The 216,564-nt window shown below is 50.7% G+C and overlaps 10 protein-coding genes across 19 annotated transcripts; 4 read left to right on the plus strand and 6 right to left on the minus strand.

The window, feature by feature from the left end:
- Positions 1 to 5,246: 5,246 nt before the first annotated feature.
- Positions 5,247 to 23,068, minus strand: SEMA4A (semaphorin 4A). 5 transcript variants are annotated; one of them, XM_004436199.3, is made up of 15 exons: positions 22,606 to 23,068; positions 21,632 to 21,799; positions 19,721 to 19,881; positions 18,738 to 18,800; positions 18,397 to 18,495; positions 18,062 to 18,167; positions 17,105 to 17,221; positions 16,620 to 16,744; positions 16,279 to 16,451; positions 14,644 to 14,794; positions 9,241 to 9,421; positions 7,664 to 7,782; positions 7,413 to 7,570; positions 6,985 to 7,085; positions 5,247 to 6,588 (listed from the first exon to the last, which is right to left on the minus strand). In XM_004436199.3, the coding sequence occupies exons 1-15, from the start codon at positions 22,661 to 22,663 to the stop codon at positions 5,996 to 5,998; spliced, it is 2,373 nt and encodes a 790-aa protein (XP_004436256.1). In that variant the 5' UTR covers positions 22,664 to 23,068; the 3' UTR covers positions 5,247 to 5,995. The 5 variants fall into 5 exon arrangements, with proteins under 5 accessions (XP_004436256.1, XP_087298028.1, XP_087298017.1 ...); XM_087441902.1 differs by lacking the exon at positions 22,606 to 23,068 and adding an exon at positions 20,514 to 20,688 and having other exon boundaries at positions 21,632 to 21,717; XM_087441891.1 differs by lacking the exon at positions 22,606 to 23,068 and having other exon boundaries at positions 21,632 to 21,855.
- An 11,906-nt stretch (positions 23,069 to 34,974) lies between these two features.
- Positions 34,975 to 77,652, minus strand: LMNA (lamin A/C). The gene is made up of 13 exons (XM_004436196.3): positions 77,443 to 77,652; positions 53,699 to 54,299; positions 41,863 to 42,019; positions 40,368 to 40,493; positions 39,935 to 40,105; positions 39,615 to 39,740; positions 38,841 to 39,061; positions 38,526 to 38,748; positions 37,975 to 38,082; positions 37,748 to 37,867; positions 37,232 to 37,321; positions 36,188 to 36,457; positions 34,975 to 35,905 (listed from the first exon to the last, which is right to left on the minus strand). Exons 2-13 carry the CDS (start codon positions 54,052 to 54,054, stop codon positions 35,882 to 35,884), a joined length of 1,992 nt encoding a protein of 663 aa, XP_004436253.1. The 5' UTR covers positions 54,055 to 54,299; positions 77,443 to 77,652; the 3' UTR covers positions 34,975 to 35,881.
- Positions 77,653 to 78,155: 503 nt separating this feature from the next.
- Positions 78,156 to 88,081, plus strand: MEX3A (mex-3 RNA binding family member A). Its single transcript, XM_087441906.1, has 2 exons — positions 78,156 to 79,065; positions 82,702 to 88,081. Exons 1-2 carry the CDS (start codon positions 78,612 to 78,614, stop codon positions 83,808 to 83,810), a joined length of 1,563 nt encoding a protein of 520 aa, XP_087298032.1. The 5' UTR covers positions 78,156 to 78,611; the 3' UTR covers positions 83,811 to 88,081.
- Positions 88,082 to 89,243: 1,162 nt separating this feature from the next.
- On the minus strand, positions 89,244 to 95,830 carry RAB25 (RAB25, member RAS oncogene family). Its single transcript, XM_004436194.3, has 5 exons — positions 95,552 to 95,830; positions 92,346 to 92,541; positions 90,930 to 91,123; positions 90,000 to 90,080; positions 89,244 to 89,598 (listed from the first exon to the last, which is right to left on the minus strand). Exons 1-5 carry the CDS (start codon positions 95,592 to 95,594, stop codon positions 89,471 to 89,473), a joined length of 642 nt encoding a protein of 213 aa, XP_004436251.1. The 5' UTR covers positions 95,595 to 95,830; the 3' UTR covers positions 89,244 to 89,470.
- A 1,209-nt stretch (positions 95,831 to 97,039) lies between these two features.
- Positions 97,040 to 100,364, minus strand: LAMTOR2 (late endosomal/lysosomal adaptor, MAPK and MTOR activator 2). Its single transcript, XM_004436192.3, has 4 exons — positions 100,171 to 100,364; positions 99,708 to 99,870; positions 97,470 to 97,559; positions 97,040 to 97,229 (listed from the first exon to the last, which is right to left on the minus strand). Exons 1-4 carry the CDS (start codon positions 100,236 to 100,238, stop codon positions 97,173 to 97,175), a joined length of 378 nt encoding a protein of 125 aa, XP_004436249.1. The 5' UTR covers positions 100,239 to 100,364; the 3' UTR covers positions 97,040 to 97,172.
- Positions 100,365 to 101,361: 997 nt separating this feature from the next.
- On the plus strand, positions 101,362 to 127,895 carry UBQLN4 (ubiquilin 4). 4 transcript variants are annotated; one of them, XM_087441907.1, is made up of 11 exons: positions 101,362 to 101,492; positions 103,246 to 103,397; positions 103,794 to 104,011; positions 104,576 to 104,838; positions 106,672 to 106,830; positions 110,802 to 111,027; positions 112,139 to 112,278; positions 112,800 to 112,883; positions 113,041 to 113,156; positions 113,354 to 113,540; positions 127,666 to 127,895. In XM_087441907.1, exons 1-11 carry the CDS (start codon positions 101,385 to 101,387, stop codon positions 127,849 to 127,851), a joined length of 1,839 nt encoding a protein of 612 aa, XP_087298033.1. In that variant the 5' UTR covers positions 101,362 to 101,384; the 3' UTR covers positions 127,852 to 127,895. The 4 variants fall into 4 exon arrangements, with proteins under 4 accessions (XP_087298033.1, XP_087298038.1, XP_004436248.1 ...); XM_087441912.1 differs by lacking the exon at positions 127,666 to 127,895 and adding an exon at positions 117,568 to 118,868; XM_004436191.3 differs by lacking the exon at positions 127,666 to 127,895 and adding an exon at positions 115,289 to 117,162.
- LOC147917921 (uncharacterized) lies at positions 126,029 to 128,405 on the minus strand. Its single transcript, XM_087441915.1, has 3 exons — positions 128,328 to 128,405; positions 128,117 to 128,242; positions 126,029 to 126,535 (listed from the first exon to the last, which is right to left on the minus strand). Exons 1-3 carry the CDS (start codon positions 128,403 to 128,405, stop codon positions 126,029 to 126,031), a joined length of 711 nt encoding a protein of 236 aa, XP_087298041.1.
- Positions 128,406 to 137,408: 9,003 nt separating this feature from the next.
- SSR2 (signal sequence receptor subunit 2) lies at positions 137,409 to 144,152 on the plus strand. The gene is made up of 6 exons (XM_004436190.3): positions 137,409 to 137,469; positions 138,176 to 138,330; positions 138,980 to 139,078; positions 139,932 to 140,040; positions 141,920 to 141,997; positions 143,569 to 144,152. The coding sequence occupies exons 1-6, from the start codon at positions 137,461 to 137,463 to the stop codon at positions 143,677 to 143,679; spliced, it is 561 nt and encodes a 186-aa protein (XP_004436247.2). The 5' UTR covers positions 137,409 to 137,460; the 3' UTR covers positions 143,680 to 144,152.
- A 10,066-nt stretch (positions 144,153 to 154,218) lies between these two features.
- On the plus strand, positions 154,219 to 193,298 carry ARHGEF2 (Rho/Rac guanine nucleotide exchange factor 2). Of its 3 annotated transcripts, XM_004436187.3 has the most exons (27): positions 154,219 to 154,493; positions 155,917 to 156,034; positions 161,535 to 161,573; positions 163,400 to 163,517; positions 164,117 to 164,156; positions 165,364 to 165,457; positions 177,787 to 177,931; positions 180,176 to 180,243; positions 180,579 to 180,642; positions 181,300 to 181,429; positions 181,652 to 181,761; positions 181,911 to 182,057; positions 182,562 to 182,812; positions 183,021 to 183,146; positions 183,537 to 183,654; positions 183,848 to 184,096; positions 185,738 to 185,814; positions 186,251 to 186,420; positions 187,697 to 187,764; positions 188,779 to 188,979; positions 189,372 to 189,491; positions 189,627 to 189,694; positions 189,834 to 189,869; positions 190,077 to 190,127; positions 190,568 to 191,011; positions 191,288 to 191,471; positions 192,130 to 193,298. In XM_004436187.3, exons 1-27 carry the CDS (start codon positions 154,234 to 154,236, stop codon positions 192,201 to 192,203), a joined length of 3,570 nt encoding a protein of 1,189 aa, XP_004436244.3. In that variant the 5' UTR covers positions 154,219 to 154,233; the 3' UTR covers positions 192,204 to 193,298. The 3 variants fall into 3 exon arrangements, with proteins under 3 accessions (XP_004436244.3, XP_004436243.1, XP_014647466.1); XM_004436186.3 differs by lacking the exons at positions 154,219 to 154,493; positions 155,917 to 156,034; positions 161,535 to 161,573; ... (1 more) ...; positions 164,117 to 164,156; positions 165,364 to 165,457 and adding an exon at positions 169,645 to 169,986; XM_014791980.2 differs by lacking the exons at positions 154,219 to 154,493; positions 155,917 to 156,034; positions 161,535 to 161,573; ... (1 more) ...; positions 164,117 to 164,156; positions 165,364 to 165,457 and adding an exon at positions 170,284 to 170,306.
- Positions 193,299 to 196,665: 3,367 nt separating this feature from the next.
- RXFP4 (relaxin family peptide/INSL5 receptor 4) lies at positions 196,666 to 197,791 on the minus strand. The gene is given in 2 exon segments (XM_004444076.3): positions 196,666 to 196,716; positions 196,718 to 197,791. Coding segments are annotated over 2 exon segments (1,113 nt in total). The 5' UTR covers positions 197,780 to 197,791.
- Positions 197,792 to 216,564: the final 18,773 nt, after the last annotated feature.

Consider the following 216,564-nt stretch of genomic DNA (forward strand, 5'->3'; position numbering starts at 1 on the left):
CGAGTTTCAGGCAGGTTCTTGAAGATCCAAATCTAAATGGGTCACCTTGTGTTTCAGATCTATTAGAATCTTTAAATGCAAATCTAATCTGTAATTTTTGCATAACTTTTCTCATTTATAGAGCCAAAACAGTAGAGGCCAATCTGCCTCAGGAAGGACTAAGGTTAGACAACTAATTTTGCGGTTTGGCAACTCAAAAAATTGCAGGAATAGGGGACATCCTGGAGGTGGAATAAATGACATTAAGGGTCTCTTCCAGCTCTGAAACTATTTGCCTGTAGTACATGGATTTAAAAGAAGAGGAAAAGCTTTTTAAATGAGGGACTGGGAGGTCTGAGGTGGAGAGCCAATTCATTTCAAAATAGATATTTCTACAACTCAACTATAGAAAGATAACCCAATTAAAAAAATGGGCAGGGCCGGCCCTGTGGCTTGGTGGTTAAGTGCGCGCGCTGCGATGCTGGTGGCCCGGGTTCGGATCCCGGGTGCGCATCGAGGCACCACTTCTCCGTTCATCCTGAGGCCGAGTCCCGCATACAGCAACTAGAAGGATGTGCAGCTACGACATACAACTATCCACTGGGGCTTTGGGGGGAAAAAATAAAATAAATAAAATCTTTAAAAAAAAAAATGGGCAAAGGATATTGGCCAATAAGCACATGAAAAGATGCTCAACTATCATCAGTCGTTAGGGAAATGCAAGTCAAAACCATAATGAGATCCTACTTCACACCCACTAGGATGGCTTTAAGGAAAACGAACAAACAAAAACCCAGAAAGTAACAAATGTTAGGAAGGATGTAGAGGAATTGGAACCCTCAGATGTTGCTGATGGGAATGTAAAATGGTGTAGATGCTGCGGAAAACAAGTTGGTGATTCCTCAGTAAATTAAACAAAATTACCATATGACCAAGCAATTTCACTCTGACTATATATCCAGAGTTGAGAACAGGTGTTCAAACAGAAACCTGTCCACAAATGTTCAGAGCAGCACCATTCACAATAGACAAAAAGTAGAAACAAACTGTAGTATATCCATGTGTTGGAATATTATTCAGTGATGAAAAGGAATGAAGTATTGCTACATACTACAACATGGATGACTGGAAACCATTATGCTCAATGAAATAGGCCAGACACAAAGGTCACATATTATGTAATTCCATTTATATGAAATATGCAGAATAGACAAATCTATAGAGAGGGAAAGTACATTAGTGGATTAGTAGTTGCCTAGGACTTGGGGGAGGAAGAGCGAGGAGTGACTGCTTAATTCATACAGAGTTTCCTTTTGGGGAGACCTACTCTGAATCCCCTACTGAAAATTGTAGACACCCCACCCACTCTCAACCTTCTTTCTCCAACTTAATGTTTTTTCTCCATTGCACGTTACCATCTAGTGTTCCCTACCTATTTTACTGATTTATATATCTATTATCCATCTCCCACACTAGAATGTATGCTCCATGACAGCAGGAATTGTGTCTGTTATGTTCATTGATGTGCCCTCAGCACCTAACAGTGCCTGTCACATAGCAAGTGCTCAGTAAATATTTGTTGAATAAATGAACAGATGTCAGCATTGAGAGAGTGCCTACCATATGCCAGGCCCACAGAAGCACAATGAAGCAGCAACATTGCATACAAAGGGTTGTACTGAGGTGTGCATAGGGCACTAACTCTGCATGGGAGGTTAGAGAAGAATCCACAGAGGGGATGATGTTCTAGGTGGAAGAAATAGCATACCCAAAGGAAGCTCATGGTTAGTTCCTTTAGGCAGGATGTCTATTCATCCCTGTGTCACCAAGGACTGGAGTAACGCTAGGCCCTCAATAAAGGTTTCCACGAAGCTGTATAAAGGGGCTCAGGAACTGCAAGTAGCATCAAGGTGTGCATGGAGGAGCTGGAGGCAAGGCATGCCATTCCAAGGGGTTGTCATTTTTTAATTCTGGATTTAATAAAAGCCATTTGGCAGTTTTAGGCAGAATTTTTTTAGTAAGCTCCTCTTGACCCTGACCGTAGAGCAGAATATGGATGGGAGGGGAGAAGGTGGCAGAGACTGGTTAGGGGTTGGCTCTGGTTGTCTTGGTGAGGTTGTCTGGGCCTGATGGGACTGGAGAGGTGCTGAGGAATTCCAGGGAGAGGGAAGAGGAGAGGAGAGGAGACCAGTGGCCCCCTGAATGTGGAGGGGATGAGAGAGGAAGTGTAGGATGAGTCCCAAGCTTCTACATTGCAGTGCGATTAACTAGCATGGGAACATGGGAGGGGCAGCAGGTTTGGAGAGGATGATCAACGTGGGACATGTGTTAGAGATGTCTGTGGTGTATCTGGGTGGAGGCAGGAAGCCTGAGCTGGCAATACACTGTCCCCTACCATACCTCTTCCCCATCCCACCCCGGCTCTGATTGTTGCCAGCCCGTCCCAACTGCTGGATTGTAAGGCCCGTGAAGGCAGGAAGCAGGTCTGATTCATGTGTCTCCCCAGCTGTCAAAGCCAGATTCTGAACCGTAGCAGGTACTGAGTGCATGTGTGCTGAATGAATGAATGGGCATCCTTGGTTAAGAGGTGGGAGCGGAAGCAATAGACAGGGAAGACATTGCCCAAGGGGACTTTTAAAGGGAGAGAAGAGGAGTGCTTGAAGGAAACTGAGAAGCAGTGGCCAGAGAGGTAGGAAGATAAGCAAGAGCACTGCAACCAGAGACCAAAGGACAAGGGTTACAAGAAGGAATGTGACCAATGTCAAGGGCTGCAGAGAGGTTATGCAAGATGAGACTGACCAAGGCTTTGCTCCCACAAATGGTAAGCATTTCCCAAGCACCTCCTTTCACTATAGCATAGTGCCTCATGCTGTAGGCTATGGAGATGAGGCTGAGATGCCTCCTGTCCCCAGGGTGTTGGCAGTCCAGCAGAGGTAACCACATGTGTCATCCCTTCTATATCTTACATCCTTATGGTTGGTCTAAGTACCTCATGAGTGATCCAGTGAGTGCTGGGGAAATCGTAGGGAAGAATAATCAGCCAGGACTGGGCAGGCTGGGAAGATGGTATGGAGGAGACAGCCTCTACATTGTACCTTAGAGAAAGATGAGGAAAGAGTACATTCCAGAGTGACAGTGGGGGGAGGCAGAGAAAGGGTGTGGTTCCAGGAGCCTCTGGGTCACTTGGATAAAGATGTCCAGCAGGCTTGTCCTTGTACTGCCTGGAGCACAGGAGAAAGGTTCAGCTCTGGAGCTGTATGTTTGACAGTGAGGGGTCCATAATGCTTAAAGCAGGAAGAACTTCCTGTGCATTCCTTCATTCTGAGACATGAAGAAATTGAGGTGCAGACAGGGAAGGCTGTCTGAGTCTGTTAACAGCAGATGAAGGTCCCAGGAGCCCAGTCTGGCCCAGTGCCCTTTTCACCACCCCACACAACCCCCACAACCCTTGGCCTAGAGGTCATCAGGGGAGCCACAAGAGAGGAAGTCTGGCAAGGGTGCTTTGAACACTGAAAGTCATGCTTGGGGTAAAAGTGCATTGGGAAATGGGAGGAAGAAAAGGAGCCAGCAGGGGAGAAAGAAAGAACTAGAGAAGCCAAATAACTCCAATATAGAAGCCATAGCAGACAGGATCTTGAAGAGATATTTTCACACCCATGTTCATTGCAGCATTATTCACAACAGCCAAGAAGTGAAAACAACCCAGTGTCCATCAACAGATGAAATACATACAATGGAATATTATTCAGCCTCAAAAAAGGAAGGAAACCTGTCACATGCTACAACATGGATAAACTTTGAGGACACTATGGTGAGACAAATAAGGCAGTTGAAAAAGGCCAAATACTGTATGATTCCACTTATGTGAAGTACCTAGCGTAGTCAGATTCATAGACAGAAAGTAGAATAGTGGTTGCCACGGGCTGGGAGGAGGGGGAATGGGGAGTTGTCCAATGGGTATAGACTTTCGATTTTGCAAGATGAAAAAATTCTAGAGATCTGTTACACAGCAATGTGAATATAATTAACACTACTGAACTGTATGCTTAAAATGGTTAAGAGGGTAAATTTCAGGGCCTGCCCCGTGGCTTAGCGGTTAAGTGCGTGTGCTCCACTACTGGCGGCCCGAGTTCGGATCCTGGGCGCACACCGACACATGGCTTCTCCGGCCATGCTGAGGCCGCATCCCACATACAGCAACTAGAAGGATGTGCAACTATGACATACAACCATCTACTGGGGCTTTGGGGGAAAATAAAGGAGGAGGATTGGCAACAGATGTTGGCTCAGAGCCGGTCTTCCTCAGCAAGAAGAGGAGGATTGGCATGGATGTTAGCTCAGGGCTGACCTTCCTCAAAAAAAAAAAAAGAGGGTAAATTTCATATTATGTGCTTTTTGCCACAATTAAAAAAACATTTTTAAAGAAGAAGTCTTCATAGAAGAGTGGTGAGAAGAACAGGATGGCCAAGCTGTGAAGGCTGCATGGAGGTCAAGGTCAGTTAGGAGCTTATGGGAAATCTTGGAGAGTCATTTGAGCCGAGAGGTGGGGAAAAAAGCCAGACCATGGGGGATTAAAGGATGTGAAGGCGACACTGGGGGTGGACTGGGCAAGGCCGCCAGAACGGACACTCTCTGGTGTTTGGTGGTAAGAGGAAAGAGAGAGCAAGTCGGGGTGGAGGGGGTAGACTGAAAGGGTGCAGTTGCAGGAAGGGTTATTGTTTTGTTTTCTTCATACAGAGAACACCTAGCACACCTGTGGGTAGGAGAGGGGGCATTAAAGATGAGAGAGTAATAAAGCGAGGGGGCAATGCTGGGGGCCTTGGCAGAGAGGAGGGGGCAAATACACTGGTTAGCCTTGATTGGAGGAGGGACATGTGCCCTCAGGACAGGAGAGAGAGGGGGAAGGTGGTATGGGGTGTAGACAGAGTGCTGTTTGTCAGATATTGGGAAGGATGTGGCCAGGATGGGGGTGGCTGTACAGCTGTTCTATAAATTCAACCCACCAAAACCTGAAACCAACTGCTGCCTTGGGGAAGGGGGGCTGAGCTGGAGTCACGAGAAGTGTGGGAGAGCTGGGTACAGCACCTGCGGGGAGCTGGTTCTGTGGGGCGAGCTGGCAGGGCAGAGGAAGTGGTCTGGAGTTCGAGAGAACAATCACCCCACAAACCTAGTCCTCCTCCCTACTGATGTCCTTGGACTGCCTGCTCCCCTCACATCCCGCAGTCCTCTGCTGGAGCACCCTGCTCCAACAAAAACAGCACCAGTCGTAAGCTTTGTCTTTTTAATAAAAAATAAACTGTCTGTGACAGGCAGTTTTTGAATCCCAAAACAAAGGAAAGGGGAGAGGATAGAGGTCAAGGGGTCAGCCAGGGTGAAGGAGTGAACAAGGCTCAGATTACCCCTGCCATTCTAGCCAGGCCGGAAGGGATCACAATCTGCCCCAACTGAAGCAAGAAGGAAAGAGGTCAGACTTCAGGAAAGACCTCCTAGGAGCCAGTGGTGCACGGCCAATAAGGGGAGCAGGAGGGGGCAGCTCCCTGCAGAACCCTAGAGACCCCTGGGAGAGGGGAGTGTTGGTGTCCAAGGTGGCAGCTGCTTTCAGAGTGGAGTCTCCAGGAGCGGTGCGCTATCTTACGGCTGTTTAGATGTTTGGCGTTTATCACCATGGGGTCCTAGAACAGTCAGGTGTTTCAGAGTCTCCTGGAGCAGTATGTTTCTGGACGGTCTTGGAATGGCCAGAACTGAAGGATCCTCTTTAGGTCCTCATATCATAGCCTAGGTCCAGGTCTGGGGCAACCCCATTAGAGAGCCCATGTGCTTGGTAGAAGGGAGTCCCATAGGGCAGTCAGGCCACTGCGCCCACCCCGCTGAGTGCTGTTGGTGGCACAGAGTGGCAGGAGAAGCTCCTCGTGTGGGAGGAAGGTGGTCTTTTGTGCTCCTCCCACCCTAGTCAGGGCTGCACTGCTCCAGGTGCCCCAGCCAGCATGGCCAGGCGCCCCTAGCCTGTGCCAAGAGTTTAAGCCACCTCAGTGCCCAGGTGGTTGTTGTCAGTGTCCATGTCACTGGCAGAGGTCCTATGTTCCTTGGGGGGTTGGAGGTGCTGCTCCCTGCTCAATGGGGCCTTCTCTCCAGGGGGCAGGGTCCCACAGCCCTGGACCTTGCCCCGGGCTCGAAGTGCTCCCAGTGAGGAGATGAGGAGGATGATGAGGGCTCCTGAAAGCACTAAGGCAAGGAGCACAGTGACGGTGAGGAAATGGGGCCAGTAGGACCGCTGGGCAGCCAGAGTGACCCCGCCACCAACCCTGGTCAGTGGGGCCTCCACACGTTCTCGGGGAATGCCCGCCAGTTCAGGATCAAGCACCAGGGGCTGGTCCTGGCTGTCTACCCAGTAGGAGACCACGGGGTATGAGAAGCCACTCTCAGTGGCCCAGCACTGATAGAGGCCCCCCACCCCATCCCGCAGTAGCAGCAAGAGGGAGCCATTGTAAACCGTGGAAGAGGCTTCCGGGACTGCTGCTGTGCCACGGCTCCAGCGGTAAGAGGCCAGGGCGGAGAGGTGGGGGCAGGGGAGCTCCAGGATAGAGTTGGGGACAGCCAGGACTTCTTTAACTGTAGGTGAGGGAAAAGGGCAAAAGGTTAAGGGAAGGGGGAGAAGGAAGGCAGGAGGGAACATTCTGCCCTACATTTGGACCCCAACTCCCATCTCCAAATTCCATTTCAACTCTCAAACTCAACTCTGACCCCTTGCCTATCTCCAGTCTGGACCCCAAACTAACCTCCAATCCATCTGACTCCAACTCTGACACCAAAACCAACTTCACCCTAAATCCTGAATCCCAGCTTAGAATTCCTATTCCTCCCCGCTATAGCCAGAACCCAAATCCATCCCAACTCTGGGTGTTCAGGTCTCAAGCTGGGCAGGTGCTGCAGCAATTGAGGCAGTAATGCCCACCCCTGCCCAGAAGTTCTCCCGAGCCTTTGCGCCTCCCCTGGTCCCACACTCACTGATTTGGGGGCGGCTCTGAGGCCGGTGGCTCCTTCCCATGGGGCCATTGGCACAAGCCCACTCTGGGTTCCCTCGCTCCATGTCCTGCTTCCAGGACTTCCTGAGAAGGCAGGGAAAGCAAAAATCATCCCTTGAAACAGCCAAAAGTGGGAAGAGGAGGAAGGAAGAGAGGGAAGTGCAGTGGGGAAGAAGGTGGGCCAGGGGAGATAAGGTAGAACAGAGAGGAGAGGAAGAGAAAGCCAGGACAGCTGGAGCAGCTTCAAAACTGCCTGGCGCAATTCCATCCCGGGAGCAACCCATCACAGGAGGGGGGAATCATGGAGGGAATGTGTCAGTAAACCCTGGAGAGAGGAAGAACAGAAGCATAAGCTGGGTAAGAAGGGTCCTGGTGGGCCACCTGTGGCCACCATCCAAGACTGGCACTCACGGGATGGGGGTGGGCAGTAGGCGGCAGATTCGGGACTCAGGGTCCCAGGCACAGTGGGGGTCCCGGGCAAGGACACAGTCCACACAGCTCTCATAGACACTACAGTTGGCTCGGGGAACCCTCCAGATGCCCCCTGAGAAGCCTGCAAACACTGCGCCCTGGAAGAGAGATGGAGAGTGTCAGGGTGCCCCCACTACACCTAATAAGGACCCAGCATCCAAGGCCCAACCTATCAGAAAGTCCCTTCCCACCTGGGTGGGGGCCAGCTGCAGGTTGCGAACAGGTTCAGGATCAGGGAACAGCTGGATCTCCTCCACCAGATGAGCACTGCTGTCCCCGCTCACGACCGCCTTGTGGAGGGACCCCGTGGCTGTGGAGAGACAGAGAGCTGAGATTGTCTCACCTCATCCACAAACCCCTCTCGTGCTCCTCTCTGACTCCAGGTGGCCTCCCCAGCTGTCGGAAAGTTCCTTCTGAAGTGTAACATGCACTGGACACAGATGGATCAGACCATTTCCCTCTATGCCATGGGGTTGGAGCGCTCTTGTAAACAGCTTGAAATCCCTTGCCTGTCTGTCCTTCCTTTGCAACTGCCTGATAAAACTCCATTCCTGAAGGAACCCAGCTGTCCCGTTTCTCCATGGACATGGGATAGCGGACAGCTGAACGCTTCTGTAGACAATCACATCACCAGCCCCCCTCACCTCCATCAAGTGTCTCTACTCAAAGGCACTTCAGTGAGGTCTACTCTGACCACCCCTGCAGCCTCCCCAACTGGCATTCCTGACCTGCCCTTATACTTCATTAGTTTCCTAATCTCATAACATCCTAAGTAATTCACTCAGCATGTTTATTGTCTGTCTCCATGCACTCCACAAGGATTGACCTTTTTGTCTGTTTTGTTCTCTACTGTACACCCAATATAGGCACAGCTGATACAGTGCTTAGTAACACGTCCTAAAAGAATGAATGAATCTGGTAGATTTCTTCCACTGAAGTTCAAGGTCATCCACCTCAGCCAAGCCCTCGATATATATGCTTGGCAATCCTCCACTTTCCCCTACTTCTTTCCCCAATGACTATTTGAATCTACCCCTCTCTCCTCAAACCTCCTACCTTTTCCACCCCTCACTCCCAGCTCAAGACCTTGTGTCCTCCTACTTCATAGAGAACACAAAAGCCTTCACTTAAGATAAGAGTTCCCTCTGCTTCCTGCCTGGCCCCGTAGTCTATACACTCACCCAGGCTTACCTCTGCTACTCCTTCACTCCCATTCCAGCAGAGATGCTGTCCCTCCTCCACCTGTGTCCTGGACTCTGGCTTCCTGCTGCCTCTGCAACTTCACTGCCAATTATCCCCTGGCCTGCTCATCTCTTCACCATCTCTCCCTCTCTACTGGATCCTGACAATCTTTCCCATCTTTAAAAAAAGAATGCTGGCTGGGTCCCACACCCTCTTCCAGTCACCCCGCTTCCCCTCTTCCCCTTCACAGCCAAGCTTTCTGAAGGAGTGATCTCTACACTTGCTGTTTCCAGCTCCCCTCTACCCACTCACTCTTCCCCTCTCTAACATGGCTTCTGCCATAAGATAAACAGCTCTTGCTAAGGCCCCCACCAGACTGAAAGCTCAGAAAGGGTAGAGATTGGGCTGTTGTGCTCCCCCAATGTATTTTCAGAGCCTAGCAGGGTGCCAGGCACAAGCAGGTGCTCAGAAGACACTTGCTGAATGAATGCATGAGTGAATGATCTCGAAGCTTCTCTCCTCAACCTGCTCTAGTTGCAGGTCCTGCTCTAGTTCCCTGAGGGATGTCCTGGAGCCCTTTACTCACTGGTGCCCAGGTACATGACCAGATGGCTGTACCCATCGACGTCCTGGGCTGTCTCCACTGCAAGTTGTGTGTACTCCACACCAGACTTCACCAACAGGGGCGTCCCCACCACCTGCTCATCCATCAGGAAATGATCCTTCATGAAAGTCAAGGCTTTATCCGAGGAGGGGCCCACCGAGCACTGAAGGGGGAAGGAGGCAGATCAGCTTTCTCCTTCCCTTAACCTCACCCATTGCCTCTTCCCTCCCTCCCTCCCCCTCTGCTCATCTCCTTTGCCTCCCTCCCTCATGGCAGTCCTCATCTCAGGATGGTGGCTAAAGCTCAGACTCTGGAGCTGCCTGGCTTTGAATTCCAGCCTCTGCATCCTGAGGTTCCTTAACAGTGCAATGGCATATTACCAATACATCAGAGGCTTGCTGTGAGGATGAAATGCACTAATACATTACAAGTAATTAGAACAGTGCTTGGCATAAAGTAAGTACTCAATAAATGTTAGCTGTTATTACTTTCCTCCTCCTCATCACCTTCATCAAGGATGCCTGGCAGCCAGCAGGAAGCAGGGTGACAGCCCCTCGCAGGCAGGGACCATGTTTTACTCTTGTCTGTAGCCCCAGCCACAGCACAGGACCTGGCACACGGCTGGTGCCCAATAAATGTTTGCTGAGTCGGTGACTGAATGAAGGATATCACAGAAAGGGGTGGTGTAGCAGGGAGTGTTTCTCATCTCGGTTTTGCATGAACTTGCTGCATGACTCTGGGAGAGTCCCTTCTCCATTCTGGACCTCCTGTTTCTCACCCATAAAATGAGGGGGTTGGACCGGCTGTTCTCAAAAGGCCCTGCCAACACCAGCAGGCTGTGGCTCTGGGACACCTGTGTCCTGATTATTGGTCAGGATCTTTGTCCTCCATACCCAAGAGCACTGTCTTAGGGCCAGCCCCAACTCTGTCACCTACAAGTGGTGTCCTCAGACAAGTTACCCCAGCTCCATGAGCTTCAATTTCCTCATCTGTAAAGTGAAGTAGTAACATCTACATCTCATTTGGGTGCCAGAATGAGCACATGCACCTACTCTCGCTTCCTCCCAAAGGGTTTTTTTTTTTTAAAGGCATAAACCTACAAGGATGGGGAGAACAGGAGAGGAGGCAAAAGCAGCCACAGTTTGGATGCTGGAAAGCAAATGAACAAATAATAAAAGACTTGACGGGAAAAAAAATGAGAATCTTCTAAAGTCAATCCTGGGGTACCCCAAAACTATCTGATTTACAAGACAAAATTCCTCAAGTTCATCAATTAGTGGCCCAAGTCACCTCTGGAAGTGAGGTAAAAGAGAGGCTGAGTAAAGAAGATTGGTTGAAAGTCTGTTTAAGAAGCAGACAGATCTCCTCCCAGCTCCATGCAGCTGGATGACTGTCCCTTCCACGCCCTGGCCCAAGACTGGAGGTTTATTCTCTGAAGAGGGTGAAACAGAGGTCTCTGGATGGAGGACAGCAGGCACAGTTGAGGAGGGACACCATCATGAAAGCAGCAGGTAAGGGGATTAGGTGCAGGTAGGCACAGGACATGCTGAGACTCCTCCCCCACATCCAACGCTCTTCCCCCACCGTCTCCAGGCACCAGGAGCCAGACCACCTCCCTCCAAGCAGAAGACTAGAAGAGTCTGCTCTGGAAAAACTGACTAAAGTTCCGGGAGGAAAGACTTCAAGATACTGACATTGAAGGTCCCCAACAAAGCAGCCCAGCCAGACCATCCTCAGTGGAGCTACAATGGAGCTCAAGTTGCCAGGTCATACGCACAAGGGCAGACTTTCCAAACAGCTTCACGGTCCCACACTCTTAAATATGATCTGATTACCAAGGATTACCAGACATGTGAGTAAAACCATGAACATGAAAGAGACCAAAACAAACAGAGAAAAATGAACAAAGAAAAACCTAAGAGGAAACAGAAATGATTTAGAGAAAAGAAAACTTCATAGCAAAGTATTATTACTATCTTAAGAGAGATAAGTGAAGATAGTGTACCCATGAAACAAGAACAGAATGCTATGAAAGAGGAGTTCTTACTTCAAAGAGGGCAGCCAGACATTACGTAGGTCCTGAAAGAAGACCACACTGCCATACAAATCAAACTTTAATTTGATCAAGGCTCTAGATCCAACCACCAACCAATTTACAGAAAATACTTAAACTCCACCACAGAGATGCAAAATCATCAAGATCCAGATTGCAGAAAACTCTACATGACAAATAAATTGTAAGAGAAAAAAATGAAGATGGAAAGGGAACATAAAGATTAAAAGAGACTCAAAACAACAACCAGTCCAAATTTATAAATCTTATCTGGATTTTGACTCAAATAAACAAACTATACTAAAAAGCTCTTATGACAGCTATGAGACTATTAGAAATCTGAACACTAAATGCATATTAGATTAGGTATTAATGTTAATTTTTTAGGTGTGATAATGGTATGACGGCTATTTTCCTAAAGCCCTTATCTTTTGGAGATACATACTAAAATATTTATGGATAATGTAATGAGTTGAATGGTGGCCCCCCAAAAGATGTGTCCATCTAGAACTTATGAATGTGACTTTATTTGCAAAAAGGGTCTTTGCAGATATAACTAAAAATCTCAAGATGAGATCATTCTGGATTATGGAAGGCTCTAAATCCAATGACAAATGCCTTTAGAATTGGAGGAGACATACAGAGGAGAGGGTGAAGTGATGACAGAGTCAGAGATTGGAGTGATGTGTCTACAAGCCAGGGAACACCAAGGATTGCCAGCAGCCAAGCAGAAGCTGTAAGAAATGCATAGAACAGATTCTCCCTCAGAGCCTCCAGAAGGAACCAACCCTGCTGGCCTCCAGAACTGTGAGAGAATACATTTTGAACTCTTGGCCTCCAGAACTGTGAGAGAATAAATTTCTATTGTTTAAAAACACCAAATTTGTGGTAATTTGTTATGGCAGCCCTATGAAACTAGTACAGATGAAATGTTACGATATCCAGAATTTGCTTCAAAATAATAAGGGAGGAGTGGGTGGGGTGTAGATGAGCCAAGTTTGATTGGCTATGAGTTGAAGCTGGCTGCTGGGTATATGGAGGTCCATTATACCATTCTGTCTACTTTTTCTATGTTTGAAATTCTCTCTAATAGGACATTTTTATAAAAGAGATATTCAAAGCTCAAAAAAATCAAGGAAATTAAATATTTTAGCAGAAATTAAAAATCTGATAGAAGGATCACAAGATAAAACTGAGACACTCTCCAAGAAAGTAGAACAAAACCAATGACTTGGAAAATAGGAAAGGATTTAAAAAGTTGGAGGACCAGTCTAGGAGGTCCAGAAAGAAGTGAGAAAACATACATCAGAATGTCAGCTCCATGAGGGAGGGGACTTTTGTCCAGTGCCTAGAACAGTGGCATGTGGCCTCAAAAAATATTTGTTGAATGAAAAGGAAATAGTTCAAGAAAATTTCTTAGAACGGAAAGAACTAAATTTCCAGGCTGAAGGGGTATATTGAATGTCCAGCACAATAAAAGAATAGAGTCCCATAAAAGCACAATATCATGAAATTTCAGAACAACTAGGGACAAAGAAAAGGTACTACAAGTTTCCAAGGAGAAAAAAACAGGTGACATTCCAAGAGTTAGGGGTCAGAACAGCTTTGGACTTCTGAACAGCAGCACCGGAAGTCAGAAGATAATAGAGCAAGCCTTCAAAGTTTCAAGGAAGATTAGTTCAGTCCAGAATTACATACACCTAGCCAAACTATGACATGTGAAAGTAGAATAAAGACATTTTTAGACATTCAAGGTCTCAAAAAATTTTACCTGCCATGTATCCCTTTCCAGGAAGCTACAGAGGCTATCCTCCACTAAAATAAGATAGAAAAAAAAAAAAGAGGAAGCCATGAGATGCAAGAAACACGAGATCATCACAAGAAAGAGTCAAAGGAAATGCCCAGAATGATGAGGAAGGGAAATTCCAGGATGGCAGCTCTGCCCCGGATGTAGAGGGCCACCAGTCCACACCGCAGCAGATAGAAGGATTTCCAAGAATATGAAACTATAAGAGTACCTAATGGGTCTGTCTTCAGAAGAGATTCAGATAATTGAGGAAGAGTCTGGGGTTGAATTAAAGAGCTTAGAAAAGCAAGCAAAAAAGGAAAAAAGATAATTACTAACCCCAGGGAAAAAAATTATGCAAAAAGGCAAAGTAATCATGGCTTACCACCTGGCTCAGCTGTGAATAATAAGAGTCATAATATAAATATTGACCTAATCAAATTACTATAAAACTATGTTGGGAGATGAGGGGTGGGTGCCGTGGTGTGTTGGTAAGGCAGCTCTTGTAGGGGGGTGGGGAAGCCCTGATTTGTAGTGTTTGCTAATTTCCGTGGTGTATACTCCCACCATGGCTGATTTCAAACTACCACTGTAATAACACTGGACATGAATTTGGAAAGAGATCTGCAAAAAGAGTTCTTGCTACTTGCTGCCAGCCAGCTCCAGCACATCACTGGGGGTGGGGGGTGGGGGCGGGGGGGACACACAGTTAAATCCTCACCTTGCAGAATGGGAATTCAATAGATACTGCCTGAAACTAAATATCAAGAAGCAGCAATAAAAGTATGTTATTTAGAGATTTGGAGATAAATGCCAAAAGAATCAGCTAAAAGAGATGAAGGTGGTTGTCTCTAGAAAGGGAAAAGTGGAGCATAGGGAATAGGGCTATATTTTTGTAACCAACCATGTAGATCTATATGATTCTTTTTTTTTTTTTTTTAAAGATTTTATTTATTCAGTTTTTTCCCCCCAAAGCCCCAGTAGATAGTTGTATGTCATAGGTTCACATCCTTCTAGTTGCTGTACGTGGGACTCGGCCTCACGTTGGACGGAGAAGTGGTGCCTCGGGGCGCTCCCGGGATCCGAACCCGGGCCGCCAGCATCAGAGCGCGCACACTTAACCGCTAAGCCACGGAGCCGGCCCGATATATGATTCTTTAAATGGTGCACATATACAACTCTGATCAAAAAACAAAACAGAAGTTAAATAAAAAATGCAGGTGCAGATGCCCAAGATAGTGCTTGGCCCAGCCGATGCTCTTTTGTTTCCTCAGGGATATACCCAGGTATTTGGTGTGCACTTAGCTGGGGTGAAGGAGGGCTGCCCTGTGTGTACACACCTGTGTGTGTGTGTATGTGTTGCACACCTGTGGAATGTGGGCAGCTGGCCCAGGCATATATCTGAGCAGACAGGACTGGCCAGGGGGGGCGGGGGGAGCACTATCATTTATTGGGCTTTTATTATGCCATGACAGGTGCTTTGACATGAGCATTATGTGTGTGTCTCTGTGTGTAGACTTTGCTCAGTGTGGGGGATGGTACTCACACTGCCTGGCAGGGGACTGATATCGGGGACTCCGTAAGTAGTCCAGCGTGAAGTCTCTTTGTCCAACTCCTTGTACTTCCCCTCGAAGACACGCGTGATGTCCTTGAGAGAGAAGGCACAGACAGCAGAGCTCCTGGTCCCGCCGCTCTGCCTGGAGACAGCCAGAGGGGATATTGTCTGTGATCTCCTCTGCTATACCAGGAAAGGCCCCCCTCCAGCCTTGGCCCACCCTTGATGAGAAACCCCAGGAGGACAGGACTGTGGGGGTCTAGGCCAGCCTCCAGCTGCCTCTCCTTCCCCCAGTTGTGGTGATAAGGGCTAGGAGAGCCCCTGACTCTGGCCCATCTTAGGATCTGAAGTGTGACTATCCTTAATGAGAATTAATTGGGGCTCAGGCCCTGGGGCAGCTCCTGTCTGTCCTGCCCAGGCTGGGCTGTACCCATGGGAGGGGCAATGTACCCAAGCTCCCAACAGGCTCCAGATGTAGACTTCCTCCTTGGGTCCCATGAATTTCTGATCTTCAGAGAACCAACTAGAGCCTGACTACAAGACTAGTTTTATTCCTTCAGCCCTGGTCTGTAGAGACAGAAGGTCTGTCTCTCTTATTCTCTTTAACCTGACTGTGGCACACACCATGCTCTCAGTTCTGGGTGTCCTATATAGCAGACCCTGCTTACACCAGATATCTTTGGTACCTGACACATTGTCAGCAGGTACCCAAACACTGTGGGGCAGTGACCTTTCTCAGCCTCCAAACAATGACTTTATTTTTATCTTATGATGCTAATGGTGTTTCCCTCTTTGCTCTGGCCATTAGGAAGCTCACAGCTAAATTTGTGACCAGTATCCAGGAACTATATAATTTTATTTATTTATTTATTTTTTCCCCAAAGCCCCAGTAGATAGTTGTATGTCATAGCTGCACGTCCTTCTAGTTGCTGCGGCTTCAGCATGGCGGGAGAAGCAGTGCGTTGGTGCGCTCCCGATCCCCTGGCGACAGCAGCAGAGCGCGCGCACTTAACCGCTAAGCCATGGGGCCGGCCCCATCCAGGGACTATATAAATGACAAACATTTGTAATATGCTGACCCTATCCCTGGCTTCTCTTATTGTCCTCTTATTCCATTTTCTTATCAATCTTATTTTATTTTATTTATTTATTTTTTTTAAAGATTTTTTATTTATTTATTTTTCCCCCAAAGCCCCAGCAGATAGTTGTCTGTCATAGCTGCACATCCTTCTAGTTGCTGTATGTGGGACGCGGCCCCAGCATGGCCAGAGGAGCGGTGCGTCAGTGCGCACCCGGGATCCGAACCCGGGCCGCCGGCAGCACAGTGCGCGCACTTAACCGCCAAGCCACGGGGCCGGCCCATTTTATTTTATTTTAATGTTTGCCTTTTGTAAGCTGCCTCCTATCCTTTTTGGAATCAGGCAGGATATAAACTAATAAGAACCTCTCTGAGCTTTATTTTTTCCCATCTACATTAAGAGCATGAGTCAAATTCCTGGGAAGTGGTGATGATCAAATGCTGTCCTATGTGAAGTGCGGAGTATGTGCTCGGCTGACGTCAGTTCCTCCGCCTCCCTGCGAGCCAGATCCCACGTCCAGCCCCCACGTTCCCGCCCCGCTGCTCACCACTGAGAAGTGAAGACTGCGTAGACGCGGGCATCGGTGGAGGAATTGGCGGGCAGCAGGACGGCGTGGCGGATGACGTTGAAGGGCAGCTGCCCCGGCTGAGCGCAAAGCAGCTGGGCCTTCAGGAAGGTGGTCCACTTCCTCTGCAGCAGCTTTTCGCCTCCCACGTCATTCTAGGGGCGCGGGCGGAGTCAGGGGGCGCCCCCCACCACGCCCCGCATGTCTCCACCCCCTGCCCGCCTGTCTCCGCTCCCATTGGGCCCTAGGCACTCAGCCCTGCCTCTGCCGTCTCCCCATTGGCTCCTCCATGGCCAGCCGCGCCTCCCACCCAGGCTGCAGACCTTGCAGACTCTGGCCACCCGGGATGTGTGGAGCTTCTCGAAGAACTCAAACTCGCTGGCTGTCTCCTCGAAGAAGAAGTAGACAACCTGGGTCGAAGGGATGGCTGCCACGAAGGAGGCGTCCGCTGCAGGGGCGGGGCAGATAGGCTTAGGGACTGAGTGCCTGGATGTCCTGGGTTCCCGTTGGTGAAAACCCTCGGGTTGGCTCTGGAGGCCAGGAGACGTGATGCCTCGGATCCCACAGCCAGTTGAGGGATAGCCATGAGGGGCAGGTGGGGGAGGGGACCGACTGGTATTTATTTACGTAAGGTGATGGGAGTTTTGTTTCTTCCCTGCTGTACTCCCAGCGCCTAACAGTACTGCCTTGCATGTAGTATGCCCTCAACAAGTGAGAGTTGAGTCAATTAACAGCAGTTCACAGTGCCAGGTCTCTGGGATTCGGGGAAGGGGGCCACACCTGTGCTGGGTGGGCCTCAGGTCCTTACGTTCCAGCCAGCGGAGGAAATTGTCAGTCTTGAGGACAGGCTGGGATCCCAGTGTGCGGATCAGGATGGGCTCACTGCCCAGGAAGTTGTTCATGGTGCCAGAATAGAGCATCCCATCTAGGACAGGGCAGAGGTGGGGAGACCTTATCAGCTGGAGGATGCGCCTGCCCTCCTCAGACCTGCCTCTGACTGGGGCCAGGATTTGCATCAGTCTCTGGCCCCCTTTATTTGTGCTATGCCTTCCTGTGGAGCCCCAAAGCCCAGCTCACAGTCCCCTGCTGAGCACCCTTCTTAGGACCTTCTGCCCACAGGGAACAGCTAACCTTGTGGCCTTCTGTGTTTTGGCACTTTTCCAGCCTTTCTCTGGCTACTCCCTCACACACCCAGCTGAACCACTTGCCGAATAGAATCACTCATTGTTCCCGGAATGTGGCTCTGTTTTCTGCTTGCACACCTTGGGTCCTACCCTTCTCTTCCTGGAACACCTTCCCTGCCTGTCTACCTATCTTTTAAGGTCCCACTCAAAAGCCAAAGGCCACCTCCTCCAGGAAGCCAGAGTGGGAAGTCTGTAATGGTTTGTGTCCAGGAGGACACAGGGCCATGATTTCTTCTTTGTAACCCCTACGGTTCCTAGCATGATGTCTGTCGCACCAGAGGAGGTGTTCACACAGTGCATATTTGTTGAACAAATAGCTGAATCTCAGGCCTCTTCTCTGCCTGAGACCCTTCCTGGACCCTCCTGCCTCTGAGCATCCATCTCTCTCCACCTCCTTTGTGGAAGCTTCAGCAGGAGCTGGTGGTTGGGGTGCCTGATTCTCCCTCTGATCTCGTGCTCTGAGGCTCCTGGCTTCCCCTCCCTCTGTCCCCTGCCTTGCAGGAAACTGTGTTAGATTCCATATGTCACAGAGTGACCTGGGAAAGCAGATGTTGGGATGGACCAGGGAACCTGATACTCACCTGCCAAGACAGCTGTGTGCTTATGGGCGGGGTCGAAGGGGCTCTGGCCTTTCCCCTCCACAACCTTGTCCTCCGAGACGGGCAGCAGGTAGGAATCTTGGAGTTCCTAGAGGGGGGGAGAAGCTGGGGGACCAGAACGCCAGAGTCTCATGTCCGGGAAATGGGGGGCATGAGGGAGGAAGGGAAAGGGACATAGAGTGAAACTGGCCTGGGGCTGGGAAGCTCACAAGGGTCCTGCATCTGGAAGACCAGAGTTTTCCAGAGCTACAGAGGTTGGGCTGGGAGATGTGAGGAGGGATGTGTGGGGCTTGAGAGCTGGGTGCCAGATAACTCACAATGAAGGTACAAGCAGGGCTGAAGGCGAAGGTGCCACAGGCGTAGAGATGAGTGGCATTGAAAGAGACCAGGACACGAATAAAGTTGAAACACTGTGTCTGGGGGAGATAGGGAATTCAGGCCTCTTGCCCCAAACTCCTGGGCCCCCAGAGGCTGCCCCCTCAGTTCCTAGTGGGGAGAAGGGCTGGGCAGTCCCTGTACATCTTTATAGAACAGGATGCAGGCGATAATTATGCAAACAAGCATCCTCCGCTGCCTGCCCCACCTGAGGTCATCCAGTGAAGGGCTGGGGATGCCAGGGTTCCCTACCTAGAGCCCCTGTACCCCCACCTCCACTTACCTCACTGCTCTTCTTCTTAAAGGCACACTCACTCTTTTTTCTGTCACTGGCTGGCCAGGGTATCTGAAGTGGGGAATGGGAGGGGAGAGATGAAGGGAAATGAGGTCTTTAGCTCTAGCTGTGACCTGCCATCCCCTCCTTGGCTCTGGTGTGAAATCACCAGCAGGCACGGTGGTTAGTGACATGCTCATGGGCTATAATAACATCAATTTATGACCATAGCTATTACTCTGATGACACTGATATTCATTAGGACACAACTCCAAGGTAGAACATGGCCTATGGAATCAGACAGACCTGAGTTTGAATCTAGGCTCACCCACTTACTGGTTGAGTGATCTTGGTCAATGGCACAGGCTTCTGGAGGGCACAACTAGGTACATATGTAAAGCACCTAATGCAATGCATAGTATATAGAGCAACAGTTGTCAAACCACAAATTTCCTGGGGAAATTGTTAAAAATTTCAGTTCCCAGGTCAATGCCTCAGAGAATCTGCATTTTTAACTGGCATCCCATACGTGCAGGTGGTCCACAAACCACACTGAGAAACAGAAACCGTGGGGATGCTCAGTAATTGCTAGCTCCTTCCCTCCCTCTGTTTTTTCCTTCCTTCTCCCTTTCTCCCTCACGTTGTTCCCATTAGTAGGGTGACTATAGTTTAACACAGGAGCTTCAGTGATTTCTACCAATGGCTGGATATCACATTATTGATATAATGTGAGTCAGTGTTTCTCTCATATGTCAATGATTTCCATATCAGACATTTTAGCAATTAATATTATTCAACCAGTATTCATGATATCAACGAACAGTGAGGCCACTATAGTATTTCTTGTCTGTTATATGGATCAGATATATATAACAAGAATTGCTGATTATTGCTGATTATAGATAACAGTAATTGGGCAGTTATTCATGCATTGGCAGCTGCTGGCGCCCTCCTCACTCCCAGCCCACACCCTTTATCCCTGGCCTCCTCACCATGTTCTTCAGCCTTGGCACCCCTGGATCCTGGATATTCAAGGCCAGAATGGCCTCTCGAGCCCCCACATAGAGAGTGCCTCCATCACCACTCAAGAGCAGAGTGTCAAAATCCTGGAGGCCCTTCTGGTGGAAAAGGCTAAGAGCCCTGCGTCCGTCCCCTGTTGGGAGGTGGTGAGAAGGGGTGAGTGATGAGGAGTTGGTGGGCAGGCAGCTGATTTCTGAGATAAAAGTGGGGAAAGGAAAGGGTTGGTGGAGTGTGCTCCCTAGGCCTTGGCAGCTGGTCCCTCTGTTCATCAACAGCTCCCCCCTTCGCCCCACCCTGCTGGCAGCCATAGGACCTCTGTATGTTGAGGCCACAATAGAGAGGAGAGGCAGCCAGAGAAAGGGTAATGACAGCCTGGGGCTGGAGGAGGGTGGCCTGCACCCAAGAGACAGACAGAGGGACAGGAAATAAAGTGAGGCACAATGGATGCTCTTGCAGGGCTGGAGGGGCTGTAGAGGGGAGGACACGTTGGCCCTTACTGGCAGGAGGGGCAGAAGGCAGACAGATAGACAGGAAGGTGTTGGCAGCCACAGGCAGGAAAGCTAGACACAGCACTGTGTGTCAGAAGAGCTCTGGGTGTAGGGGTTCCACTTGCCAACCCCACTTCCTTCCCCTTCTCTACTGAGGAAATTTCCGCCCCTAAATCACTGCCATAGGGTGAACAGAAAGTAAACATTTTTCTTCAGAGGTCCCTGTGGGCATGCCTGGATGTCACCTGGGCAGGGGAGGTCAGCCTAGGAGGCTCACCTAGGTCTTCTCCATCACTTTGCTTCAGGGGTGGTGGTGGGGTGTGTGTTCGGTGCCACTGGCACATCAGCAACGGGGAAGGAGCTCCTCAAATCCTCTCTGCTGAGCACATGTGCACTTGTGCATTAGTTGGAGGACTGACTTGCTAATTGTTACCTTTGGAGGCTCAGAGAATCTTAGACAGGACCAAGAGGAGAAGTTGGGGAATCATGTGTGACAAGGTGCTGGAAGGGCCAGCCTCCCCCAGAACGTATAAACCCCTCAGTTACTGAACTGATCACCCTGTAGCATGATTGTCTGCTTGTTCATCTGCTTTCCCCTCAGAACTCTGAGCACCTTGAGGGCAGGGGCTGAGTCTTGTTTACGTTGGTAATCCCACCACCCAACACAGAGGAGGCCTCTCCATCATTAGGCACCATGTATTTCCTTCACCAGGTTGCCCCAGAAAGATGCTACAGGCACAGCCGTGTCCAGGAGACCCCACCCCTACAACTCCTATGGGGCCCATGTCCTTCCCTGAATCTTCTCCCTGGAGGTGAGAGGGCCAGCAGCTCCCACAGCCTCAGAAAGAAACCAGCCAAGCTGTGCCTATAGGGTCCCAGGGCCCACAGCCCAGCCAGGCCACCCTAACTTCTTGTATTCCTGGCGTCCACAGTACTGGATATGGCACAGTCCAGCATGATCTGTGTGGTTGGCATGGGCCTGGTGTGTTCTGGGTCACCAGGTCCACAGATGATCTTCTAGCATGGGCCTTAGCTTTGGAGGCATCTGGGAGTATCAAAGCAGTTAGGGGTTTGAGGTGCCCAGCTTGATGACAGTGACATTTAAGGAGGAAAAGAAAAATCACCAACTTTGGAGAACCAGAGGGAGCAGTGCCTCTGGCCCCGTCCTCAATCTTCGCCCCAGGTAGGTTTCATCGTTCACTCCTTTCTCGGTCTAAATTTCTATTTCTGGCTGACTTTCTCTCTGAGGCCCTCTATCTCTCCCTGGCATACCTCTCTCTCCTCCATGTCCGTTTTCCTCCCCCTCTCCCTTAGTTCCCCCTCTCTCCTTCCTCCACCCACCCCCCACCAGCTCAGTGTTGTCATCCCCGCACTTCCTGGCCATCAGACACTTACCTGCGTAGTATTTGACCCTGGGCATGGGCCCCTGTCCACCGCCCCCTGCGGTTGTCGGTGGCAGCAGCAGCAGGAGCAGTTGGAAGAGGAAAAGGCCCACGAGGCTCCAGGGGTCCAGGCCCAGGGCTGGAAGGGCCATGCTCAGCCAGAGGCTGTCGCCAGATAGCTCTGGGGAAACAGACACTGGGCACTCTCTGGGTGAGCAGTCCTTACCACATCCCCACCCCGGGGACCAATCGGAGAGTCCCGGCAGCAGAAGTGTATATGGGGGGAGGGTGCTGGGGGAGGAGGAGAGGGTGCTAGGGGAGGGAACGGTTCCCTCTCAAAGGGCCCTCAGAGAGTCTCACTTCCATCATCCTCACAGGCCTCAGCCTCCTGCCTCACTCTCCTCTCTGGGTAGGAGTCTAGATGTTCCATCCTGCCCTTCTGATCTCTTTTCACCAATAGCCCTGCTCTGCCTTTTCTCACCTGACTTTCAGGGAAGTCCTTCTTGCTATCTGCTCTTTGCCTTCCTTCTTCCCATATCCCAGAACCCAAACCATTGCCTGGCCCTGGGCAGGGGACTTCTGGGGAGCAGATTCCTGCACTCAAAATATGGACTTCTCAGACCTGACTCTCCTGGCACTTTGAGATCTGTTGCTACCCTGTGCCTCATCTCACCCCTGCCCTCTGATGACCTAAGCAGGCAGACCAGGTCTGAATCAACCTGCTCTGACCTTGCCCCCAGCCCCAGCTGGGCTCCCATCTTTGATATGCTCGGTCCTCCTTGGCCCTCTTCTTGGAGGCTATCTGCACCAGGCCATCAGCATTGCCCGGGAAGTGGCCCAGGGCAGGGGGTGGCTGGCAGTCTCCCAGACTCTGCAGCTGCCCCCTCTCTCTCTGGTCTCCGCGGTGCTGCTGTCTGTCTCCCTGGGTCTCTGCATAATCTTCTCCCGGGGCCGCCAACCCCCAGCCACTCATCTTATCTCACATACCCTTGAGCCAGCCACAGTGCAGAACCCAGGTGTCCGGACTCTGGGGCGCAGGTGCCATCCAAGAGAAAGAAGGAGGGGGGTTCCCAGGCCCCAGAGGCAGGGGACGGAAGGCTCAGCCCGGCTGGGCCGGGAGTGCGGCCCTCCAGGTACCCATAGTGCCAAAGCCAGCACTGGGAGCTCTGGGCAAGGGAAACCAGAATTTCCACCTCTCGAGTTGTGACAGATCCCTGGCTTGGGCGGAAGTTGGTGGATTGGGAGGGGAATAAAAAGAGACACACCTCTGTCTTTCCCTCTTTCCTTGCCTCCCTCTATCCACAAAGTTTAAAAGGCCAGAAAGTTTCTAGGTTATTTCAGCCATTCCGCTGTCCCTCTGTCATGTCACATCCAGTCTAACCAGCCTAGCAGTGGTTTCTCCTCTTGCTCAAGATTTCCCTAATGGGAGACTTGACACTCTCTTTCATATTCCTCTTTTCACTTACCCACAAGGTGGGTTCTCTGCACTCCTACCTGCTGGGAAATCCTTGCAGTTGTCTAACCTTCAAACCTCCCACTTCCAGCTGGGCCATAATCTTTAAAAAATAAAACAATTGCCTTAGGTTCTTTTCCATGGCTTTGCTGAGGAAGTCCCTCCTGTAGTCTAATCTCCATCATTCTTAGGGCAGCATCAGGCCAGTGGGAGGCCTAGAAAATTTCCCATCTGAGCTCATACTTCTGGAACATACTTCTGAGGCACCTAACCTCCCAATGGTGGCTGCTCGCCCCTCCCTGAAGGCCCCAGGGGGAACCTCATAATGTAGGGTTAATGAGGTATCTAGCACCAAGGGCTTCATGACCTATAAAGTGGGTAGTTTCCTGCCCACTCAGCCCGAGACCAGCTGACTGCTGGTTAAAGAGCACAGCCATCCTGGGGCTAATCCGACTCTAATAAATAACCCACCTCCTTCTTAAACACACATTCCTCATGGTCAGGAAGTCCTTCCTGTAGTGTAACTTCCATCCCTCTTGCCACAGCACCAGCCTACAGGGTGATGGTACAGCCCAGGCTACTCCTTAGAAGAATTTCTTGTCAGAACCTGCTCAGCCTTCTTTTCTTCTCCTTCTGCTCCCATTTTCCCTCACTTTCCCAGCGAGACCCTCCTGACAACTGTGTCTGTGAGGACTTGCCTAAGATTCCCCCAGACTCTCACAGAGGCTCCTTGCCAGGTGCTTGGGAGAAGTCATGGGCCAAGCCACCCAGAAAAAGTCATCTGGACTCTCAGAATCAGGGGAAACTCCTACCAGGACTCCACCTTCTCTGTCTCCCCAACCCCCAGCTCAGATTTGGGCACCACCCTGCCCAGACCTCTCTGCTTGAACAGATTGGCTTATCTGGTTCGCTGGGAGGAGTTCTGCTGGGGGGAGAGATGGGGGAGGAAGTTCCAGCCCCACCCTCCCTGCCTGTTGCCCTGTGCCCGCCTCTCTGGAAATGTTAGATTCAATGCCCAGCCCTCTCCAGAGACACAAGAATTCTCCTTCTGGCCCCAGGTCTCCTCTTCCCCAGCCCCTCCAGCCAAGATGAATAGTTTGCATTATTAGGCTTTGGTCTACCCAACAATTTTAGCAGATAGGTATCAGCATATTCCCATTTTACAGATAAGGAAGGTGAGGCTCAGGGAGGTTACACTGCTAGAAGCCAAGTTAAACTCAGATCTGTCTCATTCAAAAGCTAATCCCGGGGCGAGCCCTGTGGCTTAGCGGTTAAGTGTGCGTGCTCCGCTGCTGGCGCCCCGGGTTCGGATCCTGGGTGCGCACCGACGCACCGCTTCTCGGGCCATGCTGAGGCCGAGTCCCACATACAGCAACTAGAAGGATGTGCAACTACGACATACAACTATCTACTGGGGCTTTGGGGAAAAATAAATAAATAAATAAAATTATACAAAAGCTAATCCCTTAGCTACGCTGCCTCCCTAGAGTTCTGCTCCTGCAGTCTTCCCTCCTACCCCAGTCCAGGAAACTCAGCTCTGAGCTACTTGAATGGAGAAGGCACGTGTGGAGGGTGGGGGGTGGCACGCTCTAGCTCCTCTGGGCAAAGAAACAGTATCTCTGGGGTGATTCCTGTCTCAAGAGGGAACAGAAACCTCTTGGAAGAAAGGCCATCAGGTACAGGTGCCACCCTTATGTCCACAAGGGCCTCCTGATTAAAGTCCATGGAGCCTGATGGGGAAGAAGGTCACCCTGCCGCCTTCTGCTGCCCCTCTTGCACCAGAGCCTCTGGAGTCACATCCAAAGTCACACTGCCATCTCCCTTCCTGCAGCTGGCAGAGCCCACAGCCAGGGCTGGCTTCGTGGGCGCATGACCTGAGCAGTCACACAGGGCCCCACGCTCAGCAGGGCCCATGCTTGGTCTAATGCTCTGCTGCTGCCGTCTTGAAAGTCTTGGTCCTTTTTGATCAAGGGGCCCCACGTTTTCATTTTGCACTGGGCCCCACAAATGATGTAGCAGGTGCAAATGATGAAGCAGGTCCTGCCCACAGCATCCAGGAAGCTCAGAGCTGGCAGGGCTCCACTCCCTCCCTCACTGTACAAATGAGGAGACCAAGGCCAGGGAGGGAAAGCGTCTGGGCTGGGGTTGGAGTCGGGCAGCAGGTCAGGTGGGGTGGCTGTGTGAAGGAGTCAGATGTTTAGGGACCAGGCCCTAGGGGCTGTGCCATTTCATAGCCCCAGTGTAGGGGTTCTCCAACTCCTTTCTCCTCAAGCCCCGGAGCCCAGCCTGGGGACTCCCCATGAAAACTATGCTGAGTTCAAACTTGCCCCCCTGCCCCAGGGTCCAGCTCCTTCGGAGACTCTGCCCCCGTGGCCCCTAGACCGCACCAAACAGTAGCCCCTTCCTGCCAGGCTCACTGGCACAGGGTAAAGATCCAGATGTGGGGGTGGAGCTGGGAGGGAAGATGGAGATGTCGCTCCCCATCCCTACCCCATGCTCACCCCGGGGGTTCTGTCTCTTCTGCACCCCTAGGGAGCATGGATACCTCACTGGCTTCGCCAGTGCCCAGCAGGTCCAGTTTCCCCTACCCCCTTTCCCTTCCAGCCTCAGGGGCAGCCCCAGAAGAGCACAGTCCCGGGGAACACCCGCTTCCTGGCTCCCCTTCCTTAGCCCCACCTCCCTGCCCCTCACTCCCGTCTGTTTATGATCACAAGCAAATCAAATCAACTTAGATTTATTAAGTGCCTACTGTGTATAAGGCACTAGCGATGTCCCCAAGCCTCTACTCCTCCAGCATCCTCTCACCTCTTCCCACCCTCACTGCCTCCCAGCCTTCTTGCCACCCGCCCAGCCCAAATCCCCCTACTCCTTACCCAGTGCCTCCTAGGTTTCCTCCTCCAGTCTGACTAGTGCTGGAAGGCTGAGCTGAGTATTGCACACAATGGCCCGACCCCCTCTGTCTGCCCCCTCCTCAGGGCCGAGCCAGCGCCAGACAATGGCCCGCCCTCTCTTTTCAGAACTGTCAGCTCTCCCGCTCCCTCACCTGGAGCTTGGGGATGCCGCAGCGTTTCCCGCCCCCTGGAATGCCAGGCGTTCTGTCTCCCAGCGCCTTGGTCCCTGCCACACCCCCGCCCCCCATCCCCAACCCCATCCCGCCTCACTGGTCCTCAGTCACCATGGCGACCGCCTCTCTAAGTGGGAGGGACTAGAATCTCCCCATATTCTTACTCCTCCTACCCGTGTCCCCCTGTGCCCCACCTTCTGTGGCTCCTGGATCCACATGTGTGGAGGAGGCGCGGCTCCAGATGTGGAGGGAGGTGGGGAGGGCGCACACTAGCCCCCAGGGTCCTCGCTCAGCTCCCTTGCCCACCGTCAGGCAGGCACCACAGCGTGGATGTCCCCCAGCTAGGTTCAAGGGCAGCTGGGGCCAATTCCCCTTTATGGTCAATTTCTCTGGGTCTCCCTCTCCCCTGGGAACTGTGTATATGTAGGGGGATCACATCTAGACACCAGCCAGCCTGACCCCATGCAAACTGAGTTTTTCAATAAGGATGTAAATGAACATACAAATATCTATGCAAATAAGCCTACAGGCAAGGTCTCTTCTCTGTCAAGAAGCCTGAGAAGCTCTCTTCTGTTAATATTACCCTGACTTCCATGGGAAGAGGTCCACTGTCACGTTCAGGTTCTTCCATTTCTTCCTAAACCAGCTTACCAAGAAGATGTCTGCTCCAGAAGCCTTCTTTTGCTAACCCCCTGAGACCCGTTAGAAGAGAAAGGTTTGTGCTGTAAGAGGAGGATGGAGAGAAGACTTCAGGAAGGACTTGCCAAAAATCTAGACTAGATAGGGATGAAAAAAGAGACAAGCCTGAGCTGGATTCTTTCCCATCTGTGGGGGAGCAGAGGCAAGCAGGGGTCTGGGTGTTAGCTTTGGGAGCTGGCCCTTGTGTCCTCTCCCAGCCCTGATCCTGAGCAACCCTATTTACCAGAGCTCCCTCCAGCCCCTGCTGGGCTTCAGTTTCTTCATTGGTAAAATGGAAGAGTTGAAAAAGCCTCTTCCAGGTTGGCTTCTCTCAGCTTGTGGGAAGACTGTGAAAAAGTCAGCATGGGGCCAGGGAGCAAGAGCCCTGGGTCCTAGGCCTGGCTGCCTGAAACTTGCTGTGTGACCCTGGGCCGGGCACTTGCCCTCTCTGATTCACATAGGTAAAATAATGGCTTTCCAGCCTACCTGGGAGCAGCTTGGCTCATCTCTTGATTTAATAGTATTTTTAAGAAGAAAGAAGTGAGTGTGCTGGTGCCGGCCCTGGGCAGAGGGTTTCATAGGACAAGTCTGGTTCCCTTTTAGATCTGGGTTGGGGTGGTGAGTGAGCATTCCTGTCTGAGTGGTGCAAGGAGATCTGGCATGTGCTGAAAGCAGAAGTGGACTCTGAGCAGGGCTGCTATCACATCCCCCACCACTTCCTGACACTCCATCCTCGCTGCCGTCGGCACCTAGGCCTTGGGGACTCAGAGATGCCTACTTGCTCAGGCGCTTCCCCCCAGCACTGGGACACCTGGTAGGAGGGGAAGAAATGATTTGGGATCAAGGTGGCAGGGACTAGAGGAAACTGAACTAGTGCTGTGACAGGAAAGAAGCAGGCCGGGCTGCAGGGAGACTTCACCCCCAGGGGTTGTCCCCAGGGTCCTGCCCCCATCTCCTTCCCTTTTAGGGGAATTGGGCCCAGTCTCTGTGGCAGAATTGGAAGGGGATCCATTTCTGAAATAATCCAACAGAGTAAAACACGGGGAGCCTACAAGCTTCCCCGGGCTCCACGTCATCCCGGATTACCCAGCTGGGCTTCAGGGAGCCCCCTGGCCTCGACATGTGGAAGTAAAAACTTCCAGGAAGGAACTAAGTTGTTCTGATGAGGGAACTAGGGACCTAGTCTCTGGCGGTGGCCGTGACTGTAGTTAGAAACTTGCTGGGGCCCCGGGGTGGAGAAGGAGGGAGAACCTTTCTACGGTCTCATCTCCATTTCTCCGCTGCAGTGCACACAGCTCCGTTCCTCTGGTTTGCCTAGCCTCAGTTTCCCCACCTTGGGCAGATGGGGTGTCAGGGCCCTATGTCTTTAATTGCAGGAGGGACAGGGAATGGCTGATGGAGTTTAGCAAACGAGGGTCCCGGGAAAATGAGATGGGGGAGTGGAGGGTGAGGAGACCCAGGCATCCTGTCCCCTAGGCTCTGCTCCTCAAGATCCCTGGAGCTACTCTTCCCCTAGTATGAAGCTGAAGGACCACCCAGCCAGGGCCCCCTATGGTATCCACTGAAGTTGGCACGCAGACCACCATGTCCATAGTGCTAGGAAACTGACATCCCACCCCCGCTCCCATCCCAGGGACCACGGTCCCTCTTCCCCACCACTTTCAAGCCTTACCCCCAGCCCAGCAGTGGAGACCCTAACCCAGGCGTCCAGGACTTCCAGCAGAGTGTGTACCAGGCAAGGGGCGGAGCAGATATGGCAGGGGGAGGCCGTGGGGGCCCTGCCAGCCCCCTCCGGTGCCCCAGTTCCCAGGCAGCTCTTAAAGGGACCAAAACAAATTAGCTAGGGGCAGCTTAAGGGGGTGGGTGTAGAGGAAAGTGGGTGGTGGGGAGAGGATTAGGTTTGCCAGGGGCAGAAGAGCCAGAGTGGGGGGATTGACACCTCCTCTACTCCCCTGGAAGCCCCCAGACTCCTCAGTCTAGCCTTTCCCTCATCCCATGTGACCCCCATGTTGGCCACCCAGCTTGTGACTACCACCTCCTCAGATCCTGGCCCCTTGTCCCCTTGGGCCCCTGCCCACTTCCTCCCCCCTCCCCCATATTCGTGCCACCTCAGTCTCCGGTGAGAGCTGCCAGCTGGCACTGGCTGGTACTGAGCTCTGAGAAGCAGCCCAAGAATTGGAAGGGCCTGAGGCCTGGCTGCAGAGAGGGAGGGGAGGCCAGCACCTCAGAGTCACTCTAGTGGGTGGGGGGCAGGAGGCACCTTCCCCTCCCAACTGCCTCTCCAAGTCTTGTTTCCTCCACCCCTCTGGGGGCAGGATAAGGCTGCTGGTTCATCCTCCCCCTCGTCTACCCCCTGTTAGGCTGTCAGAGTGGTGACATGGAAAAGGAAAATGACTTAGCCAGTTACCTCTGGCCATGGAGGGGCCGGGGCAGCCCAGAGAAAGACATAGATAAGGAGAGGGACAAAGAAATGGAAACTGAAAGACAGCAGCCAGACAGCGAGCCAGCAGAAAACGTCAGTTCTCATATCACTACTTCGCTCAAAAATCCCCCCTGGCTCCCCAGTGCCCAAGGCATTAATTTCAAACTCCATGGCTGGTGTTCGGGGCCCCCTCCCATCTCCTCAGTGTGGGAGGGCTCTACCCCAGTCCACCTGGACCCTGCCTTTCCTCAAGTTTCAGTTTATCCTATATCTCCTACCTGGAGTGCTATTGCTTCTCATTTCTACCTGATAGAATTCTTCCCATCCTTCCAGGCCCACCCCTAAAGAACCCCTTCCTCCTCAGAACCCTCTTCAGTCCTCCCACAGTATTCTGAGCTGGCGCAGTATTTTCTGGGAGTCAGGAGTCCTGTGCTCCAGCACCAGCCAGCTGGGTGTCTTCAGGTAAACCTCTCTCTTAGCTGGGTCTCAGTTGCCGCACTTAAAATGGGAAGACTGATAACCTGCCCACTGGTGGTCAAAATGCAGTGGTTACATCTTTTTGGAAGCAATTTGGTAACAGGTCTCAGGTTCTGCAAAAGTGCTCACACTGAACGGTTCCATTTCTGAGTCTATGCATTTGCAAATACTTACAAAGTACCTACTATGTTGTCAGGTACTGCACTAGGTACTGGGGACTCAGCATGAATAAAACAGACAAAAATACCTGCCCTCGGGTGTATGCGTTCTGGCATGGAAGACAGAAAATGAATAAATACACAAATGAAATCTGTCCAGTGGTGTGAAGTGCCCTGGAGAAAAATTAAGCAAGAAGGGTAGCTCAGAAGCGATAGGCTCAGGATGGCGAGGAGGACACTATTTTTAAAAATTTGGTTGGGGAAGGCTTTACTGGATGGTGACATTTGAATAGAGACCTGAAGAAAGCGAGGGAACAAGCATGCAGATATTTGATGGGAAAAGTGGTCCAGGCAGAGGGAACCATCAGTGCAAATGTCCTGAGGCAGGCATGTGCTTGGTGTAGTCTAGGAATACTCGGGCAGTCACTGTGGCTTGAGTGGAGTGAGCACGAGGGAGAGTGGTGAGAGATGCGGTGGAGGGGTTGTCATGCCTGGCTTTGCATGCCATTGTGAGGACGTTAGCTTTTACATTGAGTGCTTTGGGAAGGCTCTGGAGGGTTTTAAGCAGAGGAGTGACCAAACGATTAAAGGTCACTCTGCTGCTGTGTGACGAATAAACAGTGTGGAGCAAGGGCAGGAGGCCAGTCAGGAAACTAACGCCATCATCCAGATAAGACATCGCGGTGGTGGTAAGGATGTACTGGATTCCAGATATATTTTAAAGATGGAGCTGAGGGCCGGCCCCGTGGCTTGGTGGTTAAGTGCACGCGCTCCGATGCTGGTGGCCTGGGTTCGGATCCCGGGCGCGCACCGAGGCACCACTTCTCCGTCCATCCTGAGGCCGAGTCCCACATGCAGCAACTAGAGGGATGTGCAGCTATGACATACAACTATCTACTGGGGCTTTGGGGGGAAAAAATAAATAAATAAAATCTTAAAAAAAAAAAAAAGATGGAGCTGACAGGATTTGCTAATGGAGTGAAGGTAAAAGAGGATGAGAGGGTATGAGAGGATAAGAGGAGTTAAGGATGAACTCCAGGATTTTTGGTCTGAGCAACTGGAAAGAAGGAGGGTCATCAGCTAAAATGGGGACGATTATAGGCAGAGCACCTGGCGGCTGGGGGTGTGGGGTGGGTGGTAGAAGCCAGGATATCAGTTTTGGACACGTTAACTTCGAGATGCCATTAGTCCATCAAGTAGGTATTCAGGTCTGGAGTTCAGGGTGAAGGAATAAGCTGAAGGTGTAAACTTGAGAGTCACCAATGTGTGGAGGGTATTTAAAGCCAAGGGCCTGGAGGAAGTCTCTCAGGGCCCAAGTGTAGACAGAAAAGAGAAGAGTTGAGCCCTGGGGCACTCCATCTGTCGGAGGTCAGGCAGAAGAGGAAGAATCAGCAATGTAGGCTGAGAAGGACCAGAGAGGGATCATCTGCGACAGACAAGGTCGAGGAGGACGAGGACTGAGAAGTGACCACTGGGTTAGCAATGTGCAGGGCACGGGGACCTTGACAAGAGCAGTCTTTTTGGAATGAAGGAAGCAGGTCAGCAGCTGACAGTGAGGAGGGGAAGTTTGAAGAGAGAGGAGAAGGTGTGAAAGAGTCACCTGGAGAAAGGAGGTGGCTGGGCTAGGGACGGGAGCTGTAAGGGAGGCAGCACCAGGGGTGTGTGGTCATGAAGTTAAAGAAAGGCCAGTTAGTGGGGGAATCATCAGGATTCCATCCTAAAAAATTACCTGAAATATTTACAGAAAAGGCATTTTACTGCAGCATTATTTACAATATAAAACTGAGACTTAGGGCCGGCCCCGTGGCTTAGCGGTTAAGTGCGCACGCTCTGCTGCTGGCGGCCCGGGTTTGGATCCCGGGTGCGCACCGACACACCGCTTCTCCGGCCATGCTGAGGCCGCGTCCCACATACAGCAACTAGAAGGATGTGCAGCTGTGACATACAACTATCTACTGGGGCCTTGGGGGGAAAATAAATAAAATCTTAAAAAAAAAAAAAAGAGACAATCTAAATATCCAGAGGGGATTGATTAAATGAAATGTTGTATATACATTCAGCCATTAAAAAGTGTGTCCTGGGGCCGGCCCCGTGGCTTAGCAGTTAAGTGCGCGAGCTCCGTTACTGGCAGCCCGGGGTTCGGATCCCGGGCGCGCACCGACGCACCGCTTCTCCAGCCATGCTGAGGCGGCATCCCACATACAGCAACTAGAAGGATGTGCAGCTATGACATACAACTATCTACTGGGGCCTTGGGGAGAAAAAGGGAAAAAAAAAAAAAAGGAGGAGGATTGGCAATAGATATTAGCTCAGGGCTGGTCTTCCTCAGCAAAAAGAGGAGGATTGGCATGGATGTTAGCTCAGCGCTGATCTTCCTCACAAAAATAAATGAATAAATGAATAAATAAATAAAATAAAATAAATAAATAAAAGTATGTTCATATAATAAACATCCTTTATAAAATATTTGCAAAACATATGGCTTAATAGCTATAGATAGATAAAATCAAGAGGGAAAGCTTTCTCCCTGAATCTTAAGAACCAATGTGAAAAAGATAATTTTGCCAATAAAAAAATGAGCAAAAGGAATAAAAACATGTTATTCACACCAGAAGAAACGCAAATAACCAATACACATGAATGAAAAAAAATTTCAACTTCTCTTCAAAGAAATGTACTTTGAAACAATAATGAACTATAATTGTCTTCCTATCAAGTTGGCAAAGATCAAAACCAAAAAACTTCTGGCACTGACAGGAGTTTGGGGAGAAGTGAGATCCGCTGCCGATGAGAACAGTAAGGGTCCAGCTTCTCTGGATGACGCTTGGCAATATTATCAGTGGCCTTTATGATGTGTTTACCTTTGACTTAGCTAGTCCTCTTCTTGGAATTTATTTCATAGAAATGCCCACAGATGTGTGCAAAGCTGTATATTCCAGGAAGTGTTATTCATAACAGCCAGCAGAAAATTGTAAATATATGTATATATTTGAAAATTGAAAAAATATATATAAAATGCTTGAAGGCCTCCCCCCATAATGTTCATAGCGGTTATTGCTGAGTAGCGGAAGCACAGATGATGATTATTTTTTTCTTTCTCCTTTTCTATCCTCTCTGTAATGGCCAAGTATTACTTACATGAACAGATAGAAAAAGAATCAATGTTATTTTAAAAGAATGTTTATAGACTTTGAAATAGCATTAGAAAGTGCTTATGCACGTTAACTGCAGAATCAAAATTTAAGCCACAGTGGGATCTTAACTATGTAAAGTATATGCTCAGGAAAAAATCTGGAAAGAAGTGGTTGCTTCTGGGTAATTGAAAAGGGGTGACTTGTTTTTCTTCTTTGTATTTACCTGTGTTTTCAGTTTTACTGCAGAGTATGTGTTACAGTCTAACAAAAAATTTTTTTTTTGCTTTTTAATAATTATACGTGGCTTGCTGAGCGCCGAGCTGTGTTATGAGCATCATGTGAGGCAACCACGTGTGCGGACGCTCTAGCTGCGCGAGTCCGCAGCTACCAATTCTACCGCAACGCTAGCTTGCCGCAGTTTTTGCGGACTTTGCCTCATCCGCCTCAGCCCTCCTCAAGACCAGGGACCTCGCCTGCTCGCGCTGGTGTTCCCCAGCCACAGAGGCCGCACGGCCTCCTGTGTTCAGAGCCCGCGCCATCCACCAGGGTTTAGCTGAGCTGCGGCGAACCCACGCCTAGGGTGCGCGTACGCAGCGGCGGCAGTGGGTGGGTCTCTGGCGTCCCCAGGTGCCCGGCCCGGGAAGTGCACCTGGAGATAATGGGACTCCGCTGCGGCCCAAGACCCTATTCCCACGGGGGCCCCCAGTACTTTCGCCCAGGGCGGGGAGAGGAAGGGTTTCCTTCTTCGAAGCTGCCCGCCTGAGGCAAGGACCTCTTCCTCCAGCCCACACCCCTTCTTCTCAGCATCCCTTTCCCAGAGGCCCCCGGTCTCAGTCCAGGGGGAGTTACGGGTTTCCGGCATGACTTCAGAGGCTTCTCTCCTGTCATTCATTCTGTTTTTTCCAATCTGTTTTCCCATAATCCCAGACATGCTCTTTTTCTCACTGACTTTTGACTCAGGCTCAACTTCTCTGTCCCTGGGAACATAAGCGTACTTTATCATCACTATTTTTTGTTCAGAGGGGGGAGCATGTCCTCACAGGCGCAGGGGTGTGCAGCCAGAACCCTTGGGATCTCTGCCACCAACTAGCTGTGTGGCCTTGGGCAAGTTACCTCTGAGCCCCATTTCCAAGCGCAAGGGGACAATGACCACCTCTCAAGACAGTGTGAGGGTCAAATGAAATAGTGCAGAGATGTTTTGGAATCTATAAAGGGCCAGGGCCAGGTTGGTTACTATAGCTCACCTTCCTCGTTTGGGGCCCTTTCCCTCAGTCCTGGCTCCTCATTGCCCCCAGTTGTAAACCGTTTCCCTCTCCGAGGCTCCTACTCTGCCTGACACATCCCTGTGGCCACAGCAGTCCACGTTTTCGGACTCCCACAGGAGTGTACGTTCCCTGAGGACACTGACCGTGTTGTCTTGTTCGTTTCCCCATCCCCAAGCTGAGCAGAGTGTGGCACAAAGGGACATGAACTGCTTGTTTGCAGTCAGTCCTACTCCTATCGTGGTGCCTTCACTAGCTTCTACTCCCTCCTCCCATGTCCTTGCCCCAGGTCCCGAGATGTCACCATCCTCGGGCTGGGTCCATATCGTATGTCTTAGTATTCTTGCCGAGCTTGGGGTCCAGCATGCAGCATGTAGAAGGTGTTCTCTAAGTGCTGGTTGGATGAAGGAAGTGAGGGAGGAAACGCCCTCCTCCGGCTCTACCTCTCTGAGGGACTTCCACGGAGAAAGAGCCCCACAGTGGGCGGGCGTGGCTTATGTCAAAGCCTCTCCCCGTCAGCCACCACCGAGTGCCCTGATGGGCCCCTGGAGAGCTCTGAGGGCTTCATCTCATCTCCCCCACAGCAGGGGCGAGGCTGGGCAGCAGTGAGCATGAGGATGCGGGGACCGTGACATCTGTGTGTGTGTCTGCCCCTCAGAACACACAGTGACGCCCACCAACAAAGACAGACACCACAGCAGCCAGGGATAGAAACAACTAGTGTATTGATTCAGGGAGGAGAGAAGGGGTGCAGACGGGAAATGGGGAGGCACGGGGCTCTTTAGTGTTTGCCAAAAACCGCTGCCACACACCCTCCACCCCTTTTCACCTTCCTCCTCTGGGGCACGGCCCCAGCAGGCTCTCACCCTTTCCAGTAGGCCTCCCTCTCCCTCCTCCCCTGCACCCACTTGACCTGAACCTCCAGTGACTGGGCAGAGCCCACCCCCGGCTCTAAAGCTGGGTGAAGCCAGGCTCAAACTAATCTTTCTTCCCCCTCTTCCACCTCCCACCTCATTCCCATCTCTTGTCTAAATACAGAAAAAGCAAGCGCAGCTGGTACCTGGGAGAATCACATCACCCCGGGGCTGGGGCAGGGGCGGGGCGGGGGGCGGGGCAGGCTGAGGAGCCTCGACCAGGTGTAGTGGGAGGACAGGGCACAGGCCCAGGGGCCTGGCTCAGCCCTCCTCCCTTGGAGGCTGGCGGAGAAGACTCCACACCTGCCTCTCAGGCACCATGTCACGGGGTCCCCGGGGCGCGGGCAGCAGGCAGGGCAGAAAAGCAGAAACTAGGCTCTGTAAAAGCGTCCCTTTCCCTTGGCTCCCTGAGGAAGCCCTCTTTGGTTTTAAGGCAGATATGGAGTTTCCTGGAAGCAGGGAAAAGGAAAGGAGGGGATTGAGATAGATGCTTTTTTTTTTTTGCTTGTGTTTTTCCTTCAGTATAAAACCACTGTAGAAAATAACTTCTCTTAGAAAAAAACAAAACATGGAAGAAAAAACCAAAGGGGTATTTTTCTTTGGCTTCAAGCCCCCTCCCATGAGGTGCAGGGCGGGGGTGGGCACGAGGTGAGCAGGAAGCCAGAGGCCTCGGCCCCCACCCCTGCCTGGCAGGTCCCAGATTACATGATGCTGCAGTTCTGGTTCTAAGAGAGAAGAGAGAAGGGGAGAGGTGTGAGTGGCAGTGTCTGGCTCTGTACCCTCCCTCCCCTGACCCTCAGCCCTGCCCCCGCCCTCCAGTCTGGGGCTCAGACGGGAGGGGCAGGATGCAGGAGTGGACTGTCTAGGATCTTGGGCTGCAGGGAGGAGGCTCCCACTCCCCCGGGCTGCGGAAGAGAAGGCTCTCCCCCCTACAAGGCCACCTTGTCCTAACCCTCAAGGACCAGGGTCCTCGGCGTGCAGGGTATGGAGGCAAAGGGACAACTCACCTGCGTTCGGGGGCTGGAGTTGCCCAGGAGGTAGGAGCGGGTGACCAGGTTGTCCCCGAAGCTGCCACCCCCACTGCCCCCCACACTGCGGTAGCTGCGAGTGACTGTGACACTGGAGGCAGAAGAGCCAGAGGAGATGGATCCGCCCACCTGGGCTCCCGAGCTGCTGGCAGACGCCTTGTCGGCAGGCTGCCCGCACGTCCCACACAGCACGGTGCGTGAGCGCAGGTTGTACTCAGCGGGGTCCCCCGAGCTGCTGCAGTGGGAGCCCTGAGGAGGGAGACAAGGCTCAGGCGGGACGGCGGGTCTGGGACTGACCGCTCAGGCCCAACACCCAGGCTCCGCTCCTGCAGGCTCCCAGCCACCAGGCAGGAAGGTGGGGCTCTGTACGCAAGAACCAGAGGGCCAGAGGGCGTTGGGTGATAGGGCTTGGGAGGCTAGGGCTGGGAAGAGGGGGAGGGAAGACACAAAAAGGGAGAAGGGTCAGGAAGACTTGGGGACAGGGGACCGGAGCTGTGGCTTTGACTCTGTCCTAGCTGCTCTGTGCTTGAGAGAGAGCAAGCAAGCTTGTAGGACAGCAGGCATGCAAAATAAATTGGGGAGGGCGGGAATGAGAGAGAAGGTTCTTACAGGAAAAATGGGGGAAATGAGAGGACATGCATGCAACAGGAATGGAGAAGGGGCAAGAGAGGAAGTGCATGCAACAGAAATGGGGGGAGAGAGGTAGGGCTGGGTGCCCCACATCTGTCCTCCCGTCCCCTTCCCAGGAGACAAATCCAGACCTTTGTCCACTGCTCCCATAGGAATACTCCATGGCATCAGAAAGTTCCCACTCCCTTCCTTACCAGAGTAGGGCACCCAGACACCTGGGTTCCCTGTTCAAGGTATAGGGAGGAGAGAGAAGAAAAGCCAGGGCAGCGAGTGAAGTTCCAAAACATTCTTTAATGAAAAGATTTTTGGCGTGGGGAGGCCAGGGAGAGGCTGCCCCCAGGCCTGGCTGGGTGCCCCAGTGTGGGCTTGGCCTCAGCGACGGCTGCCACTCACGTGGTGGTGATGGAGCAGGTCATCTCCATCCTCATCCTCGTCGTCCTCGACCACAGTCACTGAACGCACAAGCTTGCGCATGGCCACCTCCTGCCAGGGACACGGGACCAGGCCCATGCGTTAGGGGTCAGGGCCAGGGGAGGGGTGTGCAGTGTATCCAGCCACAGTGGATACCTTTCTGGTGGTCTGCCCTTTGTCCAGCCTGCTGCTTACTCTGTCCTCTGTGGTATTGGAGCTAAGGAACTTGTTTCTACCCCAGAGGGACACTGTCAAGCTTTCTGAGTAGTAATATGGTTCTGCCTTTAACAATCCTCGCCATCTGACTTCCACCCCTCATGCTGCTGGAGGAGGCATCTTTTGAGTTGCCCACTGGGTAGAGTTTAGGGCCTGGGACTGTCCCTGAGAGCTAGGAGAAAGTGGCCCTGAATTGGCTCTCTTGGGTGAGGGGCAGCCAGCTCCTATTTGGGCCACCAGGGGAGCCTTGTCCAGAAAGAGGCCAGCCTGCAGCATACTCACTTCCCCAGTGGAGTTGATGAGAGCCGTGCGCAGGCTGTTTCCACAGCCCCAGGTGTTCTGCGCCTTCCACACCAAATCGGTAGGGGGGCTGTGGGTGGCCCCAGCTCCTGCAGCCCAGATCTGGGGAGGGAGGAATAGAGAAGGGCATTCACTCCAGCGCTCCCATCCTCAGGCTAACCTGTCCCCACTCAAGGCCACCCCAGAGTCCCAAACACCCTGCCACTCACCGTCACCACCTGCCCAGCCTTCAGGGTGAACTTTGGTGGGAAGCGGTAGGTCAGCAAAGGATCATCTCCATTCTGGCGCTTGATCTGCCAGTTGCCCATGGACTGGTCCTGCCAGGAAGGGAGGGAAGGGGAAGGCGGGGGAGGCTCGTTCAGGCTCTTGAGTTTATCTTGCTCAAGGGCCCAGGCAGGCCACAGCAAGAGGCCTCTCCCTCCAGTCCCCTCTCCATGCCCTCCCTCTCAAGGATAACAGCTCCGATCTGTGGGCACTTATGCTGTGCCAGACACACTTGATGCTTTCATCTTCCCAACAACTCAAAGAGTTAGGGACCATTATTCATCCCCATTGTACAGAGGAGGAAACTGATGGTGAAAGGTTACATAACTTGCCCAGGGTCTCCCAGCCTGTGATGAGTCCTGGAGCCAGGACGGGAACTAGAGCATGGAGGAGTCACACACTCATGCCAGTCTGCCTCTGAGGAGAGGAATACTCCTCTCTCCAAACCGCATCCCTAACCTGGCTATATTCTCTTAGACCCAACTGGGGGGCCTACCTCATTGGACTTGTTGCGCAGCCGCACGAACTTGCCCTCCTCGTCCACCTCCTCCACGGCCACACGCCCACTGGTGCGCGCGTGCTGCGAGAAGCTGCTGCGGCTCTCGCTGGACTCCAGCTTGCGCTTTTTGGTGATGCTGCTGCTGCCCTGAGTCTGGGATGAGTGGGAGGAGGCACGGCCACGGCTGCGCTGCGAGGTGGGGCTGGGGGACAGGCGCAGCCTGGGGAGGGGAGACAAAGTGGGGGGCCTGGTTAAGGCTGGTCGTGGACCAGAGGTAGCCGCCAGCCCCTCCCAGACTCCTCCCCAACCCACCTTTCCTCTTCGCCCTCCAGGAGCTTGCGGTAGGCGTGGATCTCCATGTCCAGAGCCAGCTTGATGTCCAGCAGCTCCTGGTACTCGTCCAGCTGTTGCTGCATCCTTGCCCGCATCTCTGCCATCTCCCTCTCCTTCTCTGCCAGCAGCCGCCGGCTGGTGTCCCGCTCACGGGCCAGCGAGTCCTCCAGGTCCCGCAGCTTCGCCTCCTTGGCTGCCAGCTGAGTGAGGGAGGCGGGGGTCTGGTAAGCTCCCAAGGGCCCCAAGTGTGGAGAGGGAGGGGTAGGGGACACTTAGCCACCCTCCCCAGGATCTCCAGGCTCCCATCAGAGCCCATCAACATGGGCTCAACATCGCCTTGGCTATCAACCAGGAAGTCCTTCCCAATATCTAACTGAAATCTCTTATTCTGAGGCTAGAACCTATTTCCTCCTGTCACAAATGGCACAGCCAGCTAGAATAATATTAATGCTTTTAACACCTCACATTGAGTCTCGTGGCAGATCTGTTAGGGAGGATAAGAATGATCTCCATTTTCAAATGGGAAACCAAGGCTCTGAGGAGTGAAGGTAATAGGAGGCCAGATAAGAGGTAGTCCTGGAACAGCAAACAGGTCACCTGACTCCAAATGCTAGGCCCCTTACTCGGTCTGTGGTCCTGGGGGCATCTTCCACTCCTCACCCCCTCCCCTCCTCAGGAAGCGCCCCTGGGCTTCCACCCTACATCCTGCCCAGACTATTGGCGATGGGAGAAGGCGTGAGGTGGGAGCCTCACCTGCTTCTGGAGCTGGCTGAGCTGGGCCGAGAGGCTGTCGATGCGGATGCGGGACTGCTGCAGCTCCTCGTGGGCGGCCCCCACCAGGTTGCTGTTCCTCTCAGCTGCCTGCCTCGCATTATCCAGCTAGCAGGGAGGACACAGGGTTAGGGCTGCGGGGACCGTGAGGGAGGGAGGGACCTGAGAAGACTACCATTGCTGCAGCCTCAGGTCCTGGGCACCCAGAGCTCCCACCACCATCTCCCTGACCCCCCGGAACATCCCAGGGTGGGCGGGGGTAGGGCTGCTGGGGGCAGAGGGAGCAAGGGAAGAGCAAGCACCTTGGCAGAATAGGTCTTCTCCAGCTCCTTCTTGTACTGTTCCACCTGGTCCTCATGCTGGGCCCGCAGCTCCTGCAGGGCGTCTGCCAGCCGGCTCTCAAACTCACGCTGTTTGCCATTGTCAATCTCCACCAGCCGGGTCTCATGGCGGCGCTTGGTCTCACGTAGCTCCTGGAAGGGTGGGACACAGAAACCAAAATCAGAACTAGTCCTCAGAGGCCAAGACCCAGGGGGCCGAGCTCCCTGCCTAGTCCTAACCCAGTGAGCCACTGTCAGCCCCACTTTCACCTGGGAGCTGGGTGCTCCACTCCCCATCCACCAGTACAGGGGAGTCAGGCAGATGAGCTCCGCACACAGCTGATCCCCCAGCCCCAACTCCGGTGTCAGTCACCACCCAGCCCCATTCCTCTGGCCTGCAGGGCACAATCCCCACCTCGCTGTAGATGTTCTTCTGGAAGTCCAGTTCCTCCTTCAGGGTCTGCAGCCTGTTCTCAGCATCCACCCGCCGCAGCATCTCATCCTGAAGTTGCTTCTTGGCCTCGCCCAGGGCTGCCTCGAGCTGAGAGGAAGGGGGCAGAGGTCAGGGAGAGGGGTTACAGACCATCAGAGCTGGAAGGACGCTGAGCAGTGAGCTGTTCCCAGTGCATCCCTTTACACGTGCAGAACCAGGTCCAGGGGAGTGAGAGCCTTGGATGCCCACAGAGATGATGATCTCTACTCACTCACAGGAGCTGCTCTGGGTCGGTAGTGTGCTAAGAAAAAAAAGACAGCACCTCTCCTCTCTGGCACAACATAGCAATTGCTATAAAGGAGGTACATCCCGAGTATAGAGGGAACGTGAGGGAGGGAACCAAAGTGTGCCCGAGGTGGCCCAGGGGGCTCTGGGAAGGCCTCCAATAGGCTGAGACCTGAAGGACAGGTTAGTGGGGCCCAGGGAGGGACACTGCCATGACTGCAGGGCAGAGAAGAGCAAGTGCAAAGGCCCAGAGGTATGAAGGCACACACATGTTCTTCAGGATGATCAGTACTGCTGAAGCATGAAGGATGGGGTCGGGGGGTGGAGTGATGGGAGAGGGGGCGGGACTGGAAGGCAGGGGCTGGATCATGAAGAGATGCCCTTATATGCCACAAAAAGAACCTCTGAAGAAGTTTCAGCAAGGGAGCACCTTTCTTATATTCTCGTCCTAGAAAGCACAGGCTGGCCAGTGCAGCTGGGAAGGGCTGGTGGGGAGCCGGGAGCTGGAGGCAGGGGACCTGGGAGGGGAAGGGCCCAGCCTCAGTTTTGGAGGCAACCTGCTGGCATCTCCCGGTCTCTCCACGGTGTAGAGGGCAGTGCCACAGTGGCAGGGCCCAGGAGGGGAGAGGGCCCAGGACAGAAGCTTGCCAACTGACTCTAGTCCTGGCCCTGCTCTGAGCAGATGAGGCTGTGAAATGGGGAACAAGCCAGCTTCTTTGATTCTGTTCTCTAGCTTGTAACATGAGAGATTAGGGGATAGAATAGATAGCAAAGTGTTTTGAAAGTAAAGACCACCATATGCATGTAAAGCATTAAGAACATGCTTCCCATATGCGATTAACCATCAACTCCCAACTGTGGGCTCTGTGGCTGGTCGATGGTCCTGTCCATAGGAGGGCCAAACCGGGAAGGATCCAGGGCTATGCACGGTTCATCGCAAATTTAAGCGGAAATAACTTGTGGATTATTTTAAGTTCACTCTGCAAGATACCGTGAGCAGCAAAGGAAGATGAAAAATGGTCTCGATGGGTGGAATGATGCCAGGACAGGTGAACGGCTCTGAGGCCATGTGATGACAGGTCAGACCAGGCACCTCCGGAGGGCGACTGGGGTGGAAGAGTGTGCATTTGTCTGGGGACAGGGGTGTGCGTGTCAGGTGGGGTCATGGGCAGGCCCTGGAGGGTGGCCTCACCTTGGCCACTTGCCCCCGCAGATCATGCAGCTCGCCCTCCAGTGTGCGCTTCTCGCTGAGAGCGGTGCTCAGGGCCGCCTCCTTGGAGTTGAGCAGAGCCTCCAGGTCCTTGAGCCGGGCCTGGGCGGCCATCAGGTCTCCCTCCTTCTTGGTATTGCTAAAGAAGAGAGGGAAGAGTGGGTTTAAGAGGAGGAGTCTGTGTCCCTAGAGAGAACCAGGTACCCCAGGGAGATAGGGAAGTCGCTTCCCAGGAGGTCAGGCTGGGACCTGGCCCTGCTGTCCCTCAATCTGCCAGGAGAGGGCATCCTTGGCTTTAGGTTTGTCTGCGTTGGTTGCCTCTGGGGCTGGACTCCCACTTCCCCCCAGGTCCCCCAAACCCCCTTCCTGCTTCTCCACCCTTCCCATGACTCAGTGTTCAGGAACGTGCCTGGGGCTAAGGGCAAAGCTGGATCTCATGAGATGAATGCTTTTCCCTCTCTCCCCTCCTATTCCTTCCCAAAGAGACAGGGCCACCTTTGTCTCCTGTCCCTTCCCACACAGGGCCTTAACCTTCTCCTCCTTGACTCCACCCACCTGCCATTCAGTCAAGCCTCTCTCCCTATGGGGACCAGACAGCCAGGCTCCAGCCCTGGGGTCCATGCGTCCCTAACGCTTCTCAGTTTGAGCCCCAAAGATGTTGGCCACCTCTCCTAGTCCCTTTTACATACTGGGGACTGTGGGAGGGAGTCTGGTTAAAGCTCAGGGAGGGGCCGGCCCCGTGGCTTAGCGGTTAAGTGCGCACGCTCCGCTGCTGGTGGCCCGGGTTCGGATCCCGGGCGTGCACCGACGTACCGCTTCTCTGGCCATGCTGAGGCCGTGTCCCACACACAGCAACTAGAAGGATGTGCAGCTATGACTTACAACTATCTACTGGGGCTTTGGGGGAAAAAAATAAATTAATTAAAAAAAAAAGCTCAGAGAGACCTGGGATGAGGACAACCAGGCACAGTATTGACCCTTCCCTTTCCCAGACCCAGTCTGGGCCCCTGCTATGGGGAGAGGACGGGGCTTCCAGCCTTCCTCCCTCCAGGTCTCATCAGAGCCTGAGAGAATGCTGAGCCCACCCATCAACCACAGCCTCAGCATCAGGCTCCAGATGTGGCCTCCAGGTCTATGTGGGCTCTAGCCTTGAACCTCCCCACTCCTCAAACTGAGTAAAGCTTTAGCTAGAACCAACCAAACAGGGGTTGCCTCTGCCACCTCCCACCCTTTTCTGGGCCCCTGATTCTTTTTTGCTGGATAGTGAACTAGAGAAATGGAGGGGTCCTGTTTTCTTAAAAATCTCCAGGTTACCCAAGAACTTTCCAGATGTTATGATCCCTTCACCAATATACGGTGAGAAAAAGCAGCAGACCCAGGGAATGGAGGGAAAGATCCAAGATGCCTGGTCCTGGCTGCCATCTGTAACTCATCAGTCTTTAAGCACAAGCCCACCACAGCATATGGAAAAAAGGAAATCCAAACGTGGGCAGGGGGGGAAAAATCTATCCTGGAAAGGAGAAAAGTGGCCTTGCCACTTTTTTCTCCTGCCACCGAAGCCCTAAGCTCCAAGAGACCCAACAATTCACTGAGAAGCAGGATGGAGAGGGCTAGACTTGAGGAAGTTCTGGAGGGAGGGGCCGCCCAAGGCCAGGTTCTCCTTCCATCAGCTTAGGAGATTCCAAACAGGAGTCACCTCCCCTCCAACTGGGCTCCACTGAGGGCTGTCCAGAGGGGCAGGGGCAGGACGGGACGACCTGGAGGGAGCGCCCCAGCCTGCACGCTTGCTCTGTCCAGGCCTCTGGCCACACCTCAGAACAAGCTGTTTAATGCAACAGTGTCTGTCTCCTGTGAAAAGAGGCCCTTCCAGAACTGGAGGATGTCTCCCCTCCTCCGTCTCAGCCAGAAAAGCTAAAAATAAAGTCAAAACCCAGCTCAGGTTTTGGCTGCCATCCGGCCCAGGCCCTGGCTGGGAGCACAGCCCCAACTTTCCATGACTTCAGAACTTTTCCGAAGCTGAGGCAGCTGCAGGGGGAGGAGGGAAGAAGAAGAAAAACCGCTGGTAAAGTGAAGCGACGCGGCCGACTTAGATTCCGAGCTCCTTGGGCCGACTCCAAGGCTGGCAGGGGCTTCCCAGAAGAGGCCTCTCTACCCTGCAGGCTAACGGCTGCAGCTGGCCGCCGCGCTGGGAGGCTCTCGGAATTGAGAGAACTAGGAGCTTAGAGTGGGTTCAGGTCAACTCCCTCCTTTTACAGATGAGGGAACTGAGGCACAGAGGAGGAAGGTGAATGGCCCCGTGTCAAACACTGCAAGCAGCAGCAGAGACGGGGTCAGAGTCAGTTCTGGCTGCTGATCAGGACTCCTCCTCCTCTACCTCCCTGCCTGCCTCAGCCACAGGTCTGGAGAACAGACAAGCCGGCAGGAGGAAGAGGGCTCCCCGACCCAGCCAGCCTGAGCTGGGAGAAGCAGGAAGGCACGATGCCACACATTCAGAAGACATCTCAAGGGCATCTCTTCCCTGGTCCTGCTTCCCTGGCCTCCTCCGACACCAGGAGAGGAACTCCAGGAGTCCTCCTTGGAAATACCCTTCCCATGGCAGTGCCAGGCAGACACGGACTGAGGAACACAGGGTGCATGGCCCTGCCCTCTGGGAGCTTACAGTCTGACAACTGCAGGAGTTTGTTCTTCAGCCTGACCTCTTCACTTCCTACTGCTCCCAAGGGGTGGTAACATAATAATAATAATAATAATAATAATAATAATAATAATAATAACGACAGCAAACACTTACAGGGAGCTGATTATGTACGAGGCACTGCTCTAAATATTAGCATGTTAACTCAATCTTCACAGCTTCCCTGTGAGACGGGTGCCTACTATGTGACTGAGGAGACTGAGGCGTCCAGAGCTACGTCCACCACCTGCCCCGCTATAATGGCCTCCAGAGAAATTAAAGGGGGCTATCTCCCTTTCCCTCCTGGAGGCTTTGATTAGCGCTTGAAAGAGGTGTGACTAAAGGACAAAGACACACCCTGCAGATGAGAGAAACCACGAGCAAAGAGAGGGAAGCGAGGAAGAGCCTTTGCGGTTTTCTGTCAGGCGGGGAGCCCCCATCTGTGGGGAAGAGACCATATCACCCATGGGCTCATGACTCAGACCTCAGGAGCTCTGTGGCCAGGGAGCCACACGCACACCCCAAGACATGGGGGTGGGGAGGGTACATAGCCCAGTGCCTCTCCTTCCTCCTCCCCAGTCTTGCCTACCCACCAGCTCCAAAAGCCATTTCCTCCCTAGTTGGGGTCTTCAGACCTAGCAGGGACCCCAAGCAGACACTGGCCATGTGCTCAGCCCAAGGGTGGAGGTGCTACCCGTGCCCAAGTCCACTGGGGGCTGGCAGTGGGAAAGCTGGGCACGTGCCGACTGCACTCCCACACTGGGTTGGCAGGGAGGACAGGGTGGGGCAGGCAAGGGGAGCTGGGAAGGGTGGGAACCAGGGTCTCCGCAGGTGACTCATCCTCAGCCAGACAATTCCCGGGCAGGGGTCGGGAAATCCTCTAGTGCTCACAGGGGAGACCCTGGCTTTGACCATGTCCCGCCCAAGGCCCCGTGCAATTCCAGTGGGGACCAACGCTTTCCCTCACATCTGCCAGGTTCCTCAAGCACAGGAGTGGCTCCATCCCAGTGGGCTCGTAAGGCAAGCAAGGCTGGGCATCCTGTTTCTAACTCTTCCCACAGCTGGCAAATCTGATCTCAGAAGGAGGGAAGAGAGTGGGTGGGGGAGGGCAGGGTAGCACAGAGGAAAAGAGTAAGTAGAAACCAGAGCTGGGAGCTGGCTGGCCTGGCCAGAGACTGGAGCTCCGTCAGGCTGAGGCCTGCGGGTCAGGGCAGCCCGGATCCAGGGCCACTGCAGGCCAGGACTCGGGGCGCTGCTTTAGGGGGAAGAGAGGAGCCCAGCACGGCAAAGGGGCTGGGTGGGCACTGGGCCAGGCGCTGACCCACCCGCTGAGTCACCCTCCTCAGCCCCGCTCGGATGCCAGATATGGGAACCAGGGCCGGCCGCAGGCCTGTTTGGGCCCCGTTGTTGGGAGCAACTTGCTAGGCCCAGAGGGGGAGGCCCCCATTTCCTCCCCTGGGCTGAGGAAGAGACAAGGGGAGCAGAGACATCAGGATGGGGCTAAAAATAAGAAGTGGGAGGGGAAGATGGTCAAGGGGGCGGTTGAGGAGCTAGCCCAGCCTTGCAGGGTCTCCCTCAGCCCACCCCAGTCCCCTCGCTGGCCACCCCTCAGCACCTCAGCCCCTCAGCCTCACCAGCCCACGGAGTTCCCCATCGCTGAGCCGAGACCCTGGGGGGTGGGGGAGGGGAGGCAGGCTAGCAAAGGTCTCTGAGCCCCTGGGCATTTCCTGCCTCACAGGAAAGAGCGCCCCCTGTGGCTGGGCAGGGCAGGGCGGGGTGGGTAGCAGGGAGTCCCTGCCCTCCTGGTTTGGCGACAGTCCCTGGCGGCTAGACCTCTGCCCAGGCTGACTTCCGGCCGGGTGGTGGGGCGTCTCCTGTGGCTACTGTAAGCCTGCCTACACGTTCCTACCACCCCTCCTTTTGTTCCAGCAACTCCTCCCACTGTAATATATCCTCCTTCCCTCCCTGCTTCCATCTATCCAAATCCACCCCCCACCTCACTAGAGCCCCGCCTCAGCCCTGCTCTGCTGCCTTCAGCTGTTGTTCTACCTGCTGGCTTATTCTCTTTCCACTTATATTGTACCTGTCTTGGGGCTTTTTCTGTATGTTCCCTGAATGCCCTGAGCCTAGGAGGTTCATATGCTCAAGGCTTCCAGAGGGACCTTCTCCTGGACCAAGTCCTGTACTTTTTTTGGTGAGGAAGATTAGCCCTGAGTTAAAGTCCGTTGCCAATCCTCCTCTTTTTGCTGAGGAAGATTGGCCCTGGGCTAACATCTGTGCCCATCTTCTTCTACGTTATTTGTGGGACGCCTGCCACAGCATGGCTTGATAAGCAGTGCATAGGTCCACACCCGGGATCTGAACCTGCGAACCCCAGGCCACCAAACTAGAGCACATGAATTTAACCACTATGCCACCGGGCCGACCCCCCAACTCCTGTACTTTTACAGAAGGGGATACCAAGGCCTGGAGAAGAGCAGGCTCAGACACTAAAAACCTGCCCATCCGGTCACCTGAGGACACTCTCAGCAGACAGGAACAGAACACAGAAAATGGCATGATGCATGCAGGGGGCACAGAAAGTAGGACAGAGACACCCAGGAAGAAAGCCTGGGAGATGCCTCAACCTCTATCTCGCTTGCTGGGAGACACCCCAGTCAGAGACAGATACAGAGACCTAGTGAAACAGCCCTCAGACATCACCTACTCCCGCAACTGTGTTTGACTTCCCCACCCCCAAAAGTAACCACTGCTTGGTTTCTTGGCCAGTCTGTGGGTCTGCCATCACTTTCAGATAAGGGCAGGATGTGGGAAGGCTGGGACATCTGGCTTCCCTATTCTGGCATTCAAGGCACTATCCCTCTCTGGAAAGGAGACCTTGAAGAGAGGAACTGGGGGGCAGGTATTCCAGGGACTTAGAAGCCCCTTGAGCCTTCCCCAAACCCCACCCTGTGAAGTTCCAAATGTCTTACACCTGGAAAGCACATGGTAGGTCCCCCAGTGTGGACCCGCCACCCCTGACCTCCCCACATGTGCACATGCACCCATAGCACGCCTGGCTCTGCTTCTGCATGCTTCTCTTGGGCATGACACCCACCACACGTGCCCGAAGTCTGAGGTCCCTTAGATCCCCTTCCAGAGCCACCAGGCTCCCAGCTGTCTTCCCCCCAGACAAAGGCAGGTCTTAATTCCAGGCAGAGGGAGGGCTGCAGTGGGAGAACTGGTGCTGAGAAGGGGGACAGGAGGCCTGTTGACATGTTCAGACGCAACTCCAGCAGAGGCGCTGGGCCTGGCAGGGGGCCAGGCTTGAGTCACAGCTGCTGGGCTTATCAACGTGGCATTGTACAGAGGCAGGAGAAGCCTGCCGCCACAGGCCAGGGCACTGGGGTCCTGGATAACAGGCAGCTGGCTTCCTGACCAACCACTCCCTCAAGGTCCCCTGCCAAACTCCACTTTCCTTCTTCTTGGCCTGTCTCTCCAGAAGTCATTCCTGTGTTGTCACAAAAATGCAGGAGGCCTGGGGACGGACCAAAAGAAGCGGAGGCACAGAGGGGGAGGGACAGCCTAGGAAGGGGTAGAATGTCCTGGCGGGAGAGGGAGGGAGGCCATTGGCCAAAGGGAGGGACATTTAGGGGATCTCCATAAGAAGCCATCTCAAAGTCCCTTCTTAGGACATATTAACCCTCCATCTGGTGGCTCATGGCTGTTAACCCTGACGACAGCAGGAGGGGGTTGGAGCCGTACCCCACGAACAGGAAAGGTAGTAGGGGAGGACCTAGGAGTTCTGGTCCCACTGCATTCCAGCTCCGGCCTAGGAAGATGCAATGCTCACTCCCAGCCGGCAGAGGGTGGCAGCGCTGGAGCTTCGAGAGGAAGGGGGGCAGTCTTGGCAATCCCAAACGGCCTCCTCTCAACTGCCCAGAAACCAGACCCCTTGATGTGAAGGGTCTCTAGCTCCCCTGAGCCAGCCCTAAAGGGACTCATGTGTCCTGTCCCCCTCCATTTGTCCCTCATGTGATTCATACCCTCATCCTTCTTGCTGCTACTCAGCAAGAACCCCCATGGCAGTTCTAAATAAAAGGCCACCCCTCAGCCTTTTCTTCTCTGCCTGGACAAGCTCAGGGTCTCCTGTCCACTCTCCACTCTGCCCTCTAGCGTGACTCAGCTCCTCTGCTGGGCCTGGGATCCCAGCCAGAATTATTCCTGGTTTCAACAGGCAGGATTCGGTCTTCCTCTCCCACAAAGGGACAGGGAGCACCCCCTCCCCCTCCCCTTCCCCCCCAACCCCTCCTCCCTCCCAAACTCTGTCCCCTTCCTTAAGGGATTGTTAAGGGCCAAGACCTCCTCACAGCCCAGCCTCAGGTTGAGGGAGCCAGAATGGGTGCAGTTCAAGGTCACCCCGCACCTCCCTCTGGCTCCAGGCACATGCTGTCTAATCCCGGCCAGCTCTAAGGTAATAGTCCTGCCTTTCCCAGGGCCCCCCTTCTACCCTCAACACAGGTCAATGGCACTCTCCCTCTCCTTCTACACAATCCTGCCCTTTCTACTGTCCGAAGACAGACGCACTGAAAACGAAGTGTCCTTTCCCACGAGCAATAAAAACAAAGCGTAAGCCAAGAGTGTAACGTCATAATAATTAACCTTTTCTAACGAACTTTCTTTGGGAAATAGAGAAGGGTGTTAATACTTTCAATTCCACAGCTTGTGGGAAATATTTATATTGGGAATAGCATTTGCTATTAATTATATTTGATAATTATATTTTAATATTTATAGCTTGTTATTTTAGAGGACTGTTTTTTCACTTTGTGGGTCATTGTACTACTTTGGAACCTGAGGGGTCTCTGGAGACCTTCTGCTCTAACTCCTTTCTTTTTTTTTTCTTTTTGGTGAGGAAGATTGGCCCTGAGCTAACATCCATGCCCATCCTCCTCCATTTTGTACATGGGATGCCACCACAGCGCAGCCTGATGAGCAGTGCATAGGTCCGCACCCGAGATCTGAACCTGCAAACCCCGGGCTGCCAAAGTGGAGTGCGCAAACCCAACCACTATGCCACCGGGCCAGCCCCCTCTAACTCCTTTCTTTTATAGCTAGGGAAAACCAGAGAGGGGAGGTGATTTGCTCAAGGTCACACAGCAATTTAGTGGCAGGACCAAGCCAAGAACTAAGGACACCAAGGGCCAGGGCTATTACCAGTACCTCACACTACCTGTCATTTTGTTGGTGGACCACCTTCCCTCTTTGTTAAGGGATAGGAGACCCTGCAACCTCCCCAAAGACCCTCTCTCCAGATATCTCCAAGAATATTAGAGCTTGGCCTATGTCACCTTTAGTACACGGGGGGACCAAGGAGGTGGCAATGGGATGAACTGCACTAGTGTCTGGTCAGGGGCTGGTGAGGAGGAAGGTAAGGGGGAGGAGAGCAGAGGGCACAGCTGGTAGGTGAAGGCATCTCCTATCAGCTGTCCCCTCAGCTGTCCCTGGCTCCCGCCCTGACACTGAGCTACTGAATCACTGGGAGTGGGGACAATGGGCACATCCCATGCAAGTGTAAGTCTCAGACTCTAACAGGCCAGGAGAAGTGCCAACCAGGGACATCGATCGTGGGAGGCAATCGGGGGCCCTGGTAGGAATTATTGTCTCTTTTGTTTCTCTTGGGCCCCTTAAGGAGCGCTCAGCCCCCAGGCTTAGCTGCACGTTCTTCTTTCCCTTTGAATCAGAATGTGGACTTCAGCACATGGGGAGGAGACATAACACCAGGAGGCTCTCTCAGGTGAGGACTGGGGCCCAGGTATCCTCAAAGGCCTCCATCCCTGTTATCCTTATGTATCTGCCAAAGAGCACAGCCTCCTTCGGATCCAGGTAGACAATTCTCATGAGAAGTCCCAAGACAGTCGTCAGCAGTCTCCCAGAACCCTGTCCCATGATCTGTGGCCTGGCAGGGTCCTGGGTCTTTCCAGGTACAGGCTGGTGCAAAGGCTCTTGATCAAGTGTTAATAGGCCCTGGCAGGACAGCAGAGCACTAAGGTGTCACTGGTCCTAGAGCAGAATCTCCAGACTTCAGGAGTGAGCCTCAGCCACCCCGCCCTGCCATCTGTACCCTCCTATCTGTCCGCTAAGCTGGAGAAGTAAGGTTTAATGGTACAAGCATTCAACTGGAAGACAGAAGGCTTGTGCTCAAGTCCTGGTCTGTCACTCCCTTGCTGTGTGACATAGGACAAGCCTCTGTACCTCTCTGGCCTTTGCTGTTCTTATCCTGATGAGACCTTGGATGAACCTGGGCCTGCACCTCCCTGCCTGTCCCGACTGCGGCTGCGTAAGGCGGGCAATCCAGGAAGTTGTCGAGCTCCCAGCCTCGTCCGGGGGGAAGAGGCGCTTCTGCTTTGTGGGCCTGGGATCGCCCCACTTCTGACTCAGCCTTCCTCCACCAGTTCCGCATGGGAAGGCACAGACCCTGACATCGTCCTGCAGCACAAGCCCATAACTCTGGACTCAACTTGAGAACCACTTGTACATACTGCCGCCCAGAGCCCTGGTTCCAGACCACCACCGGAGGTCGTAAGGAAGGAGGCAGGAAAGGATCCCAGGATGCAGTGGGGAGTAGGGGGCAGAAGATGCAGACATTTAGGCCCCCATCCCTCCCTTTAAGACATCTGCTGCTGTCTCCACCCTGTCTCCTGCTGTCTCTTGTAAAGCTACCAGGGTGGGAAGGAGGGGGCAGCTCTGAGTCATCCACCCAGCTGTCCTGCCTGGGGTGGGGCCAAGCTCCAAGCCTGGACCCCAGGCAGGCGTCCCCTGGTGATTTCAACCTCCTCAATCTCCCTGCACTTAGGTGTCCGAATCCTTCAGGCTCCAGAATAGACAGAATGTGTGTGTGTGTCTTTGGGGGTTGGGGGGCATTCTGCTTGGAGCCCATAACCCAGCCTGACAAGAGGGAGTCCCAAACCCCTGGGTGTGGTCAGGATACCTGGCTGGGCTAGGGATGGCCGCAGGATCACACAGACGGCTCTGCATCCCAACCCAAAGCCTGGCCCTGGACTCTGAGCTCTAATTAAACATTAAACCAGAAAACACCTTCTCTCAAGGCTTTAGTGGGAGGAGTTAGGCCAGTGCCTTTCTTCCTCTCCCAAACTCTTCATTCCACTCACTTCTCCACCTCACCTTGAGAACAGCACACACAAAAGGGAGCAACAAATCCTAGCTCATCCCACTGGGGCATAGAAGGGGACAGACACCCCAGTCTGAGCTCACTTTTTCTCCACCCGGCCTCCCGTCAGCCTGAGATCCAGGTGTGCAAACCCACCCCCCTTTTCCGGAAGCCCAGCCTCCCCAGCCAGGATCAGAGAGGGAGTAGAGAGGCAGGTGGCTAAATATAACAAGTACACACACCACCCCCGCCCCTGCCCCACGTGTGCACATGTCCGCCTGGTGTCCCAGGCCTGGACAGCTGCGCTGGGAGGCAGAGGAGACAGACTGGGGTGGCTGGGTTAGCAAGAGACCACAGACTCCACTCGTCCTGGTCCATGATCAATGTCTTCCCCAGAAAAAAATCTGCTAAGAATGCCCTTCACAGGGACCTGCAACGGGGGCTCTGGTAGTTGAATGGACTAGTTTAGGACACTAACTAATTCTCTGGAGCTCCTCTAGCTTGCCTCCTCTCTGTCCTGCTAAAGTTGTTCATGTCGCTAGTGGAAAAGGACAAGAGTGATCCCTTTCAACAGAAATAAAAGTCAATTTGTCTCCCCATACAATTTCTGTCTGTTCTTCACAAGGGGATGGATCTGCCACACCCACAGGGCCTGGGGCTGAGGGCTAGTGAAGGGGTAGAAAGAGCATGGAAGACAGAGTGGTTCTGAGAAGAGCATGAGTTTGGAGAAGATGGTGTAAAGGGAGGAAAAGAGCGGACGTCAAACCATAGGGTTCTCCCCACCCCATGGATCTCCAGGCACCTTTAGTGCTCTTTGGCTGGGGTCTTCATAGAGAAAAGGGGACAGAGAGAAGGAAACCAAATTCTTGGGGGGCTGGAAGAAGATGGCCTAAAGGTCCAGGCTCCAAAGGCCTTTTTAAAAAAGAGGGTGGAGTCAGGTAGGGTGGGGTTGGGTAGGGCTGGGATGGGTGAGGTAGGAGTGGCCTGAAGCTTCCAACGGCTGGATTTCAAAAATGTCACTGTATTCCAGCAGTTTAATAAGGCAAAGATCAAAAAACACCAGCGGCTGAGAGGATGCGCCAGAGCAAAGACTGCTCGACTTGGCTGGGAAAGTGAAAGTGGCTCACCCCAAGGAGGGAGGCAGGGAGGAACAGAGCCCCCAACCCTCGAAGACATCCGGCAGAGGGCCAAGGGGGACGGCCACCAGACCTGGGCATAGCACAACTTCCTGAGCCGGGTGCCTCTGCCCTCCGTCTCCCTCCCTCCCTTGCATTCCTGGGCCAAGCAGGCCAAAGGCTGTGGGAGCTGTGGGGGAGCCGCTCTCCTGGAGCTGTTTGGTGAGCCCGTCAGAGCCCAGGGAAGGGCCCAGACGTGCAGGGAGTGGGGGAGAGCTTCCCAACTCTTAGAAAGAGCCCCGGAAAGGGTCGTGCCAAGAGGGCCACTACCATGCCCCGGCAGGGGAAAAAGGGTGTCACCCTGCCTTGATGACCTCTCTCCAGCACCACTGGACATCTTCCAGCGTGGGAGCTCTGTCTTAGTGGGTGTCATGTGTTCCGAGCCAGTCTGGCAAAGGTGGCACAGTGCCAAGCCTGCCAAGAAAGTTCTAACAGGACCCTTTCACCCACTCCAATGCGTCCTAGGTGCCCAGATTTCTTAGACCTGGCAGGGCCAGTTCTGCTTTGCCCAAGCCCCTCTCCCAGGCTCCAAATAGCTGGCAAACCCCACCCAGACAGAATGTGGGTCTGCCACCAGCCCCTACTTAGCCCTGATGTCCCCACCATTCCTTATACACCCCGCCCTCTCCCAAAGACCCCTCCCTTCTCTGTCCTGTCTTGACAATTTCCCTTGGCACTGCCAGTCACCTGCTGGGGGCAGTTCCGGGGAGAGAGAAGGCTATATGGCAAGGTTATCAGCCGCCTAGAGGCGAGGAGGGGCGCGGGGTCCGTTGGCCCTCTCCGCTCCCAGCCCCGCAGGCACCACCTGGGCGCACTCACCGCGCTTTGAGCTCCTTAAACTCCTCGCGCACTTTGCTCAGCTCCAGCTGCAGGCGGGCGCGCTCCTTGGCCACCGAGTCGAGGGTCTTGCGGGCATCCGCGAGCTCGGCCTCGTAGGCGGCCTTAATGCCGGACACCTCGCGGCTGACCACCTCCTCTGACTCGGTGATGCGAAGGCGCAGACCTGCATTCTCCGTCTCCAGCGAGCGCACACGGTCGATGTAGACCGCCAAGCGGTCATTGAGCTCCTGCAGGTCCTCCTTCTCCTGCAGCCGGGTGATACGGGTGGGCGACAGCGGGGTGGAGCTGGCCTGCGCCCCGCTGCGGGTGGCGCGCCGCTGGGACGGAGTCTCCATGGCCGGCAGGGTGGCAGCGCTGCCCGCAGGGCAGGGGTCCCGGGAAGGGCGCGGGGCTCTGGCCGAAGGACAGAGAGTGCTCGGGGTCGGAGCGCGCCGGCCGGCTGGCTCGCGGCTTGCTCCTGGCAGGCGTGGGGATCTGGGCCGGGCGCTGTCGGACCTCGGGATCTCGGTTGGCTGGTGTGGATGCGGCGCTCCCGCGAACACTATGAGTCACCGGCGTCCGGGCAAAGGCTCTAATAGGTCTAGGGAATGGGAGGAGGGGCCACTGCTCTTAAAGGGGCCGTCGCATACCCACAGGGGTGGGGGCAGGAGCGGCGAGGAGGGGAGAGAACTGCCTATCTGTGGCAGAGTCGGGCCCCACCCTCTCCCGCGCACCCTTACGTGCCTGGAACTTCGCTGAAGCTCCTGGCTCGGTTCCTGCCTGCGCAGCGCTCCCAGCTGCAAGCTTGCCCCCACTGCCTCAGGCCTTTTTGGGTAGAGGGCAGAGCCGAGGAGTGGGTGAGAGTGGGTGGGCAAAGGGCAGGGAGGAAGAGGAAAAGTGGGTGTAAAGGAAGGGAGAGCCAGGCAGGCAGATCCAGGAAAGTAGGGGGAGGGCTGAGGCTGGTGCCCATCAGGGTGACTCACTCTTCTTCTACCACTGGCTCCCCCTTTCCTCCCCATAGTAATAGTGAGTCACCCCTACCCCCCTTCCACATGTGGGCAGCCCATTCAAAGCTACATCTCAGAATGCCAGGGTGGGGTGGGGAAGGCATGCCTCGGTTCCTTGGGGGGTTGAGGTGGGCTGCAGCAAAGTTCTAGATCCTGAGTTCCTTTATATCCTCAATTTGCGGTGGGGACCAGGAATTTGGGGTCCCTCTTTTCCTATCTTCTGCCCCAATTTATCTCCCTTCAAAACCAACCATTGGGTCTTAGACCCAAGCAACAAGCCACAGGCCCCCAGAGAAGGCCAAGAATAGGACCCAGGCACTGCCCCACCCGCCATCTTCTGCCTCCTTCCTTTGGACCCAAGCAATTGCAAAAAGAGGCAGCCTAGGTTCCTCCCCACTCAGTCCCTTCTACTCCTTACCCCACCCCACCAACTCCGGACTGTACTTATTTTTTTTCCAGGACTGTACTTATTTTAATGGATAATTTAAAACAGATACCAGAGCTGTGCGTGCATTCATCATGTTGCCAGGACACAAGGTCCCAGATTTTTGTGGTTCCCAGAGGGGGCCCGAAAGGGGGAGCAGGGCAAAGGGCTGGACAGCGAATGTTGGGTCTCCCTTCTGATTTCAGCAAGAAAGGAAGTAGTAGGGGAAGGGACAGCAAACACCCCACACTTATCTCTGCATTCCTCTCTGGCCAGCTCTGCTTTGCCACTGGCTCCAGGGAGGGGCCAGGTCCTCTCACAAAACAAGATCACCCAGGTCCCCAGGCTTCCCCACCCCAAGCTCTGGAGCCTCCATCCCCAGGCCTCACCAAGGACTCCTTTGATCAGCCTTCCACTCCCCTCGTTAATCTTGGCCCTGGCCCCTCCCAACACCTCATCCTCTCTAAGAGGTGGCCGTGCTGAGGCTCCAGAACCCATGTGCTTTCATTGCCTTCCCCTGTGCCTCCCACAGCTTATTCTCTGGTGAGGAACCTGAGAAATTAAATTATGTTGCTAACTCCTACAGCTCCAGGATGTCAGGGTTTCTGTAATACACAAGAGAAGCAGAGCTGGATACGTCCCCTGTTCCGGGTTCTGGAGCAAGGCCTCCAAGTGGACAAGGGGCTGGAATGGGATTAAGGCAGGGGCTCTGAGTGACAGGGGAGAGGGACCGGGGAGGGGATGCTTAGGTTCCCATCTCTATGAGGGTGACTGGGTAGTGTGAGGAATATCCAGGATGCACCCAGGAGAGGGACCCAGGATATGGCTTCCTCTCCCGGCAGCCCTCTCCTCCAGGGCGTGGCACCCACCCTCAGCTTCCCAGACAAAACAAAAAGTCTTGATCTGCTTCTCCCTCTTGGGTTCCCAACCAGGAGCACAGGCAGGGTGGGGGAGCCAGTGAAACGTGAGGGACAGGGCTGGTGCTGTTCCCTCTCTGCCTCAGCACCCCCTGGCATTGAGCCCCCCCACCCCGCCCCACCCATTCTTCCCACACACACACTGAGCACTCCCTCCACCCCACCCATTCTCTTTTCTTCTCTCCTCCCCCCACTCCTGGCCTGGCTTCCCCTCCTGGCTGGGGCAACAAAACCACACTTAACCCTTCCTATCCCGGACCTCCCCATCTTTGGGGAAAAGAGGCAAGAGAAAGGAGGGGGAGCTCATGCTAAATGTCACTCTAGGCTCTTTCCGAAGGGTCCCCACCACCACCACCACCAGCACCACAGTGGCCGCAATCCTAGATCTGAACTTCAAAGTGGGCCTTTATCCTGATTATTCAGTCCTAACTCTGAACCCCAAATGCCATTGGTCTACTCTCCCCCTGCCAGGGCATAGATGGCCAGTCCTACAAGAAGCAGGAGAGAGCAGGGGAGGCCAGGTCCAGAGGAGCGGAGCCTGCTGGGGGTGAGGCGAGGCAGAGTTGTGACTGGGCAGAGACCAGGTTCCAGTTCTGCCTCTCACTTGCTGTGTGATGACAGATCTGCTACTGAATCTTCTGGACCTTCCTTTCCTCATCTGTAACATGGGCAGAGTGGCTATCAAAGGCATGGGGATTAAGCTACTGTGCTTGCTCTCAAGGGAGCTGCCCACTGGTAGGGAAGACAGAGCAAGCACAAGCGGTTAAAGAGCAGTATAGGACAGCGAACTGGACAATGAATTCCAAATGGATTCCAGAAGACCAGAAGCTTGAGCATTAATGAGTGATATCAGAATATAGTGGTTGAGTCCAAGGGGTGGTTTGGGCAGTGGAAGGGGCATTTGTCTTGAAGACCAATGACCTTAGAGGGGGCCCTCCTCTGTTCCCATTGCATCCTGGGCCTCCTTCAATGACCCTTCCTCCAAAAGTGCTGTGAGGGACAGGAGGGACCAAGTCTTGGTCATCTGTGTCCCTAACACCATGCCCAGTGCCTGGCACACAGGAGGTGCTCAGTGTTTCTTAGATGAACAAGTGCATCTGGCACTGCCACTTTTCAGGTGAATGACTCTGGGCAAGTTATGTCATTTCTTTCAGCCTCAGTTTCCTTATCTATAAAATGGAGATGCTGCAATCATTGAGGAACACGCATTTGAAGGAAGGCTTCTTGAATGAGGTCAATTTAGGCCCTTAACAGAAGCACCTTATACATGGAGAGTGAATTCAGTCATCCAACAAATATTTCTTGAACACCTACTGTGTGCCAGGCACTGCTCTAGACACTAGGGATAGACACTAGGGATACAGCAGTGAATAAAACAGACAAAATCTCTACCCTCATGGAGCTGACATTCTAGTGGAGGGACATAGTCAATAAATAAAAGACAAAATTACAGTTTGTTAGAAGGAGGTAAGCACTATGAAAATCCAGGACGAGCTTCACTGCCTTATGCCACTTTGGTGGAAGCATGAGAGGTGCTGGGGTGGACTGGTGCCAGGGAGGAAGTCTGTGCAGAGGTACTCAAGTTGGAAAGAGCTGAGGAGGGCGTGCAGCCCAGCCTGCTGAGGGGAGCAGGGAGCCACTAGAAGTGAGGCAGGAAAGTGTGGGAAGAAGGGCAGGACAGGAGAAGTGGGAGATGGAGGCAGGGACCCAGAGCTGGGATGGGGTCTGAGGGAGAGGATTCCGGCTGCTTGGTAAGGCTGGGGTCAAGAAGGAGAGAAGGAAGGCATTGAGACCATCAAGGAAGGAGTCAGAGGTCCTGGCCTTGGCAAGAGGCAAGCTAAATGGAGTGGGCCCAGCAGAAGCATGAAACCAGGAGAGATTCCAGAGGCATGCTAATAACCCTGCCTGTAGGGAGTATTTATGGAGTACCTACTATTATTAGGCACTAGGTATTCGCATGACCTTGTTGAACCTACACAATAGCTCTACAAGGTACATATATTATTAGCCCTATTTTACAGATGAGGAAACTGAAGCCCGGGGAGGTTAAGGCATTCATTTAAGGCAGGGTTTCTCAACTTTGGCACTATTGACATTTAGGGTCAGATAATTCTTTGTTGTAGGGGGAGGTTCTATGCGCTGTGGGATGTTTTGCAGCATCCTTGGCCTCTACCTACTAAGGTACATATGGTTAGTAGCAGAACTGGAATTTTAATACAGGTTGGCCTGACTCTGAAAGGCAAGATCTTACCATCAGGCTATAATCCTGGACAGGTGGGAGCAGGAGAGACGAGGATTCAAATGGGTCCTAGGCCATTGGGGAAGCAGTTATGCTCCCCCATAGGGGTGGGAAGGGGTCACTCTTTTGAGGTCTAGGGAGTGAGGGGTGATTTGGAGATTTAAGGCCATGGTTTGGGAATCCTTTTATAGTGCATTCTTGAGGGAGGGTCCCTGTCTTATTCATCCTTTGATCACAGGGTCTGGAACTAAACAACTGTTGAACTGCTGAGTCACTCATGCACAGGTGACTCTATAACCTTGACAATAGAAGGACTTGCCTGTTCTTTAAGTGGCTGCCATGTACCAGGCACCGGGCTAGGGGCTATTGTGGAGGTGATCCCATTTAATCTTCATCTCAGCCTTATGAGGTAGGTATTATTATCTGCATTTTACATGCCAAGAACCCAAGACTCTGAGAGGTTAAGTAATTGCCCTGAGGTAGTACAGCTGAGTAGACTGCCTTCTTCCTACCCAGACTCAGCAAGGAGGAATGAGGCAGGCTCAGAGCCATCAGCAGGGGAAGGCTAGGAGTGAGTGATTGACAGCCATTTGTAAAGCCAGAGACTCCTTATTTGAATGAAATCTCACCAAAAAAGCCCAATATACTAAACCACAGAGGTAGAATCTCTCAGGTAGGGAGATTTGGGGACCCCTTCCCCCAGGAGGCCCCCAGGGCTCTGGGGAATACGCTCCTCTCTTTACAAGTGGGCTTCTGAGGCCAGAGGAGGAAAGAATTGCCCAAGGTCACACAGCCAGGCCTGCCTAGAACCCCCAAGATAGCGCTCTGACCCCATCTCAAGATACTGCAGGAGACAGGACATCATTTAAGGGGCTAATCCACCTCAAGGGACTGGCATTGATGTTACTATGACATGGGGAGGCTGGCTGCTGAGCCGGAGCCCACTTATCTTCCATCACTGCTCCAGCCAGGCCAGAAGGGGTGGCCGGATAATGGGTAAAGAACCAACCCCTCACACCTCACACCCAGGCAGCTGTCCCTGGTGACAACCCTTTCACAATCAAGATTACTACCTTAACCCTCTCCAATCTCTTTGAGGTGCACAGAGCGAGCACCATTATCTTCATCATACAGATGAGGAGATTGGGGTGTGGGCAGTTTAACTGATGTCCTCAAGGCTACATAGCTGACAAGTGACAGAAGCAGGCCCCAAACCCCAGGTGTCTGCCTCCAGGTTAACTACACCCCACCTCTCTTCAGCCCAGACCCCAAGGAGGCCAATCCAACAGCAAAATCCTAGAGTTTGCCCACGAGCTCCTTCCCAACATCCCAAACCACCTCCCCCAGCCAACTAGGCCAAGGTAGTCGCCCCACATGTGTCTCAGGCTCGCAGAAGTGTCACAATACACAATACTGTCACAATACATGCCAGACTAGAGCCAGTCAAACAGAAATGCAGCAGCAACATCTCCTCCCCTGTCCATTCCCCAGCTTTGGCTCCTCCCCATTTGGTGGGAGAGGGAGAGGGGGAGGAAGGGATGGGAAGGGGCGGGGCACCAGACACGTGGGTGGGGCCCTGTGAACGGGCGGGTCCAAAGGCAGATCAGTTGGGGCTGGTAGGCTGACTCGGCCCTGGCCCGGCTGTCCCGCCCCGCCCCCTCCGGAGGCGGACAGTGCTGACGGCTTGTGCTGACGCAGGCGCCTGCGTGTGGGCGGCTGTCTGTGAGTTTTGTGTGTCTGTGTGTGTGTGGTTGCTGGGGCCTCCCCGGCCTACTAAATGGGGGTTTCCTCTCCCTGTTACCAAGGAAACAAACAGAAGCGCCACAACTCCAGGACTGGGGCTGGAGACAAGGGTCCCCAAGCCCCGCACCCCTACACATTTCCAGGAAGTGAGGCAGAAGAGGATTCCCTTTCACCCTCCCTTCATCAGGGTGCTGACGGAACGTTTGTGGGGCCTGAATCTAGAGTGGCCAACTGTCCCAGTTTGCAGAGCACTGAGGCGTTTCCTAGGACAAGGGACTTTCAGTGCTAAAATCAGGACAGTTCCTGGCAAACCGGGACAGTTGGTCTCCCTACACGTTCATCCAATTTTTGTGGGGAGGCCCTGTTTAAAAAATATGAGAATGTCTTTTACAAATTTTACATGGCTATATGACCATGTGGAAACACGGGCAGGCACCTCTCAGGGTCTTGGAAGGGCCTGTGCAACTAAGGGGCGCTGAAGCTTCCCCTTCATTAGCTTCATGATAAATCTGCCCCTGTCCCCAGCCCTTGCAGCCCTCCAGCTCTTCAGGGTCCCCTTTAAAGGCTACCCCCTGGCACTCAGACCAGGGGGCTCAACTGGGAAAGTGAACTCTCTCCAGGAGGATGGTGGTTAATCTGCAGGGAATTTCCTGATGGGTGGGGCAGAGCAAGGGGCACTTTCTGGAGAAGTGGCCAGGGCTGCCAGGTGGGGCAAGTGGATGGGCAGGCTCTGCCAGATCAGGAGCTCCTGGAGGGAGGCCCTGTGGGATGGGGAAGGGACTGCCTTGGGCTGGTGCTTCATCATTCATTGCCTAGAAGCCAGAACTTCAGAGCTGGGAGGAGTCTCAGGGCATCATGCAGGCCAATGCACTCATTTTTAAACCTGCCTTGGTCCAACTCCCCATATTCCCCTTCCCACCATCCCTAAGCCAGTCCACAGGCCTGCCCCAGAGCAGCACCCCATTGGCTCTCTTTGCCCAGTAAGTCTAAAGCTTAGACGGTGAGAACCCACCTCACTTTGGTCCTCAACCCCCGAGGGGCTCTTCATCACAATGACAGGTAATGGGGAAACCAATGCAGGAGGGATGGGGCAGGAGGAGCCTGGCTCCAAGGGACAGGATGCACAGGCTGAAGCTGGTATGCTCACAGGCTGCCCAGGGAGGGGCCAAGAGGGCATCTGTTTCCTCTTGGCCATGGTCCCCTCAATCCTACCCCCAGAGGAGGTGAAAATGGTGCTGGTTTCCTGAGGCAGAGCTTCCTGGCCTGGGGATGGAGTATGGACAGGGTGTCCTGAAAACATCCATGTCCCCTCCCCTCTCTCCCCCTGGAGCTTCAGGGAGCTGAGCTAAGGCTTAGGGACTGGGGCATACTTCCTGTTGGAGTAGAGAGGTGAGGTCCTGGGCTTCAGTGAGCACCAGTGATGTACCAGGAGCCATAGCCAGGCTGTGCTCCCAGTGGGATGTGGTGAGGGAGAGGCAGGGGACCTGTCTGGCTCAGGGGTGGGGCCTCACTCAGGTACCTTAGTGGATCAGGGGTGGAGGATGAATCAGAGAGGTGAGCACAGAGAGTAAGTGGGGAGGGGATGACAGGAGAGAGAAGAGTGGGTAAAGGGAGGAAGTTGGGGAGGAGGTCTACCGTGAGGGAGGAAGAACTGAGCTTTGAGGTGAGGGGGACAGGGATCACATCTGGAGTCCAGGCCAGGGGGTCCGGGAGTAGGGAGCTGGGCAGAGGAGAGGCCCAGGAATTGAGGCGAGGGGCAGCTGCCAGGCTGACGCCAGCACTCCAGTCCTGATCCTGGTGGGGCAAATATTTACCCAGCGACTGTTGCTAAGCAGGGAGGAAGGAGGCGGGAGGCCAGTAGCTAGAGGGCCTTCCAGGCTCCTCCCCATTCCTCACAACAGCCAGAGAGGGTAAGCCATACTGCTCCCCTCAGCTCTCCATCCCCACCCCACAGGCTCAGCTATATCCCTCCAGGCACACATATCTTGGGGTCACCTCTACCTACCCCACCCACCCCCAAACTGGCAATAGGCCAGAGTGCTGGGCAAGGGGGAATTTAATCCCTGGGCTGCCAGGCCTTCCCCCAACCCTGGGGCAGCTCTGGGGGCTCAAACCTTGCAAAATGCCCCCTTCCCAATCCACTGTTCAGTGGGGGCTGGAAAAGGAAGTAGTCCAAGGAGTCAGGATATGGTGAGGGAGGGGATGCTGAGAGATGGAGTCAAGATGTCCAGGGGACCGAGGCTGGAAGAGAGGATGAGGAAGCTGAAAGGAGAGAAAAGAGTGACTCTGTTAGAGTCACTGTAAAGGGGTAGGTGAAGGGGGATGATGGACCCCGAGAAGAGGGGTCCTCAGGGGTTCTCCCTGCTCTGGCCTCTGGGCAGAGGAGGATGAGGGGCAGAGGAGGGGAGGGGAGGGTGTGCTCAAATGGAGCCAGATGTGGCCCATGTGATGTGGGCTGTCCCTGGCATGGGCACAGTGGGGGCTGGACATGCAACTCCACCAGGAAGGATTAGTCAGAAGCTGGGAAGGGGCAAGGGAGATGGACAGCTAGTCCAGGACCCCCAAGGAAGCAGATGGGAGCTTTTGGGGAGGGTGGAAAGGCTCAGGGCCTGCAAGGAGGAGTTGGCTAGGGCCATGGGCTGCCCTCCCCATCCGTTACCCTGGCTGAGCCTCAGTTTCCATATCCAGAATAGGGATCCTGACACCCCTTCCCGGGGCACAAGATGTGTCCAGCACACACAAGGGACACACGGGTTCTCTTCCTTACCCACCTCCTCAGGGTGAGGTCTCTGCTCTGCAGGGCTTCTCCCTGGGGGTGGATAGATTCTCACCCTCGGCCACAGGCACTCTGGAAATTGGGGTGCAGAAATGGGAGGGAAGGGCACAACGAGGAAGCTGCTGGCGCAGAGAGGAGGGTCCCGGAGCCCAGGCTCCCTGGTGCTGACAGAGGTTCTCAAGGGTCGGAGGGTTGGCCAGAGCGGCTGCAGTCCCCATAGTCCACCCTGAAAAGAGGGTAGATGGAGGGCTATCACTGTGAGATGACACCAGGGGAGAGACTGAAGCTCCACCCCACGAGGGACTTCTCAAGGCCCCTATGACAGCATGAGCCAGCCCAGAGGGAGAAGGGGTGGGGGACTCAGGAAACAAAGCAGACCTGAAGGGTGGGCCGGGGCACAGCAGTTAAGAGAAACAGAACGATGTACCCCTGGAGAGCCAGGTCCAAGTTGGCAATGAAAAGGGTGTTGTTTTCCAAACTCCCATTGGAAAGTTTGAAAAATACACATGGAAACATGACTCACTGCCCCCTCCCCATGGCCCCCCTTTCCTGGTTTCTGTGATTTTTCTCCCAAGAGTTAATTCAAATCACATTCTCACAGAAACCAAGTTTAATGAGGGAGGGCAAAGAGCGGGCTGCAGGAGGCAGAGAGGCGCCGTGGGGTGGGGGGGTCTGGAAATGGAGAAGTGGGCTGGGGCTGGGCAGACGGGCGGGCGCGGTGATTGCCCACTGCGGAACACCTCGGAGGGGGAGAGAAAGCAACTTCCACACACTTACACGCTCAAGTGAAGGTGGAAGCAGGATTCATTCACACCACCACCACTGAAACTGCGCAGTGGCCACCACGCCCTGTTCCCTGTGTACCCCAGGCCCAGAGAGCTGGCCTCTGGCCGCCTCCTTGGAACCCATTCCCCAGGGCCACAACTGAGGCCAGAGGCTGGGAAGTGGGAGTGGGGGTGGGGCTCCCTGCCTCCACTGCTCCCTCCCCGAAACGTGTCCTGGAGCAGGCTCGTGGGCACATCCCTCCCTTGGAGCTGGGAAGGATCCAGGCAAGCCTGCCCTGACACGGTGTCTCTGGGCCAGGAATTCCCAGCCTGTCCCAGAGAGGCCAGGGAAAAGGAGAGCCTGGCACTGGGCCAAGGGTGAGCGCCCGTCCCACTCTTGCGAGTTCTTGGAAGAAGACTCCTAGCATTCCCAGGCCGGGGGTGATTCCTGAGCTTCCATACTTGCTGTCCCTCCTTGGATGTCCCAGATAGAGTTCTTTATGTCTCCCAGCACCACCTCAGCCCCACTCTGCTCCTCCGTCTCCCTTGGCCAGTGAGCCCCCAAGTCTTGTGGATCCTACCTCCATCCAGAATCTCTCCATTCTGCGCACTGCCTCCAGCTCCCTGGCTCTGATCTCCATCAGCCCTTGCCTAGTAACTGCAGGAGTCTCCCAGCCTCCCTGCCTCCACCCTTGCCTCTGCTCCAATCCTTTCTCCTCCCTAAACCACAGCCATCTTTCCAAAATGTAAACCTCGGCATGTTTACATAAAACTTCAAACTAATAGTGCATCCCAATGGTATTCAGGATAAAGTCCAAATTCCTTGACCTGGCTTGTAAAGCCTTCCGTTACCCAGGCTCTGCTTGTATCTCCAGCCTCATCACTTGCCCTCTAGATTCCAGCAATCCCAATGTCTCTCGTTTCTTCTAAGCTAACCTTCCTGGACTTGGCACAGGCTTTGCCCTCTGACCAACTCCTACTCATCCTCCGGGCTCAGCTAATAGTGCCACTAAGTCTGAGTTAGGTGTCCCGCTAAGCCCCCAACATCTCTTGTCACACTATAGTGACACTGTGTACACCTCTGTCTTCCCCCATTAAGGGAACTCTTTGAGGGTAGAGGTTGGGTGGGTCTGGCCTCTCGGAGATGCTCAGCTCAGGCGGGAAGAGAGCACCTTCCGTGTCCCCAGCACCCACATGGGTGCTCCACTTCTCCCTCTACTTTTTCCACACACCCTACTCTTCAACACCTAATTCTCGCCTCACCTTCCCCCCATGTGCCCCCACTGCCTTCCTTCACTGGAGCTCCATGTGTGCTCTGCAACTAGGCCTCTCTCCACACCCAGCCCAGGGCACAGTCATAATGCCAGTAGTAACAACAGCTACTGTTTATAGAGCACTCACTATGTGTCAGGGCCTGTTCACGGTTCTTTCCATTCATTGGCTCATTTGATACCCAGCAGGAGCTAAATAAAGATATTGGCCCAAGGACCTGACTTGTCTGATGGTTGGGGACAGATCTCTCCAGGAGCTTATAACTCCATAGTCACAGAGTGTAAAGGAGCTGGGGTATATGCTAGGCCCTCCATAAATGTTTATTGAGGGAAGGAACAATATAATTGCCTACCTATAATAGCAGGTCCTATCACTAGTGAAACATTATCTCGGGGCAGCCCTGGGACGGTGAGCGGCAAGGTCATTATTCTCATTTTATAGAGGAGGACTCAGCCCAAGTGAGTGGGGAGGGACCTGCTTCCGGCCACACAGGGGGTAATGCGCCCTCTTACAAACTGCAGCACCTCCAGGGCTGAGCAGAGCATCCTGTGTGGCACAGGACAGGGAGCCGCTGTGCCCGGGGGGTAGGGGAGGGTTTTACTGGAGAGTTTTCAGGGATCAGGGCTAAGGGGAGCCCTTCAAGACCACACACCCGGTGGTCTCAACCCTCACTGGGCATCAAAATCGCTTGGGGAGGGGACTTGCAAAACTGCCAATGCCCAAAGTCTCAGATATTTTGATTGAATAATTGGTTTGGAGTGGAACCCGGGCATTTTGCAGTCAATACCACTTCAATCTGTCATTTTATAGATGAAGAAGCTGAGGTTTGGAGTGGGAATTCTAGTAACAGCTAACACTCACCAAGTGCTTTTGATGCCAGGTGTCCCTCTAAACAGTGCAGGTACCCTATCCACCTGATCCTCACCATATCCCTGCATGGGAGGGACTGTTATTATCAGCTCAATTTTACGGGTGAGAAAACAAAGCACCATTGGTCCAAGGTCACATGACCCGTCAGTGGTGGGGCTGAGATTCAAACCCCAGAGACCTGGTCTCGAAGCTGACACTCTCAAGCTTGATCCCGTAGGTGTCAACCCCAACATTGCAAAGGAACCAGTGGTGGAGCCAGGCCTAGATCCCATGTCTCCTCTGAGCAGAAAAGTCAGAAATCGGTGAGAGTGGGTAAACTGAGGTCAGAGAAGCCACAGTCCAGGTGGCAGGCCTGGAGGCCCCTGTCCCCTCCCTCACAGGGGCCAAAGGAGTGGTGAGGAGCTGGGCAGTGGGGCAACTTCCCCACAGGGCCATCCTTCACCTTCCTGCCTCCCTCCCCTCCCGAAAGGGATCCCTGACCAGCCCCATCTGAGCTGTCACCCTCCCTGTGCTAATTGATGCAGCCTCCTAATTGCTGATCACAAGGAGGCAATTAAGTCCCATTAGGGAGAGAGAGCTAATTAGTACTCAGCTTCCCACAGCCTCTGGGCACCCCCAGGGTCAGCTCGAACCTGCTGCCCACCTTCCCTCTCCCAGGGAAGAGAAATGCTGCTTGTATTGAGCATGGCAAAAGTTCCTGTTCCTTCCTTGATCTCCCAAGGATCAAGGGTCAAGCACCTTGGCTCCTCCTATACCTCCACACTGTGGGGCAGCCCTGTCTCCCAGTTCCGCTAGACATGACTCGCCTTCCCTGACAACCAAGAACATTTATGTCACCCCACCATTCACAAGTACTTGCCCATGTAATCCCATCCATCCTCCACGCAACCCTGGAGGTAGTGTACCCCACGTGATCTCTGGGGCTCAGAGAGAGTAAGTGATCTGCCCGAGATCACGCAGTCCACATTGACCCCAGATCTTGTACCCCTGACATACGTATGTGATAAGTCTGTCCAATGGTCTCATCTCTGTTATTCCTGATGTAACATGGTAGGTAGGTGGGGCACGAACTGTACACCTTCTTTCCATGTGCTACATTGTGCTAGGTTATCCCATTTAATCTGCTTCTCTCCCTCTGTTCATCTGCCTGACTCTGTCCCAAGAACCCAGTGCCAAATTCAAGAAGGTTCTCTCTGGGATCACAGAACTGAGATTCAAGAGACAGAGTATCTAGTGCTCTCCTCCCCTAACTCACTCTGTGACCTTGGAGAAATTGCTTCCCATCTATGGGTGTCAGTTTCTTCACCTGCAAAACAAGTGGATGGGACTGGACAATTCCCAAGGCCCTTCCAGCCTCCATCCCTTCTGCTGCAGAGGAAGGGATGGTGAAGAGCTGTGCTTCCCTCTTGCATGCCATCAGGGCCCGGGGGTGGGACGGGGATGCCCCTTTCATACTAAAATTGTGGGGGCCCCACAGCTTAACAAGAATGAAACTATCCTGACAGCGACTGGGGGAGGCTGGGAACTCCCAGGCTCTAGCAGGGGCTGCAAGCGGGGAGTGAGGGGCAGACAGGATGATATCTCTCTCACACACACACCCCTGCTCCAGGACCAGGGCACAGGGAAAGTGATGGGGGATGCTGGATGGATCAGAATTGGAGCCTGCTTTCTTGGGCCTAGAGGAGAGTGAGAGGCAGGCTGGATGCACAGTTCCTGGCCCACATCAGGCCATGGATTTTGCCAGCCTCCCTCCTTATCAGTGTTGGGCTCACACAGGGCAGGGCAGGCAGGGAGACTGGGGGAGATGGAGGGGCTCCTTCCCATCTCCTCCTGGGTCTTAGCCACACTCTAACTTCCATGCCCCTGTTCTTCTTTTTCTGCTTTCTAGGTCTTCACAAGCATGGTTAGAATCAGATTAGCCTGGGTTCTAATCCTGGCTCTGCCACTCATGTCCTACCTGTGTCACCCTGGGCCAGGGCAACAGTTTCATCTTCTATAAAATGGGATAACAGCAATTCCGGAGGGCCACTGTGAGCGATAAGTGAGATGTGTGTGTACAGTGAGGAGGAGACGGCCTGTGCCTTGTCAGGGCTCAGTCCCCCTCCTAGTATCTGGCAGAGCACAGGCCCAGGGGCCGGGGTTGGGGAGTGTGTGCTGAGCACTGAGAAGGAGCCACATGGCATCCGGTCCCTAGCACGCAGTCCCTCTGCAGTGTCCTTTTTCCTGTGGTGAATCACTGCTCACAGGCCCTGGGGACCCAGGAGTCCCCAGCTTGCCACAAACACTACCATTGTCATAGAAACTGGGCATCCTTTTCCTCTTTTGCTGATTGATTTCACCACATTGTGCCCCACACTGTGTCTGGTTCTTAGATCTCAGCTTTTGACTCATTGATTGAACCACTTCTAGTTTCATGTCCCCAAGTTACCATCAGCCTTGTCCCCATTCCATGTCTGTGCCCCTAGCCCCTCAGCTAGGCCCCTTTCCCCAGCGGCCCCCACTCCCTTCCCTGCCAAGGAAGGCTGGGCACCCCCTCTCATTTGTCCGTGAGAGGTAAGCGAGCATCAGCCCCTGCTGCCTGGGGCCGGGAGCCCGGTTGGGACTCAGGACCCCACCTCTCCTGCCCTCAGACACCTCAGCGCTACGGTGTGAGACAAGCAAGGGCAAGGGAGGTGGCCACGGGTGGAGACCGACGGGCGCTGGCGCCACCTGCTGGGCCGGGGGGACCAGCCCCACCTTCTTACGCGTGGGCGTATCCAGGCTAGTCCTGAGTGGCAGAAGGCCCCAGTGATGTGTCCTCTCAGGGGAGACAGTCACCCACATCATTCATTCATTCATCACAGATATTTACCATCTGTGTCCCCAAAATGGCTCTTGTCCTCATGGAACAAGCAATTAAACTGCTAGGAGTGCCTTGAAAGGGGCAGCTCTGGATGCTAGGGGGCAGAACCCCCGGGCACCTACCCCAGGCTGCGGTTTTGGAGTAGGCCTGCCTGAGGAATGGATGACTGAGTCCTAAATAATAACAACCCACATTTATTAAGCACTATCTGTGTAGTAGACGCTATGTCAGAACTTTACATGCCTCTTGCCACTAATCGCACAACAATCCCATGAGGTAATTGCTGCTCTTATCTTCACTTTATAGATGGGGAAAACAGGTTTGGAGACGTTAAGTGATTTGCATAGGGCTCACAGCTAAGAGGCCGCAGCACCTGCCCACCCGTAGCCCAGGTTTGGAGGATGTCCACACTATGGGCTTCTGCTTGAATAGCCAGGCAGAAAGGGAGAAAAAAGTGTGTTCCGGGTGAAGAAAACTGCAGACATGGAAACCTTTGGCCTATGGACAGAGGAGGAGAGGTGGACAATTGAGACTGAAAAGGAGCACCCAGGGAGTAGGAGAAAAGCCAGGGAGGGAATAAAGAGTTTGGAGAAGGAGGCAGGGACCAGCAGGGTCAGAGGTCAGAGGTCAAGCAAGAAAAAACTGAGACTGGACACAGCCCCTGCTCTCAGGAAACCCTGGTTGGTGTGGGAAGGTGGGGCACAGAAACTCAGGGAGAGCAGAGTAGAAAGTCCCTCTGCACAGGCCTGAGGTCAGGGCTCCAGCCAACCAACAGGCCTTGAGTAGTCTGCAGAGGCTGCCTGGAGAGACATGTACAGTCACCCACCCGGAAGGGCATGGAAGTGCCTCTAGAATACTGGCAATAAGGGGCACCAGAGAGCCTGGGTATAACTATCCAGGTCCTGGAACTGGATACAAGAGATAATCAGAGGTGCTGGGGAGGTAATAAGAGTGGGGAGCAGCCTGACCTCCCCCAGACTCCTGAGAGAGGGGCCTTGTGAAGGATGTTGGAGCTAGAAAGTGCCGTGGAGGTCCTCTGGCCCAAGCCAACTTACCCGCAGTGGTGAGATGGAGGTGGCTTGCACCTGCTGGTGAGAGCCCATCGTTCACACTGAAATCAGCCATGGTGAGAGAATTTACACCAGGGAAACTGGCAATTGCCACAAACCAGGGCTTTTTTCCCCTGGTTATTAAACATGTACAAGCACATTGCTGTTCCACACTCTCCTGCCCCCACTTTACAGAAGAGGAAACTGAGGCCCACAGATGGGGAGTGACTTGTTCAGTATCACATGGTAATTTTCTTCCTTTTATTCATTCAATTAATCATTCACTCCACAAATTTTTATTGAGTGCCTGGTCTATGCTAGGCTTTGGAGAGACACGTCCCGTCTGGGGGAGCTTTCAGTCTGGTGTAGCATGCGGACGTGTAAACTGGCCTTGACAGCACTGTAGGCCAAGTACTAACAAAGGGGTAAGTACCAGGTGCCGCAGCAGACTCAGGAGGAACACCAAAGTCTTTCAGCGTGGTGAGGAGGGCCTCTCAGAAGACATGACTCCTAAGCTCAGCTCTGGAAGGTGAGTGGGAGATAGCCAAGACGAATGAGGGAGAGAGGGTTTGAGGCAGGGAGAATAGCACTTGCAAAGATCTAGGGGCTGGAGAGGGCCTGGCAGGAGCAGGCGACCCATGTATACTCGGCACTCTCGAGGAACTACTACCTGCAAGACTCGTTTACCAGCAGTGACTGAGGAGAGGGACTTACATGATTAGAGATCCCTTCCGAGCCATCAGGCAGAAGTCATATCAGGGAATTAGCACTATTGTTGATTTCCTACTGGGTATGAGTTCAGACTAGGTTCAAGAGAGAAGAGGAACCCAGTGACAGTGTATGCCATCTGTGCAGACAGCACCCCCTCAGAGATCAGATGAGGGAGGGCTGTGAGGGTCCAGGTGTGGGGTGAGGAGGGGAGGGGAGAGAGGGAGCTGGGTGTGGAGGGTAGCAGGGACGATAGAAAAGCAGAGGGAGAAGTTGAATATTTGGTGGGGTCGCGGGGGGCGTGGGCGTGGGGGAAGGCTGTTCAGGAGGGAAGTATGGATGAGCATGCCCAGCTTCCAAACAGCAAACATTGATTGAGCACCTACTGTGTACCAGGCACTGTGCCAGGTGCTGGGAATACTAGGAGTAGACTAGATCCAGTCCCTGTCCTCACAGAGCTCCCAGTGTACTGGGGAGCAGAAACGTAAACAGACAGTTATAGTGTGATGAATGGTAAGGGACACCCAAAAATGACCAGGGGAGATTTCCCAGGGAAAGTGATATCTAAGTTGAGTCCTGCAAGATGAACCAGCAGTACCCAGATGAAGGGTGAGCGAATAGCAGATGGGACAGCACAGGCCAAAGCTGGGTGATGAGCAGGACACTGTGTGCTCAAAGCCCCGGAGGGAGGCCCATGTGGCTGGAGTAGAGAATGGAAGGGAGGGCAGGACCAGCTGGACCGGTGGGCAGGGGCCAGAACGTGGAGACACTCTGAACCACACGAAGCAGTTTGGTCTTGACTCCACTGGCCATGGGGAGCTAACACAGGGTTTTAAGGAGAGTTTTACGACCAGATTTGCTTTTTTTTTTTTTTTTTTTAATTTTTTAAATTTTTAAATTTATTTTTCCCCCAAAGCCCCAGTAGATAGTTGTATGTCATAGCTGCACTTCCTTCTAGTTGCTGTATGTGGGACGCGGCCTCAACATGGCCAGAGAAGCAGTGTGTCGGTGCGCGCCCAGGATCCGAACCCGGGGCCGCCAGCAGTGGAGCGCGTGCACTTAACCGCTAAGCCACAGGGCCAGCCCCTGAGATTTGCTTTTTTAAAGTGATCTCTCTGGCCAGTATGTGGAGAATGGGTTGGAGGGGCAGGGGAGACAAGACCAGAGGAGGGAGACCAGTTAGAGGCTACTGCAGGCAGGAGATGATGGTGGCTCAGAACAGGAGGGTAGCATCGGAGGCGGGAAGTTGGTGCATTTGGGGAAGGTTTTGAGGTGTAGTTGAGAGGACTGGTTGAGGACCTAGATGGGAGGAAGTTAGGGAAAAGGCAGAAATCAGAGATGGCTCCAGATTTCTGGCTTGAGCAACCAAGTGGATGGTGATGTCATTTACCGGAAGCGGGGGAAGCTGAGGGAGGAGCAGCTTTGGACTACTGCGGGCAGAGCCAGGGCTAAAAACTCAGGACTCCTGGTTCCAAGGCAGCACCTGTTTTCCCCATGGGGGCTGCTGGGAGAAGGCACAGAGAACGTGGGACAGAGGAAGGGGGAACATGGGGATGGATAGTGGCGGAAGCAAAGGGAACAAAATAACAGTAACAACAGCTAACAAAAGGCCAGGCACCATGCTTTATATACGTGGTTTACATACGTCTGGTTAAATTCTCACAACGTGACCTTTCTCACTTCGCCACCTCACATCTTTTTACCCCCATATCCTGCTTTATTTTCCATCATAGCCATTACCACTACCAGAAATTACGTGATCTACTTGTTTACTGTCTGCCTCACCTCCGCCACAGAATATCGGCTTCGTGAGAGTAGGGACTTTGTCTGTCTTGTTCAGTGCTGTATCCTCAGTGCCTAGGATAGTGCCTGACACAGCGATTGTTCAATATATATTTATTGGATGAAAAATTTTAACTCCTTTTTAGGTAGGTATTCTTATTATTCCCCTTCAGACCCAGGTCAGTTGGATTCAAATGTTTCCTTAGCCTGTCTCCTGAACAGTGCCTCCCAGGGACTCAGGAGGGCAGCTGGACATGAAGCCAGTCTTAAGCAGCTGGAGGGGGCTCAGGATGACCTGGGGAGCTGGTCAGACCATGGGGATGCCCAGGTGTGAGCCACCTGTGTTCTTGTCCTGAGTCAGAAATAGACTGGTAGCCTCGTTGTCTCCCATGCATTGGATGCCCCGCCAGAAAAGGGCAAGGTGGAAGCTCGAGATGACACCTGAGGAGGCAGGGCTGGGCATGGAGCCCTAGCTGAGCAGGGAAGAAACATCTGGGCCCTAGTGTCCCAGCCTGGTCTGGAGCCATCCCAGTAGCTGGCCTGGAGTGCCACCTTGTGGTCAAGGTTCAAAGACACTTTTCCTCCATCTGTCCCCTGCTCCTCAGGATCCAGGCTGGTGGCTGCCCAAGCAGCAAGCCTCCCTGGGCTCCTCTGGCACCAACTTCCAGTCATCCCTCCAATCCTCTCCCTTCAAATGAACCTCACTCATCCTTCAGGGACTCCTTCAGATGCACTTCATCCAGAAAGCCTCTCCAAACTGCTCCAGCTTCAGTGATCACTCCCTCCTTGTCCTCCAGGCATTCACTGGGTGTCACTGTTTATCTCTGGGGTCACAGGCTCTGGAGTCAGACAGATCTGGCTTTGAACACTGGACTGTCCACTTAAAAGCTGTGTGACTTGAGCAAGGTACTTAACCTTTCTGAGCTTTAGGTCCCTCATGTTAAGCAGAGATGAGAATTCCAGCCTCACAGAGTTGTGAAGAGAATTAAATGAGATCAAGTCTGTAAAGGCCAAGAAGAGAACCTGGCAATGAACAGTCACTCCGGAAATGGCAAGTCCCTTCCCACCCCTCTCTCTGACTTCCTCTTCCCTTTCCTAAAAAAGGAAGCACGATGGAACAGAAGGCACAAGAGAGTCACGGGACCTGGGTCCTCTGGGCCTCACAAGGCCATTAGATAATTGATGAAGCCATTCATTCTTGCATTCATTCATTCATTCATTCACTCAACTTCTATTCCAGCTATGACCTTCTGTACTGTGAGTATATCTTTTATATTCATCTGTGCCAGACTGTGTCTTGTGCTTCAGTATTCCCTGTTAGCGTCTAGCACAGAACCTGGCTCAGAGAGGGCAATGGAAAAATCCCTCCTCAACAATCTACCAAGGGCATGTTTACTGCCTCCCCTCCCTGCCCCAAGAGAGCACCCAGCCCTGGCTGGCACCAGGCGCCTGTCCCCTCCCTCACCCCAGCCCGAAACTAGAGCTGGCGCCACTGGGTGAGGAATCTGGGGACCAACTGTCACAGCTCAGGTATCACCCGCCTCCCGGACGCCTGGGTCTGGCCCTGAGTCCCAGAAGGGCCCTGTCAGCCAGCTGTCTTGGGGGGCCTTGGCTCCGCCCCAGCCTCTCTGAGCTGCGCTCCCTGGGGAAATCAGACGGTGCAGGGGACCTGGTAGGGGGAATGCTGGCGTGGTCCCAGGGGAGGAGCAGAGGTGTTTGTCTGTCCAGGTCCAAACCTCAGGCTAGGCCTTTAAAGCCCTTGGAGATCGAGTCCACAAGGACCCATAGTGACCTCCTCTCTCCTCCAATCTCTGCAGCTCTCCCAGTCCAGAAGACTGTTTTGCCCTCACATTGAATCCTGTTTGGCCATGTTCTCTGGGCCATGTAGGCCGGTTTCTGTGTCTCTGTGTTTCTGCTGAAGGCAGAGATCAAGTCTGCTATTTCCTTCATATGTCCTACAGAATTTTACCCAATACATTCTCATTGATTGAAATTAATGAGTTGAGTGTATTCCAGCAACAGAAAGAAAACTGGCTGCCCTCTCAGCAGGAAGGATGATGTTTAGGTGGCAAGGTGGACTTCCCATAAGGGAGAGGTATTAAGAAAAGAAAATGGAAATCTCACAGAGCATGGGAGAGAGGAGGCTCGGCTGACTAGGACAGATGGAGAAGGCATTGGAGAGGAGTAGGAGATGGAGGAGATAACCTCATGAGGGCCAGCCAGCTTGGGAGAGCAGGCTTGGTGCAGCCTCCTGTCTCTCCCTCCCTCCCTAGGGGCTCTGAGAACAGAGCAGAGGAGGGGCAGGTGTTAAGTGTGTGCCCCATCCCTTGGTTCTGGGTGAATAGGCAGTGATAACAGGTGCCCAGGTTTGCTCGGAGGAGAGAGGGGACAGAGCTCCACACACAGACAAGCACAGTCTGGGTCACCCCCCAACTCCTGTCCTCCAGCTTCCACACGAACCCTGGGCCACCCCACTCTCGACTGGGTCACCCTTCCTGCCTGGCAACCAGGCCTGTGTATACACACATGAACACACACGCAGATACTCTTGCACATAGACACACATTGCACATACAACCAACTCAAAAACTCCACAGCGTCCTCTGTTCCTCAGGCCTGAGGCCAGGAGCCTGGCCGGTGTGTGTGTGCGCGCGTGTCTGAGAGAGAGTGAGAGAGAGAAAGAGAGAGAGTGAAAGAGAGAAAGAGAGAGAGAGAGAGAGAGTTCACCTGCATTCCAGTGCTCAACAGGAATTATTTTTGGAATTATCTGCTGTTTGTTTTGGATGATCTTATTTCTGCAAGTGTAGATCTAGAACTGACTTCAAGTGACTCACAGTGGGTCAGGATCTCCTCCAGCGCCTAGCACATCCTAAGCACTCAATAGGAGGTGGTTAGCTGAATGAATTAATGAAAATTAATTAATGAAGACCACAGTCTAGCTAAAGTCAACTGCAAAGGGAGAACAACCGGAGCTGGAAAACTAACACTGACTGAACACCTAAGCGGAGCCAGGCACCGCGCTAGGGACTTGGCTTATTATTTCCATTTTAGAGATGAGGGAACCGAGACTCATTGGGAAATGCTTGCCCAAGGAGCAGAACTAAGAAGCAGCATGTTTGGCTCTGAGGCCTCCTCCTTCCTCTTACACCTTGAAGCTTCGAACATGCAATTACACTCCACACACCTTTACTGAGCATCTGCTCTGGGCAGGGGCATGTGCTGGGCACTGGGAGGCCAGGGTGGGGGACAATGACAAAGATGAGAGACACAGTCTTCTCCTCCAAGGGTCTTGAAGAGGAGAGATATGCCACTACACACCTTTGTGGTCATAAGGCAGAGAGTGAGGGGTGGGGTGCAGTGGGCACAGCTGTCTGTTTCCAAGCAAAATTGTTTAGGTAAGGCGTTTGGCCCTCATGCCTTAATTCTAGACTGAGCAGGCAGGGGGAGGGAGGAAGAGGAGGGCCCATGGACAGAAACCTAGCTTGGCCAACACAAGTCACCTCCACAAAGGAGGCCACTGGCCTCTGGGAGCGAGGCAAGGACACATCAAAACCCTCCCTGAGAACCCGGCTCCTCAAGGTGCCCACCCTCGGGCTCCTCCACCACCTTCGCACTCTGGTAGTCCCGGCGGTGGTGGATATACCCCCACAATCTGCAGGCACACACTCCCATGTGTCTGCCCACGCCACAGACCTAAGTGCTCACACACAGCCTGCCCTCTACGTGCCAGGTCCCGCTCGCCTCTCCTGCCTTGGATATCTGTCTGGAGTCGCAGCGGGACACCGAGGGTGGACACGTGGCAAAAGAACGCACCCAGGGGGCTGATTTGTCCTTGCTGGATCAGTGAGGGGGGTCCAGCAGGGACCGCAGCCTCCCCCACCCCACCCCTCAGTCTACCCCTTCCCACTCAGCAGCTGTCCCCCTCCCCGCTCGCACACACTTGTTTCTGTCCTTTGTTTTCCTCCCCAGCCAAATCCCCAAGGCTTCTTTGGTCATTAACCTCCCGCTTTAATTAGCTTAGTGGGGAGGAAAGTGGAAGCAGGGCAAATTCAGGGGTGGGTGTCTAGGGGGACAGGAAGGCTCAGACCAACTGGAGACAAAAATGCCTGGCACACAATCAGTCCTGTGCAACTGTTGGCTATTTCTATTAATGTGAAAACCAGTTCCCTGGTCCACAGAGCAGGAACCTTACCCCAACGAGAGCCCCACGGTCCCGAGTACCACAGTTCCCCCAATCCAGGTTCCTGGGGCAGAAGGAAAGGGAACGAGAGTAGGGAACAGCCCACTCCCACAGGGCCTTGTCTCTCCAATTCTTCCTCTCCTGCTCTTGCTTGGTGGCGGTAGCGCCCAATCCCACAATAAGGTTTGTTGTTAATCTTATGTTAAATCCATGATCCAGGGGGGACCCTTCCCCAACTCTGGGGCCTTCTGGGGTTCCTCAGTCATGGCTCCCCTTCCCTGATCTTCTGCCTAGCAAAGGAGCAAGAGCCAACCCCCAACCCCTCCTGAGATCCTCCACCTTGGCTCCCACCCTCCCATTGGTGTGCACATTTCTTCTTTCCAAGAATCAATTTAGGGAACTGGGCTTCGCAGTTCAGCCCTCAAGGCCTCATAGTGCCAGGTCTATGAGGTCATCTCATCTGTTCCCCTGCCTCCAAGCAGGACGTTACCTCACAAACTAGCTCAGATTTTTGGTTTCCAAGGCACTCCAGAAAAGGACAGCTTACCACTGTAGCTCACCCACCCATTCGTATAAAACTCTTTTTGGGAAGTTCTTCTTAAAGTCTGATCTCAAGCCCTCAAGCTGCAGTGCTATCCTTTCTCCTCTTGGGAAAGACCCAGGCATAAAAAGGGTGACAAAAAATAAATGCTGAAGATATGGGCTAAGGGGAGAAGAAAAGATTGCATTACACTCCAACTTCCCCAAACTCCCCCTACAAGTACCCAACTGTCCATTTCATGCCTTAAAAACTTATTTTTACTTTCACCCAATTTCCAGAGTCAAAGAAGCTGAATTAATGGGTTTCCAATGGGGGAGACATGGGCAAGGCAAAGTGGAATGATGATGGAGGTTAAGGAACAGTTCACCTCCAAGCTGTATGCATGGCCCAGGCCTGAAGGAAGTCTGGGTCCTCAGTCGATCCCGTGTCTCCTCCCTCCTGTCGCACTCAAAGCTCATGGCTCTCACCCGAAACTGTTAAGTCACATCATGCCTTTAAGACTTCCCCTGCCTCCTCGCTCTCTGCCCCCCACTTCTCTCCTCTCCCTCCACTCCCTCATCCTCCTCACCTCATCACTCCACAGCCCTCCCAGCTCCCCTCCGCTGATCAGAAGGACGTGAACTAACTCACCTCCCAGTCGGTGCCTCTCAGATCTCCGAGACTGGGGGGCGGGAGGGGATGAGGGGGGATGGCTTGCCGCTTGAGGATGAGAGGACCCCGTCTTTTGCCAGGGGGTCCCACCCTCCAGCCCGGCACCGCATTCTGGTCCCCACAGCGCGCAGAGCCGGGTTCTCCCCGCATCGCGGTTGCGGGCTTTGTCTGCTTTGCGGAGAACCTCTCCCCGCGGCCCCGAGCCGGGATCGACTCTGGAAGAGCGGGAGGGGGAGAGCGGAGAGGGAGCGCAGCAGGGAGGGGGAAGAGGGTAAAGACAGAGAAAGCCGCAGTGACCCAGCCGGGACTGCTCCCCGCCCTCTCGCCCCCCCTCATTATCATAAGAAAGAGGGACCCAAGACTGGCCGGGATCCGGAGAGAGCCCGTCTTGGGAGGGGGGCGCGCTCCATTAGCCTTTTTTCAATCCCTTCCTTTTCTGTACACTGATTCCTCTCCCGTGCCCGCGCCTTGGAAAAATTAGGGACCTCGACTTCCATCCCACCCCCAGCTTTGCCTCCGAGCCGTTGTTAAAGACCGAAGGCACATCACTATCCTCCTCGGGTCAAGGAATTCGTCCCCGCGCCCCCGAGGGCGGGAAACTACAACTCCCGGCATGCCCCGGGCGCCCCCGGCGCGCCCCCCTCCCGTCAGTTCCATGCTGCTCCATCCAGTTCATTTAAAACAAAAGAGTTTGAGCGCTGGAAGGGGCTGGGCTCTATTGGGGGCCACTGAGCGCCGCTCCTGGACTGGGGCTCGGTACGGGAGCCTAACGGGGGCGTCTGGACGGCGGGGTCTAGAGACTCCCGGGTCCGAGGCGGGAGGGGTGGGGGCAGAGATCCCGCAGCCCCCCGCCCCCCGTCAGCCCCGGAGAGGAGAGGAGATCTGCCTTCTGGGTTTTGCTTCTCTTTCCCCCCACCCCCACCCTGGGGGCTGGGGCGAGGGGAGTCGGGTTACAGGGTGTTTGGGGAGGGGGGCTTAGGGGGAGGGTCTATCTTTCTATCTCGCTTTCTTCCCCCCTCCCCAGTTCTTTGTTCCCCCTCCCCACACACCCCCCTCCTCTCCTCTCCCCTCCCCTCCTCTCTCCTCTTTTCCCTTCCACCACCTCTCTCTCTCTCCCTCTCTCTCTCTCCCCCAGCTTTTGTTTCGCCATGCCTAGTCTAGTGGTATCTGGAATAATGGAAAGAAATGGGGGCTTTGGAGAACTAGGATGTTTCGGGGGAAGCGCTAAGGACCGAGGGCTGCTGGAAGACGAGCGCGCCCTTCAGCTGGCTCTCGATCAACTCTGCCTCCTGGGTTTGGGGGAGCCCCCCGCCCCCACGGCGGGCGAGGACGGGGGAGGTGGGGGGGGCGGCGCCCCCGCGCCGCCGGCCGCCCCCCCGCAGCCGGCCCCGCCGCCGCCGCCCGCGGCGCCCCCGGCCGCCCCGACGGCGGCCCCCGCGGCGCAGACGCCCCAGCCCCCCACCGCCCCCAAAGGGACCAGCGATGCCAAGCTCTGCGCTCTCTACAAAGAGGCCGAGCTGCGCCTAAAGGGCAGCAGCAACACCACCGAGTGTGTACCCGTGCCCACCTCCGAGCACGTGGCCGAGATCGTGGGCAGGCAAGGTAAGCGGGCGCCCGGACCGCGGAGAGGGACTGGAGTAGGGGGCACCCCATCCTAGCGCGGAAAGTTCATTTCCTCTCTCCTTGCCTGCCTCTGGCTCGGTCCCTTCCCCACAAAGGGGGACCCGCCCCCTACCCTGATTTCCAAGTGCCACAAAGTTCCCTGCTACCCCCAGTCGGGACTGTCCTCCAGATCTTTCCTCCCCCAGGGCTCTGCCCTTAGACAAAGAAATATCCTCTCATAGAGAGAGGGAAAAGGGAGGGGGAATCGGTCTCCCAATCCAGGGAGGCTGTCCGGAGGGGGTGTCCACTCCCAGACGGAAAAACTGGTGGAATGTGCAAAGAGTTACTCAGAAGCCCCTACTCTGATATCTGAGAGTGGGTTGGGGAGGGGGCACCCCTGGGACCTTCAGCCACCTGGAGTTACAGACTTGGAGGGAGACCTGGCCCGGGAAGCCAGATTATCTGTCTCTTTGTTGGGCTAAGTGTAGGAATGGAAGGGGGTGTGGCTCATGGGAGGGTCCCAGCCAGGGGGAGAGGTGGGGAGGGGGCTGCTGGGAGGAGGGAGTCCTGTGGTCACCCACACACCAAAGTTGAACGGTCTGTGAGGTTTTGGAAGCGGTGCCTCCAACGAAGTGCCACGTCCTGGTGTGGACCTCTCCTCCTCCCTCTCAAGCTTTTGTTCTGGGCTGGCCATGGCCAGGGGCCAGAGGCCTGGAGAGGGGGTCTCTGGTCCTGAGAGAGTAGGACAGAGTGGGGGGGGGGTCATGCTGGGGGGTAAGAAACCTTTACCTGGAGGTTTGGTGGAGGGTGTGTGTCTGTCTGGATGTGTTGTTGGGTGAGGGGGTGTAGAATTAATCCAGTGTAGTATGTCTGATACCACACCCTCCTCCGTTCCAGCATCTCTGGGCGAGTGAGGGTGGGAGTGTTGGTGAGGGTCCAGACTGAGCAGAGGGGGTCTTGGGGACCCTTCCCTCTCCTGGTTTCCCAAAGGGGAGTGTGTGGGGGGTGGGATTTGGCAATTGCAAGGGGGCTGGGCTGGGGAGGTGTTGGGTGGGGGAGGAGCAGGGGAGGAGCTGTCCCACCGTGGGGAACAATAGAGGAGCTGCATTCCGGCTGGGAGTGAGGGAGGAGGCCGGCTGCTGGCAGGGGAAGAGGGGAGGCAAGCCAGGGGGCCCCTTACTCCACATCCCACCTCATCTACCCGGAGTGCTGGGGGTTGGGGGGATTTTGCAGGGAGATCCAGAATGGAGGAGGGGAAGATGCCACTCCCCTGCACAGCCCTCATCCCCCTGGGGCACTCCATCTCTTGAGATTTCTGGTTTAAAAAGTTGGATTTCCTCTTGTTGCCAGAAACTAGGGACCCAGAGCCCTGGAATTGGGTGGGGACACTGATATCTTTTCTTGGATGTGGTGGTGATCTTGGGAGGCCCCAGAATTTCATGGAGTCATTCTTTCCTCTTCTGCCTCCGCATCAGATGGGCCTGTCTCTCATAAAAGTAGGGGGATTTCTCCTATTCAGAGAAGATAAACCGCCCCCTCATTCCTTAAGTCTATGGAAGTACTCCCTCTTGTCTAACCTCCCTCCTCCTGCTGCAGTGTCAGTGCTCCTCTATTTGACCTCCAGGAAGGTGAAGCCCAGTGGGTCTTCCCTTCAAAAGATGCTTCTTCAGAGTTTTGAAACCCAGGCTGAGGTCCACCATCAGTTCTGCACCTCCGGGCCTCTAGCTTTTCTCCTTCCTCTTATGCCTGAGCTGTCCTCCTCACCCCAGCCCCAACCCCCAAAGACACCTAGCTCTCACTTAAATTTATGGACCCAAAACTTAGTGCCAGAACCCAGGTGCCTATCAGATGCCATGTGAGCAGAAGTTGTAGGCAAGAGGACTTCACTGTTCCTCAACCCTCCATGCCTCACAAATGGAACAATCATTTACTGACAGTAAAGCAGCAGGGATGTGGGTTTGACAACAGGTAGGACTTCTCAACTGCCAAGAGGTCTGAAGACAAAAAGGGAGGAGCAAATTCTCCTTCCTGAGGTATCTTGAAGGTGAGGAGAGCTGCCCTCAACCCACTCTATCCTCCCACCTGCAAATCTGGTAGAGTTGGAGAAGAAGCCATCTGGAGTGGAGGAAGGAGAGGGAAAAAATGAGCTCACCTCAGGCCTGTGGTTGGACGGTTGGGGCAGAGTCAGAAAACTAGGACTACTGGCGTTGGTTTTGGGGGGGGATAGGTAGTGTGGTGGGGGAGTGAGAAGGGGAATGGTGAGTATGTACCTGGAGAGGGGTGTGAACGTGTCTGGTTGTGAATGGGGGCAAAAGTAGTGGGCGTGTATAGGAATGTGCTGTTTGTGTGCTGGGGATGATGGGGATGGAAGAGTGGGAAGTGTGAAAGGTTGAAACGCAGGGAATCCGTGTGTGTTTTTGTATGTGTGTGTGAAAGTGTATATTAGGCTTGCACCACAAGTATTGTTTAGGTAAAGGCACACAGTGCCTCACAGCTCTTAGGTCCGTGTGTGCGCGTGCGCACACACACACATGTGGCATGTGTGCTTTGAGAAAGCGTGTGAGTCTCTGAGGCTCTGTGAAGCTCGGGGCAGGGAGAGGGAATGTGGGAAAAGAGGAGAGAGGCTTGTCCAGTCAGCCATTGAGGTCTGCAACCTTTAGTGATGGTATGGCCATCCCAGCCTCCCTCACTCTTCTCTTTCCCCTTCTCTCTCTTTGTTTCTCTTTGTCTCGGCTTTCTTCTTTCTCTTCCTGCCTCTCTCCCCAACCTCCCAGCTTTAACCCACTCCTACTTCAAAGCAGGAGTATAGGTCCAGAATACCTTCCCCCTCAGCCCTGCTCAGCCCCAGCCCACGTCAGCTCTCCTGCCCCCAGGGGGACAGGGTGGCAGGAGTGTCCATAAGGTCTGGTGCTGTCCCTCACAGGTCATTATCTTTAACTTCATACTCCTCCTTTCTCCCTTGAAACTCTGATTCTCAGACCCTTCCCAGTCTCCCACCTCCACTAGTTGCTGCAAACTTGCTATGAATTTGGGACCCACTGAGAGACACTAATGGGCGGAAGGCACGGGGGCGTGGATCATAGAGCAGATGGGGGTCAGGGGTCCCTGAGTAGATTGGAGGACACTTGTAGTGAATGGAGGTCAAGTGAGGAGTGGATTGTGGAGTCACTGAGTGCCTTGGGGTTCTGTGGGAAGATCATGGTCAGTGACAGATTGGCAGGGGTGATTAAGTGATTTGGAAGTTTGTGAGTAGCCAAGAATCAGTAGAGAAATTGAAGGAACAGCACATGGTTGGGGAGGAGTTCATGAGTAGATTTGAGGTTAGCAGCTTGTCTGGGAGGGTCAGTGATTATTTCTGGGCTTCAAGGAGTAAATGAATTTGGAGGGCTCTGAATGGAATTCGAGGGAACGTTGGTACATTTTGACATCTGTGGTTGATAGAGATGTTGGGTATATCTGAGATACATGAGTGGATTGTTCAAGTCAGGGTATATTGGGGGGCGGGGTTCAAAGGGTAGACTGAGGGGTTCTTGGGGGGCTGGGTATCTGAGTAAGGATCAGGAGCTTATTGGTCTCAGCACAAACCTTCTTGCCCTGTGAGTTTCTTTTTCTCTCTTCCTCCCCACCCTATCCCAGGCTGCAAGATTAAGGCTCTGAGGGCCAAGACCAACACTTACATCAAGACGCCTGTGCGAGGCGAAGAGCCAGTGTTCATGGTGACCGGGCGGCGGGAGGACGTAGCCACAGCCCGACGGGAAATCATCTCAGCAGCCGAGCACTTCTCCATGATCCGCGCCTCCCGCAACAAGTCGGGCGCCGCCTTTGGCGTGGCGCCTGCTCTTCCCGGCCAGGTGACCATTCGTGTGCGAGTGCCCTACCGCGTAGTGGGGCTGGTGGTGGGCCCCAAGGGGGCAACCATCAAGCGCATCCAGCAGCAGACCAACACGTACATTATCACGCCAAGCCGCGACCGCGACCCGGTGTTCGAGATCACGGGTGCCCCGGGCAACGTGGAGCGTGCGCGCGAGGAGATCGAGACGCACATCGCGGTGCGCACAGGCAAGATCCTCGAATACAACAATGAAAACGACTTCCTGGCGGGGAGCCCCGACGCCGCGCTCGATAGCCGCTACTCGGAGGCCTGGCGGGTGCATCCGCCGGGCTGCAAGCCCCTCTCCACCTTCCGGCAGAACAGCCTGGGCTGCATCGGCGAGTGCGGAGTGGACTCTGGGTTTGAGGCCCCGCGCCTGGGCGAGCAGGGTGGGGACTTTGGCTACGGCGGCTACCTGTTTCCGGGCTATGGCGTGGGCAAGCAGGACGTGTACTACGGTGTGGCTGAGACTAGCCCCCCGCTCTGGGCGGGCCAGGAGAACGCCACGCCCACCTCGGTGCTCTTCTCCTCCGCCTCCTCCTCCTCCTCCTCTTCCGCCAAGGCCCGCGCCGGTCCGCCGGGAGCGCACCGCTCTCCTGCCGCCTCCGCAGGCCCCGAGCTGGCAGGACTCCCGAGACGCCCGCCGGGAGAGCCCCTCCAGGGTTTCTCTAAACTTGGCGGGGGTGGCCTGCGGAGCCCCGGCGGCGGGCGGGATTGCATGGTGTGCTTCGAGAGTGAGGTGACTGCCGCCCTCGTGCCCTGCGGACACAACCTGTTCTGCATGGAGTGTGCAGTACGCATCTGCGAGAGGACGGACCCGGAGTGTCCCGTCTGCCACATCACAGCCACGCAAGCCATCCGAATATTCTCCTAAGTCCCCTGCCCCATGCCTCCTGGGGCCACTCCCCAGGGGCCCGCCCTGGAGCTGTTTTCCACTGGGGCCTTTTGGAAATCAGTGATTTGAGGGGCAAGGTGCTTAGAGATACTCGCTCGTTGGGGAGGGGGAGGGGAGGCGGTGGTGGCTGGAGGGTAGGCTACTGTCAGAGCCTCTGGTCACCCTGTCCTGGAAAGGTTGGGAGGGGACCAGACCAGAAATTTTACTAGAGTTACAACTCTGATACCTCAACACACCCTTCAATCTGGAAGCAGCTAAGAGAAACTTTTGTTTTGCCAGAGGAGGCCGCTAAGGCATCCTGACCCCTCTGTCCACTACCCCTTCCTCTGTGAAGGAGATGAGGAAAAGGAGAGGGGGAATTACCATCTGTATCTAGAGGCACTCTTTCCAATGTGCAAGCCCTCTGGTCCTGACCTCCAACCTCCTAATATGTCCCTTTCGACCCTCCACCTCCGTATCCTGTTTGGGAATCTGTTCCTGGGTTTCTAACGGTATAAGGGGGTTGGGGCCCTTTGGGAAGTCTGCATAGATTTTCTTGGGGGAAGGGGAGAAGCGTGTCAATCAGTAAAGGGCTCAGAACTCATCTGTCCCCGCAAAGCTGGGCTAGGGGAACCTGGACAGGGTGCTCCTCTCTGCCCCTCCAGCTTTCCCTGTGCTTCCTCCCCCCCCTTTCCTCCTTTGGGTTCTCCTTTCTCCTTTGCTCTTTCCCCAGCTCTTTTCTTTGCTTCCCCTTGGTAGTGTCACCCCCAGCCCTGTCTTGCTCTTTCTCTTTCTTCCCTTCTTCCCGCTCCTTCCTGCCCCTTCCAGCCCAGCTTTGGGGACACCATCCCCCTGGGGAGAAGTAGGGGGAAGAACATTTTGATGGTTCCCCCTGATTCCTCTTCTGGCATCTGGAGGCCCTCTCTCCCACTCCCCCAAAGAAACACCTCAAATTCTTGATGGAATGTATCCCCATTCTCAGAGAAAATTTGAGGAGGGGACTAATACTGGGGTACATAAAGGGTCAAACCTCCACCTTTATCATCTTTGGGCATTACATTTAGGGAGCAGTTCTTGGGCTGAGTTTTCTGGCACTGGGAAGGGAGAGCCAAGGCAGTGTGTTTGCTGTTTCAAGGAGCAGGAAGGGGCCTGAGGCAGAGGAGAGGCTGCTGGAGGGAAGGGATGCTCCTCCTCCCCTGCAGTGCCCCACCCTCTGCACCCCTCTCTAGACCTGACCCGAACCCTTATTAGCACCCTTATTAGCGAGCAAATCATGAAGTCTCTGTCCCATTCAATGTGGTTGGGGAGAGAAGCCAAGTCTTCAGAGAGGGGTCAGTCCAGGCCCAAGCAGGACTGGGGTGTAGCAGGGCCTGTTCCGAGAATCATGTATTGTACAGGCCTTGTATCCCCTTTGCTGCTTCCCTGCTGCTCCCTTGGGGCTGCCACCAGCCTCCCACCCTCCTGGTTCCGCTGGCCGGGCCAGGAGAGGATGGGAAATGGGAGTCCCTGGGGGTCCCAGGAGATTCTTGTATATAGTGGGGTGGGACTGTTGTAAGTGATCTCTGAGCACTTAAGCTCAGGAGTCCCATTCTTCCTGGATGGAGAGGGGGTGCAGGGATGGGGGTACAGAGGGGATTTCCTCCTCTCCTTCCTCCTGTTGTGAATTAACTCACCTCTCCTCAGCCTTCCCCTCCAGACCACCAGCCAGGGATGGGGGAGGAAGGAGGTCACAGCCAGGAAAGCTGGCTGGTGACAACTTCCCTCCTTCCCGCCAATGTGAGCCATCCTGAAATGTCTGTACAATAGAAACCAAACCAAATGGGCACCCTCGGTTGCCGAGGGAGGGTGGGGGGGGGGTGGGAAGATGGGATGTCTGTCTGTCGATCCCCCTCCCCCTCTCCACTCCTTACCCACAAAGGCAGAAGACTGTTATGCTAGGGGGCTCGGAATATTCAATCCCACCCTTACTGATTGAGCCAAACCTAGAAACAAACGCAAAACACACGTGAGAGACAAAATAGAGGAGAGAAAGAGCGCGAGAGGGAGCGAGATAGGCGACCAACACAGAGGAGAGAAAACAAAAATAGCAAAAAAAAGAAAAAAAAAAAGCAGTTCTTTATAATTTAATATTCTATTTTAATAAAGGCGTTTATTACCATATAAATGTAGCAAAGAACCTGGGCTAATATGAAAAAAAAAAGACTTTTTATTAGGTAATTTATTATATGAAAAGGATATTTTATTTTATGATAAAGTGATCCTTAAAAAAAATAAAAAAACTTTAGAAGGTTTAGAATATATGTAGGGAGAGAAGAAGAAAAAAATACATTTGTATTCAGAGTTAAATCTTAAAAAAAGTGTTTTTAATATATGTTCGGGTTTACGTTCCTTTTTTCCCCCACTTTTTTTCGGGAAGGAATGTCATTTGCTTTTCGGAGGGGAGCATCCTGGGATGGATGGTGGAGACAGGGGCTAGGGGAACCTGGTCCCTCTGGGGCCCTGCAAGTAGATCGGATTTCACTCCATGGGCACCCCCTCCCCTCTCCCCCTCCCCCTCGGGGGAGCCGGCAGAGCCAAACAAAGAAAGGGATTAACAAGAAAGGAAGAAGCAGTAGGATTGAGGACTGAGGATCCTGGGGTGCCCCCGCTTCCCCTGCCCTGTCCCAGGGGCCAGTGAGGAGGGGAAGTCCAGAACTGAGGCCTAGCAGGCCTACGGGAACCCTCAGAGAGGTGTGAGATTTAAGAGAAATAGTTTTGTTTTTTTTTTTTTAACCAAAAATGAGAGAGAGAGAAGACAAAGTAAGAAACCGAGGGGTTTAAAAGAAAAGAATACTACAAAATAATAATTATTAATAATAATAATAATAATTCAAATTTATTTCATATAATCCTAGAGAAAAAGAGAAAGAATTACTAGTTACTTAGTAGACGATATTCAGATAGCTTAAAGTTTAGTAGCATTGAGGGCCTTTGGGTCCAGTAGAATGTATAAAAGTCGTACCGAAAAGGAAAATAAAGGAGGGAGTGGCTGAGTCCACCCTGAGGCGCCCCATCTTCAGATAGCGGGGTGGGAGCAGGCTGCTAGTTAAGGTTGGGAGCTTCCAGTCTGCTGGGGTTGATTCGGAGAATCCTTGGATTTTTAAATTGTAGGACAAATAGATGAAGGGCTGAGTTCCTAGGGTCTTGGAAAGGATGGGCATTGATCATTTCAACCAGATGGAGGCTGGGCTGGGGACAGCAGAGGAGGGTGAGCACATTTGCCTGCATCCCAGTACCTGGGGGCCTGGCCATCCTGTCCATCCCTCTGTCTCTGTTGGGCAGCCCTTACTCCCTCCAAAGTGATATGTCCTCTCTTGGGGCTCTCTGGGAGGATGGAGACCGCCCTGCTCCAACCCTCCTGAGCCAACTTCTTCCAGGCCTAACTGAGGAAGTCCTTCTTGAAGCGTAACCTCAGTCCACTTCACTACAGGATGATTCAAGAGCCTGGTAGGTCATTCCACAAATCGACGCACACGCACACACTTTGTACCTTCTCAGAGCTTCAAGGGGACTGAGGAGGTATGTCCCCCATCCCTGTTCCCACCCAATATTCCACTTAGCTTTTGGCCTCTGTGGCAGCAGTAGGAGTAACAATAATCTTTGTCCTTGAAAGCTGCGCAGTGCTTTACAGATTTGTAGAGTGCTTTATTGTCTCGTAGAAGTTATATTCCAAGAAGGACTTCCCACCCACTGGGGTGGAGTGAAGATACTCCTTGAAGGCCTGGGAGAATGGGGTCCCCAAGGGTACAAAGGCAGGGGAGGGCGGCAGGGACTTTGGGTGACCCCGACCCTAACCCTCTGCCCCAGTCCACCTCCATCTGTAAGTATTCAGGTAGGGGTCATCCCGTGTGTCCTGGCCTGGGGCACATCACCTTCCCCACAGGAAATGGGGGAGCTTGGCTTTTGCATGTGAGAAATCAATGAATTTTTTAAGCACTTGCCTTCTATCAACCCCAGCTTGCAATCAGGTCAGGTCCCTCCCCCTATCCAAGGGGGCGCATATGCCCCTTGGCTCTCCTTTAGACAAGAGGAGCCTGCTCATGACACCAATGACTCTGTCATGCCCCTCCCTGGCCCTAGACCCCAAACACATCTCCCTCTCCCCGATTTACTCTTCTCGCCCCACCTAGGGACAGATTTCCCCCTGCTCTTTTTGTCCTAGAAACCCCGCTAGTTTGGGAAGGTAGCGTCTGGGGTGGGGAGGGCGTCCCCTTCCCCACTCGAGGGTGCGGGTGGGGTAGGGTGGGTTGGGGGAGACAGCCCTGGGGCAGGGGAGATGGTCTCTCCACTGTAGAAAGTAGAGTAGGATTGTGGTCAGACTTAATTTGAGGCATCTAGTGAAGACACGTACAAATCCACCACGGAAAAATATTTCAAAAGCAGAATAAAGGCGGGAAACAAAACAGACCCATGAATAATCAAGTCAAAGTGATGTTGCACAAAATTCAGAGAAACCAAGAAGGGGGAGGGTTAATGTATTAAATGTGCTATTAAGAACTTAATTTTATTAAAAGTATTATTACTTAAGGCTCTGGCTTCTTTGCATATGGGTCTGAACCACCTTGGGGTGAGTGGGAGAGACCGCTGTGGGTTTTCTCTAGTGTCATTCTGAGTGCTCCTGCTCAACTTGCAGGAAGTGGATGGCTCCTGTCCACCTTCACAGCTCCCTCCTGGAGTCTCCAGGCGCTCAATGCCCCCTCTTATCTCCCCACTTACTGCCTTCTGTTCCTTGGGGTGTAGTCAGACCTCCTTCCACCCTGCCCTGCAGAACAGGAGAAGGCGAGGCAGGGTGACCGAGCCCCTGCCTGGACAGCCAGCTCCTGGGCTTGATGGAGAAGGGGCAGAGGGCTGGGAGACAGACCCTTCCCATTCATCCCCACCAGATTCAATCTGTCCCTACTCCACACCCACTCTTCTTTGGGGTCAGGCAGAAAACTGGATGGAAGACTTGGGCCTTCCACCTCCCAGGCTTAACCCCCTTCCCCAGAACACACAGACAGGGCTGGCCCTGACTCCCCCTTCTCTCTAGCATCCCCCCCTGCCTCCTCCCCTCACCCTTGGCATTGGAGTGACCTCAGTTCTTGGCACCAGGGCCTTGGGCACCAGATGGTGCCCGCCGATGGTTTCCTTTGTCTCGCCTTCCAGATACCCCCTCTCCACCATGCTGCCCTCCCTCCCCCACCTGCCCTGGGGGTTGGCAGAGGGAAGGGCGGGCACCCCCCGCGCCCTTGGCACTGTCCCCAGACCACAAGACTCCAGAGGCAGCTGGCCCTGGGGGGCAGTAAGTATGGTGGGGAAGATGGAGAGAGGGGGAGGAGAAGGGGAACAGGGACTCAGAGGAGGGGCAGGAGTTAAAGAAGAGGCACAGACGGGAGGCAGCAGGATGGCCAGACATTGATACAAAACACAGCTTTATTTGAGGGCCTTAGTCTCTAAGGGGGTGGACAGATAATAGAGGTATAGGGGGTGGGTGAGGCATGAAGACGTTAGAGCTCTGCGGAGCTGTGAACAGGGAACTGGCCACTCTGACATCTGGAACCACAGGGCAGGGAAAGGTCCTGGTGCTGGCGTGGGGTTGGGGGCACCAGAAAGCCAGTGGGCAGGGTTGGTGCTAGACAAGGTTAGAGGCTGATGCAACAGGCCCTCTTCTCACCGGGGCCTGGCTCCTGCCCAGCCTGGGCACTGCCCAGCGTGATGGCATTGGTCCGGGTGCTGTTCTGCCTCTGCTTGGACACCTTTGCAAAGATCTCTGAGAGGGCAGAGGGCAATGATCAGGTCAGAAGAAGATTTAGAGCCCATGCTCCCCATATGCATACCATATGCCCCTTTCTGAGTACTGGGGGTGGCCGCACTTAAAGGAGGTTTTGCTGGAAGGAAGTGGAATTTGGGCACCTGGTTCCTTCTACTTACCTGGGTGGAGAAGGACTAAGGCTCAGCTCCCTGGGAAGTGTGGCCTTCTGGTTCCTTCCCTAAGCTCTGGGCTGAGTTGGGGGCACTAGGAAGGGTCTGAGGGGCATGCTGGGAGGCTCTGAGGTTGTTGGGGGCCCATAAAGGGGCTGAGGAATCAGCTGGGGTGAGAGCTGGGTGTCTGCATTCCTACCACCACCCAGGGATGGAATGGGGGTGCCAAATGGAGGCAGGGACTCTAACCTTTGAGGACAGTCTCAAAGGCCAGCTCAACATTGGTGGAGTCCAGGGCTGAGGTCTCCAGGAATAGCAGCCCATTGTTTTCTAGCAGAAAAGGAAACACATCATTAATTGTGGGTGTTAAAGGCAATAATAATAATAATATTTACTTAATATTTACTATGTGCTAAACCCTGGGCATGTGTAGCTCATTTATTCCTTAAAACAACCTTGAGGTAGGTTTGAATACTATCCCTTTTTTGTTGTTGTTGAGGAAGATTCACCCTGAGCTAACATCCGCTGCCAATCTTCCTCTTTTTGTATGTGAGCCACTGCCACAGCATGGCCACTGATAGATGAGTGTATAGGTACACACCTGGGAACTGAACCCAGGCCACTGTAGCGGAATGCTTCTGAACTTAACCACTGGCCACCAGGGCTGGCCCTACTATCCGTTTTTTGTAGAAGAGGAAACTGAAGCCCAGAAACACAGAGAGAGTGACTAAAGAGCTTGCTCAGCATCCCACATCTAGTAGCAGGCCAAGGGATGTGAGGCTGGGCCGTGGGACCCCAGAGCCTGCACCCTTAACCACTATATCTTGCTGCCTCTAAACCCCAGAAAACTCCCAGGGAAAATGTGACTGGAGATGGTCAAGGGGAGCCCACCAGCTACACTTAGGATCTCTGAGCGTTGCAGGGTGGGGCTGTCTTAAAACCAACTATAAATAATTGCCCCTAAAGACAATCTCAGGGCAAGTGGTGGGACATAACGAGGGACACAAGGTCACAGAGGGGAAGGGCTGGACATCCTGAGGAAGAAGGGATGGGGGTAGGGGATCCTATGGAGGAAGTCCAGGTTGGGGCCCTAGGGTGGGAGCAGGGGCTGGGGAGGCAGAAGCTGCGATTGCGTGGGTAGTGTTGGAGGGGTCACACTGGGTCGCGATGGGCTCTCACCGGCAAACATGCGGGCCTCTTCAGTGGGCACCTCCCGGGCCTGGCTGAGGTCACTCTTGTTACCCACCAGCATGACGACGATAGTGGCCTCGGCATGGTCGTAGAGCTCCTTTAGCCAGCGCTCCACCACGGCATAGGTCTGGTGCTTGGTTAGGTCAAACACCAGTAGGGCCCCCACTGCACCACGATAGTACCTGTGTGGGGGGTAGAGGGGTGGACAGAGGCAAAGTCAGGGAGGACAGGCCCAGCCTCAGAGCAGAGCCTCAAGCCAAAAAGCCAGAGATGAGTACCAGAGATTGGGAAATATGAAAACTGGGTCCAGGGATCCAAACCCAGATAGGGCAGCCCAAGGATCCCGTGCTCCATGCTGAGAACCCTCCAGGGATTCTGATCTTGGCTCCCGTCTTCCTTCATAGCCCATCTACTTCCTTCCTTTGTTCTGATTTTGCCCCTGCCATCCACCAATGCATACCTGAGCTCTGGTCAAATCTGCTTCCTGGGAGCTCCACCTTCAAGATCTTCCTCACGTGGCTCCTTGACCCACAGTGCCCTCTTCTCTCTTGTGGCCATCTTTCTAGAACTAGCTAAATGGCTACCCCATGCAGCGATCCCTGATTTGACCATCTGAGGCATCCTTGCAAGAACCCAGCCTCACTCCTAGAGTTAGATGGAGCTTCTTTGGTGATATCTAATTACTCCCATTTTACTGATGAGTCCACTGAGGCTCATAAGAGGTCAGGTGACCCATCCAAGAGTGATGAGTATGTTGTGCTGCTGGGTAATGAAGCCCCTGACTCTTGCTCCCTGCCCGCTGGAAGGTACTGTCCCGCACCACACACACACAGACCATCTTTCTCACATTTGGCCTGATGCTGCTTCCGAGGCGCTCTGCACATGGTGTCACATGTGGCGTAATTTTCTCTGTGTCCTCTGAGTCTTTGTAAAGTGCAGCTGAGGGGTCCAGCCCTTTGCTTTTGTGGTTAGATGGCAAAGCACTGTGCAGAAGTGAGGGGCACTCTCAATTGGGGAGCCTGCCCTTATCCCAGCTCCACCCAGCTTCTTGTTTTTAAACAGGGATTGATGGGAGCATCTTACTCCCATGGTACTTTGAGGATGACATAAAATGCCCCATGTAAAGTGCCTTGTACCTCCCTGGGCACAGAGCAAAGACTTTCAAGTGGTGGCAATGACTCTTGTTTTTAGTCCCAGCAGTCAGCATCGCTACATCCTGTCTCAGACTCTTTGTGGCTCACAGTACTGTGTCTCCTCAACCAGCCATGGCGCCCAGTGATGCCACCCACGGAGCACACTGCTGAGTGCCCTTGCCTCCTCCTCCTCCTCCACCTCTCCTCCAGAGGTGCTCCCTGACTTCCCCAGCACCCCCACACCCCAGCAGTCCCCCGGCCCCGGGCTCACGCCGAGGTGATGGCTCGATATCGCTCCAGGCCAGCCGTGTCCCAGATCTGAGCCTTGACAGCGGCGGTGCCCAGCATGACAGTGCGGGTGGAGAACTCAACCCCGATGGTGGTGCGGCTGTCGTGGCTGAACTCATTGCGCGTGAATCGGGATAGCAGATTGGTCTTCCCCACTCCTGACTCGCCGATCAGCACCACTGAAGGAGTGGAGAGATAAGGGCTGAGCTTGGAGCAGAGCGGCCCTAAGCTCGCCTGAGCTTGGAGAGTCTGCCCGCCAGTAAGGGGGAGCTGAGCTCAGAAAACTGAGGAGGGAGCAGAGACTGGGGTCTGCAAATCTGCGTGATGCGTCTGTGAGTTTGAAATGGGCTGAGGGGCTTTAAGGGTTCTGGGCTGGTCTGTTGAGACGGGCTGCAGAGTTAGCCTGGGTTTCTGCTGATGGAGTGATGTCTGTGGGCTGTTTGTGGGTCTTGGTGTTCAGGGGTTGTGTGGAGAGGTTAGCAGAGTGTGTGAATGCGGAGAGAGATGGCAGGAGGTCTGGGGGGGAGGGTGCACATTTCTGGACTAGGGAGTATGAGAACATTGAGCACGTTTCTATGTATATGAGCTGGGAGGACAAGTGGGGGGTTTGGTGTGTGTGTTTGCATGGGAGCAGAGGCGCGAATAGAAGTGTGAGTGAGGAGAAAGTTGGCAGGTGACATGTGTGTGGGTGGGGGGAAGGTATGCAGGCGGTGTGTAAGAAGTTAGGATCCAGTTGTCCCCAAGGAGGGGCAGTCTTGCATATTAAGACCATAGGGCTGGGTGTTGGACCAGCTGTGTGTCCTTTAGCAAGTTATTTAACTTCTCTGACTTTCTTCTTCGTATGAGAAATGGGAATAACAATAGTGACTATCTTATGAGTTGTTGCAAAAAGTAAATGAGATATTGCCCAGGATATAGTGAGTGTGCAAAACTGTTACTGCTGGGATTGTTGTTGGTAGGCCAGAGCTTTTACTTTCAGGTTTTCAGGGACAAGGATCCATCAGAGGGGCCGTGAAGAGCCTTTGGGCTGGTGGGCAGCATCCAGGGCCCAGCCTTACCATGGGTGAGCTGGGGGCTGGGGGAGAGTGTAGGGGGCTGATTAAGTATGACCCGTAAATTGCACCGACACTGAGCTGAGCATCCAGGGTTAGAGGAGGCCGCCCAGAGTGGTTCTGGAAAAGCAGGCTGATGCCCTGGGAGCCACGTATTCTGGGGGCTCTGATCCCCACTCAGCCTCTGACTAGCCATGTGACCTTGAACAAGTGGCTCACCTTTTCTGGGTCTCAGTTTCCTTGTGTATAAAATCTATAAAGGCCCCCTCCAACTTTAAAAATTCCTTATTTGTGTAGGACAGGAAAGAGCTGGGAGGCTTATGGGTGTGTGTGTGTGCTCCTGCCTCTCCCCTACTGGGAACTTCATCCCCATCTCATCCCTCTGGTGGGTGGGCTCCTAGCCCTACCCTCAGGCCCAACAGCTTCTGAGGGCAAGGATTTTGGAGTCAGACAGACTTGGGTTTGAATACTGACTTTGTGACCTTTTGTAAGCTACTTACTCTGTCTCATCCTCGTCTGTAAAATGCAGATACTAATTGTTAACACTGATTGAGTGCCAACTATGTGCCAGGCACCATCCTAAAGGCATTACCCATATTAATTCATTTAATCCTCACAATGCCATGAAGCAAGTACTGTTATCATTCTCATCCCATTTTTACAGACAAGGGAACGGAGGGGGTTAAATGACTTGCACAAGGTAACACAGCTAGCCAGCTAGCGTGGTAAACGCAGAGGTGTGCTGCCTGGATCCGGCTTCAAGGAAGGACTGGCCCCCAGCTGCAGACAGTGCAGTTGGCAGACAGCCTCCAGCTGTCAGCTCCTTCAGCATGTGCTCCTGGTGCAGAGAGCAGCTGTACCTGAGGTCATGCCTTTCCCGGGCAGCCCACCTCCAGTGCCGGAGCAAGGTAAGGGGATCACAGAGCTCGCTGCCCTTGGCCGAGGCTTTGTGATCCTGCGCTACAGTTTGCTTCCTGCCCAGTCCTGTTTCCTCCCCCTTCCTTTCACTGGTGTTGATCCATAATAAACATCTTATACCCCAAACTTCTTCTCAGTGTCTGCTTTGGAGACCCCAACCTGCAGTACTGAGTAAGCGGCAGAGCTGAGATCTGAACTCAGTCTGGCTCCTGACCATGATGCTATAATGACCATTATGCTTTCAAAATGGAAGATAACTTTTGGGGGTTGTTATGGTGATTAATGAGCTAGCGGCTGGCACATGCTAAGGGCTCAATAAACAGTAGTTACTAGTGGTCGTACTGCCCCAGACTATTGCTAGCCCTTCCCTGGGCTCCCCTTCCTGGGAAGGATGCCGGGACTACAGGTTCCCCAACCCCAGATGCCTGAGAGTCCCAGCCGGAGAGAGGGCGGGGCTGAGGCTGGGAGAGGCGTGGGTTGGGGTGGCAGGACAGGGAATCATAGCTCCGCCAATCCACCCTGCCCAGAAGGAGGCGTGGAGGTGGGGTGGCATGGGGAGTGGGGAACAATAGAGAGGCCAAGCACAGGGGCTGAGATAAAGGAGCAGGAAAGAAACACGCACACTTCCAGGGACAGCCAAGTGGAACCCAGGGCCTGGTATTTGGGCCCAAGGGGTCTGCCAAGGGACAGCAGACAAGACCATGGCCCTAGGAGTCCTCTGGATCCTATTAGACCCTGCTCCCAAATCGTTACAGCTTCCCTATGTCTTCACTCAGCCCTATGATGAAATAGATCTCTCCTTTCCTATACATCTTCCCAGGAAGATGACTTTCTTTCTTTTAAGTCTGCTTGTTTCCCCTTTTCTCAGGAGGGAAGTCCTCTCTGAAGTCTGATCTCCATCTCTTGTGCTGCAGTGGCTGACTATTCCTAGGGATTTGGGCTTCCTTTAGGCATGGGGCAGAGGAGCCTAACTCGACACTATTAAGGAGTGATCACCATCATTATTTACAACAGTAGAGCATTCTAGCAGCTCCAGGACTTTCGCCCCTGTAATCAGACCCTCCCTCACCTCCTGCAGCTTTCTTTCTTATCCAAAGGAATGATGAGCCCTGGGGGGTCCTGCTAAGAGATAAAAAAACAGGAAGGGGCCGTCTCTGGTTTGTTGGTCTCTTTCTGGGTCTCTCTCAGGCTTCCTCTCTCTTTATGGACCCCAACTCACCCTTGAAGACAAAGTTATAATCTTCCTCGTTTCCGTTCCCCATCTTGGCTCCGCATGGAGGGTACAAGTGTCTTCAAGGGCAGAGGTGACGGGTCTATGCGTTAGTTCAACGCCCTCAACCCTCAGTTCTCAAGAGACCTGGATCCGCCCCTCCTCTCATTGGAGGTAAAGAAACTTCTGCAAGCCAGAGGGATTGGGGGCCGACTCGAGGCTAGGCAGAGCCTAGGGAGGCTCAGCTCTGGCAGGTGGGGGTGCTGCAAGGAAGCTGAGAGGACGGAAGCTGAGAACAGGAAGAGCAGGGCGGCTGGAGACCTGGGGCCCAGGTGGGTGGAGAGACGATGACGTCAGACAGGTTAGACAGGTTGGGTGTGTGCTCTCAGCCTGGGCTCCTGCAAGCAGGTGAGCAGGCTCCAGAGGGTGATAGTGGGGGAAGCTGGGACAAGGACAGGGCCTTCAGAGAGCCAGCTGAGGACTGAGTACGCATGGCTAGGCTCCTGAGACCTGTGGCCAGGGGGGGCCCAGCCACCAGCGAGTGAGAAATAGCCTCTCAGGGAGCAAAAATCTACTTGACCGCCTGCTTTTCCTTCAGAGCCCTTGCAGGGGTTATCTGGGGGCACCATGGCAAGGGCTGTTGGGGCAAGGGGCTGGGGCTGACGGGATGCCAGTCACCCTGCCGTGCAGAGCTCTGGGAGCTGCATCTCCCATACAGCAACTTCTGCCCCTCCCTGACAGCCCAGGGCCTGGGACGGGTAGTATGTCTCACCCTGGGTGGAGCTGGAATTTGCAACCTACCTCTTCTCTGGGATGGGTCCCTTCCTACAGCACTGGGTAGCTCCCCATCCAGACCTGCTCTTAAGGACACTGGGTACCGGGAGACCTGGGGCGAAACAGCCAGATGGGGTGAAGAGTCTGAGTGGAGGGGCAGAATCTGGAGGGGAAGCCCTCTGAGAGGTCTTCTGGGTTTCTTTTACTCCCTCTCCAGGACCTGAAGCCTCACAACAAAGCCATCCTGTCTGCAAAGGGCTGCAAGATCTGGAGAAGGTCTATGTGAGCACGTGAATGCCTGGCAGAAGAGGAAAGGGGTGGCCCCTTGTAGGCAGCTAGGGGACACTCTCCCAACCCCAAGAGTAGAAAAGCTCCCCCACACCTCAAAATCAGGATGAAGGACACTGAATTCCCAGGGCCCTATATTCTCTTTGTTCAACATGACCTTCCACCAGCCCCTTGCACCTCTGAGCTCACACCCAAGGTTTTGCCATCAGGTGGGTGAGATTCTGCTCTGAGTGGCAGGGACCAGGGGAGGTCACACCACGGGAGAGGCCAAGGGAGTGAGGCATCACTGCCCAAAACCATTTGGTTGTTGGAGGTCCTGGTGAAGGAATGGGTGGAAATCCATCCTTGCAGCACATGAAGAATCCTATAAGAAATCCCTGCTCCTTTCTATCTCCTCTGATTGCTCCCACTCAAGAAAGCAGCCAGGACACAAGACAGGAGCTGAAGTTTATTCTTGGAAAAAACAAAGTCCCACCCTCCCTCCACAGTCCAGGAAGGTTTCCCCAGGGGGCCCTGCCCCTCCCAGTGGTCATCTCTCTTTTCTGACTCCAGCTTCCACCAACGCCCACTATGATGCCGCTACTTGGGTGAGGGGATCCTCTAGGTACTGCACCAAGGCCTGCGCCTGCAGAAGGGAGAGCAGAATCAGTCCCACACATGGCCTGCCCCTAGAGGGATCCCAAATCCAGGTCTACACCCAATGCTGAGCACCCCCTCCCAACCCCCGCTTGCTCCTGGGAGTTAGCCCACACCAGACATGGATTGGGTGACAGGTGGCCTGCAGGAAGGTGGTGGGGATGGGAACAGACAGTGATGGAGCACAAAGGCTGGGCCCAGGATTGCGGAGGGATGGGCATGTACACACCTTGGCCTTGAGCATTCCGAAGCCAACAGTCTCCTTGGCATACATACACAGCAGAAGGTTGGCCACTCGGGTGATGGCTACACGGCCCTCCTGGTGGGGACGATATCATGGGATGTGATGTTCGGCTTGGCACCTTAGCCCCCTCTTTCCCCAAGGGCTCCTCTTGAGAGAGACTCTATCTTCCTCCCATGCCCTGGGCACACGCAGGAGCTTCAGCAGTGGGGCTTTGGCCACAGCCCTGGACATGGGGTCCTGAACCCCAATTCCAGCCTCAGCACAGGCACCTACTAACCAAGTTACCCTGGGAAACTCAATCTCCCAGGGACTCCGTTTCTCTTTCTGTAACCCCAACCTCACCCCAGCTGGTGAGGGTGCCAGTACACATGAAGGAGTCTTGTATCTGCAAAGGGCTGTCCAAATGGGTGAGATTATTATTATGGGTTGACCCCAAAACAATGTAAGGGGCTTGAGAGCAGTAACCCAACTTATGCTTCTCCTCTTTTCCCATGGTAATGCTTTTCAAACTGCAGGTCTGACCCCAGGGTTAGGAGATCAATTAAGAAGGTGATCAGCATTAAAAGAAAAAAGAAGAGAAATGAAGTGCATTGCATGTTGTAAGCCGAGACCTTTTTCGCGAAACTTTTGTTTTAGTGGGTATATGTGTGCACTGGGCTCTGACTTAAAATGTACTTCTTATGGCCCAGTTGTGATCAAAGCCTTTGAAAGCTATTGCTCTAAAGCACCAGCTCTAAGCTAGGCACCCAGGAGGAGTCATCAGTTGAACTGAAATGACATCCTTGGTTGCACAGGGGGTAAGGATGAGGTAGGCAGCTGAGTTACAGTGGAATTCCTTTCTGGAGAGTTCATTCTTGGGGCCTTTTTATTTTTATTTATTTATTTATTTATTTATTTTGTAAGGAAGATCAGCCCTGAGCTAACATCTGCCAATCCTCCTCTTTTTGCTGAGGAAGACTGGCCCTGGGCTAACATCTGTGCCTGTCTTCCTCCACTTTATATGGGACACCGCCACAGCATGGCTTAACAAGCAGTGCCTCGGTGCGCGCTCGGATCCGAACCCCAGCCGCCAGCAGCGGAGCACGTGCACTTAACCGCTAAGCCACGGGGCCGGCCCCTGTTGAGGCCTTTTTAATTTGGTTCAGCAAATTTTCACTAGGTATCCAGCGAGTGCTGGGAACCAGGTGCTACACTCTCTGCCTGTCTGGACTCTGCTCCTACTAACCTCCCCATGCCACTCTGATGCCACTCCAGCCACATCAACCTTGTTGATCCTTGACCAGGCAGCATTCTGCCTCAAGGCCTTTGCATCTGCTGTTCTCTCTGTCAGAAACGTTCTTCCTCCAGACAGCCACATGGCTTGCCAACTTCCTTCAGATCTGTGATGAAATGTCACCTTTGCAATGAGATTGTCCCTGACACACATCCCCCTCTATCTCACTTCCTTGCTTTATTTTTCTCCACAGCATTTTCAATACCTAACATACTACTTTTTTATCTTATATACATATTTTACTTATTTTGTAAAACATATTTACACACTTATTTTACAAAACATACATATTTTACTTATTTTAAAGCATGTCTAAGACTAAGTTTCATTATAAATAGTTTTTGTCTGTCCTGTTTGCTACTTTTCTCCAAGTCCCGAGAACATTGCAGGGACCTAAAAATTTGTTGACTGAACAGATACAAAGGTGAGTGAGACAGTTTCTGTTTCCAAGAAGTTCACAGCCTAATGGCCACTTCCCCTTTCTGGACTTCATCTGCTTTCTCTGTAAACTGAAGGGACTGGACTAGTGTCTGGAGACTGTGCCATTCTTCCCTGAGTCTGTGAATCTGGGATGACAACACTTTGTGTCTGTACATCATCCTACGGTTTATATCCACTCTTTCATTTGATCTTCACAACAACCCTGTGTGTATTGTTTCCCCCTTAGAGGTGTGCTAAGGAAGCTCAGAGAGGTTAAGTGACTTACCCAAGGTTCCACAAATGTTAGTGGCTGGCTGAGACCAGAACCCCAGTCAGACCTCGGGTCCAGGGCTCCTCCCTCACCACCACTTGATGCATAGGGTCCTGCCTATTATAAATGCTGCTGCAGACCAACTCTTAGTAATCTTCCAGAGATCCTGTCCCTGCCCCTCCAACCATCCAGGATGGGGTCCGGGTCGCCCCCTGAGAATCCCCTTCGAGGACAGAGGAAGTAGCTCTCCTCTCCATACCATGCAGTCCATGAGAATGAATTTGAGATTGTCTTCATTAAACGCTTGGTTCCCGTTCCGGTCATAGGCGGCCCAGATGTTACTGGCGATGGCTGCGGTAACCCGGGCGTCCGTATCCCCGTAACCGGAGTAGGCCAGCAGAGATCCCTCGTTATTCAGCAGCCTGGCAAGGGACGGAGAGGGATAGTGACATGCTCAAGATCGGAGTAAAATGCCTGAGATTCCGTCCCAACTCCCGCCACCGGCGCTTCCAGAAAGCAAGGGTCTGTGCTGAGGGTGTCCTGGGATATGCCCCGAGCACCCACCACGTCGGTTTCTCTTTTCGAGAGGAGCCATCCCTGCCTGTTGCCCTGCTCCTTCTGCCACCTCCTCCCTTCCCGGACATCCTACCCTACCCCTCCCTTGGAGAGCCGCGCGCCGCCCCACTCCAGTGCTCGCGCTGGGGTCCTCAGTCCGCACTCACAGGGTGCTCTGGACACCTCCAGTGTTGGCTTGGCTTAGCACCTGGGTTAAAGCCTTGGGACGCAGCATGCCTGCGGCTCCTAACCTTGGGCTTTTGCACCCAAGATCCCGGAGTTGCCTCTTGCTGGCCTCTGCCTGCCGCTTCCCGTAGTCCAGCGGCCCTGCTCCGGAGCGTCCCGGGAGTTGTAGTTTCCTGGCCTGGCTTGTGTGGGTCTGACTCAACACCGCCCCACCGCGGGGGTCACCGGGAATTGTAGTTGCTTGTGGCCTCGCGAGGCACTCTGGGAACTATGGCTCGCCTTTCCAGTGAGACCACGCGGTTATGGGGGAAAAGAGCGGGAGTAAAAGGACAGGGGCAGTACTGGAAGGACATTTAACGCCCTCGGGGAGAGAAGAGTCATCATGTCTGCTTGACAATCCACGATTCAGTAATTAAAAAAAAAAATCCCGCTTTTTCTCAGGCCCACCTTTGGTTACTTTTCAAAGCTGTTTTCTACGTTTTGCGCAGTTCTGTGGGATGAGGAGAAAGATGCTATTGAGGAAATCAAGGTTCAGAAAGGCCATGTATGCAAAACCCAGGTCTCTGAAACCGTACTTAATAGGCTTCATTCAGGCCACGACCTTTGGGAGAATAGAGTCAATCCTAGAAATGAGATCTTAGGTGGACGTCCAGAAGTGGGAAAATCCAACCTCCAAGTCGGGAGAGGCCTCAGATCTGGAAAGGACTTGGGCTTCCCGAGAAAGACCAGTTATCACAGTGAACGGAGATAAAGCGACGATACAGAAAGTCCTTTGTCCCGGAGCAGGAGTTACCCGCGGAGGGGGCGGGGGCCGCTTTGGACCGGAGGGGACCTCAGCGCGGCTCGGGCCGGCTAGGATGGGCGGTGGTCTCTCGCGGGGAGCTCGCGCCCGACCCCACAATGAAGGACTCGCCCGCCCCCGCCCCGAGCCCCTCCAGGGGCCACCCCCCAGCGAGGCCCTGTCCAGGCTGCCGGACCCCGGGCTCGGCCTAGGGCGGACCCCGCTGCAGTGCCCCCCCCGGTCCGCCCGGGGCGCTGTGGTTGCGGCGGGTCCGGAGGGGGCGACGAAGCCTTGGGGAAGGGAGGGGAGGGGAGAGGGGAGGGTTGGAGGCGCCGGAGCCGGGCCGGCCGGGCGGGCGGGGAGGAGGAGGAGGAGCCGGGGAGGGCTGGCGGGCGGCCGGGTGGCGGCGGCGGCATGGCGGAGCCGAGCGGGGCCGAGACGAGGCCCCCCATTCGGGTCACCGTCAAGACCCCCAAAGACAAGGAGGAAATTGTGATCTGCGATCGAGCCTCGGTCAAGGAGGTAATAAGGGTGGCGGGGGGTGAGGGGAGCGCGAAGGAGGGGTCTGCGAAGAGAGGGGGTGGCTTAGAGACGGTCGGGTGTACCGGAGGGCCAGGGAGAGGAGGGCGGGGGCCCAGCAGGCGCTCGGAGGAGCGGGAGGGAAGCAGAGGAGGGTTGAGGGCGTCCTGCGAGGGTAATCTGGGGGAGCGTGGCGCGTGTTGGGGAAGGGAGGCCGGGGTTTGCCTTGTGGCCTGGGCTGGGGGCGTGGTGGAGTGTGGGAAGGAGACACCTTGCACGGGGAAGGGGGAAGGACCCTGGGTTTGAGGGTAGTGTGCGTCCCGGTTACTGGTCGGGGTTCGAGGCACCGAGGCAGAGTTGGGGCCGGGCAAGGTGCTGAGCCAGGAGAGCGGGCGAGGGGCGCCGGCGGAGAGCTCCGGGCGCCTACTGTGCCCCAGAGAACGCCCCTGCCTTCTCTGACGCCTGGGCGGCGGGGGGAGGATTCCCTCTGCCCAGATCCTTCCTACTCTTTCCAATCAAGGTGGTTACATTTGGTTCTAAGCCCCTCTGGGATTTACAGTGTGCAGTAGGTGCTCAATAAAAATATGTTGAATGAGTGAATGAGGGAATATTGCCTGTGTTCCACCCCCCTGTGGCTTCTCCAGAATTTCACATAGGCGGGGCTTGAGATAGGCCATCTGGTTGGAAGGGAGGGATCTGGAAGCTCCCTTTGCTCAGCAAGTGCACTGTTTTTACTTAGAGTGTATGTTTTGTTTTGTTTTGTTTTGTTTTAGGAGGGGCTGATAGATTTGGGGAGTCTAACTCTCCCCAAGCCAGTCTTTTGTGCCATCGCTGCCCCCACCTTTAGAAAATGACTACATTCCGGAATTTAAATACTTTTCCCTGCAAAACTGAATTTGTAATCAGCTCTAATTGAGAGGCAGTGTGTTTCGTTAAGAGCCTAGGATTTGGCATCAAGACCTGAGTTTCATTCTCCCCGGGGCAAGTTACCTAACTGCTCTGATCCTCAGTTTTCTCATCTTTAAAATGGAGATAATAATTAATATGTATTTCATGGGACTTAGACTCTTAACTCGTGAATAGTTAGTGATCTGTTTGTTGTAGTTGTTACAAGAACGCTGCAAATAAAAGGAGGAGAGAAATTTGGAGTCTGAGAAGAGAATGCTGAAGGGAGACAAGGTGTGGGTCCAAGGCTGTTGAAGGAACTGGGATGCAGAGAGCTGCCCAAGGCAGCACCCTCACAGGGGACTGGTGGAGGGACTGAGGAGGGAGTGGCAGATAGCAGCAAGAGCTTTCTAGGGTGAGAGGCCCTGGGGTAGAGCTGAGAGGGGAGCCTCTCACTGGTCCATCTCCATGGTTAACAAAGGAGCTGCTTATTGCAGCTGGAGGGATGGAGTTGAGACTGCAGAAAGGACTTCCCAGGACTAGCGTTGGGAGCAAGGGCATGCAGAGGCTTTTGTTTTGTTTTGTTTTATAATTTTATTTATTTATTTTTCCCCCAAAGCCCCAGTAGATAGTTGTATGTCATAGCTGCACATCCTTCTAGTTGCTGTATGTGGGACGTGGCCTCAGCATGGCCAGATAAGCGGTGCGCCGGTGCGCGCCCGGGATCCGAACCCCAGCCGCCAGCAGCGGAGCGCACGCACTTAACCGCTAAGCCACCGGGCTGGCCCCAGAGGCTTTTGAAGAAGAGGCAGGGTGTCTGGTGGGTGGAGCCCAGGCAGCCTCCATAGTGACCTCTGCCTCTTGATCACAGTTCAAAGAGGAAATCTCCAGGAGGTTTAAGGCTCAGCAGGATCAGCTGGTCCTGATCTTCGCAGGCAAGATCCTCAAGGATGGGGACACACTGAACCAGCATGGGATCAAAGATGGGCTCACTGTCCATCTGGTCATCAAAACCCCTCAGAAGTAAGTTCAGGAGAGGAGCAGGTCCAACTTCTGATTGGGCTTCTTTTCCCCATCTGATACTTTCTCACCTGTCACTCAACTGTACCTAGAGGGCCTATGCCACTGGCCTATGAAGGTGGCTTTTGGATGGATTGCTGGACAGCCCTGTGGTCTCCCTCCAGGGGAAGGAACCTGACGTACCTCTCCCAGAATGCCCTGAAGACAGAAGATACTAACTTCTCCCTCCCTCCCTCTGTCTGATTCACTGACTGTGTCCCTGGCATCATCCCACCCCCGCCTCAGGGTTGCAGAGGAGGTGGCTTAGGTCAGGGCAGTAGCTGCCCAGCAAACTCTAGATTGTTGTCTTCGCTCTTCTTGTGATCACTTCACCTAGGACTTGTCTTTCTCTGTCCTCAGGGCTCAAGATCCAGCTGCTGCCACTGCTTCTTCCCCCTCCACTCCAGACCCTGCCTCAGCACCCTCCACCACGCCTGCTTCACCCGCCACCCCTGCCCAGCCCTCTACCTCTGGCAGTGCCACTTCAGATGCTGGCAGTGGAAGCCGGAGGAGCAGTGGGGGGGGTCCCTCCCCAGGGGCTGGGGAGGGACCTCCCAGTGCTACTGCATCCATACTCTGTAAGCCCTTAGGGAGGAGGGCACAGTCCTGTTTTGGGCTGGGGAGTGGGAGAGAGCCAAGAGGAGCCAAAAACATGGTCCTTGTTCCTGGTCTGGTGGGGATAGGAGACCCCTGGACATAGAATTCCAGATATTGGTATTTGAGCCAAGTAGGGGAGGAAACCAGTCTGTGAGTGCTTCACTGAGGAGAGGAGCATGGCTAAATGTTGAGAGTGAAGGGAGAAATGGGGCTGGGGATGTGGGGAACCTTGGGTGAGGATATTGGAGTTTGGGGAAAAAGTGGGTCTAACCGTAGCCAGTTGGGGAATATTTATTTACTCATTCAACAGGCCATCACTGGTTGCCCTCTCTGTGCTCAATACTCTGCCCGGCTCTCAGTCTCTGCCATCAAAGAGCTCTCAGTCTAGTAGGCTTACATCTCTTTCCAGCAGTGGATCAGGCCTGGGGCTGTGGGAATGATGTGAGAAGCAAAGGGGGCCTGTCCCAGAGACCTGAATTCAGTGGCTCTGGCCAGGTGGGGGAAGGGCTCTTGCAGCAGACTGTGACGCTGCCCCCTCCCCACAGCTGGCTTTGGGGGCATCCTGGGCCTGGGCAGCCTGGGCCTGGGCTCTGCCAACTTCATGGAACTGCAGCAGCAGATGCAGAGGCAGCTCATGTCCAATCCCGAGATGCTGTCACAGATCATGGAGAACCCCCTGGTCCAGGACATGATGTCTAACCCCGACCTGATGCGTCACATGATCATGGCCAACCCCCAGATGCAGCAGCTGATGGAGCGGAACCCCGAGATCAGCCACATGCTCAACAACCCCGAGCTCATGAGGCAGGTGGGTCTGAGAGAAGGTTGGAGGGGTGGGTGGTGGAGGACACCTGGCACCCAGCCTTGCCCTGCCTAGCATTTTCCCACCTTGTCCTAACTTGAACTGTTGATTCAGTCATTCAGCAGCCGTGTTTTGCACACTGGGGGTACAGTGATGGAAAGACACAGGCCTAGCTTTCCAAGAACTTATGGTCTCAAAGGGAAGTGGGACAAGTAAGCAGGCAATTATAATACAGCAGGATTGGTGCTATCATAGAGATAGTCACAGCATCCCCTAGGAGCACAGAAAAGGGCCCCTGACTCTACCCTGGGGCTCAGAGGAGGCCTCCTAGAGGAAGTGTCACCCAAGCTGAGACCCAAAGAAGGAAGAATGAACCAGAGGAAGAAAAAGAGAAGAGTGTTCAGGGCCGAGGGACAACAAGTACAAAGGCTTGGGAGTAAAAGACAGTAGGATGTTCGGGGAGCATTGTGGCTGGGCAGGGCTGGGTGGGTGAGGGAGACCCAGGGGACGCAGTTCTGTGTTGGTCTTTGGGAGCTCCGTCTCGGCCCAATCCACGGGGAGACAAGGATAGACAATCTCAGTAGAGCTAGTGCTGGATTTACTAGAAGATAAGTTCCGTAAGAACAAGGATTTGCAAGTGTTTTGTTTACTGTCTAGAACAGTGCCTGGTACATAGTTGTCACTCAGTAAATACTTATCAAGGGGCCGGCCCCATGGCATAGTGGCTAAGTGCGCCCGCTCCGCTGCCAGCAGCCCAGGTTCGGATCCTGGGCGCGCACTGACGCACCGCTTGTCAGGCCATGCTGTGGTGGCGTCCCACATAAAGGAAGGAAGATGGGCATGGATGTTAGCTCAGGGCTGATCTTCCTCACAAAAGAAAAAAAAAACTTATTGAGTGAATGAATCAGGGGATAAGAGATCAGAGTCTTGTCTTAGACGTAAAGGTGTCTTAGAAGAGGGAAGTGTGGAGCAAATTTGGGAAGAAGGACAGGGGAAGCATTCCAGGTTGCCTGAGGACAAGAAGTAGCTGTGCCCATTTTTTCTATCATGCACTGCTGTCTGTCCCCTGGAGTTGACACAGGCCACCCCTAATTGAGAGTGAGCCATTAGCTCCAAAAAGAAAGCCCCCATCCTCACTGTTTCTCAAGATTCAGTCAGGCCAAGACCTGGGGGGCGGTGTTGAGAGTGTCAGTAGCATTGTCCCAGCTTGAATCCTTTCCCTCCCCGACTGTGGTCATTTACCAGGCTCCACAGTATGGCCTTGATCAGACAGACCAACCTGGCCTTGAAACCTGGCTCCTGCACTAACTGGCTGTGTGTCCCCCAGGCTGTGAGTCTCTGAGCTTATTTTCTCATCTGCAGAGTAGTGACAGAAATACCTCCTGGGGATGGTTATTATGGGGATTAAATGACTTGAATTCTGTAAATTGCTTAGTCCAGTGCCTGTGTGTAGTATATGTAGTTTGTAGATGTTAATTTTCTCTTCTGCCTCCTCCCCTTTTTTGTGTCTTTTCTTACTCAATTTCCTTGTGCTCCCTGACACTTCTGAGGACCCCCTGAACCTGAGGGAGCGAAGCTTCTGCCCTCACCCCATCTGGGATCATTGTTCTCCACTAGAAAAAGCCAACCAGAATACCCACAAGGATGCAGGGTTGGAGCCAAGATGACGGACAGTAGAGAAAGGAAGCCCAGTTCAACCTACTCCCTGCCACTGTGGGGCAGTTCCTGGGCCCTGGGCCCTGGTCCTGATGCAGACCCCTTCCTCAGGGCCCACGCATTTCCAAGCTTGGTGCTCCCCTGGTTCCAGGGCCCATTCTGTCTCTCTCCCTTCTCCACTAGACGATGGAGCTTGCTCGGAATCCAGCCATGATGCAGGAGATGATGCGGAACCAGGACCGGGCCCTGAGCAACCTGGAGAGCATCCCCGGAGGGTATAATGCCCTCCGCCGCATGTACACAGACATCCAGGAGCCCATGTTCAGTGCTGCCCGGGAACAGGTGGGGCCAGGGATGGGGGCAGTGGGAGGGCTGTCTGGGCTCGGGATTCCCTTCCCCCAGACCCAGGCAAGCCTGGGGTGCTGTCCGCTCCTCTTTCCTTCCCCAGCCCCCTAAGGGAAGACCTTGGCTTGAGAGCAATTCTCACAGTGCATAGCCAGGGATGGTCCAACTTGGCATGGGACTGAGGCACTAGGGCAGAAGACGGCAGAGTTCCTCAGGGAAGTGGGCGAGGTGTAGTGTCCAAGGAATTTGACTGTTGTTCTGACAGATTTCTTGCACCAGGGGCTCAAAGGTTGTGAGGCAGATCTGGGGTCAAACAGCCGAGCCTAGCACAGTGTGTCTCAAGTGTGGCCCATGGATCACCTGCATCAGAATCACCTGGGGAGGTTGTTAATAATGAGATTCCTCGTCCTCACCTTTGAGCTACTTATTGAATCAATCCCTGGAATCAGGCTCTGGGAATATGCACTTTTAAAAATGCTTTATGAATTCTTTCCAAATAGACAAAAAGTATAGATAAAAATAGAGCATTCTCTTGTACCCATGTTGCTCTAACGTGTTGCCATTCAGTGCCTTTTTGGTTCTTTTTTAAAGTTTAATTTACATTAAATATGTTATATATTTACATATTTCAAAATTCAAAAGGTACACAAATAAACAAAAGGGTACTGGGGCCGGCCGGGTGGCGCAGTGGTTAAGCGCACGTGCTCCGCTTTGGCTGCCCAGGGTTTGCAGGCTCGGATCCCTGGTGCGCACCAGTGCACCGCTTGTCAAGCCATGCTGTGGCGACCTCCCATATAAAGTAGAGGAAGATGGGCACAGATGTTAGCCCTGGGCCAATCTTCCTCAGCAAAAAGAGGAGGATTGGCACTGGATGTTAGCTCAGGGCTGCTCTTCCTCACAAAAAACAACAAAAAAACAAACAAAAAAAAAGGGTATTAAAAAGAATGGAAAGGTATACAAAATGGATCCTTCTATTTTTGTCTCCCAGCCACCTCTTTTCTATCCCAGAAGTAACGAATATTGTTAGTATTTTGGTTTTTTTCCTAAACATATTTAATATTTGCAAATGAGACACTACAGATAGAATCGCAGCCTTCACGTACCCCTCCTCCACCTTATACCCCTCTCCCTCTCCAGAGCTAACTACCACCCTGAGCTACCTAGGTTCTCTACTTCTCCTAGCTAACTACCATTTTGATCCTTTTATTACCTATGTATGTACCCATAAATAATTTATAATATTGTTCTGCATATTTTTCAACATTTAGAAGTGGTATGCTGTTCATATGATTTTTAAATTGCTTTTTAAAAACATTTTTTAAATGTTTTATTGAAGAATAATATAGCGACAGAAAGGTGTACATATCAGAAATGTACAGCTTGATGGATTATCACAAACTGAGCGCACAGCCCCCTAACCAGCGCCCAGGTGGGAGGGTGGGCTCTTGCATGGCTTTTTCCTGTGGAAAGGAAAAAGCGCCATATTCTGAGTGACCTGTGTTATCCCAATGGATTCCTTGTTTGTGCCGTCTCTGTCCTACACCAGGTCTCCACAAATGAGTGTGTGTCTTGCTGACTCTACTCAGTCCCACTGGTGTGTGTGTCTGTCCCTGCGATGATACCACCTTGTCCTAATTAAGTCTGGGCATCTGGTAGAGTGAATCCCCCGCCTTATTCTTCAGCATCATCTTGGTTATTCTTGGCATTGCTCTTTCAGATTTTAGACAGTGCTCGTAGGGATCAACTATGAATTTTTAAAGGAATTTATTTGTTTATTTTAAATTTTATTTTATTCAGGTATTTAATTAAAAATGTATATCAAACTAATGCATGCACTTGGTTAAAAAAAAATCAAGTAGTTGAGAAAGGCTTATAAAAAGCGCTCCAGGTAATTCTGATGCACACGTAGGTGTGAGAACCACTGGTTTAGCTAAAAGAACATAGCATTTGGCATCAGCAAACCTGGGTTCAAATACCTGTTCCACTATATTTTAGTGGTGTGATTTTAAGCGCGTTGCTTAACCTCTCTAAGTCTTAGCTTCCTCATTTTCAAAATGGAGACAATATATTATAGCAGTGGTTCTTGATCATCTTGGTCTCAAGATCCCTTTATACCCTTAAAAATTACTGAGGATCCTAAAGAGGAAGTTTTTGTGGTTAGATCTATCGATATTCACTGCATCTGAAATTAAAACAGAAATTTAAAAAAGTATTTATTAATTCATTTAAAAATAACAATAAATCCATTACACGTGAACATAAATAGCGTATTCTTTTGAAAAATAACTTTATTTTCCAGAACAAAACTTTAGAGGAAAAAATGGCCTTGTTTTATATTTTTGCAGATCTCTTTAATGTCTGGCTTACTACAAGACAGCAGGATTCTCAGATCTGCTTCTGCATTAAGTTCATTGCAGTGTCACACGTTATGTAGCCTTTGGAAAACTCCACTGAATACTCATGCGAGAATGAGAGAAAAAGGCAAACAACATCTTAGAATTATAAAAACAGTTTTAAACCTTGCAGGAGTCCTAGGACCACACTTTGAGAACTGGTGTATTAGAGGGATATTGTAAACATGAGAATAAATGTGTCAGGCACACAGTAGGTGCTCAGTAAATGGCAGCTGGTATACCTATGGGGAGTTGAGGAAAAGCGATTCAGTCCTTAGGGTACACCAGGGAGAACGAAGTAAGACCCAGAACTAGATGGGGTTGGGTGCAAGGCAAGATATGAGAACAGGAAATCTGAAGCAGGGTGAAAGACTGAAACTGTGGTGCATGAATCCTGGCCTGCAAGCCCTGTTATCTGAACAGGCATCTGGTAAGGCAAAGGAACCACAGCTCAGAGCAGGAGAGTCCTTGGTCAGCCCAGGTCCCCATGACCTGCTTTGAATAAACAGGAAAAGTGACTGGATATGAAACCCCATGGTGGGGAGGGGCTGAGGCTACTCAGCTACCTCCTGCTTAGGTCAAGACTGCCTGGGAACTCAGGGGAAGGAGGCTAAGTTAGGGAAATAGGGTCTGGGACTCCATCAGCAAGCGCCCCTTGGACAGAGCTCTTTCCTGGATGCTGGCGGGTCCAGAGGAAGGAGGTTCAGGTCCACCTTGGGCAGCGCACCACATGATGGGGTGCGGACCCTGAGACAATGCTCGGTGACACAGTGGGGGGCCTGGTGCTGAGGGGGACTGCTTAGCTGAAGCAGCCAGTTCGAGGAGATAGGCTAGGGGGAGAGAGGAGAAGGAGGAGAAGATCCAGGGAGGGCGTGCTCAGCCAGAGATGTGCTCCACTAAGGGGCTCCATTGGTGTGCCTGGATGGACAGAATGCCACTTAGGGGACCTGGGGAGTGAGGGAGAGGGTTCTGGGGAGTTAGTATTGGACCCAGGTGGCTGGAAAGCGGGAAGCTAGAGGCAGATGAGGGTTGAAGTACAGAGCCAGCTCCCATCAAGCCAGCCATTACTTATTGAGCACCTACTAGTGTCAGGGGCAGGAGGGAAGGGGAGGGATACAAAGGTGAACCAGACATTGTCTCTGCCCCTTAAGAGCTGAGGAAAACGAATACCTCGCTACACACTGGGAAAGTTGGTGTAAAGTACTATGGGGCACAGGAAACTAGAGACCAAATACTTAGAAGCACTAGGGGAGATGGGAAGTTTCCAATTATCTGAGGGGTTCAGTTATCTAGTCATTAGCATCAGCCAGTTGCCACCCTGAAGGATGAGAGTGGAGCTGCCCATTGTGGGGCCACAAATTGAGCTGAGGACCTCCAAGGTCTTAGCTCCCTCTCCCCTCCGGGGTCTTAGCTCCCTCTCCCCTCCAAGGTCCTAGCTCCTTCTCCCCTCCAGGGTCTTAGGTCTCTCTCCCTTTCCTGGGGAAGGGGAGGCTATTAGGTGAGAGGAAAGAAAGGGCCTAGCCCTTGTCCCTGATTTGTTTCAGTCCTTAACCCAAAACCTTTCCCTCCTCCCAGTTTGGCAACAATCCCTTCTCTTCCCTGGCCGGGAACTCCGACAGCTCGTCCTCCCAGCCTCTGCGGACTGAGAATCGAGAGCCCCTCCCTAACCCCTGGAGCCCCTCGCCCCCCACCTCCCAGGCCCCCGGGTCCGGTGGGGAGGGCACCGGAGGATCGGGGACCAGCCAGGTGCACCCGACAGTCTCGAACCCCTTTGGGATCAATGCGGCTAGCCTGGGGTCAGGTATGTCCTAGGGTGGAAGGAGCTTAGTGGGGTCACCAGGGCAGTCCCTCTGCCCCAGGACTGAATGGGGTTCACATAGCTCCAGAATATTGAAGACAGAGGTGAGAATGTAATTGAAGCCACAGAGGGGGCTCTGCAGCCTGGGGTAGTGGCTCCACCTCTAGGGGGTGAGAGTTGGTCTGGCCATGTCCTGATGTCCCTGACAGTGACCTAAGTAATGGCTCATGAATAAACCAGGCCCCACCTCCTAAGCTCTTTCAGCACTGCTGGTACTATCCAGTATAAATGGGTCAGACTGGGGAGGGTGGTGTGGGAAAGGAATCAGGGCAGACCTGGGGACAGGCAGATGTGAGGCTGGGGGAGAAGGATGTGCAGAGCTGCCGTGTACAGAAGTGCAGACTATGCACTGCATAACCCTGGGGGATGCCCCATTTATCTGGACTATGACTATATAGGTGACCCTGGGGATGTCATTGGTAGATGCCCTGATTTCTCTGAACTCTGGGGGACACCTTGATTGGGACAGTCCCTTCCCCTCTATGTGCTTCAGTTCCCTTATTTATAAAATAAGGGACTTGAAGCTGATCCATGGTTTTAAAATTGTGCTCCTGCGTCCTGGGGGGTCTGGACCATCTCCAGGATGAGGGAGGACCAAATAGGAGAGGTTCCAGTCTTCCTACCCCAGCTCCAACCAGACCATTGACATACTTGCTTTCTGAGTAATATTTGGTTTGAGGAAACGGTCTCTGCAGCTAAGACAAGTTTGAAAACCATTGATCTAGGTGATCTTTAGTCAAATCCTTTCCAACTCTGACATTATCTGAGCTTGTGGCTGAAACAGTCCAGAGGGGCATGAATCAGACCCAGTTTCCAACTGGCTTGTCCTTAGCAGAGTAGATGGGAAAGGGGCCAGGCCAAGGCAGAGCGAGATGGCCTTGGAGTCAGGAGAGACATGGACCCACACCCCAGTACTTGAGGGCCCATTTTACTGTTGTCTTTCTGAGTTTTGTCACCTCTCAGGGTCTGAAGTAAGGTAGATTGAAGTGAGGCAGCTGGTTACCATCTGGACCCCTTTTCTCCTGTTGTGTTTGTTCTTTCCTCCTTGTCCTAGGGATGTTCAACAGCCCGGAAATGCAGGCCCTCCTCCAGCAGATCTCTGAGAACCCCCAGCTGATGCAGAACGTAATCTCAGCCCCCTACATGCGGAGCATGATGCAGACGCTCGCACAGAACCCCGACTTTGCTGCTCAGGTATGGAACTGGCACAAGGGGAAATGTTGGGGGCAGTTACTTGTGGTCAAAGCACTCTGGAGCCAGACTGCCTGGGTTTGTGTCTCCAACTTTGCCGCTCCCTAGCTCTCACGCTCTGCCACTTCCTAGCTGTGAAAGCTAAGCAAGTTCTTTAACCTCCCAGTTCCTCATCTGTAAAGTGGTGATAACAGTAGTTCCTGCCTCATAGAGTTGTGAGGGTTAAATGAGTTAATACATACAAAGTGCAAGAACGTGGCATGGCACATAGTAAGCACTGTGTACTCGGAAATGTTAGCTATCATCTTCTTCAGACCAGGGCTGAGCAGCCTGGCTCCTGAAACTCATCACTGCCCAGAGTGTAGTTCTGTTTCCTCTCGCTGTCCCACCTAGGCCTTCAGGATACTTTGGAAAAGCTGGCCAGATTTCCTACAGTGGTAGGGGTGCTGAGGGAGACTGAGGCTGTAGGGGAATTCTTAGGGTGGGTAGGCCCAGGCCTCCCCCTACTCCCTTCACCCTGGCAGATGATGGTGAACGTGCCGCTCTTCGCGGGGAACCCCCAGCTGCAGGAGCAGCTCCGCCTGCAGCTCCCGGTCTTCCTGCAGCAGGTGAGTGCGGGGTGGAGGTTGAGGGCAGCAGGTGGACCCTGAAGCCCAATGGGTGGAACTTAAGGGAGGGGGCAGAGCTCGGCTCTGGACTCAGGATTTAGGCTGCCTCTCGTGTCCTGCCACCTCCGGGTGCCTTTCTCTGCTCGTTTCCCACCAGATGCAGAACCCGGAGTCGCTCTCCATCCTTACCAATCCCCGCGCCATGCAGGCGCTGCTGCAGATCCAGCAGGGACTGCAGACCTTGCAGACCGAGGCCCCCGGGCTGGTACCCAGGTGAGGGTTGGGGACAGGTGGGCAGCAAGGTTCTGGCTCTTCCTCCCCTTTGACCTCCCTCTGCCACTTTCTGAGCAGCCATTGTGTCTCTGAGGGTCTGTTTTCCTGTGTCCTCCAACCGCTTTTCCTTCCGGATCTCACGTTCCCATCCCTTTCTCAGAGGCCATCTCCCACTTCTTGGTCTCTCCTGCCTGCAGCCTTGGCTCCTTTGGGATGTCCCGGACCCCAGCACCCTCGGCAGGCAGCAACGCCGGCTCTGCACCCGAGGCCCCCACCTCCTCGCCAGCCCCACCAACCACGTCTTCTCCAACAGGGGCTTCCAGTGCTCAGCAGCAGCTCATGCAACAGATGATCCAGCTTTTGGCTGGAAGTGGAAACTCACAGGTACATGGGGCAGCAGGGCTGGCAGTGGGACCCCCACTTGCATCCTGGTGGTGTTAAGGGTGGCAGTAGAATGGAGACAGCAGAGCAGGCTTTGGCGTCAGCCCGACCTGGCATTAGATCTGGTCTGCCACTCTCTAGCCTTGGGCAAGTTACCAACCTTCCCAAAGTTCAGTTTCCGCAGCTGTAAAATGGAGATGAGAATAGAAATAGCATTTACCAGGTGCTGGGTACTCTTCTATATGCCTTCTGTGTAAGAGCTCATTATGCTTTATTCCTCACAACAGCTTTGTGAGGAAGCTATTGTTATTATTTCTTTGTTACAAAAGGGAAAAACTGAGGTCCAGAGAGGTTAAGTGGCTTGCTCAGAGACACATAGCTAGTAAGTTGTGGAGCCAAGATTCTTTTTTTTTTTTGGTGAGGAAGATCAGCTCTGAGCTAACATCCATGCAAATCCTCCTCTTTTTGCTGAGGAAGACTTGCCCTGGGCTAACATCCATGCCCATCTTCCTCTACTTTATGTGGGACGCTGCCACAGCATGGCCTGACAAGCGGTGCATTGGTCCCCGCCCGGGATCCAAACTCGGGCCGGCAGCAGCAGAGCGTGCACACTTAACCGCTACGCCACAGGGCTGGCCCCTGGAGCCAAGATTCGAATCAAGGCATGCTGGCTTCAGAATTTACTCTTTTTGCCACTATGTTATAACACTTCTGCTTATATCAAAGGATTCTTTTGATAATTAAAGCAGCCTCCATCTCTGAGACTGGAGAGGAGGACTCTGGGAGGTGAGGTGACTAGAGCCCTGGGCCACAAGTCAAGGCCAGGGGTTTGGGGGAGGAGCAGAGGTGGCCTTGGGTGAACCCCTTAACTTTTCTCTGGCCTCTGTGACTCATCTGGGTAAAGCCTTTCAACAGAAATGTAAGTGCCCCACTCTGTGCACGGCCCTGAGAGAGCTGGACCAAGTGATCGCCAAGGCCCAGTCCAGCTTCAATGCTGTGGACTAATGAGGAGCAGCACGGAGCCCAGGAGAGGGTTGTTGTACTGCATGTCAGGGACCTCTGTGACTGACTTGCTCTGTGACCCTTGGCAGGTCCTTTCCTTCTCTGGAGCTCACTTTCCCCCTGTCAGCGGCCAGGTGGCCTGTGATTGCTGGGCTCCTTCCAGCTCTGAGCCTTCCGTTCCTGAACTAGGCTAGTGCTTCTAAACATCCCTTGGGAAAACATTCTAGGAGATGTTTATAGGAGTGTCAAAAATTAAAAGCCTTCTCATTTGTGAAACTGTGTTTGTTGATTGGTTAAACAAAATTAAACAGGTTCTTTCTTTCCTGGGGCCCTTCTCTGGCCTTTACTATCGCTACCTGTGTGATGACTGCCAGGAGGGGTTTGGAGGCAGTCAGGACATCTTATCCAAATCAAAGCATCTTATCAACCACAGAGCATTTGGCTTTTGGAGTGCGTGTTAACATCTCCAGAGTGTTGATGGAAAGCAGTTAGGAATATAGGCTAATCTAGGCCTGTTACTTTGAAATTTTAAGAAAGATACCCCCGCCTTATTATTACACAGTGGTTTAGTGACTTGGGACACAGGCTCCTTGGCCCTTGTTTGCAGCTCACCCCTCCCTGCCCCACTGGCTGACTTTGAGGATGTTTGAGAAGACCTACTGGTCTTCTCTCCATTATAAACTCTCAGATCCAGATAGGCCCCCCCGAGGTTGGTCCTGTGCCCACTTCACAAGACCTGTCCCCTCCAGGTGCAGACGCCAGAAGTGAGATTTCAGCAGCAGCTGGAGCAGCTCAACTCCATGGGCTTCATCAATCGTGAGGCCAACCTGCAGGCCCTGATTGCCACAGGAGGGGACATCAACGCAGCTATCGAGAGACTCCTGGGCTCTCAGCTCTCCTAACCCCTGGGCCCATGCCTCCTGCCTCTCCCTTCCCTGGACGCCAGCATTTGGTTCCTCTGTCAGTCCCTACTCTCTACAGCTTGTCAGCCCTTCTGTCTTCTCCCTGGTCCTCTCCAGACAGCAGGGTGACTGTAGAGGCATGGGCCCCAACCCCGTAGCTCTGTCTGAGAATTTTGGCTTTACTTCTACATCTCTTACAGAATCTTCTCTCCTGGTCCTGCTTGAGCAGAGCTGTTTAAACAATTCAGTTTTGTCGATTGGCCCCACCTCCATGCCCCAAACCACCTTTTGCAATCTTCAAACTTCTCACTGGCAGTGCAGAGTTGAAGGAGGAGCCAGCTATCTGGTTTACTGAAACAGAGTCTTCCATCTGTCCCACTAGGGTTTTGCTTGTCTTATGTTTGCTTTGGGTAATTCTCTTCCTTCTTTCTCTCCTCTCATCCCCTCCCACCTCCACCTAACCAATGCTAGAATTTCATGCTCTGAAGGAGAGGCAGGGGAAACAGGCTATGATTTTCCTTCTCACCCCCTATTCTGGTCACTTCATTTAGCACTTTTTCGTGGGGTCTGTTGCAACTTCCAGTGGGAAGAAGATGCCTGTTCTCCCTGTCTGAAGGGGGAGATGAGACACAGCCCTCTGGACAGGGAATTAACAAGCCCTGGACCAGCCCAGTGGAGGTTGGTGAGAGGAGGAGGGAATGAGATTTTTCTGGAAGAAGGGAATGGAGAAAACAGCCTGAGTAAAAGGCTTAGAAGTTGGAGTTGACAATTGGGGAGCGGAAGCACTAAGAGCTCTTTTAGGCAGGAGAGTCCAGGCTCAGGCCTGGCAGAGGAGACTTAGAGATGCTAATGGAACTTGAGTTGAAGAAAGGGGCTCAATGAAGCTAAGTGATATGGCTCCAAGGGGTCGTATTGGCTCTGTTTCCTCAAACACATGCTTATATACACACTCACACACACATTTCCATGAACCCAGGACCTGCCTGTGTCCCCAGATGCTAGTGATTTGAGCCCCCCTCAAAAGACATGAAGGGGATTGGGGTCTTTCTCAGCAGTGGGTGTGTGTGGTTGGGTGGGTGGCTGCATGCATGCACGCAAGCATACACGTGCATGTGAATTGAGTAGGAGGGTGGATTCTTTGTTGATCTCTGGTTCAGAGCTCTCTCCCACCAGAGAGAAGTAAGCAAAAGGGCCAGTCTAGGGCAGGAATACATACAGCCCAGAGAGCTAGGTCCTGTGGGCCTCTGGATGCTGGGTAACCCAAGGGTAGTGTGGGTACCCCTTCTGAAGCTGCCAGGGTGGTGACCCTTGTCACCCCTCCCCTCTTGCTTTCAGGGAATAGTAGAGGGGTCTTACCCCCTAGAGCCCCTGGCCTTTGGCATCCTAGTCCCTGCCCTTTGAGTTCTTCATTATTTCCCTCCAGGCCAGAAAGTTCTATTTGAGGAAGCAAAGGAGAGGGTGGCAATGATGACTTTAATCTGGAACTGGACATTGCTCTCTTGGAGCACAGAGGAGGCTCATATCACGATATCACGTCCTCTCTCTGCTACTTAGCTGAGCTGCTTGGAGGACCCATGGCTGAGAATATGGAGGCAAGAGGAACAGAATTTTCTCCAAGTGGGAAAGGGTCCCAAGCAATCCAGAGAGAATGTCTGTGTGGCTTTCCCTCCCCCAACTCCCACACCGGCCTTTGTAAATAAATGGCGTGGTCTTCGTTGTGAGGGTGTCTTGGTGTTTGTTTTCTGGGGGGAGAGGAGGCTGGCTGAAGACAACTTCTTTGTTTTAGAGGGTTTTTATAAAGTGGGATCTAGAGGAATATGAAACTGGGTTCAGTTACCACAGGTGTTATAAAACATTGAAGGTTGAGGGGTAACTGATCATGGGAATATTTATAATTTGTGGTTTAGGAATGGGAAGGAGTGCATTCTTCCATTCCCAATCCCCAGACCATAAGATATCAGACACACACACACCCTCCAATAGGACAGGGCAGGGCTGGGAGAGGAATGTATGAAACGTGTTGGAAAGAGTAATGACACCTAGTGGCAACAAGCACACCCAGTGCCTAGATAGTGGTTTCTAATACCATTCTTCAGTAAAAGGAACCTGGTCTTCTTGGGTTCTAGGACTGGGGCAGGAAATAGACAAGATGTGCATGGAGCATCCTGTAGTGCCAGAAGGTAAGGAAGTGGAGACCGGCCCGGTGGAGTAGCAGTTAAGTGTTCACGTTCTGCTTCTGTGGCCCAGGGTTCACCGTTTCGGATCCCAGGCACGGACCTATTCACTGTTCATCAAGCCATGCTGAGGCTACAACTCTACAACTATGATATACAACTATGTACTGGGGCTTTGGGGAGAAAAAAGAAAAAGAGGAAGATTGGCAACAGATGTTAGTGCAGGGCCAATCTTCCTCAAAAAACAAACAAACAAAAAGTAAGGAAGTGATTTAAAAAAACCCACAATGATGGGGCATGTGAAAGGGACAGAAGAGCCAACTGAAAGAGCTCCCAATGACCAAAGCTGGAAAAATTTGAGCAAAAAAAATAAAGTAGTATAGGATTATAACCCAAAGTATAAATAAATGTGAATCTGTACTGATACAAATAAGTAATTGAACAAATAAATAAATGGGTGAGAAGAGACAAATCGGTGCAGAAAAATTCCAAACAATTTATGTAAATGGTCTGCCCTCGAGGTGGAGGATAACTCCCCACTCCTCAAGTCTGGGCTACACGTGTCTTTCTTCCAAAGAGTACAGTGTGGAAGGGGGGCAGGGCAGGGAGTGACTTGAGAGTGGAGGAACGCTAACTCAGCCAGGTGATCAAGGTCAATGATAAATCACGTTGACAGTATGTACTCTTGAGATGACGTGATTTTACGTAAATGGCATTTTACCTCTGTTTTCTTCCTCCTCCAAACTCATAACCCCGGTCTAATCATGAGAAAAACACCAGACAAATCCCAGTTGAGGGACATTCTACAAAATACCTAACCAGTACTCAAAACTATCAAGGTCATCAAAAACATGGAAAGTCTGAAAAACTGTCACAGTCAAGAGAACCCTAAGGAAACATGACAACTAAATGTAATGTACCATCCTGGATGGGATCCTGGAACAGAACAAGGATATTAGGTAAAAACCAAAGAAATCTGAATACAGTATGGACTTTAGTTAATAAGAATGTATCAGTAGTGGTTTATTAATTGTAACGAATGTACTATACTAATGTAAGATGTTAATGATGGGAAACTGGGTGTGGGGCTTAGGAACTCTCTTTACTATCTTCACAATTTTTCTATAAATCTAAAGTTGATCAAAGTAAAAAGTTTAAGACAAGGCAAGAGAGAAAATAGAATATACAGAACAAATAGAAATTACATAGAATATGTGCACATAATATGGCAGATTTAAATCCTAATATATAAGTAATTTTATTAAATGTAAATGGATTAAATGCTTCAATTAAAAGTCAAAGATTGTCTGGGGCCGGCCCCGTGGCTTAGCGGTTAAGTGCGCGCTCTCCGCTACTGGCAGCCCAGGGTTCGGATCCCGGGCACACACCGACGCACCGCTTCTCCGGCCATGCTGAGGCCGCGTCCCACATACGGCAACTAGAAGGATGTGCAACTATGACATACAACTATCTACTGGGGCTTTGGGGGAAAAAAAATGAGGAGGATTGGCAATAGATGTTAGCTCAGAGCCGGTCTTCCTCAGCAAAAAGAGGAGGATTAGCGTGAATGTTAGCTCAGGGCTGATCTTCCTCACAAAAAAAAAAGTCAAAGATTGTCAAGCTGGGTGAATAAAATAAAAATCTAACTACGAGGCCCTGAAGGTCCTGTACATGGAGGCTGTGATGTAAGCCTGCAGGACAGCCCAATCCACACCCCAGCCTGGGGTCCCTCAGCACATAGACTGGGGACCCCGAAGCCAAGGCCAGGAGGCCCTGGTCCACTGGTCTCCTCTGAAGGGAGGTGAGGGCACTGAGCCCACCATGAGGCTGAGCAGGGACACCCTAGGGGCTGGGAGCAGCACTCACAGGGCCCATGGTGGGCCGTTCCCAGGCCAGCTGCCACGTGCGGAGGAGCAGCCTTCCGTCCAGAGACCTTGCCACCTCCCAGGTCATCCCTGCCTGCAGAGCGATGGGGGAGGAGGAATATGGCCCAGCCTCAGAAGAGAAGCTGGTGTTCCAGAGGGGCATCGCAAGGGGCTGGCTTTAATCACTCCCTCTTAAATGAAACATTCTGAATTCCCCGTGGCTGAGGCTGGGGGTGAAGGCAGCAACCTAACTATATGCTGACCACAAGACATTTAAAGAACATAAGAAAACAGAAAGATTGAAAGTAAAAGTCTGGAAAAAGATAAACTGTACAAACACAACCAGAAGAAAACTAGGATAGCTATGTTAATAACAGACCAGATAGAATTTAAGGCAGAAAGTAACACTAAGACATAAAGAGGGTTAATGCATAATGATAAAAGGTAACATTCACCAGGAAAATATAATAATCCTGAATATGCATCTAATAACATGGCTTCAATATATAAAAAGAGAAAAATTGAGAGCACTACAAAGAGAATTAGAAAAACTCTCAATCGTAGATTTGAATACATCTCTCTCCGTAACTGATAGAATATCAATAGGGATTAACACATATCATTAATTCTAAAATACAGATTTTTTCACATTTAACATCTCTGAAAGGAGGATTTTATATATATATATATATATAAATACATATATATATATAAATGTACATATATGAAACTATTGGTGTCCTGGAATTGAGTCATAATTTAATTGGCAGCATTTTAAAACTTTTTGGTGATAAAGTAACAGTATGTTATGGGTTGGATTGTGTCCCTCAAAAATTCGTATGTTGAAGTCCTAACCGTCAGTACCTCAGAATGTGACCTTATTTAGAAAAAGTGTATGGGCCGGCCCCGTGGCTTAGCAGTTAAGTGCGTGCGCTCCGCTGCTGGCAGCCTGGGTTCGGATCCTGGGCGTGCACCGACGCACTGCTTCTCCGGCCATGCTGAGGCCGCGTCCCACATACAGCAACTAGAAGGATGTGCAGCTATGACATACAACTATCTACTGGGGCTTTGGGGGAAATAAATAAATAAATAAATAAATAAATAAATAAATGAAAGAAAGAAAGAAAAAGTGTAGTTGCAGACGTAATTAATTAAGGTGAGGTCATACTGGGGTAGGGTGGGCCCTATAAAAAGGGAAAATTTGGACACAGGCACACAGGGAGAATGTCATGTGAAGATGAAAGCAGAGATTGGGGTGATGCTTGTACAAACCAAGAAATACCAAAGATTACTGGCAAACCACCAGATGCTAGGGGATGGGCATGGCGCAGATTCTTCTTCCAGCCCTCAGAAGGAACCAACCCTGCCAACACCTTGGTCTTAGACTTCTAACCTCCAGAACTGTGAGACAACAAATTTCTGTTGTTTAAGCCACCTCGTTTGTGGTACTCTGTTAAGGCAGCCCTAGCAAACAAACACAAAGTGCATCTTAGGTTTAATGAAATACAATATATGTAATGCTGCATCCAATAAGTATAGAATATATATATTTTTCAAGCACACATGGAATACTTACAAAAATTAAATATACACTGAGATATACAAAAATTTGCAATGAATATTTTTTTAATTTTTATTTATTTATTTTTCCCCCAAAGCCCCAGTAGATAGTTGTATGTCGTAGCTGCACATCCTTCTAGTCACTGTATGTGGGACACGGCCTCAGCATGGCGGGAGAAGCGGTGCATCGGTGCACGCCTGGGATGCAAACCCGGGCTGCCAGCAGAGGAGCTCGTGCACTCAACTGCTAAGCCACGGGGCCAGCCCTCAATGAATTTTAAAGGACAGAAATAATACAAAGTATGATCTCTAATCATAATGCAGTTTTCTACAACTCAAAAAGATTTTTGGAAATGAGGAAATATACTACTAGGTAAACCATGGATCAAAAAATAAATAATAATGTAAATTATAAAATATTTTTAAACTAAACAATATCAAAAAATTACCTATCAAAACTGGTGGAATGCAGTTAAAGCAGTATGTAGAGGAAAATTTGTAGCCTTAAATGTGTATATTAGAAAAGAAGAAAGCTTGAAAAGTAATAAGTTAAGCAATCATCTCAAGAAGTTAAAAAATAGGATAGCAAAATAAACCCAAAGAATGTAGAAGGATGGAAGAATAAATAGAAAAACAAAACTTAATGAAATAAAAAATAAACACAACAAATCATCTATCTGATAAGGGATTAATATCCAGAATATACAGAGAACTTCTTTTTGTGTGTGTGTGTGTGTGTGAGGAAGATCAGCCCTGAGCTAACATCTGTTGCCAATCCTCCTCCTTTTTTTTTTCCCCTTTTTCTCCCCAAAGCCCAAGTAGATAGTTGTATGTCACAGTTGCACATCCTTCCAGTTGTGAGATGCCACCTCAGCATGGCTGGTCAAGTGGTGTGTCGGTGCGTGCCCAGGACCCAAACCTGGGCCGCCAGTAGCGGAGTGTGTGCACTTAACCATTAAGCCACGGAGCCGGCCCCCTACAGAGACTACAGAGAACTTCTAAAACTCAGCAACAGTAAAGGATACAACCCTATTCAAAATGGGCAAAGGACTTGAATAGATATTTCTCTAAAGAAGATATACAAATGGCTAATAAGCACAAGAAAAGATGACTAATCATTAGGGAAATGCAAATCTAAACTACAATGAGTTACCACCTCACACCCATTACATGGCTACTATCAAAAAAGCAGAAAACAGGGGCTGGCCTGGTGGCATAGTGGTTAAAGTAGTGTGCTCCACTTTGGCTGCCCAGGGTCCGAGGGTTCGGATCCTGGATGCAGACCTACGCACAGCTTATCAAGCCATGCTGCAGCAGGCATCCCACATATGAAGTGGAGGAGGATGAGCATGGATGTTGGCCCGGGACCAATCTTCCTCCCTCAGCAAAAAGAGGAGGATTGGCAACAGACGTTAGCTCAGGGCTAATCTTCCTCACCAAAAAAAAAAAAAAAAAAGCAGAAAACAAGTGTTGGTGAAGATGTGGAGAAATTGGAATCCTATGCACAATTGGTGGGAATATGAATTGATTCAGCTGCTGTGGAAAAGAGTATGGCGGAAGTTCCTCAAAAAATTAAAAATAGGGGCTGGCCCTGTGGCTTAGTTAAGTGCACGAGCTCTGCTGCTGGCGGCCTGGGTCCGGATCCCGGACGCGCACCGACGCACCGCTTCTCCGGCCTTGCTGAGGCCGCGTCCCACATACAGCAACTAGAAGGATGTGCAACTATGACATACAACTATCTACTGGGGCTTTGGGGGGAAAATTAATTAATTAATTTAAAAAAATAATGAAATAAAAAACACAAAAAAGCAAACAGAGAAACACAAAAGAATATATACTGTATGATTTCACATATATAAAATTCTAAAACAGGCAAAATTAAACTTTACTTTTTCGTGTGTGTGTGTGAGCAAATCAGCCCTGAGCTAACATCTGCCAATCCTCCTGTTTTTTTTTTTTGCTGAGGAAGACTGGCCCTGGGCTAACATCCGTGCCCATCTTCCTCCACATTATATGGGACGCTGTCACAGCATGGCTTGCCAAGCAGTGCGTCGGTGCGCACCTGGGATCCAAACCGGCGAACCCTGGGCCGCTGCAGCGGAGCACGCACACTTAACCACTTGCGCCACGGGGCTGGCCCTAAACTTTACTTTTTAAGAATGGTTGTCTAGAAGGAAAATCCGTAATGCCAAGCAAGGAGCTGATTACCATAAAAGTCCCCATAGTGGTTATCTCTATGGGAAGTGAGAAGTTGTATTAGGTCCAGGAGGCCACGTGGGATAATTCAGGAGTGTTGATCATGTTCTATTTCTTGACCTGAGCAGTGGTTACTATAATTTCTTAAACTGAGCATTTATTTAATTAATGTTTTATTTTGACATACAGAAAAGTTGCAAAAATAGTACAGACAGTTCCCATACATTCTGCACGTAGCTTCTCCTACTGTTAATATCTTGCATAACCATAGTACAATTATCAAAACTAATTAACATTGGTATAACGATAGCAGCTAAACTACAGACTTTATTTGAATTGTACCACTTTGTCCATTAATGGCTTTTTCCTTTTTTTTTTTCTTTTTTTTTTTTTGTGAGGAAGATTGGCCCTGAGCTAACATCCGTGCCCATCTTCCTCTACTTTATATGGGACGCTGCCACAGCATGGCTTGACAAGTGGTGCGTCGGTGAGTGCCGGGGATCGAACCTGCGAACCCCGGGCCGCCGAAGCGGAGCACGCACACTTAACTGCTGCGCCAGCGGGCCGGCCCCATTTAATGGCTTTTTTCTATTCCAGGATCCAATCCACCACATTGCATTTAATTATCCTGTCTCCTCAGCCTCCTTTCATATGGTCATGGTTCCTCAGTCTTTCCCAAGTCTTCAGAGCCTTGGCACTTTTGAGGAGTACTGGTCAATTATTTTGTACAATGTCCCTCAATCTGGGTTTGTCTGATGTTTTCTCATGCTTGGACAGAGGTTGTACATTGCCACAGAAGTGATGTGCCTTCTCAGCTCATCACATCAGGGTTCACAATGGCTTATTATTGGTAATGTCAACTTTGATAACTTAGTTAAAAGGGTGTGGTGTCTGCTGGGTTTTCCTCTGTAAAATTATTATTTTTACCTGTATAATTAATATATATCTTGACGGAGATACTTTGAGACTATGCAAATATCCTGTTTCTCCTCAAATTTTCACTCACTAATTTCACTGTCCATTGTTGGGTCTGGCTGCAACAAATATGACTCCTGTGTTTTAATGGAGGTTTTCTACTTCCCTCATTCCTTCTATAAATGTTAGTTGCAGTTCCTCTGTAAGGAACAGCTGTACTTTATCCCCCATTTGTATGTTTATTTTGATGCACTTTTCTGTAATACACTTTTCAAGCACACGTGGGACATTTACAAAAATTAAATATATTCCGGGAAATAAAACAAATCTTAATGAATTATAGCAGTTGCTGTCGTGGTGCCCTGCCCAGATTCCCTTTACTGGACATACACCCAATCTCAGCTGCTGCAGGGGTGATTGCTAACAGCTCCCAGATAGTCCCTTCCCCAGAGAATTGCCCTCAGTCAACAGGGGGCTGTCTTGCTGTCATCCCCTAACCTTGGGCAGCCCACAATGATTGAGTGATATGGGCTTACAAAAGGCCGACCCCTTGCCTCAAAAGTGCGACCAATTTTGTGGTGTAACTCATACTCCAGAGCTCCCGGAATCAGGCTGAGGCTGACTTTCACCAAGACCTCATCCTTGTTTAGCTTTCTTCCCCTGCCCTCTCCTGCTTCCCTCTCACCTTCCTTCTCCTGAGAGCACTCTCTCTATAAATTGCTTGCACAAGAACCTCCATCTCAAGCTTAGCTTCTAAGGAAGCTGACCCAAGACAGTTATCTTTCCTGATCTCTGAATTCCTTCTGAATTACTACTGTGTATATGGGGAAGGGAGAGGGGGTGGGGAGGCTCTGGAGGGTAAGGGCCCCTTTCTCCTTTACTCAGGCTAAGGAATGAAAAGTGAGATGGCAATATAAATTTGGGAGCTGGCCTTAAACTTTGTTGCTAGAGGCGATCACAATCTTAAAAATGGCTTCTAAGGTCACTCTGGACAGTTTTTTTTTTTTTTAATAAATTTATTTATTTATTTATTTTTCCCCCCAAAGCCCCAGTAGATAGTTGTATGTCATAGCTGCACATCCTTCCAGTTGCTGTATGTGGGACACGGCCTCAGCATGACCAGAGAAGCGGTGCGTCGGTGCGCGTCCGGGATCCGAACCTGGGCCGCCAGCAGTGGAGCGCGTGCACCCAACCACTAAGCCACGGGGCCAGCCCTGGACAAACAGTTTTTGTTCCCATCTTATTGTTTGCTCCAATTAGAAGCTCAAAAGCTTTGCTTTAAGTTGAGAGTTACTAGGAAGAAGACGAGACAACTCTGGAGTTGAAAACCTAAAAAAAATTAGGCCTTGAAGCCTCCTCTGTTATTCAGGAGTCTTACTCTTCAGGTTGTTTTTCACCTTCTTGGAGTTCCAGGCTTCAAGGGTGAAAAAAGTCTATTCAGGCGCTGGCCCAGTGGCGTAGCGGTTAAGTTCGCACACTCTGCTTCGGCGGCTCAGGTTCACAGGTTTGGTTCCTAGGCGCAGACCTACATCACTCATCAGCCATGCTGTGGCTGCGATCCACATACAAAATAGAGGAAGGTTGGCACAGATGTTAGCTCAGGGCTAATCTTCCTCAGCAAACAAAAAAAGAAGAGGAAGAAGAAGAAAAAGAAAAAGTCTTTTTACATCTCTCAAGGTCTCACCCATCTATCCACTAGCCCCTTGTCTTAGAGACAGAAATTCATATACAGTTAGAAAGGATGAGATGTTCAGAGAGATAAGAGGAGAGAGAGAGGAAGAAAATGGATACATCTACTGAAAAAAAAATTGAGAAAATAAGATAAAAACCTGGAATCATCAGCCTCATACATACCACCCACAAAAATAAAATTTGCTTTATTTACAAGCTGAAGGATTACACTCTCCATTCTCCTGGCTTCTGCCCAGACCTTCCCTTGGCATCCCCCCAGGAGCCCCCTGCATCCATTGCTCACTAACGGAGCCTGGGACTGAGCCATTCTCATTTGGGTCCCTCCTTCCTTTGGAGTCTGAAGGCTTGTGTTCCTCCACCGACTTCTGCCTCCTGTGGCAGCAGCTACACAAGTATTGACGCAACTCAGCCAGACTCCAGTGGGAGGACTTGGTCTTGCAAGCGGGCATGTTACAGCTACTTTCCCAGATGCTCAAGTGCTCCCTTTGCCTCATTTGGCAGGTCCTTGAGCATGGGTATTGCTTCTGTCTCATCCTAGGAGATGGCGAAGAAGCAGGGGACCCCTCTGCCTCATCCTTCTCATCCTCCTTGTCATCCTCATCTTCCTCCTTTACCTTATTTCTCCTCATCTGGACAACAGTAGCCTTGCCCCGCTTCGGCCTCTTGGACTCAGCAAGGCTGAGATCTTCTTCCTTGGGGAATCCGAGAGCAAGGAATGAAGCGTGCTCCCCACTGGCCCATCCCATTACATATGGGACTTTGCATCTGAGCGGGAGAAGTAAGGCAGAGAAGGACTGAGATCAGAGGGAAGGCTGAAGCCAAGCACCCACCTGTGTGTGAGTACAGAGTGGACGGCACAGATAATGAAAGACTGCCCCATCTGGAATAGACATTCACTTAAAATTACTAAAGAGATGTTACGAAGCAGTATCTACAAAGGATACACAGAATATTCGGGAATGCATTAGAAGAGAGCTCATCATCTTGAAAGGATCCTGATGCAAATGCTTTGGTTAAATAGACGCATTTTAGAAGGCAAATAATAACTCTCTAATTTATCTGTTCTAGAAATCTTGGTTGTTCATATTTGGGAGTGATGGATATGTTTATTATCTTGATTGTGGTGATGGTTTCATGAGTATATATACATATATATATATATACATATGTCAAAACATCAAATTGCTCACTTTAAATATGTGCAGTTTATTGTGTGTCAATTGTAGCTCAATAACAAAAAACATGGCTGGCATTTAAACCCTCTCCCAAATAAACAAAAAGTTCATATATCAAGTGTGTTTAACAGCATGTAAATGTTGAAAGGATACCGTGGAGGACTAAGAAAAATGTGGTAGCGGGGCCGGCCCTGTGGCGTAGTGGTTAAGTGTGCATGCTCCGCTGCTGGTGGCCTGGGTTTGGATCCCGGTCGCACACTGACGCACCGCTTGTTAGGCCATGCTGTGGCGGCGTCCCACATAAAGTGGAGGAAGATCGGCACAGATGTTAGCTCAGGGCCAGTCTTCCTCAGCAAAAAGAGGAGGCTTGGCACGGATGTTAGCTCAGGGCTGATCTTCCTTGCAAAAAAAAAAGAAAATGTGGTAGCTAACTGGGAGGCAGTGTGTGTGTGAGATCTCGAGTCAGACACACGGAGCTCAAACTCTAACATCTCTGCTTCCTAATTCTGTGATCTTGGGAGAGTTATTTAACTGGCCTGGGCCTCACTTTCTTCATCTGAAAAATAGGGATAATAATAGTATCTACCTTAGAGGGTTGTCATGAGGTTTATAATTATTTTTATTTATTTATTTATTTATTCCCCCAGAGCCCCAGTAGACAGTTGTACGTCATAGCTGCACATCCTTCTAGTTGCTGCATGTGGGACACGGCCTCAGCATGGCCGGAGAAGCGGTGCGTCGGTGCGCGCCCGGGATCCGAACCCGGGCTGCCGGCAGTGGAGCGCGCCCACTTAACCGCTAAACCACGGGGGCAGCCCTGTCATGAGGTTTAAATGAGATATAAATTCTTATAAAATGGCGTGTACTACGTACTCAATAAATGTAAGCTGTGATTACTATTATTGTTGGCATTTTTTTCTGGAAGGAGTAAATTTGAGCCACGTTTAGTAAGAATGTGAATTGGAAGGATATGGAGAAGATATGGAAGGTTGCCACAGGACATCTTAGGGGAGGTCAGTGAGCTAAAATGCCCATATGGTGGTAGAGCAAGGCATGCAAGACCCCAGAGGAGGGAGGGATGCGGAGTAGGGTACTCACACTGGTCAGGTCCTGGCTCCCTTGGTAGCCTAGGTCATCAGTGAAGCTGTAGATGGACGTCAAGGATACATCAAAGTTGCTAAAGGAGGGATTTTCTGCCCCTGAGGCTCCCCAAGCTTCTTTGGTCTCCTAAGGGGGAGAAGAAGGAGAGGTCAGTTAGGAGCACAGCAGGTCCCACCAAGCGGAACTTCAGAAGTCACCCTGCCCTTGCTCCTGCCTGTGTCCCAACCTGCCCTCTTACGTTGAGAATGGAAGATGAAGACACATTCTCTGTCTTCTTCATTATCATGAAGTTCTATGATCACTAATGTGATGAGACTCCAGGGTGTCCCCTCCCTCCCTCACCACACACTCACAATTCTTAGTCCCCATGTTCTCACAGAAGTGGTTGTCATAGCAATAGGAGGGTGGGGTCCCATGCCCACGGGCTCAAGTAGGGCTCCTCTGAGGGACGTGAGAGGACTCACATGTGCACACACACACACATACCCCCATCTTCACTTTTCAGCAAGAGGAGGCAGGGTATACTCCACTCCCTCCCCCTCTAAGCTCCATCAGGGCTAATAGAAGACTGAGCTTAAGAAGAGAGGCTGTGGTCAAATTCTGAAAATGGGACAAAACTCTGAAGGGCACCAAGATACGGCAGATGTAGATTCCAGGCTCCATCTTGGAATCTGCATGTGCTGGAGAGAAATTTGGCAAGAAGCAGAAAAATCCACCATCAACTTCAGGTGGCCAGGTCTGTCTGAATTTTCAAGGGATCCAAGAACTTAGAAGGGACACTTCAGTGTCTGTTTCAAGAGCCTGAGCTCTGTCTGAGCCTTCTCTCCCCTTTCTCCTCCCATCCTCACAGTCTGGGGCGGCAGTAGCTGAGGTTCTATCTTTCATGCATTTCTCTCTTCTCTCCACACTCTCCCTGGGAGAAGCTCATTTGGTTTAGTCTGCACGCATTTATTGATCAAATGTAATGCTGCAATACATCGTCCTTGATAGGATCCTAGACTTTTTTTGAAAGTCATAAATGGCATTTTGGGGGAAATTGAATATGGAGTCTGTATCAGAAAATAGTATTATATCCATGTCAAACTTCCTGGGTATGGTGATGTTATTGTGGTTTTGGAAGAGAATCTTCTTGTTCTTGGGAGATACAAGTACACAGGGTTGGAATGTCACGATAGGCAATTTACTCTCAAATGGTTAAAAAAACGTATATATGAATGTGTAGTACATATGTGCATAATATATATACATATACTAATTTATATATAGAGAATAAAGCTAATGGGCAAAATGTTAGCAGCTGGTAAATCCAAGTGAAAGGGATATAGGTATTAATGGAACCATTCTTTTAAGTTTCCATAGGTTTGAAGTTTTTCAAAATAAAAAATCATGTGTGGGGACACTTACTGAGCACCTACTATATGCTAGGCAGTATTCTCGGCGCCTGTAATCTGGCCTTTTTTTCCAGCTTCTCCTCTATTTCCAGCCAAACCTGATTACTTCAGGTCAGCAGCAGTGCTACTCTTCTCCCACCACGGCTCATTTCTGCTCAGAGACTATTTTTAGGGTAGCCACTCAACAGACTCGAGGTTATCTTTGCCCTCTAGATGCTTACAATCCAGTGAGGAGACAGACTTGGCAACAACTCATCTTACTACAGTGTGGTGGATGCAGTAGCTGAGTAGGAGCACAGAGCTGGAGCTCGCCAACACTGCCAGTTATCTACCCCCTAGTGTCCGGAAGAATGAATGGTGGGCACGGTTCATAATCTGAAAGAAAACAGACCCATTAGTAGCTGGTCATTAACACACACAGACTCCTGGCCTGGGAGGTGGAACTTATATGTACTCACTTTCTCCCAAAGGTTGCCTTCTAGAGTCAGCCTGGAGCAGATACTTGGAAGGCCCTTTTCCTTATTTACTTTCAGTCCTTCCACTGGGGCCCTACTTCTTCCTGCTGCTGCCCCTTATGGTGAGGTGGAGGAGATTGCTGTTTCTAACTCCTTCCTGGGGACCTCACAGTGAATCAAGCCCCATCTTCTTCAGTGTGGCATCTACAAACCAACCAGCCAACAAGCTGCTCTCTTGCTCATAGAGACTGCCTCTCAGAGCACAAGGATTCTATGCTCTTTGCTAAAATAGCTCCTCTTTACTAGAGATGAGGGTTGGGGAGGAACAAAAGGGTGAAGGGGCTATGGGGGACACAGAAGTCCTTCATATCACATTCTCCTGCTTTTGGATATCTTTGAGCCCTCAAAAAGGGAATTCAGCTACCTTCCACCTTAATGAGTTGGGAGACTGTGGGGAGGAAGGGGAGCACCCTGTGCTTTGTACACCCAGAAGCATCTACCACAAGGAAGGTGTCTTCCCTGGGTTTAGGAACTAAATGGAATCAGTCAAGATCTGGGCATTTTCTGGGAACTCACTGGGAGCTGTCCTATATCCTGTGCCTCAGACCCTCAGTTCCTCCCTGATGAACTGAGAAGAAGCATTGTTTCAGAAGAAACGCAGAGAAAATGATTTCTGAATATCAAAACCTTGGGCTTGTCTGAGTACGAAAGCCAAAGGCCAGAGATGTGTCAGAATATACAAGAACCTGCTGTCCGATATGCCAGCCAAGGGTGGCTATTCCAACTTAAGTTGAAATTAGCTAAAATGAAATAAAACTAAAAAATTCAGTTGCCCGATCTCACCAGTCACATTTCAAGTGCTCAATAGCCACATGTGGCTGGTGGCTACCATATTAGACTGTGGAGATATCGTAGAACATTTCCATTATCACTGAAAGTTCTATTCAACAGTGCTTCTTTAGAAAAAAAGCCATAGAGTTTTGTCTGTTTTGTCCACTACCATTTCCCTAGGGCCTAGATCTGTGTCCGGCACGAAGGAGAGTGATCAGTAAATTTTTGTTGAATGAGTACTAGAGAAGGTAGAGCCAGTTTTCCATCACATCTATCCCTTCACCCAACTTATCTCAGCTAGACAGAGTTTGTCCAAATTGAGGAGGAAGAAAAGAAAGAAGAGAGAACTGGAGAGAGGGGATCTTAGTCATCCATGGATAGAGCTCTGAGGCTCTGCTGGCCACCCTGCCCTGTGCTCTGACTTAATATAGTTTTGGATTTAGGGGAGAGGCATAAAGAAAAAACCCAAACAGTGTGGTGAATCCAAGAGCAAGAGGAGTCTCGCTCCTGTTCCCAAAGAATGCAATGGACAGGGCCGGCCCCATGGCTTAGCGGTTAAGTGCACACGCTCCGCTGCTGGCGGCCCAGGTTCGGATCCCGGGCACACACTGATACACCGCTTCTCCAGCCATGCTGAGGCCGCGTCCCACATACAGCAACTAGAAGGCTGTGCAACTATGACATACAACTATCTACTGGGGCTTTGGGGGAAAAAAATAAATAAATAAAAATTAAAAAAAAAAATAGAATGCAATGGACTGCACCAGAATTTCTTCACATCCCAGCATGGGTGCTGGAGCCAAAGAGCGGTCAACACTGGGATGTGCCCAGGTAGGGGGTCTGAGACACCCTTCAAGATTTCTGCTCACCCCTGGTCCCAGCCTGGTTTTCAGAATTGAGGAGTGACTTTGATTAGCAAGGAAGAGGTGAAGGGCATTAGAGAGCCCAAGTGAGTTCCCTGTGGCTCCAGAGAGGCATGAAAAAGTAGGGGGAAGTAAAGGGAGAGGGGCACCATGCCTGGGGAGGCCTTGGGATAGGCTGAGGGGGATGCAGCTGTGCTCTGAGCGAAGTCAAAGCCTGAGAGCAGACAGGATCTGGATGTCTTAGTGGATGCCAGAGAGGAAAAATATTGATGATCAAGCACCAGAAGTCCCCTCCCCCTGACCCCATGCCTCTTGCACATCAGGACCCCCTCTAGAAAATTAGACGCACCTCTGGAGAAAATGGCTGAGGAGTCCCTGCCTTAACATTAAGTTCTTGCTACCTGATGGAAAAAGGGCTGGAAACAGAAATTAGGTTTGATTTTAGAAAAATAAGGAAGTTAACATTTCTTGGACATCTAAATTTGCATCCTGACATTTATACCCAGTATATCAGTATTGTTTGATTTTGTTCATGAGAATATAAGCATGTATTATTTATATACATTAAAAATGAACTTATTATATGATTCTATTTGTATGAGGTAACTAGAGTAGTCAAATTCACAGAGACAGAAAGTAGAATGGTGATTGCCAGAGGCTGGGGGAGGGGAGAATGGGGAGTTAGTGTTTAATTGATAGGGAGTTTCAGTTTGGGAAGATGAAAAGTTTCTGGTCATTTGCAAGAACATAGATGGACCATGAGGGTATTATGTTGAGCGAAATAAACCGCACAGAGAAAGGCAAATACAGTATGATTTCACTCATATGTGGAAGATCAACAAACACAGCGATAAACAGAAGAGATTAGTGATTACCAGAGGGGAGGGGTTGGGAGGTGGGCGAAAGGGGTAAGGGGGAACATAAGTATGGTGACGGATAAAAACGAGACTATTGGTGGTGAGCATGATGTAGTCTATACAGAAAATGACATATAATAATGTACACTTGAAATTACACAACGTTATAAACCATTATGACCTCAATAAAATAATTTTTAAAAATAAATAATAATAATTCTTTTTTAAAGATTTTATTTATTTATTTATTTTCCCCTCAAAGCCCCAGTAGATAGTTTTATGTCATAGCTGCACATCCTTCTAGTTGCTGCATGTGGGACGCGGCCTCAGCATGGCCGGAGAAACGGTGCATCGGTGCAGGCCCAGGATCCGAACCGGGGCTGCCAGCAGCGGAGCACACGCACTTAACCGCTAAGCCACAGGGCCAGCCCAATAATAATAATTTTTAAAAAATGAGATATGTAGGCCGGCCCTGTGGCTTGGTGGTTAAGTGCGCGCGCTGCGATGCTGGCGGCCCGGGTTCGGATCCCGGGTGCGCATCGAGGCACCACTTCTCTATCCATCCTGAGGCCGAGTCCCACATACAGCAACTAGAAGGGTGTGCAGCTATGACATACAACTATCTACTGGGGCTTTGGGGGCAAAAAATAAAATAAATAAAATCTTTAAAAAAAAAAAAATGAGATATGTAGCATGATCCCATTTAGAAAAAGTCCTGGAGATGGATGGTGGTGATGGTTGCACAACAGTGTGTGCTTAATGCCACTAAACTGTACACTCAGAATAGTTAAAATGGTAACTGTCATGTTATGTATCTTTACCACCTTTTTAAAAAATGAATGTAGGGCCGGCTCCATGGCTTAGCGGTTAAGTGCGCGCGCTCTGATGCTGGCGGCCTGGGTTCGGATCCCGGGCACGCCCCAAGGCACCACTTCTCCGTCCAACGCTAGGCCGAGTCCCACGTACAGCAACTAGAAGGATGTGAACCTATGACATACAACTATCTACTGGGGCTTTGGGGGGAAAAAATGAATAAATAAAATCTGTAAAAAAAAAATGAACGTAAAAGAAAAAAGAAAAATGATTGTTGCTGTCCCTGTAACAGCTCTGATTCTGGATGTTTCTTGAAAACCGGCATGGTTCATATTCACTCCATTACAGAGTGCCCTTCCAGCTAGCTTATGCCCATCTGAGGCCCCTAGATTTGGCAGCAGGCTCTACTTCTGGGTGCCTGCCTAGCCACCAGCCAAAAAGCAGCTTGCCACTTCCTTCGCAGCTCAGCCACACACTTAGTTGCCCTCTTGTTGCAGACCCCCAAAGAGAGATTAGTGAGCAGCTTGGGCTTTGTCGTAAACATCAAGAAACAGGGCATGAAACCAGTGACACCATCCTGGGGGCACAATAGGTACCTTAGGTAAGCTTGTACTGGCTGTGCATGCCTCTATTCCTGGCACACAGTTCCCTGCACTTTTTTTTTTTTTTTTTTGCGAGAAAGATCAGTCCTGAGCTAACATCCATGCTAATCTTCCTCTTTTTGCTGAGGAAGACCGGCTCTGAGCTAACATCTATTGCCAATCCTCCTCCTTTTTTTTCCCCCCCAAAGCCCCAGTAGATAGTTGTATGTCATAGTTGCACATCCTTCTAGTTGCCGTATGTGGGATGCGGCCTCAGCATGGACGGAGAAGCGGTGCGTTGGTGCGCGCCCTGGATCCGAACCCGGGCTGCCAGTAGCGGAGCATGTGCACTTAACCGCTAAGCCATGGGGCCGGCCCCCCTGCACTTCTAACAAAGTTCTACTCAATCTTTTGGTTTGGGGTCCCCTTGAGGATGGAAGGAAGCCGTTTTATTCTTTGGGAAGTCTTTCAACAGAAACATTTCCCTTAGCAATTGACTCTCAAAATCTCTCTTCTAGTCAGAATAGATTCTAATAGGGAGACTGTAAACAGAGAAGATGTGTCTTTACCAACCCACGCCTTGTCTGAGACTTTCTTATCCACAGTGAGATATGTCAGGGTCCCAGGGGTGAGATGGTCTGTTATCACAACATTTTCTCAGATTCTCTCTGGTTCTAGAGAAAGAAAAAAACAATCTATACTAATTCCAAGGGGTTTGCTAGGCAGATTCACTTGGATGTAGGGAACTTTGGTGAACAATGTTTTTCATTGACTATATTGGCTGTGTCACATTTTGTCTTACCTTGGGTGTCTATTTCCTTCCCAAATGTCCAAAGTCCTCATGTGCTACCCAAAGCACCAAGAGGCAGAATTTCTAAGGCAGTACTAACTGCTATTTTAGAGGGCATTATAATTAAAACAAAGAACTCTTATTTATCAAAGAGATACAATTAAGAGAATGAAAAGACAAACCACCGACTGGGAAACCACATGCTAACCTCTTTCAGAGCACTTAGGACAATGTCAAAATAATCTGCTTATCTGTCCCTCCCCCTACCCCCAAACTTGGCTGGTTGTAAACTCTTCCAAGTCAAGTGTGGTGTCTTATACACATTTGTTTACCCAGAAACTAGCATAGGGCTGGTGATAGTATGTAGTCAATAAAGATTTTTTTGAACTTCAATAACTTGCACTGATCAAAAGTCTGAAAGTGAGAAAGTGGGCAAGGGGGAGTGTCTGTTTGGCTAAAGCAGGTGGGAGAAGTGACTACAGTGAAGGGTCTTGACTATCAGACAAAGGAATTGGATTTAATTCCATTGACAATGGGAAGCCACTGAATTTTTTTTTTTTTTTTGAGGAGTGCCTGACATCCCACTTGCCTTTTTATTATAGTCGTGAGTATATTTCATTCCCATCACTAGGTTCTAAACTCCTTGAGGGCAGACACCATATTTTATCTTTGTATCTCCCACAGTGACTATCACAGTGCTTGACAGATAATAGGTGCTCAAAAAATGAATGCTAAACGTATCAATGAATGAACAAGTGACCCAACTGGATGGAGGAGAGGCGGGAGAAGGGTCGATGCATAAATGGGCAAAGTAAGGATGAAGATTTTTCTCTTCTGAATCCAGAGCAGCTATTTTGTAGGTGTCTAGATGGTGTGTGCTGAAGATATATTCCTTTTGGGTTCAGCTGAGTCTGAAAAACGAGAACACCCACACTTCACATCTTTCCAGTCCTGGAGAAATTGCTATAGAAAACAATGCCTCGGGAAGGAATGAAAATTCCTGCAATGGGCAGGTGTTTCTTGAGCATCTCCTGTGTGCTCAGCATCGCTGTAGGGCCTTTGGATAAGCGTACGCTAGAGAAATAGCACCTAATCATTAAGGTAGTTTTTCAGGCCAGAAACAATTAGAAAAAGACACACTAAACTGCGGTGCTGCAAAAGAGCAATGTAGTCTGGCAAAGCCAAGGGAAGCTTCCCAGAGGGGATGAGACTAAAACAGGGCCCGAAGGATGGGTTGGATTTGGATAAGGAAAGAGAGGCAGTAGGGCATTTCAGGGAAGCCACACACAAAGGCCTGAAGGAAGGGCAGATTGGAGGTTGCGTGTAGATAAGTTGTGACTATTCATTCCTTGAGTACCCCCTGTGTGCTCAGGCACGACACTAAGCAATGGAAAACAGACAACCTGTCCTTAAGGAGCTCTAGTCTGGGAGGTGGGGAACGGAGGGACAGATACTAAAACAAATACAGGTGATGTATGTGTATTATTTCACAAGAATGTAACCCAGAAAGTAGAAACCTTGTCTGTCCTGTGCATCACTGTATTCTCAGTACCTAGAACAGTGACAGGCACAAATTAGGTGATCAACAAATGCATATTGAATGAATAAATGCTACAGTGGAGATAGAGAATAGTAATATTGATGGATACCATTTATTGAGCACATACATGGGCCAGACAGTAGGCTAAGAATTTTACATATATTATCTTAATTGATCCCCCAATATTTTGAGAGTACTATAATTATCTCATTTTACAGATCTGGGAACCAAGGCTTTATAGAAGTAACACTTGCCTCAGGGTTACCTAACTAGTAAGTGATGGAACTGACACTTGAATTCATGACTGCCTAAGTTCACAGTCCATCCTCTGAACCTAGAGTCTACTGTTCATGATTTTATTTATTTATTTATTTTTACCCCAAAGCCCCAGTAGATAGTTGTATGTCATAGTTGCACATCCTTCTAGTTGCTGTATGTGGGACACGGCCTCAGCATGGCTGGAGAAGCAGTGCGTCTGTGCGCGCCCGGGGTCCGGCCCGGGGTCCGGCCTGGGCTGCCAGCAGCAGAGCCCGCGCACTTAACCGGTAAGCCACGGGGCCGGCCCTAGAGTCTACTGTTCAAAGTGCTGTTTGGGGAAGCTGTCTGGTAGCTGACTGAAAAGTGCAGGGAAAGACCTAAGATAGGGAGACTACTGCAGTAAAAATAGCATATAGTAACGAGTATGAAATACAGTGGTTATATTGGGAATACAGAAAAAAGGATCTATTTTTTCAGCACCTCAACGGGCTTCTAAATAAAGCTCAGGGTTTGGTGACTTACTGGATCTAGGGGATGACTAAATTCCTCGCCTGGGAATAGAAAGAATGCTGGTAGCCCTGAGAGAAATAGCTTTTCCCTAATTCCTAATTCGACAGTACGCTCGACATTTTAGATAGATGTTCCAAATCTCTAGGTTTGCCAGTTCTGCAAAGCACCCAATCAGGTGCTAGTCACATACAGAAACGGCAAGCCAGCTTGAAAACCGATTGAAGAGGGCAGAAGAAGAAAACCGTGGAGGACCCACAGACAACCCTGTTTTAGCAGCGCTCGCAGACCGGAGGCAGGCGAGCACTACAAAGGGAAAGGTGGGGCTTGTTCAAGAACTACAAATCCCAGAAGGCATCGCGCGGAATACTAAGGTTTCCGACCAGAGCTTATTTCCGGTTTTTAGGGTGCTGACGCTCTCTTCCGGTCTTGCTGGCCGCCGAAGGGCCTTTGGGATGCGCATGGTGAGTCCCAAGGCCCTGGGGGTGCGAGCGGGAGGCGAGGGAGTCTTGTCTCCGCACATCACCCAACGGCTGAGGATTAGCTCAGGGAGCGCGGGTAGGGGAGAGGGCGCGCCGGCAGGAGAACGGGTAATCTTGACCAGACGGGGGAGGGGGCAGAGCGGACTGAGCCCCCAGAGGGACCCAGAAAGGGATGTAGGGGACGAGGACGAATAGGATTCCGGGTGAAGAATGGAGAGTGGGATACCGGGGCGTTGGAGAGGACCCCGCGAGCGCGCGGTGGGATCCCAGTGGAGCTGGGCGGAGGAGGAGAGGAGCAGCGGGAAAGCAGCAGCCGAGGGAAAGCTAGAGGCTGCTGCAGGTCCGAGATCGGCTGAAATCGGGCCCCCTAAGGAAAGACCTATTCTGGCCACGTGTTGTCCTCTCGGAGGACCCCACCAGTTGGGGAGCACCCTGGGCCCCTGACAGGAAGAGGGCAACTGATATGCTGGTGCTTAGACCGATTTTCCGAGGGCCGCAGCGCAGAGGAGATGGTAGGAGAGTCTGGCGACTGGGTCAGCTCTGGTGGCTTACGGACTTCCGTGTGGAAGGGGCTGCTGCTGTGATGAGATCAAAAGAGCTTTGATAGACTGTAAGGGAAGACTGTCAGGAAGATTTTGATGATGTTTACATGCTTGGTTGACTGCTCACTTTGCTTTTTTCTCCAAAGATGAGGCTGCTGGCATTTGTGGTGCTGGCTCTATTGGCTGTCACTCAAGCAGAGGAAGGAGCCAGGCTTTTGGCCTCCAAATCGCTGCTAAACAGATATGCTGTGGAGGGGCGAGACCTGACCTTACAGTACAACATCTACAATGTTGGCTCAAGGTAAGGAGGCCCTGGAGCTACAGGTTGGGCCCTTTTCAGGGTTCTTAGATTTCCCAGCTGGGAACAGGCACCAGTAGTGGGAGACCTCCAGCAACAGATATCATGAGTGAGTGAATATACTGATGGACCTACTTTTGGAAGAGACATTCTTACCTAAGCTACAAGAAACCATCTTCAACTTTTTTGAGTTGAAAGAGTTTCAGAGTGGGGAAGAAGCAAGAATTGTGGTGAAATGGGGAGAAATATATGATTCTTTGTAACCTCAGGGGTTTAAAGTTTCAGCTTTCTTTCTTTCATTAGCCTATAAGCATTTTGGGTACCTTTTTTTCATTTTATTCCCTTAATTTTCTCTTCCGTGTGCATCTTGCTTCTCTTCCCCTCCTAACACACACACACACATGGAGAAATTGGGGCAAGAATGGATTTGGACCCATTCCTTCTTAGATACTTGAGTGTTTTGGTGCTCCTGAGCCGTAGAATCCAGTCCTTGACCTGGATTCTTCAGTGCAACAAACCCAAGTTACTTATGTGACTTGTATCTGTCCTTTGTAGTTCTGATTTTTTAGGATAAGCTGGCACATCTGATTGCTGATTGCTTTAATTTTATATCCGTTACTTACTAACCTTTTTTGTTTCTTCCATTTTCTAGTGCTGCATTAGATGTGGAATTATCTGATGATTCCTTCCCTCCGGAAGACTTTGGCATTGTCTCTGGAATGCTCAATGTCAAATGGGACCGGATTGCCCCGTATCCTCTTGACACTGGGTGATGAAGGCTGGTGGTGTGGGGAGGGAATGCCACCAGCAAAAAAGCAGGGTCACTTCAAACCACCTGGGTGTGCATGGCCATTCTTCTGTCACCTCTCTGAATAAGAATGGGCAAGAGAGACTGGTGAAAATTATGATTTAACGTAGACCTGAGGAAGGAGCTTCCTGAAACTCAGGTTATAAGGCCCTAAAACATACTATATTAGGAAGATGTAGACACTTAGAAAGATGTTTGTGACCAGGCAAGGATTTTTAAGGTTCTTTTGAAAGAAATTCAGTTGGATGCTAGCGTGGAGGACCTGGCTGACCTTTTAAAGACTTTCCTCATTTGGATCTACCAGTTATTTCCTGAATGTTTTGAATTAGATTATTTTTTTCCCTTGTGAATTAAAGTATATTTAGATTTTCTGGTGAGGGTAAGTGTTCTCTTTGTCTTTTTTGTTTTTGTTTTTATTTTATATTTTCAAGAACCTCCGTCAGTTATAGTCAATGAAAGATTTTCTTTGAGCTTAAGGGACTAATTTTTCATCCGTAATGTATATTGCTTTGAAAGTTTACTTCAAAATCCTTGATGTTGAGTACATCAAGGATTGATTGTTGAGTACATCAATGTTGAGTACGTAGACCCCTTAAAACTTGGCTAGAAAGATATCATATTATACCACACACTTTAGACTTGGAAAAAAGTCTATATTTATACTTGCAGAGTATTGCAGGTGTGAAATCACCACATGGGTTGGCACCTGTTTTGTGAATGGTGCATTTAGTCCACAAATTGAAAGGTTGTTACAGCTTTAGCTTCATCTTTTTCCTGTCCTTAACTCTTGGGTCAGTGCTAGCAACGTCTCCCACACCGTGGTCCTGCGCCCTCTCAAGGCTGGTTATTTCAACTTCACCTCAGCAACTATTACTTACCTGGCCCAGGAGGATGGGCCTGTTGTGGTGAGTTCCCCAAACCCTTAGCTGGGTGGAGCTCAAATATGCTTTCCTTTGAAAACTTCAGAAAATTTCCAAAGCAGCCACTAAATTCTGAGGAAGATAAGAAGGACCAGAAACTTGGGATATTGTCCTTAGGCAGGAAGGATGTTTCAAATTATAAAGTCCCAGAATAAAGTAATTGAAATGGATGGGAGGGGAGTACTGTAACATTCCTTTCCTCTTCGTTCCTTCTGCTTTGGTTGTAATCTGGGATGTGTCATTTGCTGCCCAGTTTATTGCTGGCCTTGCCCTTCCAATCCATCTTCTGTGCTGCTGTCAGATTATTCCCAGTCTCCACTGTTTCTGTGACTTTATCTTGCTTAGAATGCTCCTGCTTATTGCATCGAGGACACACTTTTCTGCCTCTCATTGCATCCTCTCCAATAGTCCAGCTGTTCTCTGCCTCTCTAGCTTTCTCTCCCTCTCTCCCCACAAAGACCCTCCATCCTAATTAGGCCAAGCTCCTTCCTGCACTCCCTCCCCCTCTCTCAGTGCTACTTCTTTCCACTTTGCCTTTGTTCTCTGAAGTACGCTCTCTCCTCTACTTCATTACCTGAAGCCTTCTTAAGACCCAGCTTTGAGCTGCATCTCCCTTGTTTCTATCTTCTGCTTTTACAATTCAGATTGCTCTTTCCTACTCATTCTTTCAATAAACGTTCATTGACTGCATCTAAACTTCTATAGCTCTTATAGTCTATGCCACTTGAACATTTAATTATTTTCTGTCTTCAGTAGTTCCCTTTCTTATGCATAGGTCTTTTCCCTACCGCCACCTCCCAATTTAATTATAAACTCCTTGAGGTCAAGACTTTGTCTTAGATTTCTCTCTTTCCCCTGTATAACAGAAACTTGGTGGTAAACAATCTTTTGATTGATTGATGTAAATGTCAGCAGACATTTCTTGAGCCCCTGCAATGTGCTGAACTCTAGGGAATACCAAGAAGATTAAGATACTGTCATAGCCCTCAAAAAGCTTAGGTCATGAGTTGTATGGTCCCTGACAGGACCATACAAATGGGCTGTAGGCTACTAGGTGAATGCACAGTCGGGAAGTGACTTCATGGAGTCAACCACAGAACTGAAAGAAGTCTAAAGTTCTTTAACGGTCAGCGTACTTGCTGAATTTTCTTTTTTTTAATAAACCACATGGACCCGTATTCTTGTAATCCTAGTTACATTTTCACATCTTGTGTCATTTCTGCTTTTAGAATCAACTTTAGGACTCTTTGGTTCTACCTGGTACTTGATGGGTTAAAAGATACAAAATCAAAGGCTCAGCTGCCACTTTAGAACAAAGTTGTTTGCAGTGTGCTCCAAACTCTCGGCCACCTCTCCAAGACCAAGGAATGTGGGCCAGACGCCGCCCCGCCTCTAGTAATGTACATTGGGTAGGGCTTTATACCTTCCAGAATCCTTCTCATTATTTCATTTGAGCGTCATGGCAACCTGTGAGGTATAGAAGAGTATTTCCACTTGAGGAATAAGCAAATGATTGCCAAGGGCAAGTCATTCCATTACACACGGGCCCTGCAGAGAGGCCAGTGATGGTGAACAGCTCTCTCTCCAGAGTCTGAGGCTAAGATAGAAGGATTTGGCTTTAATTTCAGCTGCATACCTGGGCTACTTTTGTCTAGTAAATGTTCCTCATGGGTTTCTCAGGTCTCCTGGCTCCTAATTTACTCCTCTTTACAACACACTAAGAATCGTCCAACTCTCTCTGGTTCAAAAGCTTTTCTTTATCTATTTGAAGCGCTAAGAATCTAATGCTTGGACTTGGGTTGGTTGGAACTGCCCTTTGTCAGATGAGGAGTGTGGACTTGCCTTAATGCCCTTTTCTTTTCAGATTGGCTTCACCAGTGCACCTGGACAGGGAGGAATCCTGGCTCAGCGGGAGTTTGACAGGAGATTCTCCCCCCATTTTGTAAGCTTTGCAGTGTTCTCACTTATCATTCCCCTAGGATGAGAACACCCTTTTGGTTTGGGACCTCTTGGCCCTCTTAGAAGATTCGTTAGTTGGTTGGTTCTTGCCATGTCTGTTTTGTGGTGTCTGATACAGACAGCCATCAAATCCTGATTTAACCATGATTAGAGATTTTTGGCAATGAGATCACAATTGTCAGAACCAAGAAACTGCCCTTTTTCTCTGCTCAGCCTTGACTAGAGTCCCATCTTAGAGTTCTGGGTCTATTTTGAGGTTTAAAAGAATATCTGCTTAGATTCAAAGAGTTGTAGAGCATTGGGAAGGTTAAATGGGAGCTTTGTTGTGGTCTAGTCTAGGAGAGAATTTTAAGATTTGCCTGAAGTGGGCCGGCCCCATGGCTTAGCGGTTAAGTGCGCGTGCTCCGCTGCTGGCGGCCCGGGTTCGGATCCCGGGTGCGCACCGACGCACCGCTTCTCGGGCCATGCTGAGGCCGCGTCCCACATACAGCAACTAGAAGGATGTGCAGCTATGACATACAGCTATCTACTGGGGCTTTGGGAGAAAAAAATAAATAAATAAAATTATTAAAAAAAAATGATGTTTAGGGCCGGCCCTGTGGCTTGGTGGTTAAGTGCGCGCGCTGCGATGCTGGCGGCCCAGGTTCAGATCCCGGGTGCGCATCGAGGCACCACTTCTCTGTCCATCCTGAGGCCGAGTCCCACATACAGCAGCTAGAAGGGTGTGCAGCTATGACATACAACTATCTACTGGGGCTTTGGGGGCAAAAAATAAAATAAATAAAATCTTTAAAAAAAAAAAAAAAAAAAAGATGTTTATAAGATTTGCCTGAAATACTGAATGAGGAAATTCGTTGATAAGGTTCCTAATTATGTGCTCAGTTCTGTGCTTTGCTTTGGGAAAACAGTGGTGAACAAGACACAGTTTAGTCTATTAAAGATCTTATGGGGACTTGGAACAAGTCAATGGGGGAAAAAAGTTCTAGAGATCATATGCAAGGTGCTGGAGGAGCAGGCAGCAGGAACGTCTAATGGTCTTTGAGAGTCAGGGAGGGTTTTCTGGAGGAGGAGAAGTTTAACCTGTCAAAGAGGAGGTAAGGAAGGGCAGGCATCCTAGGAAGAAGGAGTAGCTCCAAAGTGAGAAAAAGCATGGTGCAGTCCACGAATGGCAAGTAGTGTAAGACTAGCAAGGGTAGAGGGCAGAATGTGAGGCGGAGGAATGGAAGAGACAGGGCTGGAGGCGTAAGCACGGGTTAGATCACAAGAGGCTTGGCTGCCAGGGCAAGACCTGGGCATCTCCTTCCTCAAAGATTGTCTCTTTGTCTCTTCCAGTCTGCGTTGGGTCAGCGGAGGCTTTGGCTCCACAGCTTGCTAGATGGATGGGTCTTGAGAGAGTCATTCTATATCAGGAGTGGTCAGAGAGGAACCTTCCCGCCTAGGTTCTGCTTAAAATTTGGGCTGGGCTGCTCCCTATCTCATTGAACCCCTTCCCTCTTGGTCCTCTCCTGTGCCCTAATCCAGACTTCTAAGCAAGGCCTTTGTTGTCTTCCACAGCTGGACTGGGCGGCCTTCGGGGTCATGACCCTCCCCTCCATTGGCATCCCCCTGCTGTTGTGGTACTCCAGCAAGAGGAAATATGACACTCCCAAAACCAAGAAGAACTGAGTGGGGCTTCCACAGCCCTCCCTTCCCAAGAAATCCAGGTGCTTTCCAGATTCCAAAGGGTATCTCAAAAGCAATCTCTTCTCCCTTAGCCCTTGGCCACCTTCTCCTGGATCCTGCCCTGCTCTCAACCAGAGTGAAGGACCAGGCCTAGGAGTCTATGAGAGCCTCCTTGGTTCCGTTCTGAAGCCACACAATCAGGAATGCCTTCAGCAACAGCTTTGAGCCTAGAGGGCCCTCTGGTGCACCACTGAGGTGCCGTGGGGTATACTGCTGGCAACGTGAACTCTCAGGGGTTCGGGGGGTGCACTTCGGATGCTGCCTGACACCACACCCATCCCCTGCCCTCCCCTTTCAGAAGAGGGTGGAAGATAAAATGAAAGCTGTGGGACTCTTAGAGGCTACCCAGTCTCTGTTCTGGGTTAGGGAAGTGCTTACCAAATGGGGTTTTCTAATAAAAACAAATGCCACACTGACTTGTCTGTTTTCCTGTCACCTGGGTGAGCTCAGCTTGGTGGAACTCAGGCCCTGAGCATTCTGGCTCCTGGGCAAGTGAGCCAAATTCCTGCCTCATTGCTGTAGAGCTTGTGGGTCCTGTTCCCATAGAGATACCTGCCCCCTGTGAACCCCTTTGCTTCCATCCTTTATTTCTCTTCTCAGTCACCGCCCACTGTCCTAAGCCTTGTTTGCCTGTCAGCTCCTCTCTACAGCTAGGGGAAATGGTGGGGGGTGTCTGGGGGGTGATGTCTGCAGATGAGCAGCAATTCTCATGCCCTGGAAGACTTTTGATCTGATTTATTTACTGATTGTTCCTGAAAAGATATCTCTTAGGCCTGATTCTAGCCCTTCCTCTAAGAACTAGCTTTTCTTGAGCTTGAATTTATTTTTAATGCCTCTGGTTTGAGCTCGGGTCAGGCAGAAGTGCCTGGATCCCCTGAGTTGTTACCTAAGCATGGCCTATGGAAAGGCAGTGGTTTTTGCTGCAGCAGCAGTGGGGAGAAGCCGCTCTGAGCTGACTCTGTCCAACCCAGGAATGCCGTGGTCCGAGAGCAGCCTCCCAGGCGGGAGGGAAACCCAACAAACGCCCGCTTTGTTCCTGCCACCGAGTTTCCCAGTTTAGATTCTGTTGGGGTGGGGGGGTGCCCAATCAGTTTAACCTTTCCTTCGCCCAGCAGTCGGAGCCTCTGGGCCCCGGGAAGGATGAAAAGGACATGGAGACAACGGGAAAATTCAAATGGAGTAGCCCTCCACCAGCTCACGTCCGTCTTTCAGGGGCTGCAGCTCGGACACTCCAGGACTGGCCAGGTCAGAGGGCGAGGAGGAAACATTTGCTTTTGTTTGTTGTGTTCTTGGTGGGACCTGGGACTTGCTCAGGAGAATAGGGAAAAAAGCACTGGGTCAGAAGCTTGGGGTTGAGAACAAGTGTAGGGAAGGAAAAGGGAGAGAGTTTGATGCGTATTGTCTTGCTCTCTAGGACTATGAAATGGTAGTCTTTGGAGAAGGCAACACACTGGTTTTCACCTGTGTGGTCTCCACTGACAGCAGAATGAGGAGTTAACCTGTTGGAGGAGGAGTTCTGGTTTAGAGGACAGGATAAACTTCATAACTCTGGAAGGTAATATAAGCGATTTCTTCCTTAGTCTGCATTCTGGGAGGTACTCCTGTCCTGAAAGTTGGGGTAATCTTTACCTTTCCTTGCAGGGCTCAGCACTTTGTGTCCTGGCCCTTGTTATGGAGGAGACTGGGGGAGAAGGTTGGGGGGGGGGGACCCAGGCCTGACAGGTGACAAGAGAAGCATTATGAAGGCAGTTAGTGTCACAGGCACCTTGAAAGAAGGCCAAAACCAATACTTCATCTCTCAAGAGATCAACTTCCGTGGAGTCAGGGTGGAATTTGAGCCTCCCTTAAGTAGTGGAGTTGGAATATAAGTCTCTAAAATCTATAGACGGGGAGACTTATCTGGAATAGTTGGCCTTAGGATTGAGCCCTCTGAACTTCTTGAGGTAATTTAATGGGAGGATGAGTAGCAGACAGCAGCTCTCCACTCTAATAGAAACCACCTTAGGGAGGTGCGAACCCTGATCTCAGGTTGCCTGCAGGTCTGCAAGGGAGAAGGAAAGTAAGCACTGGTCCCACGGCCTTCCTGGAGGTTGGGTACCACAACTGAGGGGCTCCTCCCCAAAAGGCAATACAGATAGTAACCCAGCTGCCAACATGTTCCGGGTCCCCTCCACCCCATGGAAACCATCCATTCATCCCTCCCACATTGTCCAGACTTCCAGCTGGCACCTATACACCCACACACCCAGTCCTGGTACCAGGAGGAGCCAGGTGCCCAATTTCCACCCCCTTCACGTACTGAGCTTTGGGACTCTACGTGAAGAAAGTCAATGGGAAAGGAGTATACGAATTTCAGAGAAACTGGGAGAAATCCAGTGGTTCAGCAAGTTATAAAGCTTAATCCCTTGAGAGAGCAGCTCAGGGCGGTGGAAGCAGCACTGACCTCAGGCAGGCAGCAGTGCTGGGTCCCAGCCCAAATTCCGCCACCCAGTGGCTGAATGACCTCAGGTAAATCACACTCCCTCTCAGAGCCTGTGTCCTCATCTGGACAATCATGAGACTGTTTAATTAAAGGATTTCTGAGAACCCCACACCAGAAAAATGAAGCAAGTGTTTCTCTTGTGTTCTTGTGAAGTGAGAAGCAATCACAGTCGCTCATCATGTGGATTGGGGCCCAGCCGGGTAGGAAAGGGCACACGGTTTCCACATCTGGCAGCAACTGCACTCTTCCTTTCACCCAGAATTTTACAGCAAGGATAGACCATGGGTCACCTAATTTAATCCTCTCGTTTAAAGATCAGGAAAGGCACAGAGTGAAGTGGCTGATCCAAGGTCACACAGCAAGTGGCAGCTAGCCTCTTTATTGAGTAACTATTATGGGCTCAGCATTTATGTTCTACTATTTGCACATAGCTCATGTAACACCCCCATTTTACAGATGAGAAATGAGGCTAATAGGAACTTCTCCAAGGCCCCATAACTAGTGAGTTGGCAGAGTTAGCCAAGGTCTCCCAACTCCAACGTACCCTTTCCACTAGACCACAGGGCGGTCAGGAGGAGGGCCCCCATTACCTCAGGAAGTCCAACGTCTGCCCACGCTGTCGTCTGCCCCAAGGAAGCAGTGAGGGTGAGTCAGCCCCCCACCCCAGAAGCTGTTAACAGGGCAGGGCTGGGGAAGCTGCTCAGATATCCTGTGCCTGGTATCCACAGGCAGTCCTGTGTGTGAGGAGCTGCCTGGTCACTCTGTTCCTGTTGGCTGAAGTGAGGGCCCTCCTCAGACGTAGCTGCCCTTGTAGCTGCTCCTCCCTGCACTTTCATCACAGAAAATTCAGTCTTTTCTCCTCCCCCTGCTGTAACCTGCCTCTTAAAGGGACCAACAAGTAGCTTTGATGCCACATTTGAGAGAGGGCAAAGGACCTCCCTGACCCCAATAGGACCTTGCTGTTAAGTAGGTTTCCAGCTGTAGGCCTTCCCTGAGGTGTCCTCTTTCTCCCCTCCTGTCTCCAACCTTTTCCCGCCGGATGGAGAGTGAAAGTGCCCTGGGATGTCAGATTTCCACACACTCTTCCCTCAGGGTGAGCTCAGCTTAGCTTCCTGTACCTGTTTCCACACGAGCCTGAATCCGGTGGCTGCTCTTTCTTCAGGGAATGCTGAGGACAGGGGGACCCAGGAATCCTCAGGACCAGCAATGGCACCCAAGGGGTTAAAGGCCTGGGCCCAGCACTGTCTAGAGTGTTTGAAGTAGGGCGGGGAAGGGAAGGGCTAGAGTGGTTGAAGAGGCAGCTGGTCTGGACTGGAATGAGTCCCCCCTGTCTCCTGGACAAACTTCTGGACCATGAGCAGTTCCCTTAAAAGCACCAAGAGAGAGGTACCCCCACTAAGGTGCTGGACTGGATTCTTAGAGGGGCTACCTGAAGCGGGACTTTTTCCTACGTTGAAGTCACCAACTGAGGACACGAACAGGTCTCCCATCTTTGGGATATCTCCTGGGTCTGGTGAGTTTCCATCTTCCCTTTCCCTGGTCCTTCCCCCGTGAATGGGCATCCTCAGAAGCTGAGATCTTCAGGAACCCCTCAGCACCCTGGGAAGTGGCAGAACAATTTGTAGCTTCTCCACCAGCCTCCCGCATTCAGCTCCCATTTTTAATTAGGGGGCATTGTGTGTGTGTGTGTGTGTGTGTGTGTGTGTGTATGTGTGTAAGTGTGCAAATGGGGAATCACAATAATGGCCAACAGTTAACACTTACTATTTGTGCAACAAGTGATGCTAAATCCTTTGTATACATTCTTAATCCTCACAATCCTATGGGGTTGATGTACCATAATCCCTATATTAAAGATAAGGTTTAGAGAAGTTAAATAACTAACTGTTGTCAATTAAGAGGTGAATTGTGGGACTGGGGTTCAGACTCAAGTTCATCTGACACCAAAGTCCATTTTGTTGTCTTTTGGTCTCTTTTTCTTACTCAGGAGGTATGGACAGGAAGGATGGCTCTGGAATTTTAATTCATCCAGGGTCCCCTTCCTCTAGTGCCTGACATTGTTCTCTTTATCCCTAGGAATCAATTGTGAGATTTAAAGGGCCATCAGCTCATACCTGAGAGCCAGGAGCTTCCAGATTTCAGATCACCCCATACATCAGATTAGGGCTTTCCTACTCCACCCACTACTTTTAGCTGTCTGCTGGGATCCAATGGGTTAATTCCCTGGGACACAGTGACCAAAGTCTTCTCAGGTGTGTCCATCTGAACCTCAGACCCTTTCTTGCCCCACCCTCTGGGACAGCAGCCAGGACGCATGCCAAGAAACTGGAAGGAAGTAGAAGAGGACTGACTGGTCTTGCCCTTCTCTTCCCTGGGCCCCACACATCATGGGCTACTCTGGGGCCCAATAAGCTCCTGATAGAATAAGCATACAGGCCCAGCATAAAGGAAGAAGGTGGGGTCCCTAGGTTCAGTCTGCAAACCAATTTTGCAAAAGAAAAAAATGTGCTCATACTTGGAAGCCCAAAGCAGCAAAATTCCTGATGACTTGTGAGCCTGATATATCTAAGAGGTAGGGGTGATTTAGGGCGAGTGTTTGAGATGCCTGATTGCTGACTTAGGAGAAAGAGGTGCGCTTAGATCAAGGGGCTGGGGATGCCTGACTCTCTAGCTTTGAACTTCTAGAATTAAGCACTAACAATAAAGTTGATAATCCTGCCCTGTGGGCCCAGGAAGCAGGTGGGTGCCTCTCAGGAGGAGACCTGGAAGCTGATGGCTTTTGCCCGAACTTACCCGTCTCACCATTGTAGTTGTGCGTAGACCCTGCTGGGTCCTCTGCTCCAGGCCTGATGCCTGGTAGGTGCGAAAGCAATGTCTGCTGAATGAAATCTCTCTATATACCCTTTGCCTTTCCTCTGATTTTTGGAATTGTGATACTACTCTCTGGCAGTTGACAGGACAGTCAGAGGAGAGTGAGTTCCAGGACACCAGTGTTCAGCACATAGCAAAATCTCATGTGTCTCACACTGAGAGATAGAGCAATGATGTAGCTAAGTTAGGATGAGGTGGGGAGGTATTAGAGACCTGGGTGCTATGACCTGCCATAGAATGGGTGTCCGGAGAGCAGGCGTGGGAAGGAACTGGGGTTACTGGGGCCTTCTTTATTTGAGGCTAAGAGAAACCTTGCTTTAGCCCTCTTTGCAGGACACTGTTGGGTTAATGGTTTACTTTCTACCGGAGAAGAGGCAGGTAGGTTAAATTTTGAACCATCAAAGGATTTTCTATGACCCTGTCCCCCCCAGGGCTAGGAGACCTAGAGGAGAAGCTAGCAGACCGTGTCCTCTGGCCTTTCCTTTCCTCCCCATTCTTTACTGTCTGGTTCTTTCGGGTCTTCCCATTATGGTCTACATTTGGGAGATTTAGGACCCCAGATCCAGACCCAGGGAGCCCTCCAGGCTGCAAAAGGGCCCTTCAGCATTGCCCTAGTGGCCTGTGCTGAGCTGTGTGGTTGCTATCAGCAGCTACTCCCAGTGTTTGCTGGCAGCAAACATAGGCAGAGCCCTGCCTTCCCCCCATCACCTCATTCAGACTTCTAAGATAACAGAGGGAGGAGAAAGGACAAACTTAACTTCTTTGGAACCCCCATCTAATTTCTTTTGGAAGCTGCTTCCTTTCTTTGGCTGGGGGGTGGGGCGGGAATTAGGGGGGTGAATAACAATACTGCCAGATTTCTTTCAAAGCTAGCCACTTGCTCTCTGGGAGCTTGCCTTCTGGTTTCAGCAAAGAACTCAGGCTCTGTAGTGTGATGGATCTGCTTGGAAACTCAGCTCCACCTTCCATAGCCCCGTGACTTTGGGCAAGTTTCTTTACCTCTCTGTGCTACCTGTTTCTTCGTATGTAAAATAGGGATAATAATGTCCCTTGCAAGAAATGGTTGTGAGGATGCCACAAGATGGTGTAGGTACTCACCGTGGGTTAACCCTCCTCCTCCGCAGGCGCCAGATGCTATTTAGGAAATGGCTATGTTGAGGTCTTCACTGTCCCTCCGCCCCCAAGCTTGTTGCAGAATGCCTGGTCGGTGTGTGCAGTGAGCCTTAATGTCTCTCTTTGATCTCTTTCCTCCTTCCTGAGATTTTGAGACCCAGTTGCTCTAAATCAGGAGTCTGCACACTTTTTCTGTAAAGACCCAGATAATAAATATTTTAGGCTTTGTGGCCATATGGTCTCTGTCGTAACTACCGACTTTGCTGTCGTAAGGCAAAACCAGCCATAGACCAGATGTAAACGAATGAGCACAGCTGTGTTCCCAAAAAAACTTTATTTATGAACACTGAAATTTGAATTTCATGTAATTTTTATGTGCCACAAAGTAGTTTTCTTCTTTTGATTTTTTTTTTCAACCATTTAAAAAAGATAGCAGGACAGATTTGGCCCACAGGCTATAGTTCACCAACCCCTGCTTTAAATCACCGGAGGCCACTGTCTCTCTCCCTCCTCTTTGAAGAGGACAGCTGCCTCAGGGCCTGTCTTGCTCTGGTTGCCTGCGCTCTTTTCTATCAGAAGTTATGATAATTAGTCCCCATCTCAGTTGTGTTAGTGTCAGCCTGTGGGTTATTTTCTCCCTCTCTGTTTTTTAAGAGAGAACAGTGGGGCAACCATCCTATAATGCCATCTCTGCTTCTGTCTTGGCCTTTCCTCTCTCCAGCTCTCCATTTCTCTCTGCCCTGCCTTCTCTCTGCTTCCTCATAATAATAATAACAACAATAATAATAGCATTTGTTAAGTACCTAATATGTGCCAAGTACAATGTTAGTTGCACCTATACATTATCATCAAGTCTCTCAACATCCTTACAAGGTAGGTATTATCATTCCCATTTTACAGATGATTCTAAAGCTCAATAACATTAAGCGAGTTCCCAGGATCATGAGGTTATGAAGGTGGCAGAGCTAGCAAATCGGACCGACTTCAAAGCCACTATAACACCCTAAAGAAATTATGGTCTCAGAGTTTTGAATAACAGATGTCTCTCTCTATTAAAATATTATGTGCTCCCATATCAGCGCCCAGTACAGTGTCTAACGAATCACCGATGACTAGTGTGGTAGGTGGAGGTTGCACACTCAGAGGAGGAGGCAGGAGACACTGACAGTCTGTGTTGGTGGGAAAACCATCTGATCTAGAGGCAGGAAGATAAGTAAAACAACTTCTTAGAGCCCCTTCTTGCTTTCCTCCCCTGCCCCCATCTCGAGTGTCCGATCCCAGACCTATTTCAAAATCTCTTATCTCTCTGTTCAGCGGAAGCAGTGATGTGACATGATGTGATCTCATTCGGGAGCTAAATAAAGCCATTGTGTGAGACCCAGCCCTGGCTGCTCCCTTGCACCGTTTCCTGAGCTCAGGGAGGCTAGGGGATATGGGATGCGGGCTGGGAGAGAGCTAATGGAAGGGGAAGCAAGGAAGAGAACACAACCATAGGGGCCCCAGCTTGAATTTCAGAAAACGGAGGAGGGAATGTCTCTGGGTGGGGGTTCAGGAAGCCTTACTAAACCTCATCTCTTTAAAGGATAGAATAAAAATTGACATAATAGCATGGAGGGGTGGAGTTTAGAAAACAGGAAAAACTTTCTGAGAAATGGAATGAAGAGCTGAGGGAGAAGGAGCCCAGTGGACTCCATTTTCACAGAGGGCAGAGACTGTGAATGAAATGACAGAGATGCTGGAAAAAGGGTAGATCTTTGAGGTCAGATTCCAGTTGGTCTGAGCTGGAGGAAGAAGGGTGAGATCTCAGGACATAAAGATCTCAGAATCAGAAGGTCTATCCACTGGGCCAGGGTAGCAGGGTACCATCTCCAGCAGAAGGCGTCTCTAGGAACAGAGGGAAAGGAAAGGGCTTCAATTCACTGCATTTCATTCATCTTGCCAAATCAGCCCTGCAGGCAGAAGTAGGGCAGGGATAGCAGAGAGAAGCTGGCTACAGGGGGTGTAGCTCAAGCAGTCTTTTCTCTTTTGTGAGGTCACTGAATGCCAAGCACCCAAGATCCTTGCAGCGCTGCTTCGGTGCCCCTCAATTTCTGTCCTGTTCCCAGCCCCTCTTCCTCTTTTCCTAGTCAGCACCTCCAGTTCATGCTCTTCCCTCCACTGCCACTTCTCACAATACTTTTTTGTCTGTTTCCCTCCTGCCCCCCCAGATCTCAGCTTTGGAGACCACTGGTTGGCAGGGACCTTGCTCCGGCCCTCAGCCTCTGTCCTGCTCCCTCCAGATCTGCCTATCGCATTTACAGACAGCACATCAGACGGCATGAGGCCCAAGTCTGTAGACCAGGAGAGAGATCTCTCCTCGTGGCTGGCTGAGGGGTCCGCTCTACGTTGCTTCCAGATGTAATGAGCATGGACAGGCACAGGGCCTGGGCAGGTTTCCTAGGCCTCTCCTTTTTTATCCTTAGACCCACCTGGCAGGGCAGCAGAATGCTGTCTGCAGAGGCCTGAGCACTTGTCTCCCTCCTTCCCTGCGGTGGACAGGCATGCAGTCGACACAGGCTCAAGCACCTTCTCAGCCGCCCTGAGTGGGGGGAGGGGCAGTGGACAGATTGCAGTGGGAGAGGGAAAAGGGGAAAAGTTGATTGAAGGAGCAACTTTCCAACAATGTGAATGCTCCTGCGGGGGGAGGGTAATAGCACAGAAAGCCTGGGAGGAGGCAGGATTCTTGCTCACAGCTTCCTGGTCCTCCTGGGAACTCCCAACATCTCAGTAGCTGGGAGTGGTCCCTGAAGAAGGGGAGCCTGGGAGACTCATCCTAGCAGAAGGTCCAGAGAGGCAGGGCCTACGAGTGAGCTGTACAGAGGTATGCAGTAATGTTAGTTCCCTTCCTGCCCCTCCACCATCTTGGTCCTCTGGAATTTGGTACTTCTTTCTGGAATGGGGCTTATCATTTCAACTTTAAGAGCACCCGAGGGTTCTTAACTCTGAGACACACTGAGGCAAGCCCTGATGGCATGTGGGAGGGTTGGGCAATGACAACAGTGCAGTCCTGGGAGAGAGAGAAGGAACTGCGATGTGGCTGGGATTTGGAGCCCTTCTCTCTGCCGCACGAGGAGAGGTGGTAATAGCTCTCTTACTCCCCATATGACCAGAATTTTAGAGGGAAGAACTCACAATGCTTTCTCACTCCTGAACCTTTTCTCCCTCCAGCTTTATCCACCTAGCCTCCTCCCTCTCCAACTTGGCCAAATCCTAACCACTCCACCCCTCCAGGCCCATCTGAAAGCCTATCTACTCCCTTCTGCCTCCCTTTTTTGAGTGTCCAGCTGGTTATTTGGCATACTCTGGCCAGTCCGTCATTTGTGATTTGTGCTTTTGTCTATGTGCACACACGTGCATGTGCACACACACACATACTCACTAGACTGTGAATTCCTTGAGGACAGGAACAATATCTATTTCTCTTTTCTTGGCTTGGTTTTCTGCCATTTAGGTGCTCAGTAAATGGAAAAATAATGAGTGAATGAGGATGTCATGATGTACTGGTAAGAACACTGGACTGGGGGGCCGTCCCAGTGGCATAGTGATTAGGTTCACCCGCTCCGCTTCAGCAGCCCGGGGTTCACAGGTTCGGATCCTGGGCGCGGACATATGCACCGCTCATCAAGCCATGCTGTGGTGGCGTCCCATATAAAATAGAGGAGGATGGGCATGAACGTTAGCCCAGGGCCCATCTTCCTCAGCAAAAAAGAAGAGGATTGGCAACAGATGTTAGCTCAGGGCTAATCTGCCTCAAAAAAGAACACTAGACTGGGTGTCAGAAAACCCAAGTTCTGGACTTGGCTCTGCAGTTAATTCTTGGTGTGATCCTGAGCCAGCCTTCTCCAGTTCTGTGCTTCAGGAAAGGGAGGGGTGACTAGATACTCTAGGCCCTGCTGACTGTGACATCTTTCTAGTTCCAAGTTTCCTGAGTTCTAGAACTCTGCTCACCCTTCTCTGTCTTCTTGACTCAGACTGGCCTGCGTGTGCCTCCCATGAACAGAGACGTCCCAGAGGTGTTCCTCACAGGTGGAGACCTGGTACCCCAAGGCCACACTCGCCGCTGCTTGTCTGCAGTGGAGTCCAGAGAGCAGCTGGAGGAAGAGGAGGAGGAAGAGGGAAAAAAGGAGGGAGATGGCTTCCATGCTGTACCCCTCCGAAGGTCGGGGGCTTTCCGTGCCCAGAGCCACAACTATGACCCCTTCAAAAGACATAGTTGGGGGCCAGGCAGGGAGCTCCAGGATCCAATGAGCAGGTAAATCCCCAGGGGACTTTCTGTCCTCCTTCCCTCAAGTCCTAGACCCAGGAGAAAGTGGTCAGAAACGAATGACAGGAATTGAAGGGACTTGGGTCCCTAGTCTCTTCCCTAGGGAATCAGAACCTGGGCCTATGGGAGGGCTTTGGGGAGGATGGACCCTGCCTTTCAAAATGTGGCTCTCCCTAGTGGTCCTAGCACCTTCTTTCTACCTGGTCTCAAGGGCAGGTGGGGGTCAGAGTGGAGGGGGTAAGGTGTGGAGTTGGGGTGAATATCAGGACATTTGGTCTTATTGCCTCCATCTCCACTTGGGTTTCATAGACGCATACAGAGATGCCAGAGCTGGAAGGGATTCAGGGATCATACGACCCAATCTCATTTTACAGATGAGGAAACTGAGGCCCAGAGAACTTTGGAAGGTTTCTTTCTTGAGAGAAGTGGTCACAGGGTTGGAGCATTGAATCTGCCCCTTTCCCAAATTGCTGCCTATCTGCTGGGTCCAGGCTGAGGCAGACCCAAGATGTTTTGGTCATCATAGTACAGCCCTGCAATGGGAGAATAGCTACTCTTGCTCAGAGGTCTGCATATGCTTGGCAGACCGGAAAAGAGGGACCCATCTCTTCCGCTTCTCCTGGAAAATCCCTGACCACTTCCCCAAAGACAGAGGAAGTCAGAAATAGAAGGCCTGGGGTGAGCGTGAAGAGTTCAGTGTGAGTGGTCATGTGAGGGCCTGCTAGCCATGGAAGGGCACTGTCTCTCTGCTTTGGCAATGGTCCCCTTGGACGAGTTCCCTTAGCTCTGGTGAGTAGACCAACCTTCTCTAGCTCCTGGGCAGGGCTGGCTGGGCCGGGTTAGGGGAGAGGACCCTGCACCTTGTCCCTGAACTGGCTTGGGTGGGAACTCGGGAGAGAACCTTGCCTGCAGGGCTCATGGCACCTTCCTAAGAGCAGCTGGTCCAAGGCAGAGATGCCCTGGGTACCCCTTATGTGATGCCAACTGTATCTCAGAGTCTTGCAGGTGCCATCTTTCACTATCAGGCATCAATTCTTGCCCTTTGGGTAGAGAGGGAAAGGAGCCCTGGGCACGCTATTCAGCTGAGTCGGGGCAAAGGCTGTCATCAGAAACCAGGCAAGGAGTGAGAATCCAGCTTGCCCTTCATTTGCCTCTCCCGGAGCACTGGCTTTCTTCTGGAGGGCAGTACTGCCTGTTTACCAGCAGGGGTCACTCTTGCCTGTAGCTAGCTCTGCACCTCTGCTAGAGCACAGCCCCAAAGAGAGGCTAGTTTGGGTCTGAACTGAGCCTATGCCAACAGGAAGGGCTGGGCTGGGGGCAAGCAACAGGGCTCGGCTGAGGCGGTGTTCCTCCCTGGTGCCCGTCAGTGGCCACTGGATACCAAGGGCGGTGGTGGCAATGTGTGTTTCAGGAGCAAACTGCAGGCATCGGGATGCGCGGGCCCCCAGGAGGCCCCCTTACTGCAGAGCCAAGAGGAACTGGACACCTTTCTGGAACTGCAGCACCGAGGTGGCCAGTCCTCCCGCGTGGTATGGACAGACTAATCCTTATGGAGGCCACTGCCTTCCTCCCCCTCTCCTGCCTCCTTGCCTGTCCAGCCACCACTCTGTGCCTCTTCTGTTCTGCCAGCTGCTGGATTTCTCTGTGCCCAGGCATCACTCTGACTCTATCCGACTGAATCTGAATCTGTTGTCTGTACTCCTCTGTCTGCTTCCCTGGGTCTGTCTGCTCTGTTCCCCACTCTCGGTATCTTGCCTCTGTCTCTTTCGCTAAGACTCTCTGTTCCTTCCTTTCTGTGTCTGTGTCTCTGTGTTGATGTGGGTATCTCTGTTCCTCTTTCATTAAAAGGCCCCTATTCCCCTAGTTGTTAAAACCACTTCTTTCTGTAGACCCCCACATTTCTCAGATTTGGAGCTGAACTTATTATTTGTGGGATGAAACTAGGCATCTGGTACCTTGAAAGACAATAGTTCTCTAACAAGATAATCATGAGATTATCAAATGAGACAGGATAGAGAGATTGCCCAGCCTTCTGGCTTAGGGAACATAACTGGGGGGAGGTCTCAAACCAGGACCTAAGGACCTGAGGATATGAGGGCTTTGCGAGACACCGCTGGGTCTACTAGCTAAGAGTTCCTGAGTACACAGAAATGTCTCAAGCCTGGTGACTAAATGTTGCCTCCCTTCCTGCTCATCCTCTAGCTGGCCAGGGTTACCCACCCCAGCCTCATTGTTCCAGTGCCTGTGGTTTGGGAGACAGGCTGAGAGCAAGAGGCTGTTACAGCCTGTCAGGGGAAGACCCATCTGATCCCCTCACTCACTTTTCTCCATCAGCATCTCTGCATGTCTTCCCTCACCCCCATGTCAATATGGTATCATAGAAAGAACAGGATTTGGGAGTCAAACTGACTCTGAGATCCTTCATTTACCAGCTGAACAATTCATGTCGTCTCTCTGAAAGCCAGGATAATAACAACTGTCTTTTAAAGTTGTGATTATTCAGTGAAAATAGGTGTTCAAGTGCCCAGTACAGAGGCTGGCACACAGGATGAGTGCAAGAAATAACGGTTTCTTTTTCCTCTTCTCCCCTCTGTTCCTTCATACTCCTTTCCCTCTCTTCCACCTTTCTCTTCTCCCCACTTTCCACTTTCCCCTTCTTCGTATTATATGTTCTCTTCTTTCCCCCCTTTCCCTAGTGTTTTTTTCTCTTTTTATGCCTTCCTGCTCTGATTCCTCCCCTCTCTCCACCTAATCTTTAAGCACTCCCCTTACATTTCTCCTTGTCTATATGTTGGAGGTTTTTTGTTTCTTCCTGCAGTAATATGTGCATATCAGTACTCTACCACAGTCCACGCAGCAAAAGTCTGAGACTCATTAAATTCGACTGGGGCTTGCAGACTGACGGTCTATGAGCCAAGTCTAGCTCCAAAATTTATTTTGTTTGGCCAGCATGGTGCTTACACTTTCTAAAATTCAGATGTCCTTAAAGGAGGCCTGTGCGCTCCAGTTTGCCAGAGTTGCTAATACCCTCTGTTGTATTTTTTCCCTTTGTCTTTTAAATATAATATTTAAAAATGAATGTCTGGTAAATTGACCACCCATCTCAAGAACTAGAACATCACCAATACATTTATCTTTGTTTACGTCTTCCTCTCTTCTCTTATTCTCTTGCTTCCCCACCAGAGATAATCACTATCTTGAACTTTCTTTTACCACTCATTTACATTTTTTATAGTTTTAACACAGATATATGCATTACCTAATAATATATCATTTCTTTTTTTTTGTTTCTGAGTTTAAAAACAATGATGTTATATTGTACAAAATTTTCTATAACTTACATTGTCATTCAACATTCTGTTTCTAATTTTTATCCATGTGTTGCAAATAATTATAGTTCATTCATTTTCATTCCATTCTTCTGTTCATGGACATTTGAGCAATTTCCATTCTTTGCTATTATGAAGAATTGTCGATATGAACATCCTTTTTATCCACCTTCTGGTGCACATTTGCAAGAATTTCTCCAGGGTGTATACCTTGGAGTGGAATTGTTGGGTCGTAGAGTGCACAGATGTTCATTTTTACAATATAATGGCAAATTGTTTCCACTCCCATCAGCAGTACATGAGAGTTCCCATTGATCCATATCCTTTTCAACATTTGGAGTCATCAGATTCCTTAATTTTGCTGGTCCAGTGGTTATAAATCTCATTGTGGTCTTAATTTGAATTATCCTATTACAAATGCGGTTGAGCATCTTTTCGTATGTGTTTTGTTCATTTGTGTTTCCTCTTCTGTGAAATTCCTCTTCATGTCTTTTGCCCATTTTTGTATTGGGTTCTTTGAGGGTTTTTTCTTTATTGTTTTGAATGTGTTCTTTATATGTTCTGAATACTAATTATTTGTTGTTATATGTGTTGAAGCGATCTTTTCTCAAAGATGGAGAAATATGGTTTGTCTTTTCCCTCTCCCATAGTGTCTTTAAATAAAGAGAATTTTTTAATTTTTTAAAAATTAACATATTTATTGGAGTATAACATACATATAAAACATGCATTAAAAAACTTTGAGGGGCCAGCCCAGTGGCACAAGCCGTTAAGTGCGCGTGCTCCGCTGCAGTGGCCCCGGGTTAGGCAGTTCGGATCCCAGGCGCGCACCGACGCATCGCTCAGGAAGCCATGCTGTGGCGGCGTCCCATGTAAAGTGGAGGAAGATGGACACGGATGTTAGCCCAGGGCCAGTCTTCCTGAGCAAAAAAAGAGGAGGACTGGCAGATGTTAGCATAGAGCTGATCTGCTCACAAAAAAAAAAAAAAAAAAAACTTTGAGATTTTTATTGGAGTTGCATTGAATCTAAAGATTAGTTTAGAGAAAGTTGACATCTTTATCACATTGCTTATTCCTATCTATGAAAATAGTATACCTCTCCGTTTAATGTCTTTTAATAAATTTTTATCATTTTTTCCACACAGATCTTGTGGATATATATTAGATTTATTCTTAGATATGTTATACTTCTTTTGTCCAGTTTTAAATTTCAGCCATTCTGGTGAGTGTCTTAGAGGTATCTCATTCTGGTTTTATTTTGCATGTCCCTGTTGAAAAATTTTGTTGGGCACCTTTCCGTATTCTTATTGGCCATCTGAATATCTTCTTTTGTGAAATGACTGTTTAAGTCTCTTGCCCAGTTTTAAAAACAGCTTGTCTTTTTCTTATTGATTTGAAGTTTCTGTATATACTCTGGATTTGAGTCTTTTCTCAGATATATGTATTGTGAATATTTTCTCCCAGTCTTTGACTTGCATTTTTACTTTAATAGTGTATTTTAATAAGCATTAGTTTTTAATTTAGATAAAGTCCAATTTATCAACTTTTTAAAGGTTAGTGCTTTTGATCATGTTTAAGAAATCTTGCCTATCCCAAGAATGTGAAGATTTTTCTTCAATGTTTTGTTCTAGAAGATTTATAGTTTTAGCTTTCATGTTTAGGTCTATGATTTGTCTAGATTCTTGTGTATGGTAGAAATCAAGGTTTTGTGGGGTTTTCCCCCATATAAATATCCAGCTGCTCCATTAAAAAAAACTTACTTTCCCCATTGAATTGCCATGGTGCCTTTCTTGAAAATCAAGTGAGGGTATTTGTGTGAGTCTATTTCTGGGCCCTGTTCTCTGTTCCATTGATCTATTTGTCTATCCTTATGCCAATACTACATTGTCTTAATAACTTTATTTATAATATTACAATAGCTTTATTGTAAGTCTTAAAAATGTAGTAATGTAAGTCCTCCAACTTTATTATTTTTCTTTAAGATTATCTTGACTATTCTAGATCTTTTGCATTTTCATGTGAATTTTGGAATCAGCTTATCAATTCTAAAAAACAAAAATTCCTGCTGAATTTTGATTCAAATTGTACTGAATTCAAAGATTAATTTAGGACAAATGACATCTTTCTAATATGTCGTCCTATCCATGAAAAATAACATATATCTCTATATAGTGAGGCTTTCTTAAAAAAAAAAAGGCCTTTTAATAAAGTATTAGTTTTCCTCATACAGTTCTTGTCAATCTTTATTAGATTTATTTCTAGGTATCTTATAATTTTTGTTGCTATTATAAATGCTTTCTTATATCTAAATTACATTTTATAATTATTTTCGGTTTATAGAAATGGAATTGAATTAATCCTTGTATAGTGATCTTATAGTCATTCATCTTGCTAAGCTTTTTTCAGTTATAACCATTTATCTGTGGATTTTTTTTTCTTTTCTAAGTAGACAATTATGTCATCTTTAAATGAGCTTTGTTTCTTCTTTTACAATATTTATTCCTTTCCATTCTTTTTCTTGCCCTACTGTGCTTGCTAGGGCTCTATTGCAGTGCTAAACAGAAATGGTGATAATGAGTATCCTTGTCTTCTTTCTGATTTTAGAGGGAGTACATCTTATGTTTCACTATTGAAGTTGATTTTGGGCTGTAGCTTTTTAAAAGATCCTCTTTATCAGGTTAGGGAAGATTTCTTCTATTCCTAACTGCCAAGGCTTTGGTTTTACAATGAGTGGGTGTTGAATTTTATTCTGTGCTTTTCTACTTTTACTGAGATGGTGATGTTTTTTCTTCTTTGATATGATATTGAGGTAAATTACATTTAAAGATTTTTCTCATGTTAAACCACCCTTGTATTCTTAGGATAAATCAACTTCGCCATGCTGGATTATCTTTTCATACATTGCTGGATTTCATTTGTGGTATCAATTATTTATTGCTGCATAACAAATCAACTCCAAATTTAGTGGCTTAAACAACAACATTTTTGTTTTTGTTTTCCCCTCACAATTCTGTGGATGGGTAATTTGGACTGAGTTCAGCTGAGTATCTGCTGATTTCACCTGGACTCACTTATGTGGCTGTAGTTGTCTAGTGGCTTGAATAGGGCTAATGGTCAAGGATGGCCATACTCATGCCTGTCGATTGGCAGGCTGCCAGTTATGATGCCTTGGTTCTGATGCACATGGCCTCTCCAGAAGGCTCGCTTAGGTTTGTTACATGGAAATAGCATTCCAAGTGGGCAAGAGTGGAAGCTTTAAGGCTTCTTAAGGCTTAGGCTCAAAAGTTACATAATGCCACTTCTGCCACATTCTATTCATCATAGTAAGTCACAGGCCAGCTCAGATCCTAAGAGTGAAGAAATAGATTCCTTGATGGGAGGAGCTGCAAATAATTTGTAGCCATTTAAAATCTACTGTAGCTTGCTAATGTTTTGTCTGGGGTTTTTGCATTTATGGTCACAAGAGAGATTGGCCCATAATTTTCCTTTGTCATACTACTGTGTGTAGTTTAAGAATCAAGGTTATACTTGCCTTATAGGAGTTGGAAAGTTTTTGTTTTCTATTCTTTGGAAGAGTTTGTATAAGATTTCAGTGATCTATTCCTTGAAAGATCTGTCCCTTGCATATAAAACTGTTTTGGCCTGATGTGTTTTGTTTTGTTTATAGAAAGATTAACTTCTGATTCCATTTCTTTAATAGGACCACTCAGACTTTCTATTTCTTCTAGATTCAGTTTTGGTAAGTTATATATATGTATATTTTTAAAGAATTTGTCTATTTTGTTTGCATTTTCAAAATTACTAGCAGTAAGTTGTAGGTAGTATTTTCTTATCTTTCTAATCACTGCTCTTTTTGTAGTTAGGTCTACTTTTTCATTCTACTTTTATTTGGGCCTTCTCTCTTCATCACTCTTATCAAAGGTTTGTCTATTTTATTTGCCTATTCCTAAAAAATAACTCTTGGCTTTATTGATCCTACTTTATGTTTACTACTTCATTGACTTCTGCTTTTATCTTTATTGTATCTTTCCTTCTGTTTTCTTTGGATTTGTTCCATTTTTCTTTTTCTAACCTTTTAAGTTGGCATAAGTCATTAATTTTCAGCTTTTTAAATTTTTTAATATAAGCATTTTAAGGCTACAAATTACCCTTGAAATACTGCTTTGGCCATCTCTCACAGGTTTTGTTCTGTAGTATTTTCATTATTGTTATTATAAAATATCTTTAAATTTCCATTATGATTTCTTCTTTGACCAGTAAGTTTATTTAGAAGGGTGTTTTAAAATTTCTAAATCTGGGGCTGGCCTGGTGGCGCAAGCAGTTAAGCGCGCGTGCTCTGCTGTGGTGGCCTGGGGTTCGCCGGTTAGGATCCCGGGCGTGCACCAATGCACCGCTTGGCAAACAATGCTGTAGTGGCGTCCCATATAAAGTGGAGGAAGCTGGGCACGGATGTTAGCCCAGGGCCAGTCTTCCTCAGCAAAGAGAGGAGGATTGGCAGATGTTAGCTCAGGGCTGATTTTCCTCAAAAGAAAAAAATAAAGAAAAATAAATAAATAAAATAAAATTTCTAAATCTATCAAGATTTTTTAAAAACTTAAAAAAATTTTGAAATAAAACATACATACAGAAAAGTATATAAAACTTACATGAACAAGATAATGCATAATTAGGAAGCAAACAGCTGTGTAACCACCCCAGGTAAGAAAAAATAAAGTATCATCAAAATCCATAAGCCGCTGTGTCCCTCCCCATTCAGAACCCTCTCTCTCCTAGCAGAGATGACTATTTTCTTGACTTTTGAGACCAATTTTCCTTATAGATTTACCACTTTTGTATGCATCTCTAAACAATATCAATTAGTTTTGCTTGTTTTAAAAACTTTTTATGAATATAATTGTACAGTATATACATCTTTTGTGTCTTGATTCTTTCACTCAACATTATGTTTGTGAGATTCATCCGTATTGTTGGGTGAGCTGTGGTTTGTTCATTTTTATTTTTGAATAGTATTTTGATGTATAAATATATCACAGATTCTTTATCTAGTCTACTGGAAAGGGACTTCTGGATTGTTTCCTGTGATCTCTATAATACAGATTATTCAAAATGTGTTAAAATTTGCCTTATGGCCTGGTATGTGGCCAGTTTTTGTAATGCTTCATGTAGGCTTCAGAAAAAAATTTATTTCCTAATGGTTGGCTGTGTGGTTTATGAATATTTCTATTCCCTATTGTCTTAAACCCAGACTGCCTCGTTTTTTTCCCATTACCTGCCTGGCCTCTATAGGTTGAGTTTGTCATCTCTGGAAACTATTCAGGGTAAATCTTTTCTAAGATATTTTCTATATTAAGGAAGCCTGGGCTTGAATTGCAGCAGAGTGATGAATGCTAAATAGCAGGAATAACTTCCCAGCTATTTCAAGTGGAATATCCCAGATATGGGTAGTGGAAAGGCGTGGAAGGCCGGAAGGCCTTGAGGAAGGGCCATGCTGTGGGAAAGTGAAGGGCATGGGTGGCAGATGGATGAGGCCTGACCTTTGTGTGAGGATTCTTGACATGATTCTAGGGCCAGGGTTCCTGTCATCCATCTTCTGGCCCTTTGGACCACTCAGCCACTGGCATGCTTTCCAAGTCTGTATCCATGAGTGGCATCAATTGCTTCTTGGGCTGCTCAGATCCAGCTGGTGAGTAAAAGTGGGGAGCAAAGCAGTGGTGGCCCCTTCTCCCGTCTGTCTCATTACCACTCCTCCGAGCCAGCTGTTTAGGGTCCAGATGTCCAGGATTATGTTGTTTAACCACACACCCTTGGAAACCCCAAAATGCCTTTATTCAAATGAGATCTGAATTCAGGACTTTGGCATTCTGAGACTGTCCTTCCAATGAAGGAGGACATGGGACAGAGTGAGGCTCTCTAGCTTCCCCTGTCACCAGAGACGGAGGTCAGTTACCTCCTGCAATGTACCCTGTTGTCAAGATGAGGCATTGGGGGCCCAGTGTGAAACCTCTGCCCTCCCCACTCACCAGAAACAGAACTGAGACATCAGCGCCCAGCCCCCTTCTCCACATAACCCTGGTGCTCTGTTCCCTGGTTCCTGAGTTCTTCAGCTCTGCTCTGCTCAGACTCCGCCCTCCCTCCCTGCTCCCCAGCGCCCGCCCTCAGGAATGGCGTCACATGCACCTGCAGCTTGGGAACCTGATCCAGGTGGAGCGGGTGGGGGAGGCAGCCCTGAGCACCTTTGTCTGGCTTTAGCTGGACACTTCCCATCTCCTTTTGTATTGGCAGGGAACTTATCCCAGTCTTCTGCCGCTGACCTCAGCCAAAGGTGAGTTTGGGGGACTCGGAGCCCTTCAAAGGCCCAGATGGGGGAGGGGCAATGGGACTGGGCCATGGATTTCATGGCCCCAAGGGTCTCTGCTTCCTGAAACATTGCTCCCCTTAACATTTCTGATCAAAGACCTCCAAATATCCTTCTCCCTGAGCTGCATAGACTTCACCCTCTTTTCATTGGCCAGGGAAGGTTCAGAAGGTTCTTGGTAGCTCCATGGAATGGGGAAGAAATTAGGGAAAGAAAAGGAGTATCTAGACCCCAGGGTGTCAGTTGAATAAAAGAGAATGGGAGTGGCTTGCTGTTGTCAATGCCGGAAAGGTGAGCGGGCAGATTGGCTGTTGGACAGTCTTAGGGAGAGACAGTGACCAAGGACCATGGATCAGCTTTGGATAGCTCAGATAACTGACCAATGGGGAGTGGCTCTAAGGAGAGCTGGGCAAGGGCTGTAGGGCCCTGAGGGGAGAGGGCAGGGGCTGGAGGCATAGTTCAGGAATCATGGTGGAGGCTGGGAGATTTCAATAACTAGGTAAATAAGCACGCAAAATCAGCACCTGTTTATTTGGCTCCTATAGCCAAAGCCTGATGGGAGTGGGTCAGCCCTCTGAGACACTGTGGGTATGTGAGCTAGTAATGGGCCCTTTAAGATATCAAGCTCTGATTTGTGGTCCTAAAAATCTCTAGCTGACACATCCTCCTGGCTCCGGGTTTGGGATTAGCTCATGGGATGGGGCTGATGAAATCCCAGGAAATTCAGTCCTTATTGGCTTTAGGCCCAGAGGCCCTTTCCAAACAGCAGAGAGGGTCGTACACAGGGCTCTTGGGAGGGGAAATGCCCCCCTGGAGAGCCCCCACCCCATATCACTTCCGTTGGGGAGCAGCATGAGAGAGGAGACTGGGCCTGGATTAGGTAGGAAGGGGGAGTCTGTATTTATCTGGGAGGAGCCTGGAGTTTTCCTCATAAATAGAGGGGCCTGGGAAACTGTAGTGTCCACATCCAGGAATTCCTAGGAGGTGTGTGGGGGGGTCTTTCTCTCCAAGTCCTCCCTGCCTCTTCCTCACCCTTTCTCTGAGTCTTCCCCCTCGTATCTCCATTCTCTCTCTCCTGGTCATGACACCTTCATCTGCTATCTCTCTGTGAGTATCTTGTTTTTCTATTCCAGCTCCGTCTCCATCGCTTCACCTCTTCTTTTTCTCTCTGCAGCTGTGGCCAACTGGAAGGGGGCTCAGGTACCTGGGCAGGCTCCTCCCTGCGACGGACCCTCAGCTTCCTCTTGGGCATGACCGGGAAGGCCAAGGTAAGAGTGAGCCAGGGAAGCAGGAGGCTTGGGACCCACTGCCCTCCCCACTTTCCCTCCCCCCACCCCACCATCGCTCCCCTCCCCCCCTTCCCCTGGTAGACTGAGACTCAGGGCAATGGTTCAAGTTTTAGGGGAACACATGTTCTCTCTCCCAGTCTCCCTCCCTGTATCCCTGTAAATCACCTTTCCTCCGCTTTCCCCATGCTCCAGCTTAGCGGCCAGCTGTAGACAGCTGGAAGAGGAGAGGAGCCTCGGAAGCTGAGGGGTGACCTGGCACTCCCTTTCTTTAGGGCTCACATTGCTAAGAGGTGGGCAGCAGAAATCTTAACCATTGGACATTATAATGATAATAATTACAGCAATACTTTTTACTTCTTCAGAGAGTATTAGAGTTTGCAAAGTGCTTTTACACTCATAATTTTATGGGTGGATACGGCAGCTGAAGGAGTTGAAATTAGACCACAGGCAGAGTGGAAGCCAGGAAAGTATATGATTATGGAAGCACATGCACACATACGTGTGGGGCCATGGGCAGCTCTGACCCCAGGAAGGTGAAGGCACATTACTCTCTTCCTTATTACCAACCCCCAGGCTCTGGTGAAACTGGGAGCTCTGCCTGCTGCTTGAATTCATTTCCACTTTCTTCATTTACTGGCAGAATGAGCCAGCCCCCTTTTCCTCTCATGGCCTCCCCAAGTGTGCATGTACTTTCCAAGCTGGGGTGGCTTCTGGGCATTGAGAGAAACCCCAGAGAAGACACCATATTCTCCTTCAAGAACCATGGGATTCTCACTCAGTGAGGTTGTCTGGGCTCCTCCTGGCCCCATCCACAGCCTTTGAGCCAGGATTCCCCTTCCCCTGGGCAGGCAGGGAAGGCAGTGATAAAACCAGCTGGTTAGCACCTTCTCACCACAGGCCGTGGGTGAGCATGAGACCAGGCAGTCCGAGAAGAGGAGGAGCAGCTGGAGAATCTTAAAGGTGGGCGGGGGTGGGGGAAGGAGGGGTGGTGGAGGGCAGGTGGGCCAGTGAGGTTTCTTCTCTCCCGTGGGGAACAGATCTCTTTAGAGAACAAAGCAAACACCCAGACCTTGGGTTTGAGTTCCATCTCCCCACAGGCTCTCTCAACTCAGGGTAGGAGAGCTGTTGGTGGAATCACCCTCTTTTTCTGCAGTGGGAATGGTAGGAAAAGCTAGTACTGCCCAGAGGGACCATCCAGATCCCAATTGGTCTGCGTTCGCCCACCCTTGGCCTAATAGTTTGGTGAGGGGTTGAGTAACCTGGTGAAAGAGAATGTGGGCAGAGACTGTGGAGCCCAGACAGGCAGCAGGAAAGAGCCAGACTAAGTCAGGTCATTGTCCCACTCAGCCTTTCCTCCCCAGGGTCTCTGGTCTTGTCCTCCTGTTTCCCTCTCCCTCATCTTCTGGTCCATCTTCCCTCTCCCCTCCTGAATGTGTCCGCCTGCCTCACTAAATCTCTTCTGTCCCCTCCTCCCAGCTCAGGATAAGGGCCATAAGCAGGTAAACATCAGGGGGTGTGGCTGGCGAGAAGCTCAGTCAAGCAGTGAGAGGAGGAAGTAGCTTATTCCTTCCTATTTGATTAGCATTGTAGAGTTGACAAAACACTTTTCCGGAGGTCATCTCATTTAATTCTTATAACACTTTGGCACAGATAAGTATTTTAATCTCCATTTTATAGACAAGATAACTTAGAGGCTAAGTTACTTGCCCAAGATCCCACAGTTAGTAAGAGATGGAGCTGAATTGCAAACCCAGAGCTTTGACTATATAATGTTGCCTCTGCCAGTAAACCTAACATAGAAGTTTATCCCCCGTCTTCCCTTCTTCCACTGTATTCTGATGGATGGCCATCGGAGTCAATTATGCCTTAATCATCCCCTCCCAGAATACACATTAACCCTCCCAGAGTAATGAGAAGAAAAATAAACTTCCTCCTGGGGCCCCCCGCAGTGCTTGGGCCCGGGTAGCCCTGTGGCTCTCTCTGTTCACCTACTGGCAAGACTCTGACAACCAGGTTCTTCCCTGGGGCCATCTCCCCACCCTTGAAATATGGGGACACATTTGTCAAGTTAAATGAGCTAAAGAAAGTGGTGGCTACTTTTCAATTCTGGCAGAAAGTAGGGTTGGCTTTTGTTTTTGTGTGTCTTAAAAATAATCTCTGAAAATCTGGGAGGTATCACTGCATAGGACTAGAGGGGAGATGAAAGTGGTTTGAACAGAGGGGCGGGGGATGCCAAGGAAAAGGGTTCATTGTTCCAGAGGATACAGAAAATGGAAATTAAGTCAAGCTGCAGGCCTAGCTCACTAAAAGCCCACATGTTTTTAAAGGTAGAATGGTTTTCTTTATCCACCCCCAAGCCCTCTTCCTTGCTATTCATCTCCTAAGAGGAGGAAGAGGGCCTAAAGCGAGGGGCAGGGTAACAAACAGCAAGTGGGATGGAAAGTAGACTGAAGACTGGGGTGGGAAACAGAAAAGGGTTGGGGCATTAGGTCCTTTTCTTTCATAGAGACCTTCTAAGTTGACTTTGGGGACTGAGAGGTGCCTCAAAACACCCTGGGGTTTAGGTCCCATGTTTATTGGATACCCAGACTGGAGTTTGGCCCTTTAAGATTCCATCCTGGGAGAATAGCTGAGGTCCCAGCCCACCCCTTGTCTCTGGGCCCCCTGTGGGTGGAGCCATGAGGCCAGGATTCTGGTTTTTGGCTGTCTGCTTTTAAATTTAGTACATTCCTCGGCCTTGGCTGCCCACTGCGGGGAGGTAAGTCTGGGGATCTGGGCTCTGGAGCGTCAGAACTGCTGGTTTGGGGAAGTTCCTAGGGCCTTCCAGTAGGTCTCCCCTGCAGGTGCAAGGCTGGAGGATCAGCCTCCCTCATGGCCCCCAGAAAGTCCTTTCTGCTTTCTAATTTCCATCCAGCCTAGAAAGGGCATGGTTATTTCCTCTCCTTTTCTCTGGTCTTTGCTATATAAGGATCCTAAAGAGGGGAGTGGGTGAGGAAGGAGGTGGAGAAGGAGTTGCTAGGCAGGAGGGGAAGCCAGAGGAGCAGTGTGGGGGTGGTGCTGGGGGTGAGGAGCCCAACCAGCTCAGCCAGTGGTGAGGCAGTGGAGCCCAAAATAGTGGCAAAGGCTAAAATTGGCACCTACAAGAGTGCTGAGCTGGGCTTGAAACCTGCAGCCTGGCCCTGCTGCTGAGCCTGGAGAAGGAAGCCTCTGGACCTGGGTTGGGCCTCCTCTCTCCCCCTCTTTCTCCCACACCTCTTAGGACCAGAATCAGGCAGGACCCTGCAAAAAGAGGATGTTCTGTCCCAGGGCCCTCTGTCCTTCTGGTTTCCCCAGAGAAACAGAGACCCTGAGAGGCAGAAATGAACAGCAATGTGAGTGATTATAGTTAGAGTGGAGGAGGAATTTTCTTAATAGCAGGAAACTTACCAAGGGTGGAGGTGGGCTCAGGCTGGGGCAAAGGGTCCAGAAAGAATGCTCCATTCCACCCCCCTTCTTGTGGAGAGACTGGCCATACCCCAACTGCCCCCTGACTGGGGCAGGCTGGTTTCTGGTCTTTTGGCTCTGGCCTAACTTGTAACAGAGAGAACTGGGGTTAGACACAAGGAAGGACTTCCTCAGCTTCTTAGCCTTCAGTAAAGGTGGCAAATTCCTCCCCGGCCACCCAAGTAGGTGCAGAGGCGGAGCTGGGGAGGGGGATGGGCAGAGTGCGGTCAGGGAGGCCCCAGAGGGGTGGGGGCTTTGGGAGAATGTTCTGCTCTCCCAGTCTGATTCTTCGACCTCTGGGAGTGAATCTTCTCCTTCACGCCTTCTAAAGACCAGCCTTTAGTTCCTCTTTTAGTTCTCTGTCCTCTTCCCACCCCTGCCCCCAATCGTAAAAGGGGTCAGTCGGCTCTGGTTTGCTTTGATGGGTCCCCGAAGGCCAGGAAGGAACTGGTCTCGGGTTCCCTGCAGAGCTGGGGGCAGACGGAGTCCTCCGGACTGCAGGTCTTTCAAGACCGAAGTCCCACGGAGGGGGAGGAGGGGAGAGAGAAGATCTGGGGTGGGGCGAGGGCTGCGGGCTGCGCCGGGGTGGGTTTTAGGAAAACCAGGGCCCAGAGGCGGGTCTCTGGGGCTAGAGGGCGCCCGGAGGTGCTGGAGGGGAAACAGGCAGAGGGCCCTCCCGAACCTGTGCACCGACCCAGTACTCCTTCTAGCTGCCCTGCACAGCCCGAGGCGTCCCGTCCCGCGCGGCGGCACCCGCCCTCGCGCCGCCCCGCCTCCCCTTCCTGAGCTCGGGCGGGGGAGGAGACTCGGTTTGAGGAACTGGCGCTGGGTGCCGGGCGAGGGGAGTCAGACTTCCTGTCCCCGAGACCGACGCGTGCGGGGCGGACCCCTCCCCCGCCCTCCCCCACAATAGCTGGACGCCTGGGTCCGCGCCTCGTCCTCCTGGGCTCCCCCCGCGGATTATGTCTCGGATCGAATCCCTCACTCGGGCGCGGATCGACCGGAGCAAAGACCTGGCGAGCAAGGTGGGCTCTGAGACTCTCTCCCTCCACCCGTGCTCCTCTGGGTGCCCTTCGACCCCCGGCCTCCGCAGCGCACCCCGGGGCTCCTCGCCTGCTTTCTGGGCGCCAAGATCCGGCGGAGCCTTGGCTGGGCAAGCGGCGGGACGGGGTGGGTGGGGACTGAGAGTGAGTGGGGAGGGGGCTGCGGGAGCAGGAGGGGCGACCCGCGCCTCCAGCTCCGCGCCGATTCTCTGCGGGGATCCCGGGAGAGAGCGGCCCGGGTTTGGTCGCTTCCGATCCGGCGGGACCGGGGGTTTGGGGCCGCGCGAAAGAAAGTTGCTCCGGTAAGGGCCGGCGCGGGAAGAGGGAGGTGTGCGTATGGGGGTGGGGGCGGCGAAAGCTCTCCGGCACCCCCTCCGCCCGGCTCCCACCGGGTAGCGCGCGGCGTCCCCCCACCCCGCGGTCGCTGGCTGGGTCGTTCCCCCTTTGTCCCCGCCATCCGGCGCAGGGGGTGGGCTGGGGTGGTTTCCCGGCTTCCTCCCACCGCCGCCGCCACCACCACTACCACAACCACCCCTCCGAGACAAAAGTCAGCTCCTCCTCTCTTCGCAAATGGACTTTCCAGCTGTGATTCAGTTCTCCCCTCTGGTGGGCGGGTGTCTGGGGTCAAGACGGCTGAAGGACTGCTTTTGCCCCCAAGCCATCACCCTCAGGTGAAGGGAGCAGAGGTCTTTGTGTAGCTGGGATCCTTGCTTGCATCCTTAGGGGCCCTAAGCACCCCTGTTCCTGGAACACAGGGTCTCCTGTCCCTGTCTGCCCCACCAGCTTTCCAAGCTCCTTGTTCTCACAATCTGAAACCCTTGGGCTGACCCACTCGGCACTGTGCCTCCTATCCCTCATCCCCCTCCCCCAGCTCTCTTCACTCTTCATCTTGGGGCCGGTTCACTTACCATTTCAAGAGTCTGGGTGGACTCCTTGCCTCCCATCTCCCACCTCCATCGTGACCTCTTGGCCACTCCTTTCCAAGTATCCTTTATCCTTGTCTTTGTACCCAGGCCCACCTCTCCACACCCTAGACCCCAGGAAATGATGAAGCTGACTTGTAGGTGAATAAGTGAGAGCTGAGAGGAAGCTGGTGCCTGCACACAGCACCTCCCAGCTGCTCAGGGCACCCACACTGTACCCATTCTCAGAAGGGCCAGGACCCAGCCTAGAACTAGTTTAATCTGTGGCTTCTCTCTGACCCCACTGCCCTTCCGCGGGGGTCCAGCCTTTGCTGATCCCATCTTCAGGCAAGGGAGCAGTCCCCTCAAAGATGATGGAAACCCCTCCCCGCACTTCCCACGTAGCTCCTAGCCTGGCTACCTGTCTTGAGGCTAAGCTGGGAGAGGTTTCCATCCTGGAACTTTTTCTTAGGGGGCTGGGATAAGATTTTGCTAACAGGAAAGCAACTGGGGGGTTTGAGTAGGGCCTAAGACAAACAGAGGCCAGGCGAGAGGTGGCTGAAGTGTGGTGGAACAGTGGGTGGCAGACAGGCTCTTCTCAACCCTGCGCCAGGCCAGGCCCCAGCTCTGAAAGTCTGTTTATTTTTCAACCGTTTGAGCTGAGACCCTGGAGTAGAGCCAAGGGGGGCGGAGAGGTTTTTTGAAACCACGGAAATTTGGTTCCACCCTAAAAAGGAAAGCCATGGGGGAGCCAGTGGGAGGGGCAGACCTGGAGAGGGCATGTAGAGAGGGGTTCTGGGAGGGTAGGTACTGGGGTCCTTTTTCCGTTATTGGGAGGAGATGGGGGGCCAGATACCTGGTCCTCATGCCGTGTTGTTTTTTTTTTTTTTTGGTAGTAGGGGGACTGGGAATCCAGAAGCTTGGCTCTTTCTGTCCTGGGGCTGGCCGTGGTTGGGGGGGTGTTGGGACTCTGGCTGGGGGTGGAGTGTGGAGGGCTGAGTCGGTGGATCTGAGAGGGCAAAGAGGCCACTGGAGGAGGGTAGTTGTCAGTTTAGCTGGTCGGAAGGGGAGGGCCACCTCCGGAAAGCTGTGGTTACAGAAGGGGGGAGTGGGTTCTTAGCCAACAAACCTTGGATCCCCTCTTCCCCCCTCCCCCAAGCACACCAGCTGTCTCTTTTCTTTTTATACTGTGGTGGGAAGTAGAGGGGGGCCCCGCTGGAAGTGAGATTATTTGGGGAAGATGGTCTCCCCTGCTACCTATTTGAGGGGATAGGTCAGAGCTAAGGTCTGACCCCCCTCCCCATTCCTCACCTGACTCCCCTGGACCTCATTATAGAAGGAGAAATTTAAGTAGACGGTGCCCCTTTCTCCTTCCCATCCTCCTAGAGTCTTTCTATGCAGTTCCCCCTCCTCACGCTTCCTTTTTTTTTCACTCTATTTCTATTCTTCCAGGCTGTCCTCATCCACTCCCTCAATTCTCTCTGCTCTACTTCCTACCTCCACAGGCCCCAAACCCCATAGGTCCCCTTTCTCTCTTTAGCCCTGTTATTCCCTCCCTCCTCCCCCAAACCCTAACCTTCACTCCTCTCAGAACAAAGGGTCCTTTCCTGCCTAAGAGCAGGCAGGGGCCAGAGATCCAAGGATGCCTCTAGAGGCTGGGGGGGTCCCCTTGAAATCTCTTGGAACCCAGCACTGGAGTGTGGTGGGCAGGTGGAGTCGTGAGAGAGGAAAAGAGAGTATTTCTTTGTTCCGAGTAATGGAGAGGTGGCTGGCTTTGTGTGCAGGACCAGGAGTGGAGCCGGAGCCGGAGAGGAGGGCTGGGTGAGCCCAGGAGTGAGCTGAGGGTGCTGGCAGTTTGGGAGGAAAGTTGAGGAATTGGGGGTCTCCTGGGAGGCTGAGGCTTTTGGGGGCATAGAAGAAGATTCTAGGGGTCATGGAGGTTAGGGAAAGAGCTGAGGGAGAGGGGAGAAGAAGAATGGGGGAAGGGAGCCGAAGGCTTAGGGAAGTCACTGAGTGACTGCAGGGTGTTGGATGGTGCCTAGAGAAGGACGTACTGGGGCTGACCAGAGGATTTAAAGAGGCTTCCCTGGAACCCTGACCTTGGAATCAGGGAGGGGACAGATCTGAATGTGTGACTGCCATGCATGCACATGACCTGTGTGTTGGTGTGTGTGTATCTGTCTGTCTGTCCCAGAGGGTCTGGGTTATTGTTTTGAATGGTGGTCACCAAAGTAGGGGCTCCTGCTCTCTGGACATGAGGAAGTAGTTCCATTCTTAGCCTCAGTCTCTGGTTTAAAGTATCATCTAGGAGCTTGAGTGAGCACACTGGTCAGGGTTCCTGGAGCTGGTAAGAGAAATGGCAGAGAGGAGGTGACTGGATCCTTCTGCATTTGTTTATGTCTCCTTGGGGGAGGGTGGGGGTGGGGCTGCAGGCAGCAGCTGCCCCCCGCCCGACTCAGCCGGCCTGCCCTGTGCCAGGAGGGCAGGGAGTCCTGGCACAGCTATTGTTCGCCTGCACAAATGCCCGTCTGTTTGCATCACTCCCCCCTCCCTCTCTGCTTGTCTCTCTCTCCTGACCCGACAGGTGTGGCCGGGTGGGGGGCAGGCTGTGGTCCAGGATGCCTGTGTCTCAGGGTCTCTAGCTTGATTTTATTCCCTGAGGCCCTTAGCGCCCCTCTTCTGCTTCCCCAATGTGCCTACCCCCATTGTCCAGCGTCTCATCTTCATTCATCAAGCAGGCATTTAATAAGTGCCTTTGTGTGTTCCGCGATGTCTTTTTGTGTTGTTTCTGGCTTTGGCGTTAGTGTTTCCGTTTGGCTGCCTTCTCAGCCTCTTGCCTTTATCTTGTCCCTGGAAGCTCATAAAGGAGCCGAGTCTGGCTGAGACCATCCCAAGCCCTCTTCTCAGTCCTGTGCCTAGGAACCCCCTCTTTCCTCATTTCCCAGCCCTATAGCTCATCCCCCATGACTCAGTGCCCTTTGCAGCCTATGACTTCGGACCCCTGTTGTCCAGGGGCTGAGCCACAGATGACTCGAATCCCAGTGGAACCCTCCATGGGCCTTCTGGTCACCATACAGAGGGCCGGGACAGAGGCTTCACCATCTTGGGGAAGGGGCTGCTGCCAGCTGCAGCTGGAGCAGCGGCGATTCTGAGCACCACGTGACTCCCCCCGAGGTCTGGGTTTGGACATACCCGATGGAGGAGCAAGGACTGCTGAGAGCATAGGCCTTGCTTGGAGAGGCTCTCAGTCTTCTGGGTCAGCTCTGCCATCACCTGCCGCCCGCTGGGAGCACAGGAAGCCCAAGTCCAGGCTTTGGCATTGCCTTGTCTTCCGTGTATGTCACCGTTTTCCTCCTTGCTGGTCTGGGAGGCAGAGTGCAGAGAAGCGGGGAGACTGCCCCTGCCTTTCGGCTTTTGAGCCGCCAGTCACAGAATCATCGGCTGTTCGCCCCGTCCTTCTTTCTCAAAAGTGACCAAGGTCTGGGATGACAATGGAAGGAAGGTTTGGGTTGGCCTTCTTCTGGCCTCCAGAGGAATCTCTCAGGGTCTAAGCTCAAAGGAAGCAGGAGAGAAGAAGGGCTGGGAGCCCTTCAGGAGGAGGGAGAAAAGGAGACAAGGAGACTGAAGGCTCTGAAGCTCTGACAAGGAATGAGGGGGTCCCAAGAGCAGGGGTGAGGGTGCTGCTGGGACCCCATGTCTTGGTGTCCATCCATCCATCCAAATCCTTCCTTCCTTCCTTTCTAAACACGTATTGAGTGCCTGTTGTATACCAGCCATTGTGTGAGGTGCTTTATTCCCTTCATCCTTGATGTAGCAGTGGTGTAGGTGAAGCCTGTGTAGCAAGAAAGACTTCCCGTGAGGGCTTGCGAGAAAGAATTATTCTAGACGCTGGACAGCAGAGGAGTGAACCAAGCAGGAAGGGCCTCTGAGTGCTGGGGGTGGATGTTGTGAATTGTGGGGTAACAGGCCCTTTTCTGGGTGGACAGTTTGGGGCGTGGAGGTAAAGGGCTGTCCTGCTGGTGGGTGGATAAGTGGGAGACCAATGTGATTATCTTAAGAATACCTGGAAAAGAGTAGGACAAAGAACCAGACAAGCCCATTCTCTCCATCTCTGGAGCAGGCACCCCTGGTGAGCAGGCCCTGTGTCCTTCTATCCTTGCCAGCCGAGCCCTGGGCGGGCACAGGCTGCCTCCAGGACAATAGCACTAGGCAGTGCCAGGGCCGTTTGCTGCTGGGCAGTGCCTGTGTTGGGATGTGCTGCCGCTGTGGCTGCTGCCCGCTGCTGGCCCACCTAGAGAGGGGGTCACTTGGAGAGAGGGTGAGTGTTGGGAGGTGGAGGAAGCTGGTCTTGTCAGTCTATGGGGTATCGACGCCAGAGAGGGAAAGGCCACCAGAGACCCCGTTCTGGCTGCCCAGTCCTCTCCCTCCCATTCCCACCTCTTTCCCAGGTGTTTGCTCCTGGAGGCCTGAGGCTGGAGGGCAGACAGTGGGTGAGGGGGGAGCTGTGGCAGCATTAGGACAGATCTGCAGCACTGCCCACTCTGGAGTTGACCCTGATCCAGACATGTTGCTCTTTTTAATATGATATTCACATTTGTTTGCTTGCTTTTAGTTCAAACGTAATAAGTGTTAAAACTTTTTTTCTTTCCTTTTTTTTTTTTTTTTTGGTGAGGAAGACTGGCCCTGAGCTAACACTTGTTGCCAATCTTCCTCTTTTTTCGCTTGAGGAAGAGTGGCCCTGAGCTAACATCTGTGCCCATTTTACTCTATTTTGTATGTGGGATACTGCCACAGCATGGCCTGATGAGTGGTGTAGGTCCGTGCCTGGATCCGAACTTGCGAACCTCGGGCCGCTGGAGCGGAGTGTGTTGAACTGAACCACTGTGCCACCAGGCCAGCCCCTCGGACTTTTTATTTGTGTCATAGAGAAGGCTGGGAGGGCAGGAAAGGAGGGGAGAAGGGGTGGTGTAGGGCAGTGAGAAGAGACATTTGGACTCAGTCTTTGAGGTCCTATAGGGTTGTTATTTGGAGGACGATTTGATCTTCTAAGGAGCTATAATTTGCAGCAAGATAGATGGAAGTTAGACCAAAGGGAGAATTTTCTAGTGGTCCAGATAGGTAGGTACCAGAATAGAAAAAGGGAGGCCTGGAACGTTAGAGATAAGTCAGCTTCCCTAACCAGGCCTGGCTGGAGAAGGGGAGGGAGAAGCCAGGGGCAGTGGAGGAGAAATGAGGGTGAGAAAGGGAAGGCAGAGGTGGAAGAGTGGGAGAGGGAGACCATGAGATGGGAAGGAGAGCAGGAGAGAGGAAGAGAAGAAGGAAGAGGAGAGGAGAAAAGAAAAATGGATGATCGGGGTGGAGAATGACCTTAAGACCTCTGGGTTCGCTCATCACCAGACAAACCTGGAGCTTCTGAGGCGAAGCAGGAGAGAGAAGGATCTTGGGCCACCAGGAAGCCCTGAGACCCTAGGGCACGTGGCTCAGTGCCTTCTGGCCCCTGTGCTGTTGACTCAGCCCCTCCGCACTTCCCTTTTCTACCCTAAGCACCAGGCCAGTGCATCTCTTCCCCTCCCCCGCCTCTTCACTGCTGGTGTGGCTGGAGCAGAGTCAGGACTGGACGCTAAGGCCCAGGCAGAGGGCCCTGACCTGAGTTCTAATTTTCTGTCCCAGGGCCCCAGCCAGTGTCCTCTGACTTGGGGCTTATACCCTCAGCCTCAGCAATCTGGATCCCACTCTTTAGTTTCCAAAAGGCAGGGAAACCTTGGAGGGAGTGGTCCTGTCAGCTCCTCTTCCAGCTCTCTGACCTCTAAGAGTGGAGGGAAAATCCAGGGATCTGAAGTGACCACTGAGGAAGGTCCTGGACTAGGTGGGAAGAATGGTATCCCGTCTGGGCACCTTCCTAGGCTCTTTGGGAAGCTCAGGGGCTTGAGGAGGGACAGAAAAGAGGTCAGGGAGAATGCCTCAACCTACAGAGGCCAAGAGGAGGCAGGAGAAGAGAAAGCTGAGATGGGAAACGCCAGCCTGTGAGGTTCTGAGGAAGGGCACAGAGTGTGCCCCATCTCCACGGAGACCAGGGCAGGAAGAACTGACGTTGCGCCTGGGGGATGGAGGGTAGATGCCAGAAAGGACTTCCTAAGTTGGGAGAGACTAACTGCGTGAGAGGAATAGAGGGAGCTCTCCTAGGTTTTGGAGGAGAGACCACCAAAACCAGGCTCCTCCTGCCTAGAGGTCGGCAGGGGACATGCTGCCTCCCACACAGAGGCCACGTGCACCTTGGCTGAGTGTGTGCGGAAGCGTTAGAGGTTTGGGATCCTGACCTCTGGGTTGGGGGTGGCATTCTGCCCCTTTCAGCCAATCTAATTAGGGGATCTCCTGCCCCCCACTGTGACTGCCACGGAGACAGCGGCTCCAACACTGGTTGTCATGGTTATAAGAGGAGCTAACTCCCATAGATTTGAAAGCGCTGGTGAGCTGGCACCCTCTGCTTTCCCTGCTCTCCCCTCCTCTCTGCGCATCTTCCCCCGGCACAGAGAAGAGAGTACAGCAGCTCGGGGGCGAGCAGAGCTAGGGCTGGAAGGTGGAGTGAGGACGCCGAGGTCTAGAGCCAGGGAGATGAGTGGCAACAGGAGGCAGCCTAGCCGCCGGGGCCAGGTAGGTCAGGGGACAGCTAGGCCCCCCACAGGGCTGGGCTGGTCACTCCTGGACAGCTGTCTCCGACACCCTGTTTCAGGCTACAGCTGTCTCTGACACCCTGTTTCAGGCTCTGCTTTACTAGGCAGGCATTGCTCCCTCACCTCTGCCCTCAGCCTGTCTCTCTGGACCCGTCGGGCACCCTGGCATCTTCCAGCCTCACTTCCTGTCTCTCTCACTCCTTCCACAGACCCGGGAAAAGGAGAAGATGAAGGAAGCCAAGGATGCCCGCTATACCAACGGGCACCTCTTCACCACCATCTCTGTTTCGGGCATGACCATGTGCTATGCCTGTAACAAGAGCATCACAGCCAAGGAAGCCCTCATCTGCCCAAGTAAGTTGTTTGGACCCTGAGTGTCACTCTGACTCGCTGCCCACTGACCCTAATCTTTCCATCTGTCCTTTTTGCCCTGGATCCATAAGGGTCACTCTCCTCTCGCAGGCCCAGAATGGCCCAAATGCCAGGGCCAGATGCTTGATCCTTTCCCCCCTTTGCTCCCACCTGGGAGTGGTGGCGGTCGGAATATGGCATGAGGAGGAGTAGCTGGGAATCTGGGGGACGGGGGGCTGGGATGGCCTCCCCTTGCAGCTGTCGTCCGCTGGGCATCCCCCAGCTCCCTGAACAGCTGCTGAGGGTCAGGGAACTGACTGGAGAAGGAGCAGGAATGTTGTATGGGTGGGGGGGGTGCAGTGAAGGGAGGATAGGGGAGCTGGGTGGGAAGCTGCCAGCCTTGCAGCTGGTTCTGCCTATCTTCCTGGGCAGAACTGGACATTCAGGACTTTAGGGTCCCCTTGTCCCTCGCTTTCTATTGACTTGGTGGAGGCTGAAATCTCTAAATCTCTGCAGTTTGAAGCAGGGGGTGGACTCAGGACCCTCTGTCTCAAATGTATCAGTCTGACTGATACACAGTGAGAAAGAGAATACTGCAGGAACATGTGTGTTGGGGGACAGGGGTTAGATCTCCTGACCTTCACCCGCATCTGAGGGTAGCCCTGTTTTTAGGAAGTCCAAGCAAGGAATTCTTCCTTCCCCAGGATGCCTATACAGAGGGCCCCTGCCCTGCCCCCCTTCCCCCCAAATTTATGCCAAAGAGCTGCTTCTGCTTAGAGCAGGACTGAAGGTATTGTGACCGTTGTGACCTGCTAATGAACAGTGGGACAAAAGCTAGAGCCTCTAAATCCCTATGGCACTTGGGGCAGGAACCCCCAGAAAGAACCAGTGGGACCTCCCTACTTTCTCACTGCTCAACTTAGAGTTATGAGGATGAGGAGGAAACCCCAATCTAGATCCCTCTAGAGACCTGACAGAATTCCCAATCTGGAAGCTTGTTGCCAGGGGAACCGGGGAGGCGGGCAGCAAGCGCTATTTTGAGAGCAGGTGGAAAGCGGAGGTTCGATCCAGAGACACTGGGTACTGGGGGTAGGGGAAGGGAGCTTCAGGGGGTGGGGGCAGCACCAGCCCCCACTTCTGTCTGCCCCTCTGCCCCACCCTGCTCGCCTTGTATTTGTGGAAGTGAGTGTGGTGCTGGGTATTGTCTGAAGGACTTAGCAGAGTTTCCGGTGTTGTTGGATGGGGGAGGGGAAGCTGGAGAGGGCCAAGGGCTGAGGGCATGTCGGGAAAGGGTCAGCCAGTGGTCCCAGTGCCTAGGCTTGGCTACTCCTCCTTTCCTCTCCTCTCCTCTCCTCCCCCATGGCAAGGTGGTGTGGGTAATGGGGGAGCAGCAGATGGAGTGTGGGAGCTGTGGCTTTGCCTCAGGGAACAGGCCTCCCCAGGCCTGGAAGGAAGAAGGCAGACTGACTGGAGTTGTAGCAAGCATGGCTGAGCTGTGCAGAAGGCAGGTGGACTTGGCAGGGAGGGGCAGGGCATGGCCTGTCCCCGCTCTACTGCTGGATCCATTAGCCTTCACACTGCTTAGGCCCAGCCAGAGTTCATGTGCATATGTGTGGTTCAACAGAAAGAACGCAGCCTTTGGATTCAGGCACACCTGAGTTTAAATCCTAGCTCTACCACTAGCTGTGTGACCTCTGGCAGATGGTTTAAGCTCTCCAGGTGACAGGTTCCTCGTCTGTAAAATGAGGATGATTGAAGCTACCTCACAGACTTATTAGGATCAAGTAAATGTGAACCAGTTACTAGATGCTTGGGGGATGTTAATTTCCCCCTCTCTGCCCCTAGTCCCCATCCCAGCTGCTCCTGTGCCATCTTCTGTTCCGTGGGCGTCCTCTCTTCCATCTGTCATTCTCAACCACCTTTGTGCTTCTTGAGCTCATCTCTGGCAGCCAGTAACCCCTACTTCCCTCTAGTCCACCTCACATAGGTCATCTTTGAGTCAGGATTGCCCACCCCTCCTGATTGCTTAATTGCGGTCAACACCTATACCCGCTCACTTCATTTCCTACTGGAAGGATGGGGTAGGTGGGAGGAGAGGGACTGGAGTGTGGTGATGGTCAAAAAGTCTGGGAAGGGGGGAGAGTCTCTGAGACTGTGTGGCCAGGGGGAGATGGGTGTCTGCATGTGGGTGTGTCCCCTCCTGTACCACCCGGCCCTCCCTTTACCCTCTCTACCCCACCCTCCCAGCCTGCAATGTGACTATCCACAACCGCTGTAAAGACACCCTCGCCAACTGTACCAAGGTCAAGCAGAAGGTGAGATGGCAGGGAGGGCAGAGGGCTGGGGGAGAGGGTAGTGAGTATGCCGTACCCACGTGCCTTTTCCATTCATTCCTTACCCTGTGTTCCTCAACCCCTCTTCTCACCATGGGGCAGCCCAGACCCTCAACCCCAGGCCTCAGGCCCCGAGGGGGCCAGCCTATTGCTGGAGACACATCCCCCCAGCACTGGGCTCAGCTACCCTGATGCCCTTAGCCATCATACCAGCTTTCTCCCAAGGGGACCAGCCGCCCAGCTTCTGCTCCATGCCTGTGGGGGTGACCATTGGATGACAGCTATTCTTGGTGTCTCTCTTACTCTCTGTCTCACAGCAACAGAAAGCTGCCCTGCTGAAGAACAACACTGCCTTGCAGTCTGTTTCACTTCGCAGTAAGAGTGAGTAGTGAGGGCATGCAGAAGCCCCCTTAGGACCCTCAACCCAGCCTCTCAGCCCTTGGCTCTGCTGCCCCCCTGAGGTGGTTCCTGGGCACAGCACTTTCCTCTCCTCAATTGGAAGCGGATGGAGGGGCCGTAAAGGATGTCCAGACTCTTGGGCTTAGGGGCAGGACAGGAGAATTCAAATGGGGATGAGGGCTTAGATGGCTGGTTATCTGAGCCTGGTCATGTCCTGTATTATTACTGTTATTATTATCAGTTCCTTACACTGCACTCAGGAGTGTTGGCGGCAGCTGTCAAGTGTCAGTTCAGACAGCTTTGGTCTAACAGAAGGAGATGGTGCTTAGTCAAAAAGACCAGAGTCTGAGTCCCTGCTCAGCCACTAGCTGAGTCACCCCAGACAAATCTCTTAACCTTTCTGAGCTTCACTTTGCTCGGAGGCTTGTTGCTGTAAGAGAGGAGATAAGAAAAGCTCTTTGTAAACATTGAAAGTATTTCACAAATGCAAGGTGGCATTACTGTTATCATCTTTCTTTGACTGGAGGGGGCTAAGGGTGGGGTGGGAGAGAAGGCCTCATTCCAGTTGAGGAGCCCGGGAGGCCTGAATCCTGGGACGCCACCAGGTTTGATGTGTGCCTGCTCCATATCCCCCCACAGCCACCACCCGGGAGCGGCCTAGCTCTGCCATCTACCCCTCCGACAGCTTCAGGCAGTCCCTGCTTGGCTCCCGCCGCGGCCGCTCCTCCTTGTCTTTAGCCAAGAGTGTTTCCACCACCAACATTGCTGGGTGAGCCTCTGCTTGGGGAAGGGAGAGCCAGGCAGACAGAGAGTGTGGCAGTGGAGCCCAGGGGGGCTGAGAGGTCCTTCCCAACCCTGAGTTCAGAATTATAGACAGACAGGTAAGGAGAACTTGGGGTGACTGCCTCTCAGATCCCAGCCTCAGTTCCTGACCTGGGAAGGGATCTTTTGCCTGAGTTGGGGTGACGCAGCCAGCCTCCACTTCCCTCAGACACTTCAATGATGAGTCTCCCCTGGGGCTGCGCCGGATCCTCTCCCAGTCCACAGACTCCCTCAACATGCGAAACCGAACCCTATCAGTGGAGTCCCTCATCGATGAAGGTGACGGTGCCCGGGCCAGGGGGATACCTGGGAACGAGAAGCTGGTGGGATCAGGCCTGGGAACGACAGGGCGGGAAGGGATCTAGAGAAGGGCCCAGAACCTGGAGGAGAGAATTTGGCTCTGAGTTCTTTCCCCCACTGGTGTCTAGGTGCAGAGGTGATCTACAATGAGCTGATGAGTGACTTTGAGATGGAGGAGAAGGACTTTGCAGCTGATTCCTGGAGCCTTGCTGTGGACAGCAGCTTCTTGCAGCAGCATAAAAAGGAAGTGATGAAGCAGCAGGATGTCATCTACGGTGAGCCAAGAAGACCACCCCTAGACTTCTCTTTCTTCCCTAGGTCCTGTGTTCTGTGTCCTTTCTTCCACCAGCCGCTACCTCTCAAGACCCTTTCCCTCTTATCCTTTTGGCCTCCAGAACCCTGCCTGGCATCCCACAAATTGCTATGAGGCCCCCACATTTTGGGGCTGTTGGTCTCCAAGGCCCTATATTTATCCCTTCCTTCAAGTCAATTCTTAGTCTTTACTCTCTGCCTGTTCCATGCCCAACACCATGCTGGGGACTATGGGAAACCTAGACAGGCAGAGGACACACAGTTCTTATCCTAAAACAGCTTACAGCTTGAGATGGCAAGGCATAAAGATAAAAAATGATTAGAAAATGATCTAAGATCATAATAATGCACAATGTTAACCTGGAAGGGACCTTGAAAACCTCAAATGAGCCAGGAGGTCTCCAGCCTAGGCCCCACCAATTGTGGCCCAGCCAGGGTGGAGGCCAAATGTCCCATTGTCCCCACAGAGCTAATCCAGACGGAGCTGCACCATGTACGGACACTGAAGATTATGACCCGCCTCTTCCGCACGGGGATGCTGGAAGAGCTACAGTTGGAGCTGGGAGTGGTCCAGGGCCTGTTCCCCTGTGTGGACGAGCTCACTGACATCCATACACGCTTCCTCAGCCAACTGTTAGAACGCCGACGCCAGGCCCTGTGCCCTGGCAGCACCCGGAACTTTGTCATCCATCGCTTGGGTGACCTGCTCATCAGCCAGGTGAGAAAAGGCAGGACCCATGGGCAACATTCATGGCAGGAGGTGTGACTAGAGTGGGTATTTCTTGCCTCCAAACTCTAGGGGGTGGAGCCAGGGAGGGCTGGAGAGGCAGGAAGCCAGCCTGTTTGGCGGGAGGCTGGAGGGTGTCCAGGGGATAAGGTGTGGCTTTGAGGGATATGCTGACCCAGCCTTGCTCCCCGACTTCTAGTTCTCAGGTTCCAGCGCAGAGCAGATGCGTAAGACCTACTCAGAGTTCTGTAGCCGCCACACCAAGGCCTTAAAGCTCTATAAGGAGTTATATGCCCGAGACAAACGCTTCCAGCAGTTCATCCGGGTGAGCAAACCTCTCCAGGGATCACACCCAGAGCCTTCTCTAGTGGCCCAAACCCAGCCTTCCCCACTCCTGGGGGAGCATGTGTGTGCTGCCCCCACACGGAGGTCAGGTGTTCACCAACTCCCGTGGACCGGTCCGCTTGTGGATCCTGTCAACCATAAGCCCTCATAGTGGTAGAGCAAGTGCTTTTCGCTGCCTTGTCTGGTTGGTCCTCACAATAAACCTGTGGCATTGTTATCCCCATTTTCCAGATGCAGTCACCTAAGCCAGCATGAGGTAAATGGCCGAGTTAGGGCCAGCACCAGAGCTTAGGCTCCAAGTTCAGCATTCTTTCTGTTGCCCTCCCCTCTGGCCCCACTCTGGCCCTGAGCCCTGCCTCTGCCCTTGTAGAAAGTGACCCGCTCAGCTGTGCTGAAACGGCATGGGGTACAGGAGTGCATCCTGCTGGTGACGCAGCGCATCACCAAGTACCCAGTGCTCATCAACCGGATCCTGCAGCATTCCCATGGTGAGAGGGAGGGCCCCGGGAGGGGGCAGGGAGGGGGCTATCTGGGGTGAGAAAAGGCTCGGGATAATCAAGGGAGGGGAGAGGGTCAGGTGTGGAACCCTGGGCAGCCTCTGAAGGTGGGATCGAGACACAGTGGGAATTGGGGCTGGAGGGCAGCTGGCTGAGCCGTCCCTCATGCCGACCCCGGTACCAGGGATGGAGGAGGAGCGCCAGGACCTGACAACAGCACTGAGGCTGGTGAAGGAGTTGCTGTCCAATGTGGACCAGGATGTGCACGAACTGGAAAAAGGGGCCCGCCTACAGGAGATCTACAACCGCATGGACCCTCGGGCCCAGACCCCAGTGCCTGGCAAGGGCCCATTTGGCCGAGAGGAGCTTCTGCGGCGCAAACTCATCCATGATGGTTGCCTGCTCTGGAAGACGGCGACTGGACGCTTCAAAGGTCAGTGGTCAGCACAAGAGTCCACAGTCAGATAGAGAGAGGGAGAAGCATTGGCCCTTAGGACCTCTCTTTATGCAGCCCTACACCCAGGGTGAGACCCAGTGGGAGGATAGAATGTTCTCTGTTGCAGCAAAAGTCTGAATTCTGAATTTAACTTCATGGACCATACAGGGACTTCCTTATTAGCATGTATTCATTTCTTTGGTCCTTGCATGCCCGGAGAGCTACCTATTTTGATGAGGAAGACAGAGAAACCCCAGGATCAGAGGATAAGATCGGGGTAGTTGGTTCCTCCAACTGGAATCCCACCTACCAGGACTGGGGAATGGGCAGGAGCTTTGAGAACACAGCCAGGGAAGGCCCACAGGAGGGCCCTGAGCCCAGTGAAGGATGGGCAGGGTGGAGAAGAGAGAAAAGAGCAGAGGGGACGTGCTGGCAGCAGGCTTTCCCAGGCTCTCTTCCCAGATTGCACTGGACAAGTCTTTCCTACCTAAAGCAAGGCAAGAGAGTAGCAGGCCTCATTTAGGGGTGAGGAATGAGGGACAAAAGTCAACTGTGCTACCGAGGCCAGAGCCTGCCTGAGCCTCTGTCCCATGTCATGAAACCCCCACTCCATGGGCTTGGGTACCGCACTCTCCACCAGGCACTTTCCTTCATCCTTTTTTCTCCTTCCCATCCCTCCCACGCAGCAGCTAAAAATGTAAACCTTGGAGGGTTAAAAATAGCAAGGCTGGAGAGCTTTATTTCTGAAGCATTTAGCAAAGGCCCTCCCCTTGTGTGTGCCCACAATTTAGTAAGATCTCCAAGGGCAAAGGGTGAGAATGTGTTTTCTGGACTGTGACATCTGAGTTTTATGGACTTGACTTTTGTTCCCCCCCTCAGTCTTAAAATGCTGGACCTCATAGGATCTGAGAGCTTGGGAGGTGGGGCAGAGAAGGAAAATGAAGGAGGGGCCTGCTGGGGTTGAAGGAGATGGGATTGTTCAACTGTGGGAGAGATGGATGAGGAACCCAACTTTCCCCCTCCCTACCCAGCATGAAATGAGAAGTGGGAATATGCTGGGGCAGGGGAATTTAGGTCAGATGTCCAAAAAGGTCTTATGCTAGTTTGTTGTTAGATATGGAACTGAAAGGCTGAGAAAAGGCGGCCCCTTCTACCCTGGAAATCCTTTTTACTCTCACAAAAATTCAGGACCTTTCACCCAGAAAAATACACATGTGTTATATTAATATATAAAATTGCTTATGCAGCTTCAGAGGGTTTACAGAGCCCTGAAGCCCAGCAGTGGATATCGCAGGGGCCTGTAGACCCCACATTAAGAAACCTGCATCAGTTGGGTAAAGAGGGTTTTCTTCAAGGGCAGTGGGTGCTCCCTTATGGTCTCCTCTAGCCCACGAAGCTGTTTCATCTGATAGCATATGCATTTTTTTCCCTCTCATTTCTGAGCTGTAAGAATGGGGAGGTGGGAGGTCTGCAAAGGTGGAGGAAGCAACCAGAGAAGGGAAGAGAGGGAAGAGAGGCCAGGAAGAGGGGCATCAGGAGTTCTAAGCTGTCAGGATAGGCCTGGTCCTTGGGAAAGAGGGGAACAGCTGCTCAGAGCCTCTAATGCTGACTGTTCTCCGGCCCTTGTCCCCCTGCCAGATGTGCTGATGCTGCTGATGACAGATGTGCTGGTGTTTCTCCAAGAGAAGGACCAGAAGTATATCTTTCCTGCCCTGGTGAGACCCTCCTCCTCCTCCTTTCTCAGGACAGACAAGTGTTTCAGGCCTTCCTTGCTTTCCTACCTAGGCCTGAAAAAACCCTGGAATTCTCCTGAGTCAAACAGCTATTACTGTAACCATTACTATAATATAATAGGAAGAAATAAGAATAGCTAACAGGTATTGTTACTTTGTCCAGGCACTTTTACACCTGTGAGGATGGTCCATTATTATCCTATTTTTGTAGATGAGGAAAGTAAAGCTTAAAGTTAATTAAATTGTCGAGGGTCACTTATGGTTCTAAGTCCTCCCTGGCTGGCACCAGAGCCCGGGCTCTTAACTTGTAATGTAGGCTGACTCTTCAGTCCTTATGGGTATCCCAGAAGGACTGAAGACCCAAATATCCAAGGGTCAGGATTCCGAGGCTTAATCTTTCTTTTCCCCTGCCTGGCAGGACAAGCCCTCAGTGGTATCACTGCAGAATTTAATCGTACGGGACATCGCCAACCAGGAAAAAGGGATGTTTCTGCTCAGTGCAGCCCCTCCTGAGATGTATGAGGTCCACACGGCATCCCGGGATGACCGGAGCACCTGGATCCGCGTCATTCAGCAGAGTGTGCGCGTGTGAGTGTGTGTATGGCCTCAGGGTACCTATAGTTTAGGGCTCTGGGCCACAGCACTCCCTGGAAACAGAACCCAGGGTTCAGAGGTGGAGGCAGAGTCTGGGAGAGAGCGAAGATGGCCCAAGGCAGCAAAGGTCATCTATGTTCTCATATCCTGTAAAGTCGTATTTTATACAATGACAACCCCGACCACCCTTCAAATGCAGCCTGAGCTGACAAGCAAAGGAATACTTTGAGCGGTCACATGGTGGCCTACCTGCCAGCCAGCAGTAGTTTCAGCTGCATTAACACCTTGGTCTGTAGGCAGTGGGCTATTATTTGGATTGTATTGTGTTTTGTCTCTATTTTCTAAAAATGAATGAAAAAGAGGATAATGAAAGCATTGATAGTAGAAATAAGAGGAGCAAGTCTCAAACAAACTCCATACAATGGAGGAAAGAAGGAAACGGTTCAGTGTGCTAAAGTAGCAAATCCTTAGCTTCCGTTGCACACACACTAGATTTGAGGCAGTCAACTGTGTATCTGTTGTGATGAAAAAAAGTCAAGTGGAGTGCATGTAAAATGTTGAAAATGGATTCTTGAAGATTATGCCTAAAAATAAACTCAACTAGGATGTTTGTGATTTTTTTAGCTTTCAGGGAATGGATTCTTTTCCACTTTATAATACATAAAGCTATTTTTTTCTTTTACTTTTGCAATTTAGACTTCTGAATAAATTTTTCAGAAATGCATACAAAAGTATGAAATTGTCTATTCTAGAAAAACAATGCAAAATGCCTTTCCCATTGATAATAGATCTGTAAGTGGCCTTTTTATTAATAGAATTTGTAATTGTGAAAATTATAATTAATATTATTATTTGTAATTGATTTATTGAGCTTCTGCCTTGTTCAAAGCACTGTTACATTATTTCATTTAATACTAACAAAAAACCTGTGAGGAAGATATTATCCCCATTTTTCAGATGAGGAAATAGGTTACCACCTGGTAAGTGGTGGAGCCAGGATTCGAGCCCAGTTTGCTTGATGCCAAAGCCTGTAGTTGTCCCTCCACACTGTGCTGCCTCTGCAGTGACCTCTGGAGAAGTACATACTTCCCAGTAAATACAGACAATCAGTGCTAAGAAAAGGCGAGGTCAAGAGTGAACAAAGCCAGGGCGTGGGGCCGATGGTCTTACCAGGGAAGCACAGAGTGTGTTTGGGAAGGAGAGAAGGCTGATTCCTGGTCTGTAACCTAGCTTCCTTCCCCCAACCCCACCCGACCTGTTCTCCCTCCAGATGCCCATCCAGGGAGGACTTCCCCCTGATTGAGACAGAGGATGAGGCTTACCTGCGGCGAATCAAGAGTGAGTCCACCCACAGAGCTTGTTAAATAATTTATGATACATCCACGATGGAATACTATGGAACTATTTTAAAAAGTGAGGTGGCTCTATGAGCGCTGATGTAGATCCATAACTAAAATATATTAAGTGGAAAGAGTGAGGTTTAAAACAAGGTAATGTGTATGTTACCATTGGTGTAAAAACAGAGATAGATATATGTCTTATGTGTTGTGTGTGTGTAATATTTCTAGCAAGATAAGGTATTATTACTATGGCTGTCTCGGGGAAGGGAAACTAGGAAGACCAGGGTTGAGACAGTAACTTACTTTTTTTACTATAGGGCCTTATATTAGTTAGGGTATGATCCAACTGCTATCCCAAAAGACCAACAAAAATCAGTTGCTTAAACAAAGCAGAAGATTATTTCTCTCCACATAACAGTCCAGAAGTGGGAAGTGCAGGGTAGTAGTGCAGCTCTGCCATCTTTAACATGAAAATTCCCCATCTCTATGTCCAAAGTGGCTACTCCAGCTCCCGCTATCACATCTGCATCCCAGCTAGCAGGGAGGAGTAAAGGAACAAGGAGAGTTTATACCCATTTCTTTTAAGGGCAGATCTGGAAGACACTCACATCCATTGGCCAGAATTTAGTCACAGGGTAATGTCTAGCTGCAAGTCAGGCTGGGAAATGTAGTCTAACTGGGCAGCCATGTGTCCAGATGAAACGTGTATGCATTTTCTGAAAAAAAAAAACTTGTACTTCCTTTTCTAAAGGCAGATGGGGAAAATAAAAACTGGTGGACAACCTGCAGTCCCTGCCACAAATTGTTTTACTTTTGTTTTTAAAACAAAAGTGCATGTGTTACATTTCCCCCAAAAAAGTTTTTTTCTTTTCTGTAAATTGCCAAAACCCAAAATTAAGTCCTGTCACTCTGCCCAGCTCCGGCCCTTAACCCCTAGGGCTGCCCCTCCACTGCTGGTTCTTCTGGGTGCCCCCTAGGCCTTCCTGTGCGCTCACCTGTTCCTTATCCACAGTGGAGCTGCAACAGAAAGACCGGGCACTGGTGGAGCTGCTACAAGAGAAGGTCGGGCTGTTTGCCGAGATGACCCATTTCCAGGTGGAAGAGGATGGCAGCAGTGGGATGCCCCTGCCCACCCTGCCCAGGGGCCTTTTCCGCTCTGAGTCCCTCGAGTCCCCTCGTGGCGAGCGGCTGCTGCAGGATGCCATCCGTGAGGGTGAGGGAGCTCCCAGGGAAGAGTCCAGGCTCGTCCCCTCACCATCCCAGAATATGGACACATGGCTAGACAGACAAGGGGGAGGTCAACCACATAGTCCGTAAACTCTCTTGAGTGCCTGTTTGGTGCCAGCTGCTGGGAAGGGGGGGAAGAGGCATGGTCCTTGCTCCTGTTTGACACCTCTCATCCAGCATGTACTTGTGCTGCTCCTTAGGCACCTTTAGTGACCTTTGCCTCGTATGCACTGGTATGAGTGAGACCCCACTGCCTGTGCAGGGGGCATTCCCCTAAATGCCGGAATGTTCCATATGTATTGGGTGAGTGGCATCCCCTCCCATTCCCCACAGGGTTCTGTGTTGCTCTTATCCTCACCTCTTCCTCTTTCCCCTCAGTGGAGGGCCTGAAGGACCTGCTGGTGGGGCCTGGAGTGGAGCTGCTCTTGACGCCCCGAGAACCAGCCCTGCCCGTGGAACCAGACAGTGGCGGTACCACGAGTCCTGGAGTCACTGCCAGTGAGTGCCAGGGCAGGGGACCATGGTAGTGGGTGCGAGGGGTTAAAGAGAATGGGCAGGGGGGGTACCAGGGACCGAGTGGTGTCAGGGCCCTGGGGAAGTGAGCTCGGCGCATCCTTTTCTCCTTCTCAACAGATGGTGAGGCCAGAACCTTCAATGGCTCAATTGAGCTCTGCAGAGCCGACTCAGACGCCAGCCAGAAGGTGGGTCCTCAGGTGTCAGGACTTGGCTAGAGGGTGGGAAAGGGACAGCTGGCCTATAGATCCTTGACACAGAGCTCTCAGGGACAGGCACCAGGGACTTGTGTGCCTGCTTACTCCCCATCCTTGCCCATTTCTACAGGATCGAAATGGAAATCAGCTGAGATCCCCCCAGGAGGTGAGATGGGAATTTGATGGTATAGGAGACTGAAGGGAGGATATGCTCAATCTGAGAAATTGGAGCCAATTTGGAATGGTGTGGGGAGAGTCTACAACTCAAAGTGTCTGGAGTCTTATTGTCCCCACACCCACACTTACTCAACTTCTGGGCAGTTCTCCCATCCTGAAGCTTGGGCCCTGTTCCCACCCTCTCCTCTGTCCTCAGGAAGCATTACAGCGATTGGTCAATCTCTATGGACTTCTGCATGGCCTACAGGTCAGTGGGGCAAGGGCTAGAATGGGGAAGGGGAGGAGCCAGACCAGAGCTGCCCATTTCGGTGGGGCAGAGTCATCCTAACAGGCCTTTCTAAGCCTTCCTCCAATTCGAGCTCTCCAGGAATCATGACTTGGGCACTAAGGGGTGAGGGTGAGAAGAAATGGGGAATTCCTTTTTTTTTGGGGGGGGGTGAGGAAGATTAGCCCTGAGCTAACACCTGTTGCCAATCGTCCTCCTTATGCTGAGGAAGATTAGCCCTGGGCTAACATCCATGCCCATCTTCCTTTACTTTATATGTGGGACGCCACCACAGCACAGCTTGATAAGCAGTGTGTAGGTCTGCACCCGGGAACCTGTGAACCCTGGAACTTAACCACTACGCCACTGGGCCGGCCCCAAAATGGGGCCTGATACACTGTCTGTCCCCATTTCATCCCCAGGCGGCTGTGGCCCAGCAGGACACTTTGATGGAAGCCCGGTTCCCTGAGGGCCCTGAGCGGCGGGAGAAGCTGTCCCGAGCCAACTCTCGGGATGGGGAGGCTGGCAGAGCCGGGGCTACCCCTGTGGCTCCTGAAAAGCAGGCCACAGAACTCGCATTACTGCAGCGGCAACACGCGCTGTTGCAGGAGGAGCTGCGGCGCTGCCGGCGGCTAGGCGAAGAGCGGGCGACTGAGGCCGGCAGCCTGGAAGCCCGGCTCCGGGAAAGCGAGCAGGCCCGGGCGCTGCTGGAGCGGGAGGCTGAAGAGGCTCGCAGGCAGCTGGCTGCCTTAGGCCAGACTGAACCACTCCCAGCCGAGGCCCCCTGGGCCCGCAGGCCTCTGGATCCTCGGCGTCGGAGCCTCCCTGCCGGCGATGCCCTGTACTTGAGTTTCACGCCCCCACAGGTGAGGAAGTTTGGAGGAGTGAGCTGACCTGGGGTGGACGTAAGGGTCCATGAGAGAACCTACAGGAATGGGGGATTTAAGCCCAAATGAAATCAGGCAACAGACTTGAAGGATATTAGGATACTGGTTGGAGAACTGAAAAATTTAGATGGGTACAGAAAGAAATCAGTCAGTGGTGGATCTACTGGGAGAGTCGAGTCTTGGGGCCCAGCAAGGCTTGCAGTCCTCACACTCTTCATTCCCTGGCCTGCTGCTTTTCCTGCCTGCTGTCCACAGCCCAGCCGAGGCCACGATCGCCTGGATTTGCCTGTGACTATTCGCTCTGTCCATCGACCATTTGAGGATCGAGAGAGACAGGAGCTGGGCAGCCCCGAGGAGCGGCTGCAAGATAGCAGTGACCCTGACACTGGCAGCGAGGAGGAGGGTGGCGGCCGTCTGTCTCCGCCCCACAGTCCACGAGGTGAGACCCTGGCAGAGATGGAATAGAAGTGGGGTGCAACCTGGGTACAGACCCTTGGGCTGTGGTTTGCAAATGGAGTCTGCATCCTGGAGCACAGGAACATTTAGGATGGTCCCTCACTAACCCGAGGTCTACAGTAACTCTTAGGGGGGACACTAGGACTTCCTGTTTTGTCTAATGGTGAATGAGTGGTGGAACTCGAGGAAGCAAAGAATGTAGGGGCCTCTCCTCCAGAAAGTCGAGGAAGCAAAGAATGTAGGGGCCTCTCCTCCAGAAAGTCGTTGATTCCCAACCTTTTCAAGTAGAAATAGATTTTTAAAGTAAAAAACTTCCAGAGATCTCTTGAGTTCTAATAGTTGGTTCAGGAAATACAAAATAACCAAAAGCTACTGTGACTTCATATAATAATCTTAAAACATTTTGTATTTTATTAACCAAATTGTATCTTTGTATACTTACAAAGTATACAAAGTACCTAGATGTGGGTACATTACTTTGTTGACAGAGGGTTTTCTCTTACCCACGGATTCACAGACCTCTGCCGTCCTTTACAGCCTTCCGAGCTCCTCAGCCCGCAGATGGGGAGGCGTTAGTGTAGGGGGGCAGTTGCTCATGGGAGCCTCTACTCACTCCCTAATTTTGCCCTTTCCCCCTTCAGACTTCACCCGAATGCAGGACATCCCGGAAGAGACTGAAAGCCGTGATGGGGAGCCTGTAGCTTCAGAGAGCTAAGGGGGCCCCTCCCCCCTGCCCCGTGCCCCCCTGAAGAACATTACTGAGGGAGGAAAACCTTGGGGACTCCAATCTGCCAATGACAAGGGAACATTTGAAAGAACTGCTGACTGTCCTTGCCAGCTCTTGGGATCCTTGGATACCTGGGGCCATTTAGGAAGCTGGGGGAATTAGGCCATAGTGCCCCCTGGTGGCATCCAGACGCTACACCACAGATGCCAATTTTTCATGCCTTCTTCCTTCTACTTTAGGAAAATTTATTTATTTATTGTTTATTAGTTATGGAGGGAGAGGGGAGATTTAGAGGACCAGGGACATGGGAACCAAGCCATAGGGATCAGGGGGCCTTGTCCTTTAACACTACTGGGGTTTTGTCAGGCTTAACCATGCAGCTGCAGGGTTCCAGCCCTGACACCCCTCCCCAGCAACAACGGTCTTTGAGGAGAGGCTGCCGCCACAGGACCCTACTGCCCCTTCCAGAAGGGCTGCGGGCAGGGCCATGTCCCTCTCCCTCTCCTCTCAGTCTCTGACTGCTGTTCTCTCTTCTCTCTCCATCCTCCATGGAAACCCCAGGGAGATAACTTGGCTTCCTAGAGCTGATGGAATAGAAGTTGAGGTGGCCATAATGGTTTGTTGGGGGGTGAGGGAAAAAACCCGAAGGGACCAGAATGTTCTTTTGTTGTTGTTGTTTTCTTTTTTGTACCAAAGCCAACTGCACGTGTTTTATATTTTTAAGAGAAGATTGTAGGCAGTTAGAAATCACAGCCTTTTATCTCTACATCTCTGAAGAACTTGAGGGATGGGGGAACAATGGCTTCTCTCCTCATCTATAGTAATGAGGGACATATTCTGACCTCTTCCCCAGCCATTCGGGAAAAAAGTTCTAGGATGAGTCGGGAAATCTCTACGAACCCTGACCTCATCCCTCACCTTAGCAACCATGACCTGAAACCTCAGTGTGAATTTTGGGGATTTTTCAATGGACCTCCAGTGCCCACCAGCCCCAGCCATTTTTCTGCCAATTTGATTGTAAAAAAAGAAAAGAAAAGAAAAAAACATAAAGCAGGGAAAATTAAAGACCTTGAACCCCATGAAGTGCTGTCTCTTAATGTCTGCCAGTTCTGAGGGTGCTGGTGATGGGGAGAGCCAGGCAGTGACCTGTGTCCCTCTGAAAGGGGCCTTTGCCTCTCACAGGAAGGACAGACTGCCTCACTGAAGACGGGGCACTAACCAAAGAACCTGCTGCAAACCTTTTTTGTTGTCGTCGTCGATGTTCACAAATACAAGGATAGAAATGAAGGGGCACTTAGCTAGGTTCCAGTGGCTGCTGGGGATTCCAATATTAGAAAACTTGTTTTCATCTCATTTGCATGCTGTGCTCAGAAACTGCATCAGCCTGTTGCCCCCGTCCCTCCCTTTTGGCACAGTTCCTGTTAGCCTCTCCTGTGTCATTCATTTTTAGATTCGGCCCCACCCTGCCCTTATTTTTCCCAGTGTCAGGGCCCTGGGGTAACCTCTTTAAGACAGTTCCCCTCAGAGGTGCTGTTCATTTGCTCTCTGCCTCTTGGAGAGGCAGTGAGAGATTAGGTTGGTTTCAGTTCTTGGTTTTGGTTCATTTTACTTCCTGTTTCTGGTTAATACCCTCCTGTGGGGCTGTGGGGGGAGGGAGGAGGTGAGAGTCTAGAGTTGAATAAATGCTGGCATACATGTACATGTCTCTGTTGAAGCCCCTGGGGTAAGAAGAGGAGAAGGGGGCTCAAGACCTCAGCTAGAAAGAGGAATTGAAATCACGTGAGGGGGCAGGCTTGGGGAGCAGCCAGCATCCTGTGCTGCTGTAATTCTCATCCCCCAGCATCTTTGCAAAGTGCTGTCTCATCCATTACGGAATCTGTGAGGTAGGAGTTTGTTCTCATTTTACAGACAGAGAAACCTAGGTGCAGAAAGGTTGCCAGGCCAGGAAGGATGAGCCAGGAAGGGGCCAGCTCTCCTCGCTACAGTCCTCCACTTCCCCTCCTCGGCTACTTTGCCTAAAATACCAGAACCCCAAGTTTCAAACACAGACACGTGGTTCAGCAGCTGTCTACCTTGTCAGCTGGAAGCAGCTGGGATCCGAAGCTGTAAAGGCAGTGCAGGGGGCGGGAGTGGGGTATTAGCATCCAGAGACCACCGAGAAAGGGGAATGCAGGCTCCCCAGTGTTCTCATGGATCCAGTGACGGGTGCTGGTCAGGAGGGAAACAGAAACGCAGAGCCCAGGGCGTGGGTGTGGAGAAGCCCACAGCTCATGGGAGAGCAGCGCTGTCCCTCTTGCTGCCCCTCGACCAAAACCCCTCCTCATCCTTGGGCCTGAAGCATGATGTCATACATTTCTCTGAAGTGGCTGTTCTGAGATATGAGCCCCTCACATCTTTCACCATTCTGTCTGTTGTCCCCTCTCTAATCCCATTTTCGGAAACTCAGTCTTAACCTCTATCCCTCCTGCCGCAGTTTCAAAGCTCTCTGGCTTCGTGCTCCAGGGAGCCAGGGCCCAGCTCCTTGTCACAACAATGCCTTCTTTCCATTCCAAGAGGAGCTCCAAGCCTGCCGTGCCCAGCCCTCCTCCATTGCTGCACCCTCTCCAACCTCCCACCCCTTTCCAAGGGCAGGTCTACTTGCATTCATTCATCTCTGACTCGGACCCGTTTAAACTTTGTCAATATTGATCTCTGGGTCCCATAAAGCAGAAATGCTCCCAGAGGAGCCAATATCCGGTGGCCGGCAAGGCCATCAGAGGAGCTGCAGGGGGTGGCAGGAGGGGTACTTAGGTGGGGGGGATTTTCCATCCTGAATTGGCTGGGAACACACCTGGAGTTTTGAACCAGTTTAAACATTATCAGAAAGAGGAAATTAAACATCAAGAGGCTCATTAAATCTCTTTAACATTGCTTAATGTGTTGTGAATTTAGAGCCTCTTCTGCTCAGCAACTAGATGGAGCTGATGCAGAGGGCACCTGCAGGTCCTGTGCCCCGCTCCTCCCCCTACCCAGGGGGCTTCGGGCGCTAAGGTGCTGCTCACAGCTGTTGCTCTGGGATCTTGAGTGGCCAGAGTCGTTCTGGGTTCTGACACGCCAGAGCTTGAGGGAGGGACGCAATGGAAGTGGGAACTTCACCCCATCTTCCCTCTACACCTCCCTCCTTTCCAAGGACCGCCCCCCAGAAAGTCCCTTCTAATGGCTAACCTTTATCATTGCTGGGTCTCTATGGACACAGAAACCAAAGGGGAGTCCCCTGCCCTGGAGAACACACCTTCTAAAGGGGCTTGAGGGGCCAACCCCTCACTCAGTTCTTTATGTAAAACTTTCATTTCACTCCAGAGCATGTAAAAATCATTCCAGACAAGACCTGTATGGCTCCCTGTCCCCGTCTCCCAGCTGCCACCTTATTTCCTCCTTTTCCTTCTTTTTGTCTCCATTTTACATGAAGCGTAAGAATAACAGCTAACACTCTTTCAGGTGCTGTCGAGTCCTCAACAGCCCATTTTACAGATGGGAAAACAGGTAGACAAGTAAAATAAGTTGTCGAGGCCCCTCACCTGGTGAGTGTCAGAGCTGGGATGTAAATCCAGGTGCTCTGACACCTTTAGCTCTGATACTCTGAACTAAGCACTTGGAGTACGGAGGAAGACTTGCACCACTTTCTGTGGTTTCCACTTCTCTGGCTGCACCTTCAGCCTCCTCTTCTCCCAACCCCTTTCCACATCTCTCACCTCCCTATTCCCCACTCACACCCTTGACTTATCTTCACACTTCCCTCCAAATCCTGATTTAAGGAGAGACACACAGGTCCTCCCAGGCAGTACCAGGATTTTACACTTGGGGCTTAGCCGATGCCAGGGATCCAGCAAGACCCCACACGTGGCATCTCCCTGCAGAGGAACTACAGCTTTTGCAGCTGAGGTCTCTGCAAGCACCAAGTTTCTGTGGGCACCACTGAGATGGTGAGAAGGTGGAGATGGCCAGGAGAGGAGGGCATTTTTGGCCCTGGCACCAGAGAAGGACAAGGGCACACCCTGTTTGAGGTGAGGGGGTGGAGGGAGGACAGACAGAGAGAGATAGGCACTGACCTCTGATCCGTGAGTCTAGAAACCCTGGGAAGTTTTCCTGGGAATTCTCACAGGAGGCAGAAATGGGGCAAAGAATCCTTTTGTCCGTACTGAACTGGAGGTGGAACTGGGATTAAAGGTCAAGACAACTTGTGAATGATCCAGAGGTTTATTCTCAGATGCTCTTCTTTCCCACATCCATATGGAAACTTAAGCTTTGGGCCCAGGCCTCCCCCATTCCAGCACATCCACAGTGGGATCAAAGATCAGACTTTCCCTGAGGCAACGCAGCCCGGCAGAGAGGCCAGCCCCTCCCTCCCTAGGATGCGAACATCCTGCACCTGGTAGACCCCAGAAGGAGGAGAGTGTTTAGCTTGCACCCGTCACCCAGTTGTCCCTTTTTCCAATTTGGTGAGCACAGTAGAAGGGCCACTCTTCAGGGGGGGTGCTTCCAACCCACCGCCTGCCTACCTCGTTTAGGGCCACCTGTTCCACCCAGCCCCGGCCCTGGGGCCACAGTCTTGCTCGCAGATCCCTGAAGGTGTCTGCCAGGGCCCTCCGGGGCTCCTGCCTTAGGAGACAGTACAGCACAGGGTTGAGGCAGATGTTGCTGTGTGCCAGGCAGGTGGTGACAGGGGAGACGTAGGTATGGATGATGTAGAAAGTGCTATCCCAGGGCACCAGGTCAAACTTCACCAGGATGCCCCAGAGAGTGACCACATGGTTGGGGAACCAGCAGAGGAAGAAGGAGGCCACCAGGATGCGGACAGAGCGGGCCACCACCCTGCTGTCCTGCCGTCGCCGTCGCCGCCGCCGCAGGAAGGCCAACAACAGCAGGTAGCTGGTGGTGATGATGCCCAGGGGCACCATGAAGGTCAGCACCACCCTCTGCAGCTGGTAGGCCCCCATCCAATACCTGCTGGGGAAGCGCATCAGGCACAGACGCACGCCCCACACCTCATTCTCGGCCCCAAAGACAGCCGTGGGCAGTGTCACCAGGGCAGCCACCACCCATACTGCCAGGGTGGCCATGCGGGCCCAGAAGAGTGAGAGGTGGGTGCCTGGTCCTGCAGCCATGGCCACCACCCAGTATCGGGCAACACTCAGCGCCGTGATGAGGAAGATGCTGGCGTAGATGTTGAGGACAGTGGCCGTCAGGACCATCTTGCAGAGGGCACCTCCGAAGGGCCAGTGGAGGTCCAGTGCCGAGTCAGCTGCCCAGAAGGGGAGAGTGAGTGCCAGCCCCAGGTCTGCCAGAGCCAGGTTGAAGACAAAAGTGTCGGAAGGAACTCGCCGAGCACAGTTTCCCAGCACCCACAGCACGGCCAAGTTTCCCAGCAAGCCGACAGCCCCCACAAGCCCATAGGCCAGGGCAACCACAACCCTCAGCACTAGGAATTCAATAGGCATCGCAGCATCATCAGCGCTCAGCACACTGCCTCCAGAGGTGTTGCCCCGGAATGCGGGCAGGGGGGCAGAGGTATTGGGTGTGGGCATCGCAGGGCATCCGAAGTCGGTGGTGCTGGGCAGAGGGGCCAGCGAGTGCCTGCCAGACTGGCAGGGCCACCTACAGCTCTCAGCAGGAGCCTCTAGCTCTGAGCGCTTCTCTCAGGGCCTCAAGCTGCCAGGAGCCCTGGCCCACGCCCACACCCCAGAGGGAGGGGTGTGGATGGGAGAACCTGCCCCTTCCCTGTTGGTCATGATTGGTGGTGAGGGCAGGGTGAGGGAGGGCCTGAACATAAATGTGTGTGTGTTTGTGTGTGTGTGTGTTTGTAGGAAGGGCTCTATGTGGCAGAGAGGCAGGGGAGAAGGGGGAATTATCCCGCTGTGGAGGGCAGCCCCAAGCCTCCTCCATGGGCAGAAGACCAGAGATTCCCCATCTCAGGGATGATAGGAACCAAACTGGAGCCCTCTCTATTCCTAACAAGTGTGCAGGGTCCCCCTTCTCTGCAGAAAGTGCTCCCTTGGGACCAGCGGGAAGGGGCCTGGGAGGGGGCTAGAGGCAGGGAATCAGAATGGGTGCCTGAGAGAGAGCAAGAGCAGAGGTTCTGGAGCCCCAGATCTGCTTCTTGCTAGCTGTGTGACTTTGGGTGAGTTACTTGACTCCCCTGGGCCTCAGTTTCCTTGCTTAAAATTTTCAGATAAAAGTCTCAGCTTCACAGGATGGGTGTGATGAAATGAGATAATACATGTGAAAAAGCACTTTGTATGTTACTATTCACATGAATGATTATTATTTCAAAGGAAAAGTTTGGGGTGTTTGCAGCGAAAGGGAGCAGAGTACTGAGCAGCTATTATCACCATGCCCAGGGAACAGTGCCAACTACAACACAGGTTGGAATTCATTGCAGTAACAAGTGACCTTGAGGCTAAGGGCAGGGAGGGAAAGGGGAGAGGAAGTCACAGTTTCCTGCTCCCTCCCCACTGGGAACATGGCCTGTGAAGCCCTGAGTGGACCTGGGGCATGCGCGCAGTTCTGTTCCTGCTCCTGAGTGTTAAGCAGTCCTGCTAACCTCTCTCACTCCCACTGCCATCTCACCCTTTCCTCTCTAGTCTGTGGAGTCAGGGGTCAACGGTACGCCCACTCTCTCCTCCAGCCCCCAACCCCCATTTCAGAGCTATGGATCCTGAGATAACCCTCACCACACCTCATCCTGTCTCCCCATGATCTCAGCCCTAACTGGAAAAAATGCCTCATTGGGTCCTCCCCTTATAGGCCCATATCCCTACCCTTTGCAGAATTTGCTGTGATGGGGAAAAAGAGAAGGTGGGAGGTGAGTGGATAAAAGAGTGAGGCTTTTTCAAGGATTCCAAAATATTTAACACTTTCCTGCCCTCTGAGATGTTTGATGTGCAGTTCCCTTGGAGTGCTGGGGGAGGAAAGGGGCCCTTCAGGACAGTCAATCGGCAGTGGGTTTGATGAACCCTACAGAAGAGATCCAGAGGTAAAGAGATCCAGATTGGGTGCCAGGATGTTTGGGTTTTTCAGCAAGGAATGGGTGTGAAGGGGGTGAGAGAAGGGGAGTGGCCAGCCCTAGTTCAGGTGAGTCCCACAGGCTACCTCCTGGCCTCATGGACTGCTCCTGTGTGACTTTGTACCAGTTACTCTCTCTCCAGGCCATGTTTACTCCTCCACCCATCCAGCATCACTTTGCCAATCTGGCAGTGAAGACGTCTGTTTAATACATTAGACTTATTTTTTCTTGGCTTGGAGAAAAGAAACTGGGTCAGAATTCCTGCTATCCATCTGAAATATCTGGTCCTCTAATTTTTTTTTACCTTTATTCATTTCTAATCTAAACCTTTTCCCTTGGTCTGAGACTATGGACACCCCCTTGCGGTTATGTAGAGAGGTGATGCCACCAGCTGGCCACATCTAAGAACTTCACTTTGGGCCCTTATATTTTTCCAGTTGTTTGTTAGTTCATTCATTCATTCATTCACTCACTAATCACAGCATTTCCTGAGAACCGTTACTATTTGCCAGGCACTGTGCTAGACGCTGGGGACACAAAAACAGATAAAATATGATCCCTCTCCTCATAAAATATACTCAACTTTTTCGAGATGGATGGGATCTTTAAGATCACCTAGTTCAGGGGCCAGCCCGGTTGCACAAGCGGTTTGTGCGGTTAAGTGCACGCACTCTGCTGCGGCTGCCTGGGGTTCGCCAGTTTGGATCCCTAGCGTGCACTGACACACGGCTTGTCAAGCCATGCTGTGGCGGCGTCCCATATAAAGTGGAGGAAGATGGGCACGGATGTTAGCCCAGGGCCAGTCTTCCTCAGCAAAAAAAGGAGGATTGGCAGATGTTAGCTCAGGGCTGATCCTCCTTACAGAAAAAAAAAAAAAAAAGATCACCTAGTTCAGCTTCTCATTTTATAGGGAGTGAAAGTGACTTATCCAAGGCCACCTGGGAAGTGGTGGCAGAGTCAGGATTTGAGATAAAAGTCCCTTGACTCCTAGAATCTGGCTCTTTCTGCTACATCACAAAACCCTTTAGGTATTTCTTTCCACCGATAATCTCTTCCCCCTTCCTGAGTGCCAGAAGCACCACTCCCTGCCCTTGGGAATCTCCTAGGCTGCCAAGGGAAACAGCACCAGGATGTGGACAGAGGGACAGTGACAGCTCCTCTCTAGATGGTCTTCATTCACAACTGCTGGGAGATGAGGAGGAACTGGATTCAACAAAAATGATTTCACCATCCCTCACGTTCATATTGCTCTCTAGAGCCACGCTTAACTAGCCCAGTCTTTTATCTCAGTTAGAGTCCAAGGACCTGTGTGGTAGATTATGGTGTCTGCCTTACGTAAAAAGGATTTATAATGACCAGGCCTTCCCCTCAGGCACATGAATATCCACATGTCTCAGCCCACATGTCTCCAGCCCTGCTCTCCCAAGCCTAGGCAAAGAGAAATTGGGGGAGGAGGCAGGAGGAACTGAGTTGTCTTTCTGCAGAGCATAAAGAGAAAGAAGCTTTGCATTTGCATTTGTGGTGGAGGAGACAGAGACTAGCCACTCGGGGGACTACAAATGGCAGGAGTAGGAGACCTGCCCCTAATCCAAATCTCCAACCTCACATCAACCCAATCAGCCACTGTCTTTACTCCTTCACATGTCTCCCAGATCTACAGAGAAAATCCTCCAGTCTTGGTAAGGGGTATGGGCAGCTCCAATGCTCAAGGGAAAGTTCTGAATCAGTCTCTCTCTATCTTTATATTTTGGAATAGTTTTAGATTTACAGAAAAATTGCAAAGGCAGTGAGAGTGATCCATATCTTTTATTTTCCACGTTAAAATAAAAATGACAGGGCATCAAAAACAAAAACAAAAATCTTAGGGATAAATCTGACAAAAGATGTGCAATACTTGTACATTGAAAACTACAAAGCACCGCTGAGAAAAATTAAAGACCTAAATAAATGAAGAGGTATGCTGTATTCACAGGTTGGAAGACTCAATAATAAGATGTCAGTTCTCCTCATTACGGGTCTGTAAATTCAATACAATCCTAATCAAAATTCTAGGAGCCTTTTTTAGATAGAAATTGACAAGCTGATTCTAAAATTCATATGGAAATGCAAATAGCCAAATATTTTGTAAAATAGCCAAAACAATTTTGTAGAAAGATACTAAAATTGGAGTATTTACTCCATGCTACCCCATTTCAAGACTTACTATAAAGCTACCATATTCAAGACAGTGTGGTATTAGTGAAAGGATAGACATATAAATCAATGGAATCAATTGAGAGTCCTGAAATAGGCCCACACATTTAGTCAACTGATTTCCACCAAAGGTGCAAAGACAATTCACTAAAGAACGCATAGCCTTTTCAACAAATGGTTCTGTAACAATTGAATATCCACATTAAAAAGAGAGTGTGCATGACAGAACTTCAATCTCTACCTCACACCATCACAAAAATTAACTCAAAATGGATCATAGATCTAAATTTAAAACCTAAAACTCCAAAACTTCTAGAAGAAAACAAAAGAGAAAATTTTTGTGACCTTGGGCTAGGCAAAGATTTCTCAGATACAATATCAAAAGCATAATCTATATAAGCAAAAACTGTTAAACTGAACTTCATCAAAACTAAGGACTTCTGCTCTTTGAAAAAAACTGTTAAGAGAATGAAAAGACAAGGCACATACTGAGAGAAAATATTTGCAAATCACAGATCTGATAAAGGACTTGTATCTAGAATACCTAAAGAACTCTCCAAGTTCAATAATAAGAAAACAGCCTTAGTTTTTAAATGGGCAAAGGATTTGAACAGATACTTCATCAAAGAAGTTACAGGGATAGCAAATAAGCACATGAGAAGATGCTCAACATCATTAGCCATTATGGAAATGCAAATTAAAACCACAATGAGATAATACTACATTTCTATTAGAATGTCAAAAATGAAAAAAACTGACCATACCAAGTGTTGGTGACGAAATGGGGTACCAAAACTTTCATACATTGCTGGTGGGAATTAATATGATATAACCACTTAGTAAAATAATTTGGCAGTTTCTTAAAAAGTTAAACATACACTTACCATATGTCCCAGTCATTCTACTCCTGAGCATTTACTCAAGAGAAATGAAAGAATATGTTCACATAAAGACTTGTACACCAATACTCACAGCAGCTTTATTTGAAGTAGCTTAAAATGGGAAACAACTCAAATGGATAACCTAATTACCCATCAAGGGAATGGATAGACAAATTGTGGTATAGTCATACAATGGAATGCTACTCAACAATGAAAAGGAATGGATTATTGCTGTATACAACAACAAGCATGGAGGAAAGAGCCCTGGTGGCTGCCAGGCCATGGTTGCTGTCCCTTCCCATTTGCCTCATTGAAGCATCTGTTCCTGCTCCATCTGTTCAGCATCGCTGGTGCATCCACACTGCAGCCAAGTTCTGCCTGCCCCAGCCTCCAGTCCTAGCAGTGTGCTCCTCTGAAACAAGACAGCCTCATTGCTGACTCTATTTGCTCTGGACCAGGGTCACTCTAGAGTGTCTCCCACTGGGCTTCCTGGGCTGTGGTTCTGAGTACCTTAGCCTTTCTGTCCTCTAAATAAACCTGGAATCCATATACGTGAGTAGGTTTCCATTTCAGATGTCAAGTGTTCACATTCCTGAGAAAGGAGTGGGGCAGATGCCTCCCCATGCACATAGATGAGCAGAGGCTCTTCCCTGGGCCACTGTTCTAAAACTAAACAGAGTTGAAGTTTTCAGTAATCAACACTGCTGGTTAAGTCCCTGGGGGGACACCCTGCTATAATCTACATTAACATTGGGATCTGTACTACAACTTACAGTCTCCAGCCTTAGATGAGGCTTCAGGAGTGCTGTCAGTCCTTTTACAGTTGTCAATCCCTGATCAGCTTGGTCTTTCATATCTTCATCCAAAAGGCATTTCCTGGGCATCTGGTAAGTGACAGGCACCATGCAGGCATAGGGTACACAAAGACGATGAAGACAGTTCCTCAAAGAGCTCACTATTAGTAAGGGCAACAGAAACATAAACAATACTTGTAAATACAGTATGAAAGGTGCTATACTAAATGTTTAATAGAGAGTTCAGAGGGGGTACAAAGGAGGAAGTGTTTAATTTTACCTGGGATAGTCATAGAGATGATTTTTGAACTGAGCCTTGAAAAATAAGTAGGTGTTTGTCCAGGGAACGGGCGTTTCAAGTGATGAGAACAGTACGATCACAGACATGGGGGCACGCATCTGGGGAAATGCAGCATGGTTGGCACAATAGTGTGTGTACCAAGGAAAAGACCAGGAAAGTTGGGTGGGATGCAATAATGAGATTATGGAGGATGTTAGGCCAGGCAAAGGAGCTTGGATTTTATCCTACAGAATGAGAAGCCACTGAAAGCTTTTAATCTGGGCTGGCCCCATGGCTTAGTGGTTAAGTGTGCATGCTCCGCTGCTGGTGGCCCGGGTTCGGATCCCCGGCGTATGCCGACGCACCGCTTCTCTGGCCATGCTGAGGCCGAGTCCCACATACAGCAATTAGAAGGATGTGCAACTATGACATACAACTATCTACTGGGGCTTTGGGGAGAAAAATAAATAAAGTTTAAAAAAATGAAAGCTTTTAATCTAAGCAGTGACAGAATCAAATTTATTTTTTAGGATTGTCTATCTGTTGACAACATGAAGGACCATTCAAGGGGGTTGAGAATGGCAGGAGAAATATAAATTAGGAGAGTTTTGTAAACAGGGGCTGGGATAGTCAGGAAGTAGAGGAGGGAAGGAATGTGGATTATATTTAGGAAACAGAATCAAGTGACAGGAGACGTAAAGTGATTAAGAAGAGGGAGGAATTAAGAATGTCCACCAGGGCCGGCCCCGTGGCTTGGTGGTTAAGTGCGCGCGCTCCGCTGCTGGCGGCCGGGGTTCGATCCCGGGCGCACACTGACGCACCGCTTCTTCGGCCATGCTGAGGCCGCGTCCCACATACAGCAACTGGAAGGATGTGCAGCTATGACCTACAACTATCTGCTGGGGCTTTGGGGGAAAAAATAAATAAATAAAAAAAAATTAAAAAAAAAAAAAAAAAAAGAATGTCCACCAGTTCATAGGCTCGGGGAATTAAGTGCATGGAGATTACATGAACCGATGGCTGGATGTACCATCACTACCAACAGATATATGGTAGTACCATATACAGCAGTAGAAAATACAGGTTGAAAAATGTGTGAACCATCTAGGTGTAGTGGTCCAATATACAGTTGACTATCTGGTCTTGAAGATCTGGACTTGGACGTCTTCAGTGGAAGGGGGTGATGGGCAAATTCAGAGAAGAAAAGGTTCAGGAGCCTTGTGAACGCTGTTGGTTGCTTTCACAGCATCCATGTCCCCCTCCTCCTTTCTAAAGAACCTAATTTTGTTCCAGTATCCATTCCTCCCCTACAGAGTCCAGATGACTTGGAGGAAGCCAACTCCATCCCAGCTCTAGGGGTGGATCCTGATTATTTTAAGCCAATCACAATATAACCATCCCTCCTGACAGTAATTGTTTCAAGAGCCAAGGCTTAAGCTAATCAATACCTGACATTACCCTGGTGAGTGTTATTAGTCCACAGGTTGGTCCAATCAGACTGAAGTGGCGGAAGGACTTTTACCATATGAGTGTCAGGGAGGATCTTTCCCCTATTGCACCTGAATGCAGAAGCATGTGTCCCAGTTGGGGTTGGCAGTCATCTTGTCACCATGAAGGAAGCCAGTCTAAGGACAAAGCCTTCCTGTGGAGGCAGGCAGATTAGAGAAGCTGAGCATATACTATCTTTGGACTTTTAGTTATGAGAGAGAATACATCTATTATTGTTTAAGCCATTTTGAGTTAGGTTTTCTGTTACTTGTGATGAGAAGCATCCTGGGTCAAACCAGAAGGGGATGCAAAATTAGTGAATAGTATTTTTTAGGGCAGAAGAAACCAGAAATCTTTACAAAATTTATTGCTTACTATTGTAAGAGAGAGATATGTTGGTCAGGCATCACCTCTCTGAGCAAAGCAGACTGTAAATCTTCTACCTATAGGGTCTTGGCTTCAGGGACTGGCAGATTTTCAGAGGCATAAGTAGATAGATATCATCTGTACAAGATGATTACCCTGGTAAGACTGTTGTTGATGGGTTGGCACTCTGAGGCAAGTTCTTTGGAGATTGTTTGACTTTGAGAAGTGAGACGCTGACATTGACTGGATGGTGTTCACTTAGCTGCGTTGTTGATTGATTCAACAGGTTTAAAATAGGTTCTGAAGGCTACTTGTTACCATGGCTACAGAATACTCAAATCAGTCTTTTTTCAAGTTTGTGGAATTTTTTTTTTTTTGGTGAGGAAGATTAGCCTTGATCTAACATCCGTTGCCAATCCTCCTCTTTTTGCTGAGGAAGATTGGCCCTGGGCTAACATCCGTGCCCATCTTCCTCTACTTTACATGTGGGACGCCTGCCACAGCATGGCTTGATAAGCGGTGCGTGGGTCCGTGCCCAGGATCCAAACCTGCGAACCTTGGGCCACCAAAGTGGAGTGCGTGAACTTAACCACTGTGCCACCAGGCCAGCCCTGGAATTTGTTTTTTGTTTTGTTTTGTTTTGTTTTAATTCTCAGGAAGAAGTATTCCTCTTCCTCTCCAAGACCAATCTCTCCATCTGTGTTGTTAAATCCTTCTCTTCACAGATCTTGCTCCATCAGCCATTTCCTTCGTCTTGGATTTCCTACAGTGTCTCTTTTATTGCAAGGAACAGAAATCCCCTTGAGCTGCTTCTAGTGATGAAACATATCTAATGACAGGATGATGTTGATTATGCCAGAGTCCTTGAAAAATCCTCACCTTTTTGCCTACCCATCCCCACCTTCTCTTTCCTTCCTTTGCTGCAGTGGGTGGGAATACTGGCATGAAAGAGTAGGGCCAAGAATACATTTTTAGAGTTTTAGTAGATCTGAATGGATTCCAGTGGGATAATGGGAAGATAGAACAGTGCAGCCCTCAGGGAGCAAGTTTTATTCTTTTTGCTTTTCAGTTGGTTCCTGTTTCTGCTTCTCTCAGCACATCTGCTCCATTCTCTTGCTTCTCTTTGCAGACTAGCTCCTCTGCCTGCTCTTCTTGGGCAGAGCCTAAGATGGTTACCCCAGCCCTGACATACCAGCATGACCTCCCAGCACCAGTGGCTACCATTGACCAACCATAGTTCTCTGGTTCCGAAAATCCTCAGGAAAGAGTATTTTTTCAGTCCTTAGTCTAGTCAAGTATGTATCCTTTGTTTAATCAGCTCTGGCACCAAGTCATGAAATACGCAGGACTGTCCTTTCTAGAGCCTGGAGGAGGGGTATGCTCTGCAGAAAGGGCTGCACATGGGACAGCCAATGAAACACAGCTAGCACATACTACTCTGCCTACTTTGCACATACCCCCTTCTTTTCACACATACATTTCTAAAGATTCCTCCTCCACTAACATGATCCAGTTTTTATAAACAACCGTAAGTACAACCACCCCTTCAACAAAGAAAAACTATCCAAAGCCACGTCTAACTATTGCATTCAGAGGCAATGTAATGGGGCCCCTTTAATCACTCTACAATCTCTAAGTGATGTCCATTCTTTTCTAGTTTTATTGTAATCAGTTCCAGATATGATCCTTTGACATCTTACACCTTTTAGAAAACAAGCCCCCAGACATGTGATGTACAATATTAGAGGAAAACACAAGAGAACTACAAAAAATTTCCTAATTAAAAAGGAGAAAATAGAATGAATCCTCCAGATCAGCACCATATATTGGTCAAGTCCTCAAAGTTATTGCACATCCCTCAGTGTAGTACCCCAGCTTTGTAGAGCAAGCACTCCATTCATACTGTAGGGGTAGCCATGGTGGTGGTGGGGGGGGTGACAATGTATATGATGCATGAGTGAATTCCCCGAACCAGTTTGCTGACTCACATCCTTAGAAGTGGAGTTCCTTGGTCAAAAAACTTGATTACGTCAATTTTTGCTTATTGGGAAGTTTTCCTTTTACCACTGATCTTCAGATCATCCCTGAGATGGTCTTTGATAAAAATTTCCTCCAATGGAATTGAGGCCTTAAAATGTTTCTTTTCTCCCATCATCCTTTGTGCTTGGGATTAAGAATTGCTGGAGAAGCTGAGCTGCCTTGCCATGTTGATTTGAGTCAGACACAGGACCCAACTTGGTGTTTTTCTGGCAATTTAGTTCCCATAAAACTTTAGTGAGTTACCTCCCCTTTTCACTTTTAAGGATGCCAAGTTGTTGCTGTTCTTATTGTTTCACTTTGTTACAGCCTTTTTCTTTTTTTACATTTAGTGTTTTTTCTTTTTTTTATTTTGACATAATTTCAGACTGAGAGAAAGCTACAAGAACAGTACAAAGAATTTTTGTATCCCCTTTACCCAGATTCCCCAAATGTTAACATTTTTTTTCACATTTGCTTTGTCCTTTCCTCTCTCTCTTATATATGTGTGTACATATAATTTTTTTCTGAACAGTTTGAAAGCAAGTTGCAGACATGATGGTCCTTTACCTCTAAATTACTCAGTGTGTGTTTCCTAAAAAAAAAAAAGTTCTCTTACATAACCACAGAATAATGATCGAAATCAACAAATTAGCAATGCTACAATACTATTATCTAATCTATAAACCTTATTCAGATGTTGCCAATTGTCCCTATAATGTCTTTTATAGCAAAAGAAATCTCAGACCATGCATTACATTCAGTTGTCACATCTCTTTAGTCTCCTTTAATCTGGAATAGTTCCTCAGGCTTTGTCTTTCATGACATTTTTTTTTTTTTATCTTTTTTTTTTTTTGAGGAAGATTGGCCCTGCACTAACATCTGTTGCCAATCTTCCTCTTCTTTTCTTTTTTCTCCCCAAAGCCCCAGTACATAGTTGTGTAACACAGCTGTAGAGTTGTAGCTCTTCTATGTGGGATGTTGCCTCAGCATGGCTTGATGAGTGATGAGTAGGTCTGCGCCCAGGATCCAAACTGGCAAACCCCGGGCCGCCAAAGCAGAACACGTGAACTTAACCACTCCGCCACCGGGCTGGCCCCTCATGACGTTTTTTAGAGTAAAACTATGTATTTTTAGAGTAAAGGTCAATTATTTGTATAACATCCCTCGGTTTGGTTTTGTCTGCTATTTCCTATGATTAGACTCAGGTTATGAAAATTTTGGCAGGACACCACAGAAGTGATGTGCTCATTTAAGAGCATTATATCAGGAGGCACATGACATCCAGTGCTGGTGATGTTAACTCGGATCATTTAGTTAAGGTGGTGTCTGGGAGGTTTCTCCACTGCAAAGATACTATATACCTTTTGTCCCTAGTAAGTATCTTGTGAGGAGATGAAACTTCAAGAGTATGTAAATATCCTGTTAGGCCTCTAACTTTGACCCACTAGTTTTAGCGTTCTTTGATGATTCTTGTCTGAATCAATTATTACTATAATAGTTGCCAAATGGTGATTTTGATGCCATGGTTTTAAAGCCACGGCCTTTTTCTGACAGTTGTCATTTCTCTAGGAAAATTAGTCCTGCAAGAATTTGTTGCCTGGAAGGAACTAAAGCCAGAATTTTGTCCATCCCCACTGCTCTTCACCTAATGGCTTTGTCCTTAGGCCTCTGAAGAGAAACCTCACATTTGAGAAGGACTGTTATATTTTACATAACACCTCCAAGTCCACTCACTACAGCCCTATGAAAAATCACGTTTTGGTGGGGGAAGTGTTGCATTGAGAAGTGTTTTTGAGCAGCCCAGATGTTAAGGGTTTCCCCCTCTCTTCTGGCTCTCCCAGAAACACACATTCCAATTGTCAAGAGCCTAGTCATGGCCAACCCGTGCATTAACTTTAGTCACAAAAATCTAGTATGGCAAAGAATTTGGTATGGCCTAAAGTTTGACAAGAAAAGGATTAATTTTCCTCAACCTGGCCTTAAGTAGTTTCAGACTACAGGGAGAAAGACTTTTCTCTAACAGGATTACATAACTGCACTGGTTTTTTTTCCTATGCCTTTTTATCACAGAAACCTGGAACAAACTGTTGATCTCTTTTGGGATTGTGCTTTTCCTAAGGCTCTAAAGAATAATCAACACACTGTACTATCCTCCCATTTTGCTAACAGGGCCTCCAGAGCTTCACCCTGTCTCCTGGTTTGGCTGTCACTGCTGACTTCTCAGTCACAAATGGTTTAATCCACAGCAGCCAGTTCCACAGTTCCGAGAGTCTGTGGATTTGCAAATCCACCCTTAGTTATCGATTTTGTTTCCAGTTGTACAAATACCCAAGGCTGACTGAAGCTAGCTCGAGTAAGTGGGAGGGTGAGGGGAACTGTATTTTATTTTATTTTTTTTATTTATTTTTTTTTATTTTTATTTTTTTTAAAGATTTTATTTATTTTATTTTTTCCCCCCAAAGCCCCAGTAGATAGTTGTATGTCATAGCTGCACATCCTTCTAGTTGCTGTATGTGGGACTCGGCCTCAGGATGGACGGAGAAGTGGTGCCTCGATGCACACCCGGGATCCGAACCCGGGCCACCAGCATCGCAGCGCGCGCACTTAACCACCAAGCCACAGGGCCGGCCCAAGGGAACTGTATTTTAAAGCTACATTGGGAAGCCTCCTGGCTATCCAAGGACACAGCACAAAGTAGAGCCAGGCCTCACAGAAGCTGGAACTGGGCTATATGCCCTACTTCTTTTTGAACAGCTGCTCCATTTTTCTCTTTCTTGACAGATTTCCCCTTGTAAGAAGGTGAAAAACAATTATAAAACTATTTTTAGAGGTGACAGCAGAATTCCTCACAGGAAATTCCTTTGTTTGGAAAAATTATTCTATAAGCACTTGAGACAGAGGGTGGCACCCCAAAGGGGGACGGTGAATATGCTGGAGGCCTTGTGAAAGCTCACTTTCCATCTTTTCTTGTTTCCCATCACAACCCCACTGCTATGGGTGAGGATATTGGGCCAAAACAGCAAGACCCAGTCCAGCATTTTCCATGTTTGGGCTGATCTAAATGAATTCAGGGGAGATACCTGGGAGGCAGGTGTGGGATGTGCAGCACTGAAAAAGAGGAGACTGAATTGTAGATAGAAAGTGCCACTGAAACAATGAGGGAGTGACAAGTCTCAAGGTACAGGAGACGTTACTGCGAGAGGTTACATATGGGCCCAGCCATACGGGTTTTATATGATTTCTAAGCTGTCACCGCGTTAGAGTTGGTAGTAGATGGCCTAATAATACCCAAATGAGCACTAGGAAATGCATAGTCATTGGGATTCATATGTCAATTTTTGTGTGTGTGTGAGGAAGATTAGCCCTGAGCTAACATCTGTTGCCAATCCTCCTCTTTTTGCTGAGGAAGATTGGCCCTGGGCTAACATCCGTGCCGGTCTTCCTCTATATGGGACACTGCCACAGCATGTCTGACAAGTGGTGCATGGGTCCACATCCAGGATTCGGACCTGCAAACCCCAGGCCGCCGAAGCAGAGCAAGTGAACCAAACTGCTATGCCACTGGGCCGGCCCCCATATGTCAATTTTTTTGACCCTGCACCAAACAGGAAGGAAAAATGACCTCAGCCTAACCTCTTTCACTTTAGAGAGACTTTTTCAATTAGCAATATAACAAAGTCTTATTGAATGGAGTTCAGAAAATCAGACTTGGTTGTATCAATAGAGAAATGTTACTGGGGAAATTCAGACTTTCTGAGAGAACTGTAAATAAAGGAACTAAGCATTTGACTTAAGAAACTAGAAAAAACAACAAACAAAATAAATCCCAAAAGGAAAAGATAATTAATAAAAACAAAACCTTAAATTAATATGCTATTGATGAATTGATGAAGACACTGATGAATAAAACTACATCCTGGGTTCTTCAAAAAGGTAAACAAACAGATAAGACCCTGGCAAGGCTAAGGAAAATAAAGAGAAAAGAAAAAAGAGAGAAGAGAAAGAAATAGCCATACAAATGAGATTAAAAGAATTAGAGACTTTTAGTGAAATTTTATGCACATTTTAAATTCTACGTAAAATGGATGATTTTTTAGGAAAGTTTAAATGACTAAAATTAACTCAAGAAAAAATAAGAATCCTGAACAGATGAATAACCACATAAGAATTTGAAAAGGTTTTCAAATATCTATCACTAAAAAGCTTCCAGATCCAAATGATTTTACAAGCAAGTTCAGTCCAACCTTCAAGGAAACAATAATTCCTAAATTATTCCAAGTATTTTAGAGCACAGGAGAAAAAATGAAAAGGTTGCCAAGTTTCAAAGCTGGAATAAATCTACAACTTGATTTTTCAAAATACCAAGATGTTACTTACGAATACATATGCAAAACTCATAAACAGAACATCAGTGATGGAGTTCAGGACGTGCTACCACAAAATACAGCACCATGGCATACTGAATATTTTTTTATAAGTTTTTTTTTAATTTTATTCATTTATTTATTTTTCCCCCCAAAGCCCCAGTAGACAGTTGTATGTCATAGCTGCACATCCTTCTAGTTGCTGTATGTGGGACACAGCCTCAGCATGGTCAGAGAAGTGGTGTGTCGGTGCGCGCCCGGGATCCGAACCCGGGCCGCCAGCAGCAGAGTGCGTGCACTTAACTGCTAAGCCACGGGGCCAGCCCCATACTGAATATTTTAAGCTGAAGGAATTTGAGAAACAGCAGGTGTAGGAAGGACTTGCTGACCTTCCCCTGAGGCAGGTCATAAGACCCTCATGTAAGAGTGCCCTCCCTATACCTGGAGGAAAGGAATATCCTTATCTCCAAAACAGAGCGACACTGAGAGGATTCTGAACAAACAGGTCTTGCTAAATTTCCCCCAGTTTACTATTCTTAGCTCACACCTCTTTTTGTCCTATCATATTTTTCCATGACTTTTCACTCTTCATCAAACCTACTATAAAAACTCTCAGGTTTAACCATTTCTTTGGGTCTTCATTTCCTTATGAAGTCTCCTGTGTCACATAAAACTTATATCAAATATATTTGTATGCTTTTCTTTTGCTAATCTGTGTTTTGTTCCAGAGATCTAGCCAAGAACCAAAAAGGGTAGGAGGAAAAAGATTTGTTTCTCCCCTACATCAGCAAATCAAATCCAGCAGTGTATTAAACAAATGATACCTCAAGATCAAGAAGGGTTTATTGCAAAATGGAACGAGAGTTCAACATTAGGAAATCTAACATCAGAGTTGTTTACAATAATATACATTTGTGTGTGTGTGTGTGTGTGTGTGAGGGAGATTAGCCCTGAGCTAACATCCGTGCTAATCCTCCTCTTTTTTGCTGAGGAAGACCGACCGGCTCTGAGCTAACATCTATTGCCAATCCTTCTCCTTTTTTTCTTTCCCAAAGCCCCAGTAGATGGTTGTATGTCATAGCTGCACATCCTTCTAGTTGCTGTATGTGAGACGCAGCCTCAGCATGGCCGGAGAAGCCGTGCGTCAGTGCGTGCCGGGGATCCGAACCCGGGCCGCCAGTAGCGGAGCGCACGCACTTAACTGCTAAGCCACGGGGCCAGCCCTACGATAATATACATTAAAGGAAAAAACTTATATATCTACTCTAGCAAAAATGGACTTGCTAAATCTTAACATCCATTCTCAATAAAAGTGCTTAGTAAAATAAAAATTGAAGCAAATTTCCTAAAGATTACAAATAATATTTCTCAGAAACAAACATTATATTCAAAAATGAAATTACATTTTTCAAAGAAGATATACAAATGGCCAGAAAGCACATAAACAGATCATTAGTCATTAAGAAAATGCAAATCAAAACCACAATGAGGTACCACTTCACACCCACTGGGGTAGCTATAATAAAAAAACCCAGAAAAAAAAAAAGTGTTGGAGAGGATGTGGAGAAACAGGGACCCTCATACATTGCTGGTGAGAACATAAAATGGTGCAGCTGCTTGGGTTGGTGGTTGCACAAAAGTTCAATCTAGAATTACTAAATGATCCAGCAATTCTACTCCTAGGTACAAACCCTAAAGAATTAAAAACAGGTACTTAAATACTTGTTCATGAATGTTCATAGCAGCACTATTTGCAATAGCCAAGAGGTGGAAACAACCCAAACGTTCATTAACGGATGAAAGGGTAAATAAATTGTGGTATATACATCCAATGGAAATTATTCAGCCATAAAAAGCAATGCAGTACCAATACATGCTACAACTGGGATGAGCTTCGAAAACATTATGCTACGTCAAAGAACACAGACACATGGGCTGGCCCCGTGGCTTAGCGGTTAAGTGCGTGCGCTCCGCTGCCGGCGGCCCAGGTTCAGATCCCGGGTGCGCACCGAGGCACCACTCCTCCAGCCATGCTGAGGCCGCGTCCCACATACAGCAACTAGAAGGATGTGCAGCTATGACAGACAACTATGTACTGGGGCTTTGGGGGAAAAATAAATAAATAAAATCTTTAAAAAAAAAAAAAAAAAAAAAGAACACAGACACAAAAGATCCCATAATATGTGACTATGTGAAATACACAAAGTAGGTAAATCTAGAGAGACAGAAAGCAGATTGACAGTTACCAGACAATGGAGGACAGGGAGGAATGGGGAGTGACTGCTTACCGAGTACAGGGTATTCTTCTGAGGTGATGAACAGTTTTGAAACTGGAGAGAGGTGGTTGTTGTGCAACATTGTGAATGCACTAAATGCCACTCAATTGTGTACTTTAAAATGGTTAATTGCATGTTATGTGAATTTCACCTCAATTAAAAAAAACGTACACAAACAACACTATACTGTATATTGTTCATGTATCTGTACAATGTTGTGACAATATAAAAACATGGACAGGGAGAACTCACAACAAAGTCACTACACTGCTGCCTCTGGTAAGGATGGTGGGGAGGACAATAGGACTAGAGACAACAAGGTCCCCTAGGACCTAAAGAGTATGTTAAGGCAATCAACACTATGCTTTTTTTATTAAAAATAAAAAACAATCTAAAATGAAAAGAAAGTGAAATTAAAGTCAGAAACAAGAAAGGAATGTTCACTGTTCACTCACCACTATTTACTTTGATAAGGCAAAAAAATAAATTAAATGGCACCAACATTACCAATGAAGAAATTTATTTTACATTCTTTGTAAGTTAGAAAATAATAATTAGAAACACATATACCTTTAGCATTCTAAGAACTCTTTATATATGAATTCATACAGCCCTCATAACAACTCTGTGAAGTAGGCACTATTATTATCTCCCTTTTAAAGATAAGGAAACTGAGACATAGAAGAAATCAAGGTCACACAGGTAAGTCAGTAGTGATTTTGGGATTTGAACATAGGCAGTATGTACTCTTGTCCACTATAATATTTTATTAATCCATGAGATTTGGCTACAAAATTATTAAAACTAGAGTTTAGCAAGGTGGCTGGATATAAAAACCAGTAGATTTCTTTTATGCCAACAATAACTTGTTTAAAAAAATAATTTAAATGTCTTTCAAAATAGCAGTCGAAAATTTTAAATACCTATGAATGTATTCAAAAAGAAAGGAACCAAAATCCAGATGAAAAACACTATAAGATTTACCGAAAGGCATAACACAAGACTCCAAAAAATGGAAAATCACACCACATTCCTGGGTGGGAAGAATCATTACTGTGAACTTGTCAATACTCTCCAAGTTTAAAAATAAAGAAAATGCTTAATCAAAATTTAAAAATGTTTGTGTTTCAAAATACACTATCAAGAAAATGAAAAGATAACCCATAGAATGGGTGAAAATATTTGCAAATCAAATATCTGAAGGGACTTGTATCCTCAATAAATAATGAACTCTTACAACTCAACAATAAAAAGACAAATAACCCAATCTAAAAATGGGCAAAGGATTTCAGTAGGTATTTCTTCAAAGGAAATATAGAAATGTTGAATAAGCACGTGAAAAGACGCCTAACATCATTAGTTATTACAGAAATGCAAACGCAAATCACAATGTGATAATACCTCACACCCACTAGGATGGCTATAATAAAAAAGATGAACCATAACAAGTGAAATATTTTTTTGTGTGTGTGAGGGAGATCAGCCCTGAGCCAACACCCAGGCCAAACCTCCTCTTTTTGCTGAGGAAGATTGGCCCTGGGCTAACATCTGTGCCCATCTTTCTCCACTTTATATGGGACGCTGCCACAGCATGGCCTGACAAGGGGTGCGATGGTGCGGGTCGGATCCGAACTCAGGTCGCCAGCAGCAGAGCGTGCGCACCTAACCGCTTTGCCACAGGGCTGGCCCCTATATCTCAATTTAAAAAATTTAAAAAATAAACACAACGTATTTTCAATCAGAATCTCAACGGCACTGTGTTTTGGGGAGATGAGGCAAAGGGAAAACAATATGTTTAATCTAAAATTCATTTGAAAAACACACCTGTCAGAATAGGCAAGGAAATACATAAGCACGAGAATGGCCTTGCCCTAACGGATATTAAAATATTAAAACGTAGAATTATTGTAATAAAAACAGTATAGCAAAGGAACAAATAGATCAATGCAATAGAAAGGAATGCAGAAATAACATATTATATATATATACACATCATATACATATTATATATATATCATTTCCTATACGATAAAGGTGGCATTTGTATGGAAGGGAAATTTATTAAATGCTGAAGGGAAAACACTATAAATTTGGTTTTTAAAAGAATTCGTATTCTATTAATCAAATCAGAATGTAAACTTATTTGAAAAATAGCATTGTGTTTTATTTATTCCATCTAGAGACTCCTTGCAGTTCCAAGAAATTCCATATGTTGGAAATCTCTTTCAGAATCACCTCAAACTCCTCAGCATGGCATTGAAGGCTTTTCATTACCTGGTCCCCACACTCTGGCCAGTCCAACTCTAAGTATGTAGATCCCGGAACAGGATGTTTCATAACCTACGCTGGATCACTGCTTCTCCAGCCCTCACCCAGCCTCTGCAGCTTCCGTTTCTTTCAAATCCCTGCGTCTAAAGCCCCACCGAGTTGAACATTTTATCTTCTTCACCTTTGCTTACTACACACCCCTATTATATGTATTTGCCCGCGTGCCTACCCCGCCACATTGTGAGTACCAGAAAGGCAGGACCCGCGGCTTATCTGTACATCTTTAATCTTTATCTTTACATCTTAATGCGTTGCTCTTAAAATAGTGCTTGGCACACAGAAATGAAAAGAAAAAAAAAAGAGAGAAATTCTTCAAAT

This window comes from Ceratotherium simum, chromosome 2 (genome assembly GCF_057802395.1).
Source record: "Ceratotherium simum simum isolate JZ-2026a chromosome 2, ASM5780239v1, whole genome shotgun sequence".
NCBI classification, from domain to species: domain Eukaryota; kingdom Metazoa; phylum Chordata; class Mammalia; order Perissodactyla; family Rhinocerotidae; genus Ceratotherium; species Ceratotherium simum.

Coding starts and splice junctions, on each gene's coding strand:
- SEMA4A (XM_004436199.3), bottom strand. CDS start 22,663: ATGGCACCTGCGCCCCAGAGTCCGGACACCTGGGTTCTGCACTGTGGC. Junction 19,882..21,631: donor CAGGGTCAAATACTACGCAG/GTAAGTGTCTGA, acceptor ACCTCCCAACAG/GGGACGGACGCAGGGCTCTT. Junction 7,571..7,663: donor TGCAGCTGGCCCCCACCCAG/GTGGGAAGGGAC, acceptor TCTCTCTTCCAG/GGCGCAGTGTTTGCAGGCTT.
- LMNA (XM_004436196.3), bottom strand. CDS start 54,054: ATGGAGACTCCGTCCCAGCGGCGCGCCACCCGCAGCGGGGCGCAGGCC. Junction 37,868..37,974: donor AGGCTGGGCAGGTGGTGACG/GTGAGTGGCAGG, acceptor CTCCCTCCCCAG/ATCTGGGCTGCAGGAGCTGG. Junction 36,458..37,231: donor ACCTGCTCCATCACCACCAC/GTGAGTGGCAGC, acceptor CTCCCTCCTCAG/GGCTCCCACTGCAGCAGCTC.
- MEX3A (XM_087441906.1), top strand. CDS start 78,612: ATGCCTAGTCTAGTGGTATCTGGAATAATGGAAAGAAATGGGGGCTTT. Junction 79,066..82,701: donor CGAGATCGTGGGCAGGCAAG/GTAAGCGGGCGC, acceptor ACCCTATCCCAG/GCTGCAAGATTAAGGCTCTG.
- RAB25 (XM_004436194.3), bottom strand. CDS start 95,594: ATGGGGAACGGAAACGAGGAAGATTATAACTTTGTCTTCAAGG. Junction 92,542..95,551: donor TTATAACTTTGTCTTCAAGG/GTGAGTTGGGGT, acceptor CCACTCCTTCAG/TGGTGCTGATCGGCGAGTCA. Junction 89,599..89,999: donor CTTTGAGACTGTCCTCAAAG/GTTAGAGTCCCT, acceptor CTGCCCTCTCAG/AGATCTTTGCAAAGGTGTCC.
- LAMTOR2 (XM_004436192.3), bottom strand. CDS start 100,238: ATGCTGCGTCCCAAGGCTTTAACCCAGGTGCTAAGCCAAGCCAACACT. Junction 99,871..100,170: donor GGAGGTGTCCAGAGCACCCT/GTGAGTGCGGAC, acceptor GTCCCTTGCCAG/GCTGCTGAATAACGAGGGAT. Junction 97,230..97,469: donor TCGGAATGCTCAAGGCCAAG/GTGTGTACATGC, acceptor TCCCTTCTGCAG/GCGCAGGCCTTGGTGCAGTA.
- UBQLN4 (XM_087441907.1), top strand. CDS start 101,385: ATGGCGGAGCCGAGCGGGGCCGAGACGAGGCCCCCCATTCGGGTCACC. Junction 104,839..106,671: donor ACCCCGAGCTCATGAGGCAG/GTGGGTCTGAGA, acceptor CTTCTCCACTAG/ACGATGGAGCTTGCTCGGAA. Junction 111,028..112,138: donor TGCGGCTAGCCTGGGGTCAG/GTATGTCCTAGG, acceptor TCCTTGTCCTAG/GGATGTTCAACAGCCCGGAA.
- LOC147917921 (XM_087441915.1), bottom strand. CDS start 128,405: ATGATAATGAAGAAGACAGAGAATGTGTCTTCATCTTCCATTCTCAAC. Junction 128,243..128,327: donor AGGTTGGGACACAGGCAGGA/GCAAGGGCAGGG, acceptor CCCCCTTAGGAG/ACCAAAGAAGCTTGGGGAGC. Junction 126,536..128,116: donor GGAGCCAGGACCTGACCAGT/GTGAGTACCCTA, acceptor GGATTCCCCAAG/GAAGAAGATCTCAGCCTTGC.
- SSR2 (XM_004436190.3), top strand. Junction 140,041..141,919: donor AGGAGGATGGGCCTGTTGTG/GTGAGTTCCCCA, acceptor TTTTCTTTTCAG/ATTGGCTTCACCAGTGCACC. Junction 141,998..143,568: donor GGAGATTCTCCCCCCATTTT/GTAAGCTTTGCA, acceptor TGTCTTCCACAG/CTGGACTGGGCGGCCTTCGG.
- ARHGEF2 (XM_004436187.3), top strand. CDS start 154,234: ATGAACAGAGACGTCCCAGAGGTGTTCCTCACAGGTGGAGACCTGGTA. Junction 161,574..163,399: donor TTCTTCTAGATTCAGTTTTG/GTAAGTTATATA, acceptor ACATGATTCTAG/GGCCAGGGTTCCTGTCATCC. Junction 181,762..181,910: donor GGAGTCCCTCATCGATGAAG/GTGACGGTGCCC, acceptor ACTGGTGTCTAG/GTGCAGAGGTGATCTACAAT.